Source organism: Bubalus kerabau, chromosome 3 (genome assembly GCF_029407905.1).
Source record: "Bubalus kerabau isolate K-KA32 ecotype Philippines breed swamp buffalo chromosome 3, PCC_UOA_SB_1v2, whole genome shotgun sequence".
Taxonomy (NCBI): Eukaryota; Metazoa; Chordata; class Mammalia; order Artiodactyla; family Bovidae; genus Bubalus; species Bubalus kerabau.
In genome coordinates this window covers 183788202-184058511 of record NC_073626.1, presented here as the reverse complement: position 1 = coordinate 184058511, position 270310 = coordinate 183788202, and the positions used below count along the sequence as shown (strand labels likewise).

Sequence of the window (270310 nt, the reverse complement as noted above, 5' to 3'; positions counted from 1 at the left end):
CTTTGACTAGATGGACATTTGTTGGCAAAGTAATGTCTCTGCTTTTTAACATGCTGTCTGGGTTGGTCAGAGCTGTTCTTCCAAAGAGTAAGTGTCTTTTAATTTCATGGCTGCAGTCACCATCTGCAGTGATTTTGGAGCTCAAAAAAATTAAGTCTGTCACTGTTTCCACTGTTTCCCCATCTATTTCCCATGAAGTGATGAAACTGGATGCCATGATCTTAGTTTTCTGAATGTTGAGCTTCAAGCCAACTTCTTCACTCTCCTCTTTGACTTTCATCAAGAGGCTCTTTAGCTCTTCTTCGCTTTCTGCCATAAGGGTGGTGTCATCTGCATATGTGAGGTTATTGATATTTCTCCTGGCAATCTTGATTCCAGATTGTGCTTCATCCAGACCAGCATTTCTCATGATGTACTCTGCATAGAAGTTAAATAAACAGGGAGACAATATACAGCTTTGACAGACTCCTTTTCCTATTTGGAACCAGTCTGTTGTTCCATGTCCAGTTCTAACTGCTGCTTCCTGACCTGCATACAGGTTTCTCAAGAGGCAGGTCAGGTGGTCTGGTATTCCCATCTCTTGAAGAATTTTCCACAGTTTATTGTGATCCACACAGTCAAAGGCTTTGGCATAGTCAATAAAGCAGAAATAGATGATTTTCTGGAACGCTCTTGCTTTTTTGAGAATCCAATGGATGTTGGCAATTTGATCTCTGGTTTCTCTGCCTTTTCTAAAACCAGTTTGAACACCTGGAAGTTCACAGTACCCCTACTGTTGAAGCCTGGCATGGAGAATTTTGAGCATTACTTTACTAGCATGTGAGATGAGTGCAATTGTGCGGGAGTTTGAGCATTCTTTGGCATTGCCTTTCTTTGGGATTGGAATGAAAACTGACCTTTTCCAGTCCTGTGGCCACTGCTGAGTTTTCCAAATTTGCTGGCATATTGAGTGCAGCACTTTCACAGCATCATCTTTCAGGATTTGAAATACCTCAACTGGAATTCCATCACCTCCACTAGTTTCATTTGTAGAGATGCTTCCTAAGGCCCACTTGACTTCGCATTCCAGGATGTCTGGCTCTATGTTAGTAATCATACCATTGTGATTATCTGGGTTGTGAAGATTTTTTGTACAGTTCTTCTGTGTATTCTTGCCACTTCTTCTTAATATCTTCTGCTTCTGTTAGATTCATACCATTTCTGTCCTTTATTGTGCCTATATTTACATGAAATGTTCCCTTGGTATCTCTAATTTTCTTGAAGAGATCTCTAGTCTTTCCCATTCTATTGTTTTCCTCTATTTCTTTGCACTGATCACTGCAGAAGGCTTTCTTATCTCTCCTTGCTATTCTTTGGAACTCTACATTCAAATGGGTTTATCTTTCCTTTTCTCCTTTGCTTTTCACTTCTCTTCTTTTCACAGCTATTTGTAAGGCCTCCTCAGGCAGCCATTTTTCTTTTTTGCATTTCTGTTTCCTGGGGATGGTCTTGATCCCTGTCTCCTGTACAATGTCATGAACCTCTGTCCATAGTTCATCAGGCACTCTGTCTATCAGATCTAATCCCTTGAATCTATTTGTCACTTCCACTGTATAATTGTAAGGGATTTGATTTAGGTCATACCTGAATGATCTAGTGGTTTCCCCTACTTTCTTCAATTTAAGTCTGAATTTGGCAAAAAGGAGTTCATGATCTGAGCCACAGTCAGCTCCCGGTCTTGTTTTTGCTGACTGTATAGAGCTTCTCCATCTTTGGCTGCAAAGAATACAATCAATCTGATTTTGGTGTTGACCATCTGGTGATGTCCAGGTGTAGAGTCTTCTCTTGTGTTGTTGGAAAAGGGTGTTTGGTATGACCAGTGCATTTTCTTGGCAAAACTCTATTAGCCTTTGCCCTGCTTCATTCTGTACTCCAAGGCCAAATTTGCCTGTTATTCCAGGTGTTTCTTGACTTCATTCTTCTGCATTCCTTTTCTGTAAAGAACCCAATAGGGATTACTTTAGGCTTGGGGGCTATGCAATCTCTACTGTACTTCTCAACTCTGCTCCGTAGCATGAAAACAGCCCACAGACAAGATAAAAACCAGTGAGCCCGACTCTGTTCCAATCAGTCATTAGGGACACTGGGATTCAAATTTTACATAATATTCATGTCACAAAATATTTTTCTTCTGATTTTTTTTCAACCATTTAGAAATATAAAAACCATTCTTAGCTAGCAAGCCAATCTCTGGGCTGGACTTGCCATTCTGCTTTAGCCCCAACTGTGTCTCTAGGCTTGGAAAGAGAAGAGCAGGAACTTGGACGCAGAGCTGCCTGATTCCCAAGCCAGTCCACATTCCATCAGGTTAGGTTCCTGCTAGGTTCCAACCTGGGGACATTGACAGAAAAACTCTCTGGGCCTCGTCGTCTTAGTAAAATGGACATTGCGGTTCCCACCCTGAGTGACCAAAGGCACTAAGTGCCATGGGTGATGAAATCCCCTGGAAATGTGCTGGTGTCTAGCTCCCCCTCCTAGGGCTTCTGATTCCATATGACCTGGAGGCCCAGGAATCCACACTTTCCTCAAACACCCCAGGTGATTCCCGTGCAGGGGGCCCTCTGCCTCCACTGAGAAGGCTGAGCTGGTGGACACGAAAGCCGTGACCAGTAGCAGCCCAGCCTCCTCCCACAAGGATCCATGAGCCGTATGGGGTTGAGGGAAGAAGGGAAAAGGACATCTTTTTTAGGTGTTCTTAGCTCTAGAAGGTCTCGATACCCTGTCCTGTTAGAATTCCCTTCTGCAGTCTCCCAGCCTCTCACCTGAACACATCGGACCCCAGGCTCCATGTTCTCGAGCTTCTACCATTGGGTCTGTCTGCCCGTGGCCACACTTCACCCCAAGGGCAGATCTGGCTGCTGGCCATGCAAGTTTAGGGCCCCCCAACCAGCCACAAGGATCCAGGCAAAGTCAGCCATGGCCAAGGTAACAGCGGAGCTTGTCTCTGGTGCTGCCTCAGGCCGGCTGCCTCTCCTGCAAGACCCGCACTCCTCTGACTTCTAACCCATAAATCCTGACCCTGCCGCATTTCCTCCACCAGCCTCCGTGCAACAACAGCACTCTGAACAGTGCCCCTCTGGGCCTCCCTACCCAGATTCCAGACCCGCCAGAAACCCGGGACTCTCACTGCGTGTTCAGCCATGCCCACTGCAATCAAACGTACCTTGCTTTACATAAGCAGTGAATATATCGAAAGCCTTCACCTTTGTTATTGCTCTCTCCCACCCCCTGGGGAGGGTTCACTGCTTCAGCTCTCCAGGGAAACAGCTGAGGTTTCATCAAACAGGAACCAAAACCAAGTATCATGGGGAATTCTAGAGGTGACCCTAGATGGGTCTTGGGACTTCGCCTATTCCCTCACTGTCCGGACCTGCCTCTTCCCCTGTGCCCCTCCCTTCTCATGGGGGATGGGGTTGAAACTCAGATCTCCTGGATGGGCTAACGGTTGGGCAGGGGAAGGAAGGGAAGTGATCTCCTTGGGCCTGTGCGCCTTGACCTTCATGTAGCCACTTTGACCCTGACTCATAACCCTCAACATGCCAGAGTCCTTTTAGTTTCCAGGCTTCCAAGAAACCTCCTAGAAACAATAAGTAGAAAAGGATGGGCTTATCAGGAGAGGCCAGATTCCCCTACGGGAGCCAGGAGCAGGTGGGACAGCCCAGTCTCGGTGACATGGGAGCCTGACCTGGTTTTCCTCTGAGAGCTCGTGGATCTGAGCCTCTCTCTGCAGACTGGTCCTCTTAACTGTTAAGGCAAATGGAGAGAAATGCATGCCCCCAACGACAGCCTTGACTGCCAAGTCAGCCCGTACCCCTAGAGGAAGTAATACAGAGACTAACATCCCCAATCCCCAGTTCCCAGGAGAGGGGATAATCTGATTGACCTAGCTTGGAACAAGGACACTCCTTGCCCAATCAGCTGAGGCCAAGAAGGAGCAGGCCTATAATAGTGGTTCAGGGGACATCCCTGGGCGCCCAATGGCTAAGACTCCACATTCCCAACTCAGGGGGCCCGGGTTCAATCCCTGGTCAGGACACTAGGTCCTACATGTCACAACTAAGAGCTGGCACAGGCAAATAATAAATATTTTTCAGAAATAATAATAGTTCATGATTATTGACCTAAACGCCCAGCAAATATTCTCTCCTGCACTAGTTACAACAAGCCTAAGGAGCAAATCTTCTAATCCTATGGTTCTCAAACATCAGCAGGCATCACAATCACGGGGAGGGCTTCTTAGAACTGGCGTTTCCTGAGAGTTCCCACATGCTGCTGCTGCTACTGCCTGAGGACCACACTTAAAGAACCACTCTCCTAATTTAATTGTTCCCATTCTATAGATAAGAATGTTGAGGCTCACGGAGGGGATGTTATTTGCCCATGCCACACAGAAAATTTAGGACGTGGATCCAGGGAACCATGCGTTCCATGGAACCCAGGGAACCACGTGTTACACTCTGCGCCCTCCTACCCAGACTGCAGGGTGGGCAGGGCAGTTCCCAGCGTGGCATGGGTAGCCCTACCAGGTCTGCCACCTGGTAGGCACCTTGGTGCCCTATCCTTGCTTCTCCATGTCCACCCCAGTCCCTCTCAGGGACCCAAAATCTTTGAGCCACTTAAGGAAGGGAAAGGAGGGTAAAAGCAAAGAAGGAAGGTGAGGGCTTGATAAGCAATAATAATAACAGCTCACAGACTGCCTGATGCTTGGTAAATTTTACAATCATGTCCCCATTTTACAGAGGGGGTCTTGGAGGCGTGGAGCAGAGGCGTGGCTTGCCTGACATAACACACTAGTGAGTAACACAACAAGGATTCAACACAGGGCCATTTGGCTGCAGAGTCACTGCTCCCCGGAGCTGGCAAGAGACCCTGGTGGGGCTGTGTGGGGTGGCAGCTGAGGCCACTGGCTCTCGAGTCAGACAGACTTAAGATCAAATCCTGCCTGAACATTTGTACCAGCTGTGCGAGCGTGTCAAGTGACTTCCCTGTTCTTCTGTGTTACCCCTTTACAGACAAATGATGCAGCGTGCATCCTGGTATGCATCCGTGATTCTTCTCTTGAATTAAATTCCTAGAAGCGGACTCCCTGGGGAAACGATATGTAAACTTTGAAATCTCTGAAATGTGTTTCCAAATGGAAGGATGGGCTGTCAAGGCTGAACAAGCCAGGCCAGCTCCAGGCTTCCTGCCACCAGGGGGGAGCAGACACCAGGAGAAGGACAGCTTGGAATAGGAGCTGGCAGGCGGCTGAGATGGGACCTGAAGCTCCTGCCTTCTCCCTCTCTTCTCCCCAAGCGCATCCCGCTCCCTGGGCGGGCTGTGAGCTTCTGGAGGGGGGCTGAGGGTCAGCTTTGAAGACCCAAGTTCCTCTAAACCAGGGTCCTTAAAGTGTGGTTCCAGCATCAGCATCAGCTGGGAGCTTGTTAGAAATACAGATTCTCAGTCCCCATCCCAGATTGAGTGAATCAGGAAGTCTGGGGATAGGGCCCTGCATTCTGTGTTTTTAAACAAGCCTTCCAGGTGATTATGATGCAGTTGAAGTCTGAGAATCACTGCTATGCACTGCTGCTGCTGCTGCTGCTAAGTCGCTTCAGTCGTGTCCGACTCTGTGTGACCCCATAGACGGCAGCCCACCAGGCTTCCCTGTCTCTGGGATTCTCCAGGCAAGAACACTGGAGTGGGTTGGCATTTCCTTCTCCAATGCATGAAAGTGAAAAGTGAAAGGGAAGTCGCTCAATCATGTCCGACTCTTAGTGACCCCATGGACTGTAGCCTACCAGGCTCCTCCATCCATGGGATTTTCCAGGCAAAAGTACTGGAGTTGGGTGCCATTGCCTTCTCCCTGCTATGCACTAGGGGCTGCCAAACCTTTTCTGTAAAGAACCCAATAGGGATTACTTTAGGCTTGGGGGCTATGCAATCTCTACTGTACTTCTCAACTCTGCTCCATAGCATGAAAACAACCCACAGACAAGATAAAAACCAGTGAGCACGACTCTGTTCCAATCAGTCATTAGGGACACTGGGATTCGAATTTTACATAATATTCATGTCACAAAATATTTTTCTTCTGATTTTTTTTCAACCATTTAGAAATATAAAAACCATTCTTAGCTAGCAAGCCAATCTCTGGGCTGGACTTGCCATTCTGCTTTAGCCCCAACTGTGTCTCTAGGCTTGGAAAGAGAAGAGCAGGAACTTGGACGCAGAGCTGCCTGATTCCCAAGCCAGTCCACATTCCATCAGGTTAGGTTCCTGCTAGGTTCCAACCTGGGGACATTGACAGAAAAACTCTCTGGGCCTCGTCGTCTTAGTAAAATGGACATTGCGGTTCCCACCCTGAGTGACCAAAGGCACTAAGTGCCATGGGTGATGAAATCCCCTGGAAATGTGCTGGTGTCTAGCTCCCCCTCCTAGGGCTTCTGATTCCATATGACCTGGAGGCCCAGGAATCCACAGTTTCCTCAAACACCCCAGGTGATTCCCATGCAGGGGACCCTCTGCCTCCAGTGAGAAGGCTGAGCTGGTGGACATGAAAGCCATGACCAGTAGCAGCCCAGTCTCCTCCCACAAGAGTCCATGAGCCATATGGGGTTGAGGGAAGAAGGGAAGACAAGCTTCTTGTCTGCTGGGACCTACACAAAAGAGAAACACAGTGAGCTCACCGATCGGAAGGACAGAGCAGCTGTATTCAGTTCCCACCCCACCACGCACAGGCTGTGTGTTCTCAGGCTGATCACTAAATTTACTGCTACCGTTGCTGCTACTCAATCTGTACCTGTTACTGTTACTGTTTCCTCAATCTGTACCACGAGGGTGATGATTGTAGACACCCTCGAAAGCTAATGGGGCTAAATGGGATCCTATGGGCAGAGCCCCCGACACACACCAAGTTCTCCACAGGTAGTGGCTATAGTTACTGCTGGTGAGTTGTCATTGGAACTGGGGTGCTGTGATGCTGCAAGACCGCTCAAACTCTCACGTGTTCAAAGCCCACCCCAAGTCTTGATAAAATGCGTCTTCAAGAGCAGCAGGCCTGGGGTGGTGCCTGAGAGTCTGCTTTTCTAACAAGATCCCTGGGGAAGTTGATGCTGCTGGACTAGGGACCACCCTTTAAGCAACAGGGTTAGGGGCCCCGGTTCAGTCTGTTGATCCGCTGTCAACTGGAAGTCTCTTGACCACCCGTGGCAGTTAGTACAGGAGCTGGGAGCTGGAGCGCTCGGTGGTGAATCTTGTACTGTTATTGTTGCCGTCATGGTGATGTGAAGATGTTCTGACGGTGATGCTGAGCGAGTTCACGGGCAGACACAGGCAAGCGCAAAGGACGGAGGGTCCATCTCCCTGACGCCGAGCACCCCTTGGCTCTGAGCACTGCGGGCCTAGCTCCCATCTCCACATGCCCGCCTTTCTGGTCTCCTGCTGACAACAGGCACCAGGGGCCCTTCCTTTACCCCCCCCGCCCCCACGACCCAACACACACACACAAATACACGCCCTCCTCTCAGAGCAGGCTGAGAGCTGCATTTATTTTGCACGTAGCCAGGAGGGATTCTCATAGACAACCCTGTTGGCCAGATGTTCAAGAAATCCAGTAGGGCCCACCCAAGCAGGGACACCCACAGCGAGGGGACCTGGCAGAGCAGGAAGCACCCTGGGTGAGAAGTCAAGAGCTCCTAGCTCCATGCCAACCTCAGAATCCAACTCACTGTGTGACCTCAGACAAAGCGCTACCCCTCTCTGAGCCTCAGACGTCCCCACAGAAGGAAGGATTTGCACCAGATCAGCCGCATTAGCCTCACCTTGCGACAGAGATCTCAGGCCCTCCCCAAGTGTACTGATCAGGAATCTAGGAGGGCTTGTGTTCCCCATAGGGAAAGAAAGAAAATTTATTACCAGGTCACTGATCAGGGAGGATGCAAGTGTGCAGATCCCCCGTCACACCTCACTTATCCAGTATCCTCACCTGTACAGACCTCAGCCAGGGCCCTAAGCTGTCCATGGGATTTTCCAGGCAAGAGTACTGGAGTGGGGTGCCATTGCCTTCTCCCCTAAGGGAACAAAGGAGGCTAGAAACAGACGTGTCACAGGTCAGAGAGCCCGGGAGACTCGTGCTTTTCAGATGAATGAATGACAGCAAATGTGTGTTTGTGAACAAATTAATCGGTAAATCTTTCTTACTCCAGAGAGTACAGGGTTTGGAGACAGATGCCCATAATACTAGGTCAGTAAATAGCTGTTGAATGGAAGGGAGAAAGGCAAGGTAGGAGGAATATCAGAATCAGGTCCTGCCCAGAATGAAAGGGAATGCAATGGTGTTTCCTAAGCCCATGGGACCATTTCCTTGGGAAGACCTGGCATGTCCAAGGGAAACAGACAGGAAGGTGGGAGAAACTTAGCTGAGATCATGAATGTCACACAGACACTGGCCCATTTAATGGGCTACCCGCCTCCCCAACCCCGATGTGGGCTTATCACCCTCACTCAGAGGTAATGAGACCGGGGCTTATTCCTCAATGACGCAAAGAGAGCTGAGCCCCTAGTGGCTCCCACGCGATGCACCAGAAGCGAGTGGGCACATCTGATGGAACATGTTTTCTTGGAAGCCTCCGTCCTCGCTTCCATTGCAGATCTTCCTGCCTCCCCACCCCACTTTCCCGTTGTCTTTTGCAGATTCTCCTCACCTGGGCCATCTTGCCACGTATTTGTCCCTACAAGCTCTTACAGCATCTGGGGGAGCAGGGAGAATGCAAACAAGCTGACGGCGAAAGAGGGCAGAAGGGGCACAGTCTACGGAGCACCTACAGGGCGTCAGGCACCGTGCCTGATGCTTTACGAGCCTTCCCTCATTGGCTTCTCACAAGAGCCCCACTTGGTCCCAGTCCAGCTTTGCCACATTCTGGCTGGGTGACCTTGGGGCAAGGAAGTCAGCTCGACCCTGAGCTTTTGTTTCCTCGGCTGCAAGACGGAGCTGTATCAGCTAGTATCGGTGCGCGTGCTAGATGAGCTAGTGTGTGTAAAATGCCCACCTGGTGTGCAGTATGCACACCACCAAGAGTGATTTGGGGGAAATTCCTTGGCAGTCCAGTGGTTAAAACTCCACCTTCCAACGCAGAAAGGGGTGCTGGTTCATTCCCCGGTCGGAAAGATCCCACACGCCTCCTGGCCAAAAAGCCAAAACATAAAACAGAGGCAATCTTGTAACAAATTCAATAAACCCTTTAAAAAGAGTCAACATTAAAAAATCTTTTTAGAAAAGAAGGGGGCACTCTCCATCCCCCTTCTGATGTCTTTGTCAGAAGCTTTCTCTGCCCCTTTTCACTGTAATAAAACTTCTGCCACACAAGAAAAAAAAAATCTTTTTAAAAAAGAGTGGTTTTTATCAAGAACCGCTTGCCACACCTGATACACAGTAGATCCACAACTATGAGCATCCTCATCTGAAAAATGAGATTGTTTGCTGTTGTGGGGTTCGGAGAACCTGCAAGAGGCACACAAGCTTTGCACACAGAAGAGTCCTGAGCCCATCTTAGGACAAACTTCCATATCTGCCCCCAGCCTGGGTTTGCAGCGGGCGTGTGGGCTGCCCCGCGGGGCGGGGTGGGCTACAGGCTCTGGTTCCTGAGTTCACACCTCTCTGGGCAGCCTTCCCCATAGGCACAGGTTTCCTTGGGAGAGACAGCTGGGCCCTCGTTAAAAAGTCGTGTGCAGACCTTGTTTGGAACACGTCAGCTAATATGATTAAAGGCAGGACATAAATGTCAGCCTCGCCGGGACCGCCCCAGCTGGTTTCCGGAGAAGGAGATCTGAAAAACATGTCTTCATTCCTCCTGTTTCTCGGGGCTGGAAACCAGTACAGGGTCTGCAAGGGGTGGCGAGGGAGACAGTCTGCCCCCCGACCAGGCCAGTAAATGTGTGGCCTGGAGTCACCTAGGCCCTTTGAGCCTTTTTTTCTCACTTGCTAAAAAAAAACCAAAACCCATAATCTGTGTGCTGAGGGCTATTAAGAAGAAAAGGGTAAAGCTTGTATGGTACCCAGCATAGACGACGGGGAATGGAGCCGCACACTTTGTCTGCAGAGATGCTCAAAGAATGTCCTGTGAATTGGATTCAATCAGTAAGACTTTGAAATTCTTAGTGAAAGGACATTAAAGAGTTAATACGGGCAGAGTAGGATGAGGGTGTGCTGGCTCCAGAGTCACTGACTCACCGTGACCTCGGCTAAGTGACTCTACTCTTTGGGACTATAACAGGTGATGGGGTGATCCCAGGCCTGGCCAGGCCCTACCTTCCAGAGCGCTGTCATGAGACACAAGCCTGCTGCCCAGGTCCTTGCTAGCCCTGCTGGTCAAGGCATAGAACTATGAGATTCTAGATGCTCCTGAGGCCTGGATTTCAGTCCCAGCCCCTCTCTGGACTGAGCACCAGTTATGGCCAGGCACTTCCAAAATCAAGTCGGTGCAGAGCAAGAGCCCTGGACAGGGAGCTAGAGACCTGGGTTCAAGTTCTGGCCTGAACAGCCATTTGTGTGTGGTCTCCCTCCTCCTTTTTTTTTTAAAGTCTCCCTCTCACTTTTATTTTTTGGCTACACTGAGTCTTTGTTGCAACTTGAGACCTACTTGCCCCAAGGCTTGTGGGATCTTAGTTCCCAACCAGGGATCAAATCTGCACCCGCTGCATTGGAAGGCGGATTCTTAATCAAAGGACCACCAGGGACGTCCCTGGCTTTCCCTCCCGAACCTCAGTTTACCCATCTGTAACATGAGAAGGGTTGGACCCGGGGAATCTCTGGGTCATCTCGGCTCGGGGACCTCGAAATCTCTTCCAGGAAGTGACAGAGTGGTTGGGACGGGGCTGTGGGAGAGGGGTGGTTTAATGATTAGCCAAAGGGCAGAGGTGTGGGGGGTTGACGCCCCTGGATGCTCTTGGAGTGCCCCAGCCAGGCTGAAGGAAAAACCCAGAGCAGGAAGCGAGCTCACCAGGCTGCAGCCCCAAACACCAAACAAAGATGGGACCCGCATGCCAGACCCAGGAATGGCAGGGTGAGGGGAGGGAAATGGAGACTCACTGACTGCTCCTTAACCTCAGAAGAAAAGGATAGCAGCTGGCATTGGCTCTGCTCCTCCTTTATTCCAGGCTCCATTCCAAGCACTTTCTATATCTTAACGTGTATGAGTCCCATGAGGCACGTACTATTATTAAACCCATTTCATGGATATGGAAACTGAGGTACAGGGAGGTTACATAAGTTGGCTAAGACAGAGCTGGGACATGGACTATGCTAGCGTGGCCCTTGAGCTGTTCTCTTGAAGTATCAATGATGAAGAATCATTTAATGAGCAGCTAGCGTGTACCGGGCTCTCTGCTAGCTTCTGCACCACATGAACTCCCATTCATTGTTAACAGCCTCTTTACAAGGAAACTTTTTGGTTAATGTTTTGCAGATGAGGAAATAAAGGCCCAGAGTGATGAAGAGCTCCCCGCAAAGTGGCTGAACTGGGAATCTGACCCAGATCTGAGTCTAGGGCCTGTGGGCGCCCCTGCTAGGCCATCAGGCTGGACAGGACTCCTCCCCGGAAACCCCAAGGGGGTCCGAAAGCCGGTGTCTGAAGGAAGACACACCCATGGCGGTCTGGAATGTGACAAACGCCCTCCAGGCCCCACTCCGGGGCCAGAGAAGAGGGAGTCAGGGAGTCAGAAGCTAGCAGAGAGCCTGGAAACACCAGGTGCTCATTAAATGACTTTTCATCATTGACACTTCAAGAAAGCAGCTCAAGGGCCACGCTGTCTTAGTCCATGTCCCATGACCTAGTCAGGTAGGTCATGGGGACACCCCCTGAAAGGAGGCTTGGGAGCTCCAGAGAGCTGTTGTGAGCTTCACGGGGCATCGGAGTTGAGGGGAAAGGTCTCTTTATTGAGCACCTGCGGTGTCCCATGTACCACGCTGAATTCTTGTCTTTCTTGTCACCTGTGATGTAGGTTCCATCAATGATCATCCTCATTTTACAGATGAAGAAACTAAGGCTCAGACAGATGGAGTCACTGGTCCAGTGTGACTTGACTTAGGAGTCAAGTTCAGGTCCCTGGGTCTCAAAGCCAGTGCGTCTTCCACAGGGCGCACTCTCCCATCCGAGCTCAAGCGCTCAGCCCACAGCCATCCACGGAGGGCACACCCGGAGCGGAAGCCCGCCCCGTGCCCTCCTAGTTCGCTCCCGGGCCCTTAATGGGTTAACTTCCCTGAGGCCCTGAGCTGTCCCTGTCAGTCTCCCATCCTCTCCCTTGCATTATGAGGACCAGACCTGCTCCTTGCTCCGGGCAGCTGACGGGTTCTCTGCTCAGTGGTTCGTGCTCCAGATATTAAATTACTCATAAAATATTTGGCCTGTCCCCAAAGCGACTGCCGCCTCCTCCCCACGCCCGCTGCTTACCTCCCACTACAAGGTCAAGTTCTTCAGTGGAGGGTGGGGGTAGGGAGGAGGAGGCACTCAGAATATGAACCAAACTTCATCTGACATTAGCCTACAGTGGGTGTCAGAGAGCCCAGGAAAGAGGGCTGGATTTTCCAGAAAAAGGGAACCCATCTGTGACCACCCCCCACATCATTCTGGGTTCCCCAGACCTGACCTGAGCCATGGGACTGCTCCCCCAAACCCCGATCCTGCAGGCTATGAAGAATTTAGAATTCCTGACTTCCCCAAGGCCCTCAGGACAAGGCCAAGGGTGACCTGGAATAGGTTCCCATTGTTTGAGGGGCAAGTGGTCTCTCCTCGCCTCCTTCCCCCCCACCACTCGGTTGTCATGGCAACTGCAGTGGGGGGGCGGGGGGCTGGACTGCTCAGCTCCTGGCCAGGCTACCCAGCATGCTCTGCTTTCACCCAGATTTCTCCCTCGCTGCCCTTCGGGTGGACAGGGGGGTGGGGCTGGCCTGCCCTGTCACTCGCCTGCCGAGGGTGCACATCCCAGGGCCCCCACCTCCAAGGTGGGAGGCTTTCCTGCACAGCTCTCAGGACTGGGACTTTCATGAAGATGGGTTTGACAGAGAATGATATGGGGCTCTTTCAGGAGCCCCCTGGAGTTAATGAAGTCAGTTAAGCCCTGGGATTAGAAGGTCGGGGTCATGGGTACAGCCCCTGTTTGCAGAGCATCTCACCCCACCCCTGTCTCCCACCAGCTGTTTCACAAATGCTGAATGCTGGTCGTCTAGGGAACTGGAGAAGCTGTGGGATGGGGTCTGGCAAGCCCCCTCCCAAGCACCCACAGTCACAGTCCTCAAGGACAGAGCCTGCAGGCTGGACTTTGGGAGCCTTGCCTCACTCCTTCCTGTCTAACAGAGGACACAGTTTCACAATTAGTAAGGCCTGTTTTAGCAAGCGCACATCACCCTGGCCTGGGGGTTCATAAATTCAGCACCCAAACAAACCGGGTGCGGCCTCTGTCACGGCTCCCCCTGTAGGCACAGTGCCGCCAGGTGGCAGCACGGAGAGCCCAGGTGCTTTTCCAGTTCACATCCTTCTACCACAACCTATTAAATGTAATCTCTCTCTCTCTTTTTTTTACTTTTATATTAAGGTTACAGAAAATGAAAGTGTTAGTTACTCAGTTGTGTCCAACTCTTTGGAACCCCATGGACTGTAGACCGCCAGGGTCCTCTGTCCATGGGATTTCCCCAGGCAAGAATACTGGAGTGGGTTGCCATTTCCTTCTCCAGGGGACCTTCCTGCCCCAGGGATGGATCCCAGGTCCCTTGCATTGCAGGCAGACTCGTTACTATCTGAGCCACTAGGGAAGGTTACAGGGATTTATCAATAGCTGAAGTTCAACAGACTTTAAACAAACTCTACATTTTGGCAGTAGATAGCACAGACTCTCAGAGAAGGCAATGGCACCCCACTCCAGTACTCTTGCCTGGAAAATCCATGGACGGAGGAGCCTGGTAGGCTGCAGTCCATGGGGTCGCTAAGAGTCGAACACGACTGAACGACTTCACTTTCACTTTTTACTTTCATGCATTGGAGAAGGAAATGGCAACCCACTCCACTATTCTTGCCTGGAGAATCCTAGGGACAGAGGAGCCTAATGGGCTGCTGTCTATGGGGTCGCACAGAGTCGGACACCACTGAAGCGACTTAGCAGCAGCAGCAGCACAGACTCGGGGAGAACTAGACTGCCTGAATGCAAATCCTGGCTCGGCCACTCGCTTGCTGTATATCCTCAGGCAAGTTACTTACTCTCTCTGTACCTCAATTTTTTCTCAGCAAAATGAAGATGGTAAAAATTTTCTCCCTCATAAGGCTGTTTCGAGGGCTTAACGAGTTAACGCACACAAAGTGCTTAGAACAGTGCCTGGCGCGGCATTAAGCTCTTAAAAAAATGTCGGTTATTAATATTTAAAGATAATGCATGAGAGCAAAGTTTCAAAAGTAATTTGCATCCTGAAATACACAGGCCGATCTTTCTCCGCTTGGTCTTTTATCTGCTGGCTCGTTTCAGGGCTGCACTGCTTAGACACCCATAATCTGTCCTGACGCTGCCTCCAGCTCCCTCAGCCCTGCGTTCAAGCCCGTATCCTCATGTTTTACCTCCTAAGTGTCCATGGCAACCGTGTTCCCCCCACTCCAGCCTCCTGCCACCTTGATCTCACCCCTGCACCTCTCCAGCTGTCCCCCTGCTTCTCATTCTGCTCCCTGCGCCCAGTCTCCTCAGTGCAGCCACAGCGACTTTTCTAAAACAAGTCACCCCTGCTCACATGCCCTGTCTGGCTCCCCAGCACCTGCAGGTAAAGTCCAGCTCTTTGTAACCAAGCCTTTCTCCGCCGCCTCTCGCTCGAGCCTCATCTTCCTCCCCCCACCACCATCAGAATGGGGTACTCTTGCCCTAGCAGAGCCCTAGCAGTGCCCCCAAAGCCTCGGGCGCTCTCAGGCTCCACAGCCCAGGCAGGAGCTTTTCCTCATCCCCCATCTCCTCCCCACCTGACCCCCACTCCTACCCACCCCCACCCTGTCTGCCTAGCTCCCGCCTGCTAAGACTCAAGATTTGGCTGCTGTCTCTCCTTCTCTGAGCAGCCCTTCCTGATGCCTCTGCAGCCTCCAGACAGGGTGGAGAAACTTCTTTGGATGCCCTGAACCCTTTGCATGCCGGACGGGGTCTCTTGCGGTCCATCAATATCCCTAGAAGATGCCCCAATACAGCAGGTCCTCATGAACCTCTGCGGAACACATGCAGGATGGCTACTCTGTCCTAGTCAGCCTGCAAGGTCCTCTTCCGAGGTCCTCTTCACCTTCTCTGTTCCAGCCCCTTCTATTCATCCTTTCAGGCCTGGCTAAATGCCACCTCCTCCAAGAGCCTTGGGTCACCCTGGCACCCCGTTTCAGCCCTGCATGAAATATTTCACTCCCTCCTCCAGCAGGCCATTGCTATGGGCCTGAACACAACACCTAGAACTCTAGGGCTGAACCCCCAGGCCCTAGAGCAGCATCCAGCACACACTCAGATCTCAAAACACGTGTTGAAAGAAGAACAAACAGATGAGTGGGATTATAGTCTGGACCAGTGGTTCTCATCCAAGGTGATTTTGCCCCTGGAGGACTTTTGGCAATGTCTGGAAACATTTTTATTTGTCATAGCAGTGGGGAGGGGGTGCTAGTGCAGAGATAGGCCAAGGAAATGGTTAAACCAAGGAATTATATGTCCCAACATGTCAGTTTTGAGAGCCCCTTGGACAGCAAGGGAATCACACCAGTCAATCCTAAAGAAAATCAACACTGAATATTCCTTGGAAGGACTGATGCTGAAGCTCCAATCCTTTGGCCACCTGATGCAAAGAGCCGACTCATTGGAAAAGACCCTGATGCTGGGACAGACTGAAGACAAAAGGAGAAGGGGGCAGCAGAGGGTGAGATGGTTGGGTGGCATCACTGACTCAGTGGACATGAGTTTGAGCAAACTGTGGGATATAGTGAAGGACAGGGAAGCCTGGCATGCTGCAGTCCCTGGGGCTGCAAAGAGTCAACTACAACTGGGCAACTGAACGACAGTAAAGACACGTCAGTAGTGCCCAAACTGAGAAGCCCAGGTCTAGAACTTGTTACGTACAAATCTGTCCCCCATGAACCCTCAGAGCAGAATCTCAGCTTATTTCTGTCTGCTCAGCACCCACCAGAGAGGAGGCACTCAATCAACAATTTTTTAAATTGGTTAACTAATGTCTTTATTTGGTTGCACCTGGTCTGCATTGTGGCACACGGGATATTTCACTGCGGCATCCAAATTCTTAGTTGCAGCGTGTGGGATCTGGTTCCCTGACCTGGGATGGAACCTGGGCCCACTGCACTGGGAACACGGAGTCTTAGCCAGTGGACCACCAGAGAAGCCCCAACAATTATCTTTTTAAGTAAACTCACTGGCAAGATCATTCCTGTCCTTTTCTCTGCCCAGCTACCACCTCTCACTTGTAGATGAGGCTATTCCTGGGTCTCCAGGCTTCAGTTTGCTACGTCCCGCCAGTTTCTCTTGGCCTCAGCCTTTCTTTTCTCGGGTCCTCCTGGTCCACACAGTCACTTGGAATAAGCAAGCAAGAAAGGAATGCCACATTTTTCAAGATCACAGGGAGTTTTGCCAGGCGATGGGAGTCCTGGAAGCAAAGCCTGGTTGGCCATCAAAATCTGGGCCTGGCCCCCTCACAGACTGCCTGAGGCATCTCCCCAGTTAGCCCCTGGGGTGCAGCCTGTAGCTCAGGACTTCCTGCCCTGCTTGGAGCCTGGGTGCTCCCAGCCCTCCTGCTCACACGGGGGTGCCATCGTCTCCAAGGGCGCCGTGGTGACCCCTGCTGCACCCCTAGAGGCGGCCAAACAAGCGGCCTTTGTGGTCCAGTGCGGGCCGCCGTGGGGAGCAGCACAAAGGGTGGGAAGAAAGGCGCCAATCCTCTTAGGACCCGCTGCGCGCTTTCCCACTGGGATCCATCTGCTCCCGGGGAGCCGGCAGAGCCGGCGCCTGGCCCGCCGCAGAAAGCAAGCAAAAGCTGCCGGGGAATGAAAGCCCGGCCAGGCCAGCCCAGATCCCCACAGCAAACACAGGCCTGGCCTGGGGCCTGGGAGGGGGCAAGGCTGATCCCAGGGGGAGAACACAGTTAAAAGTGCCGCCCCAGGAGGGGGACCCTGGGCTAATCCCCTCCTGCCCCGTGCCTTCCCTTCCCACACCCCTGCGCCTGGCTGGGATAAGGGATGGGCGGGGGAGGGACTGGGTCCTCTCCAGGGTCCTTTCTCCAGCTCCAGGCCCTCAGTGGACCCCTTTACATGCATCCCTTATCTTTTCCTTGCAGCACCCCATTTTTCTGAGTGGGCTCAGCTAGGCTAAGTCACCGAGCTGCTTCATGGCAGAGCTGGGATCTCAGCTCTGGGCTGAATCTAAACTCATTCACCCACGTGGCTCTGAAGTTTGCCGAGCCTCTCTGCACCAGGGCTCTATGACCATATCCATTTCTTACTGCAGCCCTTGGACATGTGGGGAAACTGCGGCCCGGAAGCAGGTGATTTACCCAAGGCCACAGCACAGGTAGAGCGTCCCTGGTGGCTCAGGTGGTAAAGAATCTGCCTTCAATGTGAGAGACCCAGATTCAATCCCTGAGTTGGGAAGATCCCCTGGAGAAAGGAACGGCTACCCACTCCATTCTTCTTGCCTGGAGAACTCCATGGACAGAGAAACCTGACAGGCTATAGTCCATGGGGTCTCAAAGATTTGAGCACAACTGAGCAGCTTTCATTTTAACTTAACCATCACAGACCAGTTAAAGTCCTAGCTCCACTCTGCTTTCTGGTCCCAACCCTCATAACTTTCTATGTGCGACCTTGGACAAATCAGCATCTATGAGCCTCAAGATCTTCATCTGGAAAATGGGCATAAGATTAACTACCTCATAGGGTTGTTGCAAGCATTCAGTTGATTAAGTCATAGTCATTTTTAAATTTATTTTCAAATATTTATTTATTTGGCTGCATCAGATCTTGGTTGCAGCATGTGGGATCTTTGTTCCATCATGTAGGATGTTTCTTTGAGGTCTACAGACTCTCCAGGTGCAGCAGGCTGGCCCAGTCAATCCATGGCATGTGGGATCCTAGTTCCCCAACCAGGAATCGAACCTGCATCCCCTGCATTGCAAGGCGGATTCTGGACCACCAGGGAAGTCCCGTTACAGTCGTTTAGAATGCCAAGTTCATGTTTACATGCTAACTTGTTTCAATTGTGTCCAACTCTTTGCAACACTTTGAACTGTAGCCCACCACGTTCCTCTGTCCATGAAATTTTCTAGGCAAGAATACTGGAGTAGGTTGCCATTTCCTCCTCCAGGGGACTTTCCCAACCCAGGGATTGAAGACATGTCTCTTGCATCTCCTGCACTGCAGGTAGATTCTTTACTGCTGAGCCATCGGGGAAGCCCATTTCAAAGTGTAGACATAATATTTGTCCCATTTTACTTATAAAGAAATTGAGGTTCAGAGTGAAGAGGTGACTGGCTTAAGGATAATAGCTGAATGGGGACCTGAATTTACCTCTCTGACTGCTCATCCTGTAGTCCAGAGTTGGGGTGCTGCTGGGGAAGAGTGGGTCTTTAGACTCAGCAGGCCCGGCTCTGCCACCCTCTGGCTTCTAACCTCAGGCTCCTTACAACCTGACGTGGGCTGGCCACGTTACCCTTGGAGTCTTCCTTTCCTCCTCTTTAAATGGGCATCTGTGAAGAAGGTAATTCTGAGGGTTTGATAAGATAATCAATTAAAACTCGAGCTCAGGCCTGGCACATAGTAGGTGGCCAGTTATGGTATTAGATAGCCCAGAGCAGAATGGACCCCAGAACAGGAAGAGGAGGAAACGGTGAGTTTCCGTCTATGAACAGCTGGCCCCAAACACTCATTTTTTCCATGGTTGGGGTTTGTCTGGCGGAGTGAGGAAGGGGCAGGGACCAGGGGGAGGGAGGCAGCAGCTGGGGCCTAGGTTGAACCCCTTCCAAGGAGGGGAACTACAAACCAGCTGCCCCTGTCCCCCATGCCCCATGTGAGGCCCAGAGCCTGGGTGTAGTGGAATTCAGAATATTAGAAAGCAGATGCTATCTCCTACACACACACACACACACACACACACACAGGCCAACTCTGACCACCTTACAGGTGCCTAAACTGAGGCTCAGGAAGGAGGCTGGGACCTCCCTGAAGATCACCCAGCCACTGATCGTAGCCCAGGCCCCAGACACCCTCTCCCCTCCCTCGAGGGGATCTGGCCCTGAATTCCCACCAGCCTCCCTCCCTGCCCTGCCCACCAAGGAGCCACGCGGAGTGCCAGGCGGCCTGAGTGAGCCCTCTGCCCCTTCTAATCCCCAGGATCCGGAAGCAGCAGACTCCTCTCAGAAGAGGTGAGTGAGCCCACGGTCTTCTCCTCTCTCTCCTCCAGCCTCCTATGCCCTCCCGTTTTTCTCCACTCACTCTCTGTTTCTCAGTCTCTTTTATTCTCTGAGCGTCTCTTTCTCATGCTCATACTATCTCTCTCTACATTGGCCTCCCTGGCCCAACCCGAGCCCTTGACACACTTTCCCCTCTGTGCGTCCCTCTCCATGCACCAGGGGCTCTCCTGGGGGCTTCCCCGTTGACAATCTCCCCGCTCTGGGGCACGGGGTGATGGTCAGGGCCAGCTCATCATCCGGGCTAGGTCCAGCTCTGTCACCGGGTCCAGGTGATCCCTGTCCCCCCGGGAGCCTCCGTCCCTCTCTGTGCGCACGCCCAGGGTGCAGGATGGACATGGCCCCATGCACGTTCCCGTCCCCAAGAACCGGAGTCACGGAGTGACTTGAGGAGCTTTATAAGAACTTTACTCACCTTTGAAAATGGTCCCTCCCCCAAATCTTGTCTCTCCCACCCCTCCCCCCTCAAACCTTCCCAGCCTTGAGCCCCCCAGCGACCCCTGTCTCAGCCCTCTGGTCAACCCTTGCCCAGACTCTCAGACTGCCCCCTGTAGAGCAGGGTGGGCCTGTGGATCCCTCTTCGGATTCACCCCAAGGGGTCATCAGATGACCACAGCGTTCATTCCTAGTTAACTTTTGGCCTTGAGGTCACCAGGAGTCAGACAACCTGGGTTCAAATCCCTCCTCTGTCCTGTAACTGGCTAAGGGTGCTGGGCATGTGACTTTTCTTCTCTAGGCCTTGTTTTTCTTCATCAGTGGGTGGAACATAAACTACGAATTTGTAGTTGAAATTTAAGAAAGGGACGTTAGTAAAGAAACCGGGGCTAGGGGGTCATGTGGCTGAATCTGTGGATTGCCTCATTTACATACAACAGAATGTTTGCTCTGCAAGGGCCCTTTGTACCTTTGGGGGAAACTGAGGCTGGGAGAAGGGAGACCACCTGCCAAAGGTCCGACAGCGAGAGGCAGGAGTGCGTGGGCTCGAATTCTGGCCTGGCTCTCAGCGGTTACTCGGTGCAGATTATCAAAGACAACCGATTCCAGAAGGGAGATCAAAGGCCTGCTTCTTTATTCACAAAGAGAAATCCTCATTAAAACATGGCCAACGGCTGAGGCAGCCAGGGAGACGGGCCACGTATGCACAAAAAGAGAATTAATGATCCCAGGCAGATGGCGCCGAGCGGCAAGGGAGCCATTCAGAGAGTCTGAGCTGGGGAGAGCTCGGGCCAGCACAGAGGTGGTCTGGGAGGGCTTCCTGCAGGAGGAAGGGACTCAGGCCAGCCCTGTGGGAAAAGACAGGATGTCCCAGGAGAGTTGACTACAGCTGCTACTCATTGAGCACTTACTGTGTTCCAGGCACCGAAAGGATGAGACTCCTATACCCATTTTCCAGAGGAGAAAACTGAGAGGTAAGGGGCCTAAGCGATGCCAAGGGCAAGCCAGGGCCAGATGTTAAACCATGTCTGGGCTCCCCACACCTCCAAGCTCATCACCACTGTGATGTGCTGCCCATGTTGGAATAGTATGTGTGCACGTGTGTCTCTGTGGATAAGAAGGGAATGAGGACATGGCCTGTCCCCAGAGCAATTTGTCAAAAGCCAAAAGTCTGGGAAGTGGGGGTGGAAGGGCCTGGCTAGAACAGCATATTAAGGCCAGTCTGAGACAAGGTGCTTTGAAAGTGCTGGTTGAAGTGTTCAGCAATTACCCATTCTTTGATTTGACCAAATATTTCATGAGCGTCTGCTATGCAACAGATATTGTTCCAAACGCTAGGGGCACAGCAGTGACAAAAATAGACAGTGCGTGGTCTCATGGAACTGATCCCTTGGGGGGAAGGATGGAGAATAAACACATAAATAAGTAAAATCATTTCAGATGTGTATTAGTCTCCCAGGGCAGCTGCAACAAACTGTCACAAACTGGGTGACTTCAGACAACAGAGATTTATCGTCTCGGAGTTCTGGAGGCCAGAAGCCTGAAATCAAAGTGTGGCAGGACGCTGAGTCTTCTGAAGACTCTAGGAAAGAATCCTTTCTTGTCTCTTCCAGCTCCTGGCAGCACCTGGCATTTCTTGGTTCAAGACTGCATCAGTCTAATCTACCTCTGTCCTCATGTGACCCCTTCTCTGTGCCCTCTCGTCTTAATGATTCATCCCATTTTACAGAGGAGGAAACTGAGGCGCAGGGAAGAAAAAATAACTCACGGGAGGTCACCCAGCCAGGGGGTAAGGAGCCAAGTCCAAATGATCCCCAAGGGCTAATGTGGGGACCCCAACATTGTACTACATGTAGGGGGGCTTGGCACTCATTACTTCTATAGGAGGAAGGCTCTTAACTCCAGGGGTGTCCACACTGAGGGAAAGGGCTCTCACCTCTGTAAGGTCTAGCCCCTTCCTCTGGCAGCAGCCCCGTGCTTTTCCTTTGGGGACCCCCGGGTTCCTCACACTATCTGGGCAATTTGAGAGGGGCTCATCCATCCCACCTCCCACTCTAAGCTGTGGGTACGCATCAGGCCTGGCCAATCAACATAAGCCATTCTCCTTATGGCAGCAGTGATTGGTTCAAAAATGGGTGTGTGACTCATGTCAGGCCAATGAGAATCTACCCAGGAATTGCGTGGGTGTTTATGAGGGTAAAGGAGCCATCTTTCTACTGGGCTTGCTATCCAGGAAGCCATCTTGCCAACACGTGGACAGAGGACTTGGGGATCAAGTGCTTGAGGAGGAAAACAGAGGGAAGAGACCAGTGACTGACGGAGTAGTTGGAGGGCCTGGATCCAGCCCTGCCAGGGTGCTGCTAGCACATGCGCAGTGCTCACCCACCCGGTTGCCCGTGAAAGGACCAGAGCCGCCTGGGACTGGTGTTCCTGCAACCCAGATCAGACATAAGAGAACTCCCAGAACGGTATCAGAGCGCAGGACTGAGGTCCGGTCTGTGGCTTGATGTGCAAGAGCCCACATTTCAGTCCTCTGGCCTAGAACCTGCCTCTACTTGGCAGGCTGTCCAGATTGTCAAAACACAGCAGAGCATCTTTGGGTACCTTTCTTACTGAAGCCCTGAACGTGCCTCTCCCCTGAATCTCCCCCCATTGCCCCCCATCTGGGCATCTTGTGCACCCCCCTAGAACTCCCACCCAGCTCCTGGGCGTCCAGCCACCCGCTCCTCCCATGTCCCCAGTTCCCCTCTGGGCTGAGCCCTCGCTAAGCCTCTCCTTGGCTGCTCCTCCTTGGAGCTGGCTTGGATTACACTGTTTGCTCAGCAAGGCTGGGAGGAGACAGACTCCCACCCCCATCAGTTGGCTCCTGCCGGGCTAGTGCACAGCCTGCAGGCCACACACCCCTTCCCGGCTCTCTGTTGGTCTCACAGCAGTGGGGCGCGGGGGTCAGTGCTCCCACCTCGGGGATCTTCCCGGGTCCTAGCAGCCCTGTGCGCAGTGATAGTCTCCCTCCCTGACCAAGTCATCCCCTCCGCAGCCCAGGACCCAGTCTCTGGGTGCTGCACATGGGGTCCACATACATTTCACACTCAAGTAGTTCCAGACATGATTTACCATCTCCTCCCCAAACTCTCCTCCACCAGAGCCTGGACTGGGCACTCAGGCACCTGAGTTGGGGCTGGAGCTGGAGCTGGAGCCTGCCTCCTAGCCCTGCAGCCAAAACCACGCCCATGGCCCCGCCTCTCAGCCCCACCAACACCCCTGCAGCCAGGCCCCAAGGCAGCTCCAAACCCAGCCTCCAGGGCCCACTCAGCCAGTTTACCCTCCTCACCGCGGGCTCTAGGGAGCCCCTTTCAGGGAGTTGGCGAGGTTGACATTTTTTTCATGAAAATAAGCCAGTCATAATGAGCAAAAGCAGAGACCTTACTTTGCCAACAAAGGTCCATCTAGTCAAAGCTATGGTTTTTCCAGTAGTCATGTATTGATGTGAGAGCTAGACTATAAAGAAAGCTGAACGCCAAAGAACTGATGCTTTTGAACTCTGGTGTTGGAGAAGACTCCTGAGAGTCCCTTGGACTGCAAGGAGATCAAACCAGTCCAACCTAAAAGAAATCAGTCCTGAATATTCACTGGAAGGACTGATGTTGAAGCTGAAACTCCAACAGTTTGGCCACGTGATGTGAAGCATTGAGTCATTGGAAAAGACCCTGATGCTGGGAAAGATTGAAGGTGGGAGGAGAAGGGGAAGACAGAGGATGAGATGGTTGGTTGGCATCACCAACTTGATGGATGTGAGTTTGAGTGAACTCCGGGAGTTGGTGATGGACAGGGAGGCCTGGCGTGCTTCAGTCCATGGGGTCATAAAGAGTCGGACACGACTGAGCGACTGAACTGAACTGAACTGAAAGAGATCTGTGGACTTCTCTGGTGGCACACTGGATAAGAATCTGCCTGCCACTGCAGAGGACAAGGGTTCGATCCCTGGCCCGGGAAGATTCCCTATGCCACGGAGCAAAGAGCCCTATGCGCCACATCTACTGAGCCCATGCTCTAGGGCCTGTGAGCCACGACTACTGTGAGCCTGTGTGATGCAAAAGACCAAGTGCCTAGAGCCTGTTCTCCACAACAGGAGAAGCCACCACAATGAGAAGCCCGAGCGCCACAGTGAAGAATAACCCCGGCTCGCTGCAACTAGAGAAAGCCCGCTTGAAGCAACGAAGATCCAGCACAGCCAAGAAATAAAATAAATAAAATTTTTTGAAAAAACAAAGACATCACAAGACAAAGAAAAAGAATTCTGCAAAAATGTAAAACAGTGACACTCTGCCCACTAAATGTTTCTATTTTGGAAAATACAGTTATCTTTCATTAAAAAATGTATTATTTATTTTAACATGTGATGAGTTTATTACCATTACTTTGAAATGAAATAATAAATATTTTTTAAGTCTTCTCAGTCTGCTGGACTGAATCCAAACTGTGTTGCCTGTTCAAAGTTCCCTGAAGGTTGTGTTCCCTCTTTTGTCTCCAGATCTCTGCCCATGCTATTCCCCCTGCCCCAAATACCCTCTTTTTCCTCCTTAATCTATTGTCTCTTCAGGATCAGAGTCAGGTCTCACTTCCTCCAGGAAGCCTGCCCTGATGTCTGTAGTCTCCTCTGTGCTCCCACCACTCTCATGCTGCCCCCTTTCAGAGCTCCTTTCAGGTTTCCCTTGGTGCATCTCCCTTACCAGATTGCAAGCTTCTCCCTCATCTCTGTACACCCCACACCTGGCACAGAGCCTGGCACTTGGTAGATGCTTAGTGAATTTTGCAGCTAAGTGAAAAGCCTGTGGCAGATGGATAGATATTATTGGTGAGTTCAGAATCCCTACGTAGGACAAGTTTAAAGGTGGCTGTCTTGTCAGAAGGCATTTCCAAAGGTGGCTAAGGGGAGACCTGCAATGCAGGAGATGCAGGTTTGATTCCTGGGTCAGGAAGATCCCCTGGAGTAGGGCATGGCCACCCACTCCAGTATTCTTGCCTGGAGATCCCATGGAGAGAGGACCCTAGTGGACAACAGTCCATAGGGTGACAAAGAGTTGGACATGACTGAAGCGACTTAGCACGCATACATGCATGAGATGGTGTTAAAGACAAGACCTCCCCTCTATTTCACAGAAATGTTTTGTAAACCATAAGGGGCTATGCACATGTAAGATTTTCATTATAATTGTTAGAAATAGGAAGGAACTTGGAGATAGCAGGTAACCTTAATCTTAGAGCTGAGGAAGATCTAAGCAATTGACTCACTCAAGATCCTTAATTACAGGTGAGAAGACTGAGGTTTGGATGGGAGGACTTACTTGTTGTGGACAGGAGGGTCATCTTCTAATCTCCATTCCTAACCCTGAATCTCCCTCTGTCAATTCAAGGGGCCCCAGAATCATGGGAAACTTCCTCACCTGGACATCAACTACTTGCTTACCATTCTGGTCTGTCCCTAATTTGCTTGTGGAAGAAGCTCTTCCCCTGTTTTCATAGCTGTAAAAGTAAAGGGCTGGATAGACTAGCTCCAAAATACGTTTCAGTATAACTGATCAGTAAGGAAAACATGTCCAACATCTTACAAAGAAACACAAATTAAAACAACAAAATAAAAAGCAATAATACCCAGTGTCAGCAGGCATGAACTGAAATGAGCAATCTTGATACTTTTGAGGCACTGTTAGTACCGTCAAATCCTACAGACAAAGTATTTTAAATATGATATGCGTACCCTTTGGCCTAGAAAACTCCACTTCTAGGATTTTATTGTAAGGAAACAATGAAAACATTGAATGCTGTTCATTGTTGATAATAATGAGAGAAAGAGAGAGACAGGCAAAGATAGGTGTCAAAGGACACTGGCAATTACCAAAGATATACACAATGGAATAATTCTGTAACCACTCAAACTGATGATACACAGTGCATCTATGATGCAGAAAAATACTGACTAGGGAAGTTCAGTTCAGTTCAGTCGCTCAGTCGTGTCCAACTCTTCGTGACCCCATGAATCGCAGCACGCCAGGCCTCCCTGTCCATCACCAACTCCCGGAGTTCACTCAGACTCACGTCCATCGAGTCAGTGATGCCATCCAGCATCTCATCCTCTGTCGTCCCCTTCTCCTCCTGACCCCAATCCCTCCCAGCATCAGAGTCTTTTCCAATGAGTCAACTCTTCGCGTGAGGTGGCCCAAGTACTGGAGTTTCAGCTTTAGCATCATTCCCTCCAAAGAAATTCCAGGGCTGATCTCCTTCAGAATGGACTGGTTGGATCTCCTTGCAGTCCAAGGGACTCTCAAGAGTCTTCTCCAACATCACAGTTCAAAAGCATCAATTCTTCGGCGCTCAGCCTTCTTCACAGTCCAACTCTCACATCCATACATGACCACAGGAAAAACCAAAGCCTTGACTAGACAGACCTTTGTTGGCAAAGTAATGTCTCTGCTTTTGAATATGCTATCTAGGTTGGTCATAACTTTCCTTCCAAGGAGTAAGCGTCTTTTAATTTCATGGCTGCAGTCACCATATGCAGTGAGTTTGGAGCCCCCAAAAATAAAGTCTGACACTGTTTCCACTGTTTCCCCATCTATGTCCCATGAAGTAATGGGACCGGATGCCATGATCTTAGTTTTCTGAATGTTGAGCTTTAAGCCAACTTTTTCACTCTCCTCTTTCACTTTCATCAAGAGGCTTTTCAGTTCCTCTTCACTTTCTGCCATAAGGGTGGTGTCATCTGCATATCTGAGGTTATTGATATTTCTCCCGGCAATCTTGATTCCAGCTTGTGCTTCTTCCAGTCCAGCGTTTCTCATGATGTACTCTGCATATAAGTTAAATAAACAGGGTGATAATATACAGCCTTGATGTACTCCTTTTCCTATTTGGAACCAGTCTGTTGTTCCATGTCCAGTTCTAACTGTTGCTTCCTGACCTGCATATAGGTTTCTCAAGAGGCAGGTCAGGTGGTCTGGTATTTCCATCTCTTTCAGAATTTAAGCAGATGATAAACAATAGGTAGCGTATTCTTATTAGTGTTGTTGCTTTAAAATGTATGTTAAAAAACAAGCAAAATATTCACTAAATGTTAAAGATGGTTATTATTGGGTGCTGGGATTAAGGGTGATTCAAAAGCTTACATCCTTTTAGAGTTGTTTTGCAGTGAGGTTGCTGAGAGTCGGACAAGACTGAGCGACTTCACTTTCCCTTTTCACTTTCATGCATTGGAGAAGGAAATGGAAACCCACTCCAGTGTTCTTTCCTGGAGAATCCCAGGGACGGGGGAGCCTGGTGGGCTGCCGTCTATGGGGTCGCACAGAGTCAGACATGAATGAAGCGACTTAGCAGCAGCAGCAGCAGCAGCATGTATTACTTATAAAATAGAATCCAGTTCCTTTCAGCTCTGGAATTCTAGAATACGGGGCCCCTCCCTGGTTGTGTCCCCATTAACATGAACTTGTCCCCCTCAGCCCTGGTGTGAATCATGGAAGACAAGAGTGACAGTCGACCAAAGAGGGACGGGGGTTAGATGTGGAAATGCTTTGGCCAGGAAAAGCCTTTGGCCAGGACATGAGAAATGGAAGTTGCCCGAGGGTGTCATCCATGAGAAGACCCTTCTGTGACTGCAGAGGCAGGAAACCCGGGGTCAGAGGAGACAAAATGTCCTCAGGGTGTGAAACGGGACTTGGAGCAGGGCCGGGGTGGGGACAGAGGGTGGCTGCCCAGCTGGACGGCCAGTCCCAACATGGAGAATTCCAACAACCAGAGCATTCCAGGGCAATGTGGCTGCAGAGCCTTCAGAGCATGGCTGCTTCATCATCCCTTTCTATCCTCAAGGAAATGGAGGTCCAGCAAAGCAAATCAGAAATGCCTTTAGGACCAAGTTCAACTACACATATTTGTTCCTATCTTTCCTCTACTTTCTTTATCTGACCATGTAAGCCAATAAAAACTGTATTTATGAAATCTATACAGAAAAATGTAAGATGAAGTGAGATAATAAAATAATCAACTGAATCCATAAAAAGCAAGACATGCCTTTAGAGACAACTGAGCAACTGCTCTCATACTATCTATTGCAGAAGACTGTTTGGCTTTTATAACTTCCAGTCCATTTCCAATCCATCGCAGACTGAACCTTTTATAAAAGACAGTAAAAACAAATTATTACTAGTAAGGTATCTAATTCATAAAAACAGAAAGTAGGAACTTCCCTGGTAGTCCAGTGATTAAGACTCCACCTTTCAATGAAAAGGATGCATGTTTGATCTGGGGTTAGGGAATAAGATCCCACACACCTCATGGCCAAAAGATCAAAACAAATACAGAAACAATATTGTAACACATTCAACAACGACTTTAAAAATGGTCCACATTAAAAAAAAAAAAAAATCTCTAAAAAAAGAAAGAACTAGAAAGTAAAGGGTGGTTCCCAGGGGCTGAGGGTGGGACTCGGGGGATGAGGGGAGAGGGGGATGGGGAGTTGTTTAAAGGACACAGAGTTACCATTTTGCAAGATGAAAATCTACAAGAGATTTGTTTCACCACCCTGTGAATATACTTTACACTACTGAACTGTTCATTTAAAAACGGTTAAGATGGTAAATTTTATGTTATGATTTTTTTTACCACAATAAAAAAAGTCTCATAACTTGCAGGGCTATAGATGCCAATACATAAGGTTCTATTTTGAAGTGACAGTTGATGCTCCATAAAGCAACAGTGCTAAAACTGTGCAGGAAATGAGAGAAACATGCTGTATTTGTCTTAGAACATTTTATAAAATAATTACAAAAAGATGAATGACTCCGAAAATGAACATGAGATCGGATGCAGCAGCAATGCTGGATAGGGATGGAAGTTTGGCCACACCCTCCGTTTCTGCGCAACTCATGCACCAGCCGCGGTCCACCAGGCCGCACATGAGTCATCTGGAGGCCTGCGTGTCACAACGCAAACAATTCATTGAGGAAACCTGGAGCCTCGGTCAACCGTCGCAGCTCACTCCCGTGACCGTTTGGGCCCTGACCCTGTTCAGGCCCCAAGGAAGGAAGGGAAATGCTGTTCATCCTTTACTGCGTCCTCAACACAAAATTTGACTGCCTCCAAATGCCACCGAGGCTTGTGGAATGTATGGGTGCTGACATTGCTGATGCGCCCTGCTTTGGAGGACAGGGAGGCTTTGAGCAGTGCAGGAAGAGCCTTTGCTCAGGAACCTCCCTGGCGGTCCAGTGGCTGAGGCTCCCAATATAGGGGCCCAGGTCCAATCCCTGGTCAGGGACTAGATCCCACACGCTGCAGCTAAAAGCTCACATGCCACGGTGAAGATTCCAGGAGCTACAATGAAGGCTGAAGATTCCATGTGCCACAGCTAAGACCCAGTGCAGCCAAGTAAATAAATATATATATATATATTTTTTAATGAAAGAAAAGCCATTGCTCTTTGTTAAGAGAAAAGACAAATCAGTTGACTTGTTAGATCCTTCCTCTTAGCACAAAACCAGTAAATTCCCAGTGGTACCCAGGGTCCATTCCCTTGCCTCTTTTCATGTTCCAGTCTGTGCCTCCAGAGGTACTCAAAAAAAGCGCATATAATCCAAAAGAGTCGCACAGGGCAGCTGAGGAACATTTTGCAATATCAAATAATCCGTATTATTCTTAAGCTGGTATACATGTAGGTCCGGATGTAACAAGCTTAGAGCATGACACCGATCACTTACCTGAGTGTTAGATTTAGATATTGCTTTAAGAGACAGCAAAATTCAAGATACAGGTGATATGATTTATGTGAAGAACTTAAGAGAGTTTGTAATATTTTCCACAATAATCATAATTTATCATATGCAATCCCATTACTGCATTTAAGCTTGCTACGTGAAACTCACAGCTCATTTCCGAATCTAAATATTGCTTTTAGAGTGGTATTGACAATTTCTTCCTACATCCTCAACAGAGCAAGTGTTTGCCAATTAAAATTGATTAGAAACTATCTGAGAAATACAATGACTTGAGAAAGGTTGTCTAATTTCACATGACTAGAAACAGAATAGAAATTATAAGAAAACCTTGATTATCACAACACAATTATGGATTTTTGCCGAAATAAAGGCAGGGAAAACAAATTTGACAGAATGAATGTGTAATAACTTATGAACATGTCTGTCTTGATCGCTCACTCAAACATCATCGGCCCATCAAGAGACAACCGAGGCATGTGTGGTCATCGTTAATGCTTGGCTGACTTGCACTCATGTAAAAACCATCGCTTTAGACATATTTTGTATTTTGTTATAATGAACGTATAGTTGCCATAATTCACTTACTATTGATTAGCTTGATTCAAAACTTTAAAATATTTAGATATATAGTATGCAGAGCTCCATTTGTATCTTGCCCTGTACCCCACAAATGTTTGGGTGGATTTGGCCAAGGGATCCGCCCAGGGCCACAAGTAATCCAAATGCTTTGTCTCTCCCATTCAAACATGCAGTTAATGAGCACCTATGGGGACTTCCCTGGTGATCTCCCGGCTGAGACTGCACGCTCCCAGTGCAGGGGCCACAGGTTCGATCCCTGGTGGGGGAACTAGATCCCACATGCTGCAACTAAGAGTTCAAGTGCCTCGACTAGAGATCCCACAAGCCGCAACGAGGATCGAAGATCTTGTGTGATACAACGCAGACCCAGCACAGCCGAATAAATAAATACATACATATAAATTAATCTTTTAAAATGAGCACCTACTGATTGCTAGGTGTGTGGATTCGGCCAAGCTATGTAATTTATAATCCCTGTTCTTGGGAGTGTACCAGCTCCTAGTGGAGCCAGAAAGACCTGTATCCAGTCATTGGATCACCTCTAGGATATGTCTGGCACATGGTTCCACACTGGCCAGTTAATTCAAATGGACTGGGACTGGGGTCTTGCTTGAGTCCACTGCATCCTTACTGAGTGGCCTTAGGCAAGTGTCATCTCCTAGCTGAGCCTTGGTTTTTTCCTCCGTAAGTGGGGATGATAACAATACCTACATCCTAATGTTATGAGAGTTAAATGAGATTATGCGTGTGTTTTAGTTATCTATTACTGTGTGACAAATTATCCACCAAACTTCATGGCTTAAAATAACAAGCACTTATTACCTCCCAGGGTCTGTGGGTCACTGGCATTGCTGGGTGGTTCTGGCTTAGGGTGTCTCGCCAGCCTGCAGTCAGAATGTTGGCAGGGGCTGCATTCGTCCAAAGGCTTGACTGGGGCTGGAGAATCTGCTTCCCAGCTGGCTCCTCCATGTGGCTGTTGGCAGCAGCCTCAGTCCCTTGCTGCCTACTTGCAGGAGGCCTTCACTCCTTATCACCTGGGTGTCCTGACACATACTTGAGTGTCCTCAACACATGGCAGCTAACTCTCCGCAGAGTGAGTGATCCAAGCATCTTGCTTGGAGAAAGCCACAGTGTTTTCTTTATGGCCAAGTCTCCGAAGACACGCATCATCACTTCTCCTTTATTGTATTAGTTAGAAGCAAGTCACTAAGCCCAGACCACCTTCAAGAGGAGGGAATTTGTCTCCACCTCCTGAAGGTAGGAGGAGCTTAGAATTTAGAGACATATTTCCAGACAGCATGAACCTGCTTAGCAGAGGATCTGGTAAGTAAGCGTTCATCGTGAGTGCCATGATTATTTCCCCTGTTTGTTCTTCGTTTGATGGTTAGCAGGGTTCTTTGCATTCTTTGCTGCATTTAATGTTCATAAGAACCCTGTGGTGTCATTATTCCCATCTTGCAGGTAAGGTAACAGGCTCAGAGAGAAGTGACTTACCTAGAGTCAAGCAGACGCTGGTGGCAGAGCAGGGCTGGAAGCCTGCCCACAGGCATGACAGCAACCAGCCTGGCTACCTCTCATATTGCTTCCACACAAGATGGGAGTTCAAGCTCTGCATTCAGCAGTACCGGGAAATCTGAGAAGCCATAGAAATCTAGCAGACCATGGCCAAGGGCGGCAACTCTTCCAGGAAGAGAGGGTGGGACAGGATGGGAGGGGTCTGGTAAGCACGCAGGAGACACAGGACGCGATGAGGTATGGCGGGCCTTCAAGCGCGAAGTGCTGGGCATGGGGGCAGGGGAGGGGTGACAGAGAGAGACTGGGCAGTGTCGACAGTACCAGAGGACAGACTGATGCAAGTGACCATGACTGGGGCTTTCTGGCAGGGTGACAGGGGACTGGATGGGCTTTGGGGTGGGATGGTGCAGCCAGTGTTAGCCTTGGAGTGGTTCCTAGGTGACAGTACCCCAGCCAAGGAGGCAGCAAATTTTGAGGACAAGTCTGGGGCTTGGAGACTTTCCGCTGTGGCCAAACTAAGTCTCTACCACCTCCAAGCTGTGTGCCACTGGGTGATCTCTAAACCTCTCTGAGTCTTTGTTTCCAGACACTAGTACCCACCGAAGTCCTTTTTGTGCCCCTGATACCTAGTATCAACACAGCTATCAGAATGCCTGTGGCACCCCGTGGGGCCTAATCGTCTTCATGGGGCAGAAAAGCATAATTGTCTGGAGCTGTGCTAGCCACTAGCCATATATGGTTGCTGTTCAGTCGCTCAGTCCTGTCCGACGCTTTGCAACCCCATGGACTGCAGCACACCAGGCTTCCCTGTTCTTTACCATCTCTTGGAACTTGCTCAAACTCATGTCCATTGAGTCGATGATGCCATCCAACCATCTCATCCTCTGTCGTCCGCTTCTCCTCCTACCTTCAATCTTTCCCAGCATCACGGTCTTTTTTAATGAGTTGGTTCTTCACATCAGGTGGCCAAACTATTGGAGTTTCAGCTTCAGCATCAGTCCCTCCAATGAATATTCAGGACTGATTTCCTTTAGGATTGACTGGCTGGATCTCTTTGCTGTCCAAGGGACTCTCAAGAGTCTTCTCCAACACCGTAGTTAAAAAGCATCAGTTCCTCAGCACTCAGACTTCTCTATGGTCCAACTCTCACATCCATACATGACTACTGGAAAAACCATAGCTTTGACTAGACGGACCTTTGTTGGCAAAGTAATGTCTCTGCTTTTTAAATATGTGGTCCAGGTATGTAAATTCAAATATAAATTAAGTCAAATTAAAAATTCACTTTCTCAGTCACAATAGCCATATTTCAAGTTCTCCATCGCCACGTCGGACTTAGTGGCTACCCAACTGGACCAAGCAGGATGGAACACTTGTATCACTGAAGAAGGTTCTATTGGACAGCACTGATTTAGAGCAGCAGGTCCAACAGAGAGATAATACAAGTCACGTGTGTAATTTTAAATTCTCTGGCAGCTACTTTAAAGAAAAAGCAAAAATAAATAGATACATTAATTCTAACAAGATATTTTATTTAACCTAATATATCCTATTATTTTGACATATCACCAATTTAAAATATTAATAATTTGTATTCTTTTTCTTTTCTTACTAGGCCTTTGAAATCCAGCGTGTGTTTCACATTCAGGGCACATCTCAGTTCCCACTGGGCAGATTTCAAGTGCTTGGTGGCCACGCGTGGCTAGTGGCTAGCGCACTGAGCAGAGCAGTAGGAGAGCACGGACTCGGGGGCCGGCAGAGCTGGGATGAACACTCCCCCTTCACCTGCTGTAGTGCAGCGTGACCTCGGGCAAGTCATTTAGCCTTCCTGAGCCTCAAGGTCCTTATCTGTAAAATGTCTGTGATTCTCTGTACGTAACATCATTATATAGGTGACACGACCATTTTCTATATGTAGAATTACTATATTACTAGATCACTATCTTCTATGTTATTATTATTATTATAGCAGCCAGTGCACTGACCACTGTGAAGATTCATAAAGAGACTGGGTACAAGCCTTGGGCATAATGAATACTGCGGGGTGAACTCCTGATGCAGGCCGCTTCAGCGCTGGTGGCGGTCACTGTCACAGGTCTGACTTCTGCACCAGACTGTGAGTTCCTGAAAGTCAGAGACCAGGGTCTGTTTATTCTCTGCCCTCGCCCCCAACCCTTTCCCCCACATCTGACCCAGAGCTTCCCTCTGACTGGGCCTCACTCTGTGGTCAGACAAGTACGAAGGCTGTTCAGCTTTCGAGTCAGCCCCTTCCCTCCAGGGCCGAGCTCAGAGCTCATGACTCAGGCTCAGCAAACATTTCAGCCCGTGAGGCAGTTGGTCGTTTAGAAATTCCCCCTTTGGTGAGTGGGGGCAAGGGGGTAAGAAAGTTCTGGGCTGAGAGAAGAGGAGACCTGCTGATAACTCTCTGGGCAGTCTTGGGTGGGTGCAATTCCCTCTCCGGCCTCAGTTTCCCAACTGTAAAATGAGCAGATCAAACCTGATGAATGTCAGGGCCCTCCAGCGGCAGCTATACAGCTGGAAACAAGGCCCCTGACCAGCCAGGCTATGCTCAGAGGCAGCGTCCCTTCTGACACACACTCTCCTGGGGAGCCCAGATCAGAATGCCCAGCCCCTACACTCTCAGGGAAAGTCAGGTCTGGCCCCAAGGTACCTACCAGCCTTCTCCCTCCACAGAGGAGGGTGAGGAGATGGCACAGCCCACACTCAGGAACCAGCTTGTCATCCTGGCTTGACCACTCACAGCTGTGTGACCTTCAGTAAGTTTCTTAACTTACCTCAGTTTCCTCATCCATAAAATGGGTATTGCTCCTTACCTCGTAGGGTTATGGTGAACCTTAAATGAACTGATGGGTATAAAGAGCTCGGAACAGTCCTCAGCTCTTGCAGGTTCCCTTCAAGTGTCAGTTACCTTATTTTTCACTGCTATATATACACAAGTGTGCATGTGTGTGTGCATACATATAGTTTGATGTTACAGTATTATTTTATTACTGATACTATTATGTTACATGAACTATTGTGATAGCCATGCCACATGAAGCAGGTGGAAGACGAGGCAGCACTGGCAGTATTGAGCCTTCCCGGTAGTTAGTAGACTTTAGTAGTTAGTAGACTTCTAGAGGGAGTCAGAAGGTAGGTTTTCCTACCTGAGAGGATCTTGGACTGGTCTCCGTATGGGAACTGAGCCATAGAAAGAAAATGTAAGTGAAAGTCATTCAATCATGTCTGACTCTTTGTGACCCCATGGACTGTATAGTCCATGGAATTCTCCAGGCCAGAATACTGGAGTGGGTAGCCTTTCCCTTCTCCAGGTTGAGATCTTCCCAACCCAGGGATAGAACCCAGGTCTCCCGCATTGCGGGTGGATTCTTTACCAGCTGAGCCACAAGGGAAGCCCGAGCTTAGTAGTAGTTAGTAGACTGCTCATTATTCAGTCCTTTTATCAGCTCCAAGAGGGTGCTCTCTGTGGCTCCATTTCACAGATGAGGAGACTGAGGCTTAGGGGTGAAACAACTTACCCAGGGTCACACAGCCAGCAAGCAACAGAGCAGGGATTTGAACTCAGTTCTGACTCCAAAGGCCTCAGCCTTTCTCCCATGCCTCTGTCTCCTTGGAGAAGAAGAACTAAGCTTGGACTTCCCTGGTGGTCCAGTGGTTAAGAATTTGCCTTCCATTGCAGGCATGTGGATCCGATCCCTGATCGGGGGTGTTCTGCCTGCCATGTGGTACAACCAAAAAAAAAAAAAAAGGAAAAACCTAAGCTCTGGGTTCTATGGCTCGGGCTTCCCTTGTGGCTCAGCTGGTAAAGAATCCACCCGCAATGCGGGAGACCTGGGTTCTATCCCTGGGTTGGGAAGATCTCAACCTGGAGAAGGGAAAGGCTACCCACTCCAGTATTCTGGCCTGGAGAATTCCATGGACTATACAGTCCATGGGGTCACAAAGAGTCAGACATGATTGAATGACTTTCACTTACATTTTCTTTCTATGGCTCAGTTCCCATACGGAGACCAGTCCAAGATCCTCTCAGGTAGGAAAACCTACCTTCTGACTCCCTCTAGAAGTTCTGGCCCCCTGCTGGGCACTGATAAGTCAATTCAGTTCAGTTCTGTTGCTCAGTCATGTCAGACTCTTGTGACCTCATGGACTGCAGCACGCCAGGCTTCCCTGTCCATCACCAACTCCTGGAGCTTACTCAAACTCATGTCCATTGAGTTGGTGATGCCATCCAACCATCTCATCCTCTGTCGTCCCCTTCTCCTCCTACCTTCAATCTTTCCCAGCATCAGGGTCTTTTCAAATGAGTCAGCTCTTCACATCAGGTGGCCAAAATATTGGAGCGTCACCTTCAGCATCAGTCCTTCCAATGAATATTCAGGACTGATTTCCTTTAGGATGGACTGGTTGGATCTCCTTGCAGTCCAAGGGACTCTCAAGAGTCTTCTCCAACACCACAGTTCAAAAGCATCAATTCTTCAGTGCTCAGCTTTCTTCACAGTCCAATTCTCACATCCATACATGACCACTGGAAAAACCATAGCCTTGACTAGACAGACCTTTGTTTGCAAAGTAATGTCTCTGCTTTTGAATATGCTGTCTAGGGTCTGATAAGTCAGGGTGCCTCCAAATGCCTCCCCCATGGCCCTAGTCCCAGCCATGGCCTTGGGGGTTGTTTTCTTGACAGGACTTTACCAGAGGCCAGAACAACCAGGGAGCTCAGAAATCTCCCCTTCCATGGCTTCATTTGCATAATCCCCACAAGCCAATGCAGACCCAGCTTCCCTTTGTGATATTAATTAAGTGGAGGAAAATGTCTTGGGTGAGGAAAACTGGCTCCTGATTTTCAGCCACATTCCCCCACGCCATCCATCCTGCTTGCCCCTCCCAAATAGATCATGGGTATGGTGAGGAACTGGAACTCAGCGACAAGAGGTGTGAACCCGCTCTCTTGTGTCCCCTCATTCCTGCATTCCCCTGGGCCTGCCTAAGCCCCCTGAGCCACTGGAGGAAGGAAGGCCTGGCCCCTGATCAGAGATCAGCCATCGGTGGATGTTAAGTGTTCAATTGTGTGATAAAACATGCCATTTGCATTTAAAAATTAATCCCAGAGGAAAATAATAGACTATTAGTTAATGGGTAGAATTGACAAGCTGGCTGCTTTCCAATGCCATCTCAGGCAGTTACAGTGCTGAGCTCCGCACAGCCTTCGAGATGGTCCAAGAAAGACGAAAACCACCTGCCCGGTCTCCTTGGACTCCCCTTGAGCCCCGTGTCCCAGCTCCGTGGTTGGAAGTCTGAGGCCAGTTGCCAAGTCGGCTCTATAGCCCAGGGAATACCTCTCTGCTGTCGCCCACTAACTGGCTGGCTGACCTTGAGTTAGTCACTTTCCTTCTCTGAGACTTGGTTTCTTCATTTATAAAAGGAGAGGGGTGCAGAAACTGACATCAGCCTCTTCCAAATTTAAAAGTTCTAGGGTCCTGGTCGTCACCAAGAGAGAACACTTGTACTGAGGCCCGTCGTGTTGAAATCCTCTTCTCAGGAACAGTCTGTCCAAGAGAAGACTGAAAAGTTTGAGCCCACTACCGCCAGCCCCTTCTCCTTCCCTCTTCTTGGAACCTCTCCTGGACCCCAGATAGCTGTTCCCATCCAGGCACAGAGACAGAAAAGTGCCAGGAGACCTGAGTTCTCGTCCTGACACTGCCCCAACCCCCCCAAGACCCTGGACAGAGCTGCTTCCTCTCCCATGAGACCCAAGAGCAGAGGATTTTGGCCTGACCAAGCACCCATGGGGTGGTATGAGTGCTGTACCCATACCAGACTGAGATGCTGGCTGGACCAATCCCAGTCCCTCCCCCGCAAAGAGGCACACTACAGCCATCAAGGTGCACATGCAGAGCAGAGCAACCTGCAGAGAGAAGAAAGGGCACGGAAGCCTCATTCCGAGCATCCTGAGAGAATATCTCCAGGGGTGAATGAGACAACATTCATGAAATGTTCAGCACAGCCCCTGGCAGCCAATGTTATTACTATCATTATCTCAATGGTTAGAGATGCCTTCAGTTCAGTTCAGTCGCTCAGTCGTGTCCAACTCTTTGCGAGCCCATGAACTGCAGCACGCCAGGCCTCCCTGTCCATCATCAACTCCCGGAGTCCACCCAAACCCATGTCCATTGTGTCGGTGATGCCATCTAACCATCTCATTCTCTGTCGTCCCCTTTTCCTCCTGCCCTCAATCTTCCCCAGCATCAGGGTCTTTTCAAATGAGTCAGCTCTCCGCATCAGGTGGCCAAAGTATTGGAGTTTCAGCTTCAACATCAGTCCCTCCAATGAACACCCAGGACTGGTCTCCTTTAGGATGGACTGGTTGGATCTCCTTGCAGTCCAAGGGACTCTCAAGAGTCTTCTCCAACACCACAGTTTAAAAGCATCAATTCTTCAGCACTCAGCTTTCTTTATAGCCCAACTCTCACATCCATACATGACTACTGGAAAAACCATAGCCTTGACTAGATAGACTCTTGTTGGCAAAGTAATGTCTCTGCTTTTGAATATGCTGTCTAGGTTGGTCATAACTTTCCTTCCAAGGAGCAAGGGTCTTTTAATTTCATGGCTGCAGTCACCATCCGTAGTGATTTTGGAGCCCAGAAAAATAAAGTCAGCCACTGTTTCCACTGTTTCCCCATCTATTTGCCATGAAGTGATGGGACCGGATGCCGTGATCTTAGTTTTCTGAATGTTGGGCTTTAAGCCAACTTTTTCACTCTCTTCTTTCACTTTCATCAAGAGGCTCTTTAGTTCTTCACTTTCTGCCATAAGAGATGCCTTAGATTCTGAATAATCACAGATCACGTTCAGGCCTCCTGAGGCTTTTGCTGAGTTCCATTAAGGCCTGATAATAGAGTAGAGCTTCCCGTTTTTTGATTGCCAGGTGCGTCCTTCCAAAAACTCCTGAGTCCGTGTCTTGTAATCCAGAGGGTTGTCACAGCTCGTATGTCACCACCACCTGGGAGCCTGCCTGCTTGTCTTCATCTTCCTTCCTCTCCATGCACCCAGCCACCCATTTGGTCAATGCCTCCGAAATACCTCCTTGGGCCTAGTCCTATGTAAATATGAAGCAGTTTTGGCAGGGCTTCACTATTTGTCCTAATGGGGCTTCACTCTTATCCCAGAGTGCTCAGCTTTACTTGGTTCTATGACTTTTTCTTTTCATGGACAAGGGTCCTTAAGGAATGCCTTATCTTTCCATGGGTTTCCCCAACCCCAGCGTCCATCCCACTTTAAGCTTCTTTGGAAGGAGGCAGCTCTCCTTGGCCTTTAATGCCTCCACACCCAGCTTACCAGCCCATCAACCCCACCCTGCTGCACCCCTGTTGCCAGGCACCTATCAAAACAGCTCTTTCAAACTCCGGGAGAGAGGCAAATTGGGAAACGGCCAGGCGGGTGAGCAGCCATAAAACCCCTGTGTACTCCCGGTGTGGTACAGAGATCAAAGCCTCGTCTATCAGGCTCCAGAGTCAACTGTAACAACCTTTTACCTGGACATAACACTCCACAGTTTACAGAAGCAACTCCTATCTCCCGGCTCCTTTCAGCTCCCAACAGGGCCCCCTGCCACAAGGAGACTGAGAGTCAGGAAGTGACACAGCCGCTCAAAGCCCGGCAGAATGTCAACGGCGGCATTGGGATTTGAACTTGGTTCTCCTAAATCCAATGCCGCATCATATCTATAGTCTCAGAAGGGCCTTTATCTGGGGGTCAGGACCCCTGGCACCCAGCCCCACATTCGTGAGACTGTTACGTGACAAAGTTAGCAAAGTCTCTTCCCCTCTTGGGTGTTGTTTCCACCACAATAATACGGAGAGGGCCGCTAGGCTCACTAGACTCTTAGAAGGATCAAAGCAATCGTGGGTGTGAACAGGCTGTGGAAACAGGCTGCCCACTGCAAGCCAGAGGCCACCCCCAAACCTTCTAGGACCCTCAGCTAGGACAGGGATTATCCAAGCCCTCCCAGCTCCCAGGAAGAAGTGACTCTGGTTCTGGGTGGTAATTCCCATGGCTCACAGACACCGAGTAGCCTTTTACCGTGTGTTTCCAATACCAAGACATTTCTCCCTGCTGATGGGGGAGAAGTCTCAATTCACTAAAGCAAAGCACTTTTAGAGTACCCACGTGCCAGGCCCTCTGGGACTCCAAGGGGGACAGGATGCAGTCTGCCCCAGAGGGGCTTCCTGTCAGGTGGCAAGCGTTTTGTGTGTGTCCTGCCCTTCCACATTTACAACAAACCTGTAAGGATTAGGACCGTTTATACGGAAAAACAAAAAACAAAAAACAACTGAGGCTCCAAGTGGTTGAGTATGCTCCTTGCTCAAGAGCACACAGGATATGAACACATACCTCCCTTAGCCCCAAAGCCCAGACTCTCTCCATACCATGAGGCTCTTTACGAGAATCCAAGATGAAGGCAATTGACACATATGCCATTAGCATGCTGGGGAACTTTAGAAAGAGGACTAGGTCTATAGCAGGATTGCTGGAGGAGGTGGTATGTGATGAGGTCTTTGGAAGGTGGGGAGAATGTGGTCCATAGTGAAGCTGAGTATGAGAAGAATGCAGAGGTGGGAAATTGGAGGGAGCTCCTCGAGTCTCGGGCTTCCCAGTTGGCTCAGTGGTAAAGAGCCTGCAGGAGATGCAAGAGATGTGGGTTCAATCCCTGTGTTGGGAAGATCCCTTGGAGTAGGAAACGGTAACCCGCTCCAGTATTCTTGCCTGGAAAATTCCATGGATAGAGGAGCCTGCTGGGCTATAGACCATGAGGCCACAAAGAGGTAGACCCCGTTGAACACAGCACAGCACAGCACCTAAAGTCTTGAGGAAAACAGTTTGGCTGGAGCAGAGGGGACCTAGAGGTAAACAATGGAAGATAAGACTGGGAAGGTGAGTTGGGCCCTGTTCTTGAGGGTCTTAAATGCCAGGCTAGGGCATCTGTATTAATATTTACTGCAAGGGAGCAGCCGGGAACCCCTGAAGACTTTTGAGCAGGAAATTGGCTCAACCGGAGATTTCAAGTTTCAGGAAAAGCTTCCAGGGGTTGGTTGGAAGGTTAGAAGCAGAGATCTAGAGAAAGGGAATAAAACTAAAGAAGATCCACCCTCTATACTTTGCTTTTAGTTTCCATCTGACATCAAGGAGTTAAAAACATCCAGCATTTACTGTGGCCCAGCCTCAGAGCCAAGCATTTCACATACTATCTCATTTCAACTTTCCGACTTGATGAGACACACTCTATTATCATCCCATGTTACAAATGAGGAAACCGAGACACAGAAAAGTGGACTGGCATCCCAAGGCCACGGGGCTCATAAGAGGTAGAGCTGGATTTGAACCTGGGCAGTCTTTCTCTCAAAGCTTCAGCCCTTCCGAATGAAAGCAGGCAGTAAATCCCTCTCCAGAATAAAAACTCAGATATCCTGCACTGTGGAAGGCTGGTCACAGAGTGACGCAGAGACCCAGCAGTCAAAAGTGGAAACCCAGGAGCCCAGCACCTCCTGCCATTGGCTCCCTGGGAGGTGCTGTGCTCCTGGAGGGTGCATCCCCTTCCTGGACCGCCAGGTGGCAGTGGGGAGACTGGCAACACGGAGCCACGGCCCAGCCCAGGCTTCTCCAAGTCACAAAAGCCCAGGGACTGGCAGTGAGGAAAGAGGTACAACGTGGCTTTCAGGGCACCTGGCCTTCCTGGTTGTTCCCCGCCCCAATCCCCACCCCCGCTGTGCTCCGCGGGGGCATTCAAAGCAGAGCTGGGCTTGCAGGCACCCTTAGGCGAGGCGGGAAGGCACAGAGGTTTCACGGCCAGTCCTCCCCTGGAACGCCCGCTTCCCTAGTGGCTCAGCCGGTAAAGAATCTGCCTGCAATGCAGGAGACCCGGGTTCGATCCCTGGGTGGGGAAGATCCCCTGGAGAAGGAAATGGCAAGCCACTCCAGTATTCTTGCCTGGAGAATCCCATAGACGGAGTTGCCTGGTGGGCTACCGTTCATGGGGTGGCAAAGAGTGGCCACCACTGAGCAATTAGCACTTTGTTCCCCCTGGAAGAGTACACAGCCTATAGCAGTACTGTTGCGTGAGGGTTTTGAACAACCCAGAGACATGTTAGCTCCACAGTGCGAGGTGGGGAAAAAAAGAAAAAAAAAGGATATAGCACTCTGCATACAGTAAGATTATAGTTGCATGCAAAATACTTGTGCCGGGGAAAATGCCTGCGAGGAAATGGGTAGGAACATTAACAATGTCTCTCAGGCTGGGGAAATTATGGGTTGGTTTTTGTTTCCCTTCTTAACTCTTCTATATCTACTTTATTTTTTACCAGTGAGTGTGTGCTACTTTTATCATGAGGTAGAAAATTTTTTCTTACGGGAGGTAGGGAAGATTTTACCCATCAATAAGATTTTTTTTTGTCTTTTAACTGTCACCTCCACCAGGAAGCCTTCCTTCCATATCTAGGAAGAGGTACTGACTTCCTTCTCTGTGCCCCTGGAAGGAATGAGCTGTCTTTACAAAAGGACGCTTTTCACTTCGTTGGGTAATTATTGATGTCAATGTCTGAATCTATGCTATTCAATATAGCAGCCAATTGCCACTTGCTACATGTGGTTATTGAGCATTCCAAATGTGGCTGGTGCAAACTGAGAGATGAAGACATATAAAATACACACCCAACTTCAAAGACTTAGTACAGAAAAAAAGGTAAAATAGTTATTAATTACATGTTGAAATGATAATATTTTGGATATATTAGGTTAAATAAATATATTAAAATTCATTTCACCTGTTTTTTTAAATTTTTTTAATGTGGCTGATGGAAAATTTTTAAATTGCATAACGGTCTTGTAGTGTATTCTACTGGACAGTGCTGAGCTTCATAAGCATAGATCTGTAACGTCCATTTCAGGCCCGGAGAGGGGAAGGATCCTGCTGAGGTCACACAGCAAACTAGCTCAAGAATTAGAACTTGAGGCAAGTCGACTACAAGTCTCTCCCGGCCTGGCAATGGCTGCAGGCGAGGTCTGAATCGTAACCGGCCACATGCGCTCATCAGCCCTGCACTTGAGCAGGCAAAGGGCATGGGATGGGAGTTGGAGACCTAGAAACACCGAGAGATGACCTCTAAGGTCTCTCCAGGCTGTCCCTCAGCATAGCACTTTCCTTCCAGAAGCCCTGCCTGAAGTCTTTTCCAGTTGGAAGGACTCAGGGAAGACTGAGCAGACCCAGAACGCAGTGGCATCCCTGGGCATGGCCGAGATGAGGACACAGGTCCTGCTGTCCCCACTAAACCCACAACATCAAGGGAGTCAGGGCTGAAAGTGGCCTCAGAGAATCCCCCGTGGCCAGTGCCCTCATTTTCATTGGTGCCAAGTGGGGCCCGGTAGAGTGCCCTGCCAAGCTCACACAGAGTTAGGGGAGGCCTGGGACACACCCTGGAGTCTCAGTCTAGGGTATAGGGGCCGGGGAGCCCTCTAGACCAGGAGGATGGTGGCATGGATTGGCACCTGGGCTGCCCCCAGGCCCTGCTGAACCAGGCTCATACTTCTTCCTTTACCTCAGTGCATTCTCTACACATAACCCTTGATGGCTCCCCATTGCGCTTAAAATGCAATTATATTCCTCCCCCACCACATCATCCCCTCCACACTCCCATTGCTTGCCATGCTTCCGCTGCTGTTCCTAGAAGGTACCTTGTATATTCCCACCCCAGAGCCTTTGCATTTGCAGACCTTTCCATCTGGAACCCTTCCTCCGCACTTTTGCAGGCAGGACTCCCATCATCCAGCTTTCAGACAGGCCTTGTCTGATCCCCTTGGTTAGCATAGTCCCCTCCTCTCGGTCACTCACTGTCCCATCACCTTTGGTACTCTCTTCCTAGCATTCATCATAATTATCTTGTCCATGCATAGGTCTTACACAGCAGAATGTAGGTTCTAGAAGAGCAGAGTCTTGTCGGGCAGATCCACAGTTGGGTACCCTGCCTCCCCAGTAACTGGCATGTAGGAAGAGCCCAATGAATGTTTATTAATCAAATTTGACTGGAAGTGACATGCACAGATCACGTCACTGAAGCCCAGTTCTAGCTGCACCCCAAATTTACCATATGTCCTTGGACAAGTACTTTTTTCGCCCTCTTTGAGCCCCGGTTTCCCCTTCTGAAAAATGGAGTTCCCACTACTGCCAGGCTGGCTGGCAGGATGGGCTGGTTGAATTAGCATCAGTCGAGTTGATGGGTGTGAATGCTGCTTTGTAAACTGTTAAAGCGTGATTGCAAATGCGAGTAGCTGTTGTCATTAGACAAATGAGGCTCAAAGCCGCCTCTTCCTCTGCTGAGGAGGGGACTGGGTCAGAGGTTCTCTGGGGCCTCCTGCCCTGAGTGCTTGTTGTTCAGAGCCCGGGCACTGCCTGCAGGCAGCTCCCAGTCTGAAGGGGTGGTAGAGACAAAATGCAGATCAGAAACAAACAAGCTGAGACACCAGTACTCGGCTGGCTGCGAGGGGCTGCCCATCTTTCAGGAAACAGATAACAGGTGCAAACAGTCTGAGGGGGGTGAGGCCAATGTCAATTAAAGCTCCTGGTGGGGGGCACGGGGCGGGGGCAAATCCAAGCCATTAGGGTGGAGAGGGCAACCAGGTGGAGTGCATAGTTGGGACAAAGGCACAGCTGAAGGCAGTTGCCACAGAGACCAGTGAGGAGGGGCCTGGCCAGACTGCAAAACCCAGCCACCCTATGGGCTCCCAAACAGGGAGTAAGATAATGTGTAGGGAGGAGAAGATGAGAGAGAAGGGGGCTTTATTTTATTATTATCGCTATTTTTCTTTAGTCAGTTAAAGGCCCTGGACTGATCTCTAATTATACAGGGTTGCGGGAGTCACTTCCGTCTTTCAGACTCAGTTCTCTCTTCTGAGAAAAGGGAGGTGGGAAGTTGACAAATGACTCCCTGAATTCTTCGTGTCCATGAAAGGCACAAGGGGCAATCAGTGTTGGGGTTAGAAGGGCCTGGGGTTGAATTTAAACCCTGACTTGCTGTGTGACCTTGATCAAATCATCTGGTTTCCAATTTCATCACCTGAAAAGGTAAGCACCTACCTCATCGCGTTGAAAGATGAAGGTGAACACTGCATGAGCAGAGCTTAGCCCAGGGCCTGGTGTGCTCATCACATGCTCAGCTGCGTCCAACTCTGGTACCAGGTTCTTAATAAATACCACTGCTGTTTTTATTTGGCATCAGAGAAGGAGGTACCACTGGGGTGGGAAGATGGGGCAAGGGTCCCAGGGGCTAGAAACAGGCCAGAAGTGCTGAATCCCTCTTAGCACATAGCTTTCGTTGTTGTTCAGTCACTAAGTTTGTGTCCGACTCTTTGCGACCCCACGGACTGCAGCACACCAGGCTTCCCTGTCCTTCACTATCTCCTGGAGTATGCTCAAATTCATGTCCATTGAGTTGGTGATGCTATCTAACCAGCACACAGTAGGTGCTCACAAAATATTTCTTGATTTGGGGAAGAGAGAGGGCTTCCCAGGTGGCGCTAGTGGTAAAGAACTCACCTGTCGATACAGGAGACTTAAGAGAGACGTGCTTCATCCCTGGGTCAGGAAGATCCCCTGGAGGGAGAGCATGGCACCCTGTTCTAGTATTCTTGCCTAGAGAATCCCACCGACAGAGGAACCTGGCAGGCTACGGTCCATAGGGTCACAGAGAGTCGGAAAGACTGAAGCTTAGCACACAGGCGCCTGGATGTTGACCCTGGCGAGGAGAGCAGCTTGGAGCCTCTTGCCCAGGAGAGGGAGTCTTGCCCCAGGATGGGCCAAGCTCAGGCTCTCTCAAACCCTGGGTCCCCTGCAAAGCTGAGAAGCAGGAACTAAAAATAAAAGCCAGCCACACCCCAGTGGATTTTGACCCTGGCCAAGGAGTCTGAAGCCTCCCAGGAGCAACCCCCCACCTCATTTCCTCTCTCTGCTCCCTTCGGCTTCGTCGCCTTCCCAGGCAGTCTCCGCCAGCCCTTCTGGCCTCCTTCCTCCTGGGGAACTTTCAGGATGAGTCCCATTTCAGTTGGACCCTGGAAGCCTCTGAAGACGACCCCACTTTTCCAAACCGTCAATGGGGTCTCTGAGTCTCTGGTGTCCTTTTCTTGGTATGAGCTGTAGGGTGCATCTGAAGGGAGGGGATCGCTGGGACATGCTGACCGTGCGTAGGACAAAGGGTTTGGAGAGGTCTGGATGCCTTCAGTCGAACTGAAACCCTGTGGCCTTCGCAGGGCCCTTACACGCACTCCACGGGGCAGGGAGCTCCTGGTGAAGTCTGGTTTTTCAGCAGTGTGGCTCCCAAAGGCCAGAGGCCCTGACTGGGTGATTCCTGCCACCCCCCTGCAGCTCACCAACCATCCAGCCTCAGCAAAGCCCTTAATGATGATAGTGATGAAGGCTGTCAGAGCAGGGATGGAACCAGGGGTTGTGCCCTCCCTGAAGGGACACGCCACAGCACAAAACCACGGTGGCACGCGCAGGTCCATCCCACGGAGGGGTGGGGTGGTCTGCCCAGATACCCGCCCTCTGCACCACCCCTGAACTGCCCTGGGAACGAGATGAACAGAGAGGGAGAAATTCAGTGTATACAGACAGAAGGGTGTCCAGGGAGGGGCTCGCGGGCTTGCTCAGAACCAGGCAGGAAGAGTAGGCCTGGGGTCTGCCTGCCAGCGCCCGGCCCCCCGTGCCAGAGTGACCCCCACACCCCACCCACCCCAGGGCCCAGCGTCAGCGCCAAGGCCCGCTCTCCCAGGCGGAGGCCCCAGCCCAGCCCCAGCGCCTGGGAAAGCCGCCTGTTTTGTTCCCATCTCCACACACCCCCCCACCTCTTTTTTTTTTTTTTTCTCATTCATTGCAGTTCGGTCCCTTTCGGAGCTGCAGGGACCCGGGTTGCAGGGCTGAGGCGAGGGGGTGGCCCTCCCGGCCCTGACAGGTAGGGCCCGCCCCGCTTTGAGCAGCCCCTTCCCTCGCCCTCTCCCCCCACCCCTCCCCGGGTCCCCTCTCCCTGCCCCTGTCAGCCGCGCCAGACGCTCTCCGGCTTTGCAGCATTCAATAAAAATTCAGAAACATTTGGGCTGAAATCGCTGCTTTATCTGGAGGAGCCACAGCGCCGGGAGAGACCACTGCTGCGAGGGGGGAGCCCGGGGTCTCGGTGGCCGGGGCGCGGGGCGTCTCTGCGCTCCGGCGCGCGCGCGGCCCCCGGGTGACCCCCGCGGACGCCAGGGGCTGGGGGCTCCGGGGGCGCGCGCGGGCCGGTGGGGCTGCCGGGGCGCGCGCGGGGGCCCGCGGCCCGGCTGGGCTCCCCCCGCGCTCGCGGCTCAGGTGGGCCGCGCCCAGCGCTGGCGGAGCCCGGGTCCCCGTTCTGCCCGGGCTGGATGGCTCATTCTGCTGGCTGCGCGGTGGCGGCGGCTGTGTGTGTGCCGCGCCTCGCCGCTCCCCCCCGGCCCCCCGAGCCCGGGGCGCGCGCTCCCGCCCGGGCCGCCCGGGCCCCGCGGCGCCGCGGCCCGAGGCCTCGGGAAGCGCAGCCATGGCCCTGCGGAGGCTGGGGGCCGCGCTGCTGCTGTTGCCGCTGCTCGCCGCCGTGGAAGGTGAGCGGGCGGGCGGGCGGCCGGGCGATGGGGGCGGGGAGCGGCCGGGCACTGGCGGCCGCCGGCGCCCACCTCCGCCCCGCGGCCCCGCAAAGTTTGCCCCGGGGCTCGCGCCGGGCGCAGGTGGCCGCGGGGAGGTGTGTCCGGCCGCGCCGGGAGGCGCGGGCCCCGCGGGCGCCCGGGAGCGGCGGGCGCTGATTGACTGTGCCAGGAGGAGGCAAAGGGACCATCTTGCCGAGGCTTTGTAGCCAGCCCGGCGAGCGCCGCCCAGGGCCGGGGGGCTGCCCACGCGCGCTCGCCGCCCCCGGCCCGGGCACCCCCCTGCGCGCCGGCCTGGCCTTGCTCGGCACCGGGTAGAGGGGCGCCGGCCGGGGGGTGGGGAGGCCCGGAGCGCAGTCGGGGCTGGAAAGTTTGGCAGGGAGCGGAGGGAGGCAGGCGCCGCGACTGGTCCGGGGTGGGGGTTCCCGGTCCGCGGCCCCGGGATGGGGTCGGAGCCCCGAAGAGGGGGGACTGGCAGAGTGGAAGTGAGCGCGGCAGCACCCCGCGCCGGTGCCTGCCCGTCGCCCGCGGCGTACAATGGGGTCCCCTCCCCTGGAGGACTGCGGGGGGGATGGGTCCGTGGGCATCTCTGGGCCGCGCGGGGTCTCCGGGCACCCCTGCCGGCCACCGCCCCGCTGGCGGCAGAGCTCAGCGTGGCTGCTGGAGCCCCGGGAACTCTCCAGCTGCCGCCAGGGCCGGACCAGATGCTCTTGCCATGTGTTGGCCTTGGCCAGGGTCGCTGGGCCCTCTCCCCCATGGCCTCGTGTGTCGGTCCCACCCGACCCCCAAGGAAACAGGGCGGCTGCCCAGACTCCCGAACCAGCTTGCTCTGGAGGGAAAGTTAGTGGGGTCTGGGTGTGTCCCCAGAAATGGCCGAGCCTGTGGGGCAAGAAATGAACGTGAATAATGGTTCTCATGTGTACCGCACTTTACAGCTTTCAACCCGCTTTACAGTTTATGAAGTACTTTGCACTATATGCAAAGTACTGTGGTTTACAACGTGCGGCACAGTTGACAAGGTGCTTGAAGCTTTACGAAGTGCTTTCCCACCCGCAATTTTGTTGGATTCCCCAAAATAAGCCTTCCAGGGAATCCAGATGGGTTAGAGTCTTAACTTCCTTTTACTAGGAAGGGAAATCAAGGCCCAGAAAAGCCAGTGCTTCAGGCCTTGGCCCTTGGGTGATAAAAATAGAATGGGGGTCTGGAGTCTGGGAAGCTTGTGCTCTGTTCGTTTTGGTGGGTCTTCCCGTCCCTAAACAGGCTAACCCCTCCAGGATTCTGCCACCTTAGGCCCGAGGGGTACCCTCATCTTGGGCCATTTGGGGGTGATGCGAAGCACCTTTCCCTCTTGCAGCTCAAAAAAACCCAAAAAACCAAACCCAAAAATAACCCGATGGAACCAGGCATGGAGCCTGCAGACTCTGGGAAAGGACGGATGGGGGATCCCATGCGATAACTTTAGTTTCTGTCTCAGTAATGAGTGCTTTAGTGACCGCAGTTCAGGGGGTGGAGGGGGTGTCCCTGGATGGCAGCCATAGTTTCTGGCACGGAAGCAGCTGTCCCCAGGCTCCTGGAGGGTTTGACGGCTGCCTGAGGTTTCCCGGCGTGGGGCCCCTGGGGCACCAGGGTGCCACGAGCCCTGGGTGTGCAGGGCAGCCCTGAGACCTGGCTGCTGGCGGGAGCTCCCTGGAATAGGGCTGAGGTACCACTTATTAGCTCTGGCTTTGGGGAAATGACTCATGCATTGGCCCGCTATACGTTGGGATGTTTACAGTATTATGGGGAGCTTGGCATAAATATTGCTCTTTGGGTTGTAGTCAGCGGTGCTGGAGGGGAAGAAAATTGGCCCCTCTCGCGTTGGAAAAGGCCCTGGGTGTGTTTTTAATTACCGGGGTAGGGGGGGTAGATGGAAGGGCCACGTCTGTCCAGGCCTGGCCCTGGTGGGGGGCGGTCAGAATCTGGTGGGCTCTGGCCAGAGTGGACCCTGGGCCCTGGACACAGGGCTGATCAGCTGCTGACGTCCCAGGAGGGCGTGGCGGCGTGGGCTGCCACTTGGGGGCAGACTGGGAGGCGGGCTGCAGTGGGCATCCCGAACCTTGCTTCAGGCTCTTCCTTTGCTCCCTGGATACTCTGGAGTCTAGTCCATTAGGCGTTAAGAAGGAGCTGGCCTAACGGAGGGGGAGATGGTGTGAGGTGGAGGTCAGAGGCCTGGCTTCTCACTTACTCGGGGACCCCCAGACCAGCTCCCTGCCCTACAGGGAGCTCAGTTTCCCTGAGTCCAGAATGTTCGACCTAGCGTCCTAGGATTCACATGCACCCTCCTTGCCTTCCCTGAGCCTCAGTGTTCTCATCTGCCAAGTGAGGGTAATCATGCTGGTCCTGCCCGTCTCACAGGCATGTCTGTGAGATTCAGACCAGATAATGGATGGGAAGAAGTCACCTTGAAGATCTGTGTGGCCTCTGGGGGATGGAAGATGGGCAGTGCTGCTCGTGACACAACCCTGAAGAGACAGGAGCCTCCCGGGAGCAGGACAGTCTGTGGAAGCAGACCTGAGGCCCGGGGTGATGAGGGGGCAGCCCTCGGGTCTCCCAGTACCAAGAGATGTGCAGCCGCCACTCCTGGCCCATCCCCCTCTTCCTACCCAGTAGTAACCATGCTGTCCTGAGTGTTAAGGTCTAGAAAATTCCCAGCCTTTGAGAGAGGAGACAGGATGTGTGTAGTTTCTGGGGGTGGGGAGGGCGGCAGTAGTGGTAAAGAACCCGCCTGCCAATTCAGGAGACGTAAGAGACGCGGGTTTGATCCCTGGGTGGGGGAAGATGCCCTGGAGAAGGAAATGGTAACCCACTCCAGTGTTCTTGCCCGGAGAATCCCACAGACAGAGGAGCCTGGTGGGCTATGGTTCTTAGGGTCGCAAAGAGTCAAACACGACTGAAGCGACTTAGCACACAGCATGGGGGCTAGGTTAGGATGGCAAGCTTAGTATCTCCCCAAACCGTGAGACCCGCCCCCACAAAGGAAACCTAAGTCTGGAGCATCTGGATGCTTTGAGGGGATGGTAGTACCCCCGGGGTTGTGTCCAACAGAAGAGGCCAATGGTGGACCAGCTGCTAGTAAAAGTCTCAGTCGTGCCTGATTGTATAATCCATGGAATTCTCCAGGCCAGAATATTGGAGTGGGTATCCTTTCCCTCCTCCAGGGGGGTGTTCCCAACCCAGGGATCGAACCCAGGTCTCCCACATTGCAGGCGGATTCTTTACCAGCTGAGCCACCAGGGAGGTCTGGACCAGCCACTAGGTGGAATCCAAAAGTTGAAGTTTAGAGAAAATCCATCTCCTCTGTACATTTGTTCTTTTTTTTTTCCTGAAGATTTTTTAATATAGGCCACTTGTGAAGTCTTTATTGAATTGGTTACAGTATTGCTTCCACTGTACCTTTTGGTTTTCTGGCCATAAGGCACACGGGATCTTAGCTCTGCTCCCAGGGATCGAACTGGCACCACTTGCATTGGAAGGCAAAGTCTTAACCACTGGACTGCCAGGGAAGGCCCTGTACATTCATTCTTTTGGTTTCCAAATATTTATGGAGCGTGTTTTCTAGCTGGTGTGGTGCTGGGCCCTGGGGCGGGCAGGGAGACGGACAGACCGACAGGGAAGCTGTTGGCAAGGTGCAATGTGTAAGTGTGTCCCGGGTCCTGCCAGGAGGCAGTCATGTGCTGCCTGTGGGAGCAGCAGCCATGTAGGATGGAAGCCAGTTACTTTGTCATTTATAGCTTTATTCTTTGCCTCGTTTTCTTACTTCCCGTTCTCCCTGCCTCAAAACTTTCTCAGCCACCTGTCATATTAATGAACTGTGTTCCCAAAAAGCTAAGGAGGTTGACTTTGGGACTGAGAGGAGGCAAAGTCTTGGCCTGGAAGAAGGAACAGCGTGTGTAAAGACCTAGAGACACGATGATTGGTGTGAGATACTTGGGTGTATCTGAGGGAGACGGGTGTTAACGGCAGCAAGGGGGGATTAGGCTGAGAAGTTTGGGCTTGATGCTTAGGGCACTGGGGAGCCACTGAAGGTTCTTGAACCACAGGGAACCTGGCCAGATTTGTTTTTGGAAAGATCACTGGCTTCCAGTGTGTGGGAATGTTCAGATGGGCTAGAACCTGTCCTGTACAGTAAAGAAAAGGCCAGCTTGTCTGTTCTTGGCTAGGCTGTGAGCTCCCTGAGGGAGCTCAGTTTTGTGTCCATGGTGGTAATAAAAAGAAAGTGAAGTCGCTCAGTCATGTCCAACTCTTTGCGACCCCATGGGCTGTAGCCCACCAGGCTCCTCTGTCTATGGAATTTTCCATGGTTGCCATTTCCTTCTCCAGGGGATCTTCCCAACCCAAGGATCAAACCCGGGTCTCCCGCATTGCAGGCAGATGCTTGACCATCTTAGCCACCAGGGAAGCCCAATAGTAGTAAAAAGATCTCTGTTCAAATGCTGCTCCCAGAAGCTTCCCTGATTACCTCCTCTAACACAGACTCAGTTCAGACACGTTCTATCCCTCCTGTTTTGTCGTACTTCAGAATACCCACTACCATCTGAAATGGTATCAGAGACTTGTTGCTTTCCTTGTTTAGTGTCCGTCTTGCCCACTAGACTGTAAACTCCAAGAGACGAGAGGGTTTTTCTAAATTTATTTTTTAAAATTTAAAAATTTAATTATTTTTTGGCTACACTAGACAGCCTACGGGATCTTTGTCTCCCCCACCAGGGATCAAACCCATGGCCCCCACAGTGGAAGCGTGAAGCCCTAACCTCTGGTCTGCCAGGGAAGTCCTGAGGTTTTTGTTTTCCCTGTTTGCTGAGGCAACTGGGTGCCCTGAACTGAACCCAGTCACCCGGTGCCCTGAACTGAAAGGAACTAAGGAACGCTGAATGAATGAATGAGTGCGGAGTGAACAAACGAATGAATACATTATATTGTGCTATACAGTAAGTGTCGGGAGAATGATACAGAGATGAAGGAGGGAGTCCCTCTGGCCGGGGAGATGAAGGAAATCTTCCCAGAGGGAGAAGCAGAGGGCAGATGTGAGCAGAGATACAGAATGCAGGAAGATGTGTGGGGATAATAACGAGATCAGTTCAGCCAGAGCTGAGGATTCAAATGGACCAGCGGCAGCTCTGTGCCAAGCAAGTCTGCTCCTTACAGGGGTCGAGGGAGACTGCCCGCCCCTTCCCCCCATACACGTCTTGTCTGTCCCACCCCCAGCCCAGCCCTCTGCTGGGCCCACCTCTCGGGCATTACCTATCTAAGATCCAGCGACCTTCAGTGGGATTAATTTAGAATTGGTTTTCCTTTTATGTTTATTTCTCCTGCTTCTCATTTTTAAAGGAGGCTGCTTTCATGTATTCGTCTTAGCCAGGAAATCAGGGCTTAGATTTAAAGCCCGAATGCTGTAGAATTCAAAAGCAAGTTGACTTAATTCATTTATTCCTCCATCCATCCATGTGTTTTAAAAGAGTCGCCAGGCACCCTCTTCATGTCAGGTGCTGGGTGGGGAGAAAGGATTCCGACTTCAGTGGGAAACAAGGGCGGCCAACTTCCAGGACCCTGTGGGGCAGAGAAAAGGCATGGCCTTTCTGGGCAATCAGACCTGGGTCCAAACCCCCCAGCCCTGCACAGTGTGTGTGCCCTGGGCAAGGAGCTGGACTCCCATTTCCTGAGGGGTTCCTGGGGACACCCACACAAAGTGTCAGGCACAGGACGGGGGAGGAAGAGGGGAAGGGATAGTGAGGGAGTTTGGGATGGACATGTACATGCTGCTTTGTTTAAAACGGATAACTGACCGACGAGGACCTACAGGGAGCTCTGTTCAATGTTACGTCACAGCCTGGATGGGAGGGGAGTTTGGGGGAGAATGGATACGTGTGTATGTATGGCTGAGTCCCTTCGCTGTCCACCTGAAAGCATCACAACATTATTCATCAGCTATACCCCATATAAAATAGAGTCAAAAAAAAAAAAGAAGTGTCAAGTACTTGTCTATGTAGAGGTTGTTCTCAGCCCCTCCAAAGTCCTTGTCTTTGGAGTGAGTGCCTGTGATCGGTGATAGCTGTGTCCTAATTCACTTCCCCTCTTTCTGGCATTTAGACTGTTCAGTCCACAAACCAAACTTCAGTGTCTCCCCCAACCCAGCACACAGACTCCCAACTGCTCCCGCCTTGGGATGGTGACCCCCCCAAGTGTGAGCAGGCCCAGAGCCCCATCTCTGCCTCTTTCTTCAGGGCTCTGTCAGGGGGAAATACTTGCTTCTTACCATGGCAGGGAATTGGAAGAGGGGCTCTCAATTGGGGTCCACAGGCCTTAGTTATGGGACCCTGGGATCACCCTGAAATTATAATAGAATGTTGGCTGTGACCATAGATTTTCCTAGGAAGCTGGGTCTTAGCTTTCAGAAGATTCTCAAAACAGTTGTGAAAACACAAGCCCGTACCCAGGCTCCCAGTGAGGGGGTTTGAATCCTTGGTTGGTCCTGAGACCCCACTGCCAGCTCCCTCTGCCCTGCCATGGCCCCAGACCCTCCCAGGGGGTGGGGGTTGTCCTTCCTAATGCCTTTGGCCTCCTCCACTTCATCAAGGTTTTGCATCAACCCCAAAGCCAGGGTGGGGGCAGGTTGTCTGGGCAGCTTGCTGGGGACTCCGCAAGGCCGAGGGTCACAGCTGGTCAGCTTGGCCTGCCCAGAGCTTACCTATGAGCTTAGGGTGGAGGTCAGACCCCTGCAGGCAGAGAGATCCATAAAGGAAGGGGCTGAGGATAGAACTGGCTGGTGACAGGAGGCCTGGGCTGGACAAGGGAAGGGGTACCCTGCTCCCTCTGAGGGTTGAGGGGTGAGACCAGGAGGGCCTCCTGGCAGTGGCGGACCCGGTCTGCACCTCTGACCAAAGCCCCATCCCATCCTGTGGCCTGGCCTGCTTGCCTGACTTTGCTGGAGATTTGATAGATCCAGCTGGAGCCCAGGGATCAGTAACTTTTAACTCACTTCCCAGGTCTTTCCGTTGGGCAGGTGGGGACTCCTGGGAAAGAGGAAGAGAAACCTCAGCAGGAAACTGGAAAAGGCCAAAATGAAGTGAAGTCAGTCTGAGTTAGTGCCCACCAGCCCAGGCCGCCAGCCTGCTGGTGAACGGAAGGAGGCTTGGTCGGGGGAGGGCAGGGCAGGGCAGGGCAGGGCAGGGCAGAATGTTTGCACACCTCTCAGGGATGGGGTGGGCCATTGATCTGACAGCACCTGGAAGCTTCCTGATTGGGATCAACTGTCTGATAAGGCTGCCTTGAAAGCATTTTAGGGTTTTAGGGCCTTTTAAAGCAGGTGCCTTCTGGAGGGTGGAGAGGAGACACCTGTCTCCCAGGTGCCTCTGTATCACCTGGAGCAAGGGGCTTGCTTAGACCACCTTAGCCTGGGCCGTGCTCAGTGAGCTTCCTGGAGCTATCTGGAGCCCTGCCGAAGCCCCCTCAGGATAGGGGTATCCTCAGGGAAGAGACCTTGTCTGCTCTGTGCCCTTGAGCAAGCGGTGTGCTGTCTGAGCCTCAGTTTGCTGATCCGTAAACTGGGGATACTGCCTGTCGGAGGCTCAGGGTGAGGGGTAAATGAGGTCCCGTATACAGCGGCCAGCAGAGCAGCCTGGTCTGCAGCCCTGCCGGTGTTTATCCATTGTCAGGACTGTGCAATGTCCACACCCTTGTTCCCCGCCGGACTACTTGCTCCTGTCTTTGAAATCCCGGAACCCTTTGGCCAAGCCCTGACCACTGTCTTGCTCTGTAAGCAGCAAAGCCTAGGGGTCACAAGGGTGTCTGGAGGCAGGCTGCCTGAGTGTCCTCTGGTCGCTTATTTAACCTCTCTGAGCCCTGCTTCCCTCACTTCTTTTTTTTTTTTAAGGGCACTTTCTATTTATTAAATAAATGCCTACCAAGCTCCATGCGTTTCACATACAGATATATCATTCAGTCCTCATGACTGCCCTGTGAGGTAGATCTTTTTGTCCCCATTTCACTGGAGCTTAGGTGATCCGCCCAAGCCCCCTCCCTTCTTAAGTAGTGAAGGATTTGATGTTGGGACTTCTGGAGTCCACTTGTCCCCTCTAGTTGAATTTAGGTGAGCTCTCAGAGAATATGTGTTTTCTTTTTTTTTTTTAGTATAAATTTATTTATTTTAATTGGAGGCTAATTACTTTATAATATTGTATTGGTTTTGCCATACATCAACATGAATCTGCCACGGGTGTACATGCGTTCCCCATCCTGAACCCTTCTCCCACCTCCCTCCCCATCCCATCCCTCTGGATCATCCCAGTGCACCAGCCCTGAGCGTCCTATATCATGCATGAACCTGGACTGGTGACTCATTTCATATATGATATTATACATGTTTCAATGCCATTCTCCCAAATCATCCCACCCTCGCCCTCTCCCACAGAGTCCAAAAGACTATTCTATACATCTGTGTCTCTTTTGCTGTCTTGCATACAGGATTATCGTTACCATCTTTCTAAATTCCATATATATGTGTTAGTATACTGATTGGTGTTTTTCTTTCTGGCCTACTTCACGCTGTATAATAGGCTCCGGTTTCATCCACCTCATTAGAACTGATTCAAATGTATTCTTTTTAATGGCTGAGTAATACTCCATTGTGTATATGTACCACAGCTTTCTTGTCCATTCATCTGCCAATGGACATCTATCTAGGTTGCTTCCATGTCCTGGCTATTAGTTCTTGAGGTGGCTATGATGAATGAATGGGTTAGTCCATGAAAGATAAATCTGCATTTGTAACTGAATGTGTATCTTACATGTGATGAGTGCAGAGTAAATATTAACTGTGGCTGTTATTTCTCAAAACCAGTGGGAACCTGCATTCAGAGTAGGGGGGTGTGGTGCCGTTTTACTCGAGGACTCTGTCTGCAGCTCTCCCCCCATCCCTCTTCACTTCACCCCAGGAAAAAGCCAAAGATACAGAGTTGAGTTCTATCTGACTCTTGCTGAGTAGTTAAGAGCTCCCTCCAGCCTGCCTCTTTGCTTCCCATGCAGGTTTTGCACAAGAGCCCATCCCCCCTCCAAGTCAGCCTCCCTTAACCCCAGGAAAGGGACAGGATCTTCTATCGCTGCAACGTCATTCTTGACCCTTGGCCTCCCAGCCACCAACTTCCATGAAAAAGTGAAAATGTTAGTTGCTCAGTCGTGTCCAACTCTTTGCAACCCATGCACTGTAGCCCGCCAGGCTCCTCTGTCCATAGCATTCTCCAGGCCAAGAATACTGGAGTGGGTTGCCATTCCCTTCTCCAGCGGATCTTCCCAACCCAGGGATTGAACCTGGTCATTGTAAGAACCTGCATTGCAGGCAGATTCTTTACCACCTGAACTACCAGGGAATTCACACCAACGTCCGTACATGATAATAAAAACAGCCAGATGCTCTGCTTAAAGACATTGTATTGGGTTGGCCAAAAAGTTTGTTTGGATTTTCCATTAAGAGGTTATGGAAAAACCCAAATGCACTTTTTAGCTAACCCCATATACGTCATCTCACACAACCACCTCAACAGCTGCCCTGGCGGTGTTATTATTGTGCCCATTTTACAGATGTGGAAACTGAAACTCAGAAAGCAACTAGCCCAAGGAGGGAGCAGGAGGCAGGGATTCGAACCCAGGTCTGGAGGACTTTGAAGCTCCTGCTCTGCACCACCGCCTTCCAGCAGCCTCTGGAATGTACCTCTCAGCTCAGAGAAAAGGCTTGGCTCTGACGAGGGTCTCCAAGGCAGCCATCCAGCCTCTGACTCCATCAACATCCTGAGATAATGCAAGTGGGAGGGTTCTGGAACTCACAAACCTGCCATAAAAAAGCAATCGCTGTCATAATGGTCAGAATAATGTTGTTCTAACTTAGACAAATCAGGTGTTAACTCATTACATTGTGAGGGGTGCCTCCACAGAGAACAGAGTCTGTGGAACAGTCACAGGGCCATTTGTAGCTGATGTTTCTAAACCCATTAGCTCATTGGGTTTTCACAGCAACCCAATGAGTGGGCAGGAACCATGGGGCCCATTTTAGAGATGAGGAAACTGAGACCTGGGGGAATAAGGCGACTTGCTGGAGGGCAGTGGCCAGACCATGCCCAAAGCCCAAGGCAGGTCTCAATGGCTCAGAGATCCTCAATTCAATTTGAATTCCTAGCCAATATTTAAAAATCAGGAGAGTTTACAGAGAAATCCTGTTTCTGGCTTTGTGAGAAGTCAGACAATCTGGCTTCTCTAGGCCCACATTCCCACATGGCCACAGTTGGCTGGAGCCGAATAGTGACTGCCTCTTCAGACGAGCACGTGCACGTGGGCTGGGGGGCGGGGAGCTCTCCATCAGCTTGCGTCACACATTCGTGTTACTTGCCTGGGTCCTGCAGGGTTCAACTTTGCCTCCTAGATCTGCCCCGCCTCTCCTGTTGGTGGTGGTGGTGTTTAGCTTCTAGTCTCTCTTGCGATCAGGAGTAAATTGCTTCTCCTCCCCAGGCTTTGGCTACCTCTTCTCTCAAATGAGGGGGTAGGACTCAGTGGTTTCGGAGGCTCCTTCCAGCTCTGGGATTGCATGCCTGGTGGCAGGCTCCAGGCAAGGAGGGGAGAGCTAGACAAAGGCCAGGGCTCTGCCCCCAGGACGTGTATCAGTTATCCATTGCTGCCTAATAAGCCACCCCAAAACGTACTGTCTCAATACAACAGTGATGTATTATTCTTCCTGATTCAGTGGAGTGGCCGGGTGCAGCTGGGCATTTATTCTGCTCCATGTGGTGTCAGCTTGGATCACTCTTGAGCTTGCACTCAGCTGGGCTGTGCTGGAAGGTCTCCAGTGGCCTCTCCTACATCTCTGAGGCCCTGGTAGGGAGGGTGGGAAGGCCCCCCCGCCCCGCCCACACTCTTCAAGATTGCTCACCCGTCACTAGTCTAGACCGAGCTTTCCACAGCGGCTAGCTCCCAAGAGGGTAAAGAGGAAACCGGAAGACTCCTTGAGGCCTGGACTGTGATGTCACAAAACATCACCCCTGCAGTCAGAGCAAGTCACAGAGCCATCTCAGATGCATCCCAGGCCTCCTCATCCGGTTCAGAGACTGGGGGGAAATACGCTGGGCTCAATTTTCTGTTCAGTCTTTCAAAGGAAGCACCGTGTGCTGCGAACGGTTTAACACACAGCACTCGCCTGTGTGTTGCCCATGGTCCTCAGCGTGTCTTTGGAGGTGATGCTTGGCCCCCAAGCACCCCCTTCACCGTGTGCACACATCTCGTGTTCCGGGCCGACCTGTGGTCCAAACGTAGCTTCAGCAACCCCCTCCCTCCCTCTTTTTTTTTTTTGGCTACACTGGTCTTTGTTTTGGTGTGTGAGCTTTTCTCTAGTTGTGCTGTCCGGGCTCCCTAGTTACGGTGCACACACACTCTAGTTGAGACGCACGCGTCCTCTAGTGGTGATGTGCAGGCTCTCTAGTTAACGGCGTGCAGGTTCTCTAGTGGTGACGCTCAGGCTCTCTAGTTAACGGCGTGCAGGTTCTCTAGTGGTGACGCGCAGGCTCTCTAGTTAACGGCGTGCAGGTTCCCTAGTGGTGACGCGCAGGCTCTCTAGTTAACGGCGTGCAGGTTCTCTAGTGGTGACGCGCAGGCTCTCTAGTTAACGGCGTGCAGGTTCTCTAGTGGTGATGTGCCATCTGCTTGCGGTGTGCGGACTTAGTTGCCTGGTGGCATGTGGGATCTTAATTCCCTGAGCAGTGATCGAACCTGCGTCCCCTGCATTTGAAGGCAGATCCTTAACCACTGGACCCACCAGGGAAGTCCCTCAGCCCCTTAATGGGAGGCGGCTTTCTGTTTAGTGACAGCAGGTATAGGCCAGTAACCACACTGAGGGACAGTCCACCCCAGGGAGTTTCTAGTCCCACACAGGGTGTGGGTAACAGGGAGCCAGAAGCATCATGCCCTGCCTGCTCTCCGTCCTGTCCCACAGCTGCACTGACTTCCCATGCTGTCTGCCTCCCCTGAGAGGACAGGGACCCTCCACTTCACCATGTCCCCTGCCCAGCACAAGGCCTGGCTCATGATACGCACTGAATAGATGTTTGTGCCATAAAATGAAAGTGAAAGTCGCTCAGTTGTGTGTTCAGCTCTTTGCAACTCCATGGACTATACAGTCCATGGAATTATCCAGGCCTAGGGATACTGATACTGCAGTGGGTAGCCTTTCCCTTCTCCAGGGGAGTTTTCCCAACCCAGGGGTCGAACCCAGGTCTCCCGCATTGCAGGCGGATTCTTTACCAGCTGAGCCACAAGGGGAGCCATGGTAGCCCAAGTCATAGCTACTCAGGATCAGGCATGAGAAGGAGGCCCTGGGCTGGTAGGAATGAGTTTGGAGGATGGAGCTAAGATACCCCTGTGGCCTGGGGCAGGTCACTTCACCCCTCTGGGCCTCAGTTTTCTCATCAGTAAATAGGGGATCATGATTTAACCACCTCAGAAGGCCATGTCAAGGAGCACCTGTGTTCTTCATTCAACTATAAAAGAACAGGTAAACTAAGACCCTAGCAGCTGTGCAGTCCAAAGAAAAAAGAAATCCTTTGACACAATGCTGCAAGTCAACTATGCTTAAATAACATTTTATAAAGTGAAACAAACAAAAGAACCTGTAATGGGGTGACTGCGGTCTGTCACCCCCGCCCTGGCTGGGGGCCACCGCAGGAGCGGGGAAGCGCTGGAGAAAACCGAAATGTCTGAAGGCATTGGTTGGCCACTTGCTGTCAGACCTAAGTTGGGACCACAGGTTGGCACAGGGAGATATGTGCATGTGGTGAAGTGTTGAAGACCATAAGCAACACATAAGCGAGTTTTATTGTCAAACGGTTAAGCAGGAAATGGGGCTGCTGACTGAATAGGAATCAAGCCTACACATATAATACAGACACAGTCCTTCTGATACACCGTAGTCTCTCTTTTGTTTTTAGAAAAAGCTAAAAATGTGTTTGGCTACGTCTCTTGTTTGCACAAGGGAAGCTGAATTATTATTTGGGGCTCTAGTTTTGTTACTCAACGCCTAAGTCTTAGTCTTTTAATAAGTGAGTTAATCCTGCTCATGTTTATTGATGTAATGGATGTGTTGGGTCTCAACTCTGTTGTGATATTTTTGGGGGTTGGCCAGATGAACTTTTTGGCTGACCCAGTATGATGATATGTACTTTATTTGCTGCGCTTCTTTTTCTACAAGATGTGCATTCTTTACTCTGGTTTATTTAAATGTGCTTGGTATTTAGGAAGGTTCATGGTTTTGTTCCGGTGGTCACCTTTGTACTTATGCCTTCTTCCACAGTGTCTAATCTGCTGTTATAGCATCCAGTGTATTGTTTCTAGAATTTCCATTTATGTCTTTTTTATATAGCCCTTGTCTCTACTGACAGAGAAGGCAATGCCACCCAACCCCAGTACTCTTGCCTGGAAAATCCATGGACAGAGGAGCCTGGTAGGCTGCAGTCCATGGGGTTGCTAAGAGTCGGGCACAACTGAGCGACTTCCCTTTCCCTTTCCCTTGTCTCTACTGAGCAGATTCAGTCTTTTCCTTCTTGAACTTATTAAACAGAGTTATAGTAAAATAAATTAACAACCAACCAAATCCTAAGAGTCCTGGCCAGAGACCCTAGACTCTTGAGTTGGCCAGGTTGTTAATGGATATTTGACAGACAGCAGTGTGCCCAGGAGGGCACATATCTTGTCTAAAGAAAGCAAGTGGGACTTCCCTGGTGGTCCAGTGATTCGGATTCCACACTGCCACTGTAGTGGACATTGGTTCAATCCCTGGTCAGGGAACTAAGATCCTGCATGTCACGTGGCACAGCCAAAAATATAATAATAATAACATAAAGAAGGCAGATGCTACCCACTCTTGACCATCTTGCTGTGCGGGGATTGGGGCTCAGTTTTGCCAGAACTTCTGGTTTGCAAAGTTCTGATATTTATGGAAAAACTTGTTGTTAAATGTTTGCTCAACTCTAAAATACAGTCCTGGCCAATCTAAGTAATATTCGCTGGCTGAATTTGGCTCAGGAGCTGGCAGTTTCAAGCTCTAATTGAGGTGTTTTGGACAGAGAAATAGTAAGGGCATTGTTACCTCCATTTTACTGATGAAGAAGTTGAGGTTCAGAGAGCTGTAGTGACTTACCCAAGGCTACACAGCTGGTAGCCACAGGCTTCCCAGGTGGCGCAGTGATAAAGAATCTGCCTGCCAATGCAGGAGATACAAGAGACGCAGTTTCGGCCCCTGGTTTGGGAAGATCCCCTGGAGGAAGAAATGGCAACCCACTCCAGTATTCTTGCCTGGAGAATCCCATGGACAGAGGAGCCTGGAGGGCTACAGTCCCATAGGGTCGCAAAGAGTCAGATATGACTTGGCGCGCACACACACACACACGCACACACACAGCTGGTAAGCAGTGGCATTGTCAGAAGTGCCTCTTAAACTGGAGAGTCTTCCTGGAACTTCCCTCCATGGCTTCTGTTTCCTGCCTTCCAGAACAATCCAGGAGCAGAAGCTCCTTCTGGCAGGCACCTACGCTATTTAAAAGCAGAGAGCATGTCTTCCTTCCATTTTCTTCTTCGTGGGCAGAGTTGGTACAGTGGGAGGTGTGTGTTCTTGAAGTAGAACCTCTGGCTCTAAAACTTACAAACAGCCTGACCTTGGCCCTTTTAGAAAAATTTAATTATTTTTGGGCGTGCTGGGTCTTTGTTGTAGTGTGGGGGCTCTCTCTAGCTGCACTGCACAGACTTCCGTTTGCGGTGGCTTCTCTTGCGGTGGATCACGCACTCTAGGCGTGCGGGCTTCCTTAGTCGCGGCCCACAGGCTCTAGAGTACATGGGCTTTGTTGCCCAGTGGCAGGTGGAATCTGAGTTCCCGGAACAGGGATTGAACCCACGTCCCCTCCAGTGGCAGGCGGATTCTTAACCACTGGACCTCCAGGCAAATCCCAGGCCTTGGCCCCTTTTAACTTAGTTACCTCTTTGTGCCTCAGTTTCTTCCGTGGTAAATTGGAGTTAGGCAAGTTTCATAGAAGGCGACTTCCACAATGCTTGTCGAGGAACAGCCAGGCGGAGAAGTGGCAAGGCAGGCAGGCATTCCGGGCAAACAGCAGGACAGCATCTGCAGAGATCCGAAGGGGAGGCCCCGGAGCGCGTGGTGTCTTTGGGAGCTGGAAAGAGGCCTGTGCGGCTGAGAACCGGGCACGCCAAGCACTGGGGCGGGGTGTAAGCTGCCTGGGCCCAGCAGGCAGAGAGCGTGGGGTCAACACCCCCATTATGGCGACGACATATGTCCACAGCACCAACTTGTCACTTGGCCTGAGTCCATGGGAAGCCGGAAGGACAAAAAGCATCTGAACGTGTAAGTGGGGAGAAAGCGGCTTAGCGCACAGTGGGATGCGTCCCGCCTGAATGGGGGCTTCTCCGCCTCTCGCGGGGAGGCAGAGCCTGGGAACAGCCCCGGCCAGAGCCTGCGGGGCCTTTCTGGAACCCACGAAAGGCCATGTGGCCCAGGGAGTCTGTTCGAGTCAGGGCCCCAGGGCGGGATGTCCTCGCGAGCCTGTCCCCGTCAGTGTCAGCTGTCACTCCCCACGGCTTCAAATGGCAGCTCCTGCCGCTCTCAGGAGAACAGTCGGACGCGCTCCCTAGATACCAAGGAGGCCCTGATGCTGGGTGTTCCGGGGCCGCCCCGAAGCTCAGCCCCACACCAGGAAAGCGCAGGGCTCCCTTCTGAATGGCCTCTGCTGGAGTTGAATGGGTTCCCATGAGGCCCGGCCCCTTTTGGCCTGGGTCCAGGGACGCAGGCGAGTCAGGAGATGCTGGGGTAAGATCCTGGACTCTGGAGATAGTCAGGCTGTCCCCATCCTGGCTCCTCCACTCACTAGCTGTGTCACCTTGGGTAGGTCATTTCCTGCTCAGCCTTGGCTTCTTATCTGGAAAATGAGGATAATATCACCTACTGCATCATGTTGTTTCAGAAATTAAAAAAAAAAAACAAAAAACAGGTGTTTTTGAAAAGCAAGTGTTTACCCAACCTCTCAGCCTCAGTTTCTCAGCAGTTCAATAATTGATAATAATAGCAGTAATTAAAACAGTGTTCAGTCGTGTCTGACTCTTTGCAGCCCCATGGGCTATAGCCCACCAGGCTCCTCTGTCCTTGGAATTTTCTAAGCAAGAATACTGGTGTGGGTTGCCATTTCCTACTCCAGGGGATCGTCCTGACCCAGGAACAGAACCCACATCTCCTGCATTGGCAGGTGAATTCTTTACCACTGAGCGACCAGGGAAGCCCATCCTTTACCTAGATTCAACAATGGTGAACATTTTGCCATGTTTGTACCCCTTTTTGTATGAGAGTACCTGTATGTGTGTGGTTTTTTTTTCTGAACCATTTGAACATAAATTGCTGATATGGGCAAAGAACTAATGCTGACTGAGAATAGATACATATAGGTCTAAGGCTGACTTTCTTAACCACCATCTTAGATCACTTTGCCTGGCACACAGTAGGACTTGAAAATTGGTAGCAGTTGGGAGGAATAGCTGGTATTACCTACAGCTGACCAGGGAATCCCCCTGCATTACCTCATTCAGTCCTCGCTGTAGCCTAGGAGGAAACTGTTAGCGGTGTCTTAATTCTCAAAAGAAGGAAGAGGGACTTCCTTTGTGGTCCAGTGGCTGAGGCTCTGCACTCCCAATGCAGGGTGCCCAGGTTCAATCCCTGGTCAGGGAACTAGATCCCACATGCCACAGCTAAGAGCTTGCATGCCGCAACTAAAGATCCTGCATGGTGCAGCAAAGATGCTACAGCGAACTTCAGAGATCCCACATGCTGCAACAAAGACCCAGCCCAGCTAGCTCGCTAAATAAATAAGACTCAAAAATTAAGTAACTTAGAGCAAAATGGGAGGTTGGGATTTACACCTGTGTCTGCTTGACAGCAGATCCTGCAGCACAAAACTTTAGGGACCCGCTTTCCTCCCATCAGGTCTGCCCTTATTGTAGCCACCAGGGCAGCACATGGCAACTTTGCTCCCAGTAGTAGATGAACACGGGCCTTTCTCTGTGGGAATCAAGAGGGCATTATTATAGAGGCATGTGGACTTGGAAAAACTGGGGACTGGCCCAGGGTCCACAGTTAACTAGGTAATTATGAGGACTCAGGCCTTGGGATTTCTAGAATCCAGCATATCTGTTGCTCCCTTGCCTGGATACCCTTTTCACCTTCTTTCTCTGGCTGCTTATTAAGACCAAGCTCGAGTGTCTCCTGTCTGAAGCCTGCTTTGACTTCTCTGACCCCTCCCCTGTCTATGTGTAGAGTTGAACTGTCCTTGTGTTCTCAGTGGCACCTTGATACATACCTCTTTTATATTGCCTCGGTTAGACTGTACAGGGCTTCCCTGGTGGCTCAGAGTTTAAAGCGTCTGCCTCCAATGTGGGAGACCCAGGTTCAATCCCTGGGTCGGGAAGATCCCCTGGAGAAGGAAATGGCAACCCACTCCAGTACTCTTGCCTGGAGAATCCCATGGACGGAGAAGCCTGGTAGGCTACAGTCCACAGGGTCGCAAAGAGTCGGACACGACTGAGCGACTTCACTTTAGACTGTACTGGGTACTGCGTCGGCATGTCTGGTTTACCGCCAACCGTCCTGGGAGATCCTCAGTCATACTGGTTGAGTAGAGTACAGTTGGAGAGGTAAATAGCTGAGCAGTTGGATAGGAGCTTGAGTGATTGATGGCTGGTTGGATAGAGGATGAGTGCATGGGTAATTGCATGGATTGGATGGTTGGGTCAGTAATGGGCACGTTGATAGATGGATCAAGAGAGAGAGTGCAAAGGATGGTTTTATGGCAGCTGAGTGGATTGGATGGGTGGAGAGATGGTGGGATGGGTGGAGGGGTTGGGATGGATGGATGGATGGATAATAGCAAAATTGTTGCACATTTTAGATAGTGGGTTGGATAAATGAATGGAAGAATGAACAAACCTGAAAACCCAGAGTGCATTTCTCCCCCTCAGACTCTCTTTGGCATCTAGATTGTGATATTTCCTTATTCTCCACTCTCGGGACTTAAAAAAAGAGCTGGCAAACTGCACACTCCCCAGGTTTGGAGGAACCTTCTGAGCCTTTGACTGTGGATTTGCCAACGTTTCTGCACTGGGGAGTTCCAAAGAAGTTGGCCCCCAAAGTGAATTTCTGTAAAATAAATCCTATTTTCCCATCGACTTGGCTCACACTTTTGGAGCTGTGTTCCTGCTGTCAGGGGCTGGTGCTCTTAGAGGCTGGTGACAGGTGGGGAAAGAGTTGGAACTCCCGGGGGCATCAGCTGCCCCAAGCTTCCACTTGCTCAACCTTGAGAGCAGCCTGATGCTGGCCAGGAGCACAGGAGCTTGGAGCCAGGGGAACAGATTTGGCATCTGTTCCCAGAAACCTCAGCTGCCAGTGGGATGCTGTGCTGCTAGACTTCTGGGAGAGCATGCTCAGTCTCCTCCAGGCTTATCTGTTTCCATTCATCTGTCCATACGTCCTTTCTTCTCACCCACAGTCCTAGCTTCTTTCCTTCTCCCCATCCATCCATCCTTTCATACTATCTGTTCATTCAGTAGTCATTTATGAAAGCCTCCAGTATGCTGGGACATAGAGAGGAATTAATCAGAACTGACATTCTCAGGCACTTCCCTGGTGGTCCAGTGGTTGGGGGCCCACTTAGCGGTGTGGAAGACGCGGGTTTAGTCCTTGGTCAAGGAGCTAAGATCCCGTATGCCCCAGTGAAAGATCTCGCACGATGCAGCTATGACTCGATACAATAAATAAAAATGTTTTTTAAAAAAAAAAAAAAAAAAAGAACTGACATTCTCATGTCAAGGAGTGACATCCCAACAGAGGGATCGGTGACCTCTCCTTCCTATTCCTTCTTTTCCATCTTCTTTCCCTTCGCCTTCCCTTCTCTTTCTCTTCCGTCATCAGCATCGGGAGAAGGAAATGGCAACCCACTCCACTGTTCTTGCCTGGAGAATCCCAGGGATGGGGGAGCCTAGTGGGCTGCCGTCTATGGGGTCACACAGAGTTGGACACGACTGAAGCAACTTAGCAGCAGCAGCAGCATCATAGCAACTGCTCACCACTGAGTCCCTGTTGAGTACTAGGTACTATACTGGCTGCTCTTCTGACACATTCTTATTTATTCCCCTCAACAACCCTGGATCATAGTTATTAACACTGATTTTGCTGATAAAAAGGCAGGTTCAGAGATATTCAGTGATGTGATATATAGGGTGTGAGATGGAATATTGTTTACTGCAAAGGGGAAATGTCTTCCAGCCTGGGTTGGTGGAAGGCATGTTTAGCCCAGTAGGATTCGTGACACACAGTCAATGGAATGGAGAACATTCTTAGCAGAGGGGACAGCTTGAGCAGAGACCGAGAGGCTGGAGCAGGGCAGGTTTGTAGAAACCACGTGCTAAGCGCATGCTAAGTCGTTTCGGTTGTGTCCGACTCCTTGCAACATTGTGGACTGTCGCCTGCCAGGCTTCCTCTGTCCTTGGAGATTCTCCAGGCAAGAATACTGGAGTGGGTTGCCATGCCCTCCTCCAGGGGATCTTCCCGACCCAGGGATCAAACTCGAGTCTCTTATGTCTCCCACATTGACTGACAGGTGGGTTTTTTTTTTTTACCACTCACGCCACCTGGGAAGCCCTATAAAAACCAGTGAATGAAAATGTATAAAAGAAAGAAAAGGGAGAGGAAGCTCTGGGAGGAGGTTTGAGCCAGGGAAGCAGGGCCTCGAGTGACAAGCTGTGGTGTTTGAACTTGATACTGGAGGCAATAGGAAGCCATGGGAGGAAATCAAAAGCAGGGACGGGTTCAGGGGCCGTGGGGCTGATGTCGGGGACGATCGAGTACGGGAGCGGCGGGCAGGGAGGGGCTGCATGGGTCTGACCCGGAGGATTAAACCATACCCTGGGTGCAAGCGAATCTTGCCCAGCCAGCTCCTCTGGTTGTCCGAGGGGCCAGGATGTAAGGAACGCACTGGGAAGGGGGCCAGAATGGTGGGGCCCATGGCAGAGCGCGGGGCTTCCCTGGTAGCTCAGTTGGTGAAGAACCCGTCTGCAATGCAGGAGACCCCGGTTCAATTCCTGGGTCACAGAGATCCACTGGAGAAGGGATAGGCTCCCCACTCCAGTATTCTTGGGGTTCCCTTGCTGCTCGGCTGGTAAAGAATCTTCCTGCAATGCAGGAGATCTGGGTTCAATCCCTGGGTTGGGAAGATCCCCTGGAGAAGGGAAAGGCTACCCACTCCAGTATTCTGGCCTGGAGAATTCCATGGACTGTATAGTCCATGGGGTCACAAAGAGTCGGGCACGACTGAGTGACTTTCACTTCACTTCATGGCCGAGGGAACATGTCTGCCTGGCCCCTGCTCCCCTTCCAGAAGCCCTCCAGCTTCTCCAGAGAGCCGGTCCCAGCCCACCCACTTCACCCCTCAGTGCCAGGGAAGGGTTGTGGGCACCTTGCGAGGGCTCAGCAATCCCACAGAGCCTGTACAATCCAGGCAGCACACCAGGAGCCATCCCAGGATGCAAAATACTAGAGCCACACGTGGGGAAACTGAGGCCCAGAAGGGGCCTACGCTTGCCTGAGGTCTCAGTAGGCCCTTTGCAGGCCAGGAACTAGGTCTGTAGCCGCTAAAAGTCTTTCCAAGGGAGAGAAGACCTTTAAAGCCAGTGGTTCCCTTTTCTAGCTGTAGAGACTTGGATAAATTATTTAACATCTGCCTCTAGCCCTTCTGAGAATAACATGGGATAAAAATAAATAATGGACATCTAAAAAATGACTTAACCATTCCAGCCTTCAGCTTGCCCTTCTGTCAACTGGCAGGAATAATAAAGAGAAAAACAAAACATCATTTAGTCATTGTCCTCCTTGTAAGAATGTAAGCTTCATGAAGGCAGGATTTTTTTTTTAATTTTACGCAAATAATTTAAAAAATTTGTTACAGTGTTGTTGTGTTGGTTTCTGCCATAAAATGAAAGTCAGCCATAATTATACATACATCCCCTCCCTCTCGAGCCTCCGTCCCCTCCCCCATCCCATCCCTCCAATCATCTCAGAGCGCCTTAGTAGGTTCCCTGTGCGACTTTGACTCTTGTTTGCAAGTACCCCCCATGCATCCTGGGAAATAGTGGTGCTTGGTAATGAATGAATGAATGAATGAATGGAGGACTAGCCATCATGTATGAGCTTCCTACAATGCACCAGGCACATAGTCCTTTACATGTCAAATCCTGCTTAATCCTAACAACAACCCCATGGAGTGGGTGTGATTATCCCCACTCTACAGATGGGGAACTGAAGCTTATATGGGGGCTTCCCAGTGGCACTACACAACCACTGTAGGAGACAAAAGAGACGTGCATTCCATCCCAGGGTCAGGAAGATCCCCTGGAGGAGGACATGGCAACCCATGCCAGGATTCTTGCCTGGAGAATCCCATGGACGGAGACTATAGTCCGTCAGTTCTGTTGCTCAGTTCCATCTGACTCTGTGTGACCCCATGGACTGCAGCACACCAGGCTTCCCTGTCCATCACGAACTCCCGGAGTTTACTCAAACTCACGTCCATCGAGTTGGTGATGCCATCCAACCATCTCATCCTCTGCCATCCCCTTTTCCTCTTGTCTTCAATCTTTCCCAGCATCAGGGTCTTTTCCAATGAGTCAGTTTTTCGCATCAGGTGGTCAAAGTATTGGAGTTTCAGCTTCAGCATCAGTCCTTCCAATGAACACCCAGGACTGATCTCCTTTAGGATGGACTGGTTGGATCTCCTTGCAGTCCAAGGGATTCTCAAGAGTCTTCTCCAACACCACAGTTCAAAAGCATCAATTCTTCGGCACTCAGCATTCTTTATAGTCCAGCTCTCACATCCATACATGACTACTGGAAAAACCATAGCCTTGACTAGACGGACCTTTGTTGACAAAGTAATGTCTCTGCTTTTCAACATGCTGTCTAGGTTGGTCAGAGCTTTTCTTCCAAGGAGCAAGCGTCTTTTATTTTCATGGCTGCAGTCGCCATCTGAGGTGATTTTGGAGCCCCAAAATACGAAGTCTGTCTCTTTTTCCATTGTTTCCCCATCTATATGCCATGAAGTGATGGAACTGGATGCCATGATCTTAGTTTTTTGAATGTTGAGTTTTAAGCCAACTTTTTCACTCTCTTTCACTTTCATCAAGAGGGTCTTTAGCTCCTCTTCACTTTCTGCCATAAGGGTGGTGTCATCTGCATATCTGAGGTTATTGATATTTCCCCCAGCAATCTTGATTCCAGCTTGTGCTTCATCCAGCCCAGCATTTCTCATAATGTGCTCTGCAAATAAGTTAAATAAGCAGGGTGACAATATAGAGCCTTGACATACTCCTTTCCCAATTTGGAACCAGTCCATTGTTCCATGTCTGGTTCTAAGTGTTGCTTCTTGAGCTGCATACAGATTTCTCATGAGGCAGGTAGGATGGTCTGATATTCCCATCTCTTGAAGAATTTTCCATAGTTTGTTGCGATCCACACAGTCAAAAGCTTTGGCTTAGTCACTAAAGCAGAAGTAGGACTATAAAGAAAACTGAGCACCTAAGAATTGATGCTTTTGAACTGTGGTGTTGGAGAAGACTTGAGAGTCCCTTGGACTGCAAGGAGATCAAACCAGTCCATCCTAAAGGAGATCAGTCCTGAATATTCATTGGAAGGACTGATGCTGAAGCTGAAACTCCAATACTTTGGCCACCTGATGCGAAGAACTGACTCATTGAAAAAGACTCTGATGCTGGGAAAGATTGAAGGCAGGAGGAGAAGGGGACAATAGAGGATGAGATGGTTGGATGGCATCACCGACTCAATGGACATGAGTTTGAGTAAACTCCGGGGGTTGGTGATGGACAAGGAGGCCTGGCGTGCTACAGTCCATGGGGTCACAAAGAGACGGACATGACTGAGTGACTGAACTGAACTGATCTGAACTGAGATGTTTTTCTGGAACTCTCTTGCCTTTTCGATGATCCAGCAGATGTTGGCAATTTGATCTCTGGTTCCTCTGCCTTTTCTAAATCCAGCAGGAACATCTGGAAGTTCTCGGTTCACATACTGTTGAAGCCTGGCTTGGAGAATTTTGAACATTACTTTGCTAGCATGTGAGATGAGTGCAATTGTGCAGTAGTTTGAGCATTCTTTGGCATTGCCTTTCTTTGGGATTGGAATGAAAACTGACCTTTTCCAGTCCTGTGGCCACTGCTGAGTTTTCCAAATTTGCTGGCATACTGAGTGCAGCGCTTTCACAGCATCACCTTTTAGGATTTGAAAGAACTCAGCTGGAATTCCATCACCTCCACTAGCTTTGTTCGTAGTGATGCTTCCTAAGGCCCACTTGACTTCGTATTTCAGGATGTCTGGCTCTAGGTTAGTGATCATACCATCGTGACTATCTGGGTTGTGAAGATCTTTTTTGTATAGTTTTTCTGTGTATTCTTGCCACCTCTTCTTAATATCTTCCATAGCTTTTCTGTCCTTTATTGTGCCCATCTTTGCTTGAAATATTCCCTTGGTATCTCTAATTTTCTTGAAGAGATCTCTAGTCTTTCCCATTCTATGGTTTTCCTCTATTTCTTTGCACTGATCACTGAGGAGGGCTTTCTTATTTCTCCTTGCTATTCTTTGGAACTCTGCATTCAAATGGGTATATCTTTCCTTTTCTCCTTTGCTTTTTGTTTCTCTTCTTTTCTCAGCTACTTGTAAGGCCTCCTCGGACAACCATTTTGTCCTTTTGCATTTCTTTTTCCTGGGGATGGTCTTTCTTTTTCCTGTCTCCTGTACAATGTCACGAACCTCCATCCATAGTTCTTCAGGCCCTCTATCAGGTCTAATCTCTTGAATCTGTTTGTCACTTCTACTATATAATCGTAAGGAATTTGATTTAGATCATACATGAATGGTCTAGTGGTTTTCCTTACTGTCTTTAACTTAAGTCTGAATTTTGCAATAAGGAGTTCATGATCTGAGTCACAGTTAGCTCCTGGTCTTGTTTTTGCTGACTTTATAGGGTTTCTCTATCTTTGACTGCAAAGAATATAATCAGTCTGATTTTAGTATTGACCATCTGGTGATGTACATGTGTAGAGTCATCTCTTGTATTGTTGGACCAGGGTGTTTGCAATGACCAGTGTGTTCTCTTGGCAAAACTCTATTAGCCTTTGCCCTGCTTCATTTTTGTACTCCAAGGCCAAACTTGCCTGTTACTCCAGGTATCTCTTGACTTCCTACTTTTGCATCCCAGTCCCCTATGATGAAAACAACATCTTTTTTTGGTGTTAGTTCTAGAAGGTCTTGTAGGTCATCATAGAACTGTTCAACTTCAGTGTTAGTGGTTGGGGCATAGACTTGGATTAGTATGATATTGAATGGTTTGCCTTGGAAATGAACAGAGATCATTTTGTCATTTTTGAGATTGCATCCAAGTACTGCATTTCAGACTCTTTTGTTGACCATGATGGCTACTCCATTTCTTCTAAGGGATTCCTGCCCACAGATCAGATCAGATTAGATCAGTCACTCAGTCGTGTCTGACTCTTTGCGACCCCATGAATCGCAGCATGCCAGGCCTCCCTGTCCATCACCAACTCCCGGAGTTCACTCAGACTCACATCCATCGAGTCAGTGATGCCATCCAGCCATCTCATCCTCTGTCGTCCCCTTCTCCTCCCGCCCCCAATCCCTCCCAGCATCAGAGTCTTTTCCAATGAGTCAACTGTTCGCATGAGGTGGCCAAAGTACTGGAGTTTCAGCTTTAGCATCATTCCTTCCAAAGAAATCCCAGGGCTGATCTCCTTCAGAATGGACTGGTTGGATCTCCTTGCAGTCCAAGGGACTCTCAAGAGTCTTCTCCAACACCACGGTTCAAAAGCATCAATTCTTCGGCGCCCAGCCTTCCTCACAGTCCAACTCTCACATCCATACATGACCACAGGAAAAGCTATAGCCTTGACTAGACGAACCTTTGTTGGGAAAGTAATGTCTCTGCTTTTGAATATGCTGTCTAGGTTGGTCATAACTTTCCTTCCAAGGAGTAAGCGTCTTTTAATTTCATGGCTGCAGTCACCATCTGTAGTGATTTTGGAGCCCAGAAAAATAAAGTCTAACACTGTTTCCACTGTTTCCCCATCTATTTCCCATGAAGTGATGGGACCAGATGCCATGATCTTCGTTTTCTGAATGTTGAGCTTTAAGCCAACTTTTTCACTCTCCTCTTTCACTTTCATCAAGAGGCTTTTGAGTTCCTCTTCACTTTCTGACATAAGGGTGGTGTCATCTGCATATCTGAGGTTATTGTTATTTCTCCCTGAAATCTTGATTCCATCTTGTGTTTCTTCCAGCCCACAGTAGTATATATAATGGTCATCTGAGTTTAATTCTCCCATTCCAGTCCATTTTAGTTCACTGATTCCTAAAATGTCAATGTTCACTCTTGCCATCTCCTGTTTGACCACTTCCAATTTACCTTGATTCATGGACCTAACATTCCCAGTTCCTGTGCAGTATTGTCAGAGAAGGCAATGGCACCCCACTCCGGTACTCTTGCCTGGAAAATCCCACGGACAGAGGAGCCTGGTGGGCTGAAGTCCATGGGGTTGCTAGGAGTTGGACATGACTGAGCGACTTCACTTTCACTTTTCACTTTCATGCATTGGAGAAGGAAATGGAAATTCACTCCAGTGTTCTTGCCTGGAGAATCCCAGGGATGGGGGAGCCTGGTGGGCTGCCGTCTATGGGGTCGCACAGAGTCGGACACGACTGAAGCAACTTAGCAGCAGCAGCAGCAGCATGCAGTATTGTTCTTTATAGCATCGGACTACAGTCCATCGCAAAGAGTCGGACACAACTGAAGTGATTTAGTGCACACGCAAGAGGCTTATGTGACTTGCCCATGGTCACTGGGTTCCTGGGAGACAGAAGTGAGATTAAAGCTTTGCAGGCAGCAGGGCTGCACAGCTGCTGCAGAGCTGAGTGAATGCCGTGGTGTTTTGGGGACCTGTTTCAACAGCTGGCACAAAGCAGAGGTTTGCTGTACCGTGTCCCTCTCCCTGTTCTCCCCAGTCCCCTTCCCTGGACCTCCGTTCTCCTGTCTGGAAGCTCTGGATGTGGACTCTGACCTTCACAGGGTCCTTGCAACATGGACCACCTGCACTGAGGAGGATGCTCCCACAGTAAACAACTCTAGATTGTCCTATAGCGATCGTGACCAGTCCCCTCATCCCAAAGGGAAAAGACCTGGAGGTTTCTCCACGCTCCCTCCCCCTCCTGGGACTGTAGTGCCTCTGTGGTCTCTTGCACTAGCTTCCCAAGGGGCCCCAAAGTGGCGGCCAGACAGATCTGCCTGGATGGCATCACCCGGAGGCCTGCAGGGAGGGGCGTGTCCCCCATCCCCTGGCGGCTGTCCGTCCCAAGGTGTGAGGCTCCAGCTGCATGCGGCGGGCTGGGCTGCCGCTCTGTCTGGAGCACTACTCGGAGAAACAAACACAGCTGTGTTTATTCCAGAAATTACACATCCTGATAATCTGCTCACTCGGGGTAATGCCTCCCAGTTAGGATCACAGGGGGAGCCGTGCCGAGTTTCCTGAATTTCTGGGCAGATCTTCATTCTCTTAAACAACTGTGCTGTTGGGCAGACCTTAGCCAGTGGGTAGACCTCTGCCAGCAAGCACCTAGACACCATTGGAATGTTCAGTCCTGAGAATGGTCAGTGTTCTTACCTGGGCATGAGATGCTGGGAGGAGAGGACCTTTTGCCTTGGCATCTCCGAATTGGGAGACTTGAGCCCAACAGCCCACTACCCCTGGCCACACTGGGACAGAGAGACACATGGACCTCATTTAGGTGAGCATCACCTGTGACTGGATTTTGAATCTAATTATGCAATTTCTCTAAAACCTGTCCATGACTTCCTATTGCTTTAAGGATAGATCCCCCCTCCCCATAGGCCAGGGGCCCTGCTTAGGCTGGCTACTGCCGATTTTCTGACTCATCTCCATCACCCGCGTGGGTCTAGCAGTTCTACCCACTCCAGCCTTTCAATTCTTTATTCTCACTAGACTTCTTCCCAACACAGGGCCTTTGCACTGGCTGATTCCCCTGGACTGATTCCTTTGCTCGTCACCTGGATAACTCACCCATCCTCCACTCTTTTAGGGAACTTTTCCCTGAGCTCTCAACAGCTCCACTGGCTGATCTTTGACGGCATTTGTCAGTCATAATTGTAAAATTAATGTTGTTTCTTTGATCGTCTCTCTCTTTCTCTCCTACCTGATTATACTCTCCCTAAGAGCAGGAGCCATGATTCAATTGCTTCATCACTAGATTCCTGGGCCTGCTGTAAAGCCTGGTCCACTGTAGGTGCTCCGTAGCTGTGTACTGATTGGAAGAACAAGGGAAGGACGGAACGAATGAACAGTTCTCAGGATCAGTGAAAGGAGGATACGCTTCTGTTTGTTCTTTGGGGTGACAGTTGGCAGAGTGCTGTGACATCCGTCATCTCCCTTTAATTGAATAGACTGGTACTGAGGTCTGCGGGGGCTTGGCACAGGGCCAGGCAGGCCCCAGGGTGGGGGTGGGCTGGATTCCATTCGCTTGATTCCAGAGCGAATCAAGCATCACGGGTCTTGCCTTTGGGAGCTCTTACACTGGATCTGCACGGCCGCTTGGGAGGAAGGCCCAGTGGGATTGTTCTAGATGGTTGGATGAGGCTCTGATTCTCAGAGACGGGAAGTGGCTTCATGGGGCCACTCAGTAAGTGGGGATGAATATACACTTATCTGGTGGACATCAAGTTGCTGACCCTTCCCCCACTTCTGTCTGGCACTCAAATGAGTAGTACCCTGGGGTCCTTGAATGGTCCAGGGGGCCGGCAGCCTGGTGCCTTGACATCCAAGCCTCTTAACCAGCCCTGTGATTGTGGACGAGTTCCAGTGGGCCATGCAAACTGCCCTGCCCTGTGGAGCTTTCCTTCCAGCGGGTGCAATATCTAGTGAGCAGGTTAGGTGTTGAGGATGTATAGGAGAAAAATGAAGTGTGGGGGCGGGGGTGGGGGGAGCGCAGGTGGACCATGGTCAGGACTTGGCTTCTGCCTCAAGCAGCATGGAAGCCACAGAGGGATTTGAGGAGGTGACAGGATCTGACCTGTGTTTGGAAAGCGTGACTCTGGCTGCAATGAAGGGAAGAGACTGTGGGGCACAGGCCACGCAGGGGATGGGGCCAAACCCCTGCAGCACCCAGGCAGGTGGTGGTGCTGGGGCTGGGATGGTGGGAGTGGAAACCAGTCGATAGATGGCTTTGGCTTGCTGGTTTGAGGGGAGAGGCAGGGGTGAGGAAGCTCCATGCCCGCCTTCTCACCCTGACCCTTCACCCCCTCCAGCCACCCAGGAGGCTCTGTTGGTGTTTGTGAGGTGGAAGCGTCTGTCTTTTTGTTTCTAACATAAAATAATAATTTATTGACAACTCCATATCCCGGCAGCCGTGTTGGTGACTGAGGCTGGATTGTTCTGGGGGCGGTGGCTTGAAGGAAAGGGGAAGGGCCTGGCCTGGGTCCAGGTCCAGTCTCGGTCAGGACCCTCTGGCTGACTTTGCACAAGTCCCTTCGCCTCCTCAGGTGATGGTTCATCCGTCTGTAGAATGGGGCGATGAGACCTGGCATCTTCTGCCCTGGCCACCATAACCTCCTGGTTGGATCTACATATATTAGGCTCCTGATGTGTGCAGAGTTCCTTAGAGCAATACAGAGAGGACGATGCCTTTTTGCCATCCTCAAGGAGGTCGGAGTCAAAGTAAGAAGACTGGGTTGAACAAAAGACGTGTATTGAGCCCAAGATGATTACATAATACATGACCAGAGGCAGTCGACCAAGGGGCTCTGCAAACACACTCGCTGGGTTCAAATCCTGGGGTCAGCTCTTACTAGATGTGAGCACCCTGGAGCCCCAGTTCCATATTTGTAAAATGGGTATAATAATCAGATCAGATCAGATCAGTCACTCAGTCGTGTCTGACTCTTCGCAACCCCATGAATTGCAGCACGCCAGGCCTCCCTGTCCATCACCAACTCCCGGAGTTCACTCAGACTCACATCCATCAAGTCAGTGATGCCATCCAGCCATCTCATCCTCTGTCATCCCCTTCTCCTCCCGCCCCCAATCCCTCCCAGCATCAGAGTCTTTTCCAGTGAGTCAACTCTTCGCATGAGGTGGCCAAAGTACCGGAGTTTCAGCTTTAGCATCCGTCCTTCCAAAGAAGTCCCATGGCTGATCTCCTTCAGAATGGACTGGTTGGATCTCCTTGCAGTTCAAGGGACTCTCAAGAGTCTTCTCCAACACCACGGTTCAAAAGCATCAATTCTTCGGCGCTCAACCTTCTTCACAGTCCAACTCTCACATCCATACATGACCACAGGAAAAACCATAGCCTTCACGAGACGGACCTTTGTTGGCAAAGTAATGTCTCTGCTTTTGAATATGCTATCTAGGTTGGTCATAACTTTCCTTCCAAGGAGTAAGCATCTTTTAATTTCATGGCTGCAGTCACCATCTGTAGTGAGTTTGGAGCCCCAAAAAATAAAGTCTGACACTGTTTCCACTGTTTCCCCATCTATTTCCCATGAAGTGATGGGACCGGATGCCATGATCTTCGTTTTCTGAATGTTGAGCTTTAAGCCAATTTTTTCATTCTCCACTTTCACTTTCATCAAGAGGCTTTTTAGTTCCTCTTCACTTTCTGCCATAAGGGTGGTGTCATCTGCATATCTGAGGTTATTGATATTTCTCCCGGCAATCTTGATTCCAGCTTGTGCTTCTTCCAGTCCAGCGTTTCTCATGATGTACTCTGCATAGAAGTTAAATAAGCAGGGTGACAATATACAGCCTTGACGTACTCCTTTTCCTATTTGGAACCAGTCTGTTGTTCCATGTCCAGTTCTAACTGTTGCTTCCTGACCTGCATACAGATTTCTCAAGAGGCAGGTCAGGTGGTCTGGTATTCCCATCTCTTTCAGAATTTTCCACCGTTGATTGTGATCCACACAGTCAAAGGCTTTGGCATAGTCAATAAAGCAGAAATAGATGTTTTTCTGGAACTCTCTTGCTTTTTCCATGATCCAGCGGATGTTGGCAATTTGATCTCTGGTTCCTCTGCCTTTTGTAAAATCAACTTGAATATCAGGAAGTTCACGGTTTACATGTTGCTAAAGCCTGGCTTGCAGAATTTTGAGCATTACTTTACTAGCGTGTGAGATGAGTGCAATTGTGCAGTAGTTTGAGCATTCTTTGGCATTGCTTTTCTTTGGGATTGGAATGAAAACTGACCTTTTCCAGTCCTGTGGCCACTGCTGAGTTTTCCAAATTTGCTGGCATATTGAGTGCAGCACCTTCACAGCATCATCTTTCAGGATTTGAAATAGCTCAACTGGAATTCTATCACCTCCACTAGCTTTGTTCGTAGTGAGGCTTTCTAAGGCCCACTTGACTTCACATTCCAGGATGTCTGGCTCTAGGTCAGTGATCACACCATCATGATTATCTGGGTCGTGAAGATCTTTTTTGTACAGTTCTTCTGTGTATTCTTGCCATCTCTTCTTAATATCTTCTGCTTCTGTTAGGGTTAGGGTATAATATAGGGTATAATATAATATAGGGTATAATAATATAATATAGGATATAATAATAGTCCTCACCTATTGACTTCCCTGGTGGCTCAGACAGTAAAAGCATCTGCCTACAATGCGGGAGACCCGGGTTCAATCGCTGGGTTGGGAAGATCCCCTGGAGAAGGAAATGGCCGCCCACTCCAGTATTGTTGCCTGGAAAATCCCATGGACAGAGGAGCCTGGCAGGCTGCAGTCCATGGGGTCGCAAACAGTCAGACATGACTGAGCAGCTTCACTTTCACTTTCTTTCACTTTTTCACCTATTGAGGTTGTGATGCATAGTAAGTGCTCAGGAAACGATCATCATAGTGTAGAGGACAGGCAGGAAAGGCAGAGCCGGGAATACCTTTTGTCCAGGCTGTGCCCTCAACCCACTCCCCACCAAGGAGAATTGGCCTGATCCTTGGTTCCAGCCGCCCTAGGATTCGCCCCTGGGCCTCAGGACCTACAGAGCCAGGCAGCAGTGGTCCCCGGGAGACAGTGCCCTCCAAAGGAAAGGACTCGACTCCAGGGCAGGACAGACCATTCCCAGGCTGTGTGACCTCAGGCTGGGGTCACAGCCTCTCTGAGCTCCAGAGATGATGAGTGTCCCCATCTGTGCCTCCCAGGGTTGCTTAGGGATAAATGAAGAAGCCATTTGGAAAGGGCTTGGAGGGTGGGACTCAGCAAGTTCTGGCTCCCTTCTACTCAGATGTGTGGGCCAGTTGCCTCCCAAGAGTGCAAGCCAAGAGCTGCAGGGGCCTGGGAAAGGTGCTGGGGTGTGGAGAGGGTGGTGAGCAGACCCCTGGAGGTGAAGGGCAGAAGGATTTGGAGGAGGGCCTGGGAGTAGCCAGAGGGCAGCTCTAACAGTTCTCTTTAATTTCTGAGAAAACCTTTCCCCCGTCTTCATATAATTAAGAGTATTTTTAAAATGCTGTGTTGAAACAAAAATAGCCCATTTCCATATGACCTCATTTCAGTCCACGCCCCCCCAACACACACACACGACTAGATTTTAAAGCTGTCTCTCGTGCCTCTTCTAAAGAGTTCTTATTTTTGTGTAACAGGTAAATAAGGGACCCCCCCCAACTCTAAATCTTCTGATTTGCAGCTGGAGGCCCTTTGGGGGCCTGTGAAAATAGCTGACACCGCAGCTCTTTGCAGGTTACCAGGCGTGTTCACTGGCACTATCTCTTGCTCCTCCAGCAGTCCTGTAAGAGGGGCTGCCCCCATGATCCACCACTGGAAGGTAGGACTATGGCAACTCCATGTTTTTAGCAGCAGCATCTGGCCCTGGACCTGGCACAGTCCGCATTCAAACCCAGCTGATGTCAATTGAATGCAGATGAAGGATCAGGCCCATTATACAGAGGAGGAAACTGAGGCTCAGAGTGGTGAACGGATTTGCCCAGGTGTATTTTTCTTCAGGTTTAAACCAGTACTGTCCTTCTTCTCTGTGTGTTCCCCTCCTCCGCTGTCTTTCTCATCAGCCCCATCATTTTGAGACTGGGAGACCAAGCCCCAAAGAGGCCAGATGGTCGCACAGGGATGATGCGACCCACAAAAAATGTTGACAAGGGGTTGACTTGACAAAGGAGGTTCCCATCCTAGTAATTCGCCTACTTGCGGCCTGACTCTGTGCTGATAATGTCGCCTTGTTGAATCTGTCACCGTGAAGCAGGACCATTAGCCCCGTTTTCCAGATAAGAGAATCTCTGAGAGGTTCAGTAACTTGCCCACGGCCACACAGCGAGGAAGTGGCAGGACTGGGGTTTGAATCCAGCACCTTCTGAGTCTGAAGCCCATGCTCCAGGCTACTACATCAGGCAGGCTGGACTTGGTGGGGACAGAGCCAGGAACCCAGGACGCTATAGACTCTTGGCCTCCTGGCCTCCAAAACCAGAATTACAAGCAAGAGGCCACCCCCATTGGGAGCTCCCGAGTTGGGAAAGACAGGGCCCCGCCCTGGGCCCCCCCCGCACTCAGAGGCCAGCCTAGGGTGGGGTAAGGGGCTGGTGTCTCTCCCAAGTCCCTCGGTGAAGGGGCCTGGAGGCAGCTGACCCAGCTGCCCCTTTGGCAGGGTAAGATAGCCCTTCCCTCCCCAACGGCCACATACCCTTTCAGCTCCACAGTCCCACCTGAGCCTCACACCGTCCTCCTGAGACAGGCAGGGCCGGGGTCCCCAGTCTTCAGATGGAGAAACTGAGGCCCAGAGACGTGCACACCCCAAGAGAGGGCTCGAGAAACATCAGCTTTCTTTGGCTGTGGTTCTTCTTTGGGGTCATGAAGAGCCTGGAGAAGCTGACAAAAGCCGATGAACTCCCCACCTGCCAGAACACTGGCGACATGTGCACATGTGTAATTTCATATATAATTTCAAGGGGCTCACAGATTCAAGGGAGAAGGCAATGGCACCCCACTCCAGTACTCTTGCCTGGGAAATCCCATGGACTCCTGGAGGAGCCTGGTGGGCTGCCGTCGATGGGGTCGCACAGAGTCGGACACGACTGACGTGACTTAGCAGCAGCAGCAGCAGCACAGATTCAAAGCTTCCATGGTTTTGCTCTGGCAGGCCGATGATGGTGGTGACGACGTGCTACCCTGTGGCAGGCACGTGATGCTTCACATACATTATTTCACTGAATCCTCATCGCCTCCCTGCAAGGTGGTGAAACAGGCCCAGAGAGGGTAGTGCTCCCCAAGGCTGCAGCACAGCAGTGATCTGAAGGTTGTGCTCTTGCATCTCTGGCCTTGGGGGGCATGGTGTTGCGGCCTCCTTCGGAGGCTGTTACCCAGAACCTGGGACTCTGAGGAAGTTCAGAGTCCCTAGTGAGTTTCTGCCTCTGGGAAAGGGCCCGAGAGCCAAGAGAACCCCTGAGACCAGCTTTTCTAGCCCCTGGGAGCTCCTGCTTGGTTGCTTTCCTTCCATGTCCTAGGGCTTCCACTGGTGGACCTTGCAGGGAGCCCCTCTCTTGGTTGTAGGACTGGAAAAATCTGCAATTTAAACTGAACTCATTTGGCTTAAATTATAGGGAGTTTATCTTCCCCGAAACTGCCTCTCCCACCCGGGACAGCCCCATAATTGTCGTCGGGCACTCAGAGTTCTTTGGCAATGAGTCGGCCCTGAGGGCCAGGGGTTGATGAGGTCGCTGAACTTGGAGCAGCGCCTCTAGACCTGTTTGTCCTTCCCTAACGGCCTTGTGCGGTGTGAAGAGGTTGCTGGGCCCTGAGCTCTGGTGGACTTGGGTTTGAACCCTGGTTTTGCTGTTCACACGCTCTGTGACCTATAGGCCGCTTTCCCTCTCTGAGCTTCAGTTCACCATCAGTGGCCTGAAGATGATAAGACTGTCTGAAGACGCACGTTGCATGGTGCCGGGCACAGAGGAAGTGTTTGCTAAGGACAGCGATCACTGGGCATAGCAACTATTGCCGTAAGCCGGGTGTGTGTTTTTCAGGGAACACACTGCCCAGCCTCCGGAGGTGAGCCCCAGTGGGTCTGCAGGAGGCTGGCCAGGGCTTAGGCCTCTGTTTCCTTCTCGGCAAGACTGTACCTGGAGGGGGGTCAGGTGAGGAGCTTACAAACTTATGAGAGGTGGCGAGGTTGGGGGGAGGTTGGAGACAAGCAGGCCCCTCTTGCTTGGGCGGTGGGAGGAATGAGACCCCAGGGGCTGGGCCCAGGGGCACAAAAGCCTCTCCCCTTCAGCTTTCCTCCCAAATAATTCTGGAGGCTGGACAAAGAGCTCCTTGGGGCCCCTTCCCAGTGTACAAGCAAGGGCTCTATGGAGCTGCCCCCCACCCCACAGACCCGCCTTGGTCTCCATGCTGGCAGAACCTGATTCCTTGGGGGGTGGGAAGGGGCCTGGGAGCCTCAGCGAGGCCTGCAGGCCGCGGTCTGGTTCCCAGAGTCCCCGGGAGGAGGCCCCTTCACAGCGTCAGCGCCAGGCCCTTTGAGGGTGGGGGCGGCCTCTGCAGGCCGGCGTGTTTGTGCGGCTGACACTGCAGCAGGGTCACCGTGCATAAAGGCGCTGCCCAGACCCCGGGCCCAGCCTGGAAAGGGGCTTTCTTGTCAGAGAGGAGCTTTTCTTCCCAGCACACTGCGGGGCGGCGGCAGGGGGTCACCCGGCCCCGGAGGATAATGGAACTTCGTTGATGGAGACACAGGGCCCAGCCTGCCCCCCACCCCCACCCCGCAGCAGAGCCAGGGCTTGGGGGGTGGGAAGGGGAGGTTGGGGAAGCTGGTTGGCTCAGAAATCCTGGCTGCCACCTTGGCAATGGCTCTCTGGGTGGATTCTGAAGGGAAGACACAACGGAGAACTTGGGACTCCCCCCAGAGGCCTCCGGGTATCTGTGAATACAGCCGTAGGCTGCCTAGGAATCCTGGGCCAGTCATCCCGAGCTTCCGTCTCCTAGCCTGGCTGCCTTGTGGATGAGGGAAGAGGGCATCTTGGCCAGAGCCTGCGCAGTCCTTCTCATCTGTGCTTCCCTCTCTCCCTGGCCATTCCAACTGCTTCCTGACCTCTCGGCCTTCCCCTTCCTCTCCTGGACCATCTCGGTGACCTCTGACCTCACAGAGCATCACTACTGAGTCTTCAGGACTGCAGGTCAGATCATATTACTCCCCTGCTCAGACTCCTTGTCTGAGCTCCTTGTCATTTGAAAAATCAAAGTCAAACCCCTCCACCTGGTTTACTAACCCAGCTGCTTGGGGGCCCTGGCCCCCTGCAGACCTCCCTGCCTGTCCTTGTCATTCTCATCCATAAGCTTTAGGTTTCCTACATATGTGTCATAAACTCCTGTGCGCCCAGACTTTTGTTCAGGCTCTAGTTGCTCCCTGGAGTGAACGCTCTTCTTTCACTTTTCAATCTAGTGAGCCCTTTTTTTTTTTCTTAAGCCTGACACATGTGGGATCTTAGTTCCCTGACCAGAGATCAAACCTGTGCCCCCTGTAGTGGAAGTGTAGGGTCTTCACCACTGGACAGAATTCTGAGTCTAGTGAACTCTTAATCATCCTTCATGGCCCAAATCAAATATCCCCTCCCTAGTACATTTTGCCTCCCCTAGTATATTTCCCTCACCCCTTTAGCAACAATTCTTTTGGGGGGGCTTCCCTCATAGCTCAATTGGTAAAGAATCCGCTTGCAATGCAGGAGACCCTGGTTCGATTCCTGGGTTCGGAAAATCTACTGGAGAAGGCATAGGTTACCCCCTCCAGTATTCTTGGGCTTCCCTTGTGGCTCAGCTGGTAAAGAATCTGCCTGCAATGCAGGTAGACCTGGGTTCGATCCCTGGGTTGGGAAGATTCCCTGGAGAAGGGAAAGGGTACCCACTCCAGTATTCTGGCCTGGAGAATTCCATGGACTCTATACTCCATGGAGTCACAAAGAGTCGGACACGACTGAGTGACTTTCACTTTCACTTTTAAAAAAAATATTGGGCTGCAGGGTCTCAGTTCCCTGACTAGGGATTGAACCCAGGTCCCAGGAGTGAAAGCATTGAGTCCTAACCACTGGGCCGCCAGGGAATTCCCCATTAGCTACAGTTCTTTTATAGATGACTTTAGAACATCAGGTATGGTTAATCTTGTCCGCATCAGCGTCCTCCACTAGACTGGAATGTGGACTTTCTGTTCTTACTCATTGCTGGGCTGCCAGTGCCTAGCTCAGGATCTGTTACCAGTAGGCTCTCAAACTGATGTTCAATGAATGAACGAATGAATGAATGCACTGTCTGCCCATAAAAATAACTTCTTCCGCTATCCTAGAGGCGTTTACAACTCAGCGTGACACCCTCTCAAGACCTTGGAAGTGGGAGGAAGTGATCGTAATGCACAGGCTGTTCTGATGCTTCTAAAACTGGGTTGAATCTGGAGAGAGAAGGGAGCTGGGTCTCGGGCCAGAACATGGTGGCTCTTTTATCGTCCCGCCTTGAAGCGATCTTTGAGTTCATGCCCTTGAGGCAGGCCCTAATGAAACTGTTTATAGGTGAAAAACACCAACTCATCTGAGATGAGAAATGCCCACTTCGGGGCTGGCAGGATTAGTGGGGGCCCAGCCTAGCTTTGGGGATGACTGATTCACTTGGGAGTTTGGTTTGAGCTTTGCTTTCTCTTTCCTTGATCATTTTCCTTATTCCTCAATATGCCTGGCTCTGTCCATGTCTGTCTTGACCATCTTTCCAAAGCCGGGAAACCTCAAATGTTCTTGGTCTCCAGCCCTCAAGTATCAGTTGTAAATAACAGTCATGGCCGTGAGAGGAAAGTCTCCATCTCTGGGCCTGCCCAAGTGCCAGGCGCTGTGCCAAGCTCACTTGGTACCTTAGCCTGTAACGTCTTCCTAACAACAACTCCTCGTGGTAGGTACGACCATTATCCCATATTGCACACGAGAAAACCAGGATCCCAGAAGCTAAGGAATTTTCCTGAAACTACACAGCTAATAAAAATGGCAGAACCAGGATTCAAATCTACTTATGAGTTTCTTATGCTTTCCTGTGCTAGGACTACTCTGCACCCATACATCCATTCATTTATTCATTCAGTAACCATTTATGGAATGCATATGCTGTTATTAGTTGTTTTGGTCATTTATTCATTCCTGGCATTCAATAAATGTCTGTTGAGGGCCCACTGTGTGCTAGGGCTCTGCTGTAGAGATGAGACTGGAGTTGGCACTTGCGGTTGGCCGAGAGGAAGAGAAGGGTTCTCAAGCTGTGACGGAGGAACCCCTAGGGCTCAGGTGCACCCACAGTCCTAGTAAGGTTGAACCTGTGGCTTAGAGGTCCTGCAGTCTGGCAGTTTGGGGTGATGGTGCCACGGGGGCATGGGCAATGAGCCGGCATGCTCAGGGGTCTTGGGCATATTGAGGCATGCTTGGGGTTTTGGAGCTTCTTGTCTTATCTGCCACGGTTCCCTTTCCACCACCTCATCACTCCCTGCACCTCATTTCTGAAGTGGCTGACCAGCCTCTAGCTCAGCTGGTTATCCCAAGGCCTCAAGGAGTTCATCTCTGTGGAGGGCCTGGCACGATCGATCGGACCTAACCCCGTCTGGGCATTTCTGATGCCATGGGCAGATGACCCTTGAGTCCGAGTCAGCAGAAACTAGACTGAGCCCACCTGGCACAGCAGCCCAGCACCCGGAGCTGGGAGTGGAACTCGGGCCGCCCTCTCCCTTTCACCAGCCTGGCCCGGAATCAGACTCGGATTTGACAAGTGATTCATAACCTGACGCTGCAGAAAGTTGTGCCGGGCCGCAGAAGGGCTGCCCAGGGTTTGTGGTTTTGATTGCAGGGAAGAATTCCCTCGTCGGCTCAGGGTAGGATAACTTACTTGTTGAGAGAGACATTTTCACAAAATAAATCCTTAGAGAAACCAGGCGCTGAGGCAGGGAGGCCTGGGGAGGGATTATCTAAATAAACCCCAGTTTTGAAGCTTCAGGCCCTGATGAATTGCCTGAGCCTCTGGTTGCTTCCTGGCTCTTGAGGTCCCCAATGACCCTGAGCTCTTTTTCAGTGGCACCAGTGCAGCCAGGTCCTTTCCATCTGGGTGATGTCCCCACCATTTGGCCTCTAGAATTTTCTTCAGCTAGGGTCACTGGAGTGTGTATGGGTCTTTTGCAGGCTGGGTGTCATGATTAGTCTAACCCAAGGGTCCCCAGCCTCCAGGACCTAATGCCTGATGATCTGAGGTGGAGCTGATGTAATAATAATACAAATAAAGTACACAACAAATGTAACACACTTGAATCATCCCGAAACCATCACCTCCCCGCTCCCCACCCCAGTCTGTGGAAAACTATCTTCCACGAAACCGGTTCCTGGTGCCACAAAGGTTGGGAACCAACTCTAATCTGCCTTTATTTTTTTAAAACAAGATTGCTCGCTAGACTTTGCTCAGGATAATTCTGCCTTTTGTGGGACCGTCCTGCCCATTACAGAATGTCTAGTACTCTGGTCTCCTGCCCGTGGAATGCCAACAGCATCCCCCTCCCCCAAGGTCATTGTGCCACCCTGGTTCTCAGATGGTTGGATCCATGGCCCTGGGTTCCTGCGGCCCTGGGTTTCAGATGGCACTCCTGTGGTGTCAGCAAGGAGCAAGCTTGCCTGTGAGTCTCCATTGTCATGAAAATGATCAGAGTTGCCACTAGACATTTCTAAATGCCAACCCGGGCTTCCCCAGTGGCTCAGGGGTAAAGAATCCACCTGCCCGTGCAGGAGACACGGGTTCGATCCCTAATCCAGGAGGACCCCACGTGCCATGGAGCAACTAAGGCCAGGCACCACAACGACCGAGTCTGTGCTCTGGAGCCCGGGAGCCTCCTGAGCCCATGCTCTGCAGCAAGAGAAACCACCGCGATGAGAAGCCCACACACCCCTCCCCGTTTACTTCTACTAGAGAAAGCCTGAGTCTAGCAATGCAGACCCAGTGCAGCCAAAAATGATAAATAAATAAAATTCTTTTTAACAAAGACCTCTCAAAAAGAATCAGTTTATGAGTGCCAGTGCGGCAGAGGGGCACGGTGCCGAGACCCACTGTCGTCACCGCCGCCTGTGTCTTCCACACCCAGTGTCTTTCCATTCCTTGCACGCACCCTGCTGCTTCTTCCTGACCTGCCTGCCTGCCTTTGCTCCTGCCATTCCCCAGCCTGGAGTGCCTTCCCCACCCCTCCATTCTCTTCCCGAGACCCCACCCGTCTTAGTCCAAGAAGCCGTCTGTCAAGAGCAGGCGTCTCTATGCTGGCTCCTCCAGCCTCACTGCTGTGGGGCCTTGGCCTGTTCCTGCAGCTCCCAGAGCCTCATTCATTCTCCTCATCGGTGAGATGAAGGCCAGGACAGAGCTTGCCTCCCCCCACAACCCCACCCTGTAGTAGCCTGGTTCCTGCAAAGCTCTTAACTTGGTGCTGGTCAAGGGCCTGCTGCGGCCAAGCCTTCCCCTTGTTCACCCCACTGCTCCGCACTGGCTCTGCTCCCAGGCCCTGGCCTCCCCTGCGGGGGTAAGGGGGTAGTCCCATCCTCCTGCTCAGCCACAGTGGCCTGGTCACACGGGCGAAGAGGCTGCCCTGGGGCTCAGTGGGGACTGGCTACAGGCAGACAGTGGAGACTGGCTCTGTCCTGGAAGACCCCTGGCCCACCCCCCCACTTCCCCACCAGTGTCTCCCAAGGACCTCCCTGCAGCGGCACCTCGGGAGACATCGCCTCTCTCCCCCTTGGGGCCGTTGGGACTTGTCTTCCTAACCTGACACCTCGATGTCCCCTCCGCTTTATCCTCCTTCTAAGTAAAACCCCTTAAAGCTGCGTTCCTGGAGCCGTCTGCGTTCCCTCCCTCCAGACACCTGGCTTTGCTCCCCCCCCGTCCCATGACCGACCCTCCCACCCCAAGTCTCCCTCTTATCTAAATCCCAAGCCAGCTCCTCTCTTCTTGGGAGATAAGGGGATTCCCTTCCCCCGCCCCCACTGATACCGATGTCACCCCTTAGGTGCTCAGTGCCTGACATTTAGAGTAACTTCTGGCACATAGTAGGGTGCCTGAATACTTGTCAAGCAGGTGCCTGCACTATGTGGGCCGTCTGGTCCTCTTTGGGGGAGATTTAGAACGAAATCTAAAAGCCTGAGAGAAAGCAAGATGTATTTGCTCTGACAGCCTGGTTTTCTTTTCAGCAAGAAAACTCCATCTATTTCTCACATCCTCGGATCCATGCACTCTACCTTCCTTGAGCCTGCGTGAGCTCAAGGACCATAGTGGGCTTGCAAAACTCAGCTCTTGGTGTGAGCAAGTCACAGGGTGGCTGCCATCGAGACTGCCCGGCTGATCCAGGAGGGTGCCTGAGAGAGAGGCTGGAGTCAGACAGTGTTTCTGCAGCCAGGGTGGGCAAAGAAGTTCAACACCCAGGTTTGCTCGGGGGGTCTTTTTTTTTTTTTTTTTTTGGCTATGCCACATGGCTTGCGGGATTTTAGTTCTCTAACCAGGGATTAAACCTACACCCCCATCTGGTAGTCCTAACCACTGAACTATCAGAGAATCCCCACGGGGTTGGGGAGCAGCTTATTCCTTTCCTGCTTTGACTATAGTTATATGCACTTGTCCAGGCTTCCCAGGTGGTTCTGGTGGTAAAAAAAAAAAAAAAAGAATTCACCTGCCAATGCAGGAGACGTAAGAGACGCAGGTTCATCCCTGGGTCGGGAAGATCCCCGGAGGAGGGCATGGCAACCCTCTCCGGTATTCTTGCCTGGAGAATCCCATGGACGGAGGAGCCTGGCGGGCTACAGTCCACAGGGTCACAAAGAGTCAGACACGACTGAGGCAACTACGCATGCACGCGTGCACACTCTCTTGGCCATTCAGTTGCCAACAAGCCTCAACAGAGCACAGACATTTTGCTGGGCACTGTACTTTTGGGGATGTGTTGGTTACTAATGATCACATCAACCCACAGCTCAGTAATGCCCGGGCCATTTCTCTGTCCTGATAGACTGCTGACCTCCAATACCAGGAGGCCACTCTGCATACACTTACTTATGTGAGACCCAGGCCGAGGCCTTTGCCTCTCTGAGCCTCAGTTTCCTCCTCTGTGAAATGGGATAGTCGTTACTGCTTCACAGTACCTTTGGGAGGATTAAAGGAGATGGGAAAAAAAAGCTCTGAGTACAGTACCTGGCACATAGTAGGCCTCTTCCTACACCTCCACAAATGATAATTATATCTGCTTCTGGACTGGGAGCCTGGTATCCATGTCACTTGTTAACAGAGCCACATTTATCTGAACCCCCAGATTGCCCATAGGAGATCTGACAAAGAGTTCATAATTGATTTGTGAATTTTTTTTCTAATAGAAATCACCCAGTAATATTAAAAATAATCAAATCACATTTCATTATTAACACAATAAATTGCCTCCATCCAAAATATTAAAATCACCCCACATCATGATTTCCCTAAGAAAAGATTAGAGCAGTGACGTGAATAAAATCAGTCATATAACCCGTTTGGAAAACAATTTTGCAGTTTCTAATACAGCTAAACATATGCCTATCCCATGGCCCAGCAGTTCCACTCCCAGTTAAGTATGTACTTAAATGAAATGAGTACACATGTTCACTAAGGCAGGTACCAGACTAGAATGTTTACAGAAGCTCTGCTCAAAATAGCGCCAGACTGGAAAAGACCCAAATGCCCGTCAGCAAAGACCAGGCACATACATTGTGGTGAAGCCACACGATGGAATACCACACTGCAGTTAGAAAAAAAAAGCACAAACCAGGAACTTCCCTGGTGGTCCAGTGGTTAAGAATCTGCCTTCCAATACAGGGGACACCGGTTTGATCCCTGGTCAGGGAACTAAGATCCCACCGGCAGTGGGGTAGTTAAGCCCATGCACCCCAGCTTCTGAGCCCACTTACTCTGGAGCCCGTGCACCACAACTAGAGAAGCTAAACTTCACAGCAAAGACCCAGGCAGTCAAAAACTAAAAAAAAAAAAAAAACCACACACACACACACAAATTGCTGATAACACAAAGCATGATGGGTGAATCTCAAAATCATGGCACTGAGCAAGAGGCCAGGCACCAGAGAATCTGTACGGCATGGTTCTCTTTCCAAAACTTCAAAACCAGGCAGAACTCGTCAACGATGATGGAAGTCAGAACAGTGACTGCATGCGGTGAAGGGGGTCATTAATGAGGAAAGGATAGGAGGAACTTGCTGGGTGGCAGTTACTTGGGTCCATCCAGTTGAGAAATTCGCTGGACTGAACATGGATGGTTCTGTGCACTTTCGCTGTGTATACATTACACTTCAGTTAAAAAATGAAGAAATCCAGGGACTTCCCTGGCAGTCCAGTGGCTAAGACTCCAAGCTCCCAATGCAGAGGGCCCCGGTTTGATCCCTGGTCAGGAAACTAGACCCCACACGCCGCAACTAAAAATCTCTCATGCTGCGACTAAAAGTAACCCCACATGCTGCAACAAAAATCAAAGATTCCGAGTGCTGCAACAGGACCTGGCGGAGCCAAATAACTAACTAAAACTACTATAAATAAGTGAAGAATCCAAAGCAGTCCCCGTCTCCAGTCTATAACAGTGTGACCTTGAGTGACCAACTTCACCTCTCGGAGCCTCAGTTTCCTTCATCTCTACAAGAGGGTGACCTTCCCCACATTATGGGGTTATGCGAAAGTAATGAGTAACTTCAGTCTGAGCAGGGCCTGGCGGGCAATGGGAGCCTGTGTTGACATTGTCCAGAAGGGCCCCAGGCTGGGTCTCAGCTGGGTCAGCAGCTATGAGCATAGGAGGAGCCTGGTGTCTGTACCCACGGATGTGACCAGGGCGTCTAGCTGGCACTCATCTGGTTTCTGTGATAGTCTCTAGCTTATCTTCCAAAGTATATCTCCCCTTCTGCCCCCCACCCGCCACCCACAGCAAGCAGCCTGAAAGTGGTGATAAAGCGGGATCAATTTAAACTTCTCTGCAGTCTACCCAGGCTGGGAGAGAGAGACGACTAATCCTGTGATTGTCCACTCTGCTCTGATCAAAAATCTGGGAACGACCAAGTGCCTGCTAAGGGCTGGGCCACGGGCCAGAGTGGAGCCATGGGAAGACCACGCGAGGTGTCTGCCCTCAAGGAACCTGGAGGCTGGTTGCAGAACAGACAGTCGTCAAAGAACCTCACACACATGGGACCACCGCATGGACTCCAGCAGATTGGTAGGGAGGCCAGGGAAGGCTTACTGGAGGCAGTGACACACGGGGTGGCCTGAAAGATGAGTTGGGAGCTGACCTGGCTCAAAGGGAAAAGGAGGGTGCACCAAAGCAGGGGGATCAGCCAGGGCAAAGACCCAGCTGGAGTGTGGATAGCTGAAGGGACCTGGAGTGGCTGGAACTGAGAGGTAGGGAGGGCGAGGGGTGGCTGAGGCCACCCAGTACCTCCTCACACTTGGAGCCCCAGGAAACCCTCCCTTCCAGAGTTTTCTGCAGGGGAAAGATGAGACGGTGAAATCGGCCCTTTGCGAAGAAAAACAGAGCCATCTGACTGACTGCCCACCGAGGGCCGTATTCTGTGCTGGGCCCTCGGACCACGCTCCCGATCCTGACTGCCTCCTGCAAGGAACTCGCTCCCCGCTTTCAAGATGCAGAAGGAGGTCAGGGAGGTGTTAAGCGTTCTCTTCATGCGCTTAGAGCTGGGAGTGGAGGAGCTGGGATCCAAACCTAGCTCTGTGTGAGGCCGTGTACACACACTTCCCGTTGTGCCTTTCTGATCTACAACAGCCTCCGGGTGTGAGCCGACTTCCCTTCTCAGCCTCGCTTTCCTCATTTCCGAAAAGCTATTAGGGGCCAGCCCTGCCTTCCTCCTAGGGGGTGTTGCCAAGGCAGACGACATAAAGGATGAAGTGACACGTGGGCAGAGTGGGCAAGCCCCTGTGTCCAAGTCTCTCTCTGTGTCTCTCTTTTTTAATCCAAGCCTCTTAGAGAAGGGGAAACTGAGGCTCAGAGAGGAAGACTGGCTGGCCCCAGCTCACACAGCCGTTAGAGGCAGGGCTGGGATTGCAGCTCGGGTTTCTGCACCAGCTGCTGCGTACCAGGAACCCAGGTGGAGTGGCGGATGAGGCCTGTTGCTATGACCTCAGTCCCTGGGCCGGAGCCCCAGTAAGGCAGGCTCACGTCTGTCCATCGTGGTCAGAGCAGCTCTGGCCCACAGACAGGCCCAGGCCAGGTTAATTGTATTTTTGAGAGCTCACTTATTAAGCACGTTTTATGTGCCAGACACTGCACCCGGTGCTCTTATTGCCTTATATTATTTAGTCCTTGACATTGCCCCACTGCTGATAAAGTGACTCGCCCGAGATCAGGCTCAGTCAAGGTCTGTTGACTCCGGACCAACCAGGCTGTTCCAGGAACTCTCTGTTTTCCTGGCAGGACACGATGAGAGGGGCCTGGGGTCCTCCCAGTCCCATCTGTCCACACCTTCACACGGGCCCAGCAGAGGAGGGGTGGGGGTCTGAGATGACTCACCCATCCAGCGAAGCAGAGCAAACACCTCTGAGTGGCATGTGGCTGTGAGCTGGCATTGCCAGACCCCCAGTCATCAGGGACCTCTGCCAGCAGGGGCAGCCGCGGGAGAGTGGGCAGGCGGGCAGGCGGGATTCCACTGCCTTCGGGGAGCTCGGGCGTGGCTTGTCTCGTCCCCTGGAATGAACGCTTTGTTTCCTCTCGTCGGCGGCATGTGCTGTGGAGCCAAGCCTGTCTGCCAAGGGGAGGCGCAGGGAGGTTAGGCAGGCCCCTCTCGGCTATGTGACTTTGGGCAAGTCACCCCACCTCCCTGTGCCTCAGTTATGTGGCTGGGAGATGAAGGTAATAACACCACCTGGTAGACGGGCCTCCCTGGTGGTCCAGTGGCTAAGACTCCTCGCTCCCAAGGCAGGGGCCAGAGTTCGATCCCTGATCAGGGAACTAGATCCCACCTGCAGCCACTAAAGGCCCCCGCATACCATAACTAACACCTGGCACAGCCAAAAAGATAAATGTTAAAAAGAAGTCTACCTGGCAGAGTTGTGCAAAGCCAGCGAGAAAGCAGACCTTAAGGGCCCGGCAGAATGACATGATGGCTAAGCACTGGTATGGCTCGGGAGCCAAATTCCCTAGTTCAAATCCTGGCTTTACCGTTCTCTGGCCACTTGAGCAAGCAACTTGTCCTTTCTTGCCTCAGTTTCCTCATCTGTAAAATGGAGGCAGATAATCTTATCAGGGCTTCCCTGATGGCCCTGATACTTTGCGAACAAAAGTCCGTCCAGTCAAAGCTTTGTTTTTCCAGTAGTCATGTATGGATGCGAGAGTTGGACTATAAAGAAAGCTGAGTGCCAAAGAATTGATGCTTTTGAACTGTGGTGTTGGAGAAGAGTCTTGAGAGTCCCTTGGACAGTGAGGAGATCCAACCAGTCCATCCTAAAGGAGATCAGTCCTGAATATTCATTGGAAGGACTGATGCTGAAGCTGAAACTCCAGTACTTTGGCCACCTGAAGCAAAGATCTGACTCATTGGAAAAGACCCTGATGCTGGGAAAGATTGAAGGAGGGAGGAGAAGGGGATGACAGAAGATGAGAGGGTTGGATGGCATTACTGACTTGATGGACATGAATTTGAGTAAGCTCCAGGAGTTGGTGATGGACAAGGAAGCCTGGTGTACTGCAGTCCATGGGGTTGCAAAGAGTCGGACACTACTGAGCGACTGAACTGAACTGAACTGATAGCTCAGTTGGTAAAGAATCCACCTGCAATGCAGGAGACCCCGGTTCAATTTCTGGGTCAGGAAGATCTGCTGGAGAAGGGATAGGCTTCCCACTCTAGTATTCTTGGGCTTCCCTGTGGCTCAGTTGGTAAAGAATCCGCCTGCAGTGCGAGAGACCTGGGTTTGATCCCCAGGTTGGGAAGATCCCCTGAAGAAGGAAAAGGCTCCCCACTCCAGTATTCTGGCCTAGAAAATCCCATGGACTATATAGTCCATAGGGTCGCAAAGATTCAGACATGACTGAGCGATTTTCAACTCACTTCAATCTTATGTATTTTGCTGGGTTACTATGAACATTCAGTGTGTTTCCACACATAAAGCTCTTGATGCCCAGCTCAGAGTAAGCGTTCAGTAAGTTTTGCCTCTTGCTCTTATTTCCCTTCATCTTCCCATGTCAAGCTGCCTCTTTTCTCAATTAGGCTGCTGGGAAACTCAAAGCAAACGTGACGTACTGATTACAGTCTTTATCTCATCCCAGATTCATGGAACAGTTCTCCTTCCTTTACCTCTAAGGGCTTTCTGGATGTTCTTTTAACATAGGGCTTCCCTGGTGGCTCAGCAGTAAAGAATCTGCCTGCCAATGCAGGAGACTGTGGGTTTGATCCCTGGGTTGGGAAGAACCTCTGGAGAAGGGAATGGCCACCCACTCCAGTATTCTTGCCTGGAAAATCCCATGGACAGAGGAGCCTGGTGAGCCACAGTCCATGGGGTCACAAAGAGTCAATCACGACTTAGTAACTAAACAACAACAACAGCCTTTTACTTAGATGTAATTCAAATGTCACATATTTTTTAAAGTGATAAACTTCCCTGTAATTCTTTCTAGTAATAATACAGTATATGGTATTTTACAAGGAGGGCACGGCAACCCACTCCAATATTCTTGCCTGGAGAATCCCATGGACAGAGGAGTCTGGTGGGCTACACTCCATAGGGTTGCAAAGAGTTGGACACGACTGAAGTGACTTAGCATGCATGCACGTGGGATTTTATGAAAACCAGCAGGGGAAGTAACACACACGATCGAGCCTCTTCTCTGTGAGCCCCTGTCTTCATGCATTCCTTTGTACTCCTGACTTTGCTGGATATCAGCATCTATTGGTGCCCTGGAAAAAAAGGAAAGAAGAGCAGACACTGAGGCGTGTGTGTTCCCTTCGGAATCTTCCTCCCTCTCACTGCCTAGCCCAGGGCTGGGCATGTCATAAACATCCAGCAGAGACCTCGTAGCTAACGGAGGAATTCAAGGTGTTCAGTTCAGTTCCACAGGTAACAACAGAAAGTGTTTTTTGGTTGTCTGTTATCACAGATCCAGGCTGGCATCAACTCCCACTGAGGAAAGCTGTCCCTCCTGGTTCCTCTTGGAAGGAAAGGAAGAGGAAGCTGAAGGGGTGGGGCCCCGGATGGAGAGGGGAAGGGACACTACTTCCTCCCCGTCTCAGGGTGCTTAGGTCCACCTGAGCCATTATTCCATTCATTCATTCAGTGAACACTTTTTCAGCCAGACCTCCGTGGGGCTCCATCCCTGCACAGGGGGCTGAGGGCGCTGACCAGAGTCAGAGTCCCTGCCCTCATGGAACCCTAAGAAAAGCAAACAGAAGGATGGGATGGGGAGAGAATGCGTGAAGTGGTCTAATTACTGTAATCAAGACACACAGCTTGACAAAGGACTTTTTTCTCAAAGTTTGAACTTATGTATAACAACAGCTCTCCTGTGTTAAGTGCTTGTTATGTGCCCAGAGCTGTAAGTAAGGAGTAAGTATTAGTTGCCCAGTCATGTCTGACTTTCTGCGACCCCCTAGACTGTAGCCCGCCAGGCTCCCCTGTCCATGGGATTCTCCAGGCAAGAATACTGGAGTGGGTTGCCATTTCTTTCTCTGGGGGATCTTCCCCACCAAGGGATCGAACCCGGCTCTTCTGCATTGCAGGCAGATTCTTTACCGTCTGAGCCACCAGGGAAGCCCAGAGCTGCGTGTGTTAAACCCTTAAGCTGCATTATCATGTTGACACGCTCACCAGCCCCCCACCCATTAGGTAGTTTTCTCCTTATTTGGCGGATGAAGAAAGGGAAGAGAGCAGGGATGTGACTTGCCCGAGGCAGGTCAGAAATGGAATGTGAGGTTCAGAATCCTTACTCTTAACCTTGACCGTGTACCACCTCCCAGTGCAGAGAAACAGAGTGGGATGGTTTAAATTGGAGCCAACAGAGCAAATCCAGGCCAGGTGGTGGCTGCGGCGGCGGGAGGACGGTTCTCAGCAGGTGGGGGAGAGGAGGACCGACCCTTCTGTGGCCTCAGAGCCCCGTTTCTTCCTGGAGCTCCAGGTCATCAGAGCCAGACTTTGGACGTGCTTCATCCCGTGCTCACCAGGGTGTCCAACAGGGCAGACTCTGGGGGGAACACGGAAATGGCATTAAATAACAGTGAATCACACGGTAAGAAAGTTCCCCTTCCCTTCCCCTCCATGCCTGCTGATTACTCACGGAGAAAGTCTCTGGTTCCTGCCAACATGTCTCTAACACCTCTCTGACAGCCCCTAATCTCCCTTTTCAATAGGAAAAAGCGGGCCTCAGGCTCAGCCCCGACCCGGGAGCTGGAATGCCGGGGCGCCATCTCACTTCACCGTGCCTGCTTTGTTTATGTATTTTTGTTTAACAAACACATGGACAGCCCTTACGGAGTGTCGGTGCTTTGCAGACACCAACTCCTTTCATCCTCATAATAACGTGATGAGCTCAGCATGGTTATTATCTTTGTCTTACTGATGAGTGAGCTGAGGCACAGAGAGGTTAAGTAACCTGCCTGAGGTCACACAGTTAGCAACGATTGGAGCAGAGACTGTGAACCCAGGCAGCTGGCTCCTTAGCCCCAGTTCTTAAACACTTCACCAGACTCTTTCTGGTAGAGGAATCAGTGCAACTTCCCTGGTAGCTCAGACAGTAGAGAATCTGCCTGCAATGTGGGAGACCCAGGTTCAATCCCTGGGTCAGGAAGGTTCCCTGGAGAAGGCAACCCACTCCAGTCTTCTTGCCTGGAGAACTCCATGGACAGCGGAGCCTGGTGGGTTACAGTTGGTGGGGTCGCAGAGAGTCGGACACGACTGAGCGATTAACACTTTTTCACTTGCACAGTAGCAGCCTGATTTTTCCTTGACTAATGAATTTATTTCAGTAAAACTAGGTGAGTCCATTTAAAAATAAAAGGTATCAGTAGTTCAAGTGGTTATGTGCATATGGCCAAAGTCCTAAAAATCGTTCAGGAATAAGTGAAGTCTGAGGCACTCTGGTCAAGTCAGGGCCGTTTACATGCCAGATGGGAAGCTGAAGCCCAGAGAAGGACAGAACCAGCCCAGCATCACACAGCAAGTGAGTCTGTGAAGCACCTGGGCAGGTGGGGCTGTGTTGCCACCTGCAGCCCAGGCACGCCTCCTTCCTGCAGTCAGGGCTGATGGGTGCCGGATGGCTGGAGCCTGAGGGGTACTCACCTGGCCGGAGGTATCCAGAGCTGTAACAGGATTCCCATTATCTCTGCTGTTACCGACACAGGGAGACCGGAGCCCTGAGACCCAAGCCCACATCAGCATTTAGGTCATGGCTGAACTGACTGCCGTGACATTCTTTACCTTCTCTCTCAGGTCTAGTTACAGCCTGGGTGGGGAGCTGTCTTCTGCCTGCTCATTACCTTCATAACTTTCTAGAAAGTTCCACACCTCCACCATGCAGAGACAAGAGCTGTGCGTGCATGTGCTAAGTCACTCCAGTCATGTCTGACTCTGTGAACCTATGAACCGTAACCCACCAGGCTCCTCTGTTCATGGGATTTTTCAGGCAAGAATACTGGAGTGGGCTGCCATTTCCTCCTCCAGGGGATCTTCCTGACCCAGGGATCAAACCCAAGTCTCTATGTCTCCTGCATTGGCAGGCGGGTTCTTCACCACTAGAGCCACCTGGGAAGCCTGACATGAGCTTACCTGGGCTCAAATCCTGGCTCTGCCATGGACCCACCCTCAGCAGGACTGCCAGCCCCTCTGAGCTTTGCTGTCCCCGTATGTAAAGTGAGGATGAATGAGACCAGGGAGATGTTGGCTGGAGGATGCCTGAGGGGAGGTGTGCCTGCTGCACAGGAAGGCAGGCGCAGATACCTCTGCTCAGCTGCCCTTGGAGTCACCAGGCCACAGGGCCACCTCTGTGTCCTGGAGGAAGAAGAGTCCATTGAAGAGGAGAATGAGTTGGGGTTATCATGCATCACAGAGAGCAGAAAACTGAGATCCCACGTAGGGGGCCCAGCTTCTTCCAAAACCTGGCACTGCTCTGGAATTCCACCCCGTGGGCCATGGCTTCACTCCCAGGCTTTGGACGCTGGCTGACCACTGGCTCCGGTAGCCTTGGCTGGGTGGTTTCTCCTCTCTCAGCCTCAGTTTCCTCATTTGTCAAGTGAAGCCTACCATGCAGAGTTAATGTGAGACTTAAATGTGATGGATGTCGTTTGCAACGTCTGAGGCACTCTCCAGATGTTATTTATGACTGGCTCTATTCCTTGTGTAGACAGGAAAATCACGGTATGACACTCCTACCGTGTAGACAGGACACGGAAGGGAAATAAAATCCCCTTTCTAGTGAGAGCCTCCGAGAGGGGCCTGGAGGAGCTGGATCTGGGGTCGTGTTTTATTTCCGATTCCTTCTTCCAGCCAACAATCTTTTCTCGCCCGCTACTGGGTATGGAAGACGGAGCAGGCGCTCCAAGGTGGGGTCACCCTGGGTTTGCACCCTGGCTCCCCTACCTCCTGGCTGAGTGACCCTGGGCAAGTTGCTTCATGTCTCTGAGCCGTCAGGTTCCTCGACTATAAAATGGGAATGGCCTCTGCAGGTTGCACTGGGGATTAAAGGAGCCGATGCGTGTGAGATGCGTGGTGCACGTCCTGGCCCGTGGTGGGCACGTGAGACATAGTCGCCTGTCCATATCATACTGTCACCATACAATGGGCCCTCCCCCAGGCTCTCATGGCTGAGTCCTGTGGGTTCGGTGGGCATCCAGATGAGTTGGTCAGCCTCTGTCCTGGTGGAGGAGGCCTGGGGGCCATGCCCAGCCGGGGCAGTCAGAGTCAGGGAAGACTTTCCTGTGCAGGGTGTGGGGGAGACGGAGAAGACCCCCCTGGCAGACGGACCAGCTCGGGCGCAAGCTCAGGGTCCTGAGAGGGGCTGCACTTGGGCTGCGTGTTGGGCGGGGGGAGACGGGAGATGAGGTTGCTGAGTCGACGGGCCCCCCGGGGACGCTTTGTCGGGGAGCTTGACAAGGTTAAGGATCTTCCCCGAACATCCTTTCACTTCCCCTCAATAACCTGGCGCGGATCTATCATCCCTGTATTTATCTAAACCCTTGCTGGACCCATTTATATCTTCAGCCTCTTCGGCTTCACAGGGTAATGAGCTCCAGATGTGGGAAGGGGGGGCCTTCCCGAAACCTCTACCTTGGGCCCAGAGGGTGCCGGGATTGGGGGCCGAGGGGAAGGCCTCAGGGGCTGCTCCCCAAGCCTGGCTTCATCCTTCCATGGGCCTAAGACCCGAATTGAGGTGGGCATAGGGCCCCCTGGGGGGTTCCAGGCTACTGAGAGACCCCCCCAGTCCCAGGCCTGAGTGCTCTGCCTGCCAGGGCGTCTGTGGGCTCCTCTAGGGGCACCCACTCCAGGGGGGAGATGGCAGAGCCAGGAAGCTCTTTCTAGCCACAAGGAGAGCAGGAATGTCCCTAAACCAAACCAGAATGTTCGGGCTTTAAGGGGCTCAGAAACCTTTTGTCCTGTGGTTCCCACTTGTCAGTCCCAATTTCTGCTGTTCTCCACTTGTGGTCTCACTGTTCTTGAAATGACTCACTTTTCTCCTTACCGGAGTGAATGTATTAAGAAGGAAAGCCCGTCTTCCTGCCATAAATAAAACATCGATGTCTCTTGACACAAACAGAAGGTAACTGTGACTATAAATACAATAGAAGCAGCACGGGGTGATTGCGGTCCACCTCGAGCCTGACACTTGCTGTCTTAGCTCGGCTCCTGCAGAAGGGAGAGGGGCCTGAGATGGGGCTCAGGGGGCCAGTGGGGCACAGGGGAGCAGGCAAAGGGGATGCAGGAGCAAGTAACGGGGCTGTCACTGCTGTGGGCCACTGGGGCTTGGTCTCACGGGGACCCGGTGTAGGATGGTGGAGACGGACCTCAGCCTCGCCAGCACCTTCACCAGCCAAGGTTACTCCTGGGGAGGTGTTTTCTCGCCCATCCCCGTTTGCTGTGTGCAAGGGGGTGAGGCCTCTGCAAACACCAGGGTGGAAGCGAGAGGGCTGGCAGGTGAGGAGAGGAGCAGGTGAGGAGTGAAAGCCTCCAAGGCAACTCTGCACCGGCCCCGAGCTGAGGCCCGCTCACCACTCTCGCTTAAACAGAGCAGCGTGTTTCACAGGGGCGTTGACGTCTCAGCAGCCCCCAGGTGAGACTGTCTCTTTGAGGGAGCAGGGGATTGGAGGGAGCTGACGAGGAGATGTTCTCCCTGCATAACGTCCTAGGATGCAGCCTCAGATCCCCCGAACGCCTCTCAGACTTGGCCACACAAGCGAACAAGCTCCCAGAGGAGAAGGGACTTGTCTAAGGCACGTCGGAGCTAGAAAGCTGGGTTCCCCTTTCCCTGCCCTGACCCGCCTTCCCTAAATTCATGTTCACTCACTTTTTTATATAACAGTTTTCTTCAAAGCAAACACCAGGAAATATTTTCAGACTGATACAAAAGAAGTGAAGTCACTCAGTCGTGTCCGACTCTTTGTGACCTCATGGACTGTAGCCTGCCAGGCTCCTCCATCCATGGGATTTTCCAGGCAAGAGTACTGGCATGGGTTGCCTTTCCCTTCTCCAGGGGATCTTTCCGACCAAGGGATCGAACCTGGGTCTCCAGCACTGCAGGCAGACTCTATTGTCTGAGCCACCAGGGAGTCCCGGTAGGTACAGGAGAGGGGATCCCCAAAACTAAATGGGCAGGAGGCTACTGTCAGCTAAACTGTGGTCTGTGGAAAGAACCAGAGCCTCAGAAAGGCCCGCTGTCCCAGCGGTCTCTCCTCCTCTTCACTGCCACCCCCACCCCAGCCCAGCGCCTTCAGGGTGATTTCTGACTTCCTGTCCTTAGAGAAATGACACAGGACAAAGAGGAGAGCTTTCTCTCTGGCTTCAAGAAGGCTTCCTGGGAAAGCTGGATGCATGGGGGTCAGATCTATCTTTCTGCTCCCAAATAGTCATGTGACCTTGAAAAATTACTTTCCTACTCCGGTCCTCAGTTTCCTCATCTGTAAAATGGGGGTAATACAACACCTATCTCATAGGAGTGTTTAGAAGATTATATCCGAGGATTCATGTAAACGCTAACTGTCCCGGCATAGCACTGCATGTGTTTGGTGATATTATTATTGTTATTAAGCATGAGAAGAAAGGAAGGAGACTAACATTTGTTTAGCCCTTTTGAAGGGTCAAGCACTGTGCCTGCGATTTGCATAGTTCATCCTCCACGATCCTCAGGATCATTCTAGGAAGGTAGTTCTTTGTCCGATGAACAGAGAGCATAAGTGAGGTGCTCAGGGTCACACTGTTGTGGGGGTGCAGCCCGCATCTGTCTAGGTACCCGGATGTTCACTGCATGGACTCAGGCCAAGTGTGGATGTGGGGACCTGCAGTAAGAGGAGCTGAACTAGCATAGCAGGGGGCTCCAGGGTAGGGGTGGGAGACAGGCTGGACGAGGCAGCGGGGCTGGCTCAGGAATTCCTGGAGAAGCAGCTTGCACTCTCTCCCACGGGCGCTGAGGAGCCACCAGCAGGCCACAGGCAGGGAGTGACATGATAAAAGGGGTGTTCGGAAAGGCTCTGCGCTGCTGCGGTTTCAGGATGGATGGGCGGCAGAAGTGTCCAGAAGGGAGGCAGGAAGCCCAGCCTGGCGGCAGGACTGGAAAGGTCCCTGAGACGCTCACAAGGGACCCTTAGTCAGACTGACCCCGGGGGCCCCGGAGAAGGCCCAGCGAGGTCAGGGCCCGGGGCCAGAGAGGCTGACTGCGCCCCAGAGACTCAACCCTCCTTCCCTTTGCCAGTTTTTGGCTTTATCTGGGAGCCTCCGGAGGGCGTCCCAGCTGCCTGCAGATTTATGAGGTGTGGGGGAAGCTGGCGGGGGAGGCGGCATGGGAGACGGGCCAGAGGGGAGATCGGAGGATGCTCTCCAGCCTCTGACGTGCTTTGACCCCTCTGCCACCCCACCGCTCTGTCACCGTGACCGAGAGCCTGCCCTGGCCTGGGCCAGGCCCCGCGCCGGCACCTGCTGCCTCAGTTTCCCCTCACGGACACTCTGGGGTGGGGGTGAGTAGAGATGGACCACATATGAGAATCTTATTAGACGTGAGGAGGCTGGCCCAGCTAGATTCCCGAGCCACCAGGAGGAAGCTGGAACCTTCTGTACCAGGGTCAGAAGATGTCTATGAAACATTAAGAGGAGGTTATAAACAGTATGTTGAGTATGATTCCGTTTGTGACTTTCAGGGGCATAAATATGCATTTGTGTCTCTCCGTATACATTTTATGCACAGCGAAATGTCTAAATGATATCTAATTGTGATTGCCTCCGGAGAAAGAGCGGCGACTTTTCACTTTCTACTCCTCTAAATATGATGTTTCACTGTCTTGTAATAAGCATGTATTTTTTTTTTCCACTTAAAAACTGTGTTTTTAAAATTCAGAGTAATGGCGGGGGGCGGGGAGGGCGGTGAAGTCAGGGAGAAAAGGGAGGGGCTTCTCCGTGCTCATGGGTGGCGGGTGGTGTGTTCCATGCTCATTGCCAGGGCCTGAGGGTGCTCAGAGCTCAGGTCATTCTCTGCTGAAAACCCTGAGCCCCCTACTGCTAGAGACCCCACCCTCAGAGGGGAGACAGTGCTGACCCACGTGCGGACAGGTCCTTGGGAGTGTGGAGGTGAGTTGGGTCTGTTAAGAAGGGTCTCCCAGAGGCAGTAGACCTTGAAGTCTGATAAGATTTGACTAGATGGAAAAGAGAGCTGAGCCTCAGTTTTGTCATCTGTGTAATGGGAATGCTAATGTTATTCAAAATCAGACTGTGCTCATTCAGTTCAGTTCAGTTGCTCAGTCGCGTCTGACTCTGCGACCCCATGAATCACAGCATGCCAGGCCTCCCTGTCCATCACCAACTCCCAGAGTTTACCCAAACCCATGTCCATCGAGTTGGAGATGCCATCCAGCCATCTCATCCTCTGTCGTCCCCTTCTCCTCCTGCCCCCAGTCCCTCCCAGCATCAGGGTCTTTTCCAATGAGTCAATTCTTCGCATGAGATGGCCAAAGTATTGGAGTTTCAGCTTCAGCATCGGTCCTTCCAATGAATACCCAGGACTGATCTCCTTTAGGATAGACTGGTTGGATCTCCTTGCAGTCCAAGGGACTCTCAAGAGTCTTCTCCAACACCACAGTTCAAAAGCATCAATTCTTTGGTGCTCATCTTTCTTCACAGTCCAACTCTCACATCCATACATGACCACTGGAAAAACCATAGCCTTGACTAGACGGACCTTTGTTGGCAAAGTAATGTCTCTGCTTTTGAATATGCTATCTAGGTTGGTCATAACTTTCCTTCCAAGGAGTAAGTGTCTTTTAATTTCATGGCTGCAATCACCATCTGCAGTGATTTTGGAGCCCCAAAAAATAAAGTCTGACACTGTCTCCACTGTTTCCCCATCTATTTGCCATGAAGTGATGGGACCAGATGCCATGATCTTCGTTTTCTGAATGTTGAGCTTTAAGCCAACTTTTTCACTCTCCCCTTTCACTTTCATCAAGAGGTTCTTTAGTTCCTCTTCACTTTCTGCCATAAGGGTGGTGTCATCTGCATATCTGAGGTTATTGATATTTCTCCCAGCAATTAGGTGTAAGCTATTATTTTTTAGGTGTAGAGGTCCCAAAAGCTGGGGGATGGCCCCAGAGATTTTAAAAGTACCCTGCCAGATATCTAGGACCCTGGCCTGAAAAGGCAGAGGGTTCAGGGAAGATTGTGTGAAGCAACATGCAGGGGAGGTGATTCCTCTAGGAGGGGGCTTCCCAGGCACCTGGACAAGGGCAGGGAGACTGCAGCCCCTCATACGGGCACCAGGAAGCCCTTGGATCCAGGACCCCTCCCCCCCAAGGTCTGGGTTTCCAGGGGCAGCTGGCAGTCGTTTGCATGGGCACTGCCTCCCGAGTGGGGCTTGGGACATCCACAAAGCAGGCACCATGGTACCCATCCGCTGGTCGGGTAATGAGCAGAACAGAAGATGGACTCAGATAATGAATGAATGCTTGCTCCGCAGGGCCTTTGCACTTGCTCCTTCTTCTCTGTGGGACATTGTTACCTCCAGTTCTTTTCCTGGCTCACTTCCTCACCTGCCGCGAGGCCTCCCGAGGGACTCAGCACAGCCACTAATCACCTCGGGCCTTGAGCAAAACCCTCGGCCTCACTGAGCCCCAGTTACATCGCCTAGAGATGACACCGATGCTGGTCTGCTTGCTGTGTGCCTCTGTGTGCCCCCTCGCCGCACCCCCTCCCCACCCCCCACACCTGTTACCTTTTACTGCACTTAGCGGTGGTCTGACTGCCCCTTCTTCTTCCTGTCCTCACAGGCCCCTCATTAGCTGCATTGCTCCGGGGCTGGATTTCCTTCCTCTGGCGTGAGGCCTCATATAGCACACGCTCAGTGAAAGCCTGATGAATGGAGGAAGGTCCCGGTTGCAGGATTGTTGTATGAAGGAGAAAGTGACATGCAGACTGTGAAGCACTGGGTTCTCATCTTCAATGAACCTTGGCCCCTGTGGCCAGTGGCCACACCGGCCACACCCTCCACGGCTCTGTCTGGGTTGCCCTTCTGTGTGTCTCTGGGTCTTTGGGCAGAGGCTTCAAAGCAGTGCCCCCAGCCCTGCGCTGTGGGCTGTGGCAGTCTTGAGGGGAGGTGTGAGGGGTGTTGTTCTCACAAGCGGCGATCGGCTCACCTTCCTTGGTGACGGCAACTGGTGCTGGTGCTGGAGGGGTCCCCTCCCCATGGCCATGCTAGCCTGATGGTTCCTGCAGCACACAGCCTACAAAGGTCATTCTGGGCCCAGCAGACAGCAGGTCTGCAGCTATGTGTGGGCAGGGAGCCTCCAAGGCCTGCCCCAAATCCCACCCATGCAACTCTCTCTCTCCAGCAGCCCAAGGCCTGTGCACTTTGTCATTCTCAAAATGCAGCCATATCCTCTAATTTGCTATATGTGCCAAACCTCTGAGGCAGGTGAGACAGATAACACGACTACCCCATTTTACAGCTAGGAAGACTGAGGCTTAAAGACCTTCATGCTTGGTTTATTCAGACAGGGCATAATCTAACCCAACCCTGCCCTCCTAGACCCCACAGTTTGGTGGGGGGGGGGGGCACTCAGAAATAATCATATCCCAGGGAGGGGGCGGTGAAGGCTAGGGACACACAGAAAGGGGCGCTGAGGGAACCCAGGAGGTGACCTTTGAGCCAGGCCCTGGAGGCTGAGCAGAACTGGGGCAGGTAGGATGGGCTTCCCAGCCAGGTCCAGTAGTAAAGAATTCACCTTACTGCAGGAGATCCAAGTTCGATCCCTGGGTCGGGAAGATCCCCTGGAGAAGGCAATGGCAACCCACTCCAGTGTTCTCGCCTGAGAAATCCCATGGACAGAGGAGCCTGGCGGGCTACAGTCCATGGGGCTGCAAAGAGTCAGACACAACTTAGCAACTAAACAGCAATGGCAGGGGCGTGGGGAGGGGAGTGGGCAGGCTGTGGACCGAGACCACTTCTGGGCCTGGCCACAGGGGCTGGTTTTTAAGAACCAGAGGGGCTGGCGTGTGGACTAGGAGGGGCAGGCGGGAGTGAGCAAGGGAAGAGCAGGAGATGCATTCTGGAAGCCCGTCACAGTAAGCGCTGGAGGGAATGACCGTCAGTCTCGGTTGGACCTTCGCCTGTGGGTGGTGGGGCCATGCATGATTCTTGAGTGACAAGGTCTGACTTATGCGTGGAAACCTATCCCGGGGAGTCAGAGTCTTAATCAGCATCCACTGCGGTTTTGCTTCCCAAAGACCCTCCTGCCACACCTTGTGTCTTTTTTCCCAGGTGGCTCCTTCCTGTCCTCAGGGGGCAGCTCCTCGGTCTTCCCAAAGCCCCCCCCAAGAATCTGCCTCCCGTCTCCCTGGCCGTCGGGACCAGCAGGTGCCTGTGGTTCATGCATGCCCCGTGTCTCAGAGGGCAACTGGAACTGGGGCACGTGAGGCCGATGGAGACCAGGCCAGCTGAGCAAGGGGCCTGTGGTGCTCACTTCCCCCTTTATAACCCGCTTCCTCTCTTCTGGGGGCCCTCTCCACCGTACCAGCTGCACCCCAGGAAAATGGCCTTAGGATCCTTATAATAGTGGCTTTGGGACAGTTATGATGACAACCTTGGGAGGGTGGCAGCGTCTCAGGTGAGTGTAAAGTGCTACTTGGTCTTTTTCTCATTCAGTCCCTGGAATTCTCCAGGCCAGAATACTGCAGTGGGTAGCCATTCTCTTCTCCAGGGGATCTTCCCAACCCAGGGATAGAACCCCGGTCTCCCACATTGCAGGCGGATTCTTTACCAGCTGAGCCACCAGGGAAGCCCAAGAATACTGGAGTGGGTAGCCTATCCCTTCTCCAGCAGATCTTTCCGCCTCAGGAATCGAACCAGGGTCTCCTGCATTGCAGGCGGATTCTTTACCAACTGAGATATCAGGGAAGCCCTCATTCTCTTCACAACCCTACAAAAGAGCGTCCCATTTTTCCAGATGAGAAAACTGACGCTCATAGAGGTAAATTCACTCGCCCCAGGCCACACAGCTCAGCCTGTGGTCAACCCAGGTGGCTCCAGCTGTCCCTGGGGTCTGGCCACGCACAGGTCTGTGGGCTGATCCGGGCTGGCTGCCTCGATGTCACCTGGAAATCCTGTAGAAAATGTAGATTCCCAGCTGCCACTTGCCAGCCCCCTCCCAAGACTCTGATTCTTCCCATCTTGTGGGGGAAGGGAGGCCAGGACGGGTGTTTTTAAAAGGCGCTTGAGTCCATTGTGATGCACAGCCAGCTGCTACCCCATGCCACCACCAAGCGGTATTAAAAGCATCACAAATTACATGAGGGAAAAAACAAAGAGCTGAAGGAGCATGCCAGCCAGAGCGTTAGCGTCGTCGTCATCATGTAGGGGTTAGGGGTGGCGGATGGTGGAGGTGGGGGATGGCGATTCTTTGGTACTTTCCTTCCTACTTTCCCACAGTTTCCAGATTGTCTTTAAAGAGCATGTATTGCTCTTACAGGGGCTTCCCAGGTGGCTCCGTGGTAAAGAATCTGCATGTGGGAGATGCGGGTTTGGTCCTTGGGTCGGGAAGACCCCCTGGAGGAGGAAATGGCAAACCACTCCAGTATTCTTGCCTATGGACAGAGGTGCCTGGCGGGCTACCATCCCTGGGGTTGCAAAGAGTCAGGACACGACTGAAGAGACTGAGCAGAAGCACAATGGCATTTATAATGAGGAAAATAAATAACAGCGTCAGGAGAGGAGCAGTTTGGAAAGGAGTGAGAAAGAGACTGTGTGCGCTTACACAGACCTAGTCAGTGGCCCAGCCCTGCGCCTTCTCTGCTACAGCACTCTCAGGCCGGGCATGAGATCTGCCAAGCCTCAGTTTCCTCATCTGTAAAATGGGAGCGCAAAAACCTTAAAGTGTGACCGGATGCGTTAAGTAAGATGATCTTCCCTCCCTCTCCTATGCTTCTCCCTCTGGCCGTGGTACCCCTTACCTGGGACATCTTTTCTGCCAGTGTCCAGTTGGAGCTGCGTCCCCTGGTCTGGTCTGGACCCTCATAGACTGTGGGGCTGGCAGAAACTCTGCAGGGTGGGGTTGGGGGGCGGGGGGTGGTGCAACCGCAGCGGATCCATTTTACAGCTGGGGAAACTGAGACTCAGAGCTGCCCCCGAGCTCGGCTGCCGCGCCAGCTCCCCCACCGCGGGAGAGGCATACACGTGCTCACTGCACATCTCTCTCCCTGTCGGCGCTTCGCTCAGTGTGTGTGAGGGGCAGCAAGTCACCATCTGTGTTTTCCAATAAAAGAAAATGAAAATTGAAGCACATTAAAAATAGCTCAATTGGGATTCCGAGCGGAGCTCTGAGGCCTGCTGTGGCAGAGACGCCCAGCCTGCCTCCTCCCACCTCCCAGCCTGGCAGCGATGCCACCGGGAAGTCATCTGAGGCGAATGTCTCCTGGGAAGGGGCCAGGGCGCAGACAGCATCACCCATAGCTCCAAGGGTCGTCAGGGACCCCCGGTTCTGATGTCCAGGCTCCCATCCTGCTCGTGTCCAGAGGTCTTGGGGCCCTGCTGGAGGCTGCAGAAGATGGATTTAGAGCCATCAGGTGGGGGCTGAGGCCTCTGCCTCCCGAGGAGGTCTCACCAAGGGACGCCATGTGACTAAGAGGAGGACGGACACTGGGGCCTGGAGACCTGGGTTCACCCCGCCCCCCACTACCCCTGCACTGACTTGCCAGCCCTTGAGCAAAACCCAGGAATCTCTAAGGGCTCGTCTCCTCCTCTGCTCAGTGAGGGTCTCAACAGGCTCAGAGGGTAGCCTGTGCCTGGGTTCCTAAACCCCAGTGGCTAGTTGGAGATGAGTCTGATTTAGGAGTTTCCTCCTGGGGATGCATGAGAGACCAGCAAGCTCTTAACTCAGTATGGAGGGGTCTCCATGAATGGCCACGATGACAGCTGTTCTCACTGTTTTCTGGGAAATGGGGTGTGATGGCAAGCTGTCGGAAGCCTGGGAGAGGTCATGCGCATGGCAGCGGGCTTGCTGTGCGCTGGCTGCAGCTGCTCACCACGAGGAAGGCCTGGCCTCCGTCCAGGAGCACTGGTTCCGTGATTCCCAGAGGCGCTCTTCCTTCTCCGAGAGGTCCAGCGCTCTCCAGGGCACCTGTAACCTCGGCTACTGTGCAGACCTCTGTGAGGCAGACAAGGAGGCTGGATTTTCACCCCCAAGGCCCAGAGAGTGGGGGAGCAGGGGGTCATACCAGGTCCCCCAGCCTGGCCTGCAGCAGAGGTCCAGTGCCCACTAGGGCGGTCAGATTTGAGTGGCCTGGGGGCAGACAAAGCACTGAGAGGGGGCCGGAGCTGCCTGTGTTGGGCCTGTGCAAGCCAAAGCCAGACCACACCATGCTGCATAGCTTTGGGCAACTTGCTCTGAGCCTCAGTTTTTCCATCTGCAAAATGGGGCTGATAATAGTCCGCCTGCTTTGGGAAGACTGGATCCTGGGCAGTGCCTGGCACATGGTAAGCACTAGATAGATGGTGGCCCCAAGAGTAGCCCACCCCGACCTGGTCTCTCATCTATCCAGAACAGAGCCTGTTGCTGGGCCCATGGGTGCCCAGTTACATGGGACCAGCACCTGCCCTGCCCGAGTCCCAAGCCTCTCCCAGCTCATGGGTCAGCAGAACCGGAAATGCTGGAGGAGAGGGGTCTCATCGACTGCAGCCCTGAACCCCCCAAACCCCCAACACTCCCCTCTCTCAGCACAGGGGCTTCTTCTCAGTGATAGGGAGTGAGCATGTTGCATTCTTGAGGGTGTGTGTGTTAGTCATTCAGTCATGTCTGACTCTGTGACCCTATATGGACTGTAGCCTGCCAGGATCCTCTGTCCATGGGGATTCTCCAGGCACGAATACTGGAATGGGTAGCCTTTCCCTTCTTCAGGGGATCTTCCCAACCCAGGGATTGAACCCGGGTCTCCTGCATGGCAGGCAGATTCTTTACCATCTGAGCCACCAGGGAAGCCGAACACATGCGTGCGTGCACACACACACACACACACACACGCGAGGCATGCTTGAAGGTGGAGTAATTGCTAGGGTGCAGGGAGTGATCACTTTTTTTCTGTTAAGGATGGTGTATCAGTTTCTGTTTGCTGCTGTGATGAATAACCACAAACTTCATGGCTTAAAACAGCACAATGCATTGTTTTCTTACAGTCCTGGAGGTCGGATGTCTGAAATGGGTGTCACTGGCTGACATCTGTGTGTTGGGGGCGGTGCCCTGTCTCTCTCTAGGAGAGAACCTGTCTCCTTGCCTTTCCCAGCTTCCCCCGGCTGACTGCATTCCTTGGCTTGGAGCCCCTCCCTCCGTCTTCAGAGGGCATCACTGCAACCTCTGCTCCCATCCTTGCATCTCTTCTCGTACTCTGACCCTCCTGCTTCTCTTAAAAGGATCCTCGTGAATACATTGGGCCCACTTGGATAATCCAGGATAATTGCCCCATCTCAAAAATCCTTACTTTAATCCCATTTGCAGAGTCCCTTGGCACCCCACTCCAGTACTCTTGCCTGGAAAATCCCATGGGCGGAGGAGCCTGGTAGGCTGCAGTCCATGGGGTCGCCAGAGTCGGACACAACTGAGCGACTTCACTTTCACTCTTCACTTTCATGCATTGGAGAAGGAAATGGCAACCCACTCCAGTGTTCTTGCCTGGAGAATCCCAGGGATGGGGAAGCCTGGTGGGCTGCTGTCTCTGGGGTCGCACAGAGTCGGACACGACTGAAGTGACTTAGCAGCAGCAGCAGCAGCAGAGTCCCTTTTGCTGTGTAACATTCACAGGTTCTAGGGATTAGGATGTTGACAATTTCTGGGGTCATTGGTCTGTCTACCATGGATGGAAAAACTGGCATCTACCTCAACCTTGACCAGAGGGGCCTGGCTAATGTTGATAATAATAGCATCATAACCTCCATTTATTAACTGACTGAATGTGTTAGTCACTCAGCCGTGTCCAACTCTTTGTGACCCTGTGGACTGTACTCTGCCAGGTTCCTCTGGCCGTGGAATTCTCCAGGCAAGAATACTGGAGTGGGTTGTCATTCCCTTCTCCAGGGAATCTTCCTGACCCAGGGATCGAACCCAGGTCTCCTGCACTGAAGGCAGATTCTTTACCATCTGAGTCATCAGGGAACCCTATTTAGTGACTGCTTTGTGCCCAATTTGTATAGGAATTTGAGTTATAAGGACAGTCAGTATTGTACTGAGTGCTCTGTTTTGCCGAGCCCAGGGCCTGAGCAGAGTGCTTTCTGGGCATGCCCTCGTTAACCATCACCACCACCTGCAAGGCAGGTGCTAATGTGATTTCCCATTCTGCAGCTCATGGACCTGGGAAGTGTCCCCCCACCCCCGAGTCCCTGGGGTCAGGAAGTGGGGTTCAAATCAAGATGTAACTGCTGAGCCCATGCTCTCTGCTCCCCAGGATACACCTACGCTGCTTCCCTGGCATTTGGACCCAACCCCACCTGGGTTCCACCACCAGCACCCCCCACCCACCAGGCTCCCACTGTCCTGCCCAGTTCATCCCACCGCCAGCGTCTGCACCCCGCTCCAGCGGTGGCTGCTGGAACTGCTTGCTCGGTGTCACCCTGGCCAATCTGTGGTTTCCCAGCAGGGATCGTGGCTGCAGGCGCTCCATGAGTGAATGTGCTAAAATCAGAGCGGAGGAGGCGGGCAGGGGCGTTGAGGACTGTGTGTGGGACAGCAGAGTAGGCGTGCTATGCCTGAGTAATTCTGACTCTGAGTGGGAGGTGGGGTACTGGGAGCCAGACAATCTGGACCCCAGTTCTGCCCACACTGCAGAGCGGCTGGTGCACCGCCAGAGCCCAGATCTCCTTTTCTGGGACTTTTCGCCTGTTGCCCTCTGTCCCCTGCAAGGCCTTCAGGAGGCACCAGCCCACTGAAAACCCCAGATCCACACCTGTGAGCACGATTACTCTCTACTGGGTCCCTTCACCAGTTCCATCATTCTCCCTCTCAATGAGCTTTTGGGGGCCCTTCTCTAGGTCTGTGTCTAAGACCCCACACACTGCCGCCTTGCCGTGGGATATTGGACCAATCCCCAGGATGCCTCAGGCTTCCCATCTTTACATTGGGCTCCATCTTTGTGCCTCGGCCCATGGTGTGATCCTTTTGCAGCCCCCGCCCACCGTGGCACAGCCCCTCTCAGCATCCCCCCACCCCAAGGCTGGCCTGGGCAGCTCCCCGGGCAGGGGCAGAGGGGAGAGAGGCTCAGGAAGGAAGAGACACGTGTCCTCCGTGCTCATTCAGTTTCAGGCTCAGGGAGGATCCCCTGGAAACTCCCCATTCCCGGCTTCTTCCGTCAGGGTCTTCCCTCATCCCCGGAGAGCTCAGTTGTAACCAGTGGGAAATGGGACAGATAATTGCAACTTTAAATAAGGCCAAGTGAGCGCTCCCTGCCAAGCCCAGCGCGGGGGCCTTCCTGAGCTTCCACGGAAGGCAGCAGGAAGCCCTCGACGATGACGCTGAGAAATCCCGGTGCTGCCACTAACTCCCTGGTGACTCCAGGCAAGTCACTGCCCTTCTCAGAGCCTCAGTTTGCTCACCTGTGAAATGGGGCCAAATAGCACCGCCCATGAAAATGACCTATCACAGGGCCTGGCACAGGCAGTCGGAGGTGCCCAGCTGGCGGTCAGGATTCGGGTTATTAATTTTCCCAGTTTAAATGCAGCTGCCCAATCCTATCCCCCCACCCCACCAGAGGCTTCTCTGGGAGCTGTCCTCAGTCCCGTTGGCTTCTGGGTAGTGAAGGGTGATACTAACCTCTCCCGGGCTAAGCTGACTGTGCCAGGCCTGTGCGAGCCGTGCATCCCTACCTGCGTGTAAGCCTTGCTTAGTGCTCCCATTCTCCGGATGAGGTCATCGAGGCTGCAGACCTGGAGTGGGTCTGGGGAGGAGAGAAACAGGGCCGGCGGGGAAGGGGAACACCCATCATCATGAGGGCACAGGACCACCTACCACACACCTTAACCCCATCAGAGAAGCATCCTATCCCAGTGTGGCAAGATGCTTGAGGTTCCAGGTCCAATATCCTAATTAGAGCAGGAATTCCCGAGCCTGCTCCCAGCATCCACAGCTCTGTAGGGCCAACCCAGGCTGCAGCTACACACCGTGGAATTCCTCAGGAGGAGGAGCCCTAGTGTGGGTGTGGGTAACTGAGGGCTGATCAGTCAGGGCAAGGAGATGGCCTGCCCACAGCCAGTGGTCCTGTGGTCTTCTCCAGCTCCCAGGTTCCCCAGCTGAGTGGCACAGCCCAGCCGCTTGAGGAGACTGCTCCTTGGCTCAGCTCTGAGGCAGGGCCGGCCTATTGTGCTTGTGGCCTCAGCGCAGACCACCTGCTTGTCATCTGACATGGCCTCTGCTTATGCCGGGGGGAGCTGTGACCTCCTGGTCAGTGGACACCAGGGGCCACCACTTCCACTCAGCAGCCAGCAGGACAGGACTCCTGCCTCTATCCAAACACCAGGCTAGGAAAGGGCATCAGACACACTCTGCAGAATTGTTGCTCAGAGAAGGGGCGTCTAACCCAAGCTGGGAAAGTGGAGAGGTGTGGGTCAGGGAAGGCTTCCTGGAAGGAGAGATCCCTGAGCCAAGTGTTTAAGGGTAAAGAAGACTTTTCCAGGTGAGGAAGGTGAGCATCCCGGGTAGAGGAAGAGGCTTGGGCAGGAGCCACGAAGAGGTGTCGAATGTTGTCGGAACTCTTCTTTCCTGCCCTGGGTTTCGCTTCTGCTGCTCTGCCTGCCTGCCATGGCCCCATCTTTTCAGAGAAAGTGTTCCTGGCGGGGGTATAACCAAGAGCAAAAGCTTGACAGTGGAGTGAAGAGGGTGTGGACTCATAGTTAGCAGACTGGCCTGGGGTGGAGGGAGGTGCCGTCAGCATCAGAGGCCAGGGCAGCCCACAGAAGGCCTTCCAGGTCAGGCCAGTCTGGATCATCTCCCCAGGGCAGGAGATGGAAGAAGCTTCTCTGTCTAGCCCGCCGGCACCCGGAGGCCTGTAAAACCACAGGTTATCTGCCCTCCCGGGACTGTGGCTGACTCCCTGCTGGAAGCCTTCCGTGCTTTCATGGAATGATCTCTCGCACAGACAAGAAGTCTCCTCTGCTGTCCCCTCTGCCCTCCCCGGCACCGGAAACCCAGAAAAGCCCGTTGGCAGTCCATGTGACCGTCACAGCCCACCTCCTGGAGCTGGAAGTGCCCTCCTTCTGAAGATCTTCAGGCTACAAAGGACCACCAGCCTGTGGTGGGAAGGGCTCAAGTCTGTAGCCTTGTCCCCTGCCCCCTGCCCCTCCCTGGGGGCAACCTCCCACCTCCGGATCAGATCATGCCTGCTCCCTGCGTCCATGCTGCCATGGAAGCCCCCCACCCCAACCCCAACTCCTTCCCGACCCCACCGCCTGCTTCAGTTCTCACCTGAGACTGTGGACTCCCAAAAGCCTTCTCAGGATTGTGGAAAGAGATGGGGTCATGCAGCCCAGAAAACAAACCCTGCCTTCCCCACCAACTTTCAGGGCCAGTTGGGCCCACTAACTTGTCCTCGTGTGTGTGTGTGTGTATATGTGTGTGTGTGTGCGCGTGTATGTGCGCACGCACATGCACTTAGCCATGTCCAGCTTTTTGGGACCCCGTGGACTGTGGCCTGCCAGGCTCCTCTGTCCGTGGGATCCTCCAGGCCAGAATACTGGAGTGGGTTGCTGTTTCCTTCTCCAGACTTGTCCTCATTGAACCTCAGTTTACTAATCTGTAAAATGGAGACACTGTATGCCCCTTGGAGGATTTGGGGAGGCTCAGATGTGCTCCTGGATGTCCCTTGCATGGCTCGGTGCCTGGCGTAGCGTAGATGCTCAGTAAATGGTCTCCATGGTGATGGAGATGCAGGTGGCAGGGGTCTGTTCCCTCACCTCCTGGATAACCTCTTTCCTGACTCAGACAGCCTCTTCCTCCATGTCTTCTCCATCCGAAGGGCCCCTCGTTTCAAGTCCTATCCCTTATCAGGCCTGTCCACTGTCAAGAACCTTCCATGCCATCATGTCACGAGCCCCAGTACTGGAAAGCTCTTGGACCCGCCTGGCTCCCTGTCAGAGGTCACCCCTCAGGGTGTTGGGGATGGTGGGGAATGAATGGTATGATGAGGGTGATGAACACGTGGAAGCTCCAGTCCTGGAGATGGTGATGGGGAGTACGGGCACAGGAGAAAATGCCCCAGCAGAGCTGCGTCTGCTTAACTGCCCGAGATGCCAGATGTGGTTGGCAAGTGGGCCCAGGGTGTCGGAGGGAGCAGGCGGAATCTCGCTGAGCGGAGATGGTGCCCCAGGGGTTCTGTCACTGCATGGCAGAACCACGAGGGCCACAGAGGCAGAGCTGGAGGCGGGTATTGGCACTGAGGGGGACACAGACTTTCTGTAAAAACAGCTCCTCTTGAGACAGAAGCTGCTTTCAGAATGAGCGGGGGCTTTGGAGCCATCACTCCTAGAGTGGAATCTTTGCTGTGCCCTTGACCAGCTTAACTGAGTGACCTGGGCCGCCCTCTGCACCTCTCTGATCCCTCGGCTGCAATGTCCATGCCTATAAAACGGATCAGTCACACCAGAGAATGCAGTGACAACTGAACCAGGCCACGCGCCTACGGCCTCGGGCTGGCCTGGGCCGACCGGCCTAACATTCAAGACTCTTGGTGGCGTCTGTTGTTCTCTTTCTCCCAAGACTTCCTCTTTCCTCGAGCAGCTCCCTGCAGGAGCTGTGCTCGTCCTCTCCTCCTGGCCTTTGCCCAGATTGCTCCTCCTGCCTGGAACACCCCCTTATCCTGCTCTCAGTTCTCCCTTTCTTTCCTTCCAGACTGGCTTGCCTCCCACTCGGAACCTTGGGGTTCAGGCCAGATGTCCCACATCTGAGAAGTCTCCACCGACTCCCCAGGCAGGGTTGGGGTCTCTCCTCTGCTCTGCGGTTTTCTCTTTACGCTCTGGCTCTCCTTCCAGACTGAGCTTCCCTGGTGGCTCAGTCAGTAAAAAATCTGCCTGGAATGCAGGAGACCAGGGTTCAATCCCTGGGTCAGGAAGATCCCCTGGAGAAGGAAATGGCAGCCCACTCCAGTATTCTTGCCTGGGGAATCCCATGGACAGAGGAGCCTAGCAGGCTATGGTCCATGGGGTCGCAAGAGTTGGACATGACTGACAGCAAAACCACCACCACCTCCTTCCAGACTGTGCAACAGGGGGTCGCAGTTGACAGTGAGGCTGCATCTGGGCTCAAGTCCTCATTCATTGGCTCCTCTTTGGGGGTGGGAGAGGCCTCAGCCATATCCATGCCTGTTAGGATGGGGGAAGCCGGGTCTACAGACCAAAGGGGACCCCAGTGAAACAGGCTGCCTGGAGGCAGAGGGGAACCAGACTCAGAGGCAGCAGGGCAGAACTCAGGATGCAACCAAAGGGTGAGGGTTAGGGTTAGAGGGATGAATAAGTGAATAGATCAGCATGCAAATAGGTAAGCAGGGAGGTGAGTGGGTGGGTAGATGACAGGATAGTTTATGGATAATTTTGAAGACTGGGTGGTTGGAAAGAGATGGATGAGTGGGTGTGTGGGGTCAATGGGTGAATGAATGAGCAGGAGAATTCCATGTGACTAAATGTCTGACATCTTGCCCAGAAGCAGAGGGGTGTTCTGGATCCTGGGATTTGAGTTAATTGTCCTTCAGTGGAAGAAACCGGTGCCAATTAGGCAAATAGATCCAGCCCCAGCAGGTCTTGCAGCAGGCTTCCTAATTGACTCCAACCTGACAGACCCTAGCTTGGACTGACGCTGGCCTGTGCCTTATTGATCTGTAATTTACACTGTGTACACATCCAGAAGGATTTGAGGTGACTTGCAATACTAAACCTGCGTGCAACGGAACAGTTTGAAATGAAGAGAGAAAGTGAGAGGCCGCAGAGCAGAGTGGTTATCACCGTGTCCCCGGTTCAACCCCTGGATCTGCTGCCTGTTAGCTGTGTGATGTTGGGCAGGTGGTTTAACCTCTCTGAAGCTCCTTTCTCCCATCTATAGGAAGAAAAGGAGGAAGAAGTGAAAGAAGGAAAGAAAGTTGGTTTAATGGGGACAATGTATGCCTGATGACTGGATACTTAGGTGGGAAGCTTGATACCTGGGTGAGTGGATGAATAGGTGGTGGGTTATAGGGGGAGTGGAATGGTAGACGGATGGATGGGATAAGTGAGAGGGTGGATGGATGAATGGATAGCTGAATGGATGATGGGTGGATGGGTAAATGGGGACAATAATAATTCTACCTCATAGGGTGTTGTGAACTTCAAAGGAGCGACAGCACAGACGTGGGACTAAGTAAGTGCTTTGAATTATAGAGTGTGTGCTAAGTCGCTTCAGTCACGTCCAACTCTCTGTGATGCTATGGACTGTAGCCTGCCAGGCTCCTCTGTCCTTGAGATTCTCCAGGCAAAAATACTGGAGTGGGTTGCCCTTTCCTTCTCCAGAGAATCTTCCCAATCCAGGGATCGAACCCTTTCTTATGTCTTCTGCATTGGCAGGCCAGTTTTTTACCACTGGTGAAAGTGAAGTCGCTCAGTCATGTCCAACTCTTTGCTATTCCACGGACTGCAGCCTACCAGGCTCCTCCGTTCGTGGAATTTTCCAGGCAAGAGTACTGGAGTGGGTTGCCATTTCCTTCTCCAGGGTGCCACCTGGGAACTTCATAATACTGTATAATTCAGGGAAGCTTGAATTATATAGTATATGGAGCCATTTTGATAACAGTAACCGCCTTTCTTGGAGGCAAAGTCCAGGCACCCAGGTGGTATAAGTGGGAAAGGGCATTTGATGTCTGGATAGGCTGGAGGTGGGGGCAAGGTGCGGGTTCGATGGCTTTAACAGAAGCTGAGGGCTATGATGGTGATCCAGGCTTGGTCCTGCCCACAAGGTACTCACAACCCAGTTGGGCTGATGAGTAAAAGTCTCAGGGCAGGGTTACCAGGGTGACAATGAGAGGTACGCACAGGACCGTAGAAGCCCCAGTGCCAAGATCATGAGAAAAGGCTTCCAGGAGGGGGTGACTTTTGATACGGATCTTTTTTTTTGGCTGCGTTGGGTCTTAGCCGCAGCGTGCGGACCTTCACTGTGTCACGTGGGGTCTTTTGTTGTCGTGCACAGACCCTCTGGTTGAGGTGCTCGGGCTCCAGTAGTCGCAGCACATGGGCTCAGTTGCTCAGCAACATGTGAGATCCTAGTTCTCCGACCAGGGATAGAAACTGTGCCCCTTGCATTGCTAAGTGGATTCTTAACCACTGACCCACCAGGCAGATCCCTTGAAATGGAGCTTGGAGGATGCATATGAGTGTCCTAGGCAGGCTAAGAGGATGAGGATCGTTGCAGGGAGAAGGAACGCCTTGAGTGCCGAACTGCAGGGTGGGAGCTCTGTCCAGGGGGCTGAAGGGAGCTGAAAAAATGTTAAACAACCACTCAGAAGGGGTGCTGACTGTAAACAGCGGGGGTGGCTGAGCTCCTGCTTCCCTTAGCCAGCCCGAGACAGGTCCCAGAAGTAACTGCCTTCCTGAGTGTGCTTCCTCTAAGTCTTTAAAATGGTTATCATGGGAACTTCCCTGGTGGACCAGTGGTTAAGAGTCCGTGCTTCCACTTCAGGGGACACAGGTTTGATCCCCGGTCAAGGAACTAAGATCCTGCATGCCTCATTGTGGCCAAAAGGAAAAAAAAAAAAAAAGGTTGTGGCTAATGTTCCCGACTAAGCAGTCACTATCAGGGTCTCACCGGATAAAGCCAAAAAGTGCTCAGCACAGACCTGGCACATAGTAGGCACTCAGTAATGCCAGTCGCCGTCACTATATATATATTTTTTAACTTTGTACTTTATATTGGCGTATAGCCAATTATGTTGTGATACTTTCAGGTGGACCGCACAGGGCCTCAGCCACACATTTACATGTATCCATTCTCCCCCAGACGCCTGTCCCATCCAGGCTGCCACCCAACATTGAGCAGAGTTCCCTGTGCTATACAGAAGGACCTTGTTGGTTATCCATTTTAAATAGAGCAGTGCCATCCCTATGTTTTCATTAACTACTTAATAGGGGGGAATTGCCTATGGATTTATTTAAGTAAAAGGGCTTTAAAAATTTAAAACAGTGGACAAATGCTGGCTGTGAGAGGCAGCCTGGTGTGTCAGGAACGTCAAGGGCAATAGACTCGAGTTCAATTTCTGAGTTGCTGCGTGACTTGGGCCAAGTCGCCTCACCTCTCAGATCTTCATTTTTCTTTTGTTATAAAATGGGGCCAGCAAGAATACCGGGCGTCCCTCAGGGTTGTCCTGAAGACTGACAGGGCTCTTATGCGTGCAGGGCTATTCCCATCCCTGCCTCCCTTCTTCCCCTTCCCCAGCAGCCCTGGTGTTCATTTACCGCCCACCCCACCCCCAGCAACCCCTTCCCAGACCCCCATCCATCATCCTGTCCTTTGCGGAGGTTAAGTGGGTCCCCAAGCAGCGAATCCAAACTCTCCCGAAGCCCCGGCCGCACAATACGGCCCGCTGTTAGTGAGCACCCCGGCTGGCCCGGAGGATTGGATTTCAGCCGGGCGGCCGGCGCTGGCGGATGCCCAGGCCAGCGGCAGGCAGGCAGGAGGACAGAGCGGAGGAGCCCGGCGTCGCGGGGACTCCTCTGCCCGGGGCCTGAGAAAACAAGAACAGGCTCCAGGCAGGCAACCGAGGCAGAGGAGGGCCTCTGATGGCAAGAGGACAAGGAGGGGTGTGTGCTGGGAGAGTCGGCGGGCAGAAGGATTTTACATTAGCTGGGTCCTCTTTCCGTGAGCCTGAGGGCGGAGCGGGTGTGGGAGGGCCGAGCTGGAAAAACATCACACTGCCTCTTGGCACATTTCAGCCTGTGAGATCCACGGCCTGCCCTCAGCTGGCCCAGGGCTGCCCTGCTGGCATTGCCGCCTTCTACTTGGTTGCTTTGGACCAGCGACCCCAAGATGCCCTCAAGTGATGCTTCTCGCCTGGTTTTCAGAGAAAGAGGCCACAGGAAACCCGGGGCTGTAGTTCAAATCCAGCGTTGCTGCTGTGGGACTGTGTGGCTCCGGGCAGGTCTCTGAGCCTTTCGGAACCCAGGTTCCTCATCTGTACAATGAGGGTAATGTGCCAGCCTTGCAGGAGGTGTGGAGTGACGGCTCAAGGCTTGGCACCAAGAGCATGGTACCTGAACGCTCTGATTTTTTTCCCTCCCATTTGCAAATCAGCGTGACCTGGTGCCTTCTGGGGTCAGACCGAACACTCCCATCTGGCCTTGCCTCTTCGTGGCCATGTGGCCTCCGGGGAGTCCTCGATCTCTCCAAGCTTTGGCTTCTCCATTACTTGCTCTGAAGTGTCAGCAGGATGATGTCAGTGAAGCCCACACTGTGTCCTCCATGAGTGTCAGTGATTTTCGCTGTTGCTTCCGTAGGGCCCAGCCTTTGCACGTGATAAAGACCTTTTGCACCCAGTGCCTCCTTAGAGCCTCTCAGCAGCCCTGGGAGGTACATTGAGTGAGAATATTATGATCCCCATTTTATAGATGAAGAGACTAAGGCTCAGAGAGGTACAGTGAACTTTTCCAGATCACCTGGCTTATCCACGGCCTTGAACTTTATCTCCTGATCCTGACTGTTGCCTCCTCTTGGAATCCTATCATGGACCAGAGAAAGAATACTCTGACTCCCTGCAATGGGTAGCCCAGGTCTGGCCTCCAGACTGTGGCTAGCATCTGACCAGGCCGTGGCAGGGTAGATAGGCCTGTGTTCGAGTCACCTGAGCCCCATTAGCCCCAGCAGGGAGCAGCTAGAGCTGCTGGGAAGGGTTCGGAGTAGCATCTGCAGCTTGGGTCATGTGCCAGGCTGTTTGGTTGCCTGGGCTGAGGGCTGCTGGCCAATCTGGAGCAAAGATCCCAGGGAATCACTGCAAGATATCTGTCCATCTTGAGGACAGACCGTGTTCTCATGTCCATGTTCTTAAAATAGACCATATCACTACCGTCCTCAGGAACCCTCTATTGCCTCGTTTTGGATCTTCATGACAAGATCCAAACTCCTTAGCGCCATACTTGAGGCCCTACGGTCTGGCCCCATCCTGAGGTGACAGATTCATCCACAAAGCATCTTGCTCCCACCCCATGGCACAGACATGCCAGCCCAATGCAACGGTGAAGAACATGGGCTTTGGCGTGAGGCAGACGGAGCTCCACCGCTGCCTGGCCATGAAAACCTTGACCAATCTCTCCTAACTTTAGCTTTCCCATCTGTAAAGGGAGGTTCAGTAAAGTACCTACTTTATAAACAGTCACGATGAAATGAGATAACGAATGCTAAGCCTTTAGCCCAGAGCCCACCACCGAGACCCTCGGGTTTTACTGTGGCCCAGACTCCACTTTCACACCTCTGAGCCTTTGATTCTGCCATGCCCTTTATGTGGCATGCCCTTCCCCTCTCCTCCCAGCCCAAATGCTACCTCCTCTGAGACACCTTTGCTGATTTCCTGGTCACGGTTGATCCTTTCTTCCCCTGGGCTTCCAGGTTCGCAGCCCATATCAGCTGCTTCACTCTGCCTCTCTCTGTAGAGAGTTTACATCTTGGGCACTAGTCTGGAAAGCTCCTTGAGGGAAGGACTGGATCTGTTTTTTCATCCCCAGTGTTCAGCACAGGCCCTGACACACAAGAGGTAGAGACAAGTAGATGTTTGTTGAATCACCATGATCTTGTTTCTCAGACCGGGAGAATTCAGGGACAGCTGCCAGAAACTTAAGCTCCCTTGAGTTAAGTTTTGGAAGAGAAGTTAGCCAGGCTCCAAAGCTGGAAGGACATTCCAAGCAGAAAAATTGGGAACATTCAAGTTACCAAGGCCCAAGGAAACATAGCGCCTTCTGCACGCAGAAGGAAACTCAGGAAAGCTGGTCACGGCTGGAGGTAATTAAGCTGGCCTGCCTGACAGGGGCCTTGAATGGGTTGTTGAGGAGCTAGGACTTGACCTCGCTGGCAGTGGGAGTTCTGAAGGGCATTCGGTTCAGTTAAGACATGATCAGACATGGGCTTTAGAAACCTCACCCTTGTGTAAAATCAAATACATCTACTGTGTACCAGAATCATTTCTCAGTGCTAAAGTCACAGTGGTGAAGGAGGCAGACACAGAGCTCTCCCAGAATGAGGGCCTTCAGTTCAGTTCAGCCGCTCAGTCGTGTCCAACTCTTTTGACCCTGCGGACTGCCTTGGAGACTGCAGATCAACAGGACTCACCTATGTGATGCCACTTAATTCTCACATGACCCATTATACAGATGGGGAAACTGAGGTCCAGAGAGGAGCACAGGCTTGCCTACAGTCACTCACTAAAGGAGTGCCAGAGCCAAGGTTCCAGCCTGGACAATCTGTGCACTACTCCCCTGCTGCCCTCCCCTTTTTTTCCCCTCCCGTCCTTACACAGGCCCTTAAACAAAAAGAGCATAGTGTGTGAGTGTGTGGGGGTGTGTGTGTTTTAAGGCTATAGCTAGTCTCCTGAAAATAACACAGATGAAGAATGAGACAGATGGTGGTTCAAATCCCAGCCCTCCCTCTGAGTGCTTGTATAGGCCACTTCACCTCTCTGATGTCAATTTCCACATCTGTAAAATGGGGCTGATGTACCCCACAGGTTGCCAGGAGCCTGAGTCCATGCTTAGAGCGCCCAACTCAATGCCTAGCACACAGTAGGCACTTAATAAATGCTTCTCCTCGTGTCTTTGGAACTCTCACCTGCTGTCATTAGCGCAGACGGTGTCTGTGGCCCTGGAGAAGTCTGATCCAAGAAGGGCTCAGATGGAGCTGACCAGGGCTGGGTTGGGGAGCAGAGGGTGACCCCCTCCACTCCAGCCTAAAAACAGGGCCCTGCACAGCCACCCTCCCGTCGGCCCAAACGCTAACGACTTCAGTGTGTCTCCTTTTTAGCGCAAATATTTCTGAAATGTGCACCGCTCATTCACACATAGCCAGAGGGGTCTTCGGGCCTCCCCAGCCTGTGCGATCAGGGCCTCCTGATTGCTTTCTTCTGTGCAGTCTCCAGGAAGCAGAGGGGGGTGTGTGGGAGCAGCGGGGCGGGGGCCAAAGCCACTCCCAGGGTCTGGACCCTGTTTTCCCCATCAAGTAAGGCACTCCGGGCTGGTGGCTGGGTGCTGAAAACCTTGTCCACGTACTCTCAGTTTCCCCATCTTTCCACTGGGATTTTTTTTTTAAAATGGTCACTTCAAACATCCAGGGATTGAGATCTGGACATTTCCAGGACTAACTGGAAGGTTGGGAGGGCCCAGAGGCGAGTGAAAGGGCAGTGGTTGGCAGGGCGGGGGTGGGTGGTACCAGGGGAGCCGGGAAAGATGTGGGCAGATGGGTGTGGTCCAGCAAGGGGGCCTTGGACACTCGCTGGCCTTTGCTGGGCGGCCCCTGCTCTGGCTCTCCAGCTCAGCCCCCAGCCCCCGTCGGTCCCTGCTCCTCCCTCCCTCATGCCACACGCAAGCCATGCTGCTGTCACCTCCGTGCCTGTGCCTCTGTTGTCCCTTCTGCCTGGCACGCTCTCCCACTTAGCCTCCACGAGTCTCTCCTAACTCATCCTTCAAGCCCTTTATCTGTGTCACTTCTTCCAGGAAGCCATCCCTGATTGTTTGTCTTCTTCCTCTCCTGCTGTACCCAGTGGCATCACGAACCGAACCCCCACACGCATTCCTGTTGTGGTTTTGTCTCATCATGCGGTGATTAATTATCTGTGTACAGTGAAAGTGGCTTCCCCTGCACGTGGGATTGTCATTGGCACAGCTGGCGGGGGTGGGGGGAGCGGGGCGGGGGAGTGGAGAGCACATTTCAAGCAATTGAGAGGCAGCTTGTAGAGCCTAGTGGTCCCCAAAGTGTGGGGAGTGAGATGATATTGGGTAGTTTGCAGGCAAACTTTTTAAATGGTAATAGTCTTATTTTTGTTTTCCTTCCTTTTATGGCAAGTGATATTGGTTTCCCATTTGTAATAATGATAACTTTTTCCTCTTTAAAATGCACTTGAGGAAAAAAAAAGAGTCGGAAGAAATTTTGTAATTATATAATAGTACAGGCTGTAGGTGGAAACAGCCAAAGTCATGGGTGTTGTCCTGAAGGAGCAGAACACTGGCATGTTCGAGGCTTACAGTTTTAGGGAGGGAAGGGGAATGTAGCCTTTGACTGAAGACCTACTAAGTGCAAAGCCCTCTGCTGGGTCTTGGGGTAAGTAAATTACAGACGGGGTGGAAGGGGAGGAGATCAGGAGAACCAGTGTGCAAGACAGAGTACCAAACTGTGCGTGTAGCTGGAGCACAGCTTGTAAATGGAATAGTTGTGTGACCCCGGGCAAGTCCCTAAGCCTCTGTAAACCTCAGTTTTCTCATCTGTGAAATGGGACAGTATCAGTTATCTCTTGGCATCACTGTGAGAATGTTGGTGAGTTTTTCTGGCTCCTAATAGACAGGGTCTCTGGTCTTAGTGAACATGAGTTCTCTCCCTCTGTAGATTTTTGAGAACAGAGGGGCAAGGTCTGGGGTGTTATGGGGAGGAGGGAAGTGCTGGTGATGGAAATAGGGCATGGCTTGCTGAACCCACCCAGGTTCCCAGGGAAACTGAGCTTGAACTTCAGTACTTGGTTAAGAGGAACAAAGAGGAAACCAGGGCATTCCAGGAAAGCGGCATCAGACAGACCAGGAGGGGCTCCCTGGAGGCCTCAACCCTCGAACGAGAGGCTGATGTCCATCAGATGTTGGCAGGCGTGGTCTGGGGTGTGGGGGGAGCTGCTTGGACTCGCCTTCACTTGCAGGGGCCACCTGATGAGCCCAAAGGAAACGATGTGTGTACGCCAGCACAGGGTCAGCCAAAACGCACCATGCTGGATCTGAAAAAAGAATAGCCGCCACTTACTGATGATCTGCTTGGGCTGGGCTGCAAGCTAAGAACCCTCCCATCTCACTTAGCTCTCCTATTCTCCTCCACAAGGTATTATGGCCTTTCTGTAGGTGAGGAGACTGAAGCTTAGAAAGGTTGCAAGTCCAAGGTGGCAGAAAAGGTATTAGAATTGAAGTCTGACCTCCCAGTCCCAGTCCATCTGCTCTGCTTACCTGCCTTTTTTGCAGAGGGTGGAGGGTGATGTGGACATGGAAAGGCAAAGGCCAAGGGGAAGTTGTGGGGAAAGCACCCTGAGGGTTCCCTCCTGCCGTGGCTCCAGGGGGGTAACAGCCTTCCAGGCAGAGCCCAGGACCGGCTTGGTGAGAAAGGAGCGTAGGGGCCGCCTTCTGCGTCCTCCCCAGCGGACCTGCAAGCTGGCCCCTCCTCTTAGCCTCTTCCAGTCTATGACCAAACAGCCCGTTGACTTCCTTCTGAGATCCTCCCCTTGCTGGTTCCAGTTGTGGTGGGAGGCAGAGGAGAGGAACAGTGGAGCCCCAAACCTGAACTCCCTGGGAGCCCAGAGTTTGAGGACCAGCTTTTAGCGTGTGACTTTTGGCCAGTCCTTTGCACCTCTCTGGGCCCGAGTTTCCACCCAGGCGTGGAGGACGTCCGTTCGCAGTCCCTCCTCTGGGCTGTGGAATCCTCTAGCGCTTGGCCTCTGGGTCAGCCCAAGAATCCAGCCAAGGGGTGGGGCCACCTGCTTGGCGGGTTTGCCTCCCCCACCAACCCCTCTCTGGTCCCAAGCGCAGTCTCCTCTCTCCCTTGTTGCGCACAGCTCCCAGCAGCTGCTCCTCGGGCCCAGGCAGAGAGCCCGGCTTGGCGCGTCTCTGGCTGAGGCCGATGAGAGAAAACAGGTTAAAAGTTCAGCCCTTGTTCTCTCCAGGAAGAAAAATCTGTAGTATTCGGAGTGTGAAAAGGAACCCTTTTTTAAGCTCCAAAGCAGCACAATAGAACTTCCCTCCAATTTGCCATCAAAAGGACGCCCTTGGCACTGGACTCCACCATCCCTGGCACCCTCCTCCCCGCCACCCACCAGCCCCCAGTGCAAAGGGACACAGTGACCGCAAACTCGAGCCACAGGCGGTCATGGGGACACTGCCGCATCCTCTCTTGTCAGCCCGCGGGTCTGACTGGGGTCACCTCTGGCTCAACACTTCCTTCTTTCCCACCCTCCCATCCGAAACGCCCCTGCCTGGTTCAAGACATTGTTCCTCCCATTTCGACCTTGACAGCAACCTGGACACTTCCCTCTGCCCCAACTCTCCTTGCCCTAGTTCATTCAACCCAGGTCATCAAACGAAGTGTCTAGAAGTTTACAGGGTAGGAGGCAGGGGACCCTCACCTCCCACTCTGCCACCAACTCCTGGGTGATCTTTAGGAAGCCTCTTCCCCTCTCTGTGCCTCAGTTGCCCTATTTCCAAAATGAGGCTGTTAGATTAGACCAGAGATAGGATCTCAGATGGTGGGTGGTGGTTTCCTGGAGCACTGTGGCGAGAAGCCCTGTGTACTCACAGAGTGTGGGCATTGATTAGTGATGTCTGTCCTGGGTGCAGGATGGGAGCTTAGCAGCAAGCATTGCCTCCCACTCACATTTGCTCACCTAGGGGGTGTGGAAGGTCCAGCTGTGATCCCCTAGGTCTCTCCGCCTACCCTCTGACAACTCTTTGTATTCACACCCTATCTCTGCCACCAGACTGTGAACTGCTCCCTTAGAAGGGCTTTGCTAGTCACCCTCAGGGTACCCTGAGTGCTTGGGTACATAATGTACATCAGGATATATTTGTGGATTGAATGCCCAAGCAATTTAAATCTACTCAGTGCATCACAGTTCAGTTCAAAAAGCATTTTGAATCCCCTGTGGCAGGAAAGGGGGGAGAGGGGAGGGGTGCTGAGCCCGATCAGGGAGTGAATGGAGATCTTTCTGGCCCTGTGGGTCTTCTTTGTCATTGACTGGATGGTTCCTTCCCTCCAGCTAGAATAATGGGAAGCAAGTAGGGCCCAGCTGGGTCAGAAGCTGATCTGAGTTTTCTGAACCCCCAGAGGGCAGGTGATGGGCTGGCCCCACTGGACACGGTGTTCACCCCTGCCACCCCTCCATCCCCAGGGCCCTGTCCTTGGGACAGAGTTGGCTGAGCCCCGGGGGAGGGGGCCCAGGGATGAGGACACGATGGAGACTCCCAGTTCCTGGAGAAAGGGGAACGGTATCCCTGATGGGAGGCATGGGGCAGATGGCAAAATTGGGATAAATGAGACAGCTTGGCTGGGTCCCAAAGGAGGCCTCTATAAGGCCAGCATTCCAGTTGGTGAGAATTTGATGCACACAGAAAAGCAAACAGGACCCTCATTTTGAAGGAAAAATTTGAAATTTCTTGAGGACTCTCTGAAGCCCATCCAGGAGACCCCAGGTTAAGACCCTTCCCCAGTAAAGGAAGGTAATACCTAGATTGGAGGGATGTGATTGGCTGAGAGGGTGGGGCATGACCATGTGTAGAAGGGCTGGAGTTGGGTTTAAGGAGTGGAGTCTAGAGGAATAGACTCAGATGATTGGCTGGAGTGTGGGAGTGGGCGGGATCATGGAGTGAGAGGTAGGACCTCAAGGGAGGGTAGTCTACAGGGTTAGACCAAGTGCTTGTTTGGAGCAAGGAAGTAGGTGGCTCCTCTGTACAGACGGCCCTTAAGAGGGACGTTCTTGGTGATTGACCGTGCTTTGTAGGCAGCTCATGAGTGACTCTGCTGTCTCCACAGAAACACTGATGGATTCAACCACAGCGACGGCGGAGCTGGGCTGGATTGTGCATCCTCCATCGGGGGTAAGTCAGTGGTCCTCAAACCCTGCCTGGTCTCCAGGATACCTCCGGTTCTGCTGCGGGGCCTGGATGCCCTACCCCACCCCATTCGAGCCCCTTCCCCTCCTTCAGGTCCCAGGACCTGTGCTCTCATTGCCCCACCCTACTGGTCCCCTACCATTGATCCAGTACCAGTTACCGTGACAACAGGCTGGATGCTTTTAGCTCTTGTCCTATAGAATTCTAAGAGTGAGGCTGAGAAGTGGGTACTCACAACCCCTGTTTTACAGATAGGGAAAGTGAATGGTCAGTTCCTGAGTGTGCACTGGGTGTCATACTGTATCAAAGCACCTTTACACACATCATCTCCAGTCCTGTGGGAAGGAACCACCTCCATTTTACAGATGAGGAAACTGAAGCTCAGAGAGCTCTAGCCACCTGCCGGGGACCCTACAGCTAGTAAGTGATGAGAGCTCAGGTTTGTAACCAAGGCTGTGACCTAGTCCTCTGGGTTCCCACCACACTAGATTTCACCTTCCTGAGCTCCTACCATCACACTTCCTTGGGTCCTGTGGTCTGAGCCCACGTAGGCTATGAGCTTCCCAGGAACACAATCAGGCACAAGGACTTCCCTGGTGGTCCAATGGTTAAGACTCTGCTTCCACTGCAAGGGCACAGGTTCGATCCCTGGTCCAGGAGCTAAAATTCCACATGGCACGTGGCACATATGCCACCCCCCCCCTCCCCTCCCCACCCCCCCGCCAAAAAAAAAAAGAATCCGGCGCAGTTTGAGATTCCTCTTTCTTCTCACAACAACCAGCCCAGCAGTTACCTATAGGCTGTGGAGTCAGACCCCTGAAGAAAGAAAGTCTCTCAGTCGTGTCTGACTCTTTGCAACCCCATGGACTGTAGCCTACCAGGCTCCTCTGTCCATGGGATTTTCCAGGCAATAGTACTGGAGTGGGTTGCCATTTCCTTCCTCCAGGGGATCTTCCCGACCCAGGGATTGAACCCAGGTCTCCCACCTTGCTTCAACCACCTGAGCCACCAGGGAAGCCATTCCAATTCTGCCACTTACCAGCTGTGTGACTGGGGGGCCAGTTCCTTAACCTGCCTGAGCTTTTAGCTTCCTCGTGTATCAAATGGTGGTGATCATGTCTTCCTCATAGAATTGTTGTGAGGTTTTTCTGCAAAGTATCCAGCATAGCGCCTGACGCAGAAGGGGCTCCCAGTGGCAAGTGGCTGTGGGAGCTGTCGCCGGCATCATCCTCATCACCATCCTTTCTGATATCAGCCCCTCCTCACCCCCCTGGTCTCTGGTGAGGGCTCGGGGCTCCCCCAGCCCCCGCTCCCCCATCCCAGCTCTTCCATGGGGACTCAGCTGCTACCCCAAGGAACTGCATCCTCCGCTACCCCCCTCAGGCCTGTGCTCTCAATAGGCAGGGCCCCAGGGTCAGGCCTCTTTCTGTGGCTCTTTCTTGTCACCAATTTTCCATCTGCGAAGGCGGCTGGGCCCACAGCCCCACCCTGCCAGTAATGAGGCCAGGCTGGGCTGCAGGGCCCCCGGACGCAATTATTTGGGGTGTTTAGGCTGCAGGGCCTCCGCATGTTAATTAGAGAGAGGGGAGAAAGGCAGAGTGCTCTAATTAAGTGCTCTAATTAAGTTCTGAAGAAGAGCAGTGATTGTAACAAGGGGCTGACTTTGTCACATGGTGCCACCAAAAAAAAAAAAATTAAATGCAATGTAGGGAGCTTCAGAGCCGCCACTGAAGGAGTGGCTGGGCCCGCTCGGCCTTGCTCACACATGCTCGCCCTTCACGGCAGCCACAGCCACCGCCCCGCCCCGCCCCGCGCAGGCTGGGCCCGGAGAATCTGAGGGAGGCAGAAAGACAAAGAGCACCCACGCAAGGGTGACGCCTCTCCGACTGCTTACCCTCCCCCCAACAGTCACTTCTGGCAGTTGGGGAAATAGAGGCCCAGAGCGGGGCAGTGACTTGCCTAAGGTCACACCCCAAGTTAGCAGAGCTGGAACAAAGCCCACTGCTGGGTCCTTGTGTTTCGAGGCAGTGTGGACAAGCATGCGCATGGGTCTGAGTTTGGCTCTGTATGACCTGGGGTCAAGTGCCCGTGTGTGACTGCACGTCTCTGGTCTCTACTTGCTCATCTGTAAAATGGGGATAACTGTGCTTCCCACATGTGGTAATCATGACAAAGAAATGATATGCTATTACAGCGCCCACCCTGGGCTCGGCACGGGTTCACCCTGCTTGTTGGGGCCCTTTTTTGGGCCTGCCCCAGGTGAAGCCAACCCAGCACGAAAGAAGGGTGCAAGAGAAGGAGGGATCAGGGAACTGATCCCAGCAAGCTCTCAGACCCACTGGGGAAGACCAGACCAAGAGGGCTTGGGCGTGCCTGGCACTCATTTCAGCAGGCTGTCCCCAAAGGCCCAAGGGAGAGTTGGTGAACCTGGATACAGCGGCCGGAGGGAGACTCCGCTCCTGGAGGTTCCAGAAGGCTGGATAGAGAGGTGCTCGAGGGGGTGTGAAAGGGTGAACAAAGGCTCGGCCTGCGAGTGAGCATCTGTGCATGGAACACGGTCTTTGCCCTTCTGTTCCCAGCTTTCCTCGGCCCTGCCAAGCCCCCTCCAGCAGTGGGAGTGGGGAGCTCACAGCTGGGTGGGTAAGTGCCCAGGCCGGGGCCTGGTGAGGTGCCCAAGCAATGACCCCAGGCAGGAAGACGGGGAGGTCTCCCTCCAGTCTCTGTATTAACTACTCTCGCAGGGAAAAGGCCTCATGTTTCTGTTATGGGGGTGAGGGCTTATCGTCCGTTGGGCTGAGGATCCCCAAGGGCAAGGGCTGCGTCTGCCTGGTCAGGCGGGGCGCTCCAGGCAGACAGAGCCCTGCCTCCTCCAGCAGACTGGTCGCTCCTCAAGCACATACCTCGTGCGCTTTCAGTCTCTCCCTGGTTTCCTTTCCGTTGGGAGCTTCCCAGGAACAGCGGGGGGGGGGGGGGGGGGGCGTGACTTCTTTACCAGATTAGTTACCCCTGGGGGGTAAGGGTCACATCTCCCACGTGGATTAGGGGAATACCACCAAGAGCAGCACGTGTGCCCTTCCTGTCAGATTGGCGCATCTCCTGCGTAGAGCGGGGAATTCCTCAGGGCCAGAGCCAAGTCTCCTGCTCAGTTTGGGGCTTTTCTGATGCTAGGCATCGTGTCTCCATCATCAAACTGGGAGATCCCTTAGGTAGAGTCTGTGCCTCCCCCTGTGAGATGAGGAGGCCCCTGATGGTAGGTGTCCTGCCTGCCGCCTTCACGGCTGGAGGATCCCCTAAGGAAAAGTCTGTGCCCTCCACCCTAGGATGTTCCCTGGGGCTCAGCCCCTAGCTGCACCACCTGACTGGCATTTCACCCACAGTGGGAAGAGGTGAGTGGCTACGATGAGAACATGAACACCATCCGCACGTACCAGGTATGCAATGTGTTTGAGTCGAGCCAGAACAACTGGCTACGGACCAAGTTCATCCGGCGCCGGGGCGCCCATCGCATCCACGTGGAGATGAAGTTCTCCGTGCGAGACTGCAGTAGCATCCCCAGTGTGCCCGGCTCCTGCAAGGAGACCTTCAACCTCTACTACTACGAGGCCGACTTCGACTCGGCCACCAAGACCTTCCCCACCTGGATGGAGAACCCGTGGGTGAAGGTGGACACCATTGCTGCCGACGAGAGCTTCTCCCAGGTGGACCTGGGCGGCCGGGTCATGAAGATCAACACCGAGGTGCGGAGTTTCGGGCCCGTGTCCCGCAGCGGCTTCTATCTGGCCTTCCAGGACTACGGCGGCTGCATGTCCCTCATTGCCGTGCGCGTCTTCTACCGGAAGTGCCCCCGCATCATCCAGAATGGCGCCGTCTTCCAGGAGACGCTGTCGGGGGCGGAGAGCACGTCGCTGGTGGCCGCCCGGGGCAGCTGCATCGCCAACGCAGAGGAGGTGGATGTGCCCATCAAGCTCTACTGCAACGGGGATGGCGAGTGGCTGGTGCCCATCGGGCGCTGCATGTGCAAGGCGGGCTTCGAGGCCGTGGAGAATGGCACGGTCTGCCGAGGTAAGGGCCGCGGTGGGACAGGTGCCCCCCACAAGCGCATGGGGCATTGGTATCGGCTGCAGCCTTGAGCCTGGCAGCTAGGAGGGCAGGCTGGTCAGGGCAGAGGCCTGGAGCTGAGCGGGAGGCCCTCTGCAGCCAGAGTTTCCGAATCTATAGCCACTTTTCAGCTTCTTGGAGGGAGGCGTTGAACACCGCTTCATGAATGGTGGTGCGTGCAGACACTGCAGGGGGTGTGCCCGCTGATTTTTGTTGGTATGAGGATAAATGTTTCTCATTTTAACTACTATGTGAATATTAATGATAGCAAGTGGTGCTTTGTTTCTTCATTCACAAAAGTGACGTGGTTTCCTTTTTAAGAAAACATGTACGCCGTAGTAAAAAACATCGATAAGATAATATGAGTTGAACTTTTGTTGTGTCAGTCAATATAGGCCAAGCCATGCTGAAGTGACAAAGCAGTAAAAGTTTATATTGCGCTTAATGCCTCATGTCCACAAAGAGTCAGCTTGGGAAAATGTGTAAGTCGTAGTAAATGATATTGATAAGAGCACGTTCATTGAGCTTTTGCGGTATCAGTCAGTATAGGCCAAGCCATGCTGAAGTAACAAAACAATAAACGTTTATTTCCCACTTAATGCTGCATGTCCATCGTGAGTCAGCTTGGGATTCCTCCCTCTGGGAGCCAAGCAGATGGAGGAGCCGCTCTTTGGAATGTTGTGATCACCAGGCAGAGGGAAGGAGCAAGTAAGACAGATTGTATATAGGCTCTAAAGCACCCCCCACCCCCCAGAATGGCTCATATGTCATGCCTGTCCACATTTCAGTGGCCAAGTAATGTGATTACTTCCAATCCAGAGAAATGGGAAAGTACAGCCCCACTGTGAGCTATCTTTACTGTGTGCCGAGCACTTTACGTGTCGAACTCTTAATCCTCGCAACCACCCTGTGAAGGAACATCCCATCTTTTAGGAAGAAGTCAGAGCTCAGAGAGTTCATACAGGGAGTAAGCAGAGGCGGCCTGGGGGCTTACCAGGTCGTGTGATTCCAAACCACCCTTTTAACCACTGTGCCCTTTAAGTTAATTTAAGGAAAAATGTTAAGTCAACAATAGTACAGGTGGTATTTGATGACAGCCAAGAGTCGCAAAGCTGCTTTGCAAATGGAAGAAGTTGTAAAAGGTACTGTGTGGTGGTGAGAAGCCTATAAAGGTAGATAGAGCTGAGTACAAATCCCAGCCCTGCCAGTTACCAGCTGGATATCTTGAATCAAGTGTGAAACCCTCTCTCATAGAATAGTTGTGAGGATTCAAGACCTCAAAACCTGTAAACCACTTATAATGACTTCTAGTAAAAACCTAATAAATGTTAACTAAATGGGATGCTACATATGAAGCCCAGCATGGCACAGATTCTCTGCACTGTGAGCTGTGGTGGTCGATGGTGACAGCATAGGAGACTTGAAGCCTACTTGCGCCAGTTCCTCTTGCCTTTCCAACTGGAATTGAATCCTGGAGTGTTCCACATGCTAGCCCAGGAGCCTTGAAAGTCAGTTAAAATTGAGCCTGGGGAAGCTACGGTGATCCTCACCCTTATGAAATTCTATCATATCCACCATCTCCGGGACACCTCCCTCCAGCCCTTGGAGGAAGCATGTTAACGATCCCTGGGAGGAGAAGTGGGTCTGTGAGAGACAGGAGCAGTGGCCTCTGGGGAAGCTGCTGCAGTGATCTTAGGAGATGGTGACGCCTGACTGGGCATCCCCAGTGCTGGGGAAGAGGAGGAGTATAGTCGAAGGGTGTTTTGGCAGTGAACTGATGAGATGTGGAGACAAGTTGGAAAGAGAGCAGGGAAAGGACTCAGAGGAACCAGAAATTCCAGTTTACAGAGCCTTGATGATCTGGGGAAGGAAATGGGAAAATGGGGAGAAAAGGCTGATTTCTCGGGGAAGACAACGCATCTGGTTTTCTGTACTTGAGTGTGAAAACGCACCACCTTGGGAGATGGCGGGGGTGACAGGCCGTGGGGAACAGATTCAGTCCTCACTGTCCACCGGTTACTCACTCCTCCAACCTTCCCCGCCCCTCCTCTGTGTCAGACCTTGTGCTGAGCACCAGGTAAGACGGAAGAATCCAACTGTGGCCTTGCCTTCTAGGAGCTCATGATCTAGCAGAGAGGACCAGCTGTAAATGATCAAGAGTGAGACTGTGTCAGATTTGTTTTAATAGGAATAGTCCAGGCCATGATGGGCATCCAAAAAGGGAGGGCTTCTGAGAGGAGGTGCCATTGGAGCTGAGTCTTGGGAGAAGGAGGCATTGACCAGGTGGCCCCGACCTTCTGGAGGTTGGATTGGCATAAGTAAAGGCCGGAGGACATAAATCAGTGTGGCTCATTAGAGGGACTGGTCAGTTGTTTGGTGTGGCTATGGCTCAGGGCACAAGGAGGGAGGTAAGAAGAACCATGATTGGAGGGGTGCCTTGATGAGGAGGTATGTTAGTTATCGCTGCATAGCAAGTTACCCCCATATTTAGCTGCTTAAAGCAGAAAGCACGTGTTATCTCTCAGTTTCTTAGGGTCAGGAATCAGGCATGGATGGCTTGATGGATGGGTGCCTCTCGCTCAGGGTCTCTCCTGAGGTTGCATCTGGAGGTTTGACCAGGGAAGGATCTCCTTCCACGTTCCTGCCCATGTTTGTTGGCAGGCCTCAGCCCCTCCCACACGGGCCTCTCGCATGTGCAGCGGCTTCCCCAGAGTATGAGAGAGTACCCACGACAGAAGCCACAATCTTTTGATCCTCTCGCTTTCAGAAGGGACGTCTCATTACTTCTCCCAAGTTCTCTTCATTAAAAGTGAGTCACCCGATTCAGTCCTTGCTCCAGGGGAGAGAATTACATGGGGGTGTGAATGCCAGGAGGTAGGGTCCCTGGGGCCAAGGCAGAGGTTGCCTGTCACAGGATCATTCTGGGCTGCTTCTTGCAAGTGGTGGGGGCTCGAGGTAATACGAGGGCAGGGTGTGTCCAGGGCTGGCTTCCCCCTACCGCAACCCCCAGCCCAGGCCCAGCCTACCCCGCCGGCTGCTGGACGTGAGTGGAGGCCAGTCAGGGTGTGATTAATGAGCTCAGGGAGCCAGAAGGACACCAGCTGCTGCCATGGCCTGTGTGCAGCCACCCAGATGTGGGGCTGCTTCAGCCCAGGCCCCAGAGGCGCTGGCCCCACCAGCCCGAGACGTGTCGGAATGGTAATTACAGCTCCCATCCAAGTGGTCGGCAGAGTGCTCGCCCATCTCCAGCTCAGGGATTCTCCACCTTTTCTCTTCCTCCCTCCAGAACCATTGACAAGTCTCTTAAAATGCAGATTCCTGGGTCTGGTGCAAACTTCATCCCAGGTCTGGTTCTGTGCCTCGGAGCTGACGCCAAGAATCGGCATTTTTTAAAAACAAGCAGCCCTGATGCTTCTATAACAGGACTCTTAACTCAGACATCGTGATGTGTTAACACATCCTTGGCCAGACCAAGCAGGACTCAAGGCCAGGCAATGACCACAGGCCCAGCCCCACCACCACCCCAGGGAGCATCCACCCTAAAGCGTGGGAGGGGACCTTAGCAGAATCTCTGGGAGGGTGTGGTTTAGAAAGATCTAGTTAAGGTTGAAGCATAATATGATGGGGAAATAATCTCTTGCTTTCTCAAAGAAATGCAAGTTAGAGAAAACTTGGCAGAGAAGGAGTAGATGAGTCCTCTTGGGGCGTGGCAGCGATCGCAGGGGTGGGCTGTGGTGAATAATGGTGGACTGGCTATTCTAATGCACTCAGTGGTTCCTGAAACTATGGGCTAAACTGATTCAATCAGACCAACTTGCTCTGGAGCCTATTGTGTGCCTGGCACAGTGGGGAGAGCAGGGGAGGGGCCCAGTTAACCCCTCAACCAGCATGTCCTGGGTACCTTCTGTGCACCAGTTAGCCTTCTAACAGGTATTTACTGAGTACCTTCTATGAGCCAGGCATATGCCAGTCCTAGGGAACATCAAAGTGAACAAGAGGGCAAATTCACTACCCTCCCAGAGTTGTTGGCCCAGGTGGGTGGACAGAGGAAGATGGAGGAAATAAAGTAAATAAGCAAGTAAATAGTTACAAACTGTGAGGAGTGAAAAGAAAGATATAATGTGTAACAGTAGAGATTAAAAGGAGGATCTGCTTTAGCCGGGTGATTCAGAGAAGGCTTCTTGGACGAGGTGTGATTTGAGCTGACTAGGGCTGACCTGGGATGGTTGGAAGAGAGTGCCTGAGACTCAGGGTTTGGCCTCAAGTGGCTCCTGGGTGAGCAGAGGATTCAGACTCAGAGGAACAAGGCAGAGCATGGTCCTTCCAGAAATGAGATCTGTCCAGGCCAAGTACTTTGATGGAAGAAGGCCATCTTTTCTGATGGGACATCTGGGAGGGCTTCAAGGAGGAGGTGGCATTTGAAGTAGGCCTTCAGGAGTGAGTAGGATTTGGATGGGTGAAGGGAGGGAAGGAACTCGTGGTCAAGAAGCCTCATGAACAAAGGCTCATGGTGTGACAGTACAGGGCATGTTTGGTGAGTGTCCAGCATCCTACTGGGAGTGGGGCTTTCTCTCCTTGATTCATCTATTCACGGTTCGCTGAGTGCCGAATCTGAGCCTGCACTGGCCATAGCGATGGCGGGTGGGAGACTCCAGGGACTGTCTGCAGAAGCCTCTGCCTTCTCTGGCTTCCCTGGTCCCCAGCCCCCTTGGTAGCACAGTCCCCACTGGGGCCTGCCACCAGCGGATCTGCTGGGGCCGGGGTTCAGGGGGCAGGAGGGTGACCCGGGAATCCGCCCCCCCAACCTCTGCAGCAGCTGCTGCACCCCAGCCCTGAGTCCATTCGCCTGACTCTTTCCAGATGTTGATGGGGTTGATTGGGAACGTGTCCCGGCCTCAGTTTCTCCAAGTTTTATCTTGGCCTCTCCTTCCCTAATGAAACTCCTACTTGCCCCTCCCTGCCCATGTGTGGGCACCCCCCCCTCCAGCCCAGAAACCACTGGGGACCCTGCCCTTCTCTCTCTCCCAATGGAAGACGTGCGTCTCGAAGGGGTCTGGAGAGAGTTCCACAGTGAGTGTGATCTCTGCGATGCTCTCAGGGTGTAAGGGGATTTTTAATATTTAGCTTGGACAGGGAGAGGGGCTGTGAGCCAGTGGATTGCGGGGGGGTGGGGGGGGATGGTTGCACGCACATGTTGATCAGCTGGCTCCAGCTTAGACTTCCCAGCTCCCAGCTGCCCCGGGCTTCCCCTCTCAGCCTCTCCTTCTCCTCCCCCTGCCCTGCTTGGCAGCCCCTGGCCCTGCTCTCTCCCTCACCCGTGGCCTCTCCTTGACCTTGGTCTTGGAGACCTGGTTTCAAACCCCAGTCCTACCTCTTGCTAGCTGTGTGACCTTGGGCAAGCCATGGACCCTCTCCTGATCTTTGTTTTCTCATCTGCAAAACAGAATAAACAGATGGACTGCTGTGCAAAGTAAATGAGAAAATACCTAGAAAAGTGTCAGAAAAATAAGAACTTTTACAAACTTGCCTGAGAGCTTTTTTTTTTTTCCTCCCAATGAGCTTTTTTTTTTTATTTTGAGGAAAAAATAACTTTTCCTTATCACAAAAGCAATACAGGTTATTTGCAGAATCTTTAGAAATTGCTGATAAGCCAAAAGGTGAAAATTAAAATAACACAGAGAGTAACCACTGTTAACAGACTGATGTGGATCCTTCGAGGTGTGTTTATGTGTATTTACACATATTGATTTTTTTTAAAAGAAAAAATAGATTCCTTTTGGGAATACATGAGAATTTTTGACTTACTAGTATTTTGTGGGCGTTTTTCAACGTCATGTTGGATCATGTGGGAAGGCTCTTAGAATTCCATAGGCTATCTGTACGATAATTTTTTTTTACCAATCCTCTGGTGATCCACATGTAGATTGCTTAGTTTTTCACTATCTTAAATGCTGAGATGAATTTCATGGTCCCTCTGCCTTTCTGCACTGCTCCGGGTATTTGTGTAGGATATGTGTCCTGGTGTGGAATTGTGGGGTCAAAGGGTATGTACTTTTTTTTAGAGCTTTTGGCACACCCTCCAGAAACACTGGGCTGAGTTACCCTCCTGGCAGCAGCCTTCAGGAGTGTCTGTTTCCCCACATACTCACCAGCATGGGATATTCTGCCTGTGGCTTTATTTTCTGTTTTAATTCTAGAATCCTGTGCTTCCCCAGCCAAGGTAGGGAGGGACCGGGGTCAGAGATCCTCTCTGGGCCCTCAGAGCTGGCTCCTGGGCCACCCTCAGGGTGGCCTCCTTCCCACCCTGCTCTCAGCTCCAGCCCTTCCCACAGAAGCTGGACCAGTGGCCCAGCTGTGTCTGGTGAGTCTGTGGGGGTGGGGTGCGGTCAGTCTCAGGGTGAAGAGGAGGCGGCGTCCAGCTGGCGAGGCCTGTGCTGGGAAAGGGGTTTGAGTGTTGGAATGCTGGGTGGGAGGAAAAGCCCAGAGCCCCTCCCACCCCGACAGAAAGTTCTGCAGCATCTCTTCAAGGGCAGGGTGGAGACACCCAGCTTGGGGAGGGGGAAGGGTCATAGATAACCCCTCCCGACCCCAGACTCAGGCCGGGGCTGAGACCACACACACCAGCCTTTGGGGAAGGGGATTGGATGGGAATCCTGGCCAATACACTCAAGCTATTCAAGTCTTTGCTTTTAAAAACTGGAAGTGCCTCCCTCTCCCCACATCCCCTTTCCTCTATGCTCTCAAAGCGTCTGTTTTTATTCACGACTTTCCATCCATCTCTCCATCCATTGATCTACCTGTTTCTCCACCTTCCCAGCCAGCCATCATCCATTCACTGAACTCCATTTTCTGATTTTTTTTTTTTTTCCTTCTTGGAGAGTCTTTGTATAGAGGACCAAGAAGCTAACACACTAGTAAAATCACACTTCCCAGGTACCTGCTGTGTGCCCATCTCTGGATCAGGTATAGGGACTGCAGACACGAAGAAGGCCCTTCTCGCCCTCCTAACTTTCCAGTCTGGTATAGGGGATATGGCTCCATTTGTAACTATAGCCTTGGGGCACTCCAGAGAAAGTCAGGAGACAACTGGGCGGGGTGGTGGGGGGGTGGGGGGGGCGGGGTGGGGAGGGGCGAGCTTCCTGGAGGAGGAGCCCTTTTCCCAGGGCTTTGGAGAATGGGAGGAGTCGGGGGCAGAGATTAGTCCAGAAAAAAGATAGTCAGAAATGATACTGATGTTTTTGTTTTTAACCCTGGTCTCCCACTGACCCTCAGCCTTCTGGGGGACAGGGGGCACCGGAGAAGTCTTCTTGGCCAAGGGAGAAGGCAGAGGGGCCGTCAGCACTTCAGTTTCGCTGTGTCCGAGGGCTGAACGAGGCAGAGGCTGAAAGAAGTCCAGAGGACTGGAGAGGGCCAGAGCTGAGGGTGAAAGGTGCCTCTGGGGTGCCCAGCTCTGTGCTATATGCCGGGCTCTATTGTCTCACTGAATCTTCGGTTGGTATGATGAGCTCCATTTGCAAATGAGACTGAGGTCCAGAGAGGCTCGGCAAGGCTTCCAAGGCCACACAGCCAGCAGCAAGAAGCAGAGGCAGACTGTGAGCCCAGCGTCCTCCAATTTGCTGGGACAACTGATTACCCGGGAGTGGGCGGATATCTGGAGGTACCCTTCCCTGCCCACCTTCCTGATTATCCAGGGGCCTCTGAGATGGCAGAAGTAAAAAGAGTTTGACAGATAACCAGCTTGGGGGTGGGGGTGGGGGTGGGGGTGGGGGGGTCACGCATGAGATTGTAAGACCTCATAGGAAAGAGAGGGCAGCTGAAGGGCTTCTAAGGGGAAGAGGGAAGCTCGTGGCTGGGCCGTGGAGGGCGAGTTGCTTTCACATCAAGAGGTGTTAGCAGGATGGAGCACACTCCCAGGGCAGAGGCTCAGGGATGGGGAAGCCCCCCATGGGCCTCCTCTCTTCATGCTGAGCCACGAAAGGGGCGCAGCCACCCCAGTTAACCGCTGGCCAGGGAGAAGGGGCTCCCACTGCCAGCCCCCACACAGCATTAACCAAGTGCTGTGTCGCACTGCCTTCCTGCCTGTTACCTTCTGGAATCTCTCCATCAGATGAGGAAACCGAGACCGAGGGCCAGATCCCACCCCCTCGTAGGTGGCCGAGGCAGGTGTGCACTCTCGTGCTTCCTACTTCTGATATCCTCTGCTTCTTGGAGGAGTCAGAAAGGCTTGGTAGGGACTGCCCTGGTGGTCCAGTGGCTAAGACGCCACACTCCCAATGCAGGGGTCCCCGGGGTTCCATCTCTGGTCTGGGAACTAGACCCCACATGCCGCAACTAAACATCCTGAATGCTGCAACAAACAGCGAAGCTCCCAAGTGTTGCAGCTAAGACCCAGCACATCCAAGGATCTCCTGTGGACCAGGCAGCTCCCCACTGAGGATCTCACTGACTCCCAGTCACTGGTTTAGCATCCTCATCCCTGTTTTACAGAAGAGGAAACTGAGGCTCAAAGAGGTGAAGCAGCTTGTCCATGGTGACCCAGGAAGGGATCGGATTTGAACCCAGGTCATCTGACCCTGGAGCCCCAGCACTGCCCTCTCTCAGCCCCAGACTGACCCGGGACCCTGAAGGCATCAGGTTGATGGCTTTGGCCACAGGCTGCCCCAGAACACTCCGGCAGGACCATAAACAGCTGGGGGAAGTTCCCCTCCCTCCAGCGGCTGCCTTTTCATCTGGCTGGGCTTCGGGATCTGGCGAGAGGAGCCCGTTTATTGAGGAAGTTTATGCATTTAACAGTTTAAGCCTTTCTAAGCCTGTGGTACAACAGGATTTCAGAGCCGTTAACAATTCTGTGTGGTTAAGAGATTTTCATGGCTGTGCGGCAGCTGGCTCGGGCCCCACAGGCCCCGTTCTGGCCTCCACCCCTCGCCCTGCTGGGGCACCTCCTCCCTGGGGCCCTTTGTCCTCAGCCCCCACCCTGCCGCTTCTCCCTGCTCCCCTCACTCCTACTGCCTAGGGATGAACTTTGACCTCAGAGGGGAACTGAGGTCCAGAGAGGGGACGGGAGCTGCCCAAGGCCACACAGCAGGTGAGAGGCTTGAACTGAGTCCCTTCCCACACCCTGGACTGCCTTCCTTGGGTAGGGGAGTGTGGTGGGAGGATGGTCTATTGTTAATTCCCTACTGGCAGGACTTACAAACCGCCCCCCTCAAAACCAGCATCTGATCTCTACCAGGGCTTTGGGAACAGGGTGAGGATGGGGAGACTTGCCCAGATTCACTCACCTTGTCAGCTATCGAGTTGGAATCAGAACTCAGGCTGAATGAGAATTCTTCACACAGTACAAAACGAGGTTTGTTATTTTGGTTTGTTTCCATTGCTTGTTGGGGGTGGGGAGGGAATGCCATTTGTAATTATAATGTATTACATATGTACAGTATTTATTTACTTACACTCTGCCTCATTCCAGAAAAAGATTAGAGGCTGCTTTTGTGTAGCATTTGGTCTCACCCTATGAGATACTTTGATCTGAATGATGCCCATATGAGAGAAACAAGGCGAAGATTATTAGCGCCATTTTAGAGGCAAGAAAATCTGAAACCAAGAGAGGACCGGACTTTCCCAGGGTCACAGTGCCCTTGGTGGCAGAGACGGGACTTGAGCTCAGTGCTCCGGCCTCCTGGCCCAGGCTCTCATGGGAGCCCCTTGTTGTCCCGTGATGTCCTGTTAGATGGCCCCCACCCTTTATCTCCACCTCCGCAGGAACAAGACCCAGGGACCCCTGGAACCACAGGAGATCTTAGTCTCCACCCCACAAGAGAGGTACCCTGGCAGAGTTCCTCACGGCCCCTAGGACGCGTGGTTTATGTGAAGAGGAAGGTGTGGTGGGCCCCTGACAACCACACAGATAAAGGGGTCCCAGGGTCACCCTGAGGGGTGGACAGGCCTTCAGATTCCCACCCTCTCTGCTCCCTCGGGCTCTTTGCTCCTTCACCAGGCCTTCCCAGTCTTTCTCCGTGGAACCCCATCCGTGCAGGTTGGATGATACTGTTGTTTCCATCTCGAGGATTTATTTCCTGATCACGCTGACCCAGGAGAGGGTCACAAACTCACAAGGGCTCCCATGTCACTGGCACCCAGACGCAATACATGAACTTTGCCTGTTGTCCACTTGGCACCTCCTAAACAAAGGGGCCAAGGCAACTGCTCACCAGCTTTACGCTTATAAAAATGGAGGCCCCAAGACGTTAGAAAAAATGGCTTATCCAGAGACCTGGCAATCAAACTCAGGGTCCAGTCCCGCGCTCCCTATGCCTCCCATGGGGCCCTGATTGTAAATATCAGAGACAAGAGCCCAGGGAGGCAGGGAACATGCATTGGTTGAGCGCCCACTGTGTGCTAGGCCTTCCGCCTTAGGCTTGTGTAGAATTCTGGATCCCTGCAGTCCCTAGGAGTTGGGTACGGTTGTTATTTTCATTTTATAGAGGATGAAGCGGAGACTCAAAGAGGTTAAATAAATGAGCTCAGGATCACGCAGCTAATGAATGGTGGAGCCAGCACTGAAATCCAAAACCTGCTGTCTTCCCACTGGAGTATTTGTGCATTTCATTGTGAGTGAAATATTTTTGCAATCTTTATCTCATTTGATTCTTGACAGCCCTAGGGTGTAAGAGGGATCTTATCCCCGTTGTTGAGCTGAGGACATTAAGGCTCAACGAGGTGAGGTGTGCTGCCTGAGGCTCACCGCTAGGAAGGGTCAGGGCTGGGACTAGAGCTGGGTCACTGGGTTGGTTTGACTCTGATGCCCAGGCTGTGTGACCCTCCCAGCCTCTTGCTGATGACTTGCATGAGAGCTCTCATGAACACATTCATATCAGACCCCTGCCCCGTCGTTCCACTGAAACTGCTCATAATCAAGGCCATGTTGTTCTTGTTGTTCACTTGCTCAGTCGTGTCTGACTCTTTGTGACCCCATGGACTGCAGCACGCCAGGCTTCCCTGTCCCTCACTATCTCCTGGAGCTTGTTCAAACTCATGTCTATTGAGTTGGTGATGCCATCCAGCCATCTCATCCTTTGTCGTCCCCTTCTCTTCCCACCTTCAATCTTTCCCAACATCAAGGTCTTGTCCAGTGAGTCGGCTCTTTGCATCAGGTGGCCAAGGTATTGGAGCTTCAGCTTCAGCATCAGTCCTTCCAGTGAATATTCAGGATTGATTTCCTTTAGAATGGACTGGTTGGATCTCCTTGCACTCCAAGGGACTCTCAAGAGTCTTCTCCAGCGCTACAGTTCAAAAGCATCAATTCTTCATCATAGAACCTTCTTTATGGTCCAACTCCCACATGAGTGACACCCATGTCACCAATCCATTGGTCAGTTCCCAGGTCTCAGCTTCCCCAGGGGCATGTGATAGAGAGACCACTGACTCCTGGTGTCCTTCCTGCTTTGCCAGGTGCTTTGTGGCCAGTTCCTGCTCACCTCCCACCTCTCTACCGCAGAGGACCCAGTGCTGAGTCCTTGGTCTCCTCTTCTCTCTCCCTCTCTCCAGTTGATTTCATCCAGGCCCTCTCTGGCCAATCTCTAGCCTGGACCCCTTCTCTAATGTCCAGACTCACATACCCAACTACCAACTGGACATCTCCACCCATCCTCCTCCCTGCCCCCTAGTCTGTTCCCTGCCCTGAAGCTAGAGGTCCCTCTAAAACATAGGTCATGCCCTGCCTCTGCTCAGAACCCCCGAAGTCCCTCATCTGACGTAAAGCAAAAGCCAGAAGGGCCCATAGAGCCCTCCGTGATCTGTCCCTCGCCACCCCAGACAGATTCTCACTTCTTCTTGCCTCCTTCACTCCAGACCCGGTCACTTCCATGGCGGTTTCATCTGCCTGGAATGTTCTTTCCTTGGGTGTCTACATTGATTGCCTTCTCATCTTCTTCAGGTCTCTCCCCACACTTCACCTTCTCACCAAGGTCCCCCATGGCCCTAGTTTTCAAAAGGGTGCCCATGTGTTCACATGCACAGATGTGCAGTTACACACATGTGCACACAGCCTGTCCCTCTTCCCTCTTTATTTCTCTACATCACCCTTACTGCCACCTGACATGCTGTAGGCTCACCTCTTTATCTCTTAACTACTTGTCTCCCCAGCTGGAATGCAAACTCCAGGAGGGCAGATGTTTCTGTTTTATCCACTGCTGTCTCCAGCTTCTAGAGTGATATTTAACTCATAGAAAGTGTAAGTAGCGTTAGTTGATCAGTTGTGTCCGACTCTTTGCAACCCCATGGACTATAGCCCACCAGGCTTCTCTGTCCGTGGAATTGTCCAGGCAAGAATACTGGAGTGGGTGGCCGTTCCCTTCTCCAGGGGATCTTCCCGACCGAGGGATCAAACCTAGGTCTCCCACGTTGCAGGCAGATTCTTTGCCATCTAAGCCACCAGGGAAAACCTAGCTCATAGAAGCTACTCCATAAATGTTAGTTGCAGAGCCCCACTCACCCTAGTCTCACGCCCTGTACCCTCCCAACCCTGATGTGAGCAATGATGCTAACAAAGGCCCTTGGAGAGGCTGGGGGTTCTTTCTCCAGAGCAACCAGAGTGGCCAGGATGCCCAGCAGGTCTATCTGGGGTTGGGACAGGTGTTTCTAGACTTGGATTAAGGGTCCTTTTTCTTGACATGCAGTATTTCCTGTAAAAATCTTAAATCCTTCTTGGAGCTGGGCACCTCAGAAAGCATCTCTCAGTATTCCTTGTGTCTTCACCATTAACAACCATAATTCCAGTTCTTGCTCCCTTGCCTGCACTGGCCTATGTGTTTAGACTCCACACATGGTGGTCCTTGACCAGGGCCTGCTGGGGGACCCGTCTCTTAGCAGGAGCCTGCGGGAACCCACCAGGGGCCTGGGTCTGTACAGACACAGAGCCGGAGGAGGCGCCCAGCCCGCTGAGTCTCCAGCCTCAGGAGTCAGACCCCAGCCCCAGTGCCTGTCTCTCTTGAGGAAGTCTTTTCTGAGCCTCAGTTTCCTCATTGTTAAATGGGGCCTGTGGTCCCAGCCTCCCTGGGTTTAGAAGAGGCCCAGAGGAGTTATGGGAGCTCAGAAGATAGGCAAAGGATGGGGAGGGGAGGGGCGCCCCTGCTCCATCTGGGGAGGGGTGTTTCTCGGGTTGGGCACCAGGCAGTGCCCTGGCTGAGCGCCTGGAGGACAGAGCATGTGTACATCATTCAGGGGGCTGGCGGTTGCTGGTAATCCCCTCTCAATTACAAGCAAGCCTGAGTACACAGCAGGCGCTTAATACATGCTTGTGGCACAGATTGTTTTAGCCAGATTGAGCAGCGCAGGAGCAGCTCACAGATTCAGGGTGCCTGGGTCCGAATATGGGCTCTGTGCCCCCCACCCACTCACTCTAGAACCCTGGCAGAGTACCTCCTCCACCCCTCCCACCTCTGGGGTTCAGTGTGGCCACCTATAGAGCGACTCTTATGTACCAACAGCCTCTAGTTCTGTTCTTCCTGGTCCTCACAGTGCCGCCTGAGAGGCCAGCAGGGCAGCTGTGACCATTTGTGACCTGAGAATAGTGACCTCCTGTTACCTGCCACACCCTGGTGCCCTCAAGCAGGAAGGTTAAGGGGAAGAGCCTGCTGCTTTGATTCTCATACCGGTTCTGACATTTATGAGCTGTATGACTCCAGGCGTGTGATCACTTCCCAAAAACCTCAACCTTCTCATCTAAATAATGGATGTAATATGAATGGAATGTTACAGGTGAGTTGTGAGGGTTCAATGCGATAATCAGAGTAAAGCACCAAGCACACGCCCAGCACGTGGCATGTGGTCAGTGCTGATCATAGCCTGGAACTAACTTATCTCAGTGCTCAAGGTTGTCATCATCCCCTTTCGCAGATGAGGAAACTGAGGTTCAGAGAGAGCGAGTGAGTTACTTGCTCCAGGCCACACAGCAAGTAAGGCCCCTTCACCCCTGTCCAGGCAAGCAAAAGCAGAGGCCTGGGTGGGACTTGAGGGCCAGTCGGAGCTATTTCCCGCCTCTGTCCCCTATGTCCCTGGCAAATTCTGGGCCCAGAGCCTCATGTTACCTTGGCTTCTTCCAGGGAACCAGACTCAGGCTTCATCCCTTAAAGGTGTCACCATCTGATTCGAAGCATTTTAAAGACCCGAGAATGGTTGCTCACCTTTTTAAGCTGCCTGGGCAGACCAGGCAGCCTCGGGGGCCCCACATCCATATCCCTGGCAACTGCAGCCCTGGGCTGCCTTGCCCCTACACCTGCCGTCAGCGCTGTCTGTCTGTGGGAACTCCCCGGAGTTCTGGGAGAGGTGTACACACACACGCGTGTGCTGGGTCAGTGCAGGGCATCCCTAACATGGCTGCATGTATGTGTGCGCGGGCCCTGGTAGACGTGGCAGAGTGTGCACGGGGCCTGATGGGAGTCTGTTTGTGCGCCTGTGTGTGCAGAAGCGTGCCCACTGACCCAGCATCCCTCCACATGTGCGATTGGAGCATCTCTGGACATAGGAGCATGTGCATACATTTCAGGGGCGGGCCGTGCGTGCCCTTGCCCACGCGCTCACCCTGGGGCCCATCGCTAGTCACTGCTGCCCTTGTGTTCGTGTGTTCCTGTGTCCGCCTGACTTGTCCCAGTACATGTGTGTACAAGGAGGAGCATACTCACGCACATGCTGGCTCACTTGGACCAGTGCACACAGAGGAACGTAGGTGCCACACAATGAGCGTGTGCACCCATCGTGGTGTGAGGGGATCCCTGTGCATGGGCATGTGTGTCCTGAGTCAAGTAGATGTGTGTATCTTTGTGAATATCCAACCACAAGGAAATCAAGCCCGAGTGTATATGTTCGTTTATATGTTGTATCAAACCACATGTACACATGCTTGGAAATGGGTATTTGTGTGCATGTGTGTCTCTGTGCGTGCAAGGGACCCCACTAGTGAAGTGTGTGTGTCAGGGAGGGATACACACACACACACACACACACACACACTTTCTGGGGGCCAGAATGTCAGGGTCATTGATTTTCTGTCTCTTAGAAGTTCCCTTTGAGGTCCTCTTCATGTCTCTTTCATGAACCAAACTCAGCAGTTCCAACGCCCTTAAAGCAAATCGGCCCGTTTTGCAGCAAGCCTCTGTCCCCGGCCTGCCAGCCTCCCCCGCTGGTTGTGTGCACAGCACATACACCCAGAATCTGCTTATGATTTACGGGAAAGCAGGAGGGCCCCTGGGGGGGCTTCAGTGACGGTGCTGGGCTGGGGTCAGCTCCTCACCAGGCTCTGCTGTTTTCTAGTCGGTGGTCTTGGGCATTCCCTCACTTCCTGGAGCCTCCAGTTTCTCAGCTGCCAAGGAGGCCTGAACGGTGGTACAGACTTGATGGCAAGGCCCCTGCCCAGGCTGGCTCGGTGTTTCTCTCACATTTGTGGGCTGTGTTTTGTTCACACAATGCTTCTGCCTTCTTCTCGGGGAGAGAGGCTGCATGTACATGAGGGCTGGTGGTGGACAGGCCGGCGGAGGAGCTGTCGTGCCTCCTGGAGGAAGGGGCAACTGTGTGCCGCCCCCCCCAATGCATCCCCACTGTGCTGTAAGCTGGCATCCCTTCACCCCGGCCTGCCCACTGCCCTCTGTTACCCCCATTCCACAGAGGAGTAAACTGTGGCCAGAGAGCTGCAGGGGCCTGCCCGAACCTCACAGGAGGCAAGCCAGGATTGGGACCCAGATCCAGCTGACTCCAGGGCCTTCTCGAGCCTGCTAAGAACGCTTCCTAGAGCAGGCAGGAGAGAGAGATCAGGCCTCAAAGGACCTCCGTTCCCCAGAGCGCGGGCTGGAGGGTGTCCAAGCCCGAGGCGCCCCAGGAACAGAGGAGGGGAAGCCCCAGGCTGGAGGAAGGCAGGCCCTTCAGCCTCGGCCTCCTGCCGAGGCTCCGGGTCCCGGTCCCCTCCAGCTGGGCACCCCCTCGCTGGGGTCCCCTCCCATCTCTCGCGCTGCCGTCTTTGTGGCCCGGGAAGAATGCCTCTCTTTATCTCCCGGGCGCCCCTTCCCTTTGATTCTCCTCTCCCCAGCGTTTCTGCTGACCTCTGCGTGTTGGGAATCCAATTAGAGGCGCGGACAGGGAGAGTGACAGCCACGCTGAATCCCGCCTCGGCCCCTCCGAGCACGCCTGGCCAGAGCTTGCGGGCGATGCGGGGCCTGCTTGTCATGCCAGGCCCAGCGCGGGGCTTTGTGGGGATTAGCGGCCCGGGCCAGGGTGGGGCCTCTCCACAGATGGGACCAGAAGTGCTGCTGGTGAATGTCACATCGCGGGGAGAGTAAGGGATCCCCCCTCTGCTCTGTGGGGAAGCCAGCATGGGGAAGAAGCAGGGGGAAGGGGCAGGAGGCAATGGGTCACCACCTTGGCCGATAGACAGGATGCTTGGGGAAGTGACGGCCCAGCCCATTGGGTTATGTGGTTCCAGAGCTAGATCCAAGCAGAGCTGGCAGCCAGCCTCAGGTCTGCCTGCGTAGGGGAGACACTTGAATCTATTTCCACCTAGGAGGGGCATCGGGGGTTTAGGTGCTTGCAAGGGTGGGATATTATCTTGAAGCTTTATTCATAAAACACTTTACTTATGACTGGGAGAGGCAACCCCCCAAATTGGAAAGGGGCGGCCACTTCATGATGGTGTCTGAAGACTTGCCCACCGCAACTACTCCTTGGCATGGCCACCAGCCTAAGGCCAAGACCCTGCCCTTCCCCACCCACCGCCAAGAAGTTATCCTGGTTTACTGCCAAAGAAGATGAGGGTCCCAAGGACCGAAGGCCAGTCTGAGGCAGAGCTAGGTAGGATTCGTCTCCCCTCACCCCCTGCTCCTATCCCAGTATCACCCTGACCCCGTCCCCCATCTCCTAAGTCAGGAGAGTCCCCGATGCCCCCTCCACAAGGAGGGATTTGGTGTGTGAAGAAGTGGATTTCTAGCCCTCAGGGAAAACCATCAGCCTCACCCCCAGCCCCAGGAGCAGCAGGCAGAATACGGGCCAACAAATGCCCCAGCCCCTCCAGAAACGGCTGGAGCCCACAGTGTACTGGGCCTGTCCTGGGCCCAAGCACCCAGGGAGATTTGGATCTGAGGTGGCTTCTGCCTCCAGGAGCTCACAGTGGTAGGTGTATAAAGGGGATGCCCAGGACCTTGAGGACCCACAGGAGAAATGTGGATGGAGATGGGACCACACTTTAGGCTGGGAGTCCCAGAGGGCTTCCTGGAGGAAGCGGCACCTGAGCCGAGACGTGGAGGACAAGCCGAAATAGCTTGAGGAGGCCCCCCCACCCGAATATTCCAGGCATGAGAGGCAGGGCAGGTGTGGGGCTTCCCGGGGAGGGGCACCTGCCCACCCTCATCCCTGTCCTCATTCCGCAGCTGCCTGGGCTGGGCAGGGCTGACCCATCTCCTGTCCCAGCGCCCCAGCCAGGCTGCACAGCTGTGACTGCCTCCTGGGCCTGGAAGGGTTGGCAGCTTTGGATGCTCAGCATCTTCAGGAAGAATTGTCGCAGAGGTGGGACGGCAAAGGGCCGGAGAGCATGCGTTAGAGAACCGGGCCCCTTCCACATATCGCCTCTGTGGACCCCACATCAGCCCAAGAAGCAAGAAGTGCCACCCCATTTTACCAGTGAGAAAGTGGTTCAGGGAGGCAAAGGGGCTGCCCAGACTCAGCATGTTAATATATGGCCCCAGCATCTACACTCAGGACCCTCACAGGCCTTTCCTCCCGCTCTGGGCTCTCACAGCCAGTGCAGGTACGAGTTTATCGTCTTTATGTTTTAGGTTCTCCTGTCCCAGCTCAATGCCTGGCACACAGAAGGTGCTCAGTGGGTGAGTGGTAGACGGATGGATGGATGGATGGAGAAAAACAATCAATCGATTCCTTACCTTAAAAAAAAATAACAAAGTGGCATTTGTCCCCATCCTGCCAGCAAAGACCGTATTAATGATGGATTAATCTTTCAGCTCAGTTCTCATGAATACAAAACGGGAAGGTGTGTGTGTGTGGACCCAAGAGAGCCAGAAAAGACATCCTGGGCTGCTTCCCACACCTGTCTGGACCTAAAGACACACGCTCAGTCACCCAGACCCGCTCACACGTTCTCACCCACTCACACACTCTCGCACAGCCGACGCCCCCGCCAAGGGACCTCCACACCCCCTCACCCCTCCATCTCCCCAGTTCCGGGCGGAGGCCTCCATGGTCCTGCCCACAGGCACGCAGCCCCTTCCAGCCCCTCCCCTCCCTCTGAACCTGACTGGTCCTCCTCGCCTGCCTTCCTCGCCTCCTCCTCTCCTTCTTTTGTCTTCCCCTCCCATCCTCCTCCTCTGTTTCCTTTCTTCTTCCGTCTCTTGGTTTCTCTACCTTAATCGGGTTTCCCGTCTTGGTTTCATCCTCCATTGTCTTGGCTTCATCCTCCACCTATCTGTCTGTCCATCCGCTGGGCACTTTCTCTTTGTCTCGCCCTTCCTCACCCATTCCCCTCAGATCTCCTCAGGCCTGAAGGAGACCCCTTGCCACCCCCCACTGCACCCCGCATCCCGCACCCCGTCTTGGACTCATTTGGGGCCCAGGGGGAGCTGTGAACTGGAGAGTGAAGACTTTCTCCTCAACCCAGACACAGGGGTCAAGCTGGGGTCCAAAAGCAGCCCCCTTCCCTTCCACCTCAGAAAGGGGCGTGGTACATATACCTGGGGCGGCCGCCACAGTCTCCTCACCTGCTAACCCAGGGAGTCAGCGGGCCTGGCCATTGATTTGCTGCACACGTATCTACTGAGCCCCACCCCTGCGAGGTGGGGGAGAAGGCTGCAGACTCACACAGCCCAGGTCAGATTTTCTCCATGCCTCCGAGCCTCAGTTTTCTCATCTGTAAAAAGGGGACAGGAGACTTGCCCCGGAAGAGCTGTGTGAAGCTCGGATGTCCTGCCCGACACACAGCAGGCGCTCATGGGTGGCCTTGGAAGAGACAGGCTCTGCCCTCAGAGGACTCACTGCCCAGTGGAAGGCAGGTGGCCGGGAGAAGTCACCCCCCTCAGGCTCTGGGGAGCTGGTAGAACCATAATCAGAGGCTATTTGTCCTGGAGGTCAGTTTGAGGGGCCGGGGTCAGGAATCACAGGGAAGAGACAGGTCTCATCCTGAGTGATGCTGGACCACGTGCCTCAGTGGGAGCCATTGCCGGGAATTCAGCCTACGATCTGGCCGGCCTGGAGTTTGTCTGTCAGTCTAGGGGTTCTCAAGCACGCCTGGTTGGTCCCTCACCTTCTTACCAAGGCTAGAACCCTGCAGATTTGGGATGAGCCACCTACCTTCGCATCATCGACCCATCATCTCTCTCTCATGCTGGCCACAGGGGGCCTGGCTTGTTGATTTCCAAGAGACTTCGGTGGTGCCCCGGATTGGCGTGACCCCACTGTGCGTCCTTGAATCCCACTCACCCTCTCTTTGAGCCTCGGTTTCCTCATTAGGGCCCTTGAGGAACTTAGACAAGGGGCTGCAACCTCAGAGTGGGCGTGGGGTCACCATCTCTCAACCTCCCACCCAGGGTGCTCCCCATGCTGAAAATTCCAGACCTGCCCCACCCCTCGGGGGGCTCATCTCAGACCCTCCCTTTCAGGAACTGACCTCCCCTCCCACTGCCTGAGAAGTCTGGCCCCAGGACGCCTGTGCCCTCTGCCCCCTCCCCCCACCGCCCTGCGACCACCCAGCCCAGCCAGCTGCGTGGCAGGGGATCAGAGGCTGCGTGCTGCAATCCCCCTCCCACCCAGCCTGGACCCCGGGTCAGCAAGCCTTCGAGCGTGGGAGGGGATGGAGACCGAGGTTCTGCTGGGTGGGGGTGGGGTGGGGGCGGGGTGGGGGCGGGGGTGAGCATAAGGCAGGTGCGTGTATGGGTGTGTGAGTGTGTGTGTGTGAGAGGGAGAGAGATCGCCAGTGCATATGTGCTGCTAGGGGGGCTACAGATGTGTCTGTGGACCTGGCAGGGTGAGCCCGGGGAGAGAAGACAAAAGAACGGCCTAAGCCGAAGAAGCCGCTGCTGCTGGGCGCGGGAGGCTGAGCCCGTTTGTATGCAGCAGGAGCGGGAGCCCAGCAAGGCCTGCTCTTCAGAAGAGCCTCCATTCCCAGGACACTGGAACAAGCAAGGCAGAGCCCCACCCTCACACACCATCCTGCCCAGCCCTCATTGTGCAGGTGGGGAAACCGAGGCTGGGGAGCCGCAGGGCAAGTAAAATGGCCACGCTGGGACTGGAACCCAGCCAGCCCCTCAGACCAGGGTTCTTCCATGTCTTGAGTGCCTCTGGGGCTGCAGCTGGGTCCAGAGTTGGACAAATGAAGGAATGAGTCACGACTGGCGATGTTTGTCAAATGCACTGGGCAAACCTTTGAGGCAAACTCAGCGAGCCTCACACAACCTCTAAAATATGTGCCGTTTTTATCATCCCCGTTTTACAGATGGGAACACTGAGGCCCAGAAAGGTAATTTGCTCCAGATCCTACAGCTCATAAGCAGCAGAGCCAGGGTTCAAGACCAGGCCAGCTGGTACCAGAGTCCATGCTTGCGGTCACTGTACCATGCAGCCTCTTTGAACATGGAGTTCTTGAAACATGGGGACCGTTAAGTCTCTGTCCTTCCAGTTCTGCGCACTGGCCTGGCACATAGCAAGTGCTCAGCGATGCTTGCTGAGTGGGTGAATGAGCAAGAGAGGACCTTCACCACGAAGACATCTTCCCAGGCCCCAGGAGCCCAGCTCTCGCAGCACAGTTCTACTGCATGTGCGTGGCCCCCGCCCCCGCCCCCAGCAGGCAGGTGTTGGCTGTGCCCTCCGCAGGGCCAGGCCCCACAGGGACAAAGCCGGGGGCGCGCCCGGGCGGCCCAGCCCCAGCGCAGGCTGAAGCTGTAACAGGCTGGAAATCTCTTTTGTCAAAGCCTGCGCTGCCTCCAACCTCCTTTAATTAAAGACAATTAGTGCTTTCAGCCCCTCTGCACAGCTCAGCTCCCCTGTTTGCAAACACACAGCTGCGGGAGCTTTGTGGGCGCCCCCCCCTCTGCCGCCACCGCCCCCAATCCCGCTTCCCTAGAGACACACAGAGGTACCTTTATTATCAGCACCGAGGCTGCAGCACCAAGAGACAGGCGCCTCCGCTCAAGAAAGGGAAGGGAGCGCTTCCCAGCGAGGCTGGGGAGCGTGAAAAGCCAAGGACCCTGGGGTGGCCTGGCACACGTGGCCATGGGTCTTGCTTTTCGAGGAATCGCCTGTGGGTGCCAAGTCTAGTTGGGGCACCTAAGAGGGACTTGACACCTTCCTTTCTCCTCCTCTGCTTCTTAGAATTTGAGCCACCCATGTGTTTTCTCCCAGAACTCTGTGTCTGACCTGTGTCTGATCACAGATGCTGGCCCTGAGTACTCCCTTAAGAAGAAAGGAAAAGGGAGAAATGAGTTTTACTGAGCACCTGTTATATGCTGGGGCCCTGGCTAGACTCTAACTGCACAGCGTAATTCTATTATAGTAGACAGACGTGCCAAGGCTCAGAATGGCTCAGCAACTTGGCAAAGCACAGCTAGAAACTAGCAGAACCAGTAATCAAGACCAGGCCTTCTGAGCTGAGCGTACTGGTTGGATCCCAGCAAACTGGGAGCCCAGCCTCTTCTTAGACTTCAAACGGTCATCTGGTCTAGGTCTCCACTTGCCTCGGCCCCCAGGGACTGAGCCTATGCCAAGCGCCAGGCAATCTTGGGCCCCCTCTGGGTGCTGAAAAGAACATAGACACAGCCATGGCCTCTAGGAGCTCCCAGTCGAAGGGGAGCTGCTATGAACAGACCCGTGCACAGCGGCAGCACCCTGTGATAGCAGAGGGCTTTGCAGACTTTTCCAGCAGTGTAGGGGACCTGGGTTTGATCCTTGGTCGGGAAACTTGATTCCACGTGCTCCAACTAAAGATCTTGCATGCTGCGACGAAGCTTGACGCTCCCATGTGCTGCAACTGAGACCCAGCCCAGCCAAATGAATAAATATTTTTCAAAAGAGGACAGTGGGCAACAGCACTGTAGGCAAAGTCCAGGCATTAAGAGAGAGCCAATTTTAAGAAAGATGAGTGGTTCCGGCAGAAAAGGGATCACTAAGCCCACCATGGATAAGGGGACAGAGGCCCAGGCGGGCTGAGTGACCAGCCTAAGGTCACATGGCAAGCAAGTGTTGGGAAGGGAGCCTGACCTCTGAATGCAGTACTGCAACCAGCCCATGAAGGCCTTCCCCACCAGACTCTTGACTCTAGGGGGAGATCATGTCTGTTTTTGCTCACTTTTATAGCCTGGGACCTTGCTGAGTCCTGACCTGGGCAGGAGCTTAATAAATATCTGCTGAGTCAATGAAATGGCCCAGTGGAGGCATGTGAGAGACTTGCTGGCCTCCACTCTCCCTTCTGAGGTCCAGGACAGACAGCACCAATCCATTGCCACACTTTTCCGCTCAGTCCAGAAGGGCCGCAGGCAGACTCCTTGGAGCTGGTGTATGTGGTGAGATCACTGCAGAGTCAAGTCCAGGCTCACAATTTGCAGATGAGAATTTCCAAGTAGGATGTTTCCAAATGGGGAGGAAGGTACAATATTAATAATAGTTCAACATTTACTGAGTGATTTTCACATACTAGGCACTGTTCTAAGCTCTTAATATATACTTAAGTCCTACAGCACCCATGACATGGGTATTGTTCTTCTCGTTTTCCAGAGGGGGGAAGTTGAGGCACAAAGAAGTTAAGTAACTAACCCTAGAGCATATGTGGGTGCTAAGTCGCTTCAGTTGTGCCCAACTCTTCATGACACCTTGGACTCTAGCCCACCAGACTCCTCTGTCCATGGGATTCTCCAGGCAAGATGACTGGAGTGGGTTGCCATTCCCTTCTCCAGGGGATCTTCCCGACCCAGGGATGGAACCCAAGTCTCATGTCTCCTGTGCTGGCGGCAGGTGGGTTCTTTACCACTAGTGCCATCCTCAGTTCAGCTCAGTCGCTCAGTCGTGTCCGACTCTTTGCAACCCCATGGTCTGCAGCACGCCAGGCCTCCCTGTCCATCACCAACTCCCGGAGTTTGCTCAAACTCATATCCATCAAGTCGGTAATGCCATCCAACCATCTCATCCTCTGTTGTCCCCTTCTCTTCCTGCCTTCAATCTTTTCCAGCATCAGAGTCTTTTCAAATGAGTCAGTTCATCGCATCAGGTGACCAAAGTATTGGAGTTTCAGCTTCGGCATCAGTCCTTCCAATGAATATTCAGGACTGATTTCCTTTAGGATGGACTGGTTGGATCTCCTTGCTGTCCAAGGGACTCTCAAGAGTCTTCTCCAACACCACAGTTCAAAAGCATCAATTCTTCGACGCTCAGTTTTCTTTATAGTCCAACTCTCACATCCATACATGGCCACTGGAAAAACCATAGCTTTGACTAGATGGACCTTTGTTGGCAAAGTAATGTCTCTGCTTTTTAATATGTGATCTAGATTGGTCATAGATTTTCTTCCAAGGAGCAAGTGTCTTTTAATTTGATGGCTGCAGTCACTATCTGCAGTGATTTTGGAGCCCCAAAAAATAAAGTCTGACACTGTTGCCACTGTTTCCCCATCTATTTGCCATGAAGTGATGGGATCAGATGACATGATCTTAGTTTTCTGAATGTTGAGCTTTAGGCCAACTTTTTCACTCTCCCCTTTCACTTTCATCAAGAGGCTCTTTAGTTCTTCTTCACTTTCTGCCATAAGGGTGGTGTCATCTTCATATCTGAGGTTATAGATATTTCTCCTGGCAATCTTGATTCCAGCTTGTGCTTCATCCAGCCCAGTGTTTCTCATGATGTGTGCTCTGCATACAAGTTAAATAAGCAGGATGACAATATACAGCCTGGACGTACTCCTTTCCCTATTTGGAACCAGTCTCTTGTTCCATGTCCAGTTCTAACTGTTGCTTCCTGACCTGCATACAGACTTCTCAAGAGGCAGGTCAAGTGGTCTGGTATTCCCATCTCTTTCAGAATTTTCCACAGTTTGTTGTGATCCACATAGTCAAAGGCTTTGGCATAGTCAATAAAGCAAAAATCAGTGTTTTTCTGGAACTCTCTTGCTTTTTCGATAATCCAGCAGATGTTGGCAATTTGAACTCTGGTTCCTCTGCCTTTTCTAAAACAAGACTGGGAGCTGACTGTGGCTCAGATCATGGACTCCTTATTGCCAAATTCAGACTTAAATTGAAGAAAGTAGGGAAAACCACTAGACCATTCAGGTATGACCTAAATCAAATCCCTTACGATTATAAGTGAGATTACTTTACTTATACAATTATAAGGAAGTGAGAAATAGATTTAAGGGACTAGATCTGAGAGACAGAGTGCCTGATGAACTATGGACCGAGGTTCGTGACATTGTACAGGAGACAGGGATCAAGACCATCCCCAAGAAAAAGAAATGCAAAAAAGCAAAATGGCTGTCTGAGGAGGCCTTACAAATAACTGTGAAAAGAAGAGAAGTGAAAAGCAAAGGAGAAAAGGAAAGATATAAGCATCTGAATGCAGAGTTCCAAAGAATAACAAGGAGAGATAAAAATAAAAAGCCTTCCTCAGTAATCAGTGCAAAGAAATAGAGGAAAACAATAGAATGGGAAAGACTAGCGATCTCTTCAAGAAAATGAGAGATATCAGGGAACATTTCATGCAAAGATGGGCTCAGTGAAGGACAGCGCCACCCTAGAGCACACATTACTACTTTGCAAGGCCAGACTCCAAACCCAGGGAGCCTCGCCCCAGAGTCACACCCTCTGTTGCTATGCCTCACTGCCTCTCCTCCACTAGCGTGGGACCTCCTGGCCCTCAGAGCTGGCCGCCCCCAGGGCTGGTGTGCCTCCAGCCTCGCTATGAGGCCCTGGCTTCCTCCCCCACAGTGGAGACCCAAAAGCTTAGTCAGAGCTGGCAGCGCCAGGCCAGGCCTGGGATCCATCTGCCTTTCGGCAGCTCCAGAGCGGCTTCCTCCAGCCTGGACAGCTTCCCAGTGGTGCCTCTGCAGGCCCTTTCAAGTCCCCTGGCACCCCCAGCCCCACTTCCTGCGACCCCTGGCCCTGGCCTGACCCGCTCCACTCAATTTCCCAAGATGAGTTGCAGAAGCTGCGGGGTCTGTGTGCAGAGTCGGGGAAAATTAACGAGCTGCTCCCCGGCAATTGGCGGTTTCCAGGCACCAGCTGGCCTGGAGTATTTACTCGGCACCCTCAGAGCAAGACAATTAAGTGGAGCTTAGGCCGGGGTGCGGAGATGTCTACAGATCAGATGGAAACCCTCCTAAGATGTTTTTCCAAGGGATCAGTGCCTGAGAACAAGTTTCCAGGGAACTGGGGTCTTTATTCATTCTTATTAGTATATTACCTAGTAATATGTTTATATATAACATATACATATATAGTCATTCATTTTTTTCGTTACCTGGGTTGCCATGTTGAATCTTCACCTTTTCTCTGCAAGATAGACATGGTTATTGCCATTTTACAGATTAAGAGACTGAGGCTCAGCAAGGTTAGGGGACATCTCACAGGTCACACAGGGGAGGTAGGATTTGAACTCAGATCTGTCTGGCTCCAAACTTCTGCTTCTTGCCATAGAATAGGTCTCTTTTCTGGTCTTTGAACATATGTAGCCCTGTATTAGGCACCAAGGTTGAGCCAGAAGCAAGAGTTGATCCAATGTGTGCTGTGTACCAACTCTGTGCCAGGCATAGAGAAGAGTAAGAATGTTAGATCCCTTTCCTGCCTTGGGGAGTGCCATGTGGGAGGTGTGTGTGGTACAGAGCGAGATTCCAGGAAGATCTGGCTGACTTGAGTCAGTTCTGATGATAGGGTAGAGCTTCATGGAGGAAACAGACCTTGTTTGGGGCTTTGAAGGCTGAATAGGAGCCTGACAGATAAAGATGGACCAAAGCGCGTTCCAGAGGGGAGAATTCAGCATGGACACCCCAGTGCTTTGTGTACTGGGGAAGTGTTCAGAGTTCAGTCTGGTGTTTGTTGAGATCGTTGAGGTGGGGCAGAAAGGGGAGGAGAGAGAGCAGAGAAGACGGTTGGGACAGATGACAAAGGACCTTAAAGGCCTGGCTGAGCAGGTTGGACCGGGCAGCTCTTGTGGTGACCGTGCTTAGTCGCTCTGTCATGTTCGACTCTTCGAGACCCCATGGACTGCAACCGACCGGGCTCCTCTGTCCATGGGGATTCTCCAGGCGAGAATCCTGGAGTGGGTCTCCATGTCCTCCTCTGGGGCATCTTCCCAACCCAGGGATCCAACCCAGGTCTCTCTCATTTCAGGCAGATTCTTTACTGACTGAGCAGTGACCTGGGTACCAGCCAAAGAGAAGAGGCACAGGAGATGGAGCGGGGGCCTGGTTGCCAGTGCCATCCTATGGGCACCCCCCGACCCAGTACCACATGGCAGGGTTTCCCCATTCCCCTGACCCTTTCTCCTGTTCCCTGGGCTTCATGATGGTCTCATGGTGGCATGAAAGGGAGGGGCAGGAGAGGGGGGCCAAGCTGGTTGCTTGTCCACGGAGCCACCTCCTCCTTGCTCTCTTCCAGGACTTACAGACCTCCCTCCCTGTCCTCTCCCTCCTCCCCAAGTCAGGCAGTTGCTAACTCACTCTGTAACCTGCGGCAAGTCACTTCTACCTGGCCCTCAGTCTCCCCAAACGTCTAAGAAGGAACTAAATCAGAGGTCTCAGTGGCCTTTAACCTCTGTATCCCCGAGTTCCCTGAGAACATGGGCAAGGAAGCTCTGTCCCGTGGGAGTTGCCAGTGGATGGGGGTGGAGGCAGGGAGTCTGGGAACTTCCCGTGAGGACCCTCACCCGCAGAGCTGTCAGGGCAGGAAGTGTAACTTCCAACCTCTCTGCCTTCCTATCCCACCCCGACTCAGGCCCCTTCTTGGTCCTTGTCACCTAAGCTCCCCTGATGTGTCGCTTGGTCCCTGTCATCCACCTCAAGTCTCGGAAAGCTCCATGGGGGACATTCAGACATTCTGACACATCAAAGAGGGTGTGTATTTGGGCAAGGGCTCTGGCAACCCCAGGTTCCCCTCCCCAACCCCACTCAGCCCACCGACAGCCCCCGAGTGGCCTCTATGAAATGCCCTATTCTCGGCCTCTGGGGTCAAGTGACGGGGTCTAAACTGGGGAGTCAGAAGAAACAGGACCTGGCCTGGAGCTTGGAAATCTGCTTGCTGTGTGACCCTGGGTGAGTTCTCTGCCCTCTCTGAGCCTCTGTTTTCTCATCTGTACAATGAAGGGCGTTTGGATAACGAATGCTTCTTAGCCCCAAGAGTGTATGAGAATCACCTGGGCCTCTAAGCCCATTTCTGATACTGTTGGTCTGAGGAAGGGCCCAGCCACCCTGAGCTTGAACACTGCCAGCCTAGGAGATCCCTAAAGGCCAAGTTCGGCTCCAACACTTGTGAACTCTTCTTCTCCGTTTGCCCCAGGTCTGACTCCTGGCACCCTAATGACCAGGACCACAGAGCCAGGCAGTTTTGACCCCGTTAGCCCAATCACCCTTGGGATGTCCAGGCCAGAAGGTCATCTTTCCCCCTCACTTTCACTCTCAGCATGCCAGTCCCCAAGCCAGTCTGTCCTCGTGGGTGGCCTGGGCGAGATAGAGGCTGAAAATAACCCATTCTGGGCACTGAGAGTAGAGGGCAGAAACACTGTACAGGAGCCCAAGGGGGGTGAGCCTGCAGGTCAGGCTCAGGCTTAACACCTCAGGTCCAGCCCTGCTTAGCTGTGTGGCCGGGGACAAGTCAGTCCACCTCTCTGTACCCCTGGACATGGTTGTAAAACGCAGGCGTGGTGTCTGCCTCTCTGGATATTGAGGAGTTTGAAATAATGACAAATTTAAGCACCATCAGCGCTGCCTTGCTCCTGCTGTCCTGCCTGGCCAGGGAGAGAAGATAGCCTTGCAGAGAGCAATAGAGCCGCAGCCCTGCTGGGTGAGGGGTGGGGGGGTGAGGTGGGCACACAGAGCCACTGGGGGGCCCTCAGGCCCACCTGGGCATTTTCCACAAGGCTTCCACTCGTAGCAGCAGTAGTGATGTCAGTGAAATCATGGAACACATTTTGTAGGAAAATTAATAAGAAACGGTTGGAGATGGAAACTATGAGCTCTTGGAAGCCAAGGAGGCAGGGTGGGGGTGGAGATGCGGGGTTGGTACTCAGAGGTGCCGGACCCACCCGGCTGAGCTGCGGGGCCAAGGAGGGGGTCTTGCAGAAGGAAGGAAGTTGGGAGCAGGGGCTGTGGAGAGTGACGTGATCATAAAACACGTGAGATGACGTTGCCAGTAAGGCCAGAAGGGGACATCAGGGCCAGTCAGTGGAAGAGAGGGATGTGACACCAAGGTCAGAAAGGTCTTCCAAGCTCCTGGATCTTGGTCCCAGCCTCCCTGAGCCTCTGCATCCTCACCTGTACAGTGGGTGGGTATGAGGATTAAAGAAGGCATCCTTGGGGCTCCGTGAAGAGAAGCTGGGATTGATCTCCTTTGTGGGTGGGAGTAGTGTGCTGCTCACCCCATCTGAGACTTTGCAAGCGCCCTGCTCTCAGCAGGAGTTTGGTGAGTGTAGGTAGAATGGCCGGAGTGACGGATTGGTGGGTGGACAGACTTGATGGGCAAAGGGATGAGCAAATAACTGCAGACCACACTCGCTGGGCTCAGGCGCTGAAATCTGCGTTATATGTTTTCCTTCTATCACCCGAAAGCCTGCACTCAGCTGCTGACATCTGGTACCCTTTTGATTGATTGTTTGTAATTCATTATAATTGGGCATATTATGTTACGTACTTAAGTTATGGTTCAATTCTATAATCCATTATAGTTCTTTAATTAAAGTCCACCAACTACCCAGTGCTTTTCTGTTTACAAAGCACATCCACACTCATCAACTGGCCGCCTCATCTTCACAACAACCTGTCAGACAGGTCCGCTTTTCCAGGAGAGGAAATCCAGGCTCAGAGAGGTTCGGTAACTTGTCAGAGTTACTGACATACAGCTCATAAGGGGCAGGGCCAGAATTCAAACCCTGGGTCTTTTGTCTTCAGGGACACTGCCTGCTGGAGTAGGTCATTCGGGGTGGGGCATTTCGGATCATTTGGAGCCTAACAGGAAGGTGTAAAGGAGGCATTGGGGGTTGTTGTTGTTAGTTGCTCAGTTGTGTCCGACTCTTTGCGACGCCATGGACTGCAGCACGCCAGGCTTCCCTGTCCATCAACAATTCCCAGAGCTTGCTCAAACTCCTGTCCATTGAGTCGGTGATGCCATCCAACCATCTCATCTCTATTGCCCCCTTCTCCTCCTGCCCTCAACCTTTCCCAGCATCAGAGTCTTTTCCAATGAGTCAGCTCTTCGCATCAGGGGTGGGAGCAATAAAAATAGGGTGAAGTCGGGCATCAGAGATGAGAGGCCGGGGCCGGGGGGACAGCTCGATGCCTGTTCCAGGGTGCAGTCTGGCTGTTCGTGAGGGCATGAGGGGCCTGCACCCCACGCAAGTGACCTCCACACTGCATTTGAGGTGCATGCTGGAGGGGGAGTGACGGGAGGGCCGGCCAGGAGGCAAGGTCGGCAGCAGGCATCACAGGCCTTGGGGGCGGGTGGGCACACCCAGATCCTCCCGGATGAAGTGTGTGTGCCCACATCTCTGGCCCTTGCCCGTGTCCCCCCATCAAGTGATTCACCGCCCAGAAACTTGATTTCCTCCCCTGCAAAATGGAAGCTTCAATGGGAGAATGGAAGTTTTCATCCAGAGCCCTCCATGTGGAACTCAGGGCACCCTGGCTAGTCTTCCTGTCAGTTACCAGTCTTCTACCCCACCCCCCACCCGAAAATATGTCCCCAGCCGCTCCCCAGACCACAGTCCTGGACTGGAGGTTCAGAAATGATCATCACCACGTTTGTTTGTTCTTATTCATTTGCTGAGGACCTGTTGAATGCCGACCTTGAACTTGGCTCGGCAAAGATAGTGGAGCACAGTGTCAGTTACTCAAGCTTATCTGTGCTTTGTCACTCAGTCATGTTCAACTCTTTGGGACCCCATGAACTGTATAGCTCACCAGGCTCCTCTATTTTGGGATTCTCCAGGCAAGAATACTGAAGCAGGTCGCCATTTCCTATTCCCAGGGATCTTCCCCACCCAGGGATCATACCCACATCTGTGTCTCCTGCATTGCAGGCCAATTCTTTACCCACAGAGCCACAGGGGAAGCCCCCATCTAGGAAACAGGTAAATAGACTCTTGCAATTCACTGTGCTGAGTGCTGTAATGCAGAAGGCCATAGAGGATCCCGTAGGAACAGGGGGGAGTGGTCCCTGATGCTGCCAGGGGGGAGGTGACCCTGTGCCCCCACACATGGGTGATGCTGAAGGGCGGGGACCGGGAGCATGTGGAGGGGAACCAGCTGTACTTCGCACCTTGCTATGCCCTTTCTACCCATCTCAGTCTCCTTGCAGCGTGTCGTGGTAGCCTCCTCATGCCCACTTTACAAGTGAGGACACTGTGGCTCAGAGAGGTGAATGCACTTGCTCGAAGTCACACAGCCGAGAAGCTGACTGTGCCTCAGGGGCATCTGCTTCCACAATTACCAGGGAAGGGAGAGTGGGCCTGGGAGGAAGCCCGAGATCCACGCGTAGCGGCTCAGAAACCGTGTTCTCCAGGCCAGCCGGGGCCACTGGCAGCTGCGGTTTACGAGGCACAGGGCTGGCCTGAGATGTTTTGCTTCACAAATGCACGCCGGCTCATCTGGGGTAAGTTTGCGCCTTTATGAGCGTTCTTCAAAGGCCCGGCTCGGCTCTGTGCCCGTCACCATGGAGACGGCTCTGGATGGCTGAGACCGGCCAGCCTCTGTGGCCACGCGTGAAGGCTGCCCGGTGCTGGGGGTGGGTGCCACGCCGGGTGCGGGGGGCTGGGTGGGCACCCATGGAGGCCTTTCCTGAAGAGATGCTTGTTGAGGGCAGGGCTTTAAACCCACCTCCCACGGAAAGTGAAGTGGTGGAGGCCGCTTCATTGTGGCAGGAGCGCCTGTCTCCACCCTCCTGTGTGCTCCCCCGCCCGCCCCTCCGCACCGAAGCAGTGCTTTTGCCCAGCCCGCCCCCGTTGGAATCTGGACATGCTAAAGCCGAGCGCTGGGAGGGCTGGATTTGAATCCCAGGAATTGGCTGGCTGCACACCCACAGCCCCCTAAAACTCACACGGAAATCCCATTCTGTACATGGCCCGGGAGAGAAGTGATTTGCCACGTCTATGGCCATGTACAGAGAAGCAATTTGCCCAAGGTCACCAGCAAGGCAGGGGCCAACCAGAGCCGGGTCGCCGCCTCCTCTGAGCCCAGGGCTCCTGGGCTGCCAGGAGGGTGCTCAGGCAGACCCAGGGAGTGGCGGGGCCCCCGCTGCAGGCCAAGTCTGGACGCAGCCAGCCCGAATCTGGAGGCGGGCTCGCTGGCTGGGAAGGCGGCCTGAGCCCTACCTTGGCCCTGGGCCTTCCTTGGCTCTCTGTTTTGGTCCAAGTCTCAGGGGCTGCTCGAAGATTCCAAAGGCATTTGAACATTTTGGAAGCAATTTGTCAGTCCTAGAAGCTGTTTGGAAGCTCCAAAAACTATTTTAAAGGTTCCCAGAACGTGTTGCATTTGCAAAGGCTGTTGTGCGTGGTTTCCAGAGAGGTTCAAGATCCCAGCTGACAGTCCCCCAAGGCAGTGTTGGGGTCTGGGGCACAAGCATGCTGAGAGCCCCGGGGAGCACTGGACACGAGGCTCCTGGCAACGGGAGCTCCCAGCTTTCTCCCCAAGGACTCAGCCTGGGGAGCCACCAAGCCCGTCAGGACATCTGCTGTTCTGTGGAGCAGAAGGTGTGTGGGTATTGGCAACAGGGGGACAGAGTTTGGATCCAGTTTTACGACTCACAGGCTGTGTGACCTGAGGCCAGTTGCTTAACCTCCCTGGGCCTCCTTTTCTGCCCTCTTCTGCAGGCCGGATTGTCCCCCCTCCCATCTCAGAATTAAGTCAGAGAACACCCCACTCCAGGGCTGGTTAACACTTTCTTGACCACTTCTGGGTATGGACTTGGGGTGAGGGGTGGGGGGAGGTCTCTATTCAGGGTGCAGTAATTGGCCTGCCAGTCCTGCTTAGACCAGACCACCCTGAGCCTGAGGCCCGGTCCTGCCGTGTCCACTCCTGGAGGGGCAGCCATGGGCGGAAGGCCTTGGTTGACCAGAGTGCCCAGACCTGCCCAGGCCCCTGTGGAAGGTTCTCTCTGGTCAAAGACCTGTCCTGCCTTGGCCTTTTCCACACATCACTGGCACCCGTGGCCTTTTCCCTCTCTCTTCTTTATCGTTGGCCCAACTGCCCTGTCTGTGCCCATCTGTACCTTATATCTCAGGTTTGCTATTTGCTCTGCCCAGAATGTCCGTCCACACACACACACACACACACACACACACACACATCACAGCCTTCCTGGACTCCCTCAGCTCCTTCTCTGGTCCCCACTGCCTTTTTCATGTCAGTGGCCAGAGTGATACAGTCAGGGTCTGTCACCTCCTGGGCTAAAACTCTTGCTACCCCAGTGATGCCCCACAGACTCCCGACAATTCTTGCTACCCCAGTGACTCCTCACTGTGTGGACTAGGCGTGGGGTGAGGAGTCAGACCCCAGGCTTGGCTAAGCCTCTGCCCCACAGTGTGACCTGGGGCAGGCTTGCGGCTGAGCCCTGTGAACCTCAGTTTCCCCCTCCATAAAATGGGAATGGTAAGTCACGCTCTGCCTGATTCCCTCCTTGTTGTGAGGGTTAAATTAGATGATGCGTGGGAACAAGGTATAGAAACTCTGAAAGTAATGGGGCTGAGGGTGGCTGAGTGATTTGCCTAAGGTCATCCTGGGGAGTTTGGGGGCCAAACCAGGACCTTAACCCTAATTTCATTTGTTTATTTATCTCTGGCCATGCTGGGTCTTCGTTGCTGTGTGGGCTTTTCTCTAGTGTGGCGAGCAGGGGCCACTCTCTAGTTGTGGTGCCAGGGCTTCTCGCTGCGGTGACGTCTCTCGTTGTGGCGCGTGGGCTGTAGGGTACCAGGGCTTTGGCACTTGTGGCCAGAGGGCTCAGTAGTTGCAGCTCCTGGGGCTCTAAAGCGCAGGCTCAGTGGCTGTGGTACGCGGGCTTAGTTGCTCCAAGGCGTGAAGGATCTTTCCCAATCAGGGATCGAACCCGTGTCTCCTGCATCGGCAAGCAGGTTCTTTACCACTGAGCCCCCGGGGAAGCCCCCAGGACCTTAATCTTGATCCAAGGCTCCGATGAGAGCCCTGATGAAGACTTCCTCCCCCTGGAACCCCAGGCCATCCTGGGAGCCCCTCTGAGAAGTTTTACTTTTCTGCAACTCCCTGACCCACTTGCAGAGCTGCGGGCGGGCAGGCTGGCTCCCAGCTGAGATGATCCACCAGAAGCCAACTGATGCGCTAAATGCATCATGCTTTCCTGGGAGACGGGAAGATCGATACTGCAGTGGACCAGCGGCTTCGCTCAAAGCCATGGCCAACCCCCAAGGGTGAAAAACGGGCCAAGAATAAATATAACCAGGCCTGCTCCCTCTGTAGGGTCAGTCCGGGCCAGACCAGAATGATGTGGATTTTGACGTGGCCACCTGTGGCATCATCATCGTCATATCATCACGCCAAGCAACATCCATGTGCCAGGCTCTGTTTAAGTATTTTCAGCGTATGAACTCACTGGATCCTTCCAGCCACCCTATAAGGCAGGTTCTGATAATATCCGCATTTTATAGATGAAATGTGGCGGAGAGAGGTTTAGTGACTCGCCTAGGGTCACAGAGCTAGAAAGCAGCCCACCAGGATCAGAATCCACACCTACCTGACTCAGAGCCCATGCTTTTGCAAGCATATTCTGTGGCTTTTTTAGTCGTACAGAACACTCTGTGGGCACTCACAGCCACAGGCTCTTTGCCTTTCAGAATGCCCACTTGGGACCTCCTTCCCAGCTCCCTCTGTGCCCTAGGCAGTGGGGCCTTGAGCCACATTTTCAATGCTTGGCATGTTCTTTGCCAGGCGGGCGCTCCTTGATAGGTTGGGGGAGGCCCCAACCCAGAGCTCAGAGCACGCAGGTCTAAGGTGCCCTGTGGTTACTCTAGCCAGGGGAGACCTCCCTGGCTGACTTGAATTCTCAGGGGCCTAAAGCCTTGGCCTGGAGTGGTCCCTGCCTCACTGCCCATTGGCCAGAGATGGCACGTCCATAGCCAAGGATGGGCCAACCCGAGGTTTGGCCAGCTCCATACGTCACAGGCAAAGCAAGAGAAGCCCCAGCCCCTGATGGGGTTAAGTGAGGAGATGGGACAGATGCTTAGGACATGAGGTGTGGAGCTGTGAAGTAGCTCTGTGATCTTCTCCCTAAAGGGTAGCTCGGGTGGTAGGAAATGTGTGGGCTTTGGGGTTAAATTCAGCGTGTTGCCTCCTAGCCATGTGACGTTGGGCAAAAACCTCTCTGAGCCTCAGTCTGTCCCCTCTCTTTCACTTGTCTCCAGGCCACACGATCCATCCACACTCAGGATCCTTGCACACACACAACTGTTTCTTCCCTGAAGCCCAGTGTACCTGGCCGGTCCCCCCACAGCCCCCCTCCCTCAGGCCCACCCCTGAGTCCTCCTCCAGCCCTCCCGCACCTTCACCCCTTCCAGACACCGAACCCTGTCCATTTCCTCTCTAAATATCTGAGTGGTCACTTCCCCTTCTGGCCTCACGACCTCCCTGCCCTGATCCAGGCCTTCTTTCTCCTGAATTTATGCAGCAATCTCCTCGCTGCCCCCTGCCATGACCTGCCCATCAACCCATTCCCCTCTGGCAGTTCCAGAACCACGTCTCTGAAAGGGGAATCTGGTCATGTTGTGACGGCCTGAGACGCATCCTGATTGCACACAGGATAAACCTTCGCCTCCTTCCCATCCTCCAAAGCAGGCACACCCCTCTTCTTCCAGTCATGCTGGATGGATGCGCTTAGATCCACCTCTAAGCCTCTGCACACATTATTCTCTTAGCCTAGAATCCCCTTCTCTCTTCACCCTCCCCCTCCCCCTTTATTTCACACCCATCTGGCCTTCAGGTCTCAGTTTTGACAGCCCTCCTTCCATGAATCCTTTGTCGCCACCACTCGCCAGGATGGGAAGGTGGTCACCCTGAGAGCCCACACCCCCGTCAGAACAGCTTCCCCTCTGAACTGTTATCATCTTTTTTTTTTTTTTTTTTTTTTTTTACTGTGCTGAGTCTTCCTTGCAAGCTTGCAGGCTTCCCTAGGTGCGGAGCAGGCTTATTTGCTCTGTGGCACGTGGGATCTTAGTTCCCTGACCAGGGATTGAACCCGTGTCTCCTGCCTTGGAAGGCTGATTCTTAACCACTGGACCACCAGGGAAGTCCTGTTGTCTATTTACATGTCTCCCTGCCCACTAGACAGGGGCCCCCATCTCCAGGCTCAGAGTTGGCTGTATAGTGAGTGAGAGCAAGTATTCCCACACCCGCACCCCAGGCCCTCCTGTCCCAGGTAACCTCACTTCCCAGCTCACTGGGCAGCCTGCCAGTATGTAGTCCCAGCCTCCCCAGGACCGCACTGTGAGGCTTCAGCCTAGCGCCTGCTCCTCTCTGTGCCTCAGCTGCCAAAGATCTCTAAAAAGGCAAGTCTGAACTAGACAGCTTCTCAAGGGCCTGCTAGCTCTACAGTTCCACAGCTTGGACACCCAGCAGAGGACCCCTCTCGGCCGATCTTCGTGCCTTTTCATTCTGTCTCGAAAGTCCGTCTCCAGCCACCACCTCTCGCTAGCTATCTGGGCCTCTCAGTGACATTTTTCTCTCCCTGTCTGCCCCCAGGCTTCCTGTGAGGACTGAGGCCTCCTTTATGCAACTCCAGATCCAGGTCGAAGGGCAGGCTTGGAAGCCACCCCAGCCCCTTACCCATCCTCCCGCCATGGGACCTGCCATCTGCACAGCCCCAGTAGGGCCATTAACTCACCATGAGTCAAACGATGCTATAAATAAGTAAAGGGGTGAGGGTCCCCAGGGGGCGCAACCCCAGCTGGCTGCCCTGTCTCTGGCCAGATCTGGGGTCTCGGCCGCCCCAGGACAACTCAGCCTGACAGATCTTGAGGTGTCATCCCTGTTCCCCAGAGAGTGACGGGGAGATCACCAGGCCTCTCCGGCCCCCATTAGTCTCAGTAATTGCCAATCAATTTCCTGGGATCCTGGTGGGGAAAAGCCCCTGGGGTCTCTGGTGGGGAAGCCACCTCTAATGGCTTTTATTTGGATTGTTGCAAATTGATTGGGTTTTTTTTTTTAATGGAGCTTTGGTGGTTTGTTTTTTTTTTTCCCCTTGTATCCTAACTAACCCCTCAAGGCTTGTTAGGCCAAAAGTGAGTGATGGTATGATTTTACTCCTTGTAAGAACTGAGGCCAGGGCTGGTCATACCCACACCATTCATGTATCCTTCATTCAGCAGAAACTTCCTAAAGCCACAGCCACAGCTCCCTTTTCCTTGGCAGTCACCCCATCCCAGGTCCTTCCCAAGGTTACCCGATTGAAATCGTACAGTAACCCTCATGTGATGTGTTTCACCATGTCAAAGGCAAGGTGAGAGACGAGGCAGGCTCAGAAATATGGCAAAACTTGGCTAAAGTCACACAGCTGATAAATGGTGACGTTGAGATTTCAACCCAACTCTTTCTGGCATCGAAGCCTGGGTTTTCCTGTTCTTACTTGTACCTTTCAAAGTGTTACATGTAAAGTGACGGTGATTCCCCTAGAAGCTGTAGCACTACAGGAGTTACAGCTTTCATGGGACTCCTAGGGATTAGCTGATAATAATAGCGGCATCAATAATGGCAGCAACAAGGGCTTGTTTACTGAGCTCTTAATTATGAAACAGAGGCTATGCCAATAGCTTTACATCTGTATTTCATTTCCTCCTTAGAACTATACTGAGAAGTATATATTATTATAGCCATTTCACAGGTAGGGAAACTGAACCTCAGAGGTCAAGTGACTTATATAAGATCACCCAGATTAGTGGTAAAACTAGGATTCAAACCGGGTGTGTTTTAATCCATGGCATGCCTGTTTAACCAACTGTTTCAGTTTGAATTGAGAGTGACAGAAAACCAAATAAAAATGACTTAAACAAGATAGGACTTTATACCTCTCTCAACTAAATGAAGTCCAGAGTAGTTCAAGGCTGCTATGGCAGCTCCATGATCACAAAGGTCCTAGGCACCTTCTGTCTTGACCTCATGATCTAGTTTGGCTGCAAGAGCTCCAGCCATCACATCTGCATTCCAGCCAACTGGGAAAAGGAAACGATAAAGACAGATATGCACATTTCTTCTAAGGATACTTCCCAGAAATTGCGCCTACCATTTTTGCTAATATCCACTGTTGTTATTGGGGCTTCCCTCATAGCTCAGTTGGTAAAGAATCCACCTGCAATGCAGGAGACCCTGGTTTGATCCCTGGATTGGGAAGATCTGCTGGAAAAGGGATAGGCCCCCCACTCCAGTATTCTTGGCTTCCTTTGTGGCTTAGCTGGTAAAGAATCGACCTGCAATGTGGGAGACCTAGGTTTTATCCCTGGGTTGGGAAGATCCTTGAAGAAGGGAAAAGCTACCCACTCCAGTATTCTGGCCTGGAAAATTCCATGGACTATAGTCCGTGGGGTTGCAAAGAGTGACTTTCACTTTCATTGCTGTTATTTGGTCACCAAGCCATGTCTCATTCTTTGCAACCCCAGGGACTGTAGCACACCAGGCTCCTCTGTCCTCTACTACCTTCCGGAGTTTGCTCAGATTCATGTCCATTGAGTCAGTGAAGCTATCTAACCACCGTATCCTCTGACTCCCCTTTCTCCTCTTGCCCTCAGTCTTTCCCATCATCAGGATCTTTTTCCAATGAGTTGCCTCTTTGCATCAGATGGCCAAAGTATTGGAGCTTCAGCTTTAGCAAGTCTGTCCAATGAATACTTAGGGTGGACTTCCTTTACAATTGTCTGGTTTGATCTCCAAGGGATTCTCTAGAGTCTCCTTCAGCACCACAGTGTGAAAACATTAATTCTTCAACGTTCAGGCTTCTTTATGGTGCAGCTCTCATTGCATCATCTCACTGCAACATCTCACTGGCCAGAACTAAATCACAGGGCAAAGTCCATCTGCAGGACGGGAAGGAAATGTAGACTTGATTCCAAGAGGCCATGTGCCCAGCTAAAAGTCAGGGACTATTATTAAGAAATGAGGGGATATCAGATATTGGGACGATCATCAGTTACTTCCATTAGCATCGCTCTAAACTGCCCCCTAAATATGTAGATAGATGGATAAACTTTAAGGAGGTTTGTAAACTCACTAAGATTGTCCACAACGTGTTTTCTTTGTGTACATAGGTGCCTTTGGAGGAATAACAGTAAAAACTTTCATCAGGTTTTTTTTGAGGAGCCCTGCTGTAGACTGTGATGCTCTTATAGTTAAAAACTGTGTCTGTCACTGTATCTTTGTAATCAGCAGGCAATACAATAAACGTTAATTTAATGAAATGTTGGATGAATAATTCGACGGATGACCTTAGGCAAGTAACTTCACCTTTTTTGATCCTGATTTTCTCATCCGGAAAATGGGGATAAGTAGAGATTCCACTCAGCTGTCCCTCATTTCTATATTTCTCCTCTACCCTAGTATCCAGCACAGTGTCTGACACATAGTAGGTATTCTATGGATGGGTATGAGGGAACTGGACAGATGGGTAATTTGGTAGGTAGATGGAAGAATCGGTGTTTTTAAGAATGAATTATGGCGAGTGAGTGAATGGGTGAGTGGCTGGTGAATGTCAAGATTCAGCAGGTTCGTTGGTAGGTTCATTGGCTAGATGGATGAATCAGTAGATAGGAAGATTGGTTGATCGATGGGTGAATAGAGTGAACAAATGGGTGAATGTCCAGATGAATGACTAAATGAATGGATCAGCAAAGGCAAAGATTGATGTTTGGGAAGAGGTGGATAAGCAGGTGAGTTTTTATATAAAGAGTCAGTAGATAGGTGAAAATGAAAAACGCATGACTCGATGGATCATAGATGGATTTGTGAATGAACGTGTAGGTGGACAGACAGATGGGAGGGTAGATGGGTAGATGAATAGACAAATGGAGGGATGGATGGATGGAAATTGTACACCAGATTTTTATATGTGCATATAAGGGATTATGGGCTTCCCTGGTGGCTCAGATGGTAAAGAATCTGCCTGCAATGCAAGAAACCCAGGTTTGATCCCTAGGTCAGGAAGACCTCCCTGGAGAAGGCAGTAGTCCATGAGGTCACAAAGAGTCAGACACAACTGAGTAACTAACACTTTCACTTGACATGAGGGATTTTGAGATGTTTGGATGGATGAACCAATGGACAGTTGGATGGCTAGACTGATGACTGGATGAACTAATGGATGGATGGATGATGTTTGTGTATGTTTGTGCACATGGGAGGTATAGTGTGTGTTGATAGAGGGACTGAAGGGTGGACGGATGTGTGGACGGGTGAATAGAAGGAAGGAAGAGAGGGAAGGACAGTGGCCTCCATCTAACCCAGGCCAGAGAGTGATGAGGCAGGGACAGAGAGTTTCCTGCGCAGAAGGCTGGCTTGCAGAGCAGATAAGCCACCTTTCCTCCAAAGCCTGTGTAGCGGGGGCTCCAGCTGAGCTCTTCCTTGCCACGGGTCCAGGGTCTTGCTGGCAGGGCCAATGCTCAGAAACTGATGTAGGAGGGAGACAAAGGGAGTGGGCAGATACCAGGGCCAGAGGGAGGGAGGGTGGGAGGGGAGATGAGTGGGGGCTGGGGCTACCATTGGTCAGCCGCCCCTGTTTACTCAGCTCCGGAATGAAGCCCCGGAGAAGAGTTGTTCATATTTCTCTCTTGAACAGGGAGCGGACATTAATGAACAGCTAATTAACATCTTGGAGTGCGATGGTTCCAGTGTCAGTGTCCCTAATTAGTCTCGCGCTAATCTGCTTTAATTAACTGTCCCTGTCGTGGTTTTAATTTAATTTTCAGCTCTAGCCCAGGATGGCAGCCCTGTGAGCATTCTGTCCCAGGGCGCCTGCGGCCGGGGCAGGGTGGGCCGGCCAGTGCCCGGTTCTTGAGGGGCACTCCCAGGCAGCCCCAGATTGGGCAGAGCTGGTGAGAAACAGCCTGGCTCCTCCCGGGCCCTGGGGGCAGAAAACTTGGGGACAGGAGGCTTTCCTCCCCATCTCAAGGGAGTGTTCTCAGCCACCAGTTGCTCCCAGAGCATGTACAGGTCAGGAGCAGAGCCTGTGACTGCCCCTTGGACTCAAACAGGCCCCATCCACTGACCACACTTTCTGAACATGGACTCTGGGGTCAGAAGGATTCGTGTCCTAGTTCTGGAACTTTCTAGGTGTGTGGCTTTAGTGAAAGCACTTGCTCTCCCTGAACCCGGGTGGAATGGGGCGCTCATCTAGACGTGGCCCCCTGCCCCCGCCAAGGATGCAGGGCTCAGGGGGGTCCACACACCCAGCCCCTCATGGTCAAGGCAGAGTAAACACTGTGAGAGCCACCCCTGAGTCCACAGTGGAGAGGGCTGAAGGGGGCAGAGCGCGGGGCCAGAGGTCAGGACACCCAGGTCCCAGTTCCAGCTGTGCGAGCGCCTCTAAATCTCTCGGCCAGTCTGGGCGTCTTCCCCACTCCCACCCAGGAGTGGAAGAGACAGAGACAGGAGAGAACAAGATGCTTTCTGAGCACGCCGCCCACCCCCTGCTCTGATCGGGAGTGGAGAGTTAAAGTGCAGGTGGTGCAGAGAACCCAAATCTGAAACAGGAGGTCTAAGTGGGAACTGGATGCTCAGACCAGCCTGGGTGCCAGGTGAGGCCTCCACATTTTGAAAGGCAAAGCAGCTGCTACCAGGGAGGATACGGCTGACTTGGTTACAAGGTCCTGCTGCAGGTGGGAAACAAATCAACATGCCTGCCCCGTGGTGGGAGCCAGAGAAGCAGCTGTCAAGATAGTGAGACAACTGAGGATCCTCCAAGGGGAAGCTGGCCAGTGGCAGAAGTTGGGGAGAGGAGAGCCTTGAAGCCAAGAGGGGACCCCTGGTCCAAGAGTGCAGGGAGCTAGGAACGTAGGGCAGGGGTGAGGACTGAGGCTCGAGGTGTGAAAAGGCCCTCTCTGAGGGGGAATGCCAGCTCAGGAGTTTACTCTAACCCTGAGGGCACTGGGGAGCCATGGCAGGATTTAGAGCAGGAGTGTGGCCTGATCCGGTGACTGAGCACTGGCAGACAGGAGTGCTTCCCTGATAGCTCAGTTGGTAAAGAATGCACCTGCAAGGCAGGAGACCTCAGTTCAGTTCCGGGGTTGGGAAGATCCCCTGGAGAAGGGAAAGGCTACCCACTCCGGTGTTCTGGCCTGGAGAATTCCATGGACTATAGTGCATGGGGTCGCGAAGAGTCGGACAGGACTGAGTGACTTCCACTTTCAGAGATGAGAGAAGGGAAGTGAGGAGACAGGACGCAGGAAGGGCTGTGAGGGGGGCTGCTGTCTTACTCAAAGCAGTACAGTCTTGCAGAGTTGGACAGCCTCGGCGAGACTTCCAGAAGCAGTGAGCTGATGTACGTAAAGTGCACGCTTTTTAGGAAAGGCAGGGTGCACCTCCCTCTCCCTGTGGCCCTGGGCTTAATGAATATGTTTGGAATTTCTCTGTGACCCCAGCTCCAAGGCTGTAGCCCATGCTTTCTCAAACTGGGTCTACAAACCCCAGGATTTAGGGAGGTGTGGTCTCAGTAGTATTTTCAGGGCTCCAGGAATTCTAAGAGAATCTACAGTTTCTGTGTTTAGATTTTACTGCTGATTCCAAAGAAAGAAACAAAAAAAAGGATTTTTTTTTTACCATCTCTGAAGCAACACTAATTTCACCTGGCTTCACAAAGGGGAGCATCCTTATTTCTCAGCCTGGCATCTGAGGTTTGGAGAGAAAGTCCGTAAAGATCCACAGAAGAACATTTCCCTCGCCTCAGGGCCCGAGCCTTGTTGGGCTCCAAGAAATGCTGTCAGACCCACCTTCCCCCAGGACGGCAGACCCTTCCAATGCAGGATCCGTCTCTGGCTCATCTCCGCATCCCCATGGCCTGACACTGGTCTGAACCCAGAGAGGGCTTGTGAACTGAGGTGGATTCTCTCTCTGGAAGCCCCAAAGGCCCCTCCCCCTGCCTTTGACCTTCAGTTGATCTTTGTTTTCTAGTCCAGCAGAGCCAAACCAGTTTTTCCTGAAATTCTCAGTAAATTAGTGTGGAATTCAGAGCTCCTGCCTTCCCCCTTCTCTTCCACCCACACACCAGTGCACAAAACTCCTCTGAAAGGAGAAAAAGCCTCACGTTTCTCTACACCTGTCCACCTCTCCATAGCAACCCTGCACAATTGCCCAGGTCCCAGTCCAACCATGCCACCTCCAGAGAGCCCTCCCTGATTTCCCCAGCCAAATATATCTGCTGGACCATGGAGCGCCCGAAGCACGTGCGCCTCCCTGGGTCATCTTCTTGCCTTGAGTGGTCCATAGTCAGCTAAGAACTGGAATTGCTGGCGTGTGTCCCCTACTTCCTACTCAGTGCCTGGCTCACAGTGGAGGGCCCACAGAAGAGGTTTACCCATGACCCCTGGGCTGGTGGGCGGACACGCTCCCTGAGCTGTATTCTCGGCAGAGGGGCCAGTGGACGCCAGCCTGGCCTCTAGTACAGTACTCATAGCGGCGCCCTTGTTGTCCATCAAGCCTGAGTTTCAACTGCAACGCCACCCCCAATCAGCTGACGGCTTTGGGCTGCGTTGCTGGAAGTCTTACTCTTCTCATATGGAAAATGGGTAACTTACCCAGTGGGGGCTCTGTAAGGACTTAAACGAGGGACTCCATGTAAAGTGCCTGGGACACAGTAAGTGCTCAGTAAAATGAGCTAATGCTGGTGACGGTGGTGATGAAGTGCTAGAACCTTACGCCAGAGCCCCTGTGCTCCCACAGCTGGCGGCAGGGTGGTCCAGGGAGACACGGCTCGGAGTTAGAAAAATTCTCAGTTTAGGGGTCAGGCCTGTGTGAGCACTGCTGACTCTCCTTTTTCCTCTCTCACTCCCACCAGGAAACAGCTGGGCCTGGGCTCAAGCTACTGCAGGCATGACCTGCGGAAAGGTGGCCAGACTCCTGGCTCTTGTCTCACGAGGCTTCCGCATCCACGCACATACAAAGACCCACACACCAGGGACATGCGTAGAGATACCCACATACCCACATACATGCACACACACACACACACTCAGAATTAGGAAAAAGAGGCCGCTTTTGCTGACTCCCAGGCAAACGCAAACGTTGCAGAGCAAGAGTGAGGGGCCAACAGCTCTCCTGTTCTGCTTTCCCTGCCCTCCTGCGTGGCTTCCAGTTCAGTTCCATTGGAGACAGAGATCTGTGCCCATAGCCTGGAGCCGGGATACCACCCGGGTCTCAGCTCTGTGGGGAGTTGGAGGGACTGCATGGTGGTTTGACTATTTCTTTTTTTCTTTAAAAAAATATTTATTATTTTCGGCTGCGCAGGCTCTCTCTAGCGCAGGCTCTCTCTAGTTGCGATGGGCGGGCTTCTCCTTGCGGCGGCTTCTCTTGTTGTGGAGCACAGGCTCCAGGCGCGCGTGGGCTTCAGTAGTTGCGGCTCCCCGGCTCTAGAGCACGGGCTCAGCAGTTGTGGTGCATGGGCTTAGTTGCTCCACAGGATGTGGGATCTTCCCAGACCAGGGATCGAACCCGTGTCTCCTGCATCGGCAGGCAGGTTCTTATCCACTGCACCACCATCCCCTGACTAGTTCTGACTGGGGGCTCATCAGAGGGTGCACATGTCTCTCTGTGGATCCCAGTGGGACGTAGCTGCAGCAGAGTCTGGGCTGCTCCACAGCCCTCCCACCGGCTGTGGCCAGGCTGCAGCACAGGCATCCAGGAGGCCTCAGAAGCCCCCGCCCCCGCCACCCCGACCCCAGAGCCCCTGGGGCCCCTTCTACATCTGCACGGATGAACATTTAGTTGACCCAAGCTTTGCTCTGGCAGGATGAGGCCAGAGGGTCCAGACTCTACAGAAGGCAGAAGGCCTTTCTGAACGAACCGTGTGTCCTGCTAGAACCACCAGCAGCCAGGGGCTGGCGTTCAGGGAAGGTCATGAGATCAGACAGCGCCTATTACGGCCACGGTATTGTGCAGTGTTAACATCACACTCAAGCAAGGATCTCAGAATGTTTCAGGCCCAGAAAGGTTGTAATCATAGGATGATAGACTGTTGCAATCGTGTAATCATAGTAGCACCCAGAAGAATAAGCACATAGAAGACTAGGAAGCAAGAGTTGGAGAATGTTGCAGGCATAAAAAGGTAACAATCATAGAATTATAGAACTTTATAACCTTAGAATATTAAAATTTTAGCTTTACAAGCAGGAGTTTTAAATGTTGCAACCATGAAACTGTGGCCTGTTGCAGTAAACACACACACACACACACGCACAGAATATATACACTTGTAGACTTAAAAGCAGAAATTGTAGAATGCTATAGTAGCAGAATCGGAAAAGGCGATGGCACCCCACTCCAGTACTCTTGCCTAGAAAATCCCATGGACAGAGGAGCCTGCTAGGCTGCAGTCCGTGGGGTCATGAAGAGTCGGACATGACTGAGCGACTTCACTTTCCCTTTTCACTTTCATGCATTGGAGAAGGAAATGGCAACCCACTCCAGTGTTCTTGCCTGGAGAATCCCAGGGACGGGGGAGCCTGGTGGGCTGCTGTCTATGGGGTCACACAGAGTCGGACACGACTGAAGCGACTTAGCAGCAGCATAGTAGCAGAATGGCACAGTCAAGAACTGTAGAATATTTCAATCTTCTTCAGGTGTTATAATGTCACAGTCAAGAATCCGAGAACGTGAGAGCTGGAAGAACATTTTACATGTATTGTTGCCAGAGCCTATGCAAATTATGTGACATCAACTAATTCATTACTCCTCCCAGCAGCCCATGAAGCGAACCCCTCCTAGACGGACAAGGAACTCTAGGGGCGTCGGAGTCTCTTTGTTGCGGTTTTGGCTGTGCTGGGGGGCTTGCCGGATCTTAGTTCCCTGACCAGAGATCGAACCCACAGACTCAGCAGTGAAAGTGCGGAATCCTCACCACTGGACCACCAGGGAATTCCCAGCCCTGGAGTCTTGGCAGGAAAAAAGGGAGTAGTTGTTTGGGCCTGTCCTTGGCCCCTCCCCACCCTCAACACAAACCCAGAGGCGAGAACCACGGCCAGTGCTTCTCCTTTTGTTAACTTGTGGCTTCGGGGCCTGCTGGATCAGCTTCCAGTGTGTAGGCAGGAAGCCTGCGGCATCCTGGGGTCGGCCCTGCAGGCCCCACCCGGATTCCTAGCCTGGGTGTGAGGGGCCAGGGGTGCAGGGTTCCCAAAGGCCTTCCCCCCCCACCCCCCGCCCTGACCTCACCTGCTTGTCTGCACGGATGACCATGCTGCTTTTCACCAAACACCCTTCAGCTCTTCCATCAGTTGCCACTTTCAGATCACCTTCTGAGCACCAGGCCCCATTCAGGGCCCTGAAACAAGGCCTCTGCCCTAAGGAATGGAATCGCAGGGCTATTTGTGGATACAGAGAAAGTGCTTATATGGGGCCAGAGCAGAAAGAAATGGCCAGGGCATCATGGAGCCCTTCTTGGAGGAGATGGGACCTAGAGGGAGGCAGAATTGGGATATACAGGTTTTCCCCTGCTCTCTGAAAGCAGAGTGTTCCTATGAAATCTTTCATAAGCTGAAATGACATAAAGACAAGATGCAATTTTCTTCATCATAAAAGTGAAAATCCTCCTCAGATTCTTTTTCATTTAACGAAAACGGTACTAATGTACTTTGTTTTAAAAAAAAAAAAAAAAAGTGGCTTTGGGGACTTCCCTGGCAGTCCAGTGGTTAAGACTCGATTGCTTCCAATGCAGGCGGCACAGGTTCAATCCCTGGTCGGAGAACTAAGATCCCACATGCCAAGTGACGGGGCCAAAAATAAATTTGTAAATTTTTTAAAAAGTGAAGTGGCATAAAGCACACTTTTGCAAAGCAGGAGTGGTAGGAAGGGGTGGTGGGAAGGGCATTCCAGACAGAGGAAGCAGAAAGAGCAAAGGCCAGAGGCAGCCACGTGTGCAATGTGTTCAGGAACCATCACTGAGCACTCGTCGGGCAGTGCAAAAGCTGCTGGATGATGGATGTGGGGCGGGAGAAGTGGGCTGAGGTTTTGGGAGCCAGGCTAGGGAGGTCAGGATTGGTAAATGGCCAGGCAAGTCCATGATGACGCTTGAGTCTGCCTGGTAGGAAGAGGGGCTGAGGAGCTTGCAATTTGCTTTGCCTTCTTTAGAAACAAGAAACTGCAAATTCCTTCCCAGGACGGGTGGGCCAACCCTGGGCTGGGCTCCAAAAGCAGAGAAAAGGCTTTCGCGGGAATTCCAGGGCTGTGTGACGGGTGCTGGCCACATAGCCTTTTATCCAGGGATGCTGGCAGCCGACAAGGCTCTCAGGGCAGGGGCTCGGGAGATGCCCAGGCTCTGAGTGGGACCCACACGGGCACCATGCAATACCTTCTGGTTCTTGGCAGTCTCTACAGTCATCTTCTCGGAGTAGGAGGCATGAACACCAGGAAAATGGCCAGAAAGGCCTGTGCTCAAATCCTAGACTGGCCTCCTGTTACTTGAGTTAGTGGAACAAGTGACTCAGTTTTCCCATCTGTAATATGGGACTGAAGACAAGGCTCCTGAGAGGGAGTGGATGCCTGTCCCCAATAGGCTTGCAATTCATTTTTGTTCCCTTTATGCAAACAGTCTTAGAATCAACAAGAAGCATTTAGTCCAACCGGCAACCACTCCAGTACTCTTGCCTGGAAAATCCCATAGACAGAGGAGCCTGGGAGGTTGCAGTCCATGGGGTCGCAAAGAGTCGGACACGACTGAGCGACTTCACTCACTTCACTTTTGACCCATTTTATAGGTAGGCAAACTGAGCCTCAAACGACCACAGACATCTGAGAGGTAGAATGGCCAGGCATTTGGTAACCTGGAGGTGGGGAGCTAGGTGAGCTCAGTGTGGACTATAAAGAGTGAAGCCCAGAGTCTGAACCTGGGATGACAGGATAGACTGTAAACCCAGGGGCTCGCGGGTAAGCGTGTCAGGCACTCACTGTGGCTCCGCAGGTCCACGCCAGCAGCCTCACCACACCATCGAGGAATAGGGCCGCAGTTCCGCTGAGGGTGAGGGGCAGCTGCAGAGATGGTGAGGGGTATTAAGCAAGACGATTTCAGTAAAGCTCCTCCTGGTGTGTCCTGCATGCAGTAGGTGCCCAGGCTCTAGGACAGAGTATCAGCAGGCTGTGTGAGCACTGGATACAAACCAAAACTGGGATGGGAGTGACTGCCCCTTGCCAACCCCACCCAGCACAGTGGCAAGATTTTTGCACAAAAACTCAGCTGTAGACACTGCGTAACTTTTTAGACTAATAACATTTGCCTAAGAAATGGGCTTCCCAGGTGGCATTAGTGGTAAAGAACCTGCCTGCCAATGCAGGAGACATAAGAGACGTGGTTTCAATCCCCGGGTTGGAAAGATCCCCTGGAGGAAGGCATGGCAACCCACTCCAGTATTCTTGCCTGGAGAATCCCTATGGATGGAGGAGTCTGGTGGGCTACAGTCCATGGGCTCACAAAGAGTTGGACACAACTGAAGCGTCTTAGCACGCACACACAAGAAATAGTTATTGAGTGCCTATGTGCCAGGCAACCTGCTAGACCCTTTGCACAGATCGTCTCATTTAAACCCATCAACCCTTATGAACAACTCCATGAAAAGCGAAAGTCAAAGTTGCTCAGTCGTTTCCAATTCTTTGCAACCCCATGGAATATATTCTCCAGGCCAGAATACTAAAGTGGGTAGCCTTTCCTTTCTCCAGGGGATCTTCCCAACCCAGGAATCAAACCCAGGTCTCCCACATTGCAGGCGGATTCTTTACCAGCTGAGCCACAAGGGAAGCCCAAGAATAATGGAGTGGGTAGCCTATCCCTTCTCCAGCAGATCTTCCTGACTCAGGAATTGAACTGAGGTCTCCTGCATTGCAGGCAGATTCTTTACCAGCTGAACTATGCCTGGGAAGCCCAAACAACGCCATTATCATTTCCTTTTGACAAAGGAAGAAACTGAGGCTCGGGAAGTGTTTTGCCTGTGATCAGACAGAGCAGGGCAGGAATCCAGGACTTTCTGAACCCAGAGCCTTACCCCTGTGCCACACCACGCTGGCATAGATACCCAGAGCTGCTGCCTGAGATGTTTGAAAGGGAAGGTCCAGAATGAACACTGAAATCATTTCCCAGTGGAAGCTATTGGTGGGACATGCTTACCTGGCCTCCTTCAGAAAGGTATGAAATGCTGCCTCCCCCGGGGCTCTTCAAGGGCTCAGGCAGGGTTGTGTTAAGCTGGGCTGGAGACAGAGGGCTGTCCATAGTGGGTTCTAGAGGGGGGATACACCCGTTTTCTGCCCCCCGCCACCTCCTAGCCAGAGGCAGCCAGGATTCCATTAACCTGATTCTCTGCCCCACATAAGCCGGCAGAGGGAGCCCCGCGAGGGAGGGGCACTGGGGAGGGGAAGAATTGGGCTTCCCTAGGCTCCAGGTGGAGCTGCCAATGGCGCCAGTTTCCTTTTCTGCAGTCCAGGAGGGCCTTCAAGGCCCCTCCCTGGCTCTTTGAGGAGGGAGTAGGGAGAGGGATCCTGAGCCAGGAAGAAAGAAGAAGGGAATCCAGGCTGGGGAGCACAGCACAGGCCATCCGAACCCAGAGCCCCAAGCCGCCATGCCTATCCCTTCTGCACGTGGCCTTGGACAAGTCACATCACCTCTCAAATCTCTTGATTCCTCCTTGCTTGTAGTAAGGGCAAACCAATGCCAGCTCTTCCTGTCGCTGGGCAGACTAGCAACACTGTGCCTGACACACAGTAGGAGTTCAGGAATGGTGGCTGTTACTACTGCCATGGTTTTACAATCTTGACGCCTTTGCAGCTTGCCAAGCACATTCACATCCATTTTCTTCCTTCTTCCAGAAATGTGAGGATTCTTATGAGAGATTCAGTTCAGTTCAGTCGCTCAGTTGTGTCCGACTCTTTGCGACCCCATGAACCACAGCACGCCAGGCCTCCCTGTCCATCACCAACTCCCAGAGTTTACCCAAACTCATGTCCATTGAGTCGGTGAAGCCATCCAACCATCTCATCCTCCGTTGTCCCTTTCTCCTCCTGCCCTCAATCTTTCCCAGCATCAGGGTCTTTTCCAATGAGTCAACTCTTTGCATCAGGTGGCCAAAGTATTGGAGTTTCAGCTTCAACATCAGTCCTTCCAATGAACACCCAGGACTGATCTCCTTTAGGATGGACTGGTTGGATCTCCTTGCAGTCCAAGGGACTCTCAAGAGTCTTCTCCAACACCACAATTCAAAACATCAATTCTTCAGCACTCAGCTTTCTTTATAGTCCAACTCTCACATCCATACATGGAAAAACCATAGAGAGATTAAGGGACTTAGAATCACACAGATTCTAACTTTATCGTGATCATCACAATGAGCCACCCCAGCCAGGCCACTTATCTTTGGTCTGTTTCTCTGTCAGAATTCAGGTTAAGTGCCTCTTCCCCCAGGAAGCCTTCCTTGACCACATAGCCTGGGTAAGCACAACTCCTCTGTTTTCCTACAGCCCTCTGGACTTCCTCTGTCAGAGCACTTACTAGCTCTTGTCACAATCATTAGGTGCCCCCACCTAAGACTCTGAGGGCCTGAGCAGTGCTCTCTATAGAAGGAGAAGGAGCATAATAAATATTTTGGTAATGACTGCAGCTATTCCCACACAGAGGAACGTGCAGGTGGACACGGACTCACAAGTACACAGGTGGGCATGTACACAGTTGTGCACATGTGGGTTGATGAGTACACATGTGCGTGGGTAGAGGGCGAACTTTCTGGAACATGGTAGACTAAGCTGACATGGATGCCATCTTCTCCCCACACCTTCAGAAATACACAAAAATATTAGAGATGACATGGACATAGCTTGAAAGAAAGGAAAATCTTTGGGTGATTTTTAAAATAATAGGCAGTACAAAAATGGGGCTTCCCTGGTGGCTCAGATGGTAAATAATCTGCCTGCGGTGAAAGAGACCCAGGTTCAATCCCTGGGTCGGAAAGATCCCTTGGAGAAGGGAATGGCGACCCACTCCAATAGAAAATATGAGGATAAGATTGGAGGAAAAAAAAACAAAAACACATGCTAAGATCATTTGGAAGTAGATGGGGATGTCAATTAACTTTTGACTTGGTTGAGACAAATATGCACATTAAAAATCTAAGGAGTCAGGACTTCCCTGGTGGTCTGGTGGCTTAGACTCTGAGCTCCCAATGCAGAGGGTCCATGTTCAATCCCTGGCCAGGGAACTAGATCCCACATGCTGCAGCAAAGACCCGGCACGCCAAATAAATAAATAAAAATAAATAAAAGTTAAAATGTAAGGGTAGCCGTAAAAGTCTAGAATATATAACTACTGAGCCAGTAGAGGAAATAAAAAGGCATACAGAAAATTTAATCAATTCCACAGAAGGCAAGAAAGGAGAAAAAAAAAATTGTACATGGATGATAAATAAAGCACATAATGTAAGATAGTGTAGATAAGGTCAGATATATTTAGTAATCACAGTGCATGAAAATGGATTAAACTCAACTGTTGAAAATCAGAGATTCTTAGTTTAGCTGGGAGATAAATGTCCAGCTCTGTTGATGAGAGACACACCTAAGAGATAGTGATGCACCGAGGGTTAAGTAAAGGATGGAAAACGATGTATCAGCAGATATTCTCTATAATAAAGTGGGTGGCGAGATAAATATCAGGGAGAAAAAAGACTTTAAGGCAAGAAGCATTACTGGGGACAAAGGAGGTCATTATTTAATGACAAAGTGAATAATCCACCCAGAAGATGTAGTAATCCTGAGCTTGCATGCACTTACACCATCGTCTCAAAACACTTTAAAAAAAAAACAATGACTTGCAGAAAGAAATTGTCAAATCCACATTCTTTTTGTTTAAGTCAAAGTATAGTTGACTCGATGGACGTGAGTCTGAGTGAACTCCGGGAGTTGGTGATGGACAGGGAGGCCTGGTGTGCTGCGGTTCATGGGGTCGCAGAGAGTCGGACACGACTGAGCGACTGAACTGAACTGAACTGACAGTTGGTTTACTGTGTTGTGTTAGCTTCAGGTGTACAGCAACGTGATTCGGTTCTAATCTCTATTCTTTTTCAGATTCTTTCCCATACTACAGGTTATTACAAGATACTGAATATGGCTCCCTGTGCTATTTATGAGGTCCTTGTTGTTTATTTTCTATATGTAGTATGTATCTGTCAATTCCAGACTCCTAATTTCTCCCTCCCTTCTTTTCTTCTTTGGTAGCCGTAAGTTTGCTTTCTATGTCTGTGAGTCTTTACATTTTTGTAAATGAGTTCATCTGTATCATTTGTTTAGATTCCACATGTAAGTGATATCGTATGATATTTGTCTTTCTCTGACTTCTCGAATCCACATTCTTAGTGAGATATTTTAGGATAGCTTTCTCAAAAATTGATCGACTAAGTAGACACAAATTACTAGATTTGAATGGCCTAATTAATAAGACCCCTATTCCCAGCAAATAAAAACGGCACATTTTTTTTCTCTGATTATGCACACAGAGAGGGTCATACAGACACACAAAACTTCTGCCAGGCGTGTAAGCGCGTAGGGACAGAGAATCCCAAGTGTACAGGCACAACTGCTGTTAACATCCACAAAGACACCAAGACGCGGGAGAGGGTCTGGTGGCCAGGTGTTTGGCTAACTAAACCCTTACCTGATGCATGACCTTGGATAGTCAGATACCCTGTTTAAGTCTCAGTTTCCTCATGTGAAAAAAAAACAGATTAGCAGTCAGCAGACTGTAAAGAGCCAGAGAATTAATATGCGGCTCAACCCAGCCATTGTAGTCATAGTATAAAAGCAGGCACAGACAGTTCAGGCACAAATGATCATGGGTGTGATCCAATAAAACTTTATTCTCCAAAACAGGTGGCCGGTCCAGTTTGGCCCCTGGACCATAGTTTATCTACCCCAATGTAGATAATACCATTGGCCTTGCCAGGATTAATGGTGACATAAAGAATAGTCATTGAAATAAAGCATCTTACACAGAATGAGCTCAGTTAATGGTCTGTATTGTGAAACAAGGACATAGCATGAAGGTGTGGATACATATATGTGCGTGTGTATACAAAGACCCAGACACAAAGGTATGTTTGCATCTGGATGAAGAGAGAAAGGCTAACGTGTGGATATGAGCACGTTTTGTGCACACAACTAGACATGCACATGTAGGAAATCATCTAGAAAATGGGATCATAGAACGTAGACCTCAGGGGGTTACAAGGCTAAAATGAGGTGATGCTTGCTGTGCGGCCTGGCACGTGGCAGGCACTCAGAAGTTAGCTTTCATGATATATGGGAAGAGGTCTGGAGACACAGCAAGGGGTCCGTGACACCACACACGTTCACACACGTCCCCATAATGCGGTTTTTGCGAGTTTGTTTCTAAAGGAGAACCGGGCTAATGAGGAGGTCGTCTTCGTAGCCAGCAGGTGCCCAGAGCAGCTCTGACGGGGATGCAATTTAGCTTTCTTCTGAGATGTTGGGCAAATGAGGAGAAAAGGCGTTTTAATCCCTCGTCACGTCTCCAAGGGCTGGAGGACATGTGCTGAGTTGGAATTTTTCAACTTCAGCCTTTTTTTTTTTTTTTCCTTGACACATCCATCCCAGAAACATCTGTGAGATAAAACAGAGAAGGTCTTATGAATTCAGCTCATACTCGGCCCGTGCTCCCACCCTGGGCCAGCGAGACATGAATCACCAGCCCGGGGGCCCGGCAGCCCCGCAGAGCGGCCTCTGCAGCAGGGCCCCGGCCTTTCCTGAGTAGCTGCTTTTGATTTCCCCGAAGCCTTCTGATCGTCTACACTCCACAGAGCGTGTGTATCCTAGGGGAGGCGTGCTGAGAGCGCAGCCCATTCGCTGGGGTGGGGATGGGGGGATCAGTCTCATTCCCCCAGCTCAGCTAAGTCCTGCTCTGCACCAGCCACTCAGGGGTGCAGAGATGAACCAGACAAGGAGTCGAGGTCCCTTAATTGTTCTCATTTTCCCATTATTTGAAAAGACCGTGGAGGAGAACCACTATCTCCGTTTTGTGATAGGTAGCTGCCTGGTTCCTAGACTATTGTGCATTGGAAGTTTTTATCATGCATGCAGACAGGAGCGCGTGGTAGCCGCTGCTGGGTCAGAGATCAACTGGCTAATGTCTTAGAGCCAGCTGTTAATTGAACTTGACCTTCTAGTGGCCCTTATGCACCCCCCTGCAGCTTTGGATTCCAGGAGAGTTGAAAACCTGAGCCCTCTCTGCCCGAGGCTCTCATCTTGTCTCTCCTCTTCTCTGGGCACCAAGAAAATGAGTGGGTTTCAGAGCTGCATACCCCTCTTGACCTTCTATAGCTTGTACCCAGGGCCAGGGAGGGGTGTGACTGCCCTCATGCACATTTCTTCTGCCAAGTGAACAAACCCATACTGGGCACCTGCCATGCTCTGGGCCCTGTGCTGGGCACTGTGGCAGCTGAGTAGAAGACAGAGCCCTGGACTTCCCTGGCAGTCCACTGGGTAAGACTCTGTGCTCCCACTGGCAGGAGGCAGGGGTTTAATCCCTGCTTGGGGAACTAAGATCCCCCATGCTGCATGGCACAGCCTAAAAAAAAAAAAAGAACCATGCCTTGAGGAGCCAACAGTCCCAGGCGTTTTGTAGTCTCAGAAAGGCAGACCAAATCTATAGGGGCATAGGAGGTGGGAAGAGAGGCTTATCGATCTTGAGGGTTGGGGCAAGACGAGGGGAAGCATAACACAGGAGGGGACCTCTAAGCTGGATTTGAACGTGAGGAGACGGGGACACTGGGTAAGCAAAGGCATAGAGGTGGAAAGTGTGGAGTCATTCAAAAGATGTCCCAGTCAGGGACTTCCCTGGGGTCCAGTGGTTAAGATTCTGCATTCCCACTGCAGGGGGCTGGGTTTGATCCCTGGTCAAGGAACTAAGATCCCGCGTGCTGCAGCTAAGACCTGGCACAGCCTAACAAATAAATATTTAAAGGAAAAAAAAAAATGTCTCAGCCAGAAAAGGCTAATTATCATCACCTCCCAGGTCTTACGAAGGAAGCAACTGAGGCCTGAAGACAGGAGGTGATTTCCCATTGTCAGAGGGGCCTTTGGGATCCCCGAGTTCCTATGTGGGACCATCTCCACAGTCGGGGTGAGAAGCTCACTGGTGTGATTCCCCTGCACACGCAGGCACCTGCTTTCTTGGCTCTGGTTGGCTGAGGCGTGGGGTGGAGACGATGTGATATTTATAATGTCATGGGTTTATAGGAGTTGCTCCTCCTAGAAGGACAGGGTCTCTGGAAAGAGGGTACAGATGGGGGAGGGGGAGGAGTTCCTCTAGTTCTGAATTGTTGGTCCCTAGGTCCATTTTACAGGTGGAAAAGTTGAGTCACAGGAGGCCAAGTCAAACACTGGGAGCTGCAAAGTGTTTAAGATGAAACCAAACATGTATGGAGCAGGAGAGAGGGAAGAGGGCGGATGCCAGACCAGATCCAGCCATTTTCTCATCTGTTTCCAGGTCATCTCTGTCATCCCAAGGACAATGCCAGGCCAGTGTGTGGCTGCTTCTGGTCAGCTTCCCGCCTTAGCTTTTCCCTGCCTCCTTCCCAGAATCCTTAGCAACAGACAGGCAGTCTGAGAGGGGCAGGAATGCCCCCCGCCCTTAGATGGGGCCGGTGCCTGTTTACCCAGCTGGTGTGAGCCCAGGCTCGGGTCATGGGGAAGACCTGGGAGGCCTGGCGTCTCGCTGGCGCCCCACTGCTCAGGTCTTCTGACCCCAACTCTCCCTTTCCAGGCCCCTGCTTGATGAGGTGGCCCAAGGTGGGGCTTGGCCTCCTAGGAGAGGGGAGCATGGCTCCTGTTACATTCCCTTCATGTCTCTGCTCTTTCATCTTTCCTGAAAAAGCAGAGGTGGCCATGAAGAAAGTGAGAGTGCAGTGGAATGTAGGAGCTGGTTAGTCAGGGGCAGGTGGCCAGAGTTGGGGGGTGGGGGGGGTGGGGGGTGGTTGGAACCAGGAGACCTGGGTTTGCATCCCAGTTCTGTGTGACCTAACAAATCACAGGCCTACTCTGAGCATCACTGTCCCAGTCTGCTGAATGAGGGCAATGGTCACCCCCTCTTCCCAGAGTCCTTAAGAAACTCAAGTGCAAGAATGAAAGTGAAAATCCTCTGCAGAGTGAACTGCAATATGGCTGCTGACTGGCACCATTATTTCATTGATTGAGAAAGGGACATGCCGCTGACTTGGAGCAGGAGCCCTGTGGCCTAGAGATCAGAAGATCTGGACACTAGTGTGGGCTCTGTGTGGCTCTGGGCCCGAATCTTGAGTTCCTCATGTAGAACTGGAAGGAAAAGTCCTTTTCTCCCTGCAGAGTCTCGTGATAACCAAGGAAGATTATTCATCCAACCAGCGTTTACTGAGCATCTGCTGTGCGCTAGGCCCTGGGCTAGGCCAGCATGTGGTTCCTGTCCCTAAAGAAAAATCATTCTAGAAGCAAATGTGGGGCTCAGTCAGAATCCTACAGTGTCAGATGTAAGTGAGTCTGGTCCCCTCGTTGTATAGCTGGGGAAAAAACAAAGCCTTAAAGAGAACCAGGACTTTGAAGGATATCAGAAATAAGGAGCCCCCGTCGCCACTGCTCTTGAATCCAGGGCGGGCATTGCAAATCACTCACAGCACTCTTTCCATTAAACCTGATACCACGTCGGGACCCTTCTCAGCACAACGCTCCAGGCAGCTACCAGCCGGTTGATTGAAGTTGGAGGGTGACACGAAACTATTTGCATACCAACCCTGAATCCTAGCCGTGGGCTCATCCAAAGCTGTTTGGCCAGAATTAGCGGGGCTGGCACTCAGAGCCAGGTTCTCTCACCCACTCTGCTTCTTCATTTATTCCTTAAACCAGCTTTTGTTGAGTAACCATCCTCTGCTCAGCTGTGTACTAGATTCAAAGATGAATAAGGCCTGCTTATAAGCTCCCAGTCTGGTGGGGGAAAAGTCAGAAGGAAAATAATGATGCTATGGAGGGATTTGGAAATATAAACAGGTTCCTGTGGGAACTCGGCGAAGAGAGGAAGCTGGTGTTCACAGATGGGGTTGGTAGCTGAGGAAGACCTCCCAAAGGAGGGTCTGTTGCAGTCAGCACTCAGCCACCAAACAAGTGACAAACGTGAGCTGCGGGACAGGGTTCAGATACACTGGGCTTCTCTGGGGATGAAGGCTGTCTGCTACCCGTGAGATGATGAGAGGTGTCGCGGGTTAGGCGGGGCGGGCACTGACCCTGATGAATGCTGAGAAGGGGCAAGGGTGGAGCCTGGGAGGAGTGGCTTAGGAGAAATTTCTAGGCTGCTTTCCTCCAACTCCATGCACTGCCAGGCCCCTGTTGAACTCACCCATCACACCCTGTATTCCTTCACTCGGACCCTCATGGCGCTGCTCATTGCTTCATGCAGGTCAGTCTTCCCTGGCTAGACCGGAAGCTCTGATAGCGTAAGGGCTGGGTATCTTTTGTTAGTGGCTGGAACTCAAACCTAGTGCTGGTATAGTGCCTGCTTGGCTCCTAGTGGACACTCAGTACATCTTGGATGGATGGATGGTCAGCCGTGCAGCCTCCCTAAGCCTGCTTTCTCCTTTGCAAAGTGGGAAATAGTGTCAACCTCATCGGGATGTTGTAGGGATTAAGTAAGATGATGTAGCTGAAAGTCCTAGAACAGTGTCTGGCATTCAGAAAACATGCACTGAAGGCATAATGATGACCGTTTGAGCACAAGTGTAAAGACGCTCCTGACAGACAGTTCCTGACAAGTGCATTTTGCATACTGTCTGCCAGGATGCTTAAAAGAGGAGGGAAGCTGGGACATGGTTGTCAGAAACAAAATCGAACAGTTCCTATCAGGACAGTAAGAGCTTGCGTGGGAAATCCTGTACATCCATAAGAACCTGGAAGGACAAAGCTAAGCATTAACCCTGCAGACACACCTTTCTAAGCGTTTACCCGTACCGTTCACGCACCCCACCATGGCCTCGAGGGTCTGTGTGTGCTCAGTCACTCCGTGTGTCCAGCTCTTTGCAAGTCCATGCCCTGTAGCCCACCAGGATCCTCTGTCCATGGAATTTTCCAGGCAAGAATACTGGGAGCAGGTTGCCATTTCCTACTCCAGGGGATCTTCCTGACCCCAGGGATGGAACCTGCGTATCTTGCGTCTCCTACATTGGCAGGGGGGTTCTTTACCACTGTGCCACCTGGGAAGCCCAACCTTGGTGGTATAGGTGTTGTTATTATCCCCATTTGTCATCTGGGGAAACTGAGCTACAGAGAGGTGAAGTGAGTTGCCCGAGATCACACGGCCAGGATGTGGTCTCTAAAGACCACGCTCAAATGAACCCAAATTGGAAAAGAAGAACCAAAACTGTCCCTGTTTGCAGATGACACAATACGATACATAGAAAATCCTAAAAATGCTGTCAGAAAGTTACTAGAGCTAATCAATGAATTTGGTAAAATCATAGGATCCAAATTAATACACAGAAATCCCGAGACCACTCTCTTAACCACTTGAGAAGCTCCCAGTCCAGTGGAAAAGGCAGAGCTGTACTACTGGGGAACAGTTGCCAAGGCCCTGTATCCAACATCTCTCTGTCCTGGCGAGGTGCCTGCCACATAGCAAGCTCTCAATCAGTGTCTGGGGAATGAATGAGTAAGTAAACGAATGAATGAATCTTAGATCAGGGTGCCAGGCTCTAATCCTGACATTAGTAGACAAATGACAGGGACCAGTGCCTAAATCATCTGAGTGACTGTGTCATTCCTCACTGGATGTCATGGTCAGTTTCAGAGCTCGCCTAAGTCACGTGCTTTGCTGTCCATTCCTGCCTGTCACTACCCATTAACAGCTTTGTCGGTTATCTCTCTGATCTTCACCAGAGCCCTCTGCTGTCATTTCTGTCCTTGCAAAGCAGGAGGGAACCTGGGTGGCAGAGAGGGCCTAGTGCCATGGTCAACTCAAAGTCGGAGGTAGAGGCCTTGACCCAGGCATCCGTGTGGCCCTGGGCGGTCACATCGCTCCCTGAGCCTCACATTCCGCATAGCACGAGGGGTACAATAATCACAGCCCATCACAGCTGTTGTGAGATGCACCCGTGACCACGCTCAGGCTGAAGCAGATTGTCCTGGAAGGTTGTGATTTACAGTCTAGTTTCGAGAACAGGTGGGTCAGTCTTGAAGATGAGAGCGGCAGGAGACCATTGGAGATGAAGAGCAGCCCAGTGTCCTGTCAGCCCCAAAGTCCGCCTCCCCTCCCTGAACTCAGTGCCTGAAGTGCCCCCATTTGATGCCCTCCCAGGGTGAAGGCCCGGTGTCTCCGGGAGCGATCCTGCATTGAGGCATCCAGGTACAGCGTGACATTTTGACTGCCTGGCAAAGATGCATCCTTGACCCCTTCCGCCATGAGCCGAGTGCAGAGGGAACAAGATGCAGCCAGGGGCAGAGGGGCAGATGCTAGGAGCTGCGCAAGATCTGAGACCCTGAGCCAGGGGTCCTCAAGGGCCTTGGAGTAGCTCGGGAAGCCCCATGCCCAAGGCTGGGGGAGGGCGACCGGGGGACCCTAAAAGCGGAGCCAGGAGCTGCCTGGAGCAGCTGTCTTCCCTTTCAACTTTCTGCCAAGGAACAGCGTGGCCACAGGCTCCACACAGCCCAGAGAGGAGGCGCTGCCAGCCCCCCCCAGCCCCGGGCACCTGTCCCACAAGCCTAATTACGGACTCTCGACGGGCAGTCTGCTCGCTGATTGAGCGTCCCTGGGGAGAAGGCGCTGCTGAAACAGTAATACCCGGAAGGAGACACTGCTATTCCTTCGCTGAACATGGAAACTCCCCTCTCACCCGCTCATGTCCGCGTGGGGCGCTCCCGGGGGCAGAAGAAACTGCTGCCAGCTCCTCATTAAATCCCAGCCTCCTCTCTCCACCCTCCCTGTCACCGCCTTGTCCATCCACTGTCACCTCCGCCTGTTCAAGTCACAGGCCGTTTCACCACCCTGCAGAACACCCTCCGGGGCTTTCTCGGCTTCTTTCTGTGCCCACGGGCCTGAGACTTGGTCTCCCACTCTTCCTGCCTCGTTAATGCCTCTCCAGCCACAAGGGCCTCTGCCCTCCTCAGACACGCAGGGCTTCCCTAGTCCCTCCTGAAGAAGGGCCTTTGCACGTGCGCTTCCCTCTGCCTGCAATCCCCTTCCCTGCGCTCTCCTCACCTCCAGCTCCTTCACGTCCTTCAGGTCACAGCTCACATGTCACCTCCTCAGGGAAGCTCTCCCTGACCACCCCAGCTAGAGTTGTTCCTCAACTCAGCGCGCTCCAGGACATCACTTTGTATTTGTTTGATATCTGTTTGTTGGCCATCTTCCTCATTTGATTTTAAGCTCTACAAGTAGGGACCTAGCTTGTCGTCTTTGCTGCTGTGTCCCCAGCAGCTAGAACAGTGCCTGGCACATAGTAAGGCTTCATGTCTGTTGAAAGAATGATTTCTACCAGAAGAAATGAGTAATACTTACAGCCATGTAATGAGCCCCTGCAGACTCATGGCACTATGGCTGTAACCTCATTTTGTCCTCACAGGATAAGCCCTGCAGAGTGCTCCCATTTTACAGCTGAGAAAACTGAGGCCCCAGGGGTTCAAGCAACTTTCCTAAGGTCATACAGAGAGCTAGAAGCAGAGACCCAGGTCTGTCTAAGTCCCCAGTCTGACCTCTGTGTTATTAAAACAGGGGTTATTACCCTTGTTTTCCAGACAAGGGAACAGAGACTCAGAGAGTCATGTTCCTGGGCCTGAAGGCCTCAGCCAGTAAGATCTGGGGCTGGGATTTGAACTCAGAATGCTGCTTTCTCTCCAGGGACAGGGCTGGCAGGAGGCTCAGGCTACTGGGAGGCTGGCCAGTCAGGGAGCAGTCTGTAATAACGTAAGGGGTGTTAGGGGTGGGCAGAGACTGTCTGGTTTGGCAAGTCTGGGGCTCAGGACACACTCACGGAGAGAGGAGACCACAGTAATGATATTTGTTGAACACTTACTGCACGTGTTGTCGTTTGTCCCTCAGTCACGTCCGACTCTTTGTGACCCCGTGGAATGCAGCACGCCAGGCTTCCCTGTCCCTCACCATCTCCCAGAGTTTGCTGAAACTCATCTACTGAGTCAGTGATGCCATCCAACCATCTCATCCTCTGTCGCCCCCTTCTCCTCCTGCCTTCAATCTTTCCCAGCATCAGGGTCTTTTCCAGAAAGTCAGCTCTTCACATCAGGTGGACAAAGTATTAGAGATTCACCTTCAATATCAGTCCTTCCAATAAATATTCAGGACTGATCTCCTTTAGGATTGAGTGGTTTATCTTGCTGTCCAAGGGTCTCTCAAGAGCCTCCTCCAGCACCTCAGTTCAAAACACTGTGTGGAGCGTGTGGCAATGTTCTAAGTACTTTAAGTGTATTAACCGTCATCTCAGCAATCTTGGGAGAGAGGTAGCGTTATTATACCCACTTTGCAGGTGACAAAACTAACCACAGAGAGGTTATGTGACTTCTCTGAGATCACTCAGCTAGAAGCGTTGCCTCTGGGTTAAGTTCGGGAGCTAACCACTGCACTCTATTTGCCCCTCTGAGGAGATAAAGCCAGGCAGGGCTTTAGAGCCCTCTGGTTCAGGAAGGGGCTCCAAGCCCAGCAGAGTAAATGAGGCCTGTGGCCCCTGGCCACTGAATTCCAGTCCTCAGGATCCTGACTGATCTCAGCCCCTTGGGGGTTCACAGATGGGTCCGACCCGGAGGCTGAGTCCAAACCTCGGTGCCAGGTGCCCAGGTCCGGTAGCCAGGCAGCAGGGGTGGGCCCGAGCTGTGCCCACTGCGTGCTCTTGGCTGGAGCACTCCACCACTCTGGGAGCACTCCACCGCTCCATACCTTCCTCGACTGTGAATTGGGGCCGGGAGTTCATCGGGATGTTGGAATGGGAGGAGAGGAGGGGTAGACATGAGCCAGGCACTGCCCCCCCCCCCCAGCCTGGAGCCTGACCCCTTGAATGATGAGCGAGCAGCGAGTGAGGAGAAGCACATGGCTCCCCTCTCACTTGGAATCCCTGCTCTGCCACTCGCTGAATCCGTGATGTTTGACCAGGGACTTACTCCTCTGCCCGTATCCCCCGTAAATGAGGATAATTACAGTATAATTTGAGATTATATAAATTAATCCACATAAGGCTCTTAAAATAATACCTGGCCCAGAATAAGCTCTAAGTGTGAGCTGTTATTTATTGGAAGATTACAAATGTTAAAATAGCCGTTTCGGCCTCTCTTGTAACCAAGGAGACTCTCTCCAACAGGGTTGAGCCTTGAGGTCAAACTAAGTAAGCCAGGACGCTACGTTCTCCAGCCCTCACTTGGTGACAGCGTAGGCTTTCCCTCCCCTTCTTCTCCCCTGCCTCCGCATTCTTCCTCTCCAGTCTTCTCAAGGATTAGAGTCCTTCCCTCTGGGTGCTAGAACTAAGTGCTTGTCAAGTTTATGAGCTTTCAGAGCTGCTTTTAGTGACAACCAGGCCTCCCCGTTTTTATAAGGACTGAGATAAGAGGCAAGTTTATGAGATTACAGGGTTGTCATCATCCCTTGCTTTGATGTCTGTCTCTCTGTTGGTTTCCTTCTCTTTTACAAAACTAGCTTGTGTTCCAGCACGAGCTGGGAGCAGCAGCTCCAGGCTCCATAAACACGCTGTTCAAATAAAGGAGACATTTAGAGGAAGGTTGAAGTACCACTTAGAGGTGTTCGCTCTTAAATGACCGCATCTGGGCAACTTGTCATGAGGTATCCCGGCTGTTGGCCAAAGATCACTTGTTCTGCAGATCTTGCTGTTGGCTCATAATTTTCAACTTTCGACCCTTTAAAACTGAGAAGGTGTGGGATTTTTGTAAGCTTCGGGGATAGGAGTGTTTCTGAAGAAACTGTTAAGGAAGCCATCTATCTTTGGGAAGGTTTGGGATCTGTTAGACTTGAAGGGCCCTGTAGAGGAGGCTAGGATCCCCGGGTCTCTGCTCAGCGGTGGGGGATTTTTTGATCCAAGAATGTTCCAGTCCAGGGACTGGGCAGGCTTCTTCCTGATTCTCTGTGGGTTCACAGGCTGTCAAGCTGTAGGCAGAGCTGCTTGATCTGTAGGCAGTGCCACGGGGCACATGTGGGAGACTCAGTGCTGGCCACCCCTGCCTGCCTGCCTGGCCTCGTACCCCACACCCCCACATTCAGAGACTCAGGTTTCCAGCTGCAGGTCTCACATCTCCACCGCTTGGCACAGGCTGTTCCCTCTCTGCCCAGCACACCCCTCCTTTCATTCTTTTCTCTTGTCCTTCTTTCTCTCCTAAGATAGCTCAAGTGTTAACACCTCCAGGAAACAATGTTAAGGTCCCCTTCTCTGGGCTTCCAGGCCCAGCACCTCCTCCCTCTACCCCATGCGTCCACTAACACTGGTCACACTGTTTGAAAACCACCTATATTCTTGGGCATCTTCCCCACCAGGCTGGGGGCCCACTGAGACTTAGGTCCCTGGGCCCAGCCCAGTCCCCAGCTTGGGAGAGGTGAGGCCCTGGAATAGAATAGTTAATACCTCTTCTTTGGCCTCAGACGTAGCACTCCGCTGCTCCTCTCCTAGCTCTGATACCAGCTCTGGGCAGGTTACTTATCCTCACAAAACCTTCACTGTCTCCTCTCTAAGTAGGAATGTCACTAGTACGTGCCTTTCTAGGACTCCTGTAGGAATTGCTGATGAATGTACACGCTATGGTATTGACTCTGAATTTTCCCTACAAGCTAAGTCCTATTGATAGACCCATTTTCCAGATGAGGATGTAGAGGCCCAAAGAAAAGTAACCTGCCCAAAGTCAGTGGGAGAGCCAGGGTTCAAGGCGAGTCGGACCCTGACCCCAGAGCCTGTGACCCCAACCCCTGGGGTGCACAGCCCCGCCCCCCATAACTTACATGAAGCCATCAGTCCGGCACATGGCAGGGGCATGAGAGATGGTGTTAATGGTTGTTGTTAATCGCTCAGTTCATTTTTTTAATGACGGAAGAGGTGGAACTGGTTTCAACAAAGGAGGAAAGGCTGGGGAACTAGGGAAAACAGAGAGGAGATGGGTGAGAGTTGAGACAGGGGGGCTGTAGTGCAAGAAGGTGAGAGCCCAGGCAAGCGGCTGGGAGGGAAGGACAGAGGGCACATGACGACCATTTGAGCTCTGGCACAGGACCCTCACTGGCTTCGCTCCTCTTGGAGAATAAAACCCCAGACTCCATCACTGAGCTCATAAGGCTATTGTGACTTAACCCTGGGTCACCTTTCTTGCCTTGTATCCCCCGCTTTCTCCCACACTGCTCACGTTCCAGCCACCCCTGCCCCCTGCCCATCTCCCCTCCATGCCTTTGCACACACTGTTCATCTTTTACCTCTTCAGGGCCTCACAGACTCCTACTCATCCTGTAACACCCAGTTCAAACGGCCCTTCCTCTGAAAAACTGCTTTGATATCCTAACTGATGGTATTCACTCTCCGATTCTAGACAGCGATCATAAGGCCAGGGATTGGCTTATTCCAGTCTGTGCCTGGTGCTGAACACAGGGCTGGGCACAAAGTCTTTATCTAGAATGCTGGGTTTGTTTTGGTTTTTTTTTTTTTTAATGAAGTCTTGTCCTTAACCAAGGGCAGGCCATGGTGAGACCACACACGTGATCTCAAATCCCCAGTGTCCAGGAGGACTAGGACATAGAGACAGAAGCTGAGTGAGATTAAGGAGAGAACTCATACTTCTCAGAGATCCAGGCGAGGACGTGCTCCTGGGCAGGTCAGGCTCCAGAGCTCTGCTGTGTGCCTGAAAAGTGCTGCCGGGAGAGTTTGAACCTGGGACCCTACTCCGGGCCTCTCCAGCACCATCCAGAAATGCCTGCAGATAGACAACCAGCTGGATGCCTGAGATACCCTGTCTGCTATCACTCCTTGGCCCTCCTTAAAATGTGGAGCTCAACACTGACCTTCCCTGAGCAGCAGGGTGGCGGGGTGCGATGCTGGGCTGTCAGTCTCCGTCTACTCTTACAGCCTAAGACCACATTGGCTTTTTCAGCAGCTTTTGGCTTGTGGTCAACTCAAACCCCCAGATCTTTTTCACTGGGATAGCTGCCAAGCCACATCTTGCACATTTGATTTATGGCTTGAGTTCGCTGAGGCTCACTCCTGCTCCCCAGAAGCCGACAGGAGAAGGGGAATGGTTCCTGTACCCCTAGGAGGGAGAGCGATTGCAGGCCACCGGCGGCCCCCCCCCCCACCAACCCGGGAGCCTCGGGGTGAAGCAGGCAAGCTCCCAGCTCTCCCTATTCGTGTTTCTTAATCCCTTTTCCTTGAGGCGCCAAATGCCAGGAGCTCTTGAGTGGGGTTTTCATTAGCATTCAAGTCACAGGCCACCGGGGCTTGAGCAGACCAGCCTTCAGGGTTACTGAGGGGGAGAGCAGTAGTTCTGGGAATCTCCCAGAAGGGCAGAGAGAGGCAGGTGTTGGAGGCCCAGGCTCCTGAACTTGGTGTCCAGGTGTCCCAGGAAGGCAATTCATTGTTCTGAGCCTCATTTTCTTGTCTTTTTTTTAATTTATTTATTTGGGGGGCGGGGGCAGGGTGCTGCGCTGAGTCTTATTCACAGCACGCGGGAACCTCAGTCGTCATTGTAGCGTCCGAGATCTTTACTTGTGACTTGCGAACTCTGAGTTGTGGCATGTGGAATCTATTTCTCCGACCAGGGATTGAACCTGAGCCCCCTGCACTGGGAACATGGAGCCTTCAGTCGCTGGGCCACCACAGAAGTCCCTCCTGTCCTCGTCTGTGGAATACGGGTGACAAATCCTGACCTCATGGCATTCTTAGACATAAGTGCCCAGGCTGAAAGTGCCTGCCAGGGTCAGAGTCAGCTGGGGCCAGGCAGCTGGGTAGCAAGCGCCTGTAATGTCCCGCTTCGTTACACGGAGAGGAACTGAGGCCCGGAACTGGTCCCATCTTTGCAAGTCCTGTTCCCGGTCATTCCTCTCCCCCAGGGATTGCCTTTTAAATGCCGTATTTCAGAGAAGTCTCTCCTGACCACAAAGTGACCCCTGTGGTCCTGCCTCGGCCTCCCTTGTCTCCTCTGTGGCCATCGCATATAGAGTATTCATGCTTATCCACTGCGCCTTTCCCTCTGTCCCTCTCACAGGACCCTCAGCTCTGCAAGGGCAGGAACCACATTTTCCTGGGACCCCACTGTCCCTCGCCCCCCAGCACATAGTTGAGACTCAGCTGTGCCTGGACAGCGACCATTGCGGACTTCAAAGATGCTGACTGCGGGTTCTGATCGTGGTCAAAGACCTCAGGGATCCGTACAGAACCCAAAAAAGCAGCACATAGATGTTTCTTCCACGAACAAGGTCACTTCCCCTCCCAGTGCCTCGGTTTCCCCACCTGTAAAATGAGGTATAAAATGAGAGGCTGAACTAATTCCTTTCTCTCAAGTCCTTCGAGCTCTAAAAGACCCTTAAGTCCGCACAGGAAGGAGGAGGAAATTGTATTGAATTGTATTGCCTGTTGGGTTGAAAAAAACAACTTCTGCCAGGAAATCTCTCTTACTCTGTCACTTTCTCCACTGGCCTGGAAAACACCTCCCTGCGCAGGCCCAGACCTGCGGAACCCACACTGCAGAAGTCATAGGCCCCCTCCTGCCCTGGGCCCGGGCAAGGGGGGCCCCTGAAAGGTGTATGGCAGCTGCTTCCCCGGGGGGGGTCTGGGGCTTTGTTGCCTTAACCGAACTCACAGAGCAGGTAAAAAAATTCCAGACATGTTCTGCGCTGACAGCTAATTGTGTCCTTTATTAATGACCATGGCTTTCTTGGGGCAGGTGGGAGGAGGGGAGGAGCCCAAGGGGGCTGTCTCAGGTGGAGCTGATGACCACGTTTCTGGATCCCATAAAAGGGGAAGTGCTCCATGAGGTGACCCCGAAAACACCCACCGCCCAGCTGGAGAGGAGAGGGGGCTTTCCCAGGCTCCCCAAGCCCCAGTAGGGGCGGCCGGCGCAGACAAGATGAGGTAGGGATTTTGGAATCTGGTGGCCCAGGTTCTGGGTCCTAATTCAGCCTCTCAGAGCACACCGTAAAGTCCAGTGGATGGCCTGAAGTGGGGTCTGAAGCCGCGACCCACAGGGGTCGATGGCCCTCGGGCCCCTGGGAGATGCTCCCAGCTCCATCTGGCCGTCACCCACCTCGTGATACGCGGACCGGACCTGACAGGCCCTTCCTCAGTGACCCGTCACACCACCTGTCAATACAGCAGCCAGATGTGCCGGGGGACTCGGGCCTGCCCTGCCAGATGTGTCAAGCTCTCCCCACACATCCGGCTTCCCCCCGGGGCACATCGTGATTATTATTTAACACTCGCTTCTCCAGCATCTGTGAGTCCTGAGGATTACAGGTTACGGAGCTCCACCGTGTTGCTCCAGCTTCAGCTCTGGGGGAGCCTGGAGCCCACGGCTCGTCAGAGGCGCTGTTTTCTCAAGGACCCAGTGAAGATCTTTACAAGCCCTGTTGCAGTGGTAGCCTTGAGATGGAGGGGGGCCTTTTGGGGAGCTCTATTTGTTCCCCATTTTCTCATCAGGATCCCATGTTAGCCTGGGGAGGAAGGCAGGGAGTACAACATTAACCTCAATTATAGATGAGGGATGTGAGGCTCAGGGGCGGAGTGAAGGGTAGCTGAACGAGGGCTTGAGCCAGGCAAGGGAGACAGCGCGTGCAAAGGCCCTGAGGCTAGAAGAAACCCAACAGACTCCAGGTCAGCCAGGAAACTAGTGTGGCTGGAGCAGAGTGGACGAGAGGGAAGGTTGTAGGAAGTGTGTTCGGAGAAGTAAAAGAGGACACAATTGCACCAAGAAAAATAAAATACCTGGGGGCAAATGTAACCAGAGAGGTAAAGGGGGCTTCGTAGACTATTGGTTTTCATTCCAAGTGAGGCAGCAGTTGGAGCAGAGAAGCGACACATCACAGATTCCCGTTCAGCAGGATCCCTCTGGCTGGTGTGTTGAGAGCCACGTGCAGCCAGCGGAAAGTAGGGAGGTGGGGGCAGGAGGCAAGGGCAAAGGCCAGGAGACCGGTCTAGAGGCAGCCACCGTGAGCCTACAGCCGCAGCTCCTTTGCCCCTCTCTCATCCCTTCCATTCTGGGCATCAGGACTCCTGGCTGCCGCCCCAGCTCCATCAGCCACTAACTTGCTGTGTGAGCTCAGGCACGTCACTGTGCCTGTCTGGGTCATGTATTCTGTAGCCGTAAAACGAAGAGCTTGGACAGAAGATGCTGAAGATCCTCCTGACTTCCGGTGACCCAGACCCCAGCCACCTCTCCAGCCTTACCTCCCACCCCTCCCAGACTCGAACTCCGTGCCTCAGCGACCCTGACCTATGCGTAGCTGCACACGTGCACGCACACACACCCTGTGTCTTCAGGCCTCCGTGCCTTGGCACAGCCTGTCCACTCTGCCTGCACGGCCCCCTCCCCACAGCCGCCCTGCCCAGGGAGAGCCCGTGTTCTTCAGCCGCTCTCAAGCTGGCTGGCACCTCCTGCCGCCAGCCTTGTTCTGGGGTGCTTTGACAGGCCATGCTTGCTGTTCTGTAAGAGACAGTTGATAAAGCAGCTGTGGACTCAGAACTGGCTTCAAATCCCGGCTGCATCTCTGGAGTTGTCTAAGCTTCTGCGTCCTCTGATCATTACACTTCCTACTCTCAGGGTCAATGTGGGGATACAGTAAAATTGTCAAGCACCTTAACCCAGCGCCTGGCACATGGTAACTGTCGGGAATCTGTGAAGCCAGATTCTAGCTGAAGAGAAAGGACCATTGCATGAATGTGTCGGTGGTGGGGGGTGACACTCCAGGATAATGTAGCCGCAGACCCCTGGAATAGCCCTGGTCAGGACCCCAGGACAGCCTCCCAGTAGCCCATGACCCCAGGGGTTTCCTATCCACCCCTCCCTCCCCCAGCCCCTCCCTCTGCTCACCTCCTCCATGAGGGTCTGGTCAAAGCTGCCTGCCGGCAGCCACACAACACTTGGAAATGTCCTTAATTGCTTCACCAGAGTGGGGAGTCACCCTGCAGGCAGATAATTAAAAAGTTCAGAGCTTGATTAATTGGGAGGAAATTGGAGGAATGGGGCTCCCTGCTGGGCGGGCGGGAGCTCTTGGGCCCCCACCGTGGGGATGGCGTGAAGGGAGGCAGGCCAGAGCTGGGCTGGGGGCCCCTGACAGAGGATCCCGGGGCCAGAGAGCTGGCACTGAAACGCTCTCACCCACCTCTGCGGCCACGGGGTTCAGGGTCTGCCTTCTCCAGGAGGCTGTGAGCTCGCCCCTTCCCCCGCTTGGGGCCTGTCATTCAGGGAGGTGTTACAGAGGGCTGGCCCTGAACAGGGAAGGCGTGGGGGAGCCCACAGCCTGGGGGAGGCAGAGAGACGGATGTCACCCAAATGCCAAGAAGGAGGAAGGTAGAGTGCTTTGAGAGCCCACTGCCCAGGCCCCAGATGAGCCCTGGGGCCACCATGGCCCAGAGGCCTTAGAGCCAAACCTCCAGTCCACGCACAAGCTGAGTGACCTTAAGTGCAAGATTCCACCTTTCTAAGCCTCCGTCAGTCAGTCAATCAACAAATACTTGCTGAGACCTCCTGTTCATCACCTCTCAGCCAGACCATGGGGCTGAGAGCTGCTGGTCACTGTGAGTTCCTGCCACCACTGGGCTTGAGGCCTTGGGAGGGAGGCAGACAGTCACACCCGTGTAATCGTGCAGGGACCATGGTGAGGGATTGGTGGTTCAGGAACACAAAACAGAGGCCCCAAACCCAGCTCTGGTTGGGGGTGGCACTCCAGGAGAAGGACCCACAAGGAACTGGAGTCGAGACGTGAAGGATGAGGAGGAATTAAGCCAGGCTGGAACTGGGACCCATGTATCAGGCAGAGGGGACCCCGAGCACACCCGCTGAGAAGCGGCCTCCTGTGAGTGGAGCCCAGGGCGCCGCTGGGAGGCCATGGGAGCTGAAGATGGCGGTGTAGACCGTGCAGGGGAGGCTGAAGCGGGCACCACTTGCCACAGGCACAAGGGAGCCTGGACGGGCCTCGAGCTGGGAGAGGACGCTGCAGATGGCTGTGTGGGAGGCTGGCCTGGGGAGACCCTGGGTTCCCCCCTCAGACAGAGAGGAAGCTGTTAACACAACTCCCGCCGCTGCCTTCTGACTTCTGTAGTCCTGCCAGCTGTTGGCAGAGATCCAGAGAGCCAGGGTCCCAGCAGGGGCAAGCAGGGGGAGCCTGGGCATATGGGGGTGCAGGGGGCGGGGGTGTTGCAGGATGACTGACATCCCCTGGGTGGTCCCAGTAGGAGCCACCGCAGCAGGGGTTTGACCCTGAGTCATTTCTTGGATTTAACCTGGAAGGGCAGGGCCCTCACCTCCCGCCACCACCCTTGAGAGGGGAAGAGCTAGAAGGGCCAGAAGGGGCCCCCTTCATCAGATTGGAACACTGAGGGTCTCGGACGCCATTTGAGAGTGTGGACTCTGGGGGTACAGGCTCTGCTGCTATGTCTCTGAGTAACTTTGGGACAGACACTTCCTTCCTGTGAGCCTCAGTTTCCTAATCTCTAAAATGGGGATAACACCTCCTGCCACACAGGGCCATCATGAGGATGGATGAGGTTAGAGGCTCCGGAAGCCCCTGGCCCAGCACCAGGCGGTGCCTGTAGACACACAGAGATCGGAAGCTCCTCCTTCCAGCCTGGGAGCTTGCCTGCCGCCCGCGTCCCATGTGACTTTGCCCCTGGCACAGAGGATCAGCGCCCTGCCCAGCCCAGTGCAGGGGCACTGGCTCCACGGGCTAAACTTCAGCAGCCAAAGCGGAAAGCGTGCAAAATGCAAAAGCCACTTTGCATGAGGGAGACCCCAGAACCCCGCCCACTCAGCCACAAGAACACGACCGGCTTAGCCCCAACATACGCTCAGCATAAGCCCCTGAAAATACACAAATCAGTTCTTTCACAGTTCAGGGAGAGTGTAAGCCCAGGGTCGGGTGCCTGAGTGTGTCCACAGCCAGAGTCCCGTGGCTGGAAGAGGCCACAGCGATGGTCCCAACCACACCGAAGCAGGCCAGAAGTGGCCTGGGTTCACAGAGCAACGGGCCTGGAGCATAGCTGAGGCCTCCCTCTCTCCCTCCCTCCTCTGTGCCTGGGACTCTCTTCTCGGTCCAAACTCCCTTCCACTACCCAAACCCAGAACTTCCTGGAGATCTCAAGGCAGGAAGGTGGGCCAGCTGCCCTTCAAACCAGGCACTACTGAGCCCGGCACCACTCCCAGGCCCCTCTGCCCACAGCAGCCAGCAGTTAGCCCTGGTTAAAGGAAGACGTGCCAGCCTTCTGCTCAGTTGTGGCCTCTCATAGGCGGGACTTGGGCCTTTTGTCTCCATGACCCAGTGCCTGGTACACAACAAGGGCTTCAGTTCAGTTCAGTCGCTCAGTTGTGTCCGACTCTTTGTGACCCCATGGGCCGCAGCACACCAGGCCTCCCTATCCATCACCAACTCCCAGAGCTTGCTCAAACTCATGTTCATCGAGCCGGTGATGCCATCCAACCATCTCATCCTCTGTCGTCCCCTTCTGCTCCTGCCCTGAATCTTTCCCAGCATCAGGGTCTTTTCTAATGAGTCAACTCTTCGCATCAGGTGGCCAAAGTGTTGGAGTTTCAGCTTCAGCATCAGTCCTTCCAATGAATACCCAGGACTGATCTCCTTTAGAATGGACTGGTTGGATCTCCTTGCAGTCCAAGGGACTCTCAAGAGTCTTCTCCAACACCACAGTTCAAAAGCATCAATTCTTCAGCACTCAGCTTTCTTTATAGTCCAACTCTCACAGCCATACATGACTACTGGAAAAACCATAGCTTTGACTAGATGGACATTTGTTGCAAAATAATGTCTCTGCTTTTTAATATGCTGTCTAGGTTGGTCATAGCTTTTCTTCCAAGGAGCAAGCTGCAGTCACCAGCCATGAAATAACAAGGGCTTAATAAGTACCTATTGAATAAATTCATAACACACCATCTCCCCAACAGGACCCACACTCCTGAGCTCCGAGACTACATCTTCTTTGTCTCTGTATCCCCAGGTCTTATCACATAGCAAGTGGCAGGCCAAGAATGAACGTATATAATAAAAGTAAACGCTTGTATAGCCCTTCATATGAACCAGGCAGGCGCTATGGCAAGTGCCTTCTTTCCCTTAACTCATGTCATCTTCCCAGCAAATATAAGAGAGTGTCACCATTCCACCCCCGCATTATATAAACATGGAAACTGAGGCACAGAGAGTTAGGGAACTTACCCACAGTTACACTGTTAGACAGAGGCAGGCCTGGGATTCCACCCTGGCAGCCAGCTCCATGGTTGAGGCCGTGGTTCAATTTCATCCATTTCTTAGGAGTGGGAGCTAGACTGTGGTGAGCCTGCCTCTACTCAGAACACAGAGCCTCCTGGTCTGCAGGATACCCCCGGAAAGATAGAGACACAGCTTCCCCCGAAGCCTGGCACACGAGGCCTGACAGCATTTGAGTCCCCTGCCCATCAGTCGTTCGGGGATTAATACGGAGTCTCTGGGCGGAGAAGGGGGAGCCGAGCGGCGGGCCAGCCAGGGAGGCTTCGAGGATCACTCCATGCCAATTAGCAGCCCCGCCGTGCCAGGCCCAGATGGAGCCCTGCCTCGGCCTGACTCAGGGCTCACTCGGTCAATTATCACCTATCCCCGGAGCCCAGGGGGCAGGCGGGGAGAAAATCTGTTTCCCCGTAATCCTCTCTCCTCCTCCCGGCTGACTGCCATCCCCGCCTCGGGTTGCCTGGCTGAGGGCTCTGGGCGTCTGCAGAAGGCAGGTGCTGGCTGCCTACTTTGGCTCCAGGTCCTGGGTTTGGGGCCCAGGCTATGCCTCTCTACCTTGCTGAGTGACCCAGCGAGACCTGTCCCCTCTGTCGGCCTGAAAAACGGTCTCCAGCCCTGACACTCCACCACTTGATAATTCCTGTAACCGATAGTACCTGGAACCACAAAGACCTAGAGTCAAACCCCAGTTCTGCCACTGAGTAGCTGTGTGACCTTATGACGTTCACTTACCCTCTCCGAGCCTCAGTTTCATCATCTATAAAATGGGGGTGATAATGATAATCTACTTCAAAGAGTGGTTGCGTGGATTCAGTGAGAAAACCCATATAAATCACTTGCAGCGGACTTGTCACCCCAAAAGCACATAATAAAGGGTGGTTATTATTGTCCCTACATGCGGAATGAGTAATAACAGCTAAGGTTTGTATAGCACTTGCTGTATGTCCTAAGCACCTTATGTGTGTTAACCTATCAAACCCACAGCCCCTAAGCAGTCCAGTTAGAGAGACAGACCTGCCTTCATTTGGTAGACTAAGTTCACTAAGCACCTTCTATGCACCATACCCTGTACTAAGTGCTCAAGAGGTAGAGATTAGAGCCCCAGCCCCTACCTGAACCAGGGCTCACCAGCTGGTGCGTGGTGACATACGGGTTGGATGGGCTGGTTTTGCTGGCTTGGCTCACGAGAGCTGACTGGGGGCATTTCTTCCTAACTCGGTGTTTAGTTGTCTCAGATCGGCAGCTTGAAATTTGCCCCGATGGGGGCATTTTCACCATAGCAGTTGGCAAACACAACAAATCAGGGCTTCCCTCCACCACCACCAAATAGGCGTTCGCCGGCACACCACTGTGTAACCTGAACCTGATCTGCTGTGGTGGAGTCTGAGTCATCTGCTGTAGACAGCGGAAGGCAGGCCTCCCAGAGGAACACATGTCAGACGCACTGAGCCAGCGGGATAGGAGGATGGGGCAGGAGGGCATGCAGGTACAGGGACCGGTGCGTGCACACCCGGGGCATCCAGAGCACTGCAAACAAAGGAGAGAGGTGGCACACAGATGGGGCTGGGAAGCATCCAGGAGGGCTTGTCTGGGACGGCGGCTATTTCTGGGATGCAGAACTTCCGGTCTGAAAACCAGGGATGACTTGGTCTCCCTGGTGGACAGGCCCATGGGAGGACCCATGGGGAAAAGTGAGACGTGGAGAGAGATCTGAGCCTTGAGGCAGTTCTGGTGAAATTGACATGATAACCGGGGTACCCATCCTGGCATTTACTAAGTCTTTTCTCTCCCACTTTCTCATGTGATTCTCACAACACCTTGTAAGGGGCATATCTGTTCCCTCAAGAAATGTATGTTGAGCACCTACTATGTTCCCACCACTCTGCCAGTTGCTAGGCAACCAAGGAGCACCAGACCAACCAGGTTCTTTTCCTCTCCGGGTACTTCCAAATGCAGGCAAAGGGCAGATGGCACACAAGTTGATAACCTAATTGCTAATATGATTACAAGTTGTGATGGGGGTCAGTGAAGGAAATAGAGATGAAGGGGAGAGTATCAGGAAGGGGCAGGAAGGCCCCAGAGCCGCCCTTCCAGCCTAGGTGCGTGCATTAATTCTAAGCACGTGGGGCGCCCCTGGTGAGTTTGAGCTCTGATTCCTTCTCATGAGATCACTCCAGCTACTGCGGATGATTGGCAGGGAGGCTGAGGTGGAGCAAGAGACACATTCAGAGGCTTCTTGCTGCATCTAAACAGGCGTCAGTTCCCTTTCCAGAGAGGAGACCGAGTCTCAGAGGGCAGGAGACTTGTCTGAACCCACACCTGTCCGGGGTGCAGCCGCCCACGCTTGTGACCTCAGCTGTCTCTGTTTTCTTCCCACTTCTGTACCCAAGACTCAGGTGTTGGCAGGAGGGTGCCTTCCCAACTGAGATGCTAGGAGCAGTGTGAGTCCTGGGCCCCTGGGCCCCTGGGCACCATGGACTGGGGGCTGCCTCCAACCCCTTCTCTGTACAAGAAGAGGTGGCTGGTAGGGGGCTAAGACCCCAGCACACCCCCATCACACAGTGCACCTGGGATCAGACTCTGCCTCTGCTGCTAAAGAGCCATGTGCTGTCTGCCCCTCTGTGGACCTGTTGACTCCAATGTCAAGCACAGTAGCTGGGCGGATACTCTCAGGCCCTCATTCCCTCCATCCATCACTCGCTAGGCGCCCAACATCACACTGGAAGTTTGCAGTCGGACTTACAGATGTGTAAGTAATTCAGATAGGCCCCTCAACCCTTTTGGGGGGGCTTGGGGAAGACATCCCAGAAGGGGGATACCTGTGCCGTCCTAAAGGGGTGTAAGAGTTTGCCTGATGACAAAGGGAGGGCGTTCTAGGTAATGAGGGTAGGAGGGGCAAGGCGTGGGGGTGGGCTGGGGAGGGAGGGGCCACACGTGGTTGACAGTGGAGCATCAGGCTTGGGGCGGTGGGTGCTGAGAAGGGGCAGGTGCCAGCCCTGGGGTCCCGGGCACCCTGAGGAGTTTAGGGAGCGATCGTGGATTTTTCTTACATAGGAATTTTACTTTGATACCATTCACATCACCATAAAATTCACCTCTTTAAATTGTATGAGTTAGTGACTTTTTTTTTTTTAATATTTTCACAGAATTGTGTAACCCTCACAAAAGGGCTAGTCGGCTTTAGAACATGTTCATCACCTCAGAAAGAAGCCCCATGGCCATTAGCAGTCACTCTCCATTCGCTGCTCTCCCCAGCCCCTGGCAACCCCTCAGCTACTCTCTCTCTCTCTAGACGCGCCCCGTCTACCCATTTTCATATAAATGGAAGCATGCACTGGTGGCCTTTGTATCTAGCTTCTTTCACCAAGCGAGATGCTTCCAGGTTCATCCATGTTGTAGCGTGTATCAATACTTTATTCCTTTTTCTGGCTGAATAATATTCCATTGTCTATGCCATTGTGGATTTTCCAAGGATGCAAAAAAAGTCGGCTTTGGAGAGCTGGCTCGGGAGGGTGGGCTGGAGGTGGCCAGATGGCCATGAGAGGCTAAGAAGTGGGCAGGAGGGGCTTTCCGGATGCCCGCAGGGGTGGGGGTGGCTGAGGGGAGCCAGAGCCAGGCCCTGCTGAGGAGGGAAGACCTAGTAATTGACTGGCTGCAGGGGGTGGGGGAGAGGAGGAGGTCCCCAGAGTTCCTGGTGGCCAGGTGGAGAGCAATGCCATTTCTCAAGACCAAAGGGCAGTTTTCATGAAGCCCAAAGATACAGAAAGTGTAGACTGTCCCATAGGAGGGCTGAGGGGTGGCCAGGCAGGAAGCCTTCTGATGGAGGCAGACTGGGGAGTCAGAGAGGGGGCCTAGGACATGGCGATGCGGGGAGGCCAGCCAGGAAGGTGGTCCAGATGGAGGGGCTGGCACAGCCTGGAGCGGAGAGTGGGCAGCCACCCACTGGCCAGGCCCACAGAACCGCCAGCAGATGGGAGAGGTGTGCTAAAGCTGGGCAGGCTTTTGCCTGGGAGGGAGCCAGGAGGATCCCAGTCTTGGGACCAAAACCTTTGGCCTCTATCAGGTGGCCCTCACGGGATCCCCATGTCCCCATTCTACTGCAGAACAGATAGAACCAGGGCTGCAGCCCGCGTGTCTGGATGGGACAGTACTGAGAGGCCAAGATGGCAAGGCTGTCCCTTCATCCACCCAGCAGGGGAAGGTTGCTGCCTGAGAGGGAGGGCGGGCAGGAGCTCTAGGACCAGCGCAGCAAAGTGCAGCGAGCCCTGGACGGGCCCCCAGAGCAGAAGCCGCCAGCCCCTGCCCAGCACACGTGGACCACTGGCACAGTGCGAGTCTCTTACAGGCAGGACAGTGTGACGGTTAGGGATGTGACCTCTGCAGTCGGACCACCCAAGATCAGATCCCAGCACTGCCCCCGTAAGCCTCGGAAAACTACTTCACCTCTATGCTTTCTTTGCCTCGTCAGGAAATACTATCTCTGACATAGGGCTGGGTGAGGTTTGGATGAGTCCTATGGGTTAAGTCCTTTGAACAGGGCCAGCACTGAATAAGTACTCAATAAATGCTGTGCGTTTCATATTTACGCTCCGGAGCCCTGGATTTCCCCTCTGTATGATGGATGAGGCACTTCCTGCCGCCTTCCTCGCTGGTGTCGCTGTGGCCTGGTTGGTTGCTTCAAGGTACTGTCTCTCCCTTGTCCGGCAGCTCCTTAAGGACTGGGCTGAACCTGGTTCTTCTCTGAGATCCTGGCAGGGCCTTGTCAGGGTAGCACCAGCCAGAGCTTCAGGATTAGGGGGGATGCCACCTTCTGGAAGCTCCCCCGCAAAAGGCAGGCAAAGTAGGATGCCAGGCGGAGGGAGGGTGCTGTGTTTTAGCACCCCCAGGGGAAGCGCCCTTTGCTTCATCACTGAGACTTCCCTGAGATTGGAACTGCAGTGCCTCTCTGACCCTGGGCCAGGCACTGTTCATCACATGCAATCCTTCATGGCTACTTTCCAAGGTAGACGCTCTCTTACCAAGGAGAAAACTAGCTCAGAGAGGTCAGAGACCTCTCTGAGGTCACCCAGCAGGTCGGTACTTGAACCAGACACAGCTTACTAATGCCAGGAATTGGTTAGGCAGTTTTGCCTGAACTGACCCATGTAATCCTCACAACAACTGCAGGAGGTAGATGCTATTGCCCCCATTTTACAGACGAGGAGACAAGCAACTGGCTCCAGGCCAGATGGCGGGCACAGGCGGAGCCGGGGTTCACTCGGCAGCCTGTGCAGTAAGCACCATTCCTCCCTGCCTTTCAGCCTATATGATCCCCAAAGCCCAGGCCCTTTCGGCTTCAGCAGACAGCTTCAGGGAGTATTTATGGAGCAGCTGCTCAGCGCCAGGCTCTGTGCTAGGCACAGGAGAAGTAGCTGTGGATCAGACATGGCTGCAGTCCCGGGGGAGCCAAGAACAAGGCCAAGGGATTCCCCTTGATGAGTAATTATGACAGAGGAGTAAAGCACCCTAAACTCAAGTCATGTAAGGTGGTGATCCCCAACGTTTTTGGCACCAGGGACCAATTTGTGGAGGACAAATTTTCCACAGATCAGAGGAGGAGTGATGGTTTTGGGGTGATTCAATTTCATTACATTTATTGTACACTTTATTTCTATCATAATTACATTTTGATATATAATGAAATAATTATGTGTGTGTGTTTGACTCTTTTGGACCCCATGGACTGTAGCGAACCAGGCTCCCCTGTCCATGAGATTTCTCAGGCAAGAATATTGGAGTGGATTGCCGTGCCCTCCTCCAGGCGATCTTCCCGACCCAGGGATTGAACCCTCATCTCCTGCATTGCAGGCAGATTCTTTACTGCTGAACCACCAGGGAAGCCCCTGAAATAATTATACAACTCACCATAATGCAGAATCAGTGGGAGCCCTGAGCTTTTTTCCCTGCAACTAGATGGTTCCATCTGGGGTGACGGGAGACAGTGACACCCTCAGTGTATTGCTGATGTCCAGTCTACTGCATCGTCTTGTTTGGCTGCGATCACTGCAGAAAATCCTGCTTCTCATACATAGGATGTTGGAAATGGAAGCAGGCTTGTCAGTGCTTTTTTGGCCATCTCAGGATATTCCACCTTGACTTCAATCCAGAATGTGTGGAGAGTGGAAGTTGTCTCAAACATACTTTTAAAGCCAGTCATTTGCAATCTCATGTGGTAATGCAAGCAATGGGGAGCCGCTGTACATACAGACAAAGCTTTGCTCCCTCACCCGCTGCTCGCCTCCTGCTGTGCAGCCCGCTTCCTAATAGGCCACAGACTGGTCCCAGCCCATGGCATGGAGGTTAGGGACCCCTGATGTAAGACTAAGGAGAGCAGTGTCTCTGAGGGGTTTGGCAGTAAGGCAATTGCTAAGACTTAAACTGGACTGGAAAAATGATTCAGGGAAATCTATGTGAGCCATTTATAACATATGAGGAAATTAATGCTTAGAGAGGGAGAGTTACTTGTAAAAGGTCACACAGCACATGGGCATGGAATGCAATCCAGGTGAGAGCCCCTGGCCTGTGGGCAGTTCAGCCACATTTCATCCCCAGGAAGAGCTTGCCCCTTGCAAAGCTCTTCCTGTTCCACGTCTCACTTACCCCTTGCTTGACCCCCCGACCTGAGGCACCATAGGAGAGTTGAGATTATGAACCCCAGAATGCAGAAGAAACTGAGGCCAAGAAATGGGCAGGACCTAGACCCCAGACCTCCTGATTTCCAGTCCAGGGCCAGGAGGAGGGTGGGGGGATGAGTTTGCACATAGGAACACACAGCAGAGGACACCTCTTGAAGAGTCTAAGCGCTGAGCGTTAGGCCCTGAATCCAAATCCTAAACATGCCCCCAGAGCAGGGAAGAATACCAAAGCCCAGGGGAAAATCCAGCTTGTTGAATGCCCACCAAGTGCAAACACTGCCCTCCTCAGGCTGTCCCTGGTACTGCATGTCCTCTTGACTCAATGGATCAAACACCTGCTGTAACAGCTACTATTCATTGGACGTCTGTACTGTGCAAGGCCTCAGGCCATGTGCCTCGCATATTTATGCCAAATGCTCACAATGGCCTTCAGAAATGGGCCTTGGCATAATTTTTCTTCCTTAGTGGCTCAGCAGTAAAGAATCCACGTACATTACAGGAGATTCAGGAGTTGTGGGTTCAATTCCTGGGTTGGAAAGATCCCCTGGAGAAGGAAATGCAAACCACTCCAGTATTCTTGCTAGGAAAATCTCATGGGCCTGACGGGCTACAGCCCATTGGGTCACAAAGAGTTGGGTATGACTAAGCATGCACACATACATCATAATTTTACTAAAAAAGAAAACAAATCTCAGAATGGTTAAACTATTTGTCTGGGCCACACAGCTCGAAAAAGGGCCACACTGGAACTCAGACTCAGCCTGAGTTAGTTTCCCAAGCCAGCCTTCTTTCCTGCTTTCCCACATCACCTCTCTGCACGCCCTGTGCTGGGCTAGGATTTTTCTACTGCAGTCTTATCCTCACAACCATCTAAAACCCAGGAATCTAGGTACAAGAATCAGAGCCCAGCCAGCCATAGTCAACAAGCCTGGACCATGGGCACTGCCCTAGGCTTCGTTCACAGTCTTCAGACTAAGTCAGGACTGGTTCTAGAAGCTGTGAGGCAGCCCACCTGCAGTAGGAAGGGATGGCTGCTAGGGGCCCCAGCTGAACTCATAGACAGCTTCAGAGACAAACTTCAGCTCCAGGGGAAGCCCCTGGGCACAGCTGGCACTGCCATGTTGGGGCCTGAAGACCCTCAAGAGCTTTCAGAGGTGCGGTTCCCCATCCACCCCCACTGTGTGGCCCCTTTGGGACATTGCATGGCCTTTCCGCGGCTTGTGGCCTGAGTTCTCATTTGGTTTCCCCAGTGACTCTCCTTGTCTTCTCTCCAGGTTGCCCATCTGGAACCTTCAAGGCCAACCAAGGGGACGAGGCCTGTACCCACTGCCCCATCAACAGCCGGACCACTTCAGAAGGGGCCACCAACTGCGTCTGCCGCAACGGCTACTACAGAGCAGACCTGGACCCCGTGGACATGCCCTGCACAAGTACGTCCAGGGCCCCCGGAGGGGACGCCCGACCGAGTCCGAGTCCACCTGCAGGAACTCTCAGAGGGTGGGGTGGCTGTCCGGCCCCAGTAACCTTTCCTAACTGAGGGGCAGCCAGGTACCTGGGGGGAGGGGAAATGGAAAACTGGCTAGAAAGGACCATCCTGGGGTGGTCGTGCTGCCAACAGGCAGACACCGCAGAGCTGGCATCTGGCTCCTTACCCCCTTCTGCTAAGTCACACGCAGGATGAAGTCAAGGTCTTGATTCACAAAGGGACAGAGAATGGAAAGCTTGGCAGAAGAACAACCAACACAGGTGGTGTCTGTGGTAGAAAAGGCTTCCCAGTGTTCTTTTCTGGCCACGGTTGCCTGAATCACAGGCCAAGGTTCTCCAAGAACAGGGTGACTGTGAGGGCCATGTCACAACCCTGTATCAGACAGGAAAGGCAGTCAGCTGCCAGGAACAGAGAACGGACCCCTGTAACTTAAACCCGAAGAATTTATGCTTGGAAACCCCAAAATAGGCAACCCCTGGGTAATGTGGTAAATCCATGAAGCTCCCCGAGACCCAGCACTTTCTTGTGCTCTTCCAGCCACAGCACGTGGTTTCCACCCTTGGGGTCACATCATGGCCCAACATTGCTGCTGAAGCTCCAGCCATCACACACATTCTCAGTCGTGGAAAGAGGGGAAGGGATAAAGGGACCTACTATAGCTATCTCCTTTTAAGAAAAAGTCCTAAGTGTCAACTTCTGTATGTCAGTGGCCAGCACTTAATCCCAGGAAGCTGTGAAATAGAGTCTTTAGTTGGACATATAGCCACCTTGAATAAAAGTGGGTCCTGTTATAAGGAAAAAGGGAGAAATAGATATTTGTTGTTTGGTCACTCAGTCATGTCTGACTCTTTTGCGACCCCATGGACTGTAACCTGCCAGGCTCCTCTGTTCATGGGATTTTCCAGGCAAGAATATTGGAGTGGGCTGCCATTTCCTTCTCCAGGAAATAGATATTGGGTGGATATAATTCCAACACAAAAAGACTGTCCCTAGTAAGGAACACCGAGGAGGGTGGAGTCCAGGGAGAAAGGTTTGAGCAGATGGGTGCAGTAGAATGGAGCATTATATTCTAGAAGCGTGTCTCTTGGGTGCAGAGGAGAAAGGATTTAGAGGAAAGCTTTGGGGAGGCCTAGGCTGGAGCCAGGGCAGTGGGCACAGAGTGGTCTCTTGGGGAATGCACCCCCACCCCCACTGACAGACACCTCTCCCCCTCCCCAGCGATCCCTTCCGCGCCCCAGGCCGTGATCTCCAGTGTCAACGAGACCTCACTCATGCTCGAGTGGACCCCGCCCCGGGACTCAGGAGGCCGCGAGGACCTCGTCTACAACATCATCTGCAAGAGCTGCGGCTCGGGCCGGGGCGCCTGCACCCGCTGCGGGGACAACGTGCAGTACGCCCCCCGCCAGCTGGGTCTCACCGAGCCTCGCATTTACATCAGCGACCTGCTGGCCCACACCCAGTACACCTTCGAGATCCAGGCTGTGAACGGCGTCACGGACCAGAGCCCCTTCTCACCGCAGTTTGCCTCCGTGAACATCACCACCAACCAGGCAGGTAAGCGGCTTCAGATGCAGGCTCCCTGGGGCGGCGCTGTGCCATGCCGTGCCAAACAGGTATCCTGCCAGCCGTCGTTAAAGACTCCCTCGCATCTGCAGAGCGCTTTTCTCTTTTCCAAGGCTGTTTGTGTGATCCGGCCAGCTGGGAGAGTCAGTGTTAACTCTCGGCTATAGTGGCATTTGTCATAATCGCTGGCGTTTGTTGAGCGTGTGTTCTTGAAGCCGAAAGTAAAGCTGCTGTAACAAAAGGGCCCGGTGTTCAGTGGCTTCGAGAACAACAGAAGAGCCTTTCTCTCTCGTGTAAGAGTCCAGGGGTGAGCAGGCCAGGTCAGCGGGGCAGCTCTGATCCACCTGGAGATTCAGGGACCTGGCCTCCTTATCTCTTGTCTCACGAGCCTCCACGCTCCTCATCGGCCCGTTCGAAGCTGAGTCGAGAGTTTGTCTGCTCTCTAACCTGTACAAACAGGAGAGACAGAAGACCAGGGCAGCAGTATGTTTTAAGCAAGGTAGGCAGAAGTGGCGCCTACCACTCTTGTGCACGTTCCTCTGGAAGGAATGTGGTCTCATGGCCTCCCCAAGCTGCAAAAGAGGTCGGGAAACATCATCTCTCCCAGCCTAACATAACCCTCCATCACAACATCAGGTGAGGAGACAGACTTCAGTGGCCATCTAGCAGTTTCCACAGGTGCTTTTTCTGAACCTTCAGCCCCCTCCAGTCTAATTCCAGCAAAACTCTTCTCCCCAGGCTTACCTTTAATGATCCCTCTGTGACCACCATGTGCCCACCCCCATCTTCTGCCCTGGTTTCCTTTACAACAACAAAAAAAATAGATGCAAAGGATGCATCCCATCACCTCCCCTCACCTTCCCTCATCCCCCTTCACTCCATGGCACTCAAGCTTCCGGCCCCACCTCTCCACCAAGGCCGTTGTCCTCAGGGTCACCTGGGACTTCCAGATGGCCAGGTCCAGGAGACACTTCCCAGTCTTATCCCCATCCAAGGGACACATGAGATTTTTCAGGGTCTCATGGTTCCTGCAGTTCCTTTAGAAGACTGTGGTTGGCCCTCTGAGTGTGCGCCTTAGTAATTTACTCAGCAGCCTTTGCAAGGCCCTGCTGTGCGTGTGATCTGGGGCCCATCTAAGCGGGGCAAAGGGAGACCAGGCTCCAGAGTGAGTGGGCTGGGCATCCAGAGATGGAGGTCCAGGAAGCCTTCGAGGAGGGGGCAGAATTTGACCTGCAGTTTGAAAGAGTCACAGAATTTTGATGGGCAAGATGGAAACAGATGGGATTTTGAGGAGGAGGAAGGGTATGCACAAGCACATGGAAGGAGAGGCAGCAGCCAGCTCCACCTGGTTGAGGGGTGTTTTTATACATGACCTCACTGCCACCCACCCCCTGGCCTCCAGGAGTAGGAGGCATCTGCGTCCCCATTTCACAGATGGTGCTCAGAAAAGTTGAGTCACAAAGCTAGGCAGGGTGTAAGGCAGAAATTGACTAGGTCTAACAGACTCCAGCGAAGAAGGCAATGGCACCCCACTCCAGTACTCTTGCCTGGAAAATCTCATGGATGGAGGAGCCTGGTAGGCTGTAGTCCACAGGGTCGCTAAGAGTTGGACACGACTGAGCGACTTCCTTTTCACTTTTCACTTTCATGCATTGGAGAAGGAAATGGCAACCCACTCCAGTGTTCTTGCCTGGAGAATCCCAGGGGCGGGGGAGCCTGGTGGGCTTCCGTCTATGGGGTCGCACAGAGTCGGACACGACTGAAGCGACTTAGCAGCAGCAGCAGCAACAGACTCCAGTGCTCAGCACCGTCTAGGGTGCCTCCAAGAACCGTGGACGGCGAGGGTCTGATGAGTGTCCATGTGTGAGCGTGCATGCTTCTGCCACGTCTGAGCTTGAGTTTGTATGCCTGAGAGTGGCTCAGCCCATCCGTGTGTTTGTGTCGTAGAAGGCGCGTGGTCTTGTTTGTGAATGCTCGTGGTATTGCTGGGCCGAGAGGGCGCGTTTATGAGCGTATACTGCAGCCCTTGTAGGCTCGTGGGTGCATTTAAGCCCGCCTCGGATGGGGTTCCGGATGGAGCTGACTCAAGGCGGGCAATCTGAGAAACCCCTCCAACGCCAGCAGCTGTCGGCAAAGGCACGTGGCAGATTATGAAGCCTTGGTTCTGAGTCTCTCCAGCTTGACAAAGCCCTTGAGGTAGGGAAGCCCAGGCTCCCAGTGCGGGGTGGAGACGAGGGAACTCTTTTCAACTGGGAGAAGCTAGAAATTCCCCAGAGTCCCTGAAGTTCTTTCCCTAGGTGTGCAGGCCTCCCCTGCAACCATTCGGGATCCCCAAGAGTCAACCTGCCTACTTAACAAGGCTCAGCTTGCTAGCAGCAAGGGCTGCTGGAGTGGACCCCTCCTGTCTGGAGTGGGACATTTCCAGAGAATAGAGGCAGGGCAGAGTGGAAATGAGGGCCCCAGAGAGGGGGATGCTGGGGGAGCCCTCAGGATTGAAAGGCAGGAGCAGTAACAAGCCCTGGATTAGTCGCAGGGGGACCTGAGTTTGAATCCCAGTTTTGTCATTCCTTTGCTTTGTGACTTTACTATATTGGTCAGTTATTGCTGCGATAACGCTGTATAACAAAACCACTCCCAAACCCAGAATTTTACCATAATAACATTTATTTCCTCACTCACTAGTCTGTGCATCAGCTAGGGTTTATCTAATCTGCACCAGATCCTCTGAACGGGGCAGAGCTCCAGAATGTGGCTGAATTGGGTCAGCTCCATCTGCGTCCCCATTCTCCTTGGATTAGCAACTCCCTGGGCTTGTTTCTGTTGTGATGGTGGGAATGTAAGTGGCCAAGCGAGATATCAGGCCACATAAACGCATGCCACCACCTGTGGCACAGTGGTCCACAGTGAACGCAGCCTGCAGGGCTCCTTGGAAAGAGTGTGGGTGTGAGACCCTGTTACAAGAGAGGTAGAGCTGAGATCGGCCATCTAACCTATCGCACTCGGGAAAATCACTTCCTCCCTTTGGACCTCCATTTCCCCACCAAACTGTGTGTCAAAAGTCCACGAGAGGGACTTCTCTGGGGGTCCAAAGGTTAAGAATCTGCCTGCCAATTCAGGGGACACGGGTTCCATCCCTGGTCCGGGAACTAAGATCCCACGTGCCATGGAGCTACTAGGCCTGTGGGCCACAGCTACAGAACCTGCCCTAGGGCCCATGCTCCACAACCAGAGAAGCCACTGTAGTGAGCCCCAATGCTGCAGTGAAGAGTGGCCCCCACTGGTCACAACTGGAGAAAGCCCACGCACAGCAACAAAGACCCAGCTCAGCCAATAAATAAATAATATTTTTTAATCTATGAAAGCTTTTTCAGAACACAGGTCCCCTGACCCCACCCTAGACCTGCTGGATCAGAACCCCAGAAATAAGCCCTGGGAATCAGCACTTTTCACAAGTGGCTCAAGTGTTTCTTACCATTAGACAGATTTGGGAGAGTCAAGTTTAAGTGAATCCAAACCCCTGCTGATAAAGATCTGTATAGTCAAAGGTATGATTTTTCCAGTAGTCATTTGTGCATGTGAGAGCTGGACACCATCAAGAAGGCTGAGTGCCAAAGAAGTGATGCTTTCGAACTGTGGTGTTGGAGAAGACTCTTGAGAGTCCCTTGGACTGCAAGGAGATCCAACCAGTCTATCCTAATGGAAATCAGTCCTGAATATTCATTGGAAGGACTGATGCTGAAGCTGAAGCTCCAATACTTTGGCCACCTGATGCAAAGAGCAGACTAACTGGAAAAGACTCTGATGCTGCGGAAGACTGAGGGCGGGAGGAGAGGAGGGTAACAGAGGATGAGATGGTTGGATGGCATCACCGAACCAATGGACATGAGTTTGAGCAAACTCCGGGAGACAGTGAAGGACAGGGAAGCCTGGCGTGCTGCAGTCCATGGGGTCGCAAAGAGTTACATGACAGCAACTGAACAGCAACAGCAAAGCCCCGTGAGCCCCTGCAGCCCTGGGGCTCTCCGGTCCATAACCACTCTTTCCCCATCCTCTTTGTTCCAGGCCCCGTGACAAGCCCCATTCTCTCTCAGGCATCCAAAGCCCAACTGGGGTCTGTGCAACCACACACACCCTCACCACATCCTCCCCTTCTGCCAGAGGAGGAAACAGAGGCCTGGAGAAGTGGAGCCATTTATGCGAAGTCCCGCTACTAAGTGGCCTCAACTAGGGTTTGAACCCAGAACTGTGTGGCTCCAAGTCTACACTGGAGAAGACATGGCTCCTGCCATTGAAGATTTCTGCCGTGGTTGGGAAGATGAGACCTGGACATAGCTTATGTACAATATGGTATGAGTGAGGACGCAGGAGGGATCTGGGGGTGAGGGAGAAATCCTTTCCTCCTAGGGAATGGGAGAAAGGCATGCCATGAAAGGCTTCCTGAAAGAGGAGGCGTTTGAGCTTATCTTTGGAGAATGAGGGGTCTTCCCTGGTGGCTCAGATGGGTAAAGAAGCTGCCTGCAATACAGGAAACCCAGGTTCGGTCCCTGGGTTGGGAAGATCACCTGGAACCCACTCCAGTATCCTCACCTGGAGAATCCCATGGACAGAGGAGTCTGCTGGGCTACAGTCCATGGGGTCACAAAGAGTCGGACATGACTGAGCTGCTAACACTTTTCCTTTTGTTGAAGAATGGAGAGGCTTCTAACAGACAGAGATGGACTCAGGAAGGTATCCCAGGAGAAAAAAGTACAGGAGGCAAACTGGAGGGGAATTCTCCTTTGTCTTCCTCTGAGGGACTAAGCTCCTCTGCCACAGGATCTTTGCACATGCTGTTCCCACTGCTTGGAGTGCTTTGCCCCTTTCCCCCTTCCCTTTGACCTTAGCTCATCCTCATTGACCATCCTGACTCGGTCACATGCCCCCAGCACCACAGCCCTCATCTTCCTGTGGCTGGGATTTTAGCTTCGTGTCTGTGATCATCTTGTTCCTGTCTATCTCCCCACCATCGGTACTCAGCAGTAGACTACGGGTCTCCTTTCCCTCGCCATGGTTTTCCTGGTGCCTAGATGGGGGCACACCACAGCGTGTGCTTGGTGAGCAGCCAAGGGGTCTAGAAAAGCGTGGAGAGGCGTGGAGAATTCCGATGATGCTGGAAAATAAGGCCGGAGACTGGATTTCCAGACAAATGCATTCAGTGCTCGGTTTTAATCAGACCCTAAAATTCAATATATAAATAGCTAGTTCATGGCCTTAAAAGGAAAAAGTATTTCTTTGGGGCAAGTGATTGGGCCTGGCTTGCACTCCCTTGGCATTCACGGGGGCCAGAGCTGTCTTCTGACTTCATAAAGCCATCACACTGACTTCGAACCACACTCGGCCATTCCAGAACACCTTTCTGCCTGTGCTCACAAGTCCTCTTGGTGGGGAGTGGGGGGCCCAGAGGTAGGAGACTAGGCTTGGCTGCATATCCCCACTTGAAGGTTTAGGAAACAGCATTGGGTGAGGCACGTGCCTGGGCCCACTCAGCTGGGACAGAGGAGGACGCAGGGTTCACTCTGGCTGTGCAGAGTCCATGGTTCTCAACACAAAAATACAAGACAATACAGGGAAAGAGGGGGAGAGGGAGGGGGAGCCTTGGTGAGGGCATCAGAGGATCGGAGGAGAGCCTCTCCCAGGAAGTGGCATGTGAGTCGAGATCCAGATGACAGGGCGGAGACAGCCATACAGACCTAGGTGCATGCAGCCACGTGGGGCTGGTGTCTAGGCTGCCTCAGTACTCCCGGAGGCCCTCCAGGCTGCAGCGGGCTCACTGTCACCCCAAGCAAGCCCCGACAGGCTGCATCTCTGCCTGGCCCCGGGGGTGAAGAGAAGGGTCTGGGCTTTGCAATCAGCCAAACAAACCTGATTTTGAATCAAGCCTAGCTGCTCACCGGCCCATAGGCCCAGACAAGTCACTTCGCCGGCATCCGATCACATCTTCCTCCTGGGTGTCACCACCCTCTCCTGTGGGGTGCTGTGAGCTCAGGCTCTCAAGGTGCCTCAGAGGCTGCCTGGGAGGGTCAGCACTCAAAAAGCAGGGATCAGGACTTCCCTGGTGGCCCGGTGGTTGGGACGCCACACTTTCAATGCAGGAGACGTGGGTTCGATCCCTGGTCAAGGAACTGAGATCCCATGGCCAAAAAAAAATCACACACACACACAAAGCACCCTATATTCACTCTAATCATTATAATAGGTCACACCTGGCAAGTGTTTCTTATTTGCCAGATACTAAGCCCTGGTTGATGAATCTCCCCAACCTCAGTGGATCCTGTTATTCTTTTACCTTACAGATAAGGAAAGGTAAGAGTTAAATGACTTGCCCACCACTCAAGTCACTGGCAGAACCTGAATAATGACATCACTGCATACTCAAGGCTCAGTGTTGAAACTGGAGCCAAACCTTCTGCAGAGGTGGGGCAAGCCGTGTGCCTCGACCTGCCACACCACAGCTTGGCCAAGCCAGTGCAGCCTTTGGGGCCACCCATACTGAATGACCCATTAGGAAGATTCCCCCATTGTCATGTCCTAGGGAGTCATGTGGGGGGGGCGCTGGGGAAAGGCATCAGTGCTGGGCTTGACAAACTCCATCCTCACCTAGCACGCCCCCTTTCCAAGCTATGGGATCAGGCTGTCTAGGGACCCTTACTTCCTTGAGCCTCAGAGTCTTCGCCTTCCAAATGGGCATGTTTTCATCATCCCACCTTTCCGAGATGGGCGCCAGGTTAGTAATAATGTGATGGAAGCCCTGGGCACAGTACGTGATAGCTCGGCTTCAAATGAAATCAGAAGGAGTTAGGTTCCCATTGCTGCTGCAACAAGATGCCATGAACTTAGCAACGGAGAAAGAGACGTAGTTCTTATCTTACTGGTCAGAAGTCTAGCCAGAATCTCATCAGGCTAAACTCAAGCGTTCACAGGGCTGTGTTGCTTGCTGGTGGCTTCACTCATTCAGCTCCCTGTGTTTGTAGCAGAGACATCTCTGTTTCCTTGCTGACTGTCATCTAGGAGATTCCCTAGCTCCCAGGGTACTCACTCTGGTCCTTGCAGAGACCCCACCCCACCCCACCCTACCCCCCGCCTCATCTCAGAAGCAGCAACAGGGCGTCAAGTCTTCCGCAAACTCTCACTGTCTGGCCTGACTCTCATCTGGGAAAGATTCCCTCCTCTTTTAAGGACTCAAGTGATTAGACTGGGTCTACCTGGATGATCCAGGATAATCTCCCATCTCAAGGGCCATAACCTTAATCACATCTGCAAAGTGTCTTTTGCCGTGTAAGATAACGGATTCTGGGATTAGGTCGCAGACATCTTCGGGAGCTGTGATCCTGCCTATCATGCCCAGGAGGTAACAGATCAAATTAAAAAACACATTAGTATCCATCCAGTGCAAACACCTCCTTTTATAGGGAGGAAAACTGAGGCCCTGGGAGCTTCCTAAGTGCCTGCCCAAGACCATAGAGCAGCAGGTCCTTGGCAGAGCTGGTCTCCCACCCCCTGGCCGGGTGTCACAACCTCTGTCCGTGACATCACTCCACACGGCTTTCTCAGGGAAAAACTTTCAACTTTTCGAAGCCCTTTCTACCAGCCGTGTTCGCCTCTGATCCTTTCACCCTCCTGCAGAGCGGGCACAGAGTGGCTGGTCTCCAGAACTGGCATGAGCAAGTGCTCACCTACTTCTCTCTCTAGGGGTGGAGAGGATCAGAAAGAGACAGGACAAGAGAACCCCCAGCGAGGCCCATGCCTGGGGAAAGGAAGAGAGAGGGAGAGGGCACTTCCCTCCCCGGGCCGAGCCCTCTGCACGCATCAACCTCTTTCATCCTCTCAAGCGTTCTGCAGGGGGAGGCCTTGCCCGCCCAGACTCTCGGCTAAGATTGGTTTGGCTGCCTATGAGAGCAAGAAAAAGAATAGATAGCCACTGCCACAGTAAGGCTGTTTAACAATCAACCATAAAGGCAAGAAGCACTTATCTAGCTCCTGAGTCCCCTGGCTGGATGGGTCTCGGCGGGAAGCTTTCATATGTTCGCGCTCCAGCTACTCCGGGTATCTCAGCAGTTCTTTGGATTTTGTCAGGGCTCTATTGCATGTTTGGCGTGGAGCACTGTGAGCTAGTCAAGAATGGTCCTGGCGAGGACCGCTGGGGCAACAAGTCTGCCCCACATGTCTCAGCCTCTAACAGGTCAGCCTGGGTCTGTTCTCACGGCCATCAGATACATGGGAGGGCTTTTTCAAGCCTCTGCTTATATTATATTTACTTAAATTCCACTGGCCAGAGCAAGTCGCACAGCCAAGCCCAAAGCCGTTGCCAGAGGGGGATTATATAAATTCTAGGACAAAGGTTGTAGATACAGAGAGGCAATTAATACAACCAGTCTACATAGTAGCTTAGACCAAATGGAGATTTATTTTTCTTATGTGTAAAGGAGGTCAGAAAATAGGAGTTAGGGCAACTGGGTGGAATCATTAGAGAGTCAGACTCCTCAGCACACAGGTTCTTGTCCTTGTAGCCCAAAATGGCTGCAAGAGCTCCAGCTCTCACATCCATATGCCAGGCAGCAAGATGGAAGAAGAAAAGTGACAAGGGTAGGGCCCCTTCTTTTTAAAGAGACTCTCTAGAAGTCCCACACTTTAGCTTATCGCTCATTGGCAAGCACATTGTTACATGGCCACTTCTAGCTGCCGAAAAGCTTGAGAAAGTGTAAGCTTTTATTAAGGAAGAATGTGCCCAGTGAAGAACCAGGATTCTGTTAATTTGAGAAAGGAAGAATGGATATTTGGTAGGCAGTGGATACTGTCTGCCACAACCCATTTTACAGGTGAGATACCGGGGCTCAGAGAAAGGGGTAGCTGAAGTAATAGTGTCAGCTGAGCATAAGCGATGGGACCTGAACCCTGGCTGTTGCTCCTTCTCCCCTCTTCCATCATCGCCACCACTGTTCACGATCCTTTGCTAAGCACTCAGCTACTCACAGTGCTGTTTGAGAGTCTGAGCGGCCCAGACAGTGACACATGGCTGATGTCCCCCGATCCTTTACTCTGGGCCATGTCCTATGCTAAACACGTTAGATACAGATCTTTATTAACCTTGCCAGCATCCTTGCCACTGTCCCCACAGCAGGCTGAGTTAGGTCCCCTGATTCGAGGTCCAGGCTCTTCCCACCTTGCTAGTCCAGATGCTGGCATGGGACCGGTTCCCACTGAGTGGCCTCAAATGAGATCAGGGTGCTTGAGCAGCCCACTAGGGGTGGACCATTGGATGTTTCCACAACATGAAGCCCAGAACTGGACCTCAGCCTGCTCAGATCACACTTGTGGAGAGGGCCAGACAACCAGGAGGAAAAAACAACCTGGGTTTCCAAGTCAGACAGACCTGGGTCCTGATCCCAGCCCCACTGCTTGGGAGCTGAGACACACCAGGCAGGAGACATTGATCTGAGTCTCTCTTTCCTCATCTGTAAAATGGGCTCTGTCTGATTGTGTGGCACCAGGTGGATACAGCTAAATCGACAGTGAGTCAAGGGAAGAGTGAATGAGCAGGTGAACTGCCAGCTGCCGCCCCAGACAGGAGGTTTTTCTCAGCTTTAAGAAAAAGAATAACAGTATCTCCTGGACCAACTTTTTTTCCCCTCCAAAATATGTCCCTCAGATTACCAGTTCCAAAACACAATAGCTATTATGTGAAAAGGGCTTCCTGGCAGCGCTAGTGGTAAAGAACCCACCTGCCAATGCAGGAGACTAAGAGATGCAGATTCGATCCCTGGGTCGGGAAGATCCCCTGGAGGAGGGCATGGGAACCCGCTCCAGTATTCTTGCCTGGAGAATCCTATGGACAGAGGAGCCGGCAGGATACAGTCCATAGGGTTGCAAAGAGTTGGACACGACTGAGCCACTAAGCACGCATGCCTCACACAAGCCATATTGCCTTCTCCTGGATGCTGACCTTGTACCCCAAGGTCAGTGGACTCACCCAGGCTGCTGAAGGGCTAAAAAATGAGAGCCAGCCTCCCCATCCTTCCTCCTCTCCTCTTCCTTCCTTTCTTCCTCCACCAAGTATTGACCGAGTGCCTGCTCTGAGCTACATACTGTTCCACGCACTAGGGATAGACTGAATAAGAGCCACTGGGCCCCCGTCTGCAGAGAAGATGGTCTTCACGCTATAAAGAAAAGAGCATGTGGCCTGGTCGGTGACTGAGGCCGGGCTGATGGTCAGGCAGGGCTGCTCTGAGAAGGTGATGGTTTAGCTGAGACCTGAATGACTAGGAGGCGCTGGTCATGGAAGAGCTGGGGGAGGAGGTTTCCGGGCAGAAACACTGTGAGGCCAAGGCCCCGAGGCAAGAATGACCTCAGTGTGATCAGGGACAGAGAGGCAGCCAGCGTGGGTGGCGCTTGGGAGCCCGTGGGTTTTATTCCTGGTGGAATCCACGGAGGGCGTGTGAAGATATCAGGGAGGCAGTGGGGTCTGAGAGTCTGGGGTTTGGGGTGGCGTCTCTGACCCCCCAGTGCCAGCGACTCTTCCCCCGCCCATCTAAGCTCATGGGGTCTTCTGGTGAAAGGGCAAAGGCCAAGTAGGGGTCTCCTTCCTTAGAGCTCAGCACTGAATGAGACCCAAACCCACACCCTCTCCCAGGCCTCCTGACCTCCTGCCTGTCAAAGGACGCTAGTCCCAGAAGACCCCAGAAACCCCCTCCTCCTATTCCTTCATGCCCTGGGGGAGAAAGAGGCTCGCGGAAGGAAAGGCTCCTTCTCCAGGTTTCGGCTGAGGAAGAGACTGGAAGCTTCCCCCAGGGCTCGCTGGGGGCAGCGGGGCCCCTGACCACCTGCTCCCACTGAGCAAGGCCCTGCCTGGCCGGCCTCCCCCGTCCCCTCTCGACCCCCGCAAGCCTCTTTTGTGCTTGCTCCCTGGGGCTCCATCTTCTTGCAGGGGTCACGGGGCGCCCCTGACCCCATCCTCCTGCCGGTGTGCCCGGCTGGTAATTGAAAATACCAGAATTCCCTAAAGAGCGACTCACAGGGCAACCTGACACCTCAGGGTGGGCGGCGGGCAGCCAGGAGGGACGGGGAATCGTCCAGCTGTTCCCTTTTCTCCACCGTTAATCCCCCAGATTCCAGGAGAAAGGCCAGCCCTCGCTGGCCCGCCTTGATCGTCTTCCCGGCGAATGCCTCCTCCCTGCCACACCCAGGGTGACTGGGCTTATGGGATCAGAGCCCGGGTTCGCTGCCTGTAACCCAAGCCTACCAGCTAAGCCCACCAAACCCAGACCCCCCTGGCCGTGGGCGACCTGCCTCCACTAACAGCTGAGCGCCCAGAGCCAGGGCGGCCGGGTGGGCAGTGGGCCATGCTGTCCTCAGAGGCCCGCTGAGACCCCCTGGCCTCCAGACCTCTGTGGTCAGCCTGCCTCAGCCGCAGCCAGCAGAGAGGGCAGGAGATGTTAGACGTGCGTGGGCCTGGGTTCACATCCCAGCTCCACGGCTTGGTAACTTTGGGCCAGTTTACCTCATACCTCAGTGCCTCCGCTTCCTCATCTGTGAAATGGGGATAGCAATAATACCAGCCTTATTGGGTTGCTGTGAATGTTGAATGAGTTAACTGATGTAAAGCATTTGCCAAAGTGCCTGGCGTGGAGTGAATAAGGCAGTGTCAGGCGTTAGCTGTGGGCCTGCCTTTTTGTATGTGTTGCTCCCTGCTGCAGTCCTATGGCTTCCCAGTGCCTTGGGGATAAAGCCACTCCTAAGTCTGGAGGTCTGGCCCCCACCTGCCTCTGCAGTCCCGTCCCTCTGCCTGGCCTGAAACTATTTGTCCCACTGCATCTGGATTCTCCAAGCCTGCAGGCCCCAGAAGACTCTGGCCTGGGCAAATGAGAGGGCAGTCTTGGGAACAAGTCTCCAGACACAGCTCAGCACCTCACTAGCTGTGTGACCTTGAAGTCATCGTGCCTTTCTGAGCCTGTGTGTGTGTACGCACGCGCTCAGTCATGTGTGACTCTTTGCAACCCCATGGATTGTAGCCTGCCAGGATCCTCTGTCCATGGGATTCTCCAGGCAAGAATTCTGGAGTGGGTTGCCATTTCCTTTTCCAGGGAATCTTCCCAACCCAGGGATCAAACCCACATCTCCTGCCTCAGTTTCCTCTTCTGCAAATTGCAGCTATTAACCCTCATCCCGCACTGTTATTGAGAGGCTCGAACAAAATGCAGGTCAGCTGCTCAGTGGCCAGTGCCCAGTGACACCCCCACTCACAGTGCTGACCATGTGCCGGGCACCACACTGAGCACCTGAAGTGTTTCCACTCATTCCTCCTCATAACAGCCCCCAAACGTGTAACCATTAGGCTCACTTTGCAGATGAGGAAACCCAGACACTGAGAGCTCTGATCACACCCACCTCCCCAGGGGTCCATCAATTTCCTTGTTAATTTCCCGTGAGCATTTGCTTGGAATCAAGCTGATCTCATGGTAACCAGAGGCGCGCTGGTGAAGAGCCTGAAGGCTAGTTCAAGGGCTAGTCCTCCACTGCCTGGCTGCATGAGCCTTGAGCAGGTCACCAAAAAGCTCCAAGCCTCAGTTTCTCCATCTGTAAACTAGGGATGTTAATAGCCCCCAGCTCATGGGGCAGTTGTAAGAATTCTGTGTTACACTTGTGTCTGGTTCTTTAGGGGGTGGGAGGGAGTTGTTTGTTTTGTCATGTGGGATCTTAGTTCCCCAACCAGGAATTGAATCCATGTCCCCTACCTTGGGAGCACAGAGTCTTGACCACTGGACCACCAGGGAAGTCTCTGCTGCTACTGCTGCTGCTGCTAAGTCGCTTCAGTCATGTCCGACTCTGCGACCCCGTAGACGGCAGCCCACCAGGCCCCGCCATCCCTGGGATTCTCCAGGCAAGAACACTGGAGTGGGTTGCCATTTCCTTCTCCAATGCATGAAAGTAAAAAGGGAAAGTGAAATCGCTCAGTCGTGTCTGACTCTGCAATCCCAGGGACTGCAGCGCACCAGGCTCCTCCGTCCCTGGGATTTTCCAGGCCTGTGTTAATAGGCGTTGAGTGCCTGGAATAGGGCGTGGCACAGAATGAGCTCTCAGAGTTAGGTCAGCGGCTTTATCCTTGTTATGATTATACCCATGCACACAGCCCTGAAAACCCTTCAAGTGACTTCATGGAGCATGACTGTATGTTGCTTTGTCTGGCCGCTTACTATCTATGTAGCTTCAGGCAAGTCACTTTACTGTGATTCTGTTTTCCCATCTGCTAAATGGGCTGAAGGAGATCTGCTTCACAGGTAGCTGTGAGGATTAAATGGGTTCGTGAATGTCAAGGGCTTAACACAGTGCCCAGCTTGCTGCTGCTAAGTCACTTCAGTCATGTCCGACTCTGTGCGACCCCATAGACAGCAGCCCACCAGGCTCCCCCGTCCCTGGGATTCTCCAGGCAAGAACACTGGAGTGGGTTGCCAGGTGCTTAATAAACACTGGTTAGTGAGGCAGGAACAAGGAAGACAGAGTCTCCTTGTTTGACTGAGGAGGAAACTGTAGGGAGTTCAGTTGAGTCGCTCAGTCATGTCCAACTCTTTGAGACCCCATGGACTGCAGCATGCCAGGCCTCCCTGTCCATCACCAACTCCCGGAGCTTGCTCAAACTCATGTCCATCACGTCGTAATGCCATCCAACCATCTCATCCTCTGTCATCCCCTTCTCCTCCCGCCTTCAATCTTTCCCAGCACCAGGGTCTTTTCCAATGAGTCAGCTCTTCGCATCAGGTGGCCAAAGTATTGGAGTTCAGCACCAGTCCTTCCAATGAATATTCAAGACTGATGTCCTTTAGGATTGACAGGTTGGATCTCCTTGCAGGGAGCCAGGTCTCTAATCTTCCCAAGAGGACTGCTGCCCCCTGGCGGGACAAGAAGCTGAGCTGAGGGACAGATGGCCCTCCCTGGGGGGTAGGGCGGATGCAGAAAGAACAGAGGACTACAGGGACACCTGGGCCAGGGTCCAAGTACCGTGAGTGGTGCCGCCCCTTCTAGCATGTCTCGGACCCATTTTTCGCAGCTCCTTGAGGTGCTGGAGGGAAGCCTGGACCTGCTCGGGCCCACGCTGGCCCCTCCTGGGCTGATGCAACTCCAGGACCAGGGTCAACCAGGAAGGACAGGCAGGGAGCATTTGAGCTGCAAGCTCTCTGGGATCTTCCAGCTGTGCCCACGCTGCAGAGAAGGAACCAGATCCAGAGAGGAGGGCTGCCTGCCAAGGTTGCCCCAGCCTGGTTGGAACCAGGCTGATCTCATGGTAACCAGAGCTGTGCTGGTGAGGAGCCTGAGCCACCAGTTTCAAGAGTCAGCCCTCCACTGCCTGGCTGCATGAGCCACGCATGAGCAGATCACTGAATAGCTCCAAGCCTCAGTTTCTCCATCTATAAACTGGGGATGTTAATAGCCTGCAGCTCATAGGGCAGTCAGTTAGCAGCCGGCCAGAGAGCAGGCGCTGAGTCTTCTGACTCAGAAACTGTTCCCTTCCCCTGGGGGACAAAAGGGCAGAGACAGGGCAGGAAACAGGCGATGCTCATCCTCCAGGAGCCCCTACCCCTCCCTGGTCTATGCTCCTGTCAGTGTGGCCACCCTGCAAAGCAGGATTTGGGTGGGAGAAGAGTCAGCCTCAGCCTCCTGTAGGAATTGCCAAGATGGTGGAGATGGCATCCGCTTGTCATGGACCCGCCCAGGAGGCAGGAGAGACTACAGGAGGTGCTCCCCAACCCCTGGCAAGTCCTCAGCCCCTCCTGGGACCATGAAAACCTCAGGCCCAGAGAGCCAAGGGGGCTCCCCACTTCAGCCACACCATAGGGAAGAACCAGGCCAGGACTCCTGGATGAACCCTGCTCTGGGAGCAGCAGGCCTGGGCTCAGACCCCAGCTCCCCCACAGACGGGCTGTGTGACCTCAGGAAGCCTTGTGTGGCTCTGAGCTTCGGGAGCTGCACCTGTTGGTGGGGCTAATACAGCCCCCTCGCCGACAATCAGCTCAGGACACACGCGTGTGAAGGGTCCAGGGCCATGGCCATCACGACGTAGGCGCTTTGTGCAGGTTCCTTCCATTTGAGAAGAAGGCAACAAGCACGGGTGGGAGGCATGCTCTGTGAGAGAAGGAATCAAGGAAAGGGCTGTGAGCTTGACTTCACTGTGACCCCAGGGCAGCTTACAACCCTCTCCAGACCTCAGTTTCCACATCTGTAAAATGAAGGAATGGGACTAAATTATTTCTAAGGGTCCTTCTAGCGCCAAACACAACCTCCTGTGACTTCTTGTCTCCTTGATCTAAGTTCCCTCCGTGAGGGCACTGGCAGCGCTGCAGGGAGGGATGGGTGAAGTTCCCGTAACGTGCAATTAACATGTTGACGTGCACGGCTCAGTGACATCGCGGTACAGTCACAATGCGGGCGCTTAGCACCTCTGCTGCTGCTGCTGCTGCTGAGTCACTTCAGTTGTGTCCGACTCTGTGCGACCCCATAGACGGCAGCCCACCAGGCTCCCCCATCCCTGGGATTCTCCAGGCAAGAGCATTGGAGTGGGTTGCCATTTCCTTCTCCAATGCATGAAAGTGAAAAGTGTCCTAGCGACCCCACGGACTGCAGCCTACCAGGCTCCTCCGTCCATGGGATTTTCCAGGCAAGAGTGCTGGAGTGGGATGCCATTGCCTTCTCCGAGCACCTCTACCTAGTGCCAAAACATTCTCATCACCCCAGAAGAAGACCCCATGCCCAGCACTGCCCATGCCCCCTCACCAACCCTTGGCAACCACAATCTACTTACTGTCTGTCACCTTATCTACTCCATACAATCGACATCTGCCCTTAGCACAGATTTGAGGTTCATCTTCATCATAGCATATGACAGTGCTTCATTCTCCTTTATGCTTAAGTAATATTCTGTTCTATGTGAACGCCACAACTTGTTTATTCATTCCTCTGTTGATAGACTGAGCACAGCACACCTTTTGGCTGTTGTGAATAGTACTACTGTAAACATTTATATACAAATATTCGCTTTCAGTTCTTTGGGGTATGTGATTAAGACTGGAATAGCTGGATCATAGGGTAATTCTATGTTTAACTTTTTAAGGAACCACCAAACTTTTCCAGAGTAGCTATGAATTGATTGATTGGTTGGTTTTAACTTTTTTGTTTTTAAAATTAATTTATTTCTTTTCATTGGAGGCTAATTACTTTACAATACTCTGGTGGTTTTTGCCACACATTGACGTGAATGAATTTATTTTCATATACTTATTTTTGGTGGTCAGTTTTATTCCTCGATATATCCCGCCACCCAGGAGGCACTCGATGCAAATTTGTTGAAGGAATGAGTGAATCTCCCACCTTCTCTGCTTCCCTGTTCCGGAGCCCCATCACCATGTCTAGGGACTCCATAGACTGTGAGCTTCGAGAGAGAATGAATGACATTTAGTCCAACCCACTTGGAGCCAGATCAGAGAAGGACGCCTCTGTCTTGAGCTGATGTGGCTGAGCATCCACAGGTGTGGCTGGAGCTGCCGGCGTCTGTAACCTAAAGGTGCCCCGTGAGGGCAGCACCTGTGGCCCTGTACTGTTATCTCCTGCAGATTGGCTGTGTGACTTAGGCTGGATGCCTTTCCCTCTCTGGTCCCACAGCTGTCTATTGTCTGGGCACCTTTGAGGTTGGGTCAGAAGCTGCACCTTCTCATGCCTGCCCCGACCCCTGACTTCTGACCTCTCTTTCAGCTCCTTCGGCCGTGTCCATCATGCACCAGGTGAGCCGCACCGTGGACAGCATCACCCTCTCGTGGTCCCAGCCCGACCAGCCCAATGGCGTCATCCTGGATTATGAGCTGCAGTACTATGAGAAGGTACCTGTGTTCCTGGGTGCTGCCCCCACCCCGCCCACCTCATGCAGGCTGGTCTCTGGGCTTCTACCATCCAGCCAGACGAGGCAGGCCAGTGAAGCAGAAAGAGCCCTGGCCTCAGCTCCGCTCCTCCCTGGCTGTGAGACCTCAGGCGGGTGCCTTGACTTCTCTGAGTCTTGCTTTTCTGGTCTTGGGCATCAGGGCACAATCAGTTAAATGCAGTGGTCACGGCCCTTTCCCCACTGAGACCCCTTTCATCTGGACCCTGAAGGGCCTGATGTTCTGAAAACTGGTTTTCCCAAAAGCTGCATTTCTGAAGTTCCAATTAATTGTGTATCCATCCTGAAGCAGAGGTTTGGAACTGCTCAAGAGAGCTTCCATACAGGGGGAGAGGACGGAACCTCCTGCCCACGCAGCTCTGATTCCAGCTAACACACCTGTGTGCATTTGCCTGCGTGCCCTTTGTAGGGGGACAGGGATCTCTCCCTGAGCTTTTAAATCAGACCCCCACGACTCCCTCAGGGACTCAGGGTTGGAAGCCAATGGTGTCGAAGAAAGAGCTCTGGACAAGGAATGAGGAACTGTAGGTTCAAACCGCAGCTCCATCCCTAAGCAGCTGTGTGTGACCTTGTGCAGGCATCTTTCTCTGAGCCTCAGTCCCCTCTCGTGTCAAATACAAATGAGACCACCTTTCTCAGGTAGGGGGGTCGCTGTGCAGGTGAAGGAGAAAAGGCAGGTGTGGTGCCCAGCACGGTCTGGCCCTCAGCAGAGATGAGTACTGAGTATGCTTTCCCTTCCTCCCTTTCCTGCCCTGCCTGCCTCTTGGTGAGCAAGGGCTATATAAGACCAGGTGAGCTCAGCATATCTGAATGTGGAGGCTGCCCAGTACAGAGGCGGTGGGGGAGAGGGCAGCTGAACATCAGAGGCCCAGGGAACTCTTGACTGATGGCTTTCTTATCTGCCCCCTGAGGCCGTCCCAGGGAGCCACAGAGACGACTCCTGAGAAAGGGGTCACCGGGCCCTCATTCAGACTAAGGTGTAAATGACTATAGGAAGTACACTAGTTAAGAGTAAGCCCACTGGGAAATAGAAAAGGATGGAAAAGCTTTCCCTGACTGAAAGGAAGAGAGATGGAGGCAGTTTCAGCCAGCCAGGCTGGAGCCCCGCCTTCTGAGGCCCTGCCCAGCCCTTCCACTCTGTTAACTCCTGGCTCAGCTGAACTCTGGTGAGTCTCGGAGGTTCAGCAAACATCTGTCCAACCTCACCCAGCTGGCTTGTGATCATTGCCTTGCTCATCCCCTCCTCTCAGCACTGCATTCCAAGAGACCAGGGACCACAACTGTCCCGTTCACCGCATTCTCCCGGGGCCCTGGGGCTGCCTCCAAGGAGACACTTGATAAGTGTTGGGCAAATGAACAAGTGAGTGAATTCCTTCCTGCAGTCTTGGTGGAGGGTGGAGTCCTTGCCTTGTCTCTGCCATGTTCCCCTCCTGGCACACAGTAGGCACTCCAGGTGTTACTGGATGGCCTGAGCCCAGATGACGGGAGGCAATCAGCTTCTCCCTCGCTGGACCATGGAGAGGCTTGAAGGAGCTGGGCACCCAGCTCCCAGGGTGGCTGGACCAACTGCTCTCAGGCCGAGGAAGCCCCTGGCTTTGCACAAGCCAGCCTTCCCACCCCCTCTGGCAGAGTTAGCTTAACAGCCCAGAATTTAAAAAAAAAAAAAAAAAAAAAACTAATTAAGAAGCTTTATGATTAAATGAAACTGAAATTGTTTGTCCCCAAAGATGGGAGCGGAAATGAGAAATCCCAGTGCAGGTCCTGCCTACGACCCATTTCCTACCGAGATGGGAGGGGCTGGGGAGGCTGACGGAGGTATGAACCCGAGGCAGCTCTGCCCTACTTTCTGCTGCTGCCCAGGCATCCCCCGGCCCCTACCAGGGGTGGCAGGACCAGCAGGCCCTGCAGCCGCCGCAGTTATCACCTGCTCACCTTCCCTGCGCACTCACTATGTGCTGAGCATACCACCTCTGGTAACCCCATTCCTCCTCGCAGCAGTGCGATTCATCCCATTAGACAGGAGGGAAAACTGAGGCAAGGAGTTGTGTGACCTGTCCAAGAGCACCCAGCTGCTATGTGGCGGAGCAAGGATTTAACGCTCTGCTCTTACTATTCACCTGGCCCTCCTGCCTCCCAGTTTTCTCCCAGAGTTGTTCTAGGATGACTGTTAAGAAGTGGATAGGACCAGACTCTGATGGAGAATTCTAGGCACAAGTGATGAGAGCGGGGCAGACCTGAGGTACAGCTGTCAGCCCCTCCTCCCAGGGCCTGGGTGCAGAAAGAGGCAGCTTGGCTCTGCCAATGGGGAGACAGACGTTGGTTCACTCAGCATTCACTGTCATCAGCTTTGGACTGGGCCCTGAGCTGGATGCCGGGTTCACTCAGAGTAACCAAGCTTGCCTGGAGACCTGAAGACTTCACAGTTCAGTTCAGTTCAGTGGTTCAGTCATGTCCAACTCTTTGCACCCCCATGGACCGCAGCACGCCAGGCCTCCCTGTACATCGCCAACTCCTGGAGTTTACCCAAACTCATGCCCACTGAGTCAGTGATGCCATCCAACCATCTCATCCTCTGTCGTCCCCTTCTCCTCCTGCCTTCAATCTTTCCCAGCATCAGGGTCTTTTCCAGTGAGTCAGTTCTTCGTATCAGGTGGCCAAAGTATTGGAGTTTCAGCTTCAGCATCAGTCCTTCCAGTGAACACCCAGGATTGATCTCCTTTAGGATTAACTGGTTGGATCAGTCCAAAGGACTCTCAAGAGTCTTCTGTAACACCACAGTTCAAAAGCATCAATTCTTCGGCACTCAGCCTCCTTCACAGTCCGACTCTCACATCCATACATGACTACTGGAAAAACCATAGCCTTGACTAGACAGACCTTTATTGGCAAAATAATGTCTCTGCTTTTTAACATGCTATCTCGGTTGGTCATAACTTTCCTTCCAAGCATCTTTTAATTTCATGGCTGCAGTCACCATCAGCAGTGATTTTGGAGCCCAAAAAAATAAAGTCAGCTGCTGTTTCCACTGTTTCCCCATCTATTCGCCATGAAGTGATGGGACTGGATGCCATGATCTTAGTTTTCTGAATGTTGAGTTTTAAGCCAACTTTTTCACTCTCTTTACTTTCATCAAGAGGCTCTTTAGTTCTTCTTCACTTTCTGCCATAAGGGTGGTGTTATCTGCATATCTGTTATTGATATTTCTCCCGGCAATCTTGATTCCAGCTTGTGCTTCATCCAGCCCAGCATTTCTCATGATGTACTCTGCATATAAGTTAAATAAGCAGGGTGACAATATACAGCCTTGATGTACTCCTTTTCCTACTTGGAACCAGTCTGTTGTTCCATGTCCAATTCTAACTGAGTTGTGGATGTGACTGGAGATGGAAGACTTCACAGTCCAGGGGGAAAGACAGGTGCAGACACAGCCATTAGACAAGATGTGATACAAGCCATAGAAAAGCCAGCAAAGTTTTCGGGGGGACACCAAGGAAATACCCATAATTCTGGCGTGGATGAGAGGAAGTCTTCATTTAAGTGACAGTTGAGCAGAAGCTTGAAAGATGCTAGGAGTTCCCCAGACAAGTGATGAGGGTGGGGTTTTTCTGGGCAGCAAGAACAGCCTGTGCAAAGGCCCCAGGGCAGGAATGTGCTAGCAGCATTCAGCGAACAAAGAAGAGAGTGAAGAGTCACGGGAACAAGAGAGAGATCAGGAGGGGAGGAGCTTGGGGAGGGAGGCGGGTTGGGTTGTGGTGGGTCTTCCAGGCCTTTAGGGTCTGGATTCAATTTGATAGAGTCTGATAGGAAGCCATCAGGAGATTTTGGAATGATGTGATCTGATTCATATTGCTTTAAAGATTCCTATAACTTGCCACATGGAGAATAGACTGCAAGGGGTTCCCAGGGACACAGGTAGACCCAGCACAGGGCTCTCATGGGATACCAAGTGGGAGATGATCGTGGTGTGGAGTTGGAGGGTTGGCAGCAGAGGTATGAGGAGCTGACCAATTCAACCAGTATTTCGGAGCTCAGAGGACCAGGGAAACGTGAAGGAGGACTCCTGGTGGACGGTGGTGCCTCTTCCTCGGGACAGATGCAGGTTTTGTGATTTGCAGGTATAGGTTCGGTACTTGCCAGGGGTATATGTGCTTAGTTGCTCAGTCGTGTCTGACCCTTTACGACTCCATGGACTGTAGCCCGCCAGGCTCCTCTGTCCATGGGATTCTCCAGGCAAGAATACTGGAATGGGCTGCCATTTCCTCCTCCAGGGATCTTCCCGACCCAGGGGTTGAACCCGCATCTCTTGCGTCTCCTGCATTGGCAGGAGAATTCTTTGCCAGGGGTAGGGAGGTGAAGTCAAGGACAGACAAGTGTGCAGCCAAGTGTGCAGAGGACACACGGAAGTGAAAGGTTAGGATCCAGGAGAATGGCAGGGTTTAAGGAGAGAAAGAAAAAGTTGTGGATGAACGTCTCAGAGGAGACACCAGCAGAAGGGTAGGAGGAGAATCAAGAGGGGTTTCTGCCCCTGGGCCCTCAGGTAGGGCTGTGACATCCCCGCACCACCTCTGCCTTCCCGAATCAGCCCCACTAGGGGAGGCGCGGCCAGTCTGCTGGGAGCGGGGGCGGGGCGGGGGATTTATTTCTAGGTAAGCCGGCTCTCACCAGCACTTCAGAGTCCTCCTGGTGCCTGCCATCGATTTCTTCCTCCCAGGTAGGGAAGTCCGAACCGAGCCCTGCCGTCCCGTGTGGGCCCCACCCCCCAGCCTTCCCCCTCCTCCCGGCCTTCTTCAGAAAGGGCTCTTTTGGAGCGGGTTCTCGCTTGGCCTTTCCCCAGCTCTACGGGGATTTCCCAGCCTGCCCGGAGCCCGGAGCGGACAACCGCTTCGCAGGAAGGCTTCTGGATGCCGCTGACGAATGGCGTTAGCCAGACCGGGGCGGGCCGCTCCCATTGGCTCCGGCGTCCCAGGGGAGGTGGCCTCCTTTGGCAGCCGCCCCAAAGCACACAGGTTCACACTCCCCTCGGCTCCCCCAAGAGCTCAAGAAGACTCATTTGTGAGGCGGATGGGCCCGCGTAGGCCACATCAATTTATGTGTTTATTCAACAGAAACGTCTACTTGGCAGAAGTGGAAGGGAAGGATATTCCAGAGAGAGCGAGCAAAGGTGGGGGGAGGAGGGGGTGAACCATGAAAGGCCAAGCTGCACTCAGGTTGTTGCCGAGTGTACCTGAAGCAGTAGCGGCATGGAGATGCTTGTTCACTCACTCACTTTTGCATGCACTCATTCATTTAATGAACATTGGTGAAGGCTTATTCTATCACATGTTGATGATAACCATGATGGCGGTAGCCTCCGTTCACTCTTTTGTGTGTTAGTGGATGTTCCGTTGCCAAGTTGTGGCCAACTCTTTCCGACCCCGTCGACTACAGCATGCCAGGCTTCTCTGTCCCAAGTTCATGCCCGCTGAATCAGTGATGTCATCCAACCATCTCATCCTCTGTCACCCTCTTCTCCTCCCGCCCTCAATCTTTCCCAGCAATCAGGGTCTTTTCCAATGAGTCGGTTCTTTGCATCAGGTGGGCAAAGTATTGGAACTTCAGCTTCAGCGTCAGTCCTTCCAATGAATATTCAGGGTTGATTTCCTTTAAGATTGACTGTTTTGATCTCCTTTCTGTCCAAGTGACTCTCAAGAGTCTTCTCCAGCACCACAGTTCAAAAGCATTGATTCTTCGGCACTCTGCATTCTTTATGATCTAACTCTTGCATCTGTACATGACTACCGGGAAGACCATAGGCTTGTCTATGCTAAAAGCTTTGCCCATTTTTTCCTATTAAACTTCCACAGCCACTCTGTATAGTATATAGTGGTGTTATTCCACTTTAGAGATGAGAACGCTGAGACTGGGAGGGCTTAATAAATGTACCCGTGCCTCATTGGTCCACTGTGTACGGCCTCAAACTAAGTGCTAGTGAATTTCATACTAAATTTCTTCCCATAATCCATCGTTGCTTAATCTTTATTCAGATAATGGAACTTCAAAGAGCGAGAAAAAAGAGAGTGGGGAGAGGGGAGGAAATTGATGGCTCTAGACAGTATCTCCAGTGTGCCAAGCACTGCCTGATCAAATTTTATCTTCACAACAACCCTGAAAAATTGGCATTTATTGCTCCATTTTCCGGAACAGAAAACAGGGGCTTAGAGAAGTGAAGGGTTTCTCCCAAGATTATAATGCAAAGCAATGGAAGAACTGGCATCTGAAATGACTTCCAGTCCCCTGCATGGCTCAGACAGTAAAGAATCTGTATGTAATGCAGGAGACCCGGGATGGATCCCTAGGTTGGGAAGATCCTCTGGAGGGGGAAATGGCAACCCACTCCAGTATTCTTGCCTGGAAAATTCCAGGGGCAGAGGAACCTGGCGGACTACAGTCCATGGAGTCGCAAAGAGTCGGACACAAATGAGCAACTAACAAACATACCAATCCCCTGCTCGGTCCTGTGTCTGGTTTTAGAGAAGGGATCCACTCAGGTTAGTGCCTCAGCTTCCCAAGGCAACTATGCCTCTAGCAGTTCCCTCCCATCTACCTCATATAATCAAAAACTTCTAGCCTCTCTTAAGTGGGGACCCACCTAGTATGCAGACTCCAAGCCCCTTTTCCGAGCCTGAGGCCATCCCATGTTGGACAACGGCACCTACTGGCCAAATCTGGTACTGCTCCCTAGATTTCACAAATGAATAGTCTTAACAGTTTAATTAATATTCATTCATTTATTATGTCAGTAGTTAGTGAGCTCCTACTGTGTGCCCAGCCTGAGGGCCCCAGAGATAAGCCAGACAAGCTCTCTGCCCCAGAGATCCCACAGGCTTTAGAGAAGACACGTTTATATCAGAACGATGGGTAGGAGAGGAGACAATGGACCTGCAGTCTCTGACTGGGACATTTGGGAGGGCTCCCAGGTTTCCTTGATAGCTCAGTTGGTAAAGAATCCACCTGCAATGCAGGAGACCCCGGTTCAATTCCTGCGTCAGAAAGATCTCCTGGAGAAGAAATAGGCTACCCACTCCAGTATTCTTGGGCTTCCCTTATGGCTCAGCTGGTAAAGAATCTGCCCATGATGCGGGAGACCTGGGTTCGATCTCTGGGTTGGGACGATCCCCTGGAGAAGGGAAGGCTACCTACTCCAGTATTCTGGCCTGGAGAATTCCGTGGACACTGTCCATGGGGTAGCAAAGAGTCAGGCAAGACTGAGCGACTTTCACTTCCACTTTCCCCAGCCAAGGTAGTAACTGTGTTGAGTCTTGAATGATAAGTAAGAGAACTGCCGGACAAATGAGGAAAGTATAGTTCAGATGGGCAACAGCACTTGCAAAGGCTCAGCGTGTCCAGGGAAGGTCAGACTGGCAAATAAAATACAGGACACCTGGTTACATTTGAATTTTCTTTTAACGTTTTAGTATACCTCAAAGAATGCACAGGACATGCTTTACTAAAAATTAGTCATTGTTTAGCTGAAATCCAGATTTAGCTGAGCATTCTGTTTTGTTTTTCTAAATCTGGCAACCCCAGCAGGGAAAGGGGAAGCAGCTACATATGTCTGGAGCCTAGAGGACCCTGGGGATGTGGCAGGAGAGACCAGCAAAAGCCGAGTCATGGAAAGTCTAGAATTGGGGAAGGACTCTGCATGCAGGCCCCTGTGCCTGGTCCAGGGGAACAAAATATAGCCCCTTCCCTCTGGAGCTTACTGTCAAGGGAGAGACATAAGCCTGGGCCCAGGGCAACGGAAGATGGCAGAAACCCCCTCCTATGGTACCAATAGCAAGTGTTCCAGGGCTCAGAGGAGGGAGACACATCTGGCTGGGAAATCAAGGAGGCTTCCTGGAGGAGGGGGCAGGCAACCTGGCACGGGTAAAGAGACTTCGTATCTGCTGCTGCCCCCACATCCCAAGCTTTTTTGTACCTCCTTGCCTTTGTACCTACTGCTCCTTTCCAGGACCACCCTCCCCTTCTTTGCCTGGGTGACTTGTATTTATTAAGATTCCATTTCAGTTCCCCCCACTTGTCAAGACGCTTTCCATGGCTTCATCTGCTATCCCCGACCCAGGCCAGGTCACATGCCCTTGGGCTCACTGTGCTTACCCCACCCGTGTAAGCCTTTCATACATATCAATTCATTTCTTTCTCTAAACAATCCTTTGAGGTAGCTATTATTATTATCTTCCCCATAATACAGATGAAGTAAAGGAGGCAGAGAGAAGTTAAGAACCTTGCCCAAGATCACAAAAGTCATAGAGTCAGGATTTGAACCCAGAAAGTCTGGCTCCAGTTTGTTGTTTTAACCTCTATACGATAATAACGCTGTAATTACAGTGTAGTTGTATAATTGTGTAATAGGATAGTAATTACAATTACTATCTATAATAACATTGCCCACACCGAATTTGTTGCATGAGAGTTTTCAAGGGCTCTGTGTACCCAGACATATACATGCCTGACATGTACACTCAGGCACACATTTTTCTACATAAAGGTTCATAGCTTTTCATTAGTTTCTCAAAGAGGCTCATGATCCTCCAAGCGTTAAGACCTCCGCACCATTTGCTTTACTAAACTGAGCTCCCCAAGGAGGCCAGGGCTTTTGCTTTACCCACTGGGGGCCCCTAGTGCCCAACTCAGGGTCTAGTGCAAAGAGGGTATGTGGGGAGGGTTTTCTGGGTAGCTGACAGATACCTGAACAAGCACCATGGAGGCTGGTAAACATCTGCCTCAACTCAAGCACTCCTCCATTCTCAGTGCGCCAGCCAGATCTTTGTCTAGTCCCAGATACCTCGGGTCACACTGGGCGGTGCTCAGATCAGAATTGGCATTCTGCATCTCTCAAAGGAGGGAACATCAGGTCCTGGGTATCCAAAGGCATGCGTATGTGAGGTGGTTCCATGCAGGAACCTGGTTTTAACTCCTAAGGCAGCCGCCAACTGATATATGTGACCTTGAGCATCATTTCCCCTTTCTGGGTCTTAATTCTTGCCTTACTCAAATATGCTGAGGCTGAATGGGGGTCCTTCCACTTAATCCATTGAGGCATGGGGCAAAGAGGGGAATGCAGATGTGAATAAGGTGGACCCTCTCCCTGCTGTCTCTAAGAACTCACAGCCTCGTCTTCAGGGTCTGCACACAGTGGCCACTCAGTCTGTGTGTATTAGTCAGCTATTATTGGTATGATGCTGCAGAACAAACAGTTCCAACAATCCAGCGGCTAACGAGAAGTGGCTGTTTTTCCTGCTCATAAGTTTTTGTCTTTGGGTCAACTGAGGTGGTGCTGTTTCAGCCTAGGAGTTAGGTCAAGGATTTCTTCACATGTTTCCCCTTCTGGAAGCAGCAGTTACCCAAGTTAAGCCTCACCATGACAGATGGCAGAAGCCCAGGAGACCGAGTCAAATCAACAAGTGCCTGTAAAGCCCCTACTTGCATTACGTCCTCTAGCATATTCCAGCAGCCAAACCAAGTCACAGGAGCAAACTCGCCATCTGTGAGGCAAAGAAATACCTCCTGCCTTCTTTTGTGGGAAGTGTTGCAAACCATATGCTGAAGATGTGGGTATGTCATTCTGTTATAGGGAAGGAGTGAAGACTATGGAACCACAGAATTTGTCCAGTAGCCAGACCTGCCCCCAAGTGGCAGGAGGAGGTGGTGGACTCTGGGCACAGCCTCACTAACTGTTTTCTCTGTTTTTTGGCAGGAGCTGAGTGAGTACAACGCCACAGCCATAAAAAGCCCCACCAACACGGTCACTGTGCAGGGCCTCAAAGCCGGCGCCATCTATGTCTTCCAGGTGCGGGCACGCACCGTGGCAGGCTACGGGCGCTACAGTGGCAAGATGTATTTCCAGACCATGACCGAAGGTAAGCAGGGGCCAGAGCACAGGAGGAGGGCCTTGACTCTACAGACAGAACAAGGGCTGCCGTGTCTATAAAGTGCCTTTGTGCGAATTAGCAGAGGCTCCCTCCCCTCTTCTAGATGTCATTCTCCCTCCAACCTGGGTGAGAACCCTCATGCACTATACCAACTGAACAGCCACATATGCAGGCACTGTTTCTGTGGCCCAGAAAGGATATGGACTCCTCCGTTACCATCATGTCCTTTCCCAGGACCCTTGGGAGCCCAGCCTCAACTTGCAAAGCTACTCTGAGCAAGCCACTTCCATTCCCTGGTCCAGTTTCTTCTCATCTATAAAAATCAGCGTATTATATTCCATCTGAGGGAGCAAACGTATCTTATCCATACATCACTCCAATGACACGCAGTCGGATTGAGAAGCATTCTGAAGCGACATCTGAACTCAACAGGGAGAAGTGCTGGGATGCATTAGTAATGTCTTCCCTGGGCAAGAGAGCGGGAAGTTGCAGCCCATGTGCCTTGTGTCTCCGAGTCTGGGACCACACGTTCTCTAAGCACCCTTCCTGCTCCAGTAACCTTTCAGAAGCCGCATCGTTCAAGAATGCAGGCTCTAATGCCTGACAGATGGAAATTACAGAGCTGATTGAGCTCTAGCTGTGTGGTCCTGAGTGATTCATCTTACCTCTCTGAGCCTCAGTTTTCCCATTTATAAATGGGGATGATAAGAGCTAACTCATTATCAGCATCATCATGAAACTAGTGTCAGGAAGAGGGTAAATGTACAGGTTCTAGCACAGGGTTGGCATTAGGCCTCACATGGTTAGTGCTCACCAAAGTAGAGTTAAGGTCATACTTGTCATTGCTGTGAGTCTGGGGGTCTTTTCCCCACCAGCCAAACTCCAGAGCAGAATATTTATGAGCAGACTGCAGCGTCCCTCCTTAGCATCTGCTTCAACCCCTGGACATAGGCCTCAGCCTGTGCCGAGTTAAACATTTCAGGGGGCTCCTGGACCCCTGAATTCTTGTCTTATCACAAAAATCCTCCCTTATAGCTCCACCGTCACTTCTAGTACTCAGCTCCTCTGTAAAATCCCCCTTCCTCATGGCCAGAGTTTTTCACCTCTCTAGGTCCTCTTGTATGTTGGTTGAGGGTCACTGACCTGGGGACTGGGGGACTGTCCCAAGATCCTTATTAATTCAACAAATATGTGCTTGTGCTAAGGATGCAGAAATGACCTAGTCCTTGACTTCAGCAGGCTCCTGCCTGGGAGGCAATGAGGAGTAATAAAAATAAAGTGTTAAATAATGAAGATCTTGATGCCATTGAGAATGCACTGAGGGGTTTCCAAGAGCCGGAACCAATGCTGAGTGCATTTTACACATTATCTCGCTTAAGCCCATGGCCTTGGGTTAAACAGACCTGGGTTCAAATATTGGCACTGGCCACTGTCTAACTGCGTAAACAGGCAAGTCACGATTTTGCCGAGCCTCAGTTTTCTGATCTGATAAATGGGATAATTACACGTAGTACGTCATAGAACTGTTCTGAGAATCACACAAGGTACATACCTACCCATGATAGGCTCTTAAAAACAATAATAGTTAATATGTACTGAGTACTTACTATGTGCTACAAGTTACTCTAAGTGGGCTTTTTTTTTAATGTATTTATTTATTTGGGGCTGGGTCTTTGTTGGTGCATTCGGGATTTCTCTAGTTGCAGCGAGCCGGTGGCTGCTCTTCATTGCTGTGTGTGGGCCCCTCACTGCAGCGGCTTCTCTAGCTGCGGAGCACCGTCTCTAGCGTGGGCAGGCTCCGCAGTGGTGGCACACGGGCTTAGCTGCCCCGTGGCACGTGGGGTCTTCCCACACCAGGGATCGAATTCATGTCCCCTGCATTGGCAGGCACATTCTTAACTACTGGACCACCAGGGCAGTCCCACTCTAAGTGTTTTATGCAAAAATCCTATGATGGGAACTATTATCCTCCCCACTTTACAAATGAGGAAACTGAGCCACAGAGATAAGTCCCTTTACCAGAGATCACACAGACAGCAAATGGCACCACTGGGACTGAAACCCAAGGAGTTTGGCTTGAGAGTCTGTGTTTTGACCTGCCTCTGTATATGTGTCAGCTTATTATTATTCAGTTCAGTTCAGTCGCTCAGTTGTGTCCGACTCTTTGCGACCCCATAGACTGCAGCACGCCAGGCCTCCCTGTCCATCACCAACTCCTGGAGTTCACTCAAACTTATGTCCATCGAGTTGGTGATGCCATCCAACCATCTCATCCTCTGTCGTCCCCTTCTCCCACCTTCAATCTTTCCCAGCATCAGGATCTTTTCCAGTGAGTGAGCTCTTCGCATCAGGTGGCCAAAGTATTGGAGTTTCAGCCTCAGCATCAGTCCTTCCAATGAATATTCAGGACTGATTTCCTTTAGGATGGACTGGTTGGATCTCCTTATTGATTTTCACATCTACATTGAGATGTAGGCATTATTATGCCCATTTTATAGATGAGAAGCTGAGTGCCAGAGCAGTTCATGGATTTGTCCGAGGTTACTTGTGAGGTAGTAACAGCCAGTTCTCCACCTGAGGCTCTGTCTGGAGTGGCAGAGAGTGTAGGGATCCCAGGAGACCCAGGGCAGTGGGGATGCAGGGGGTTGTGACCCCCGAGCCAGGCTGAGAACAGCGCGCTGTGCTTCCTCTCCAGCCGAGTACCAGACAAGCATCCAGGAGAAGCTGCCACTCATCATTGGCTCCTCGGCGGCCGGCCTGGTCTTCCTCATCGCCGTGGTTGTCATCGCCATCGTGTGTAACAGGTGGGTGGTGTCCCCCTGCCAGGGCCAGGCCTGGGTTCCGAGAGGGCTGCCCATCCATTCTGCCATCCCTGAACAGGGTCTATGACCAGAGGGGGCAGGAGGGGCTCAGGGAGGCCCGGAGACCCCCAAGTGGCCTCCCACCACCTAAACGGCCATAGTTGGCAGTCCATCCCTTTGGTCAGGTGTTGCCCTGGACAAGTCCACGCTCCACGGAGGTGGCTCACCGAGACACTAATACTTCAGCGCAAAGGGACAGCTCCGAACAGTGGGCAGGAAAGACTGCATGATGCAGGACGCAAAGGGACAGCTCTGAACAGTGGGCAGGAAAGACTGCATGATGCAGGAAGCCAGGGAACAGTGAAGGGGAGTACAGATCACCCCACTTTCTGCTCTAGCAAAAGCCCCTCCATGAACAGGGCCAGAAGCAAGCTGAGGAGCTCAGCTGGCTGAGGTAGCTGGAAAGAGAGGGGACACAGACAGGGCCAGGTGTCTGGCATCCAAGGGACTGGCACAGCACGTGCAAAGGCAAGCAGTGGGACTGGTTCCTGGACTTCTGCTGAACTTAATGCAGAGACTGTTCCTTCTTCCTTAGAGCTTTCTACTTTATTTATTTTTGGCCACACTACACGGCCTGCAGGATCTTATTTCCCCAACCAGGGATCAAACCTGTGCCCCCTGCAGATGGAAGGGCAGAGTTCTAACCACTGGACCACGAGGGAAGTCCCAAGAGCTTCCCACTATAGAATAGACTAGGTCTTAAGGTCAGATGGACAGAAGCCTCTGGGTTTCTGGGACCAGGGGCCACAGCCAGAGATGCCTTTGCTCTTTGAAAGGGGCTTGGCTGGAGAGGGGACAGGGGAAACAGTGAGCCTGGAGTTGAAGTTGGAGGAGTGGGAAGGGCTGGGGGCAGAGGGAACCAGGGAAGGTGAGGCTGCTAGGCAAGGGTCCGGCAGGGAATTCTCTGGCAAGGAGGTGGTTTCCAGGGCCTGCCCACCCTCTGCCTATCACCTGCTGTGGCTCCCATCTCCCTGGGCGCCTCCAGGTGGCTCCAGCCCTTTGCTCTTGTTCCAGAAGACGGGGGTTTGAACGTGCTGACTCGGAGTACACAGATAAGCTGCAACACTACACCAGCGGCCACAGTACGTATACCTCGGCGGGGCCGGCACCCTGGGATCCTTCACTTGTCAGCTCCGCAGCAACCTCTCCAGCCTCCTTTGTCTTCCTCCTCCCTTGCTGCAGTCAGACATGAGCATGCTGTTCCTTCTGCCTGGAGCACTCTCCCCTGTCTTGTCCTGGCTAGCTCACTCCCTCAGGCTTCATCATATACAAACCCCTCTGAGAAGCCTTCCTTGATCCCCACTCTATCCTGGATGCACAGCGCCCCCACCTGGCTGCATGGTGATGGTCGTCTCCCTGTCCCTCCACCATTATAGTGGGGCCCTCGGGGACCTGAAATCGTGTCTGACAGTCACCACCACCTCCCCGGTGTCAGGTGGCTGCCCAGCACACAGCAGGCACCAGACAGATTGGCAGAATAAATATCAGGTATGCCAAAATGTTCGTTCAGGTTTTTCCATAAGATGGTATGGGAAATGAAATTTTGGGCCAACCCACTACATGATCTGAGTGAGACGATGAGGACCCCAGGCTCTGACCACAGAGGGGAGAGAAGGGAGCCTGGAGGCCCATTCTTGTACCACTCAGTGACTCCTTGGCTGCCTCTTCCCGACCCCTACACCGTGCCCCCATTTCCTTCACTGTCCCATGCCACCTTCGGCCAGGGCTGAGGGCACATGTGCCAGACACACCCAGAGCAGATGTCTCCTCCCAGGGGCACCAAGTAGAGAGAAGAACAGAGTGTAGATTCCTCTTCGTCTGATCTTGGCAGAACCAACAATCTGTATGGGGGAGAGGAGATATTGGATCCTCACTTTGGCTCACTTGGCAAATGGGAATTCCAAGTGGGTCCCCTATAGGCTCTCAAACTGTACCCAGTGGGGTGCCCTAGAGCTTCTCAGATGGTCCCCAAGTGAGGGGATCATCCACGCATCCCTTCAGTTGTCACATATTTGTTGTGGCCCATTATGTACATCAGGCTCTGCTCCAGGTGCTAGGGACACACAAGTAAACAAAGCCCATATTCCTGCCCTGGTGGAACTTATATTCTAGTGGGAGGGATGGTAAAACTACTACATTTAGAATGGATAAACAAGGTCCACATGGATCGGGCGGAGAAGGCAATGGCACCCCACTCCAGTACTCTTGCCTGGAAAATCCCATGGATGGAGGAGCCTGGTGGGCTGCAGTCCATGGGGTCGCGAAGAGTCGGACACGACTGAGCGACTTCCCTTTCACTTTTCACTTTCATGCATTGGAGAAGGGAATGGCACCCCACTCCAGTGTTCTTGCCTGGAGAATCCCAGGGACGGGGGAGCCTGGTGGGCTGCCGTCTATGGGGTCGCACAGAGTTGGACACGACTGAAGCGACTTAGCAGCAGCAGCAGCAGCATGGATCGGGCAGGGAACTATACTCAATATGCCGTGATACACCATAGTGGAAAAGAATCTAAAAAAGAATGTATATATGTGTATAACTTAGTCACTTTGCTGTACAGCAGAGATTGGCACAGCACAGTAAATCAACTATACTTCAATTTTTTAAAAGTGACAGGTATTTTTAAAATAAATGCAAAATATTGATAAACTTTAGAAAATAGGGCTTACATTTTCTGCAAGATTAAAAGAATTCTGAAGATTGGTTGTACATCAGTATGACTGTACTTAATAATACTGAACTGCACGTTTTGAAATGGTTAAAATTGTGTAGTTTATATTATGCATATTTTACCACAATTTTTAAAAAGAATATAATAAAAAATCCTAGGAAATTTTTTAAATACATGCAATAAATGAGCAAAGTGTATGATATATCAGAAGATGAAAGTGCTGTGGGAAAAAAGCAAGATAGGAAAGGGTGATTCAGAGCTGCAGGGGTTCAGTTTCATTTCAGTCACTCAGTTGTGTCCAACCCTTTGCAGTTCCATGGACTGCAGCATGCCAGGCTTCCCTGTCCATCACCAACTCTCAGAGCTTGTTCCATCGAGTCGGTGATGCCATCCAACCATCTCATCCTCTGTCGTCCCCTTCTCCTCCTGCCTTCAATCTTTCCAAGCATCTGAGTCTTTTCCAGTGAATCAGTTCTTCACATCAGGTGGCCAAAGTAGTGGAGTTTCAGCTTCAGCATCAGTCCTTCCAATGAATATTCAGGACTGATTTCCTTTAGGATGGACTGGTTGGATCTCCTTACAGTCCAAGGGACTCTCAAGAGTCTTCTCCAACACCACAGTTCAAAAGCAGGCTCAGCTTTCTTTATAGTCCAACTCTCACATCCATACATGACTACTGGAAAAACCATAGCCTTGACTAGCCAGACCTTTGTTGACAAAGTAATGTCTGCTTTTAATATGCTATCTAGGTTGGTCATAGCTTTTCTTCCAAGGAGCAAGCATCTTTTAATTTCATGGCTGCAGTCACCATCTGCAGTGATTTTGGAGCCCAAAAAAGTAAAGTCTCTCACCTTTTCCATTTTTTCCCCGTCTATTTGCCATGAAATGATGGGACCAGATGCCATGATCTTGTTTTCTGAATGTTGAGTTTTAAGCCGACTTTTTCTCTCTCCTCTTTCATCAAGAGGCTCTTTAGTTCTTCTTCACTTCTTCATTTTGCAATGCCAAAGAATGTTCAAACTACCGCACAATTGTACTCACCTCACACCCCAGCAAAGTAATGCTCAGAATTCTCCAAGCAGGGGTTAGAGCAGTGTTTTTAATGTTAATTTGGGAATGCTGTGCTGGGTCTTTGTTGCTGTGCACAGGCTTTCTGTAGTTGCCAAGAGAAGGGGATACTCCCCAGCTGTGGTGTGTGGGCTCTAGGTCTCGAGGGCTTCAGGAGTTGCAGCACGTCGGCTCAGTAGTTGTGGCACACGGGCTTACTTGCCCTGGGGCATGTGGAATCTTCCTGGGCCAGGGATCGAACTCATGTCCCCTGCAATGGCAGGCGGATTCTTAGCCACTGGACCACCAGGGAAGTCCGGGCCTTGGTTTTTATTCTGAGTGAAATGAGACGCCTCTGGAAGGGTCTGAGAAAAAGACGGACATGCTCGGAGTTACAGTTTTCACAGGACTTCTCTGACTGCCCTGTGGAACATGGACTGGGCGGTGCCAGGCAGGGATGGAGCAGGGGCCGGGAGGTGGCTGTTGGGATAATCCAGGGAAGATAGGATGGTGGCTGGACCAGGGTGGCAGCGAGGGAAGTGGTGGGAAGGCAGTGGGTTCGGACACACTTTGAAAGTAGACCAATGGATTCGCTGCAGGGCTAGATACGGAGTGTGCGATAAAGAGCAGAGTCAAGGAGTTCTTGATATTAAGTCTGTGTGTGTGTGTGTGTGTGTGTGTGTGCAGGCGCACACATGCTTTGCTCAGTCGTGTCCGACTCTTTGCAACCCCATGAACTGTAGCCCACCAGGCTCCTCTGTCCATGGAATTTTCCAAGCAAGAATTTTGGAGTGGGTAGCCATTTCCTGCTGTAGGGGATCTTCCCGACCTGGGGATCAAATCTGTGTCACTTACGTCTCCTGCACTGGTAAGCAGATTCTTTACCACTGCGCCACCTGGGAGGCCCCTCTGGGTAAGACTTAATTTGAAGTAAACGTTGCTGAGCTTAAAAATCATTTTTAGACATCACTGTAAAAATTATTAAACCATTAAAATTTCCAGAAGACAATCTAGGTAACTATTTAATTGATACGTGGAGGGAAAAGCACTTTCTAAGCACAAAAGCAATGAAAGGATCATAAGACAAAAGTGGACAAATTTAACTACACAGAAATAAAAATCCACCTGTATGTGAAAAATAAAACTCATAAATTCCATCGCCCCAGCCTGTTCCCCAAGTAATAAAATCATGATGGTAGATATAGCTAAACATATTGTGTTCCATACTTTAATGCTCAACGTGTATTTCCTCATTTAACCCTGGTCATTTCCCACTTTGAATATGAGGAAACCAAGGCACAGAGAGGTCGCGCAGTTGTGCGGGGCAAACGCTGGGGTACAAACACAGTCTTGGCCACTCTGTGCTCCCTACACCCTTCTGAGTAAGACAGGCTCACACGCTCCATCACCTGGAGGCATTCAGGAGCATCACTGTTTAGAGCAGCAAGTCAGTAGCAAGGAAAACAGGTGACAGCAGGGATTTATTTTAAAAATAGACTCCAGAATAAAACGTGTTGTTCATAAATCAACACATTCTCAAGCTCATGCTCCTACTCTCTGCATCTGAGCAGGATTTTGTTGTTTTGTTTTTTTCTCAAAACACTGCCAGCCCCGTGATCACATATCGACCAGCAACCTTGTGTGGCTGGGACAGAGGAGGAAGCTGAGGCCTGGCTATGTGTGTGACCAACCCAAGGTCACCCTCATGGGCTCGTGTTTTCCATTGTCCAGCAAATGCTGAATGAGTGCTGACATCTATGGTGCCTGGACGTGGAGCCAGAGGGATGCACCGGGTTTCTCAACCCTACTTTGCTACCGGCCAGCTCAGTGTGACCTTAGGGAAGTCACTGGAAGCTCAGGAAAAACCATTCTGATCCTTGGCATCCTTATGTGGGAAGTAGCAGGAATGATGCTTCTTTCACAGAGTTTTGAGGAGTAAATGAATTAATGGATGTTGAAGTGCTTTGTAATAATAATATTTAATAATAACCAACTCCTCATGATAACAATTAACAATTATTCAGTGCTTTCTGGTTGCCAAATACTGAACGAAACCTTTTCAAAAGATTCTCATTTAATCTCTGCAACCCCCTTACGAGATAGGGGATTTGTTTATTATCTCCATTTTGCAGATGAAAAAAAGTGAGATACGGAGAGGTGAAGTAACTTGCCCAAGGGCACACGGCCAGATCAATACAGTGATTGATCCTGAATTCAAACTCATAAAGCAACTTATTTGTGACCATTATTGCTGGCAGATCCAGAATGCAAATCCAGGTCTCTGGATGCCTGGTTCCTCCTCCCCTCATCTTGAATTTTCCACATGGGTTCAGGATGGCATGTGACCCTGTTGGTGACCCTGACAGTCATAAATCATCCAAACAGTAGCCTAATATTTTCTGAAGACTCTTGCCTGCCGAGGTTCTCATCCAACTGCAGTTCAGAAAATGTCCTTCCTGGGAGCCAAATGTCCTTCCTTGTGCAAAGCTCTGGCCACAAGGAGCTCACATTCTATCCCAAGACACAGGTGGGGAAGCACCCAAAATAAACCGGTAGCTTGGCATTTGTAAGTGTAGACTTTCAAGGCAGACAACCTGGATTCAATCAACACTTCTGCCACTAACTAGCTATGCCCATGTCCCCTTAGGCAAATTATTTCACCTTATTCATTCATTTATGGCTGCACTGGGTCTTCACTGCTGTGCACAGGCTTTCTCTAGTTTTGGTGAGCGGGGGCTACTCTTCGTGGCCGTGCCCAGGCTTCTCACTGCAGTGACTTCTCTCGTCTCGGAGCACAAGCCCAGTGGTTGCAGCGCACGGGCTTAGTTGCTCTGCAGCAGGTGGGACCTTCCCAGACCAGGAATCGAAACTGTGTCCCCTGCATTGTCAGGCAGATTCTTAACCACTGGACCACCAGGGAAGTTCCATTTAGCCTTTCTTATACCAGTTTCTTCATCAAAAAGAGGGGGACTGTTAGGTTGAAACCAAATGAAATGGCCATTTTTGTAGATCAGTTCAGTTCAGTTCAGTCACTCAGTCGTGTCCGACTCTTTGCGACCCCATGAATCTCAGTGCGCCAGGCCTCCCTGTCCATCACCAACTCCCGGAGTTCACCCAAATTCATGTCCATCGAGTCAGTGATGCCATCCAACCATCTCATCCTCTGTCGTCCCCTTCTCCTCCTGCCCCCAGTCCCTCCCAGCATCAGGGTCTTTTCTAATGAGTCAACTCTTCACATGAGGTGGCCAAAGTATTGGAGTTTCAGCTTCAGCATCAGTCCTTCCAATGAACACCCAGGACTGATCTCCTTTAGGATGGACTGGTTGGATCTCCTTGCTGTCCAAGGGACTCTCAAGAGTCTTCTCCAACACCATAGTTCAAAAGCATCAATTCTTCGGTGCTCATCTTTCTTCATAGTCCAACTCTCACATCCATACATGACCACTGGAAAAACCATAGCCTTGACTAGACGGACCTTTGTTGGCAAAGTAAAGTCTCTGCTTTTTATATGCTATCTAGGTTGGTCATAACTTTCCTTCCAAGGAGTAAGCGTCTTTTAATTTCATCCCTGCAATCACCATCTTCAGTCATGTTGGAGCCCAAAAAAATAAAGTCTGACACTGTTTCCACTGTTTCTCCATTTATTTGCCATGAAGTGATGGGACTGGATGCCATGATCTTTGTTTTCTGAATGTTGAGCTTTAAGCCAACTTTTTCACTCTCCACTTTCATCAAGAGGGTTTTTAGTTCCTCTTCACTTTCTGCCATAAGGGTGGTGTCATCTGCATATCTGAGGTTATTGATATTTCTCCTGGCAATCTTGATTCCAGCTTGTGCTTCTTCCAGCCCAGCGTTTCTCATGTTGTACTCTGCATATAAGTTAAATAAGCAGGGTGACAATATACAGCCTTGACATACTCCTTTTCCTACTAGGAACCAGTCTGTTGTTCCATGTAGATCAGGAGGAGTCAAATATTGACAGTTTCGTAGGGCTCAGTCTAATAGTAGTATTTACCCAGAAAGATTGTCAGGGAAGATTAATTGGGTCGATACCTATTAGTGCCTAGAACAGGGTCTGCTATGTGGTGAAACCATGCTAAACTGTGAGCCAATCATGTTATCAATGGTGAGGCGAAAGCAGAGTGTCACCGAAGCAGGAACTGCAGCACTCAGAGCCATATAGTCAAAAAGTATTTATTAAGTACCTACTGTATACCACCCTCAAATATACTCTAGAGAAAACATTTTAGAGCAAGGGCTCATAACTTGAGAGTTCATAACTCCTAGAGCTTCCAGGGCCTATAAACATTCCAAAATTGCATGCTGACCATGGGCGCATGCACACTCGTGTGGATTCTTGGCCAGGAAGCAGAATTCATAGCTTTCATAAAATTCCCAAAGGTATTTGTGACCCCAAACAGGTAGAGAGAGAAAACAAGGGCATGTCAATGAGTAAGGCTAGTGTTCTTCCAGTGAGCATTTATTGAGCACCGTCTATGTGCCAGGCCCTGGGATTTAGCAAGAACAAGACAGACATGGCCTCTGTGCCCCTGGGGGAGAGAGGGGCAAAGCCCTCACAGGCAAGAGAGTGTTCCAGAAAGGGGTGGTGGGGGACTGTGGGCCTGTGAATCCGGGAGCCCTGGCACGAGGTAGAAAAGTCATACAGACATCTGTGGGAGTGGGTGTGGGGACAGAGCAGTGGCAGCCTGAGAAGGCCTTGGCCCCCTCTGGAGGGACCCAGGCAGGCTGCACAGAGGAGGTGGCATTCGACCTGGACACAAAGGTAGAAGAGGGTGCTCCAGGTAGAGGGAACCACACGAACAGAAGCAGAGAGGCCAGAAACTGCGAGGCGTGTCCGGGACCTCTGGTAAGTAATTCCTTGTGCGGGCATGCGAGTAGCAGGGAGCTGTCAGTGGAGACCACTACGGAGGAAGGCCAGATGAAGGCACTCGCCTTTAAGGACCTCCTTTAAGCCAGAGGTCCCCAGGGACAGTTTCATGGAAGAGAATTTTTCCACAGACCAGTGGCAGGGGTGGAGGGAAGATTCAAGTGCATCACATTTACTGTGATTTCTATTATGATTTTTATTTCTATTATGATTATTAGTGTGTGTTAATCACTCGGTCGTGTCCAACTGTTTGCAACCCTGTCCATGGAATTCTCTAGGCAAGAATACTGGAGTGGGTTGCCATGCCCTCCTTCAGGGGATCTTCCCAACCCAGGGATCAAACTCAGGCCTCCTGAATTGCTGGCAGATTCTTTACCATTCGAGTCACCAGGGAAGCCCTCTGTTATTATTACATTGTGATACATAATGAAATAATTCTACAATTCACTATAATGCAGAATGAGTGGGAGCCCTGAGCTTGTTTTCCTGCAACTAGATGGTCCCATTTTGGGGTGATGGGAGAGTGATCAGTTCAGTCGCTCAGTCGTGTTCAATTCTTTGTGATCCCATGGACTGCAGCATGCCAGCCTTCCTTGTCCATCACCAACTTACTCAAACTTACCACCCAGAACTTACTCAAACTCATGTCCATCGAGTCGGTGATGCTATCCCACCATCTCATCCTCTGTCGTCCCCTTCTCCTCCCTGCTCTGGGGAGAGTGATAGAGAGCAGCTCTAGATACAGATGAAGCTTTGCTCACTTGCTTGCCGCTCACCTCCTACTGTGTGGCCTGGTTCCTAACTGGTACCAGTCCAAGTGGCCCGAGGGGGTTGGGGACCCCTGCTGTAAGTGATGGAGCCCTCCTGACTAGCACTCCTGTCCAAGGCTTGGGGACAGCATCTGACTGGTTGGAGGCATCCAAGCAGGCTTTGAGCTCCCTGAACTGACCCATTCCTAACCTCCCTCCCCATTTGGCCCAGGAGGAAGAGCTTCCCCTAGTTCTGTTGTCAGGGAAGTGAAAAGTCAGTCACCAAGGGCCACAGCCCAGATGCTGAGTCTGGGCGAAAAAAGAGAGCCTCTCTGCGGGAGCTGATGCCCCTGCTCTGGGGAGGGCTGACTCGGGGGAGGAGGAATCACAGATGAATCCAGGAGGAGGAAGCATGGACCAGATCTGGGTGGGTTTCCTTCAGGAAGCAGTGAGCTTGGTGATTCAGAGCAGTGGCCCTCGACTCAATTCTGACAGACCTGGATTCAAATGTTGGCTGTGCCAGTTGCTAGCCGTGTGGCCTTGGACAAATTACTTAGCCTCTCTGAGCTAAAGTTTTCTCTCATGTGAAATGAGAATAATGATCTCATTCAAAAAACTAAGATCATGGCATCCAGTCCCATCACTTCATGACAAATAGATGGGGTGGGGGGAGTGGAATCGGTGACTGATTTTATTATCTTGGGCTCCAGAATTACTGCAAACGGTGACTTCAGCCACGAAATTAAAAGATCCTTCCTCTTTGGAAGAAAATCTATGACAAACGTAGACAACATATTAAAGAGCAGAGACATCACTTTGCCAACAAAGGTCCGTCTAGTCAAAGCTATTGTTTTTCCAATAGTCATTTCCTATCATAAATGACCATTACTATTGATGTGAGAGTTGGACCATAAAGAAGGCTGAGCGCAGAAGAATTGATCCTTTCAAATTCTGGTGTTGGAGAAGACTCTTGAGAGTCCCTTGGACTGCAAGGAGATCAAACCAGTCAATCCTAAAGGAAATCAGTCCTGAATATTCACTGGAAAGGCTGATGCTATAGCTGAAGCTCCAGTACTTTGGTCACCTGATGCAAATTGCCAAGACCCAGAACCTGATGCTGGGAAAGACTGAGGGTAGGAGGAGAAGGGGGCGACAGAGGACGAGATGGAATCACCCATTCAATCAATAGACACGAGTTTGAGCAAACTCAGGGACATGGTGAAGGACAGGGAAGCCTGACGTGCTGAAGTCCTTGGGGTTGCAGAGAGTTGGACAGGACTTAGCAGCTAAACAATAACCTCTAGGGGCTGTTGGGTAGTGGAGATGGGATTATACACATAAAGAGTGTGGCACAGTGTTGGGCAGAGACAAAGGGATCAGAAGGTGGAAACTGGTGTTGTTATTCTTCCATGTCTATCATCCAGATTCTGTCAATCTACAGACACTGAGCATCAACCGTGTGCAGTGTGCCAGGGAGGGAGGGAAGAGAAAAAAATGGGCACCCATCCCCCCTTCCCAGGCTCCCACAATGGTGGGGTTTTCAAATCCTCTCACTTAAGTACTATAGTTTTATTTTTTATTATTTAGGTTGTGCTGGGTTTATCGTTGTGGCACATGGGCTCTATAGTTGCAGCACACAGGCTTAGTTACCCCACGGTATGTGGGATCTTAGTTCCCCAATCAGGGCTCAAACTCGAGTCCGCTGCATCGGAAGGCAGTAACCACTGGACCACCAGGAAAGTTGCAAGATGGTGGTTCTTAACCTCTTTTGAGGTCAGAGGCTCCTCTAAGTCTGCTAAAAGTTTTGGATCCTATGCCCAGAGAAACACAAATGTACATATGTATGTGTATAAAATTATAAGGGAAATCCAGAAAAAAATTCTATATTCAGAGATAGATTTTTGGAGGACTTTTATTTTCAACCATATTTATTTCCATAATTTTAAATTATAAAGAGCATAAATTGTTTTTATAATCCAAAAAGACAATAATAATGTATTCCATTTCAGCAGCCCCACTCAACCCATCCTGGGCCTGCCAAGTGGTTCACAGACCCAAATTAAGAAAACTCTGACCTAAAGGGCTAGGCAGACACCCACATAAATAATACAAAATAAAACTAATGTGTTAGAGCAGTGGTTGGCAACCTTTTCTGTAAAGGGTCAGACAGTAAATATTTTAGGCTTTGCAGGCCTTATGGTCTCTGTTGTAATTGATCAACTCAGCCACTGGAGCGGGAAAGCGGTCACAGACAAAGGAATGTGTGTGGCTGTGTGCCAATAAAACTTTATTTATGACACTTTATTACAAAACAGGCAGTGGGCCATTTTGCCAACCCCTGTGTTAGAGGTTCCAGCTCTTAGATGACGGGAATGTCTGAACTAGAGGCTGAGAGTGGTCAACTAACAAGTCCAAAGTCACGGAGCTGAGCAGGGTTGTGGCCCCACTCACCAACCATCCAACCTTGCTATGGTCCAGGGACTCCAGCACCCAACTCCTAGAGCTGCTGCTCCCAAACTCATAGCTCCTGGAGCAGGGGGAGAATGCGGGCTGGGGACCCAGAGGAAGGCCCCAGCTGGGTGAGAGCCAGATGGTCTGGGAAGTGGAAGACTAGTCATCTGGGAGGAGGAAGGAGGGATCGTCTTTCCCTTCCTTCAAAGCACGTTGCTGACTCACTGCTGAGGTCAGAATTGGGTCTTTAGTATCCAAGTTACCATCTTCCTTTCTGCATCAAAAATAAATATCCAGATCAGATCAGGAATTAAATTCATATGCCCCATGTCCAGCCTCCTGCTGATCACCAAGGAATATGAGATCCAGAAAAGTTTGAGACCTGGCTAGCAGAGGGACCCAGGAGAGGGGCCTAGGAGCTGTGGGTACTCAGATGCTTGTGAGGCAGCCCCTCCAGTGCCTGGGATGCCTGAGGCAGCCAAAAAGTCTCCTGAGCAGAGAGAAGGCTTGAATTAGGCCTTGAAAAGCAGGGAGATCACCTTAGCAAAAGACCAAGAACATGGTCTGTTGCCTGCTCTTTCTGTATTTTTGTTCCAGTTCCCTCTGCTCCTTTCTTGTCTTCCTCTTCCTTTACTTTGCACCCCCTGATTCTCTATCACAAGCGTGACAAGCCTATCTATCCTTTCATGCCCATGCTCGAACAGACATTGTTAATCAATCCCCACAGTCTTTTAGCTGCTGGAGGAAGCCCTTATTAATCAATTACAGTTGGAACAAAAACTAGAACCTATTTGCTATCCCTGCTGACCTTTCTGTTCCCCTCACCCTCTACTTAGCCCAGTGCCCACCTGCTCACTGAGACCCAGAGAGGTCAAGTGAAAATGCAGGGGGTTGCCCAGCTCTTCCTGGGGCCCTGTGGGAGAGTCCTTCCCTCCACAGAAGGACTGGTTCACACTTTTCCATCTGTCCACCTCTTGAGTCTGTGCATGTGACTGAGCCTGACCTTCTCTCCCAGTGACCCCAGGCATGAAGATCTATATCGACCCCTTCACCTATGAAGACCCCAATGAGGCAGTGCGGGAGTTTGCCAAGGAAATTGACATCTCCTGTGTCAAAATTGAGCAGGTGATCGGAGCAGGTAGGTGACTGGTACCCTCCCAAGTACCATGGCCTCAGCTATGGGTGTTGGGGGGGGGGGGGGCGGGGGCCACCCCAATGTGTACTCCTGGGGTGGAGGGTAGGATGCCTCAGAGAACCCTCCAAGGCCTGAAGACTCAGAATATCCAAGGTGCAAGGGCTCCCAAAGATGTCCAGTAAAACTACCTCATCATCACCTGAGGAAACAGGCCCAGGGAAGGCGCTTGCTCACATCAGAGACCGAGCTAGTTCTGGGACCCAGTACTCTGGACTCTGTCTAATGCTTTGTCCTTCCTGCCATTCATCCCAGGTCCTTTGCTCCATCTGCCCAGGTCCCCCTACTTCCTCACCCCACACCCAGCCAAACACCACGGGTTGGCCACGAAGGGTTTACCCTTCCTCCTGAAGGTGGCTGAGACTCTTTGAGGCCCTAGCATTCTCTAAAGGGATTCTGTGTCTGCAAGGATTAACTGGCCCCAGGGGCAGAGGTGAAAGGGAAGAGGGAGGCAGCGCTTCCACCTGCTGAGTGACATCCTGCCTCTTCGGTGTGCCTGTCCCAGGGGAGTTTGGTGAGGTATGCAGCGGCCACCTGAAGCTGCCGGGCAAGAGAGAGATCTTCGTGGCCATCAAGACCCTCAAGTCGGGCTATACCGAGAAGCAGCGCCGGGACTTTCTGAGCGAGGCCTCCATCATGGGCCAGTTTGACCATCCCAACGTCATCCACCTGGAGGGCGTGGTCACCAAAAGCACACCTGTGATGATCATCACTGAGTTCATGGAAAACGGCTCCCTGGACTCCTTCCTCCGGGTAGGGAAAGCCAAGAGTGGTGGGGCAGGAAGAACAGTGGTGAGCATAGCTTTATGCTGTCAAAGCCTGAAGGGTCTTGGAAAGATCATGGTCAAGAATGGCTTGCTCGCTGCCACTTTCTATTCCTTTATCCACGGCGTGCATGCGTGCTGTCACTTCAGTTGTGTCTTGACTCTTTGCCACCCTATGGACTGTGGCTGTCCAGGCTCCTCTGTCCATGGGATTCTCCGGGCAAGAATACTGGAGTGGGTTGCCAAGCCCTCCTCCAGGGAACCTTCCTGACCCAGGGATAGAGGGATTGAATTCATGACAGGCATTGCTAATAAATCCCAGACTCTCTCCCACTAAACCCAGAAGCAATCTCAGAATCTTTCTCTATCAGGGAAACCACAGCCAGTTGATCAGCGTTGGCATACAACCTGAAATCTGTTCCCTCCAAGCACTTAGCCAGCCTTCTCATGACGCCCAAGAGGAAAACTGAGGCTCTCAGAGAAGTAGAGTGTGCCCGAGGTTACCCGGAGGCTCGAGATGAGAGCCAGGACTGGATCCAGGTCTCCTGACCCTTAGTCCAGAGTTTTCACCAGGTTTGGATTTCCCCAAAGCTATACAGGGAGAGAGTTTGGAGCACAAGGCAACAGAGGAAAGCTTCCAGGCCCCCCGAGAAGTCACAGCAACCAGCTAGACAAAGAGCACTGACTAGGAATCAGAAGTATGCCATTGGGAGGGGAGGGATAAACTGGAAGATTGGAATTACACATACATACTACTATAAATAAAATCTTTTGCATCATCAGGGTCTTCTCCAGTGAGTCAGATGCTGGGAAAGATTGAAGGCAAAAGCAGAAGAGGGCACCAGAGGATGAGATTGTTAGATGGCATCACTGACTCAATACACATGAACTTGGGTAAACTCTGGAAGATAGTGAGGGACAGGGAGGCCTGGCATGCTGGAGCCCATGGGATCAGAAAGAGTCAGAAAGGACTTAGAAATGAACAACAACATATATATATATACACACACACACCTATAAGATAACTAATAAGGACCTACTGTATAGCACAGGGAATTGTACTCAGTACTTTGTAATGACCTATATGGGAAAAGAATCTAAAAAAAGAGTGGGTATACGTATAACTGATTCACTTTGGTGTACACCTGAAACTAACACCGCATTGTAAATCAGTTATACTGCAATAAAAAAAAAATTTTTTTTAAGAAGTATGCCATTGAACTACTTGCTATTTAACAAATATTTATTAAGCACCTAGTATGTGCCAGGAGCCCTTCATGCACCTTCTTGTTGAACACTGAGTACCCTAGAAGTTGGGCATTACTTATTCCCATTTAACACACAGTTGAGGAAACAGGGGCTTCCCTGGTAGCTCAGCTGGTAAAGAATCTGCCTGCAATGCAGGAGACCCCAGTTCAATTCCTAGGTTGGAAAGATCTGCTGGAGAAGGGATAGACTACCCACTCCAGTATTCTTGGGCTTCCCTGGTGGCTCAGCTGGTAAAGAATCCACTTGCAATGCAGGAGACCTGGGTTCGATCAGTGGGTTGGGAAGAGCCCCTGGAGAAGGGAAAGGCCTGGTATTCTGGCCTGGAGAATTCCATGGACTGTATAGTCCATGGGGTTGCAAAGAATCAGACATGACTGAGTGACTTTGACTGTCAAGACTCTGAGAGTTAGGTCACATGTCCAAAGTTGCACAGCCAGCAAGGGAAAAAGCCAGAATCCAGCCAGCCCCAGAGTCCATATTCTCTCCACCACCCTGAAACCAGCCTCTCCTGGGCCTCTGTAAGGCCCCTGAGCCACAGGGAGCCCAGGCCAGGGCAACAGGGGCCCAGTCTGGTGTCCCACTGTGAGAATGCTCCAGAGATCTGACGCACGCTCTTCCATTCACTCTGTGTTTCCTCCACTTCTCCCAAAGCAAAATGACGGGCAGTTCACAGTCATCCAGCTGGTGGGCATGCTGCGGGGCATCGCGGCTGGCATGAAGTACCTGGCCGACATGAACTACGTCCACCGCGACCTGGCCGCCCGCAACATCCTTGTTAACAGCAACCTGGTCTGCAAGGTGTCTGACTTCGGGCTCTCACGCTTTCTGGAGGACGATACCTCAGATCCCACGTACACCAGCGCCCTGGTAAGACAGAGGCAGGGAACAGTGGAGCCGCGGGGCTGGGAAAGAGGGCGGACATCCGTCTCGTCCCACAACACGTTCTCACCGACACTTGCTCATGCCAAGCGCTGTTCTGAGCCCTGGAGAGGTAGAGACATAAACCCCGACTTCTGCCCTCTTGGAGCTCACAGGCTGGTGGACACAGATGTGCAGAGCACTACCGAGCAATGGGGCTAAGAGTCAGACACCAGACTTAGGAGGCAGAGGAAGGCTTGCTAAAGGGAATGATAGCTGAGCTGAAAGCCAAGTGCCAGTAAAAGTTGGCCAGATGCTGTATTCTCATGGGTGGGTATGACTGGCACACAAGCTGTCAGGGAAAGTGGTGGGCAACCATGCTGGAGAGGTAGGCAGGGCCACATCTCGGAGACCCTTGATTGCCCAAGCTCAGGACTCTCTCCTGAAAGCTGTTGGGGTTGTTGAAGAGTTGCAGGGAGGCGGGGTGGGGTGGGGGTGGCTGTTTTGATTTTGGCTGTGCTGGGTCTTCACTGAGGCACGCAATCGTGGCTTCTCTAGTGGCAGCTCCAGAGCATGGGCTCAGTAGTTGCCGCAGATGGGCTTCGTTGCCCCACTGCATGTGGGATCCTAGTTCCCCAGCCAGAGATCAAACCCATGTCCCCTGCATTGGAAAGATGAATTCTTAACCACTAGACCACCAGGGAAGGCCCTGTTGAAGAATTTTAAACAGAAAGGAATCAGACAGTACCTGCCCTCAAAGATCTCAGAGGTAGTTCAAGTGGAAGCAGTGAAAAAGTGAAATGAAAGTGTTAGTTGCTCAGTCGTGTCTGCCTCTTTGCGAACCCATGGACTGTAGCCCGCCAGGCTCCTCTGTCTGTGGGATTCTCCAGTCAAGAATACTGGAGTGGGTTGCCATCCCCTTCTCCAGGGAAATCTTCCTGACCCAGGAATCAAACCCAGGTCTCCAGCATTCAGGTGGAATCTTTACCATCTGAGCCACCAGGGAAGTGGAGGCAGGCAAGCAGGCAAATGAGATGAGTACCGCTCTCCGGGAGACAAGTGCGTCCTGATGACCTCAGTCGTAGGAGTAAGAGCATGAGCCACCCTTTGTGGACTTAGGGAAAGGTGTGCATAGGGACTTCAAGGATGAGGAGATTACCAGATGACAGGGTGGGAAAAGGCGCTTCATGCAGAGAGAAGGTCACAGGCACGTGCCCGCAGGTCCGGACCAGGAGGGCGAGTCTAGGGAAGCAGTAAGGCACTTTGTGACTGTGCAGCACGGGGCGGAGGGTCGGGAGCTTCGCCAGCAGAGGCCATTCGGCTCAGCCTCCCATCCATTGACACTCCCCGTTCTGCTCCCCAGGGTGGGAAGATCCCCATCCGCTGGACAGCCCCAGAGGCCATCCAGTACCGGAAGTTCACCTCGGCCAGTGACGTCTGGAGCTACGGCATCGTCATGTGGGAGGTGATGTCCTATGGTGAACGGCCCTACTGGGACATGACCAACCAAGACGTAAGTCTGCAAGGAGGTGGGCGCGGCCTCTCTGGCCAGCCAGGCAGGAGGGGAAGACCTAGAACTCTTGGGCTTTTTCTCGACTTTCAGCAGGTAGGACCGAGGTCTCTGAGATCCTGGGTCCGGGCAGCTCCCAGCACAGTGTTGGTTGATTCAAACATCTGCACAGGACCCTGGACTCTCCAGGGGGGTCAGCAGTAGAAAAGGCCCATGCATGCATGCTAAGTCGCTTCATTCGTGTCCAGCCCTTTGCGACCTGTGGACTGTAGCCAGCCAGCTCCTCTGTCCGTGGGATTCTCCAGGCAAGAATACTGGAGAGGGGCTGCCATTCTCTTCTCCAGGGGATCTTCCCAAGCCAAGGATCAAACCCGCGTCTCTTATGTTTCCTGCGTTGGCAGGCAGGTTCATTACCACTAGCGCCACCTGGGAAGCCCAGGAAAAGCCCACCCATCCACAAATAAGCAAATCTTCAGGATGCAGCCACCTGTGGCCAACCCTAAGGGACCATGTCTGCCCCTCAGGAGTTCACCACCCATATGAGGGACAGGACAGTCATTCAGGGAACCAGATGGAGTTATCAGGTGCTATGTATGGTCAGGTGGTAAAGTGAAGAAGGCAGGCATCAAACCCTGCAGGTGCTCAGGAAAGGGAACATGGGCACAATTAGCCATGAGGTCTACACCGACAGCTGGGACTCAAACAGTAGTGAGACTTGAAGACGTGAGGACTTCCAGTGGAAGGAACAGCCTGTGCCAAGGCCCAGAAGCGGGATGACAAGGGGTCATGTTGGGGAGCAGTGGAAAGTTGGTCAGAACGGTTGCTGAGGTTCAGTAATGGGGTGTTTGAAGGTCCCCCTCTAGGAATTCTGATTTGCAACAATGCAGAACAGGGAATACTTGAGCAGGGAAGATACCCACAGTCAAGCTGGGGAAGACAAATTTGGCCCTGTGGGCAGAACAGCTTGGAGAGGTGTTTGGGCTCCTTTCCCCTAACAGAGCAGCCGAAGGGGGTTGCTCACAGGAGGGTGGGCCTGGTGGACCCTGAGGCAGAGGGTATCTTGGGGTGCTGAGTGGAAGGGGAGCCAGACGCCCAGCTTCCAGGCCAGACTGAAGTCAGAGATGGTGGGAACCCAGGAGAGGCGCATACTGGGGCTGCCTCCAGGAAGTGGAGATGGTTGCCACGGCGCAACCAAATAAGCCTGTCCTGCAACGCACTGGGGGCAAGACCAGAGAACAGATGCTCTTACCTCACCCCCGCAACCCCTCCCTGCCCCTCCCCAGGTAATCAACGCCATAGAACAGGACTACCGGCTACCACCGCCCATGGACTGCCCGAGCGCGCTGCACCAGCTCATGCTGGACTGCTGGCAGAAGGACCGCAACCACCGGCCCAAGTTCGGCCAGATCGTCAACACGCTGGACAAGATGATCCGCAACCCCAACAGCCTCAAAGCCATGGCGCCGCTCTCTTCCGGGTACGCCCCCCAGCCCCGCCCCTTTCCCCAGCGCCGCCTGGCCCCGCCCACTCCTGGGATAGCTGAATTGGGATGGGAAGGACAGTGCTAGGGTTTTTTGGGAGGCTGCCTGCCTTGCCGTGCAGGGTGCAGGGCACAGGCTATCCTGAGGAGGAGAAGGAAGCCCAAGATGGGTGGTAGAGAAAGCATCTTTTAAAACGTGGTCAGAGAGGACAAGGTTTAAAGGAAATTATCGGTATCTTTTTGTAAAATATTTATTTGGCTGTGCTGGATCTTGGATGTGACTTGCAAGATCTTTGGTTGTAGCATGTGGGAGATCTTGCTCCCTGACCAGGGGTGGAACCAGGGGACCCCCTGCATTGGGAGTTTGGAGTCCTAGCCACTGGACCACCAGTGAAGTCCCAGTTCTCAGAATCTTGGTGAATAGATTTACTCCTCACTCAGGTTCCTACTTCACACTTAAATCTGGACCCTCTAACTTGCATTTGCATCCTCCTCGACACAGCCATGCTCACACACACACACAGTCCTACACACATACATGAACGCACATTTGGGCACAAATGCTCATGCTTATGCTCACAATCTCACACACATAGATACACTCATTCCCAAGTTCTCACACATACACACAACCATACATAACTGAGCACACACATTCAGAAGTACTCACATACCACAGAAAACACAGGCACGCGTGCCCCCACACTGGGGCTGCCTTCCTCATAGCAGAGACTGGCTCAGGCGCACAGGCGTTAGCTTCAATGATCCGGGTGCTTCCCTTTGCCCAGTGGTCCCAGAGCACCCTGCATCAGACCTGCAGCCAACCCTCGCTCTCCCTGGGTAGCTTCCACAGGCCGGTGCCAGCCCTGCACATCCTTACTCTTCAGGACCCTTGACCACACGGGCTGTCTGAGGGGTGTCTGGCTGGATGTCCTCAGGGTCCAGGGCTGGCTGTGTCCAGAGACTCCCTGGGCCCAAGTTCTTCACCTGCCAGGAGATGTCCATGTTTGCCCCTTCCCATCCCTCCTCACCACAACCCTGCCTCAGCCACTCCTGATTCTCTGGATAAAAATTATTCTGAGCTTTTAGCCTCATGATGGTCACTTCACACCTTGCCTGCCCAGAAGTCATTCCCACCAGCCCCACCAGCTGTGTCTGGACTTTGGAGATGTGGTCCACAAGATCGGCTTCCTGTAGCATAGCCAGGGTAGGGGAGGACAGAGAAGGGCATTGGGAGAGGAAATGACAAGTACTCCGCACAGTGATGGGACTTTCCTGGCAGTCCAGTGGCTAAGACTCTGCACGGCCAAATGCAGAGTGTCTGGGTTTGATCTCTGGTCAGGGAACTAGATCCCACATGTCACAGCTAAGAGTTGGCATGCCACAACTAAGACCAGGCATAAATAGATGATAGATAGATAAAATCAGCACAATTAGTCCAACTGAAACCCCTCCCCCAAAGCAGCAGCATGGAGACATGTCCCCGCCTCACCGCTGTGGTCCAGCCTCTCAGCAGTCCCCTAGAGGCTTCCCTAGACTGTCCAGATGGCCCCAGCTTTGAGACCTGCACACATACTCACTCTCACCTACTCACACATACACGTGTGCACATTTATGTGGGTTCAGACTCACACCTGCTCTCGCATAGAAGTGGTCACATGCATACACACTGTGTTCACACACATGGATGCACACGGGCAGGTACACATGCAGCCTGCACCTGTGCCCACGCCCACACTTACCCTCACCCCTAGGTCAGCAAATGCACTGACCGTACCTGTCGCCCACCCCACCCCCTAGAATCAACCTGCCATTGCTGGACCGCACGATCCCTGACTACACCAGCTTTAACACGGTGGACGAGTGGCTGGAGGCCATCAAGATGGGGCAGTACAAGGAGAGCTTCGCCAATGCCGGCTTCACCTCCTTCGATGTCGTGTCACAGATGATGATGGAGTAAGTGCCCAGCCGCCTCCACCCACCGCCGTGAGCCCCCCTCCCCACCCATCCTGCCAAGCAGGGGGGCTCTGGAGAGTGAGGAATAGACAGTGTCCCAGCAGGGATATGGGGGACCAAGGAGCAAGATGGCCAATGCAGAAATCACATTCTTATCAATACCCGGGTCTCCTGCCACCCACGGGCTTTTCAATTCAGTTCAGTTGCTCAGTCGTGTCCGACTCTTTGCAACCCCATGGACTGCAGCACACCAGGCCTCCCTGTCCATCACCATCTCCTGGAGTTTACTCAGACTCATGTCCATCGAGTCGGTGATGCCATCCAACCATCTCATCCTCTGTCATCCCCTTTTCCTCCTGCCTTCAATCTTTCCCAGCATCAGGGTCTTTTCAAATGAGTCTGTTCTTCTCAGATGGCCAAAGTATTGGAGTTTCAGCTTCAGCATCACTCCTTCCAGTGAATATTCAGGACTGATTTCCTTTAGGATGGACTGGTTGGATCTCCTTGCAGACCAAGGGACTCTCAAAAGTCTTCTCCAACACCATAGTTCAAAAGCATCAGTTCTTCGGCACTCAGCTTTCTTTATAGCCCAACTCTCACATCCATACATGACTACTGGAAAAACCATAGCTTTGACTAGATGGACCTTTGTTGGCAAAGTAATATTTCTGCTTTTTAATAAGCTTTCTAGGTTGGTCATAACTTTTCTTCCAAGGAGCAAGCGTCTTTTAATTTTATGGCTGCAGTCACCATCTGCAGTGATTTTGGAGCCCAAAAAAATAGTCTGTCACTGTTTTCATTGTTTCCCCATCTATTTGCCATGAAGTCATGGGACCAGATGCCATGATCTTAGTTTTCTGAATGTTGAGCTTTAAGCCAACTTTTTCATTCTCCACTTTCACTTTCATCAAGAGGCTTTTTAGTTCCTCTTCACTCTCTGCCATAAGGGTGGTATCATCTGCATATCTGAGGTTATTGATATTTCTCCTGGCAATCTTGATTCTAGCTTGTGCTTCTTCCAGCCCAGTGTTTCTCACGATGTACTCTGCATATAAGTTAAATAAGCAGGGTGACAATATACAGCCTTGACATACTCCTTTCCCGATTTGGAACCAGTCTGTTGTTCCATGTCTAGTTCTGTTGCTTTTTGACCTGCATACAGATTTCTCAGGAGACAGGTCAGGTGGTCTGGTATTCCCATCTCTTTCAGAATTTTCCACAGTTTATTGTTATCCACACAGTCAAAGGCTTTGGCATAGTCAATAAAGCAGATGTTTTTCTGGAACTCTCTTGCTTTTTCGATGATCCAGTGGATGTTGGCAATTTGGTCTTTGGTTTCCTCTGCCTTTTCTAAATCCAGCCTGAACATCTGGAAGTTCACGGTTCACATACTGTTGAAGCCTGGCTTGGAGAATTTTGAGCATTACTTTGCTAGTGTGTGAGATGAGTAAAGTTGTGTGATAGTTTCAGCATTCTTTGGCATTGCCTTTGGGATTGGAATGAAAACTGACCTTTTCCAGTCCTGTGGCCACTGCTGAGTTTTCCAAATTTGCTGGCATATTGAGTGCAGCACTTTCACAGCATCATCTTTTCGGATTTGAAATAGCCGAACTGGAATTCCATCACCTCCACTAGCTTTGTTCGTAGTGATGCTTCCTAAGGCTCACTTGACTTCAGATTCCAGGATGTCTGGTTCTAGGTTGAGTGATCACTCCATCGTGATCATCTGGGTCATGAAGATCTTTTTTGTACAGTTCTTCTGTGTATTCTTGCCACCTCTTCTTAATATCTTCTGCTTCTGTTAGGTCCATACCATTTCTGTCCTTTATTGAGCCCATCTTTGCATGAAAAGTTCCCTTGGTATCTCTAATTTTCTTGAAGAGATATCTAGTCTTTCCCATTCTATTATTTTCCTCTATTTCTTTGCATTGATCACTGAGGAAGGCTTTCTTATCTCTCCTTGCTATTCTTTGAAACCCTGCATTCAAATGGGTATAGCTTTCCTTTTCTCCTTTGCCTTTCGCTTCTCTTCTTTTCATAACTGTTTGTACAGGCTTCTCAGACAACCATTTTGCCTTTTTGCATTTCTTTTTCTTGGGGATGGTCTTGATCACTTCCTCCTGTACAATGTCACAAACGTCCATCCAAAGTTCTTCAGGCTGTCTGTCTATCAGATCTAATCCCTTAATCTATTTCTCACTTCCACTGTATAATCATAAGGGATTTGATTTAGGTCATACCTGAATGGTCTAGTGGTTTTCCCTACTTTCTTCAATTTAAGTCTGAATGTGGCAATAAGGAGTTCATGATCTGAGCCACAGTCATCTCCCAGTGTTGTTTTTGCTGACTATAGAGTTTCTCCATCTTTGGCTGCAAAGAATATGATCAATCTGCTTTCGGTGTTGACCATCTGAGTGACCTTGAGCAAATGACATGACTCCCCTTGGCCTCAGTTTTCTCTTCTGTGAACTGGGGTGTGGTAGGAAGATCAACAGAGATAAAAAGTGAACACGTGGGTACTTGGTTCTTGCAGGGTCATGCAGGGTCCCCTCTCCTCTCCCGCAGCAAAGGAGACACGGGCACCTAGGTGCCCCCACTCCCAGCCCCTTCTCCCCCATCTTAACACTGACTCACTCCCGCTCCCCTTCCCCTTCCCTTGCTCTCTCCAGTGGGAAACCCCTGGAATAGCCCAGGTGGTTCTACCTGGATGGAGTCCCTCCACCCTCGCATGTACCTAACACATGTGCTTCTCTCCCCAAAGGGACATTCTCCGGGTTGGGGTCACCCTGGCTGGTCACCAGAAAAAAATCCTCAACAGTATCCAGGTGATGCGGGCACAGATGAACCAGATCCAGTCGGTGGAGGTTTGACGTTCACCTGCCTCGGCTCACCGCTTCCTCCAGGCCCCGCCCCCTCCGCGCCCCCAAGCCGGCCCCCGGTTCTCGGTCCACCGCAGGGTCAGCAGCCACCTGCCAGGAGGCCACTGGCGACAGGAAGAACCAAGCAGCGCTCCAGCCAGGAGACGTCACCAAGAATATGTGCAACTCACATGATGGAAAAAAAGGGAATGGGAACAGAAGAAAATAGATCCTGGGAGGGGGCGGGAAATACCGAGGAATATTTTTTAAAGAGGATTCTCATAAGGAAAGCGATCATCGTTCTTGGAGGAAAAAAAAAGAAAAAAAAAAAAAAAGGGCTTGGGAGATCCATGCAGTTTGTCCCATCGGAGATCAAAAGCAGTTTCTCTCCAACTCCCTCTGGGAAGGTGACCTGGCGGGCGCCAAGAAACACGTTCAGGAAAACAAATGTGAAGGGGAGAGACAGGGGCCGCCCTTCTCTCCTGTCCCTAGCGCTGCTCTTCCAGGTCTCGCTCAACAGCCACGTGCCAAGCGGATGGACAGGCGGACAGGCAGCCACCCCTGGAACCAGCCTGGGAACATCCAATCCCGCTGCTACCGGGCGCTCAGAATTTTTCTGTCTTTGGAGAATATTTTAGAAACTCCAATGAAAGAGACTTGTTTCCCCTGTCAGCTCCCGGGGCTGCGAAGGGACTTCTGTCCCCCTGGGTCAGGGAGAACATGGGGACACCTGAAAGGTCAGCCTTCCTGAGGCTGGGCACAGCACCCGCCACTGCCTCGATCTGAAGCTCCACGCCCAGATCACGGGCGCGGCGCAGCAGCCCCGGCCCAGTGGGGCACCCACTCCCACCAGCCCCCATCCAGAGGACTAGCTACGACTGCCACCAAGGACTGCTCCTGCATCTGGGTTTGTTTACAGCAATTCGTGGACTCGGGGGTATTTTTGGTCAGGGGTGGATTTGGTTTGGGTGTGGGGGGGGGGGGGGGCGGGACTTGTTGGTTGTTTTTTTTTTTTTTTTTATGACAATGAAGTGACACTTTGACATTTCCTACCTTTTGAGGACTTGATCCTTCTCCAGGAAGAAGGTGCTTTCTGCTTACTGACTTAGGCAATACACCAAGGGCGAGATTTTATATGCACATTTCTGGATTTTTTATATGGTTTTCATTGACATCCTTCCCTCCTCCCCACCCCTCCCCCACCCCGCAGAGAGTTTCCCACCTGCTGCCAGGCCTCACCAAAGCCAACTGCCTAGGGGCCATCTGGGCTGTTCAGAGACTGAGGTTTGGGCGGAGGGTAGGGGGCCAAGGTGGAGGACCAATCCCACCCCAGGACTGTCTCTGAGAGCAAGAGATTGGGAAGGGAGAGGAGGCCGCGGGGTCAGAAGTCTCTGCCTGCATCTCGGCGCTCCTTCTGGCCCAGACTATCCAGTACTTGGCAGGTAAATCGGCCCCTCCGAGGTTCCCGAGTGCCCTCAGATGGCCAGAACCCACTTTTGTCTCTGGAAAGCCTCAATCGGGCTGCACCAGAGGCCAGGACCCAGATCGTTCACTGTGATACCCCAGCCCTCGAGCAGGTCACCCTCAGACCAGGCTCCTCTCCGCTGGTGGGACAACCCGTGATTCTCTTCCCACACCCTACCCTCCACTGGACCCTTGCCCAGGCCTGAAGGCCTTGGCTGGGAGAAAACCCATCCGTCAAGGGGTCTGGCCACAGACTCTCTGCTGTGAGCAAATGCAGGTACCTGAGCGGAACAATCGGTTAGTGGATTGAATGGAAATAAAGGCTTTAGTTAGAAAATGACCCCTGTTCTCTGTAAGCAACGAGAGATCCTGGCACCCTTGGGACACGTCAAGTGACCCATGATGCTTTTCTAAGGGACTGTTCCTTCCTCCGGGTTCAAGAAGGCCCGGGGCTGAGAAGACGCATGAGGATGCCAGTGGCCCACGTGGCCTTCTCTGGCTTGTCAAAAGCACAGGCGATGAAAGTTGAGTTGGAAGCGGCTCAGAACTTGGGAGTCTGATGTCCTATGAATCAGTGAGCCGCTGCAGGATACATCAGGAGCAGGGAGTTTGACCACCGTGCCCTCGGCATTTCTGGGCCGGAGGAAGGGGGCCCAGGGAATTGAGTGAGCTGTGATGACAGCGTGAGGGTCCTGAAGGACCCGTGGACCCCTAGTCAGAGCCACACCTATTATCATCTTATGCTGGTCAACTCTGACAGCCTCTGAGCAGACGGGCTTCTACTCACAATCAGAATTCTGACTGTGCGAGGAGGCAGCTGGGGAGGGGAAAGCAAGGACACCGCATCTCAGGACCATTCCCTTTGTCCAGGAGACTGACCAGCTGAGACTGACTCAGGCCGCAGGTGGTCAACCAAACGCCCCTGGGGTTGAGCAAGCATCCAGCACGGACCGGCCTGTCGTCTGTCACTCACCTGTTCTCAGAGCCCAAGACGCAAGGGGAAGGAAGGGATTTAGAGGGGAGCACGGACCCCCAGGGGGAACAGCAGAGTGAGCCACAGGGAAGGCGTTGGCTGGCTTCCCACGAACCGGCCAGCCTTGGCCCAGCCAGCTGCCCTCTGTGCCCCAAAGATGTCCAGCACGGGTGGCAGCTGTCCCAGAACACAAGGTCACCTTCTGGAGGGAGCTGCCCCGATGCTCTTTAGATTAACTCCTGTCTTTCCAGCCCGCCCCCACCCCCACCCCCAGCCCCGCTGCTGGGGGCCCCACAGGGGGCTGGCATTCAGTGCTTCCTGTCAGATGGCTTCCTGTCCTAAGCCGCTAGGCTGGTGTCTGCTAGCCAGCTCATCTGCCCATCCACCCTTCAGGGCCAGAGTCCTCGGGTCCATGTGCCTGCTTCTCAAGAGCGAGGGTGCTACCCAGACCCTCTGTCCCCACTTCAGGGTAACAGACGGACGCCTCCGCGACTGTCCCGGGTGCAGGCAGATGCTTACCTCTCCCCGCGACTGGGGCAGCTTGCCCACCACCTCTAGCTTGCTTCTCAGTGGGGAGGGTGGGCCACGCTGCCAAGCGCCTTCCACAACGCTGCCCACTCACCCAGACACACCGCCCGGAGCCACCCGCTGCCTGGTTACTAATCCTTGCCTGGCTCAGCCTCCCAAGTGCCAGCCCCCACCTGCCCAGAAGTGGGAGAGGCGTTTCCGGCTGCCCTGCATGCAGTTGGTACATGAGGAAAGCAAGCTGCCTTGTAAACAGGGGCAGGGGCACCGTGGAAATGGGGACCAGCTGCTCTAAGAGGGTGTGACCAGCAGATCTGCACAGGGCCAGGCAGGATAATAGAGCAATTGTGCCATCACCCCCACTCCTAACTGCCCTGGAAGTCCCCCACCCCCAGATGAGTTACTGTTGATGATCAGCAGGTCTCCTCCTGGGGGATGATATTCCAAATATCAATAAACTGGTTTAAGATGTGGACAGACCGATCAGAAGAGATGACAGCCTCAGGGCGCGACCCAAAGGCCCCAGAGGAGGGGCTGGGGTAGCGCCCGGGGAGATACTTAGGGTCTCGGGGCAGGGGCTATTTACTGCAGCCCGTGGTGCCTCCTGCCCAGATGGCATCAGTGTGAATTTCCCCATCGTTTCTGGCCGGTCCCTCTCGGGGAGCCCTGTGCCACCCTCTTGTGTGCAGTCACTAGTTTGACAGCCCTCTCACATCAGGGGCTCATCTCCAGAATCCTCATCCCCCCAGACCACTGCCCACCCCGGTGCTGGGCCCTCAGCCGCGCCTGGCTCCCCGCTGCATCCCTGAAGTCCCCAGTGGCACCAAAGGCTGGAAGACTTGTCAGAGGACATAATGTACATGCATTCGAAGGTCAGGATGAGGCATGATGCTGGTGAAGATGCACGCTGCCGCCTGAGTGGCAGCTCTGTCTCTGTCATTAAGACACGGATCTGGGCAAGCCGGCGCCCCTCCTGAGTCTCAGGCTCTCGTTTGTAAAACAAGAGGCCTGGAATGCGTGTGCCAAGGGTGCAAAAACGCTTT

The 270310-nt window shown here is 52.2% G+C and overlaps 1 protein-coding gene and 2 long non-coding RNA genes across 3 annotated transcripts; 2 read left to right on the top strand and 1 right to left on the bottom strand.

Moving 5' to 3' along the window:
* Positions 1-52434: 52434 nt before the first annotated feature.
* Positions 52435-54686, bottom strand: LOC129647942 (uncharacterized). Its single transcript, XR_008712587.1, has 3 exons — positions 54497-54686; positions 53774-53845; positions 52435-53067 (listed from the first exon to the last, which is right to left on the bottom strand). It is a non-coding gene; the product is annotated as an uncharacterized LOC129647942 (long non-coding RNA).
* Positions 54687-54762: 76 nt separating this feature from the next.
* Positions 54763-57442, top strand: LOC129647943 (uncharacterized). The gene is made up of 2 exons (XR_008712588.1): positions 54763-55606; positions 57094-57442. It is a non-coding gene; the product is annotated as an uncharacterized LOC129647943 (long non-coding RNA).
* Positions 57443-127054: 69612 nt separating this feature from the next.
* On the top strand, positions 127055-266632 carry EPHB2 (EPH receptor B2). Its single transcript, XM_055574203.1, has 15 exons — positions 127055-127212; positions 130605-131289; positions 211114-211269; positions 212544-212879; positions 229662-229786; positions 239579-239741; positions 242449-242557; positions 243632-243696; positions 255434-255556; positions 256116-256363; positions 258295-258510; positions 259865-260014; positions 261295-261488; positions 263292-263447; positions 266209-266632. The coding sequence occupies exons 1-15, from the start codon at positions 127123-127125 to the stop codon at positions 266315-266317; spliced, it is 2925 nt and encodes a 974-aa protein (XP_055430178.1). The 5' UTR covers positions 127055-127122; the 3' UTR covers positions 266318-266632.
* Positions 266633-270310: the final 3678 nt, after the last annotated feature.

Excerpts from the sequence above, each read along its gene's own strand:
- EPHB2 (XM_055574203.1), top strand. The coding sequence starts at position 127,123 with ATGAGTGACTCTGCTGTCTCCACAGAAACACTGATGGATTCAACCACA. Across the intron at positions 239,742-242,448 it reads TTTCCAGACCATGACCGAAG|CCGAGTACCAGACAAGCATC; the intron begins GTAAGCAGGGGC and ends CTTCCTCTCCAG. Across the intron at positions 242,558-243,631 it reads ATCGCCATCGTGTGTAACAG|ACGGGGGTTTGAACGTGCTG; the intron begins GTGGGTGGTGTC and ends TTGTTCCAGAAG.